Genomic DNA, 284,406 nt, shown 5'->3' with positions numbered 1-284,406 from the left:
AAAATGTGAAAAACTCTCCTTTAAATAGCCTTACTTCCAAAACGTTCCAGTAGCCTTTATAACTCAGAAAAGGGAAATTGATTTACAGCACCACAAATCTGAAGCTCAACAGGGAAGTGTATAAGGAGCAGAGGCAAATGGTGACTCAAGAGAGGTTGGACTGCAAGTTCCATCTATGGAAAGGAGAGCAGTGCTAAAATGGGGAAGAAACAGCAAAGAAGAATCAATCCAGATTGACCATCCTGTTTTACTGGAGTAAATTATTTTTGGGCATGAGTGTGGATCAAGGTATTTTACAATGCAATCCTCAGAAAATAGCTGAGAAAGTACATAAACATGTCTTAGGGACTGGAGATTTGGGGGCCTGATTCTCCTACTACAGGATAGGACTTACCACCTACTGTCTTTATTAGCTGTTACTCACCCTGCTGCAGGAGAACTGCATTTTTTTGTGCTGGAGCAGTCTCAGCTTCATCTGTCAATATCATATGTAGTCACTTGAGCACCAGTAAGCAACACCACTGAAACAAATCACTAAGGTGCATCAGTGTTTCCATAGGAGAAGCTCTAAACTGTTGTTTCTATGTGAGCTTAACAGAATACAGTAGAACTTCAGAGTTATGAACTGACCATTCAACCACACACCTCATTTGGAACCAGAAGTACACAATCAGGTAGCAGCAGAGACCAAAAGAAAAAAAAAAGAGAGAGAGAGAGCAAATACAGTACAGTACAGTGTTAAACGTAAACTACTAAAAAATAAAGGGAAAGCAGCATTTTCCTTTCGCATGGAAGAGTTTCAAATCTGTATTAAGTCAACGTTCAGCTGTAAACTTTTGAAAGAACCACCATAATGTTTTGTTCAAGTTACAAACATTTCAGAGACAGAGTTACAACCAACCTCCATTCCTGAGGTGTTCATTATTCTATGGTTCTACTGTAAAAGTTTAAACCTAGTAGATAATTCACAGATGAAGACACCATTAGCTTTACCAGACTTGGTTTCTGTATCAAAAACCAATTACCCCACTACATGCAACCTACTAAATAATGTACTTTCAGGAAACCACTGTGAGTGGTGTAGAGAAGCAGCGTGAAGGCAGCTATATTCAATATGAATTGCAATGTTCTCCTTTTTCTGAGGGTGGTGGTACCTCAGGTTTCCCAACAGGAGATGTTGTGGCCATGTCCTTGTGACAATTTGTGGTCAGGACAATTTGTGAAAGGGTCAGGCCTGCTTACACCACCTGGAGAGAATGCATACGTACAGTAAGACGGGCAAGCCTCCCTGTACTCCAGGATTCTGCAGCTGCAGGGTTTTCACAGAACTGTGCTCTACAATCCAAGCTTTCATATAAAAAATGTTATTCTAGCCCTTATGGTTGTGGAAAAACCTTACGAGTGTAACCAGATGCCATGATGTTTGCCTAGTTCTGCTGACAACCCAAACCAAAAGCTGTGAAGTGTCAACAGTCCCCAACCATCTCAATAGGGGCTAATGCTGAAACCGAACAATGACAGTATAAATGCCAATATTAACTATCAAATTCTTTCACCCATTTTAGCAAAAACATTCAGCTAATCTGCCTATCCCACAATCTCAAACCACTTCCCGGGCTTTTCTGGGTCCCAAAAGCCCTAACTGTCCCCTACCCAGCAGCCAAAACCTCCAGTTTCTCCCCTTACATTCTCTCTAATGCAGTGAAATGTTTTCAGTAAAAATTCTGCAGCACAATGGAGATCCAGGGACAGACTCAGGGCTTAAGTTATGCCAGAGCTTGGCAGGTCATAGCCCTGGCATCTCTAGGTTTGGCAGTTCATAGCCTCAGCACCTCTAGGCTTGCTGCACCAGTTATGAGTGTAAAAAAAATTGCTTGAGTCCCAGCGCCTCTTTCATTACAAATTAAGAACTGGACAGACTCCATCTGTTTTGCACCACTCTGGCAGTGTAAAGGGGACAGAGAGCTATACCCTAATAGGGCAGCAGAGAAGAAGACCCCCCCAACAAAGCCTGACCAGACCCAGGGATCTGGCCTTGACAGCTTAAGAGCAGAATAAAATCAAATTAGTTTAGTATAAAAAACAAACAACACAAGGGATGTCACACTAGAGCTGGCTCAGATTCTCCAGTCTGCCCTCTAGAAGGGCACAGAAACTAGGGCGCCTTTCCTGCAGAATCCAGCTCCAGCCTCCCCCAGCATACACCAGGACACACAGCATGAAACCTAAGAACAGCAATATAGGCACCATAGCAAATATGTTCCCCATCTGATCCCATCACCCCTGCACAGCCTGTCTATACCACTGCCCTGCCCCTGCAGTCTACAGCCAGTCTCCATGTGCACTATGCCATTGCCCCTAAAGCCAGTGCCGGTGCTAGCCCACTGGGGGCCCTAAGTAGGAATATTTTTGCCTTCTCCCCCACCAACACATAAGTAACAGGTGGGGGCTCAGGGCCCTAAGCAATTGCTTAGTCTGTTTATGCCAACCACCAGCTCTGCCTACGCTTGTCTCTGCTCACACACAACACACACCGGTCCTCACCTCTCTGCCTCCACATCAGACTGCTTCCTCCTTTCCCGCCCTGCTGCTGGGTGCCAACACAGGGGTGGGTGACTGAGAGGGCAGGAGAGTCTCTTTGCTCTCAGTTCTGGCACCTGGAGCCACCACAGCCCTCACTCCCAGCTAGCAGTTGCAGGGAAAGGCCTGCTCAGTCCCCCTGAGCTGGAGCATGCTCAGGGCAGATAAAATCTTCAGCAAATTTAGAAGTCAACTAACAGTCACTACTGAGCATGTGCACACTGCAAATTCACAGAGGTTTGTAATTTGGCCAGGTTTTGGTGGATTTTCACAGGGATGGTACAAAATATATCTTTGGCACCAGATGACTTCCCTGCTCCAAAAAATGAAGACACTAGAGATTCTCAATTTAACAGCTGTAAGAATTTTTTATCAAGGACAAAACAATGTACTTTCTCCTAATCTTATTCTCAGTAATGGCTGACCCATTTTTGCTGAAACTTTCAAAAGTAATTCAGCTTGTGATAAGACCTAGCACAGAAAATGTCAGCCCAAACAGTAAGGTCTGGCAAAGTTTTAACCAGGCTGTTATAAAAGAATATAAGGCAATGCTCCTAGCTATTCCCACTAGAGCTGGTCAGAAAATATTTCTTCCCCTGCTCCCCCATGGAAAGTGTCAATAAAATTTTTAATTTTAATTTTTAATGGAAAATGTTGACTTTTCATCAAAAATCAAAATATTTCCACTGACAATTGAAATAATCTGAATTAAACTGGCACCTCTCACAAAAATGTGTTTAGTCAAAAATTCTGTTAAAAAACAGTTTCAATAAAAAATTTTCAACCAGTCCTTGCTCCCATCCTAGTGGGGAAAGTCCCTGCCCAGGAGACTTGGAGACTGTTCCCTTTTCTTTTCAGAGCTACTTCAGCCTGGATTGACCAGGACTGGTCCAAGGGCCCCTGTTAGGAAATCACATGTAACATTTTTATGAAATGCTGCACACATGACACAGCTCCTGATCAATTTGTCTGGGACTGTGGTAGCAAAAGGCAAACAAGCAGGACGAGCAAGAGCAGTGGACAACAGCTGAATGTTGGCTTGTTGCAGGGGTAACACCAATATCATGGTGTGGGGCAGAAGAATCCCTTTTCCCCTGCCTCATAATCTGAGCTGGATAGGGCTTCATTTCGAGAAGCATTTTTATAAAACACTTGGTTATGAAGAGCAAATGCTGTGCAGTTCTGTATAACTGCAGCTTCTGTTACTGCAGATATTCGTGGTTGGATGAGCTTTTCCCCTGTCTGCACAAACCCTTTTTTTACATAGTCCTGCAGTTGTCATAATCACATCTTTATATCACATCACCATCTGTTGCCATGAAAATAACCTTATCGCTGATCCAGCTGATTTCATCATGAGCTCCAGCAGGTGGATCAGGAAGAAGATCTTGCCTTGGAATACAAATATCACTGAGAATTTGCAACAAGCCAAATTAAGGCAAAACATCTGAAGTTTAGAATGGTTTGTAGCTGCTATTAGACAAACACCCCTTGAGCTTTGGGGGAATCTGGATTCAGATCTGAGCTTTGAAGCTTTAGCTCATGTCTAGCTGCTATAATTTATTTGTTCGTAGTGCAGAAGCTGCTCATTAATGAAAATGAAGAGGAAGGAGGGTGGGGAGAAAAGCCTAGTAAAAATACTAGAAAGGCTGAGAAACAAACACATCCACAAAGAGTTAAACTGCAGGACTAAAAAGACTGAGATCCTACTGAAAAATCAAAGGGACATATGGCTCATTTCCTCCAGCCTAATAGAATTATACAAATTATCAGAAGAGTGTGTGTCTGGGATGGATTGAATGATGCTCCGAGACAGATAAGCAGAGTAAATAAACTCCATGCTGAGAGCATAGAAAAAGGATTCCTCGACATTTGGCAGCAAACCAGCAAGATAGCAACTTGGGTGTATATCAGTGGTTCCCAAACTTTAACAACCTGTGAACCCCTTTCACTGAAATGTCCAGTCTCGCGAACCCCCTCCTAAAAATGAATGTTTCCAGGGATTTTCTCCTTTATCTGAGTATAAATTATAAAAGCAGTGATCTTGGAAATATAAAATTTGTTTTTATGACATGCTTATTATACACTATTTATTATTATTTATTATTTATTGTAGCATTTTTATTACATTATGAAAAAAGCAACACTCTTCCAAAATCTCACTTTTGTACTCTGTATCACTTTGAATAAGCCTGTTATAAGACAAGACTGCTAAGTTTCATCAAGGAGCATCAGATGTGAAACAGCAGGAAGGTATTTAAGAAGCCAGCTCAAATCATTCCTCCTACACAAGCATTCAGGTCTTGAGCAGTCCAGGCAAACAACGCACGTTACAACAAAGCTTAAACTTGTTCTTTATAATAATTTTTAAAACAATACTAGCTGCCTATTTAATTTTAAAAACAGCAAAAAATATCCGCCTCCCTTTCCATTTCTTATAAGGAATCTTGCAGTTTAAATCTCCTCAGTGTGACAGATATGCTTGTTTTGATCTGCTTAGCTCTTGGCAGTCCAGGGGCTCTGGGCTTCTGGCCCCCTGCTGTCCGGGGTCCCTAGGGACAGCTCTGTCCGCCATTAGGGCATTTTTTCCCGAGAACCCCCTGTAACATTTCGTGAACGCCCAGGGGTTCACAAACCCCAGTTTGGGAACCACTGGTGTATATCTACACTGCAATAAAAGACCCGCAGCACAGCTGAAGCTTGCCCGGTGAGCTGATTTGAGCTCACAAGGCTTGGGCTGCAGGGCTAAAAATGGCAGTGTAGACATTTGGGCTTGGGCTGGACTCTAAACCCTGTGGTGGGGGAGGATCTCAGAGCCCGGCCGAGCATCTGCACTGCTATTTTTAGCCCCACAGCTTAAGCCTCATGAGCCCAAGTCAACTGACCTAGGCTCTGAGACATGGTGCTGTGGTTTTTTTTTTGCAATATAGACACACACCCTCAAATAAAATCTTGGTGGCTTTCATCAGCATATGTGACCATTGCAGTTTTTTCAGTCCCCACTTCTTTAGGCAGCCTAATTGTCTTACTGCAGAGAATGACTTGGCCAGAGTCATACAGGAAGTCAGTGGTACAGCAGGGAATTGAATCACAGTCTCCTGAGTCCCAGGCTAAGCCCTACCCACTGATCCATCTTGCCTCTACAAATAGCCTTTTCTAAAATCCACATAGAATGAAAAGCCAGTTTCAAGAATCCCTCGAAACACTTAGCTCAGATATTTATGAGCATTTCTATTCCAGTTTACTTGGCTGCAAATCAGGATGGTACTTTGCAGGGCAGTTAGGATTCTCAATACTTTAAAAGTGACCTGGAAAGAGAGTTCTTAAATTGGCCATCTACCCTTTTTTTGTTTCATTATAACGTATGTAAGATGATGGCTTAGAAGGATTTTTTTTTCTCTGCTTGGCTTTTACTTTTGGGACAAATCAGGCATGTAAAGAGACCTTCCCTGTCTTTGTTGGAGAACCTTTGGGAGGTCTCAGAGATGTTTATTCGTAAATTTCATTGGTAGGAATTGAGATTCATTCCAGGGTGAATTGTCACAACCCACCAAAGAGAAAGTCACAGTGCTCCGGGGAGGTGTAGCATCTCTTTGAGAAAAGTCTCCTCTGCCCCACAAATCTACAGTCCCTAACATGTTTTAGGCTTTTCTTTAGGTGCATAAGGCATCTCAGGGTATGTCTACACTACAAGACTATTTCGAATCAACTTAATTCGAATTTGTGGAATCGACCTTATGAAGTCGAAGTTGTGTATCCACACTAAATACACTAGTTCGACTGTGTGAGTCCACAGTAACGGGGCCAGTGTCGACTTTGGAAGCGGTGCACTGTGGGAAGCTATCCCACAGTTCCCGCACTCCCCGCTGCCCATTGGAATTCTGGGATTTCCCCCCAATGCATGCTGGGGGGAAAAATGTGTCGAGGGTGGTTTTGGGTAACAGTCATCATTGAACTGTCAATCACGCCCTCCCTCCCTCCCTCCCTCCCTGAAAGCGCCGGCGGGCAATCTGTTCGTGCACTTTTCTGCTCAGTGACAGCGCGGGCGCCACAGCACTTTGAGCACGGATCCCGCTGCAGTTATGGCCGTTGACAACTCCTCGCACCTTATCGTCCACCTCTTCCACAGTCAGCTGCTGAGAAATAGGGCTACTTTTCAATGGTGCTGCGAGCACTGGTGGACCATGGGGGACGTTTTACCAACATCAACGTCGGGTGGCCAGGCAAAGTTCATGATGTGCGTGTTTTCAGGAACTCTGGTCTGTTTAGATGCCTGCAGGAAGGTAGCTTCTTCCCGGACCACAAAATAAGTCTTGGGGATGTGCAGATGCCTATAGTGATCGTCGGGGACCCAGCCTACTCGCTAATGCCCTGGCTCGTGAAGCTCTGTGCGGGCGCCTTGCACAGCGACAAGGAACTCTTCAAGTACCAGCGAGCAGTGAGCAGCGTGACCTGTGACTGTTCAGTTTCTTTACAGAGAAGCTGAACCTGCCCCTGTTTCTTTACCAAGTGACTGTTGACTAGCATCTGCAGTTACATACCCCGCCCACCCCGCTTCCCCAACTTCCAACACACGTTTAAAAATAAAATACATGTTCCACTGTAACTTTACAAAGGTTTCTTTATTGATGACTTTGCGTTACAGGGTTGAAACTGGGACACGGACTGTGCTGGGTAGGGTGTGCAGTGATGTAAAGACCGCCTGTAAACTCGAGGAATGACAGGCTCCTGCTCCCAGAGCGGTCTGCAGTGCCGGACTGGATGTTTCAATGGAGCCTGCCATCCCTCCTTTTTGGGACTCTGTGTGTGGGGGCTATGTGGCCTTTTGGCAGGGGAGGACGGATACAGATTCCTCTGCTGCGTGGCTCTGTGGTCCAGGACAGGGACCGTTGCATGAGATCTGTAACCCCCCTCCCCCGCTACAAAGTCACGTACCCCCCCACCCACACAGAACCTGCAAACCACCTCCCATACCGACCAGGGTGCCTACTGACTGCAGTGTGTGTGTGACCTGCTGCTGATCCTGCCCCCATGTCTGTACCCTGGTAAAGGTGATTGTCCTGTCCAATTACCAACCCCCTTCCCCCCCTTCAAACACAGTCTCCTCTAAAAGAACATGACGGAAACAGTAATTAACAGAAAAGTATTTTTTATTATCAACTAGACAGTTAGGGGATGAAACTGGGATGGGGGCTTGGGTGAGGCGGGAAGGAAAGGACTTCTCAAAATTTAGGGTATGAGAGCTTTTGGGTACTTGAGCACTCTGCTGGGGTGCAGTGACAGTTTTCACGGCCTCTGGTGCCCCTCCTTCTGGTTATTTTGGGTGAGGGGGGTATGGGACTTTGTGGCGGGGGAGGGCGGTTGCAGATACACTGCAGGGGGGCTCTGTCCTCCTGCCTGAGGTCCTGCAGAACATGCACAAGGCGCCGGAGCATGTCCGTTTGCTCCCTCATTAGTCCAAGCAGCGTTTGAGTCGCCTGCTTGTCTTCCTCACGCCACCTCTCCTCCCCTTCGCTGTGTGAGCGCTGGTACAGAGAGAGGGTCTCCCTCCACTGGCTCTGCTGGTCTGCCTTGTCTCGGGAGCACCCCATAAGTTCAGCGAACATCTCGTCCCGTGTCTTTTTCTTTCGCCGCCTAATCTTTGCCAGCCTCTGTGAGGGGGATGCTGTGGCAGGTCTGGAGACAGTCGAAGCTGTGTGATGGGAAAAAGGGAGTGAATTCCTTGCAAAGATACATTTTTGCGAACAATGAACACAGTCTAGTCTGTCTCTGTGAATTCTGGGTTGAGATCCCAGTGCCTGATGGGGCAAAAACCATTTTCGCGGGTGGTTCTGGGTAAATGTCGTCAGTCATCCCTTCCTCCGGGAAAGCTACAGCAGACAATCATTTCAAGCCCATTTTCCCTGGATTGCCCTGGCAGATGCCACAGCGTGGAAACCATGGAGCCTGTTTTGCCTTTTGTGCCTGTCACCATATGTGTACTAGATGCCGCTAACAGAGGCGGTCCAGCAGCGCTACACTGCAGCATGCTTTTGCTTTTGCATGACAGCAGAGATGGTTACCAGCCATACTGTACCATCTACCATACCATAAATTGGTAATAAGATGGTCATGGTTACCAGTCCTTTTGCACTGCACCATTTGCTGCTGTCATAAGTGCCCCTGGCTGCTCTTAGCCAGGGGCGCAAAAGCCAAAATTGGGAATGACTCCCTCAGTCAATCCCTCCTTTTTGGTATCTAAAAATAGAATCAGTCCTGCCTAGAATATGGGCAAGTGTACTAGAGAACCACTGTATCAGAGAACCAGAGAGCACAGCTGCTCTGTGTCAGATCCTGCATAGATTATGAGCTGTATGCTATTCACAGGGGGTGCTCCTGCAACAACCCCACCTGTTCATTCCATTCTTCCCCCAGCCTTCCTGGGCTACCATAGCATTGTCCCCCCACTTGTGTGATGAAGTAATAAAGAATGCAGGAATAAGACACAGTGACTTGTTAGTGAGAAATGAGTGGAAGGCAGCCTCCAGTTGCTATGATAGTCCAGATAGGACATTAAGGAGTGTGGAGGAGAGGAGCCCAGCATCCTGCTGCTAGTCCAGGGGCAATTGAATCTTTTCTTTACCCATGAAGGGTGGGGGCTGATGAATCTCAGCCCCCTGTTGCTATGATGAAGACGGTTATCAACCATATTGCACCATCTACCATGAAAAATTAGGTTCACCTGACATTGGGGGACCTGACAGATGGTAGTTGGCATGGTTACCAGTCCTTTTACACTGCCCCATGTGCCAATAGGCTGATGATGACAATGGATATCAGTCATATTGTACCGTCAGCCACCCTTGGCAGGGGGGGTGGGGAGCAAGGATATTGGTGTTGAGTGCTGCAGCATCGCATCTATCTGCAGCATTCAGTAAAGATACGGTGACATGTAAAAGAGTCAACAGAGGATTGTTTTCCCTTTCACTTCTGGGGGTGTGTGTGTGTGTGTAAATTGCCGAGCTATGCCCTGACCCACCGCGGACACTGTGTTTGACCCTAGAAGCATTTGGAGCTCAGCCAAGAATGCAAATGCTTTTCAGAGATAGCAGGAACTGTGGGATACCTTGCGTCCTCAGTCCCCCCTCCCTCCATGAGCGTCCATTTGATTCTTTGGCTTTCCGTTACGCTTGTCACACAGCAGCGTGCTGAGTCTCTGCTATGCCGTCTGTCCGGAGATTTTTTTAAAATACTTTGGACCAGGCGTAACATTACAGTAATTCCCCTAATTAGATGCAGGACTCTCCGAGCGAGATCACCCTGAGGACGGTCACTGAAGGAGATAGAGAGCGCATGCTGCGTGAAAGCCAGCACAAACCAGGGCCCTATGCAGCCGTGCTCGGGGAGGCAATGCTCCCTGAGTACCTCATGAAAGCCTGGCGCGGAAAAGTGTGCTACCACGGAGCACCCAATAAGGCAGCTCTCCCCAGGAACCTCCTGCGGAGGCTTTTCGATTACCTCCAGGAGAGCTTCGTGGAGATCTCCCAGGAGGATTTCTGTTCTATCCCCATATATAGAGAGACCTCCTTTTCACATACTTCAGATTCCTGTTATATTAAGAATAAAAGTGTACATGGTTAAAGCACTTACCGACTGCTCCTTCCCCTGATTCAGGATCCGGGTTAATGGCCGGGGAGGGTTGGTAGGGGATCTCCGGTAAGGATGATGAAGAGATCCTGACTGTCGGGGAAACCAGCGTTGTAAGCGCTGTCGCCTGCCTCGTCCTCCACAAACCCTTCCTCATCTTCCCCGTCCGCGAACATCGCCGAGGAACTGGCCGTCGACACTGTCCCATCGTCAGAGTCCATGGTCACTGGTGGGCTAGTGGTGGCAGGCTCCGTAGCATCCGTTTGCCGCTTTGATTTTTTGCAGCATGAGCTTTCGTGGGTGAATGCATCCGAAGAAGTGGGTATTCACCCACGAAAGCTCATGCTGCAAAACGTCTGTTAGTCTATAAGGTGCCACAGGATTCTTTGCTGCTTCTACAGAACCAGACTAACACGGCTACCCCTCTGATATTTGATTTTTTGGTAGCCTTGTCTGGGGTCCTTGATTTTCACGAGGCGCTGCGTTGCATCCCGGCTGTATCCTCTGTCTCTGATGGCTTTGGAGACCTTCTCGTAGGTCTTTGCAGCCCGTTTTTTGGAGCGCAGCTCCGAAAACACAGACTCCTCGCCCCACACACCGATCAGATCCAAGAGTTCCCGATCAGTCTATGCTGGATCCCTCTTTCTATTCAGAGATTACATGAACTCCTCTGCTGGAGAGCTCTGCATCGCTGCCGGTGCTGCTGAGCTCGCCCCGATGTCCAACCACGAAATGAGATTCTAACTGTCCAGACAGGAAAAGGAATTCAAATTTTCCCGGGACTTTTCCTGTGTGGCTGGTCAGAGCATCCAAGCTCGGACTGCTGTCCAGAGCGTCAACAGAGTGGTGCAGTGTGGGATAGCTCCCAGAGCTACTAAGTTCGATTTGCATCCACACCTAGCCTAATTCGACATAGCCATGTCGAATTTAGTGCTACTCCCCTCGTCGGGGTGGAGTACCAAATTCGAACTAAAGAGCCCTCTAGGTCGAATTAAATGGCTTCCTGGTGTGGACGGGTGCGCGGTTAATTCGAATTAACGCTGCTAAATTCGAATTAAAGTCCTAGTGTAGACCAGGCCTCAGACACTGGCCTTATATTTCTGGGTTATTTTAAGAATTCCTTCTACACAGCTTTATCTCCAATCAATTTTTCAATTTATCCTGGAAATATGATCTAACACAGACTCATTGGGTCAAATACATGCCTGGTATAATTCTAGTGGGCCAAATTCTGTTCTCAGATACGTGTGTAAATATGGAATAAAGACACTGACTTCAATGTAACTGAGATCAGAATCTGGACTACTCAAAATTGCCAAACTCAAGAGATGAAAAATCCTGAGTAGCCCACCCCCCAAAAAAATTTCATGAGATTGGCCCCCCAAAATCATGACTTTTAAAAAAAGGATTATATTGTGTTTTTTGGTCACTCTTGATTTTTGAACTTTCCCTTCCCAACCCCTGCATCTCTGAGTGACAGTTCATGCCCCCTACTCTACCATATGTATTGAGTAAGAGGATTTTGGCCCCTGCTACAGGAGCTCTCACTGCCACATCTCCTGTCCCCTGCCCAGCAATTAATGCTGCCCCAAACTTCCAAATCAATACTGTCCTGTCCTCACATCAATTCAGTGCCCACCAAGTCTAACCTCTGCTCCTCCTGGTGTTCTTCACCCCCTGCCCAGTGTAAGGGGCTGCAATAGAGCCCCATCTCTCACTTCCAGGCTGAGTGGGGCAGCTCCAGGGGCTCTTCACCACCACCCCTTTACCCCTTCTGCATCTTTCCAAGCCAGGTGTTGCGGAGGGGAGGGGGAGCAGAATGACTCATTGCTCACAGCAGAGCAGGAAGCAGGGAACAAACGGAGCCATTTCTCACAGGAGGGAAAGAGGGAGGATGGAACAGAGCTGTCCTGAGCTGTTGGTCTCCTTTGCCCTCCTCCCCTCCTATATGAATGACTTTCGGTTGCTATGGAGAGGGAGCTATGCCTGAAGCAGCTCTGATTGGTTACTCATCCCTGTGACACAGGCAAATGGCACAACTAGCCAATCAGAGGGAGCTTTCCCTCAGGCAAGGCTCAAATTTGGTAGACAGCTGGAACTTCTCCCTTTATGGTCCAACTGGCTTCAGCGCTAGGCAAACTGTCACCACAAGATCATGAGAGTTGGCAACAATGAGTCTACTATCTATGGGCCCCACTGGTGAACATCTGTCGCTATTAATGCCCGTCTCAGCAGGAAATGATGGCATTGCCATCTCATTTCCTGTTCCATTTGGGGTTACACTCTGTGGCTCAATACAATCTTGTCTTTCTAGGTCGGTGTAGGCAACCTATGGCACGCGTGCCAAAGACAGCATGCGAGCTGATTTTCAGTGGCACTCACACTGCCTGGGTCCTGGCCACCGGTCCAGGGGGCTCTGCATTTTTATTTAATTTTAAATGAAGCTTCTTAAACATTTTAAAAACCTTATTTACTTTACATACAACAATAGTTTAGTTATATATTATAGACTTATAGAAAGAGACCTTCTAAAAACATTAAAATGAATTACTGGCAAACAAAACCTTAAATCAGAGTGAATAAATGAAGACTTGGCACACCACTTCGGAAAGGTTGCCTACCCCTGGTCTAGGTACTAACATGGCCACCACCCCTGCATCCAAGCACTTCAAACACAAAGAAGGTCTCCCCACCACCCTTGTGAGGGAAGCATTGTTTGTCCCAGTTACAGATGGGAAATTGAAACTGTCAGGGTTCCTGCCTCACTCTGAACTCTGCAGTACAGATGTGGGGACCCACATGAAAGACCCCCTAAGCTTATTTCTACCAGCTTAGGTTAAAACCTTCCCCAAGGCACAAATCTTTTCCTTGTCCTTGGACGGTATTGCTGCCACCACCAAGTGATTGAGCCAAAAATTCAGGAAGAAAGGTCACTTGGAGTCCCTGTTTCACCAAAATATTCCCCCAAGCCCCTTCACCCGCTTTCCTGGGAAAGCTTGAGAATAATATACTAACCAATTGATTACAACGCAAGCATAGACCAAACTCCTGGTTTTTTAGGACACTGAAAATCAATCAGGTTCTTAAAAGAAGAATTTTTTTTTAAAGTAAAAGAATCACACCTGCAAAATCAGGATGGAAGGTAACTTTACAGGGTAAATAAAAAGATTTAAACCACAGAGGATTCCCCTCTGACTCGGCTCTGGTCCCCACATCAGTACCCCAGAGTTCAGAGTGGGGAGGAACCCTGACAGAGGCGCTTTTCCCAGGTCACACAGGGAGTCTGTGACAGAGCTGGGAATTGACCCAGGTCTCTCGTGTCATTCCACTGGACTGTGACACAAGACCATCCTGCCCTTCCCTACCATTCTCCAGATGCTCACTGTTAATATGGTTTGGTGGTTCCCTAAATAGAAAGAAGGTTAACACCAGCTGGGCTGGGCCTCACTTACTTCCCTTTGGACTGCCCTCCCGCCATTGCCTAGCAGGCAGTGGGGGACTGAATTTTGACTCTTTCCTTACCCTCCCTCAGTCCCTGCTGCCCTCTCTTATGTGTCCAGCACACAGTTACTCCATAAATTCTTCTCAGTATCACTCAGCATTACTTTTACCTTTGCAAAGCAAGATCTGCATTGAAAAATTGCTTTGGCCCCTATAGATTAGCTTCTTTGACCATCACTGGCCTATGATTAAAGAAAAAAGCATTGATGTCCATGGAAATTAGGGATGTCAGAAAAGAAGAAACAGAACAGGTATTTACCAGCTGGAAGAGAGGGCGATACAGCCAACTACTAACTACAGTCATTAGAGTGGCAGCTGCTTGGCTCAGCCAAATTTAAAGAACCAGCTGAGAAAGTCATGCAGGGGAAAAAGCTATGGTAAGAACCTCCACCCCCATCCCCATCCCCATCCCACAGTGAAGAGAGCTGACAGTCACGAGGAAGGCACTCCATTGGTGTGCTCCCCCCTCTGCCTGGAGAGAGAGTTCTTTGCTGGAGCAAGATCCTAGGCCTGAGAATTATTCCTGAAATTAAAAAGAAAAGCTCTCAGCAAACAAGCCCTTAAACATCATCTGCCCCCAGCTGCTTTCCACCTCCCTTCATTTCCTCCCTATAACTGGAGGGGTGTTAACGGACCACTTCACCTTGAATCGTCCCTTGAAATATGTGGTAACTACTTATGCCAAACAATCTGTTCCACCTTCTATTTAGCTGTCACGTTCTGAGTTAGTTTCCCAGACCTGAAGAAGAGCTCGGTGAAAGCTTGAAAGCTTGTCTTTCTCATGAACAGAATTTGATCCAATAAAAGACATTACCTCACCCACCTTGTCTCTCTAATATCCTGGGACCAACACAGCTGTTACAACACTGCATACAAAGAAAAACCCTGGCAATTAAAAAAAAAATCAGAACATTTGATGCCCACAGGAATTTGCAACAGTCTCTTTTTAAATTCCAAGGAGAGGCACCAGTGAGCTTTCAAGCCACTATCTTTGCTAGAGTTGGGCCTCAGCCAGAACCTCAAACCCAACCCCTCTCCCTCAATGTCTGGTTTCAGAAGAATCCATCTGGAATTGCTGCATCCTTCCCTTCCCTTTTGAATTTGGTACCAAGATTTGATTTTCCTGACCCAAGATGGCAGGATTCTTGCAAGCACAGCTATTCTCAGGAGAGTTCAGTGCTGTTAAACCCAAACTAGTTTAACCTTAAACTTGAGCTCTTGGCCTAACCGTGGTCACTGTACCTTATGTCAATCTCTGGGCCCCAATCTTGCAAACACTTATGCATTTTCCCACTGTGAGTAGTGCCATTGATTTCAAAGTAGGGGAGCAAGTCTACTACTGCCTTCACAGAGCACTCCCATCAGTAAGCTGAAAGTGAAGCTAAAGTAGATGAAATGCAAAGTCAGGATGAAGAAGTAAATACTTCCACACGTGCCTGCAGGATTGGGGCTCTCCTCACTACAAAGCCTCAAACAGGTACAAATTTTTACCTGTGTCCATTAATTAACTGTGCAGCTGAAGAAGAGTTTTGTGTAAGCTTGAAAGCTTGTCTCTTGCACCCCACAGAAGCTGGTTCAATAAAAGATATTACCTCACCCACCTTTTGGCAGTTTCGGTCTCTTGGGCTCAGTTTACTGCTAATTTGAGTGTCTCTAATGTCAATATCCATTTCAGCACAGTTCAGTTATAAGATTTTTATTAATTAAACCTGTTTCAATGGCTTGGCATAAAGATTCATCTCCTGTACAGGAGCTGATTGGAAAAACTCTTAGCATTATCCAATTACTGGGCTCATTTATGCATCCACTAATGGCTTCTTGCCTACCCTTGTTGCCCGATGAATTGATGATGACTTGCCTACAGTAACTACATCTATTTTGTCTACGATTTATTTTGTCTTTCCAGTGCTCTCTGTTTATGACAATATGAACAGCTGAAAAAGGGGCAGCACAGCGTTGCTAATGGGATCTCCATGGTGCAGAACTGTTCTCCAGGGTCCTGCCGTCTGCCTTATATAAGGATTTTATACATTGGAAGATTGGAGCTGTCTGTATTTCCCATGCTTGTGCAATCCTAGCAGCTGAGATTGTCGCCAGCAGTCTCTGTTGATGAGCAGTAATTCATAACGCCATGAGGAGCACATTCACGCTATTTCTAGCTGCTGCTTTCTTTTTCTTTAAAGGTGAGTGGTCCTTGACTTTTTTTTTAAAAGGAGGGGGTAGGAGGAGGACGGGATATGGCTTTGTACAATTGTTTCTAATTGGTCTGGACTTAGGTTCAGCACTAATAAGTGGCATGCTGCAGGATTCGTATGAATCCCAGCTTCTTTTGTTAAACAGTTTTAAAATCTTGCCGTGACAAATAGCAGCCCTGATTTGGCATGCCAAATGGGTCCCATGCTCCCACAAAGCCATTTAAATGTTAATCAAAGAGTTGAAAAATTTCAATATGGTTTTAAGGTTTAGCTCACAGTGGCTATGTGCTCTCAAGTGCTGGGGCATCAGCAGAAATAGGTGATGCCAAACAGCTGCTTGAGATAGCCTTAAAGGTGGATCTGAACAGTGCACCTTATCTCTGCAGAGCAAAGATCTCTTTCTTGCTGTTACTGGTGCTCTGGGATGACAGCAACTTTAACCAGAATGTTGAAACACTGATTTATATATGTGTAGTTATTGTCTACAATGTGATGGATGCTAGATGTGTGGTAAACACAGAGATTTAATTCACATGTTGTGGAAATGTAAATTAGTCAACAGCATTTGGGAAGGAGCTGGCAAAAGGCTGAATAGGAATCTTAAAACCCACCTACATAAAGGACTCAGGCATATTTAATCCAGGGGAATCTTGACTTGCTAATAATTATAGGTCAGATATCACTAAATGATTAGAGCAAGTCTACTGGCTAAAAAGTTAATTTTCCAGAAATAGGAAAATATAAAGCTATCTATTTTAATCTGTTGTGTTGGTTTGAATGACTTTACTACCCTTGAAAAAAATAGCCTTCAAAATGAATAGAGAGTGGGGATGTTTGACTGTATGTGGTCTGACATTGTGCCATTCTCAGACTAGATGTCAGCAGAACTTCTAGGATAGGTCAGAAGATAGATATTTTGTTTGTGAAACTTTATAGATCAGTTATTGTGCATATGGTATTTCTGCTTCCCTTCTGTTTACTGGATAATACTAATCTAGTATGGCTGGGGGGAAAAAAACCTTAAACATATCCTAGCAACTGCATGTAAATCTATATTCAGTCAGACTGTCATATTTTAAAAGATCGACAGACTGTGTAGCGATTCCAGATTTACACAAGTGTTGCTGAAAGCAGAATTTAGCCATAACTGTTAGTTTGTCTCACCAGCCATGTTGAAATATAAAATTATCCATAAATGGAGAAGAGATCTAATTTTTTAAATGAAAGGATTTGGGCATATCACATCCAAGTACCAGAAGAGAGTCTCTTTAAGACAAGGCCCCTAAATTCCAGGCAGGGTCTGCCTCCCACTGTGTTTATCTGTTGCCTATGAGAATGGAAGCATAGTTTAGGGGACAGAAGATTCCCAGTTGTGCTTTGAGACCTTCAGTTTATAGCCATAAGGTACCACAGATAGCAAAACCAGCATCAAAAAGGGACAATTGCAAAGAGAATGAGCTCCCTTTGAAATGGTGAATCAATTTTTAATCCTTGTTTCCTTATTTATAATGAACAAGCTGTTAGCATCATTGCAACCATCCTATAATGAGCCACGGTCTCCTGGGACACTAAAATTTCCCAGGAACTGGTCATATTAGAAAATGTAGTTTTAGCTCCTCATGGGCCTAAGTTTGTAAGAATTTTTTTTCCTCTGACCCCACTCAACCCCAACTCCTTTTTGTAGTGTTGAGGGACAAGGTGAGCCAGGGAAAAGGGCTTTTTCAGCTCCAGTTTCTATGATGTTATTAAATTATCCTTTAAACTCCACTTGCGGAGACATATGAAAATCTCCATCTCCCATTACATTTATTCTTCTATTTTAACCTTAAATGAATGCCAAATTAACATCAGGCAGATTTAATGGCTGGTTATTTAATTTTCAAAGGAAACAGCGTTTGGCCGCATGAAGGTTCATGGGTTTTTTCAAAATCCGAAGCCAACATGATCTCTTTTCAGGTTGCAGTTGTTCAGAAGCAGAGCACAGGCTGTTCGCAGCCTTGTTTGCCAACTACAATCAGTTTATCAGACCAGTGGAGAACGTGTCAGACCCTGCCATCATTCAGTTTGAGGTGTCCATGTCCCAGCTAGTGAAGGTGGTGAGTACTGGCTTCTTTCTTAACCTAGTAAGTGTTACAGGATTAGCCCAAAGAAAGGCACACTCCTTTTTCAACATGGCTGTGTTTTTCAGGATGAAGTGAACCAGATAATGGAGACCAACTTGTGGCTGAAACATGTAAGTAAATATAATCCCAGCACTGATAATAGCAGCTCGGTTAATTTTTCTTTTAATGTCAATATGTGAGGTTTCTTGTTGCGTCCTTCACCCACAATTTGAGAAGCAATATGTTCTACTGACCAGGGTTTGTGTAATGTTCATTAGTATCAGCATTTAGCTAACTAGTATAACAGTGACATTGCACATTATATTTACATAGCACTTTTCATCCAGACATCTCACAGCACTGTAGATAGGTGGGAAAGCAGTATTATTGCAAAATTATAATTGGGTGAACTGAACAAAAAGGTTAAATGATTTGGAGAAGGTCCCATAGCAAGTCAAAAAACAGAATCCAGATCTGCTGATTCCATGCTCTAGCCATTCAACTACACTGGGTTCTTCCCTGTAACCATTAGGTCCCATGGTAGGACTCTAACCATTAGGTCATCCTGAATCCCCATATTTCCATTCAATCTCGTTAATTAAAAATGTAAACTGCTAACATTAAAGATTTGTAAACAGGAATATATAGGTCAAAAGCAAGGAACACCAGCTACATAAACTGGCCTAGGAATATTTTGGGAGGAACAGAGGAGGAAAATCGTAAACATTTTGCTAAATACAAACTGTTTCTAGTATGTAAGTGTAACTATTATGTAAAGTAAATAAAATGTCCCTCCAGTCATGAAAAACAGCACAACACCAAAATGCCTCAGTATTAGTAAACAAAAACTTAAATAAGCCAATGCTCAACGATACTGGGACATTCTTTCTAGCCAGCATTTGTATTGATTGACTTGCATTTAAGGAAAGGAAAGATCACAGCATCAGAGATGCTGGCCCGGTAGGGTACTATGCTGCTTTGGTGCAGAGATCTGGGTTGGTCACACTTACCTTAATCCATTGCTGACACCTAGTGGTAGGCTATTTATTTGCATTGAATAATTATGGAGCCTCCCCTGGTTAAAACCCACTAGATCAGCACAGGAGGCCAAGGAAACTCTGTGAAGCTCATCTTGTGGAGAGTAATTACACTGGCTACAGGGAACTTCATGTAGAGACAATGTAATTACCTATACAACAGCTTGTCCCAGACAACAGCATTAACACCCTGACTCTGAAAAAGAACCATGGCATTTTAATGACCAAATTGGCCAAGACAATGGTACCTGCCACTCTCCTTAAAATATGCTGGATTCTTTGTTCAGTACTGACTCGGTATGCAGTATTCAGTGTTGCAGTAGCCATGTCAGTCCCAGGATATTGGAGACAAAAGGTGGGTGAGGTAATATCTTTTACTGGACCACTTCTTTTGGTGAGAAAGACAAGCTTTTCAGCTTACACAGAGCTCTTCTTCAGCTCTGAGAAACTTACTCAGACTATATCTACACTAGCACTTTTGTTGGTAAAACTTATGTGTATGAATAAAAAACACCCCTGACCGACATAAGTTTCACCGACAGAAGTTCTGGTGTGGACAGCGCTATGTTGGCAGGAGAGCATCCCCCAGCGACATAACTACCGCTGCTTGTTGGCGGTGGTTTAATTATGCCAGCGGGCATAGAGCGGCTACACAGGAGACTTTATGGCGGTACACCGCTGCAAGATACATAACTTGGCTGTGTCTACACTGCGCACTGCTGTGCTGCTGTAAGGTACGCAGGGTAGCCGCTCTTTGTCGGCAGAAGAGAGCTCTCCTGACAACAAAATAAAACCACACCCAATGAGGGGCAGTAGCTTTGTCCGTGGGAGACGCTCTCCCGCCAACAAAGCAGTGTCCACACCGTCGCTTTTCATTGGTAAAACTTTTGTCGGTCACGGGTATGTTTTTTTTTTCACAGCGCCGACTGACAAAAGTTTTACCAACGAAAGTGCAATGTAGACATAGCCTTAGCTTCCCAGAGATGAAGAAGAGCTCTGTGTAAACTTAAAAGTTTCTTTCTCACCAACAGAAGTTGGTCCAATAAAAGATATTACTTCATCCATATTGTGTCTCAGAGGGAACTGTGTCACCTATTGAATTATCATCACTGTTTCTTATAGTACTTAGGCATTCCTTTGATTTCTCCTATTCAAGCATTAACCAAGCCCTACCCTCCTGTGCTGCCTTAGCTGGAGGGATCTCGCAGGGAACTAGTTTACGATCTCAGAAATCTCTCTGGTTGCTCTAGAGATATTGTAAGATTGCTTTACCTTATGAGTTGGGATCATAGCATGAAAATAGCAGGAGCAATCACATTCTAATATAATTGGGGGCTGAGAGGAAGAGGAGGCAGCCTGGTCTAGTGTAAAGGGGCATGAGGAGACCTGAGATGTATTCCTAGCTCTGCAACTGACCTGCTGTGTGACTTTGGTCAAGTCACTTCACCTAATTGTGTCTGTTTCCCATGTCACCCTCGGTCTGTCTTGTCTATTTAAAATGTATTCTCTTTGGGATAGGAGATTCTCTCGTGTGTATACAGCACCTGGCACAATGGGTTCCCAATGTATGTGCTAATGAATACAAATAAATAGCATGTTCTTAAAATATGATACATCTAGTCATTAGAGCTTCTGAAAAAACAAACACCAACTTTATAAAAGTGACATTCCAGCAATTTGTTTTAATGGAAAGAATAGGCAGTAGTCCACAATTTCAGATGGGTCTTTTTGTAATTCTAATGCACTTTGGTTTCTTCCATGATTAGATCTGGAATGATTACAAACTTAAGTGGAATCCAGAGGAATATGGAGGTGCTGAGTTTATTCGAGTCCCATCTGATAGGATCTGGAAGCCAGACATTGTCTTATATAACAAGTAAGAATATGCCATATCAAGTGCCTTTACTCTTAATTTGTTTTGGTTTTGTATCATTAATTAAAAAAAAAAGAATATTCACATGAATATTACAAAAGACCTAAGATTTTGATCAAACCCAGGTACTAATACACAGCGACTATGGTATGTATTGCAAACTGTTACTTCTCTAGTGGTAGAACTCCCCCCAATCACTGCTTCTTTTGAACATCAATACTTTTGGAGTCTGTTGAGCTAATAAGTATTAAAAATTCAAAACACACACATTTTAATAAGAGAAAGACAGGAAACTTCAGATTCTGCATCCCTGTGCTCCTTCTACTTCCCAGTCTTTCTATAAATGTTTTCTGCACAATATGCAAGGCTGGCAGTCAGAAGGAGTACATAGTTCTGCTACACAACTTTTCTCTCATTTACAGATGAGAGAGTCTCCAGTAATTCTGACCTTTCATTGAAAGGGACTATTAGATCCAGACATTTTTGCAGTTAAAATTGCTACCCATCTGACGTCAACACAGCATTAAGTATAACTATATAAAAGCCCCTCCTAGGTACACTCCTAGGACTTTTGCTTCCAACGAGTCAATAGGAGACCAAATGTATTATTGAGGTGATATGTTGATTATACACTATATAAGGAAGCTGGCCTCAGTGAAACATACTTGAAGTACTCTCCAATACAGGAGTTCCCAAACTGTGGTCTGTAGAGCACGCGCTGGTAGGTCCATGAAGAGCTGGCTGGTCATGTGATGCTGACTACTTCTCTTCTGCAGTTTGCTAATCACATAAATAGCTAAAAATGCTTCCCCAGTCTTACTTTTCCATGTAGACAACAGCTGAAATTGTGACTGTGAACAGAGTGGGGAGATGGCCCTGCTCTGATCCATGCATCCGCAGTGACAAGCTGCAGCAGGAGCCCTGAATTCCTGCTTTCATAGAGGAGCGATACTGCAAGCTACTATGGGGATGGAGAGAAGAGAGAGAGTGGACCAGGCAGAGTAAGGAAGATCAGCTTGTCCATCACTTTGTTCTGACACAAAGGAGCTCATGTTTGCTGCCTTGGGTATGGATCACATTTAGCCAGGTTACAGGAGCAGAAAATACTACCATTTCGATCTTCAGCAGTTGTAAGTCCATGTAGCTCCACTGATGTCAATGGAACCACTCTTATTTACGCCAGCCATGGAGCTAGTACTACACATGCAGGGGCGGCTCTACGAATTTGGCTGCCCCAAGCAGTCATGCCTGCGGGAGGTGCACCGGAGCCACGGGATCAGCGGACCTCCCACACGCATGACTGCGGAGGCTCCGCTGGTCCCGCGGCTCCAGTGGATCTCCCGCAGCAGCGGAGGGTTCGCTGGTCCGCGGTTCCGGTGGAGCATCCGCAGTCATGCCTGCGGGAGGTCCACCCGAGCTGCGGGACCAGCGATCCGTCCGCAGTCATGCCTGCGGGAGGTCCGCTGGTCCCACGGCTGCCGCCCTGCCGACAAAATGCCGCCCCAAGCGCGCGCTTGGCGCGCTGGGGTCTGGAGCCGGCCCTGTACACATGCAATTCAGCACAGTTAACATTACTGCTGGAATGCTGAAGTGTGCATTTGCTGACTTCCAGTGCCTGAATCCAGAGTCACTGTATATAAGTATACCTATGTTCTTAACCTCTTATTATATGAAAGTAATTTAATTAGTTGAACTGCCTATCTTTTTTTTTTCCACCCTGGTTTATTTTTGCAGTGCAGTTGGGGACTTCCAAGTTGATGACAAGACAAAGGCCTTATTGAAATACACAGGAGAAGTGACCTGGATACCTCCAGCTATTTTTAAAAGTTCATGTAAAATAGATGTAACCTACTTTCCATTTGACTACCAAAACTGCACCATGAAGTTTGGTTCCTGGTCTTACGATAAAGCTAAAATTGACTTAGTTTTAATTGGCTCTACAATGAACCTCAAAGACTACTGGGAGAGTGGAGAATGGGCTATTATTAAAGCTCCTGGATATAAACATGACATTAAGTACAACTGTTGTGAAGAGATATATCCAGATATCACCTATTCTCTTTATATTAGGCGCCTGCCTTTATTTTATACCATCAACATGATTATCCCATGTCTGTTGATTTCTTTCTTAACTGTCTTGGTGTTCTACTTGCCTTCAGACTGTGGTGAGAAGGTGACACTATGCATATCAGTCCTTTTATCCTTAACTGTATTTCTCCTAGTGATCACAGAGACCATCCCTTCTACCTCTTTGGTGATCCCACTTATTGGAGAATACCTCCTCTTCACCATGATATTTGTAACTCTTTCCATTGTCATTACTGTGTTTGTACTTAATGTACACTATAGAACACCCAAGACACACACGATGCCTGAGTGGGTGAAGACCATTTTCTTGAACTTACTTCCCAAGATCATGTTTATGACCAGGCCTGCCAGTGATGAAGAGAATAATCAGAAGCCAAAGCCACTTTACAGTGCTGAGCTCTCAGACTTAAATTGCTTCAGCAGCTCTGAAACCAAATGCTGCAAAGATGGCTTCATATGTCAAGATATAACATGCAGCTGTTGTCGGTATCAACGAATAAAGTTTTCTGACTTCAGTGGCAATCTTACAAGGAGTACAAGCTATGACTCGGTAGATGCTCTGCTTTCGTTTTCAGTTTTGTCACCTGAAATGAGAGATGCCATTGAAAGTGTCAAATACATTGCAGAGAATATGAAAATGCAGAATGAAGCTAAAGAGGTAAGAACAATTTTCAGCATTAGTTACTGAGGCTACAGGCACTTTTTACCATGAGTGTTGGAGTGTGTTTTTTGTTTGTTTGTAGGAGTAAACATCCAGATGCCTTTCATAAAAACATTGCAGAACAATTCACAATTTCTTGATACAAATAACCCACATTGTTTACATTGTAGGTGTATGGGGCCATGAATCAATCAGTGGATTGAAATTCATATTGGGGAAACACGGTGTTGCACTGAACTCCTTTTACTGCCAATGCCAACCCATCTGCTAAAGTGGAATCTATTACATTAACTCTTTTGTGGGGGAGGAACAAGCAAAAGATTTGCAGTCAGAATGAGAGCTTGGGAAATCCTAGCACTGCAGTTAGCTCAGTGTGTACCCTTAGGCAAGTCACCACTGCCATAAAATGCATATTTACTTCCCTGGCTCACAGAAGTAGTGAGGCTTTCCCAGGGGTGAAAGTAACTTGAAGGATTTACCAGTACACTGGAATCCTCTGTGGGGGGCGTGGCCTCAACTGGAAGAGGCGTGGCCTCAACCAGAAGAGGTGGGGCTTTCAATATTTAAAGGCTCTGGGGCTCTGGCTGTGGCTGGAAGCCCCAGGGCCTTTAAATCACCCTGAGCTACCAGCTGCAGAGGTAGCTGGGAGCCCCAGGGCTCAGGGGCGAATTAAAGAGCCTAGGGATCCAGCCGCTGCAGAGCTCCGGGCCCTTTAAACCACTGCGGGACCCCTGCTGCTGCTACCCTGGGGTGGCAAGGCTCCGGCGATGATTTAAAGGACCCAGAGCTCTGGCCACTGAAAGGAACCCCAGCCCCAGGCCCTTTAAATCACCGCCGGAGCCCGGCTGCTGCTGTCCCGGGGCTCCAATAGCTGGGCCCGGTGCTCCTGCCACTGCGGGGAGCCCTGGGCCCTTTAAAGTACCACTGAAGCCAGAGCTCTGGCGGGGATTTAAAGGGCTCAGGGCTCCCTGCAGTGGCTGGAGCCCTGGGCCCTTTAAATCACCGCCAGGGAAGCTGGACCATACCAGTTTACTTTCACCTCTGGGCTTTCCCTGATAATAATACTCATGCTGAACTCCTTCTGTGGATAAATACAGAACAGTGAGGTTCAGGGCTCTCAATTTGGCATTTTTCTAAAGTGTTAAATTCACACAGTTTTTCTGTTTCAATAAGCCAGGGGAGCTTCTGATGGTTATTACTACTTCTCAGTCATACAGTGAGCAGATACAAGTAACTCATATGCAGCCACTCTACCATTATCTTTACCACTTGCAGGTCATGTTCAGCAAAGCACTCGAGCATCTGCTTAAATGAAGTTTGGGCCTATGTATTTTGTTGAATCTGGGCCTTATTCAGGACTGGTGTATTCTGTATGCTCTTTTGGTCTCCTTCAGCTTTAAAAATGATGGTTCTTTTCTAGAAAAATATATTTTCTACATCAAAAATAAAATGCATTGTTCTCATTTTCATAACAGCATTCAAGAATGAAGTATGCACTTATGCTGTGTTCATCTAGGAAAGTTGAAGTAAAGATTGAAATTTATCAAGCTTAGCTTTACTTAGGATACTTATTTAATATTTATTTCCAACATTAACTTAAAGTTATGCACTATTTAAAAGCCATTTATCATTTTATTTCTTGTTATAATCATTCAATGTAAAACCACTTCTGCTGGAAAGCATTTTTTCCAGTCTTGGTATATGAAGGAGAAAAGTTTTTACGTTATACATAAGCATCTCGCTTTCTAATACAGTATTAAAAACTGTAAGAAGTGTCAGGATAAGTTTTTAAAGTCATCAATATATGAATTAAGTTGCATGCACCCATGCACTTACCACTTAACAGGAATGGTGCGTTTCAATGGGACTTAGGTTCCTAGGTGCCCAAGTGACTTTTGAAAGTGCTCCCTCTATAGAGTCTTTCACCTTCAAATTTCTGTGCCCACAGAAGAGGGGCCATATATCCCCCTGTGCGTCTAGTGAAAGGGACAGTTCTATTATCTTAAAATAGTGTTACCAAGTTGGGATTAATTTAGAAAGATAGCTTCTGCAACTCATGCAAAGCAAGTTTCAGCCATAATGAATCAAACCAATGGGGGGGACGAAGAGATAGTTAATTCTGCACTGTTTTTTGGCCTTACTACAGATGGATGAATTTCTGCTACCTCAAAAGCCAGGTTGGAAGTTGTGTTCATATGAAAGAAGAAACATTCTGTACATGGAAGAGCTCCCATGTACATTTTTGCTGAACACAGATACCAACCCATTTACTGATCAGTAAACTTTACCTTTATCAGAACACGCCTGCTTCATGTCTTATTTGTCTGTGTTTATATTTTTCAGATTCAGGATGATTGGAAGTATGTTGCCATGGTAATTGATCGCATTTTTCTTTGGGTTTTTATTCTGGTATGTATTCTAGGAACAGCAGGATTGTTCTTACAACCATTGATGGCTGGAGATGAAATGTAGAAATTCAAAATACTCTGTTGTAAAAGAAATTTGTTTGCTGACCAAACATGTTATGCTCTTTTTGTTACTTTAGCTGCTTTTGTATATACTGTTTTATTAGTAGAATAAAAGATGTCTCTAGGCTTATTAAGCTTCACCCAGCAAAGCTTCATTATAAATGTGAAAAGCTTTAACTGATATTAAAATGTCATGACAGCCAATCTGAAGGTAATATTCTCAGGACTATTGCCAGATGTCCCTTACAAGAGCTGGAGAAAATGCAAGTAGCATATAAAAATTCACAGAAGTGTTTGTGAAACAGCATTTATGATATAGACATGTCCAACAGAAATTGGAAATCACAGCATTTCCACAGGAATGTTTAGAGGACTGATGGAAGGCTGAAGAATTTGGGTTACCTGACCTACTTCCAACACTCATGTCCAGTGCTACATCCTACAGGATGGGACATGCTTCAGTACAATTCTTCTGGGAGCAAGATCACAGCTAGTGCCATAAAGCCACTCCAGTGCACAGCCATTTAGAAACTGTAGCTCTTGAATTGCTGTACTAATATGTAACTTGTTGGTATATGATGTACCCATTATTATGCCAGGTTTTGAGGGGAACAATTAGTGAGTAAGTTACTTTAGAACAAGGCCAACTCATTTATAGCTGCATAATATGTTAAGGTAGCAAAGTGGCCATCACATGATTCTGCTCACCTCCCATTTTGGAAACGGAACAAAATTGCTAGCAAAATGTCAGGTTATTCAGACCTAATAATATCATTACACACACACACACACACACACACACACACGAGGAGACAAACAGCTCACATGAAGGAATTAAGATACTACAGGATAGTTTTGTTTCACATGCTATAGACAAGTACTTTAATAAAAGGTAGGTAGATATAAAATTTTCCTGTAAAGTATAATAGAACTTCTTCTCATACATACATCCCATATGTTTTTACCAATAACTGTAGAGATACTTAAACAGGAGCATGAAGATAAATATCGTACACTAAAAGGGTTGGGGAAGGCGCTTGGTAAAAATGTGAATTATTCTCTCTGTGCAAAATTGGAAATTTTATGGAAATGTGGAAGTAGTTATATAAAATTTTTGAAAAATAAAGAGAATTATGTAGTTGCAAAACGTATGTGTTATTCTGGTTGCATGACACTCTGCATAGCGTAATATTAGCTACTGTTTGGTGCACTCAGACCCCAATAATTCACAGAAGCACAGACCCTGGAATAGGGGATCTATTAGAAATTATTTGGTTTTTAAAACACTTAGACTAGCAATTTGAGGATGAACTGTAGAGCCCAATAAATTGTGGTGTGAGCAATTTTGTCTTTATGTAATACATAAAAATTATGGAAGTGACTGAAAGCTTTTCCCCATTTTGAAAAAAATGTTACTTAAATCAGGACTGGGGTTGGGGCCCTGTTGTATTAGAACCTGACAATCAGCTCAAATGTAAATACAGCATCATTTTCATTTTGTATTGAAGCAAGACCGGGAATGAACATTAGCAGCAAGGTTAGAACCAGGTATCCAGTCTATACTGTTGCTCTCATTTTCATATAACATGACTACACTAACTAAACAATGTGCCCACTGCAACTGTAAGCAGAAGCAATGAAGAAAATAAGAATGTGAGAGGAGATCCAAAACAAGTTCTGTGTCACCACTCACAGAAAATGGACTAGGGTGCTGAGGCACCTTAATACTAAGAAAGATAAAAGTTGAGTCATAGCACAGGTCAAATCAGATACCTTATTAGATGTCAACTTTTCAAATGAACTATAACAAAGTAAAACAAGTTAATGTCTGATTACCTGTAGCACACAAAGGAGATAAGTTAGAATCTTTTCAGTCACATGTACCTGTAAATTGAAGGCCAGAAAATGTCAATGTGCATTTTTTTTTCCTGAGCGTGAGCGGAATTTATCCACTCTGTAAAGCCTAGAAAGTTACTCCACAGATGACATAGGATGTGAAATAATGAGCAACTATATTGAAAATATTCACAAAATAACTTTTATAAATACTAAATATGAAGTAATTCCAGCCAGTATGAAAATCAGCATGACACCAGATCCAAATAGAAAAAAAAAATGAGAAAAATCTAATTCCCCAACGCTGCAGCCACTATGTACCATTAACATCAAAGGACAGAAGGTTGTAATTGTCACAAAAGAAACACCTTCACAGTAGCTAAATAGCAAAATCAGTATTTTTTCTAGCTATTTAAACAAGTATTAAAGAAAGTTATTCTCTAAAATGTTGTTTGGCTTACTGAATTAAACCTGCATGTGGGGGTGCTGCTATAGTGTGACATACTCATGTTAAAAACAGCAGTGTAGACTACACAGGGAGATCTTAGATTCCAGGGCACAGTATGAGCATAAATTCAATCTAATTGGTGTTATTGAAACCTGATGGGAGGGGTTGTAAGATTGGAATAAGACAATCAATGGTTATAACCTCTTAGAAAGAACTGAGTGGGCAAAAGAGGAAAGGTAGTGGCATTACCTTGTTTCCAAGGGTACATCTTCACTACTCGCCGGATTGGCGGGTAGCAATCGATTTCTCGGAGTTCGATATATCGCGTCTCATCTAGACGCGATATATCGAACCCCGAACGTGCTCCTGTCGACTCCGGAACTCCACCAACGCGAATGGCGGTACGGAGTCGACATGGGGAGCCGCGGACGTTGATCCTGCGCCGTGAGGACGGTAAGTAATTCGAGCTAAGGTACTTCGACTTCAGCTACGCTATTCACGTAGCTGAAGTTGCGTACCTTAGATCGACGCCCCCCCCCCCAGTGTAGACCAGGCCTAAGTCATTGATCATTCAGAAGAAAATGATTTCAAATGCATAAGGGTCAATGTCCTAACAGATAAAGCACAAGATGGGGTATTAGTTGGTGTCTTCTACAGACCACCCAATCACATGAGGGAACAGGATTACTGTCTCTTTTTGCACCTGTTTTTAATATGCAGAGGGAAAAGCTGCATGATCATAGTGGACTTCAGTTTGAGTGACACATGCTGGAAGTCTCATGCTGCCAGTACTCAGACATCCTTGGAATTTCTAAATATTATAGATAATAATTTCCTAACTCAGTAAGTGTTGCATCCACCACGGGGGAATTCTATATTAGACCGCATCTTGACTGATAAAGAGGAAGTGATCATAGAACATGATCACACTCATAATGTGTAAACAGAATAAAGTCCAGACCAGTAATATTTATATTCGGTGCTTTAAAGGGGCAATTTCACAAAGCTGAAAACAATTATGAGCCAAATCAGCTGGACAAATTTAATCGGAAAAACATGAATGATCATTGGGAATCATTTAAGGACACTTTACTAGATGCCCAAAAAGCCACAATTCCACAATCGAAGAACATACTGGCAAAAACTGACCTGAAATTGAGAGGGGAAGTGAAGGGAGCTATACAAAAATAATATATAACAAGTGGAAGAAAGGGGAAGTTGACAGTAATGAATATAAATCAAGAGCTAGGAATTGTAGAAGGATTGATAAGGGAAGCAAAAGGACACAAGGCGCAATCCATGGACAGCGGACTTAAGGACAACAGTTTTGTTTACACAAAGAATCCTGACAATGATATTGGTCCATTACTAGATGGAAATGGTAGAATCATTAATAATAACATCAGAAAAGGCAGAAGAGTTCAATAAACTTTTCTGTTTTATATTTAGATGAAAAAACAGATAATGTAGTCATATCATATGATAACACTTTCCATTCCACTAGTATTTCAGGAGGATGTTAAACAGCAGCTACTAAAGTTAGCCATTTTTAAAATCAGCAGGTCTAGATAACTTGCATCTAAGAGGTTCTAAAGAAATAGCTTGACCATTAATACTGATTTTTAGTAAGTACTGAAACTTCAGGAAAGCTCCAGGAGACTGGAAGAAAGCTAATGTTGTACCAGTATAGCAGACTGGATGACCCCAGTAATTATATACTTTTCAGTCTGACAATGATCCCAGGAAGAATAATGGAGCAGCTGATTCGGGAGTCTATTAATATAGAATTAAAAGAGGATAATATAATTAATATTAATCATCCTGGGTTTATGGAAAATAGATCCTGTCAAACTAACTTGATATTTTTTAGATGAAATTACAAGTTCAGTTGTTAAAGGTAATAGCATTGAAGAAATAGACTTAGACTTTTGTAAGATGATTGTCTTGGAATCACACATTATGATTACAAAACTTGATCTATATAAAACTAACATGGCACATATTAAAAGGATTTTAAACTGGCTAACGAATAGGTCTCCAGATGTAGTTATAAACAGAGAATCATTGAGAAGGTGTGTTTCTACTGGTGTCCTGCACAGATCTGTTCTTGTTCCTACGCTATTTAACATTTTTATCAATGATCTGGAATAAAACATAAAATCATCACTGAAAGTTTGTAAAAGACAAAAATTGGAGGAGTGATAAATAATGTAAAGGACAAGTCACTGATGCAGTTATCTGGATCACTTGATAAAAGCTGGGTATGTGGGAACAATACACATTTTAATATGGCTAAATGTGAATGTATACCTCTAGGAACAAAGAATGTAGGCCATACTTACACGATGGCGAACTCTATCCTGGGAAACAGGATCTCTGAAGATTTGGAGGAAGGGGGATGGATAATCTGGTGAACATGAGCTCCCAGTGAGATGCTGTGGCCAAAAAGGCTAATCCAATCAGTGGAGGCATAAACAGGGGAAGCTCAAGTAGACGACGGGTGCCCTCCATACTGGGGGATACCTGCTAAAGGGGAGGACACATGACCTCCCCCTCTCCCGGTTGTTTGGCTGCTCTCCCTGGCAGCCAGACACAGGCAGGGAGCGGGACCGAGCTGCTACCAGATGCTGCCCAGGGCAGTGCAGCAGCTGTCTGGGAGAGCGCCTGGCAGCGGCGGTGGTGGGCTGCCTCCGGGCTTGGCTTCCGGGACAGCAGCTGAGCGAGCTAGAGCCCAGCCCCCCACACCCTGGCATGTTCTGGGTTCAGCAGTGAGAGCCTGGCTGGGCAGAGATGGTATCAATACCAAGAAAGGGAAAATGGCTTTTGTAGTGAGCCAGCCACTCCCAGTCCCTATTCAAGCCCAAACTGATGGTGTTAAGTTTGCAAATGACTTGTAGCTCTGCAGTTTTTCTTTGAAGTCTGTTTTGACACTTAGTCATCAATTATTGGAAGTGGACCACATCCACCCTGACTGAATTGGCCTTCAACACTGGTTCTCCACTTGTAAAGTAACTCCCTTATCTTCATGTGCCAATATATATTTATGCCTGTATCTATAATTTTCACTCCATGCATCTGAAGAAGTGGTTTTTTTACTCGCAAAAGCTTATGCCCAAATAAATCTGTTAGTCTTTAAAATGCCACTGGACTCCTCGTTGTTTTTGTGGATACAGACTAACATGGCTACCCCTCTGATACAGCATGGCTGAAAGAGGCTCTGGTCTGATCCCTTCTCTTCCAGCTCTGGCCCTGCCCCTTCCACTCCCCACTCAGGCTGGCTACTGGGGACATGGGGGTGCACTCGACCCTTCATCCCCCCCCCCCCAAATCTCCTACAGTAGAGAGGTTATTTTACTGTATTTGGTATAGGCCTTGCTGGAGGCCTAGGCATAACTAACAGTGTGAACCAAAGGCTGTGAACCAGAGTAGGCCTGGCCTTGACAAAACACCACCCTATGTATTAGCTAACACCAAGTAAGCACATTCCTGACCTGAGAGGATGGTGCAGGACATCGAGAGTTCTCAAGTAACTAAGTAAACACATTCGTAACAGATGGCACAGGAACACACCAACCCCTCGTAAGATAAGGATTGGATGACAGGATAATGGTGTTTTGTTTGAACTAGCAGGTACAAGGTGTAGGGCTGGTAACTAAAAACATTTGGCGTGTAATACGTAACTTGTTTGTATCAGTGTATATAAGACGTCATAGGAGAGGCATCTTTGACCAGCCTAGGAGCAGTGTCCTGGTGCGCTGGCTGAGCTGGTACCATTGTCGCAGGCATACATGTATTAGCGTACCTGTAGCTCCTATGGGGTCCTAGTACCATGCTTTGTTGACCAAGTGCCTTCACCACTGAACCAAACTGGTGGGCTTTCTTATGAATAACATCGAGGTCTACTGAATTAACAAGCTTCAGTGTCTGCTAATGCAGCTGACATCAGAGCTCCAAGACCAGTAACAGCACTGTTGCAGCAGCAATGTTTCTCAGCACTTAACATTTGGCACTGCTGTGATAACTGTTGGAATACTGTATCCAGTTCTAGCATCCACAATTCAAGAAGCATGTTGAAAAATTGGAGAGCATTCAGAAAAGAACCATGAGAATGATTGAAGTATTAGAAAACATGCCTTACAGAGACAGACTCAAGGAGCTCAATCTATTTAGCTCAAAGAGAAGGTTAAGGGGTGACTTCATTACAGAATATAAGCACCCACATGGGGAACAAATATCTGATAACAAGCTCTTCAATCTAGCAGAGAAGTTTAACATGATCCAATGGCTGGAAGTTGAAGCTAGCCAAATTCACACCGGAAATAAGGCATACATTTTTAAACAGTGAGGGTAATTAATCAGTGAAATAATTTACCAAGGGTAAATTTCCATCCTTGGAAATTTTTAAATCAAGATCAGATGACTTTTTTCAAGATATGCTCTAAGTATCATTTTTGGGAAATTATATGGCCAATGTTATACAGGAAGTCAGATGGCTCGTGGGCACCCGTCACGGTAATCCGCCGGTGGGCCGTGAGACATTTTGCTGATGTTGACCATCCGCAGGCACAGCCGCCCACAGCTTCCAGTGACCGTGGTTTGCCATTCCTGGCCAATGTCAGCTGCGGGAAGCAACGGATCTTCCTGCAGCTCCCATTGGCTGGGAACAGCAAACCGCGGCCACTGGGAGCTGCAGGCGGCCATGCTTGTGAACAGTCAATGTAAACAAACCGTCTCACAGCCCGCCACCATATTACCCTGACGAGCTGCGTGCAGCCCGTGGCCCACAGGTTGCCCACCACTGGATTACACTACCACAATGGTCCCTTCTGGCTTTGTAATCTATGAATTACATTAAAAAAAATTAAATCCAGAGACAGAACTTTGCTTCAGACCAGATGGCTGTGCATTGAATAGATGTCAAATAAATATAGTTTTATTTTTTTTTTTAAATAAAAAACTAAAAAAGATGCTTTATTATGCAAATATATTTAGTTGTCAATACCGATAAAAAAACAAAGAATGTGTTCCCACCTAATCTTAATTCTTATAATTCAGATTTATGCATGAGTCCAAAAGTGAAGAATTGAATTAACTGAATTTGGTTATAAAGGCATGTACAGCTTTCAGTGAGGTTTTCTTCAGAAACCAGGACTCAAATTCTTGTTTTGTATAAGTGCTTACAAACGTCATTTTGAAAAACAAAGAATGTTAGAGAGGTAATATAGTCTTGTGGTTATAGTACAGGACTGGGAATCAGAATTATTTCAGAATTCATGTGCAACTTTGGACAAGTCATTTCATTCTTTGTCTCTTTTTCCCTATCTGAAACAATACTATATACCTGTTGCGAGGTTTATTTTTGGTAAATTACAGAAGTGCAAAAAAGTATTAATTCCAAACTTAAACTGATAATTGAGATATGTTTTTAAAGTTAATAGTATTTTTCATTGACAATGTATAAATAAAGACAAATATGGAACCATAGATTATTTTAATGTACATATTACACCTAGTGTGTTAGAATAGATGGTTAATATTTGTAATTTACTCTAAAAACTCAAATTTTCAGAACACTCAAAAGAATTTATTCTCTTAAAATCCTCTTCCGCTCATTGTGGTAAGTTAAGTAACCAACCACAATGCTCTAATACATAAACATCTACACACTTTTAACACTCAGTAGTACACTGTATAATTTATATAGTGTTTTGCCAATTCTAAAACAACTAGCATCTAAAAAGTTTTTAAAATCCCTCTAGTTCTCAGCAGTTATCTATGGGTACGTCTACACTACGGGACTATTCCGAATTTGCATAAACCAGTTTTGTAAAACAGATTTTATAAAATCGAGTGCACGCGGCCACACTAAGCACATTAATTCGGTGGTGTGCGTCCGCGGTCCGAGGCTAGCGTCGGTTTCTGGAGCGTTGCACTGTGGGTAGCTATTCCCTAGCTATCCCATAGTTCCCGCAGCCTCCCCCGCCCCTTGGAACTTCCGGGTTCTGTCTGGAGAATTTTTTAAAATGATTCTGAATTTCATCTTCTATAACGGAGCGCTGATAGAACGGATTTGCCTGCCCTTACAGCGATCACGTCCGCATGGTCCATGCTGGAGCTCTTTTTTTATTTTGATTTCGGACTGCATCGCCACCCGTGCTGATCGGAGCTCCACGCTAGGCAAACAGGAAATATTCAAAAGTTCGCGGGGCTTTTCCTGTCTACCTGACCACTGCATCCGAGTTCAGATTGCAGTCCAGAGCGGTCAGTGGTGCACTGTGGGATAGCTCCCGGAGGCCAATACCGTCGATCAGCGGCCACACTAACCCTAATCCGATATGTTAATACCGATATTGGCGCTACTGCTCTCGTTAGGGAGGAGTACAGAAACCGGTTTAAAGAGCCCTTTATATCGATATTAAGGGCCTCTTGGTGTGGACGGGTTGGGCGTTAAATCGGTTTTACGCTCCTAAAACCGATTTAAACGCCTAGTGTAGACCAGGCTTTAGTACTGTATTTTGGGGGGGGGGAGGCATACAATACATGCAAGTGTGTTTGATTTTGTCCAGATTTAGAAATGAATTAGTAGGTTAACAGCTAAGCAGTAGGTATTGCACATGTCCTAAAATGCCATGCTTAAATATAGGCATGATTCCTTATACTTAAGATTATATATAATTCTATTAAAAGTGTGCCATACACACTATTTGCATGAACATAGAACTACCATGTACCTTTTAAGAATCATGTTCATAGCAGAAGTGGTACCCCACAAATATTTTATGTGTGTGTATTTCCAATGTGGACTGGTACTATTATATTTGCCCATTTATAAATAACAGGAATAAACAACCCAATTGATCCAATTATTGAAGCCAGAAGAAAAGTCCATAAAAACATTCGATCAAGCACCTGAGCTATAAATTTCCAGTCTTCAACAACCTAAAAGACAAACAAACAAGAATTGCTCAATATTCTAGAACATATACAAATACAGGGCCAAGTCCTATAGTCCTGATTCAAGCAGAAGTCCTATTGATATTGTGATGTCAATGGGACTTCTGCCCGAATAAGGACTGAAGAAGCTAGCACATAGTATACATTTTTCTGTTATGCCAGTTCCATAAACATTCAAAACCTTTCTATTGTTACACTTTGAGTTAGAGCAAAGGTGTCAAACTCATTTTGGGAAGAGGGCCGAATACTTTAGTTACAGCCGAAGAATCAGGGCCTGACCCTGCAAGGTGCTGAACACTTTCAATTTCCTGGGAGATGAAAGTATTCAACACCTCAGAGGACTGGACCTTTTGGGCAACATGCTAACTTCAATCTACAGCACAATTCCCAGAGATCAGTCAGAGGCTTGTACAAATATTCAGGGTAGAATATGGCTCTTCTATAGTAGCTATACCTACTTGTGAGTAACGTTATTGTTGCACTGAGTATCACATCAGGGAAAAAATGTGCAAGGCATTTTCAGGACTACCATTTCTTTGCCATTTTTAATATGATTATTTGTACATGCAGTCTATCAGTTTTGCGCACACAACTGCTGTAGTGGTGCATGCAAATTAAGCACACAACTAAACATTTTCAAGGTGGTTATTAGATTTCAGAGTTGACATGTCATTAAAATTACCTGTGGCAGTAGGCCTACAGGTTCAGAAAAAGGCAATGTTACATAAGTTCCCATTAGGCAAGGTTTTCTTTGCAACCATAAGGGCTAATAAATAAATAAATAAATAAAAGCATTCTTCAGAAGGGAGCCAGAAGACTACATCAGACAGACTCAGAATTCAACACCCAGGGTTGGAATTTTTCAATATAAAAATGAGGACTTTTTTTTAAACCGTGGTTAGTAATAGTGTCTTTTTCTGTGTTCCTCTGTAGTAAGACTCTATCCAAGCATGGAAACAAACTTAAGTATGCTATACTAATATTTGATGCATAGAAATAAGTTAGTTTGGTAAATTAATGGCTATTTCTACAGAATTATATGATAGTTATCAATAACCATTCAATAAAATATGTCCTTTTAAAAACAACTTTAAGATCTGCTAACTGACTACAGAGTCTTTTTGAAGTACCTTATTACTAGAGTGACTCTGCAACAACAGTGAACATTTTGATAAGTAATAGTATTTTTTGTTGTTTTGATAGCATTTCATTTTAGAAAAATACTCTTTTCCCCAAAGTTCCATAAAACCATAATTTTGCCTTGATTTTGTACTCTTTTTAAACTAAATCAGCCAATTGTGTTTTATTTAGTAAATAATGTTTTTTGGGGCTGAAACCAAAGAGTGAGAGAATTGTGTTTTATCAATTCTTCAATCATCTATCAACACATAAGTCAGCAAATAAGACTTTCCATTTAGTATGTGATATCCAGTAGAGTACTCCACCCCTTATATCTGAGTGGCAATCCATGGCCCAAGCAATTCCTGCTGGGAAGAAGAAACAAAAACTAAGCTCTAGAGGTCCAAAGCAGTAATGCATCTCTTGAGATCTAGGTTTGAGTTCCAGTTCAGGATACATGACAAATGAGTTTGATGGTCTAATAGCAGAGGCCTTAAATCAGGGGTGAAAGTGAGCTGGTATGGGCCGGTACAGTGTACTGGTAAGAAGCCGGTACCGGCCCATATGCAGTCCACATTAAAGTGCTGCCGCGGCAGCACTTTAAGGAGGGTCCTTTGCCGCAGCAGCACTTTAAGGACCCTCAAAGCGCTGCTGCAGCAGCACTTTAATGTTGCTGCCCCTTTCCCCCACCCCCACATCAGCGGCCCTGCTGGTAGGGACCCTACCAGCAGGGCTGCCAATAGGGGAGGCAAAAGGGCCGTTGCCCCAGTGCTGGCGATTTAAAAGGCCCGCGGCTCCCAGCCTCTGCCACCACTACCACAGCAGCGGCCAGAGTCTGGGCCCTTTTAAATTGCTGCCAGAGCCCTGGGCGGCAGACGCCAGGCAGCGTGGATGGGCTGGCTGGGGGAGGCTGATCCCCCTAGCCCCGCCCCTTCCATCTGAGGCCCCGCCCCTTCCAGCAGCTGGAGCTGCCCCTCTACCAGTAAGAATTTATTATTACCTTCACCTCTGCCTTAAATGGACATTTGTCCATGTCACTAAACTACCACAGTAGACATTTCTCAAGAAGATTATAACTGGAATAGAATGGGTTTTGCAGTTTAAGAGAGAGGTACATTTGCAGAGTTGTGGGAACTAAGTTGTGTACCTCAGGTTTTTTTTGATGAGCACTAAATTAATCTGCATTATTTTTAAACATCAGTTTTGCCAACAACTAATGGAAATTATCTCCCAGAAGACACTGTCATTATTCTATATCTATATCAAAGAGAAAGTCCAATATGGTTAATCTGGAATGTTTTGGACAATTAGCCAATAGTTCAAGCTGAGAAATTATCAGAAATCTCTAAGTACGGGTGTTATACAGAAATTGGTTTCTGTCATATCTGATGTTTGTAATTTCTTTGTGCAAGTAATCTTCACCACACAACCCTAAACTGAACAAACTTTTGGGGCCTGGTCCAATTTTAAAGGCAAGACCAAAAATTTTAATTTATACTTCCTTATATTAAGGTAAATCAGAGATGACAGACGTGAAATCTAATATTTCTGTATTATTCCTATATTGTTATACTTTATTAAAATTAAACAAGTTATGTATATCTTTAAAACTGAAGAGGTATGATACTGTTGACCATAGTCAAGAAGTGTTTTCCTAAGGTAGTAACTGTTTTCAGGTTTGGGCCTTATTACTGTTCATTATTTGTATTACCATAGTACTTACTAACATACTTCAATAGCAATAGTCACAGTAGCAAAAATTCCACCCGTAGCAACTGTTAGCAGGATTGGACCCACAACGAGAAATCAAATTAGTTCTGTTTTTTTGTTTCCACTTATTGAAAGATAAGTAAAATATTTACAACTGATCCAGCTACTAGACCAAGGCCCTGATCCTGCAGGCACTGGAGCCTACCTAGGGGAAGCTCATTGTAGGATCAAGATCTTAGATTATGATTTTTTTCTCTTATTAGTGTTTTCCCTCACAATATATAGACTATATTTATAAATATATATATTTAAAATCAAGATATTGCAACACTATGGCAAAGAATGCAAGTGATAAAAAGGAAATTGACCCGGAGCAACTGTTGTACCCCTAGCACACATTCAGATATGCAGTTATTTGAATGTGTGGTTGCTTGATGCATAAATACACCTGCACATTTTTTCCTTACAAATACCCCTTCACTTGTAGTTCAATGCAAAAAAGTATGTTAGTGCAACATCACAGTTGAAAAATAATTCTCCACTCACTTATTCTAGTGTAAATCTAAATCAACAAAGTTACACCAGTGAAAGTGAGAGAAGAATCAGACACATAAAATTCAACATTGTGGTTCTGAGTGTAACAATATAGTAGCCATAATACATATAGGAAATACTGTACATACAGAGATACTATATATAAAATGCACAAAGATAAGATACCAGGACAGTGCCTAGCACAATGGGCCTCTGGTCTCTGACTACATCTCCTAGGCACCACAGTAACACAAATAATTAATAATAATACATATGCACTGAGTTATTTGCATAAGTCTCCCATGAGAGCAAATGTCTGGGGCACAAGGAAATAAGCCAGCTAGCAACTAGGGCCAGACATGGGAGAATAGGCAAGCAGGCCAGTTTTCCCCACAGGTCACCCCTGGATGGAGAAACTCCCATGCTGCCAGAAAACACTGCACGATTGTCCCATATGGCCAGACAGCAAAGTGGATGCGCTCATATTCCCAGACACTTCAATAGTGCCCTGAAAATGGTGCTTAGGTCTTAGAAGAACCAGGGGTTTTTGGAAAAGGGAAAACTAAAACAGCACATTTAAGATTCATTCAACTGATGTTGAAGTATCATTACTTTCTATTAAGAAATGTATTTTTGGTTGATTAAACATATTGATTAAAATAAATCTTTTTAAATGCTCTGCCTTAGCATACTTTCATACAAAATACACATTGGTTACCACTTAAATTTAATCAAACTATAACTTATGGTAATACTTAGAGAAGGACTATTATAGGTTCATAACAAGAATTGTTCTGGTTTGGATTTAAGACTGCAAAATTAAGTTTAGTTCTATTTTTGCTTTAATGTGTATTTTTTTAAATTATAAAAATCAATTAAAATTAAAATGACAAAGATATCTTGTCATGTGTTAAAATTAAGAATACACACTCCCCAACAATAATGTGATAATGAAACAATCCAGTAGCAACCCTACAGGCAAAATAAGATTTAGAATATTCATTCACTCTACTGTTGTAATTGACCAAACATCTCTAAGGGATTTATAATTATAAGAAAATATTTTCAGAAAGACCACAAAAGGCTTAACTGAAAAAGGGAGCCAGGCAGATTTTGATCACCATTGCAGAAAGCATACAGTACTCATATGGAGTCTATCAAAAATGTACTTGTTTACTGGAAGGCCTTTTTATCGCTTCCCAAAAGCAGGACATCCTGAAACAAGGCTAGCATTTCTAGCTATTTCAGGAAATAATTGGTCACTGCTATACTAGATAAGAACAGAGACAGGTACTCTAAGCCATTGTTTAGATTTCTATTCTAATTTCTAATCTGAACAATGAGTGCAACATCACCAATACACACACCTCGCGAACGTCATTCTCCTTCATGATATGTCTTGTAATGTATCGGATAGAATCTAGAGCTGCTTCCAAGGTGTTCCTAGATGATTCTGATCCACTGATATTGCTAGTTTCTTCTTTCTGAGCAAAGTATCTATCTACATGACTTCTCATGCAAAGTATCTTTGGAAGTTTATGAAGAAATATCTTGCGGACCCAAGGTGCCATAGCATTGTGAGTAGAAGAGGAACGATGATGAATATTAATAGCAAAGACGGTTATCACAATGGACAATGTCACAAAAATCATAGTAAACACCAAGTACTCTCCAATAAGTGGTATAACTTTAGAAGATGATGGTATAATCTCTTCAATAACAAGAAGAAAGACAGTCAACGACACCAGTACCGAAGTGCAGAGAGCAATTTTTTCACCTTCATTTGAAGGGAGATAAAAGACAAGGACAGTTAAAAATGAAAGTCCTATACACGGAATAATGAGAAACAGTGTGTAAAAAAGAGGCATCCGTCTAATTACAAATGAATATGTAATAAATGGGTACCAGCAGCATCCATCAGTTCTCTTCCCTTTGCTCCCTGTTGCCGTTACTATTTCCCATTCTCCATTATCAAAGAAATTTCTCTTGTCAACATCATAATCTTCTAGAATAATATCAACCTGTGAGCCATCATAGGTCCAGGAACCAAATTTCATGGAGCAGTTTTGGAGGTCAAATGGAAAGAATGTAACATCTATGGTACAAGAACTTTTGTAGTTTGCTGGGGGAGTCCAAGCAACGGTCCCATCATATTTTACTACTGTTTTTGTAGCTGTTCCTTCAAAACGACCATCTGCACTGAAAGGAAAAAATATGCATATTTGGCTATGTTATTACACACATTACAACCAGATGCTTTTAGTTAAGGTTTCCTATTAAGTGTCACCATTCCAAAGTGTCATTTCAGATGCTTTATCACTCTCAGATTTTTACCTTTAGAGTGGAAATTTTGCACTTTTGTCCTCAGATCAGGACTCTATTTTTTTAAGTTTAAGCTGATTGAGGAAAAGCAAACCATGAAAAAACATTTTTCCCATTATAATAATATTTGTGCAACTTTTCCGAACAGCTCTAGTGCCTCAGAAGAGGGGGTCAAAACTTGACTTGTGATAGGAATCACCCTTGCTTAACAGATGAGCATATTTGTGGGCTGGTGAAAATCAATTTTACTTTAACTTAATTATGTATGCAAAAAACAAACACACTTAGCACTTCCAAACTTTTTTGTTTTATAAATACAATAACAGGGTTTTTTTTTACTAAACAATCAACCAGTGTTCTACAGGCACTGTCTATGCAAATATATGTTGAGGAGAAACTTTAATTCAAAATTCAGTCTCTCCAAGTTCTATTATCTCTCTGCATAGATGTATAAGAAAGGTGAGTAAAGTTTCATTTAGCATCATTGTATATTGAGTATTATATATATGAGGATGTATATTGATGGCCTAAGCCTATTAGTTTGTATTCAGAACTGTGCACTCTGGTAGGACTCTGCAGGAGCCCTAGCATAAATGAATGCATGTTTGTGCAGGACAGTGTTCTACTTCTGACTAGCAAATCATTTCATATGAAGGAATTTAACTATTTTTTTTAAATACTAGAAAATTCCATAGAAAAATGGAATGTTAAAAAACATTAAGATTGTAAAGCAAAGCACTCAGAAGTCTGGAAATGCCAAAGGTAAGGCAGTCCATGCATTTTTAATTCTGACACCTTATGTGCATGTATTATAATACAGTCTAATTATGTGATCACACACTATTTATCTGCAGAACCCATGCCTCATTCTATGTGGAGAGTGGATGGTCAATGTGGCAGGGGTAGATTTATTTTATAGAATAAGATTCAAATCTTACTTGTCATACAACACAATATCTGGAATCCAGATAGACTCTGATGGGACACGAATAGATGTTATTCCAGCATAGTCTTCAGGTTTCCACCTTAATTTTACATCTATCCATTCCTATAAATACATGATAAATGTTATAGTATCTTTAAAACTGACTTAAAACAGGCAATATATAGATAGATAGTTTTAGGATGAAAAAGAAGTAGAAGGGATGTAAAAGATATCAGACTTTTTGCTTCCACATCTCACATATTAAAATGAACATGGTGACCCAGTTAGTCATTATCCACCTGGTCCAATTTGTCTTTCTTCAATTTTAAGAGCCATTTAGTTCCACAGTACTTCTGTATGGAGTTTTAAAAAATATTAAAAGCCTCTTTAACAATGTATTCACATACATTAAAGCAGTTACAAAATAAGGATGGGCAAACTTGAAAAAAGTTTGGTTTGGATAAGCATCCAAAAGTTTGGAAGCTTATCTAAAGCTGATCTGAACTTTAGGGTTAGAAAAGAAGATTCTGCTGTCTCAGGAGATTGCCAGTGCTTTCTGGATCTGTCAGCACTAGAAATAATAGAACTCCACCTTACCGTTTTGGTACTTTTATTTCTGAACTAGAAAATGAAGAAGTGCAAGAAAAAATAGGATCTCAAAAGATTCACTATTTGGTTAGAGCTTTAAATGTCAGTTTAGGCCACTTATTTTAACTGAACTGGTTCATCTAGTTAAAGTACTGAACAGTGATAGTTGGGGAGGGCATAAGTGGATTTCACCAAACTTTCTTGCTATTCTGAAGTAGTAGCAGGTGTTGGTAAGGGCAGGCTGCTGCTTCAAGAACCAGTGTAAGGGAGTTCCACATACTCCCCCACCTCAGTCAACTATTTAATAGCTAATCTAAAAAGAAATGCTTGAGTATAAATAAGAGACAAGAAAGGTGAGGTAATATCTTTTACTGAACCAACTTCTATTGGTGGAAGGTACAAACTTTTAAACTACATAGAGCTCTTCGTCTAGTCCAGGGATTGGCAACCTTTCAGAAGTGGTGTGCCAAGTCTTCATTTATTCACTCTAATTTAAGGTTTTGCGTGCCAGTAATACATTTTAACGTTTTTAGAAGGTCTCTTTCTATAAGTCTATAATATACAACTAAACTATTTTTGTATGTAAAGTAAATAAGGTTTTTAAAATGTTTAAGAAGCTTCATTTAAAATTAAATTAAAATGCAGAGCCCCCTGGACCAGTGGCCAGGACCTGGGCAGTGTGAGTGCCACTGAAAACCAGCTCATGTGCCGCCTTCGGCACCCGTGTCATAGGTTGCCTACCCCTGGTCTAGTCTGTAGAAGGAAAGAGTAGCTCTGTGTAGCTAAAAAGTTTATACTTTCCATCATCAGAAGATGGTCCAATAAAAGATATTACCTCATCTACATTGTCTCACTCATATCCTGTGACCAACACAACTGCAACAACACTGAAAACAACTGAGTATATATTGCAGTTATTATGGGAAAGAGAAAAATTGAGAAAGTTCTACAAATATAATTTCGTAAACCGTGTGCTCACTGCAGGTAGGGGCCCTAAACTTTTCTCAAAGTCAATAAAGGTGCAGGGGAGAGTTAGAGGACTGAAGATGGTAAGTGGGATGAAATGAGGAAACACTTTGTAACCATTTAAGGGTAACTCAGTGACAAATATATCTAAAGATAATAACTGCGTCAAAGTTTAGTTCTGGATTGTGATTATAACTTGAGGGCACTTCCTGCTTATGATCTAATACCTATACCTAGGGCAGAATAAACCAACTAGGTGTTTATAGCAAGCCCCTCCTCCTTGACCTCCAGATAGATTACTGGCCATGAAATTAAAAGTCCTGAGCTTTGTTAATCAAAATAGGATAAAAAATATCTTAACAGTATAATTTTAAAATAATTTTAAAAGCAATTATACAAAGCTATATTATCTTGTGCTTGTGACAGTTTCTGACTAAAATCTGGATGCTTCATTATAGGAATTTCAAAATATATGTCTGAATATACGTATCTTCATTTAATAAATTTTCTTTTTTGAAAAAGCTTTTAGATTTATTTTTTAATTATTTAATTGAATTTTGTGGCTATTAATTCTTTCGAGCATTATGATGTGCCTTTTGTGTTAAACATGCTATATAAACTAAAGGTTAATATAGTTTTTAGATGAAGATCCTATAAATATACAACTACCTAAAAATCTGCTTACAACTTTACATTTTAGTCACTCAGTGGACTCTTCAGTTGACATTTGCACATACCTGTTTCAGCCAAACATTTGTTGTCATCAACTGATTTTTCTCATCCTATAAAAAATTTAAACATCATGTTTTTAATGGGAACAATGATTTTACACTGCTTATTGACTGTAACCAACTGTGATTTTGTTCAAAGGAGGCTCATTAAGTTGCAATACAAATATATTAATTGAGAAGGACTCCATTTGAAAAGCCCGTTTGTCTATTTTTTCTAACTACTATTTTTACAGCCACCAGCTAAGATTACAGTAACCAAAATAAGTTAACAAAAAAGTGATTTCCCCTCCCCCTCACATCCAGCGTTGATTTACTTTGTATATTTTACAGCATTTCAGATATAGTACTACTGTTTCCCTGTAGAGTCATCAAGGAACAAAATGGCTTATGGAAAATACTCTTTAAAACCATTAGGGGAACAGATAAAGCCTTACAGATTTTTTTTTCCTGTTTAAATTCAGAATATACTTTTCAAAAGTGCTCAATTAGGAAACATTTTTAAAATAAGTAAATTAAAAAAAATCAAGTTGAAATCTTTAATGTTCTAAGCTATGCCATGCCAGTAGATTATCTCCTCTTTTATGGAACTGACATGTTCAAGGACATTATCTTTATTTCTTCTTTTTTTGTGTGCAATAACGTCTCTATATTTTATGTTTATAGAACCAACAAGAGAACAGATTGCTACAATTTAAAAACATATATTTTTGTATTTATTCATTGAAATGAATTTTAAACAATAGAAAACCCAATAACTCTACATATACTAAAAGCTTTAGGTAACAAATTTTACAGAAAACAAAAATATGTCCAAGGGCCCCTTATTTTCATCACTCTCTCTGTGGCCTCTGACAATTGTATTTTTCTTCCTTCATCTTCTCTTCTCTGAGGTGCTCTCTTTCTGGGGCGGCTTCCCTCCTCATTGCACCCTTATCTATATGAGCCTCCTTTTAAAATGTTTCATTTATTTTATTTTTATATATATATATATATATAAAATATGCACAATTATTTAACAATAGAATATCAAGTTATTTTTCATAAACACTTTCCTAATCTAAAAGCTTTGATCAGTTTTTAGTTTTAATATTATTTACCATACATACCACATCCACTAACTGAGAGATCGCAAGACCAAACTTTATTTTTATTGTGTCATTCAAACGTTGGACTGGGCGAACCCATTTTTGATAGTCTTGAAATAAGTGTTTAAACAAACGATCTTCACTTTTAGCAATAAAAGAAGGCTCTGATACACCTACACAACAAAAGAAATATGTTTAATATACATATATAGTGAAATACAATGTACTCATTTTCACGAACATTGGTACAACTTGATATTTAATTACGGTATATCAATTCAGGTATGTACATGTAGAAATTTATTTCTCATCTAATCCCCTTTTTTGTCTGTGAGGGAGGTGGAGGTTAAGCCACCTAGGGTTAGCTTGATAAAATTCACTGATTTTATTATTCATTACTCTTGTTAGCACCATCATACTTTCCAAATCTGAAGCCCAAGAACAGAGGAACCTTATCTCACCATCTATGAGTAACACTGGAAAAAGTGAAACATAGTCAAAAATTTCTTGTGCCATTTTTACAAATCATCCAGGTACCAGGTAACTAAAAATCCTACAGAGAGTGTTTTTTAAACTAGATAATGCCACTAACCTAACTACAGCTTGTTTGGTTTCAAACACCTCTTAACCATATTAACAATGCCCTCCTCAAAATGGGCACCAATCAATGTAAGTCTAATCCTCCCATGGCGCAAACATAAAAAACAAGTCAGAAAAGAATGGCAGCATCCTTTATAGGTGAGGTCACTGACAGGTTTTTTTGTTTGTTTTTTGCATTCTTGCTTCAGTGGAGTAAGGTGGAAGGGATTCAGACAAAAGGAATACTTTCATCTAGTGGTCAGAACAGCATCATATAAAACATTCACTAATGTGCTTGTACAAGTCCTAGTCTACTGAACCTTGGGTGTAATTGTTTCAAATCTGAGCAAAATGAAAGACTATTGTGTATTTTTCTTCTTAACATGAAGTAAGGTCAAGTTTTAAAACTGTTCCTGTATTTCTTGGTTATTTAAGAACTCATGTTTACTAGGGATGTAAATATTGTTTTAAAAAGTTAGCCATTTAAACGATTAAAAATATTTTGTTTAAACGGTTAACCAATTAAAGGGAGAGGGGCTGAGGCTGATCCTGATCCGGCTGGGGTTGACAGGCCGGCCTGCCCGGGGATTAACGGTTAAGGCAGGTTAACCAGTAAGACTAATACTTATCGGTTAACTGGTTAACATTTTACATCCCTAATGTTTACTTAATTAACTCATGTGGAATGCAGGAGTTGCAGTTGTTTGGAGGGGGAAAGGAACTACTGGCTTGAAAATAACCCAGCAATAACTTGGAAACACACCCAAACTCAAGGAAACTGGCAGCAGAAAGTAAATGCTGCCTGGCTCTGGCTCTTCGCCATCCCTCCCAACCACAAACTCCTATACCAGCATGGAAGGGCCAGGAAGAAAGTAGAGCAGCAATTCTTCCCTCTCACCCTCAACTCTGCTGGTTTGGTTTCTATTATGCCAACCTCGGCACTGTGCAGGGGAGGGTAATGTGGTTTGTGGTTAAGAAACTGAACATATGCATTGGAAAAAAATGTAAATGCTCATATACACCAATGGGGTTCTAGATTGACTGAAACCACTTAGGAAAAATAGTTAGGCATCACTGTGGCCTGCTCAAGGCAAATGGAGTAAAAACAAACAATCAATCAAAAAACGCAAGTAAGATATTAGTATTATTCTCTATTCCTTTCTTAATATAGCCTAAAAATATTATACTGTCATTACATAAATTCATGGCTTGTCCTCACCTGAAATTCTGTGCTCCGTATTGGTACCCATCTAAAAAGGATATTGCAGAAATAGAAAGGGTCCAGAGAAGGGCAACAAAAAGGATTAAAGACGTGGAAAGATTTCCATTTGAGGAGAGATTAAAAAGATTAGGACTATTTAGTTTAGAGAGGAGTTGAATCTAGCCAACATACAGAAGTAAATAAAACAGTGAATGCTACAGAGAAAGTCACTCAGATATTCCTATATACCCTATCTCGTAATAGAAGCAAAAGGGGACAATAAGTGCAATTAAAGTAATACTTAAAACCAATTACAAATATTTTAATACCAAAATTAACATACAACACTCATTGTGACAAACTATTAGTGAGGCAGAGATTAGTAGGATTTAAAAGATGATTAGCTGTTCATATGAATATGCTGGCCTCGGTTACACTAACCAGGATGAAAAAATATACATGTTAGTAACACTTGTGCTTCAGGACATAAGACAATCACTAACTCCCTTGGATTAAGCCCATAATAGCATTTTTTCACTTTCCTTTGGTGCAGTTGTTACTGGCCAGGTTTGACTATTGGACTAAACTGACCACTGATCTGATCAATGCTGCAATTTTTATGATCTTATAAAAACTAATACACAACGAATGAAAAGATAAGTGGGTTTGACTGGTTAAGAGTCATCTACCTCTCTATATTCTATGGCAGGCAGCCATACTGTTACTATCAGTAATCCCTTTTAATTTTGTTTCTTTGATAGAGTACACAGGCTTTTCCACTGTTAATATATAAACCTTGGAAAATACAAGTATCAGTGATGGAGGATCTTCTTCTTTCAACAACAGGCTATGGAAAATATTGTTGCCACCAACAGGAGAAAGCAACAATTATTTTTGCCTTGTAGATCATAGACTGTATCCTGGAAATCCTAGAAATAGTGTTAACAAATTCAGTTGTAGTTCACTGTAACATCAGTAATATTTTGTATTTAAATCTGAATTTCCTTCCAAACCCCCCTGTATGAATGGACATGTACAAAAAATGGATAGGAAATGGAGCCTTAGACCTAATACCTTTCAGCAGTCTTCCTCTAAGCCATAAATTCTCTTTCAGTAAGCAGGTATGAGATATCACTGAGCCTAAACTCCAACAATCCATAGGGTATTCATTAAATACAGAAGTTTTACCCTATTTGTCAACAGCATGTAAAGGTTTGGGTTAAGTTCACCCCAAAGTTCCAGGCATATCAATTTGAGGGGTAAAACTAAATAAAAAAGAGCAAGGTTTCAGCATTAACACCCCGTTCATCTGAATGGAATAGTTTAAACACTTAGGCCTTGTCTACACTACAAGACTATTTCGAATCAACTTAGTTCGAATTTGTGGATTCGACCTTATGAAGTCGAATTTGTGTATCCATACTAAATACACTAATTCGAATTTCTGAGTCCACATTCACGGGGCCAGCGTCGACTTTGGAAGCGGTGCACTGTGGGAAGCTATCCCACAGTTCCCGCAGTCCCCGCTGCCCATTGGAATGCTGGGTAGAGCCCCCAATGCCTGCTGGGGGGAGAAATGTGTCGAGGGTGGTTTTGGGTAAGTGTCGTCATTGAACCGTCAATCACAACCTCCCTCCCTCCCTCCTTGAAAGCGCCTGCGGGCAATCTGTTCGTGCACTTTTCTGATCAGTGACAGCGCGGACGCCACAGCACAGCAAGCATGGAGCCCGCTGCGATCATCGCCGTTTTCTCCTCCTCGCACTTTATCGTCCACCTCTTCCACAGTCAGCTGCTGAGAAATTGGGCTACTTTTCAATGGTGCTGCAAGCACTGGGGGACCATAGGGGACGTTTTACAAACATCAACGTTGGGTGGCCGGGCAAGGTTCATGATGCGTGTGTTTTCAGGAACTGTGGGCTGCTCAGACGCCTGCAGGAAGGTAGTTTCTTCCCGGACCACGAAATAACTGTTGTGGATGTGCAGATGCCTATAGTCATCCTCGGGGACCCAGCCTGCCCGCTAATGCACTTGCTCATGAAGCCCTATACAGGCGCCTGGGACAGCGACAAGGAACTCTTCAAATACCAGCGAGCAGCGTGACCTGTGACTGTTCATTTTCTTTACAGAGAAGCTGAACCTGCCCCTGTTTCTTTACCCAGTTACTGTTGACTCTCCTCTTCGGTTACATACCCCGTTCACCCCGTTACCCCCACTTCCAGCACACGTGTAAAAATAAAATACATGTCCCATTATTACTTAACAAAGGTTTCTTTATTCATGACTTTTCGTGAAAGGGTTGAAACTGGGACGCATACTGTGCTGGGTAGGGTGTGCGGTGATGTAAAGACCGCCTCTAAACTCAAGGAATGACAGGCTCCTGCTCCTAGAGCGGTCCGCAGTGCCGGAATGCTTCTTTCAACGGAGCCTGCCATCCCTCTTTATGGAATTCTGTGTGCGGGCGGATATGTGACCTTGTGGTGGAGGAGGACGGATACAGATTCCTCAGCTGCGTGACTCAGCGGTCCAGGACAAGGACCGCTGTATAAGATCTGTAACCGCCCTCCCCCGCTGCAAAGTCACATCTCCCCCGCCCACACAGATCCTGGAAACCACCTCCCATAACGACCAGGGTGCCTACTGACTGCACCGTGTGTGTGACCCGCTGCTGATACTGCCCCCGTGTCTGTACCCTGGGAAAGGTGACTGTCCTATGCAATTAACCACCCCCTTCCCCACGCCCCCCATTCAAACACAGTCTTCTTTGAAAAAACATAACGGAAACAGTAATTAACAGCAAAGCATTTTTATTAATTAAGTAGACAGTTAGGGGATGGGACTGGGATTGGGACTACTGTGAGTCTGGAAGTGAAGGACTTCGGCAAATGTAGAGTATGAGAGCTTTTGGGTACTTGAGCACTGTGCTGTGGTGCAGTGACAGTATTCACGTCCCCGGCCGCCCCTCCTCCTGATTATTTTCGGTGAGGGGGGTATGGGACTTTGTGGCAGGGGAGTGCGGTTGCAGATACACTGCAGGGTGTCTCTGTCCTCCTGCGGTCCTGCAGAACATCCACAAGGCGCCTGAGCGTGTCCGTTTGCTCCCTCACTAGTCCAAGCAGCGTTTCAGTCGCCTGCTTGTCTTCCTCACGCCACCTCTCCTCCCGTTCGCTGTGTGAGCGCTGGCACAGAGAGACGGTCTCCCTCCACTGGCTCTGCTGGTCCGCCTCTGCTAGGTAGCAGCCCATACGTTCCTCGAACATCTTGTCCCTTGTCTTTTTCTTTCGCTGCCTAATCTTTGCCAGCCTCTGCGAGGGGGATGCTGTGGCAGGTCTGGAGACAGTGGAAGCTGTGAGATGGGAAACAGGGAGTGAATTCCTTGCAAAGATACATTTTTGCGAACAATTAACTGAGTCTAGGCTGTCTCTGTGAATTCTGGGTTGAGACCCCTGTGCCTGCTGGGGCACAAATCATTTTCGCGGTGGATTCTGGGTAAATGTCGCCAGTCACTCCTTCCTCCGGGAAAGCAACGGCAGACAATCATTTCAAGCCCGTTTTCCCAGAATTGCCCTGGCATAAGCCATAGCGTGGCAACCATGGACACTGTTTTGCCTTTTGTGTATGTCACCGTATGTGTACTAGATGCCGCTGACAGAGGCGGGCCAGCAGCGCTACACAGCAGCATGCTTTTGCTTTTGCATGACAGCAGAGATGGTTACCAGCCATATTGTACCATCTACCATACCATAAATTGGTAATAAGATGGTAATAAGATGGGCATGGTTACCTGTCCTTTTGCATTGCCCCATTTGGTGCTGTCATAAGTGCCCCTGGCCGAGCAGCCAGGGGCGCAAAAGCAAAAATTGGGAATGACTCCCTGAGTCAATCCCTCCTTTTTGGTATCTAAAAATAGAATCAGTCCTGCCTAGATTATGGGAAAGTGTACTAGAGAACCACTGTATCATAGAACCAGAGAGCACAGCTGCTCTGTGTCCGATCCTGCATAAATTATGAGCTGTATGCTATTCACAGGGGGTGCTCCTGCAACAACACCACCTGTTCATTCTGTTCTTACCCCAGCCTTCCTGGGCTACCATACCATTGTCCCAACACTTGTGTGATGAAGTAATAAAGAATGCAGGAATAAGACACAGTGACTTGTTTGTGAGAAATGAGTGGAAGGAAGCCTCCAGCTGCAATGATAGTCCAGGCAGGACATTAAGGACTGTGGATGAAGGAGCCCATCATCCCTCTGCTAGTCCAGGGGCAATTGAATCTTTTATTTACAATGAAGGGTGGGGGCTGATGGAGCTCAGTCCCCTGTTGCAATGATGAGGACGGTTACCAGCCATATTGCACCATCTGCCATCAAAAATTAGGGACAGGCGCCCTTGATCGACCTTACTGATGCTAGTCGGCATGGTTACCAGCCCTTTTGCACTGCCCCATGTGCCAATAGGCTGATGATGAGGACGGATACCCATCTTTTTGTACCATCAGCCATCCATAGCATGGGGGGAGCAAGGATGTTGGTGTTGAGTGCTGCACCATCGCATCTATCTGCAGCATTCAGTAAAGATAGGGTGACATGTAAAAGAGTCAACAGAGGATTGTTTTCACTTCTGGTGGTGGGTGGGGTGTGTGCGCAAATTGCCGAACTATGCCCTGACCCACCGCAGACACTGTGTTTGACCCTAGAAGCATTTGGAGCTCATCCAAGAATGCAAATGATATTCGGAGACAGCAGGAACTGTGGGATACCTTGCGTCCTCATTCCCCCCTCCCTCCATGAGCGTCCATTTGATTCTTTGGCTTTCCGTTACGCTCGTCACGCAGCTGCGTGCTGAGTCTGTGCTATGCCGTCTGTCCGTGGATTTATTAAAAATACTTTGGACCAGGCGCACCATAACAGTAATTCCACTACTTAGATGCATGAGTCTCCTAGCGAGATCACCGTGAGGACGGGCACTGAAGGAGATAGAGAGCGCATGCTGCGTGAAATCTATCACGAACCACGGACCTATGCAGCCGTGCTCGGGGAGGCAATGCTCCCTGAATACCGCATGAAAGCCTCGCGCGGAAAAGGGTGCTATCACGGAGCACCCAATAAGGCAGCTCTCCCCAGGAACCTCCTGCTGATGCTTATCGATTAACGGAAGGAGAGCTTCGTGGAGATCTCCCAGGAGGATTTCTGTTCTATCACCATATATAGAGAGACCTCCTTCTCACACACTTCAGATTCCTGTTATATTAAGAATAAAAGTTAACATGGTTAAAGCACTTACCGACTGCTCCTTCCCCTGATTCAGGATCCGGGTTCATGGCCGGGGAGGGTTGGTAGGGGATCTCCGTGACGGTGATGAATAGATCCTGGCTGTCGGGGAAGCCAGCGTTGTAAGCGCTCTCGCCTGCCTCGTCCTCCACAAACACTTCCTCATCTTCCCCATCCGTGAACATCGTCGAGGAACTGTCCGTCGACACTGTCCCATCATCAGAGTCCACGGTCACTGGTGGGGCAGTGGTGGCAGGCTCCGTAGCGTCCGTTTGCCGCTTTGATTTTTTGGTAGCCTTGTCTGGGGTCCTTGATTTTCACGCGGCGCTGCGTTGCATCCCGCCTGTATCCTCTGTCTCTCATGGCTTTGGAGACCTTCTCGTAGGTTTTCGCATTCCATGTTTTGGAGCGCAGCTCCGAAAGCACAGACTCCTCACCCCACACACCGATCAGATCGAAGAGTTCCCAGTCAGTCTATGCCGGGTCCCTCTTTCTATTCACAGATAACATGAACTCCTCTGCTGGAGAGCTCTGCATCGCTGCCGGTGCTGCTGAGCTCGCCCCGATGTCCAGCCAGGACGTCAGATTCAAAGTGCCCAGACAGGAAAATGAATTCAAATTTTCCCGGGTCGTTTCCTGTGTGGCTGCTCAGAGCATCGAAGCTCGGACTGCTGCCCAGAGCGTCAACAGAGTGGTGCACTGTGGGATAGCTCCCGGAGCTACTAAGTTCGATTTGCATCCACACCTAGCCTAATTCGAGCTAGCCATGTCGAATTTAGCGTTACTCCACCTGTCGGGGTGGAGTACCGAATTCGAACTAAAGAGCCCTCTAGTTCGAATTAAATGGCTTCCTGGTGTGGACGGTTGAGTGGTTAGTTCGAATTAACGCTGCTAAATTCGAATTAAAGTCCTAGTGTAGACCAGGCCTTAGAGGCAAATAATTCTGTCCCCTTCTACTCAACAGTGGAGGGTCCTCCTGTGGCAAAATCAGTGATATTCCGCAGTGTAGGAATGGGAGGTGGGATCTGAGGAACTTGTGAAGAGAAGGCACACAACCTGTGCACTACAGAGCCCAGCTCCAGGGGGATACCCTGCATTCTTCCGCACAGTGCAGGTTTGGGGCAGATTTGCCACTATGGCTATTAACTAGCTCTTCTTTCGACCTCAGCAGGAGCACAAGCAGCAACAGTGCTACTATAGTCTCAGAGCTGGAGTAGCAGCTACGGTGTAGGTCTGCTGCCAGGGAGTAGTTTAGAGGAAAGGACTCTTTCTTTCACCAACTCCAGCAGTACTTTAATGCCTCATGTTGAGTGCTGCTCTCAGGATTAGGGCTTTAAGGCAGGTAACACCTCAGTTTCAGAATACAACTCTATCAGTTTAAAGTTAATTTAATTCATATTCAGAAAGTTATCTTTGCAGATGCCCTAAGGGCTGGAAATTTTGCTGTTGTTGTTTTTCAAAGTGAAATCCTATATTCTGCAGAAGCTGAATGTAACCCTCACTAGCCAGGGAATGTTTCCTATTTGTGGCTGGTAAGTGGACAAGTGAATTTGTCAAATACTGCAGCAGTTTATACAGCAGTTTAAAATTATACCACTTGAAGACACAATATATTGAGAGAACTATTCCTCTGTCTTCATATTTTTCATCAAATCGTGTAGTGTTTTCTACATTTGAGCCTAATCTTTGAAAATACATGAAATATCCTTTTTTCTGTTACGATTAATACAACTTACTTTTCTATCATTGACAATTATCTGCTGAATTTGTCATACAATTTGAGTGATCATGCAGTTGGACATTCTTTCTTCATGAACTGACCTTGGAGCAGGGACATAGAAAGTTGTGCATTGGTGGTGCTTGGTACTTCACATTATCCTCTACATTTCTGTAAAGAGATATCTTGAACAGAAATTTGTAATCTTCAGGCTACACATGCCTCTAAATGTTCACATGGAACTCCTATTAAACATGAAATTTAATTCACTATTGTAGATGGGATTTTTTTTGTTTTTAACTGTTTATTTGGCATTCAATTCCATTTTAAACAAAGGTGTGCAAAATTTTCCAAAGATCTAATTTATTTCATTGGGGGAGCATATAAGCAAATAATAGTTTCTATGATGCCTCTTAATTCCTTTCCTCTTTCAAGACCACGGATCAGTACTTTTTCAAGTTATCGGCTACTCATATTTATATGCGATACCTTGAGCTTCAGTATGAACATTTTTTGCAATATGATAAACCCCCAAATCTACAAACTTTATGCTGGCCCTCTTTTGTACTCATACAGGTTGTATGGGTAGCAGCTTGTACAAAATATTTTAAATACCCTTCAGATAGTAACTTAGATAACACTCCGTATCATTTTGCCAATACTCCCTTTTTGTTGTTGTTTCTTTTTCTAAATCAAGCTGGACTGGATGACACGTAGAGCTAGTAATGAGGCTGGTCCAGGCTGCTCATTCAAATTCAGCCCAGACCATTAAAGGCTGGGAGAGTCCAGAGCAGTTTGGAAGATTGTGTGAAATGAATAATTTGGTTTCTAAAAGGCAAGAATCCACATCTTAAAATTAGCACCTGATTAGCTTGATTTCTTCAAGTCTCAACAGAAAGGCAAAGAATTGAAAGGACAGCACAATGCAGACTGAAAAATCCTCTGACCTCTACTGAAAATCAATGCTCAAGCAGATAGGCAGAGCAGCGTGAGAAAGATTGCGATGCCTGTACCCAGGGCTGCCCAGAGGATTCAGGGGGCCTGGGGCAAAGCAAATTCGGGGGCCCCTTCCATAAAAAAAAAGTTGTAATACTATAGAATACTATATTCTCATGGGGGCCCGTGGGGCCCGGGGCAAATTGCCCCACTTGCCCCCCCTCTGGGCGGCCCTGCCTGTACTATACCTATTGTAATGGAATGCTAAACTGTATTATACTGGTTTCAGAGTGGTAGCCATGTTAGTCTGTATCAGAAACAAGAACGAGGAGTACTTGTGGCACCTTAGAGACTAACAAATTTATTTGGGCATAAGCTTTCATGGGCTAAAACCCGCTTCATCAGATGCATGCAGTGTAAAATACAGTAGGAAGATATATATACACAGAGAACATGAAAAAATGGGTGTTGCTATACCAACACTAATGAGACTAATCAATTAAGGTGGGCTATTATCAGCAGGAGAAAAAAAACTTTTGCAGGGATAATCAGGATGGCCCATTTCAAACAGTTGACAAGAAGGTGTGAGTAACAGTAGGGAGTTTATCCTGGAGTCTCTAGGAATTAAAGATTAATCTTTAATTAAAGATTATGTCATGTGATGAAACCTCCAGGAATAGGTCCAATCAAATTTAGCAACTCTAATCCATATCTGGTACATAAGTACATGACACCTATTCTGTAGAAAGAAGCTGTCAGTATCCACAGCTGTCAATCTCATGCTGATTTTTTTTTTAGTTAGGATATGAGTGTGCTACTAATTAAGGCATAATGTCTATAACTGGGATATTTCAATTCTCAGTTAAAAGATAATTTTCCTGCTTCTAGTTAAACTTGAAGCTATTTCTGAAGGATCTAATTGCTCAAGTGCCTAGTGATAATGTTGTGTCAATTGTTTATTATATCCAGTTTAGTTCAAAGCTGATCAAGACATTATTTAAAATCTCACCTACTGTCAACAACTCCGTACTAAGGAAGTGAGAAGCAAGATTATTTTCATCAGCTTTCTATTGCCACCACTTCAAATATTTGCAAACAAGAGTATGAATGAGCAAATTTTTCTGGTCACTGAGTAAAGTATCTGTTTGCCATTTCCTTTTTAACATTCATTTTCCAAATGCAATGGATGATGCTGTTCTAAGTTGTATAAATATACTTATAAAACTACAAAACTATCAGGAAAAAACCTTTACTGAATTTGGAGCACATATGGGCTGAGAACAGGGCACAACCCCAATTTTGAAAACAAGTCCATTGTAGTTCACCTTTAAAACTGATGCCTGGGATGACATATGCTCTACACTTTTAAAATCTACCTATTTTGTTCATCCACTACTGCCAGCAACAAGGTAGTCAGTGTTGACAGAGGCCTGACATGGTTTTGTATTTGAAAACTGTTCTGATTTTATTGATACTGGCATATAAAGAATCAAGAATGTTAAATTTAAAAAAAAAAAGCCATGTTTACTTCTGCTCCATATCAAGCAAGAGTCATATTTTAAAAAGGGTGAAAAAGTTCTAGAATCTAAAAGCTATACTTTAAACAGTACAAAGTTAAAAAAAAACAAAGCTAAGAATAATTAACAGTAACACTTTATTAAAAATCCTTATGATTAGAGATGTCTGTTTTGTACCAAGGCACAAACACCGAATAGTTTTTTAATTCCTAAGTGACTTAGGAGTTTAATTCCCAGTTACTTACTTTGAGGCTTGAACCCCTAAGTACTTAAGTCACTTTTGAAAATGGAATTTAGGCATTTTTGAAAATTTTACCCTATTTGTTTTTCTGATAGGTATTTATATTTTCAAGAAATATAATTTAAAAAACCCTAAAATTAAACTTTCTGATCCTATTAGAACATATTGAAGTGGTATACACATCTTATTTTCAGTATTTGCAAACATAAGTAACAACTCAGGAATAAGTGTATTTATGAAGTAGCTATGAACAATTTAAATATTGCAAAGATTCATTTTTGTGCTTTAAGTGGGTAGATAACAGCAAGTCTGAAGAACAAACTTTTGACTAATGATTTTTTTCCTTGAGATTCAGAGATCTTGAGCACAATATTTTCAACAAAAAGGGACAATGTATTGCTCACTGTGAGAACTCACATGAGACAGGAATAATGGTATAATCAACTATAGCACAGCAAACTTTATATAGATCTGTGATATCTTATTCATCATAAACTCTCATCCTGAAGTGTCTCAGAATGCAGTGATGGACTGTCAGTCCCAAAGAACAAAGTCCCTCCTTTAGCCACAGAATAGATATGACACATGGTGAAGCAGCACAAGTTTCCCCACACTACTGGGACAATCCAGTTCTTCAGAAAAAGCCTGTAGTGGCAAGAAGAGTTTACTCTGTACATTTATTTCAATCTCTGACTGCTCCACAAACTGCCAGAGGTGAAAAACACCATGTCATCCAGTCTTACAATAACTAGTGTTAATACTAACTTAAAGAAACTAAAGTAAAATGATGTTTAAAGAAAATTGCTACCGGTAATACCTTACTGCATATCAAAATTTGATAACATATAAAGGTTTGGTCATGAAACTTAATTAGAATAAAGCCTCTTTGCAAATTTTGTAAATCTTAGTATTAACAAAAATATACTGAAATTTGCATGCCCTTACCTCAATTGTTAAAATTAAATATTTAAGAAAGTGTTTCAGCAGTGCCAATGAATGAGAAACTCAATTACACAATTTCTGTACTGCAACTCATAAAAAAGAGTAAAAAGCTTTATAGTTGCCATCAATGCAAACAGGCAGAATATGTAGATTATAAATACTAAATCTATGGGCAGATTTGGTAAAGCAGCAGTGAAAGGGGAACAGAGGCCATATAACTGTAAGTATAATAGATACATCTTCAGACAGATTTGATGATTTCCTGGTCACATAGATGCTGGAACTAGGGGTGCTGGGGGTGCGGCACTAGCCTCTGGCTTGAAGTGGTTCCCATCATATAGAGGGTTTACGGTTTGGTTCAATGGCTCTGAGCACCCTCACTATACAAATTGTTCCAGCATCCTTGCCTGGTCATGGAATGGAAAAAGTTATAGTAAACAATCATTACACCTCTTTCTAACTTCCTTCTACTGTACCACTTTTGCCCTAATTTTAACGTAGTAATTTAGTTACTTATTTAGAGATTCAGTCCAACTTGTATCCCCTTATTTCAGAAAAACTTCAATTGTTGATAAAAGTATTTTTAGGGTTACACAAACACTTTCATTACAACCCCCAAATGTAACTTTGGGTTAAACTGAATTTCCACTTTTATTTCTTGATGAGTTTTTCAAAGATAACTCAAATCTTGGTAGAAGAGGTGCCTGAAAGAATTTACATCTCACTATTGGGTACAATGCATGAAGCAGTTTACCATGCTTTGCCCAGAGAGAAATCTCTGTAGTTTTTTTGTCTCTCCATTGAGCAATGGAATATTCATTCCACTGCATCAGATTCAAGCTCCTGAATAAAGGAGCATGACTGGCAATGAATTTAATATTCAATTGATGCCTGTCAATTTGTTCCAATCACAAATGTAATCTGATTGAAAAAATTGTTTTGTTCAAGGCCAGGAGCCCTAAACTACTTTAGACTATATAACCACATAAACAGACATTCTTAACAAAACTCATTGTCCCCACCTAACGAGGTCCTGAATGCTGAATTCCCTCCATTCATGCCAAAATCAGAAGTATTTAATCAAAAACTGAAGGTAGATTTAGAAATTGAAGAATTGAGTTTCAAAGAAAATTCCTTTCCAGTGAAAACTATAGAATTGTTTCAGACAATCCTTGCTGCCCGTCTTTTTATAAAGACATTTTTGCCTTATTTTTTTTTTTTGGCAAGAGATCTTTGGTAATCCATGTACCATTTATCAGTAGATCATTAATTCCTTTCTCTATAAAAACAAAAGTTACAAACTAGAAACAAAACAACACAAACAAAAAATTCTATGCCATGAAATAACTACACTAGGGAAAGCAGAAGAAGACGACTCAGAATGGTAATTTGTATTTTTTATAATATGTTCTAATGGAAATAAACAATGTTGAGGGCGTGTTCCTGGACTATTGATACACTTGGAAGGCAGTGAAAAAGTCAGGCATTCCTGCCATCCCCACAGTTACTCGGGCCTTACCTACACTAGAAAGGGTTTGCCAATCCGAGTGGAGAGAGAGTTTATGGCCTGTAAGTCTTATGTCACCCTAACTCTGTAAGCCTCTACACTAAAATGTTGCTCCCCCCAATGTAACTCGCCCACTATGCCGACTTAATAATTACCTCTGCAAGAGACGTAGCGCTTAGGTCAACGTAGTTAGATCAATGCAGTGTCAGTGGAGACACTGTGTTATTTATGTCAAACTTTAATGGTCTCCAGGAGGTGTCCCACAGTGCCCCACCATGACTGCTCTGGTCATCGTTTTGAACTCCGCTGCCTGGTGGCCAGGCACCAGAGATGTAAATATTGTTTTAAAAAGTTAACCATTTAAACAATTAAAATTCTATCGTTTAACCAGTTAACCGCTGGGGCTGGTGTTGCTCCCGTTGGCTGGCCTGTGCAGCTGCTCCCACCGGCCGGCTGTCACGGCTGGGGCTGGGCTGCTCCCGCCGGCCAGCCAGCACGGCTAGGGCTGCTTCTGCCGGCCGGCCAGCAGGGCTGGGGTTGTTCCATCTGGCCAGCTGGCATGGCTGGGGCTGCTCTGGCCGGCCCGTGCAGCTGAAGTCGCTCCGGCCAGCTGGCGCGGCTTTGGCTGGGGTTGCTCTGGCTGGTTGGCCGGCTGGCATGGCTGGGGTTAACGGTTAGGGTGGGTTAACCAGTAAGACTAATGCTTACTGGTTAACTGGTTACTATTTTACATCCCTACCAGGCACACAAGTATATACCCCTCTCCTCTAAATCATTGTGAATTTTTGAAATTCCATTTCTTGTTTGCTTGGTGTGGAGAGCTCACCTAGCAACTGCCCAGCTGACCGTGCTGGCTACATGCTGCAGATGTGCTCCTGCCTGGCATACATAGGAGACGGTGGGTGACCTGAGTCTGTGAGAAGAGGCTGTGCAGGCACAGCTCCAATACAGCCATAGAAAGTTTAATATCTACGAACAAATCGCTTGGGGCATGGGGGAGAAGGGCTACAAGAGGGACCCAAAGGCAGGGCCGGCTTTAGGAAGTGCGGGGCCCAATTCGAACAGTTTTGACGGGGCCCCGGCAGGGATGACTTTATTAAAAAAAAAGCCCACATGTAAAAAAAACACGTGGGGCTTGTACTCACCGGGCGGTGTTCCGAGTCTTCGGCGGCACTTCGATGGCGGGGCCCGATTTGGGGGAATTGGTGGAATAGGCCTAAAGCCGGCCCTGCCTGCAGGAGTGCCACATGAAAGCCAAGGAGCTGCAGCAGGCATAACAGAAGGCAATGGTGTCTGACAGTCACTCTGGTGAGGAGCCACAGACTTGCCACTTTTACAAAAAGCTGCATGTCATCCTCAGCGGAGACACCACGACCACCCCCAAAAGCCCCATGAATACTTCAGAGGAGTCAGAGTCACAGACCCCAGAGTGAACAGTGAGGAGGAATTGTTGGATGAGGAAGAGCAGGAGGAGGAGTATGGGGGACAGGCAACCAGGGATTCAGTAGCAAAGTGAGCAAGGACCTGTGTTTGACTCCAGAGCAGTTGAGCCAGTCCTTAGAGCCAGCGCGGGCAAGTCTGATGCAGGAGAAAGAACTTCTGGTAAGTATGTAATTTGCTTTGATATTGCAGGGACATATCTGTTCATTTACTCCTTTTTAACCATGCTAGAAGAGGTAGTGAAATAGCAATTCTATTAGTTATCTGCTTCTCATTCCCCTGTAGAGTTAGGCAGAGAGGGCCCTGCAAAGCAGAACAGGGAGAGACGTGCAGCAGGATATACTAGCACTTCTCAAGCGGCAAACAAACATGCTGGAGATTATTGTTGATCTTCAAGTTCAACAGACTTGTGCTCGCCTCCCTCTGCAACCTGTAGAGAGCTGCATTCCAGGACCTCCCTACACCCCTCATTCCCACATGGTATCTGGGGCTGCTGCACTACCCCTACCACTCCACTCCGGGGGAGAGTACAGACAGTAACAGCCGCACATTCACTGACCTGTGAGAGACACGGTTGGTATATGTGTTTGTGAAATGAAAATGACTGTTCTTTCCCCTTCAAAGGTTCTTTTCTCTGCATTTATAAAGTTTCATTCAATTATAAATATGTCTGTTAGCATGGGTTTGGAATAAAAGCCTATTTATGGAAATTTAGTTAATCTTTATTAGTTCACAACATATGCTGGCTTGGGCTGACATCATTCACAGATAATAGCAATAGGTGCATTGGCAATGTTATATTACTGCACACACAGCATTCATTACAAGGTTCATACCGGGATGCAAAAAAACAATGCCAGGCACAGCACACTACAGCAACACACATTATTGTGGCTCACAATTAAAATGGTCTTTAAAGCCTCCCTGAGCCCTATAGCTCCCCATTGAGCTCTTCTTATAGCCCTGGTATCTGGCAGCTCAAAGTCAGCAGACAGCCATTCCACCTCTTCCCCCGGCAAAAACTTCCCCCTCGTTGCCTCACAGATATTATGAAGCACACAGCAGGCAGCTATAACCATTGCAATATTTTTTTCACTGAGGGCTGATCTCCTGAGTAGACAGTGCCAATGTCATTTTGCTTCTGCTGAGCCTGTGGTTGAAGTGCTCCTTGCTGCTGTCAAGGTGGCCAACGTATAGCTTCATGAATCACAGCAGTAATGGATAGGCTGCGTCTCCCAGGATCACTATTGGCATTTCAACATCCCCAGTGGTGATCCTCTGGTCTGGAAAGAAAGTCCCTGCTTGCAGCTTTCTGACCAGACCTGTGTTCTTAAAGATGTGTGCATCATGCACCTTCCCTGACCATCCCGCACTGATCTAGGTAGAACATTCCCAGTGATCACCCAGCACTTGCAATACCATAGAAAAGTAGCCCTTTCTATTGATGTACTCTGTGGCAAGGTGGTCTGATGCCAAAATAGGGATATGCGTGCCATCTATCACCTCACCGCAGTTCAGGAACCCCATTGCTGCAAAACCATCCAGTACGTCCTGCACATTGCCCAGTCCTTCGTAGCAGGACTCCATTAATGGCCCCACACACTTGCATCACAGCAACCCATAGGGTGGATTTCCCAACTTCAAATTGATTCCCGACTGATTGATAGCAACCTGGTGTTGCAAGCTTCCACACAGCAATTGCCACTCACTTCTCCACTGTCAGTGCAGTCTCATTTTGGTGTCACTGTGCTGGAGCAAGCTCCACACACAGTTCCAGGAATGTGGCTGTGCACATCTGAAAGTTCAGCAGCCACCGCTAGTCATCCCATACCTACATAATGATGTGATCCCACCAGTCAGTACTTGTTTCTCGGGCCCAGAACCCCCCCTTGTTGTCTGTGTGTACAGCACCTATCCTGCTGGGGTCCTGCACCTTGACTGGAGTTCCTAGGTGCTACCATGGTTTAGGAGACACATACTTTGAAAAACCCCGCAGTAGCAGAGAGTCTAATGTTTAGGATGTTTGCCCATAAACTGCCCACTCAGCACGGGTTATAATGGCATGCAGTTAACGTCTTTTATGCCAGCAGCAAAGCTCTACCATCTGCAGCTGCTCCATGAATGCCAACAACCTTGAATTGTTTCTTTCCATATCCCACAGCAAGCTGATCTCCAAAGAACTGTCATGTTCCCCATGGCTCCTCTGCAGATATTGCAGGATCAGGTGTGCTGTGCTCGCAATGCTCATCACAATAGTGCAGAAATGTGCATGCTTCTCAGAGAGATGGCGGATGCCACGGGTTTGCACGGCTTTTGAAAAAATGTGCAAAACATTATGGGATGCAGATAAAATTCTGGGATGGAGAAAACTACATCACGGAACATTGAAACGATGTTCCCAATCACCCCTGCATGACTTGTTTGCCCCAATGGGGCATTGTAAACCCTTCCCAAAACACCCTGCGCTAGATGATTGTGAGTTCCACAGTTGGATAACTACCCAGGGTGCACTGCTGTCTGCACTGATGCAAGCATTGCCAGTGAGGATGCACACTGCCAACACAAGGAGCATAGTGCAGACATGCAAAAGAGATTTAATTACTGTAGCAGCTGTACGGGGACATAATTTAGGTCGACTTAATTTTGTAGTGTAGACTTGCTCTGAACCGGTAAGAGTGTTTTTGCCAGCTAACAGTTCCCTAAATGAAATAAGCTGTACCAGCAAAAGGACCTTTTCCCCACTATAACTTTGTTTATACTGGGCTTTTGCTAGTATGGCTACGTTGGCTAGGGGGGTGATTTCCCCCCTTCATGCCTAACTGATATAAAAGGGTGCTACTATTTCTATTTTCCTTTTTTGGGATGGGATGCAGGGGGAGGCTTTGTTTTTTGTATCAGCCTCTGGCCAGTAAATGTCTTATGAGTACGAAGCTTCACCCTCTCTAGCTTCTGGAAAGGAAGAACCTTCTGTTTCTTCTCCCACCATCAAGCCTTCTAGCTATTGCGGGAGCAGATTTATCCTCTATCCTAGCGAATAACTCCAGAGCATACTTCTACTACTCTTTTTTCCCAGGCAGCAGCAGAGGGAAATGGATGTACTTGACAGTTTCACACTGCCAACTGCAAAAGTTTGAATGGCAGCTGTGTGACTGACCAGATTTTTTAGGTTTGTTTCATCCTGGTACTGCTTGGCAAAGTTATGAACATGAGCAGAGGAACAGAGCTGTGTTTGTGGAGTAAAGAAGGCAACACTTTTTTTTTATGTTCACATTTAGAAGGTTATTATTGCAGTCAGAAAAGCAAAGAACTTTTAAATCTAAACTTCTGCAAAATATCTACTAATGGCTTGGCACCAGGGAAAGCTTACTATTTACCACTGGTTAGTGGATTTTGCAAGCCTTGCTGATAACCAGCATCATCATAGTATATGGCCATGCTGCTTACAGAGAATGACTTGTATATAGATTGCCTATTCTTTCCCTGGCCCATGTGTGTCAGTCCTTAGATTAAGAGCTCCTCAGATCTTATACTGCCCCCCTTCTTGAATGCCTGTAATGTGCTTAGTATAGCATGGGCACTACTGTAAATATTAAATGATAAACAATGTCTCAACCTATGGCTTGCCAAGATGTTTATTGGTCCACCAATCTCCAGGGTTGCTGAATACCAGCAGCACTGCTGTGCATATGATAAAATGCACTGCCTTGCAGAGCCCTAGCAACATTCTTTTTTGGTTCAGCATTAGTTGCTTCTGCTCAGTGATCAATTCAGTGGGGAGCAGAAGTGATGTCTACTTCCTGCCAAACAGCTAAGGTAGATGAAGAAACCAAATGCCAGATGCTGGCTGGCTGGCAGCCTGGGAGTGGGAGGCAGAGCCACTGTGGCAATCCTGGCTTCACTGAAGTCAATGGGATAGCCTAGGAACAGTATGGGGGGAAAAGGCATAATTCTTGCTGACCAGGGACCTGGCAGTGAGGACAGAAGAAGGGACATGCAGAATGTTGGGGCAGGCTGCAACTAAACAACTGATGGGGAAATCTGGAAGGAAAAAAAACATCTGAAAGGTTGAAGGAGAGAGGAAAAGTAGGAAAAGCATACAAACGAAGTAAAGTGGGAAGTGGAAAGAGAGAAAGGAAAAGCCATAATGAAGGATTTTAAGGTTAGAAACATTTTATTTATACAAGTTTCATTTTTTCTGTATGCATCATGGAATTAAACTGACAATTTTGTAAATACTTATACAAATAAGGTACAGCCCTCAGGCTCCTGGCAAGTTGCCAGTACAGCCCTTGATGTTGTGCACTGGTACATCATCTGTTGACAGCAAAATTCTGCTCATGCAACTAGATTCTAATCTCAGATACACAGGTATGTATTGTTCCCATGGCTTTTACAAATCAGGTACTCTTCTTCAGTATGCAAGAACAGTAGTAGATTTTAGAAGATATGCCAGTATGTTTTCCATATGTTTTTGCCAGAATATCAAAATTAAGGTTTTCATTTCTGGACAGAGTGGAACTATACAAGAGCTCCCATCCCGAATTTCTCTACAATCTACTGGAAGATTCATTTTTTTTATATTCTCAAAAAAAAAGGCAAAATCATTTAAAGGCGAATCATGATATAAGTAACCTGAGAAATATAGGAAACTTAGTTCTACAATTCTAATAGATGCAACTTCTCTCAGAATTCACTTCAGAAAACTAATTCTTATCCTTTAGGTTGAAATTCTTCTATATTACAAAATACTTCATTGATTTTGTTTTGCAACAAACAACTAAGGTTTGTAAAACTGGGATACTCCAGGAAGAAAGTTACAACATACACACTCACACAGCTGCATTGTAATGAATAGAAAACTGAAGTTTAATTTTCAAGGGTTTGGAAAGCATACATAATAACCAAGTCATATGGAATTTAGTTCACCTACATCTGATAAATAACTTGTAAAGTTTACTAAATAACTTGTCAAGGATTTCCCCCACAATTTTAATATACTATTCTAAACCAATACTATAATATAGTTTACTGTCCCAATTCACCACATTTTTCAAACAATTAAATATCTACCACCAATTTCTATTTTTTTGTAAATTACAATTTTATTATAGTTAAAATGGCCAAGAGAGAAAAATTCTCCCCTCAGATACATACAGACAGTTCTCACTGAAGACAAAGTTGCATGCTTCTATACAAGGGCAAGATTTGGCTCCACACAAGTACTTTACTATGACCTTTTTTAACAGCTCTATATAATTATTCTTTCTATTGTGATGAGACTCATTTAGTGAAAACATATTCTTCCAACTACTATAATTCACAGTAACTTTTTAAAAAATCACTTTTAGCATGATAGTAACATAGGTAAGGATTTGTTACGTTTCAAACTAAAATTCACAGTTTTAATCCAGTTTAAATTTCACTATTTGCACTGTTCGTTTATTTTTTGCATCCCAGTATAGAAAATGAAAATCAATTAAGTCAATTTCACTTTTGCTTCAAGTGAGTTTAACTGTCAGGCTTTTAATACTGCCATGGATGGAATATTTATCTAAAACCAACTGTTTGGAAGACTTGTACATTCTGCTGCTCTTAAATTCTGTGAAAGCAATATTTTACAACATTTGTATTTTAGGACAAGCTTGAGCTGACTGTACTCTTTCAAATTTGCATAATTTTATCAACACATTTTTATTTTGTGGAGTGTTTTATACATTTAAACTGTACAAATCAAATCCTTACTTTGAGATTAGCCCCTGGGACTTCAACAGGGTTAACTCAATGAATAAGTCAAGCAGAATTTTATCATAAATCCATAAGAATGGTATTTCAACAATAAGAAATAATTGTCATGCATCATAAGAATTACTAAAATATATTGTTTGCCTCTGGCATGTAGATAAACACACAAAGCAAATACATCACAAATCCATGACATCATCAGTTGTGAATAAATGCAATACACCTTACAGAGAAGAAAAACAACACAAAACAAAAACACCCTAAGGTCTGATATAATGACAACAATAGCATTCTTCGTTATTTGGAGTAGTTGTACAACCACCTAATGAGACACTGTGGTCAGTATTTGTAAATACGTATGTGTGCGCCCAGAGAACTTTTGCTTGACAAAGGCAAAGAAAAACTTCTAAACAAGGTTGTTAGTGGGTTTTTTTCCCTCTCTCTGCTGTTAAATAAAGCTGTGTCTGTTTAATCATGGTCTCTCTAGATTCCTTTAATTAAAAAATCAGATTAAAAATTCCTCTGAGCTCTACCTCTGCACTGTCCCTAAGGATTGCAAAGCTAGTGCTCAAGCCTTGACTTGTCCTTCAAATCAGATTTAAAATGTTTGAGTCTGGTCTTTCAAAAAGTTAACATAGCATGCAAAATAAATAAAATGTGTTGCTATTTAAATCCCTGCAGGATTTTCCAAGCAAACTGTGTTTAACTCCAAAATCCGTTGTCATTTCTTGAACAGCGTTTGTACTGGCAGCTGTGCACCATGCTGCACCACTGTTATCTCACAAAATCCCAAACTGAACTATTCAGAGATGTGGGATTAAAGGCAGGGGAGAATAAAGAGTGAGGAGAGAAGATGAGAACGAGGAGCATAACCCTGATACCACAGCTTGTAGGTTTCAGACTTTTATCTACTGGAAGCAAATTGCCCCTGCACACAGCTTGTGTTATTTGAAACCCAGTGTTAAAAAAGTATCATAATTCGTGATTCCCCATTGAGACCCCCGCCCAAACGCTACCACGACCCCCTCTCCTACATCCCCGTTCTCCAAACCCCTCCACGACCCCCTCTCCTACATCCCCCTCCCCCAAACCTCTCCACGGCCTCCCTTCCCTGCATCCTCCTTCCCTAAACCCCTCCACGACCCCCTCTCCTACATCCCCCTCCCCGAAACTCCTCCACGACCCCCCTTCTTCAAACCCCTCCACGAGCTCCAACATACCCGCTATCCCCCTCCTCAGCCCCACTTCACCTTCCCTCCTAACATGCACTCGACTGCCTCCCCGACACCCCCGCCCGCCCACATGGGGGAGGGTGCAGCCGTGGTCCCTTTACCCGTGTAGGGGGTCCGGGCGCTGCCCCTGGCGGCGGTGGCTCTGCCGGCCGGCCCGGGCACCCCGAGGAGGGGCACGAAGAGGCAGGTGAGGAGGAACAGGAGGCGGCTGCCGGGGGAGAGGACGCGGCGCGCCTGGATTCCCTGTTCCGCCATCGCGCAGCGCCGCCCGGGAGCCCGGAGAACGCGCGGAGCCCCAGCCTCGGGCAGCTCCGCCTCACACTCGGGGCAGGAGCAGCTTCCGAGTGCGGCCGGGCTTCCCCGCTCTGCACTTCGCCGGGAGCAGTGGGCGGGGCACGGAGCGAGACACACCCCTTCGGGGCGCGCTGGAAACCGTTAGGGACTCGTGGTGTCCCTCCCCGCGGGGCGCGCGCTCTCCTCCTCGGGCGGGGGCAGGGCTGCTCTCCTGCCCTGGAGTGAGGGGAGGGGTCTCCCAGAAGATACATGGGGGCGGTGCTTAAAGTGCGCTGAATAAAGTGGCGGGTCTGTCTTGATCTGGAAGCTTTGTGCTTAATGTGCGCGCCTCAGCCCGATTATCTGCCTATAGCCAGGGCTGCGAGCCCTGCCTGGGGGTCCCGGAATGGCCTTGGCACAGCAGGGGCATCGCACCTGCTACAGCCGAGGTAATGGGGGGTTCGTTTCTCAGCCCTCTCTTCCTTGCCCTGCGGCATGGGTGCAGCCCTGCGCCTCATGCGGCTCAAGAATGACCTGGCAGGCAGCCAACACCGGGCACAATGGGGTTGTCCGTGTTTGGCCGCTGTGCTGCAGAGCTGTGGCCCCTGGGCAGATGCTCTATGCCATGTGTATGAGCTTATGGCAGGCAGTGCAGCTGGCCTTATGTGTGGACACTGTGCCAGACATGTACCATCCTGTTGCCCCCTATTCCTTGTGCTGCTATAGACACCTACTGCCAACCCCAAAAGCTCAAAAATCATGAGTTAGACCAGGGGTTGGCAACCCTTAAGAAGTGCTGTGCCAAGTCTTCATTCATTCACTCTAATTTAAGGTTTCGCGTGCCAGTAATACATTTTAACGTTTTTAGAGGGTCTCTTTCTATAAGTCTATAATATAGAACTAAACTATTGTTGTATGTGAAGTAAATAAGGTTTTTAAAATGTTTAAGAAGCTTCATTTAAAATTAAATAAAATGCAGAGCCCCTGAACCAGTGGCCAGGACCCAGGCAGTGTGAGTGCCACTGAAAATCAGCTCGCGTGCCGCCTTCGGCACCCGTGCCGTAGGTTGCCTACCCCTGAGTTAGACCCTCCAAAGCCATGAGACCTTTAAAAACATCCTACTTTGAGTTTTGCTTTTTGGTTGTTTTTGGTCTGTCTTCTGTTTTTTTTTTAATTCCCCCTATCCCTCCAGTGTATGTGTGTGAGAAATTGAATTAATGTGACTGTCTCTCCCAGGTGCATTGATTTTGGCCCCCACTGCAGCAGCCAGCTGTCCGTCTCACATCTGTCCATCTGCCAGCCCAGCAATTAATTCTGCCCCCACAACACCAAATCAATCCTGTCTCCCCAGCTCCACATCAGTTCTGCCCCCCCAAACAACCCAATAATTCTGTCCACACTTCTGATCCTCCTGCAACTCTAGTGGGTCCTCACTCTCCTCCCAGCCCTGAGTGGGGGCTTGGAGTAAAACTAATTTTTAAATGCTGTTATTGATTTTTCCTATATCAATATAATATAAATATACTTTTTAAAAGATACATATGAAAACAGAAAATAGAAGTAACTGACATACTCAAACTAATATATTTCTGATTTGAGGTATTACCTGATAATACTTTTCAGTTTGTGGAGAGAAGAAGAGGAAAAAATATGTTAAATGACTTTAACACAATATTTATTAGCCACAATGTTTATTAGCCATTATGTTAAAAGTTGTTTTGGGTACTAGTGTGGGGTACATGTGTGTATCTGTGTTTCCAGAGACTCTATTCTCAGAAAATGAAGAACATTTTCAACTCATATCATTTTTAGCAATTCTTTATCTCCTTTTCAATATGTTTATTATATGTGTTAGGAATTTCATTGTTATACATATTGTCAGTGATCAAAACTATTTTATGTCAATTATTTGTTTTACAGAAGAGACTAGATCAGTGTGCCTATTTGTATACATCATAAAATTTTTGACACCATCTAAAATAATAAACAATATTTCATCATGTCAGACACTGGTTTACCTTAATGAAAATCAATACTTTAACACTTTAAAATTAATTTTTCCTGCATGCTCTTTGTTTTAATATGCTGAATGTCATATTGAGATTACTTATGTGTGCAGTAGGCATAATGCAGTCAGCATAAGCTATCCAAAGAGCAATTGCTTACATGGTAGTTTTTCTAGTGTAGTCCTCCAGTGTCCTGTTGTATGGATTAGAATGCTCTGCAGTAAAAAATGACATTTCATACATTTGGAACATATATCTTCTTATTTAGTCTTGACAATCTCTTGCTTTACATACACTGAGTGATTGATTCTGCATTCATTGCACACCAGAACGCCCATTAATTTTAGGTGTTCAAGATGTAGGATTTAATTCTTAGTTTGCAATTTGTAGTTTACATGCAGGATTCAACATAAAATTATAAAATTAGGCATTTTGGCCTATGAGCATCATGAAAATATGTTCTGTTCTCATGTTTAATATCAATTTAAATTTGGAGCAAGCAATTTTCTGAGCACTCCAAAAATCAGTCTGCAACATTTCTATTGTTTATCACAAATTTAAGGTTCTGCCTGCAATTGGTCTATGACCACATTGCACTGTCTGTGTTCCTAAGTCAAATTTGCTTCTTAAGAGCTATATATATACTAACCTTACCTAGAAATTGCATGAAAGGGATTTTATGACAGTTTCTGGTTAAAGGTATTGGATGTAGTTTATTGACTTTTCAGGGCATAAAAGACAAATTATTTTTTCTTCATAACCATGAATTTGCTTGCAAATGGGTGCCATTTGGGTAAAATAGATGTTGCAAGATTGAAAAGGATTAAAGTCTAGGTATGTGCCCATTATTATGCTAAATATATTGAGCGTCATCTGGTCAGTGACAGATTTAGAGTTAGTGGGGCCCTGTGCACAGCTTCATTTTGGGGGGGGGGCCCTTGGGATCCAGCCAAGAAAAAGAACATTCTCTCTTATCTCCCCTGTTTTTTCATTCTTTTTTTCTTCATTCTCCTCCTATAAGTAATGGGAAGTAAATGAAAATAAAGTGAGGGACCTTGATTGGGACAGGAGGTTGGGGTGCAGGAGGGAGTGCAGAGGGCAGGCTTCAGGAGGAAGTTTGGGTGCTGGGTATGGGCTCTGGGTTGGGGTTGGGATATGGGAGGAGGGTTAAGGAGTGTGGGCTCTGAGAGGAAGTTTGGGTGCGGGCTCTGGGCTGGAGCAGGGGTTGGGGTGCTGGAGGGGGGCAGAGGGGTGGTGCTTAACTCGGGCAGCGCAGAGGGAGAGGAGGCGGCAGAGCAGGCAGGGAGCCGCCTTAGCCCTGCTGCTGGCATGTCTCTGCGTGCCCCTTGGGGGAGGAGGGCAGCGGGTCTCCTTATGCTGCCTGTCTCTGCGTGCCCCACCCACCAGGGGCACACAGAGACATGCCAGCAGCTGGCCGCTTCCAGGAGCATTTTGGGGCCACCAGCTATGGCATGCAGGCAGTTTGCCTGCCTGAGCCCTGCTGCACTGCCGGCTGGGACTTGGGGGCAGGCTGTCAGATATTTGCCCTGCATTTTGGGGCCTCCCCTGTCCTTGCCAGCCTTGTGCCACCACAGTTTGTTTCATGGTAAATCTGCTCCTGCATCTGGTGCATGTGTATATATTTTTATTATGATAGTAAATAACATCTATAAATAAACTAATTTGCCACTGGTATTTTTAATTTGAACAAAATGTTAACATTGCAATAGCTAGCATTAAGCATATCAAAATAACTGCATAAGTAATACTTTAATTTCTGGTGTCTTTAATAGGATCCACTTAACCAGAAATGGAGATTCTAAAAGTCCCCACTAAAGTGACTTCTATGAATCTTCCATCAGAGCCAGTAATGCAACCAGTAAATTGGAAGTTAATTACAGATAAAAATAGCAAACTGCTCAGTTCTATTAGTAAAATAAGATGTTTTTCACTAAATTCTGTGAAGTGCATTTTTTTTCAGATTAAAGCAAAGTAGTATGAAATTAGCAAATGGGATACTAAAATCAATCCTTTTAAAAACGCTAATTTAAAAGCCCTGTCTGAAAAATCTGTTATAATAGAAGTGAATGAAGCAATTAAAACCTGAAAAGCAGGGGTCTTTAGAGTTGAAGAGTCCTAATGGAGAGTATTTTAAGTTTTTGAAAGAAATTGGGAAAATATTTGGATGACATTTTTTAATTAGAAGTCTCGTCTGAGACTACAAGAAAGAGAGAGTACTTTTACAACAATTATCTGGAAACATAAGCTCATTGTGCCAAGGTGATATATACTACTCACTTGTCAGAAGGTGTAAGGGAGTTTATCATCTCTCTATTTTAGGTACTTACGTAGTCTCAATTATCATATTATCTGTGTGCCTCATGATCTTTAATGTATTTGTCTTCATAGCACACCCTTATGAGGCAACCAACTACTATCATCACCATTTTACAGATGGGGAAATGAGGCACCGACAGACTTAATCACTTACCCAAGATCAGACAGGAGGTTTGTGGCAAAGTGGGAAATTCAACCTGGTGCTCCTGAGTCCCAGGATAGTGCCCTAACAACTGGCCCATCATTCCTCTCCTTAGTCTGATACTAAAGCTCTAATTCTGCAAGATAATCAGCACAGATGGTCCCTTGCATCTGTATAGAGACCCACTGAGGTAACTGGGTTCTGTGCAGATGGACCCTTGTACTCATGCAGAGCTCCATTATAATCAATGGGTCTCCATACAGGTAATAAAGGATTCTCTGCACAGATCAGCCTGCAAGATCAGGGACTTAACTAGTGTAACTCATACAAAAAGGGAGAAGTCCAGCAGGAAAGGAAACTAAGACAGAAGGATACATTCAAGCAATTCTTCTCTCCCACTTTAATTTAACTTTCTGTCATTTAAACTCCTTACCCTCACTTACTTATGTGTAACTTACACCACCACATGACTTTTGTACTTTGCCTCTCTTCCTTAATGCAAATACTTATTGATTTTGAACAGTTTTGGCCTTGATAGAGGATATGTACTTCCCCAGTACCAAAGGGATTAAACATGATTAATAAGAATAAGTTAAATAATGGACAATGTTATTTTCATTACTTATATAGCATTATGATATACATGACTACATATTTATATAAGTTGCTGGGGTGGCCTTCTTAATTTGTATGCTTTTATAATTAGATACCAAATAGATATTTGATTGGACCAAGAGGGTAGATCTGAGAGAAGCTCTTGTCGTCTACCCAGGATACATTGCTATACGCAGGCAAAATACAGTAGGTCAAAGAACTTCCATAAAAGCGAATAGAGCAGGGGTAGGCAACCTATGGCACGTGTGCCGAAGGCGGCACGCGAGCTGATTTTCATTGGCACTCACACTGCCCGGGTCCTGGCCATCAGTCTGGGGGGCTCTGCATTTTAATTTAATTTTAAATGAAGCTTCTTAAACATTTTAAAAACCTTATTTACTTTACATACAACAATAGTTTAGTTATATATTATAGACGTATAGAAAGAGACCTAAAAACGTTAAAACGTATTACTGGCACACGAAACCTTAAATTAGAGTGAATAAATTAAGACTTGGCACACCACTTCTGAAAGGTTGCCGACCCCTGGAATAGAGCATAAAAAATAAAGAGAGCATAATAATCTGGAGAACAAGTTTACTGAGCCCTTGGCATTGCTCCTTTTTGTAATTATTATGGTACTGTTTATGTATAGGCCAACGATAGCAGAGATATTTTAGGAATGATTACAAGGAAAACAGGAAAAGGTTGCATTTTATGCAGATGATATACTGATTATAGTTAGTCCTAATTTGCTACTAAATAATTTAAATAACTTTTGTGATTACAAAAGGACCCTCACATTTCTAACAACTCATTAGTGAATACTGACTCTAACCAGTTCCAGCATCCACTGAAATGAGAACTACACTTCATTCTATTTTTATATATTATTGTTCAGTATTATCATATAATGCAAACATTTACAGAGAGGGAATATATTCATTTGAAACATGCACCTTACCAGACAACACTACATGAACTTACATGTTGGAAAACAACACTACATTTAGAGGGATAGCTAAATAGAATACTTAGGTACTAGTATATTGTATACTGTTCCTACTTTGTGCACTAAAAATAAATATGTAAATAGGTAGAAAGACAATGGGGATTATTAAACCTGAAATAAACATATTAAAATATATATTGAGATATACCTATCTCATAGAACTAGAAGGGACCCCAAAGGGTCATTGAGTCCAGCCCCCTGCCTTCACTAGCAGGACCAAGTACTGATTTTGCTCCAGATCCCTAGGTGGCCCCCTCAAGGATTGAACTCACAACCCTGGGTTTAGCAGGCCAATGCTCAAACCACTGAGCTTTATTAAAATCTGTTTTTGGTGTTTTTAACACTTTCCTAATTTAGCTCTGAAAGAGGCACAGATACTGTGGTGAACACAAGAAATACATTCTTGCAAAACTAAGGAATGTAGAAGATAGGTTTAGCATGGTCAAATATTATATATATTTCTGGGAAAAGCAAATAAGAGTCTGGGCATAGTGTTAATAGACCTCTACAAGGTTATCTGGCATACATTTAGTGTTGAATATACCTTTCTACTTCTGATCAAAATACAGCCAGAAATTGAGAGGAAGCTGACTCATGTGTACTATAACTTTCCTGTATATTTCAGATATTAGAGGAATGCTGGTTATTGAACATCTTGGTAATGCTGCAGGCCTGCATCCATTTCAATGTTTTAAGGGACATTGGCTTTCTCTATTACTATAACAGTTTAAATTAAAAAAACAAAACTTTAAAAAATGTAGTATTACTCGTCATTCTATTCTGATTATTTGCATTACCATAGTGCCTAGGAGCCCCCGTCATGAACCAGGAACTCATTCTGCTAAGGTGCTGCACAAACAGAGAACAAAAAGATAGCTCCAAAGAACTTATAATCTAGTTATAAGACATGAGACAATATATGAATACTAACAGATGGGAGTACAAGTTAAAAAAGTAGACATTTGGTCAATGGGATTTAGGCTCCTGAGTGCCTAAATCCCTTTTCAAATGAGATTTAGGTTCATAAATCAGCTAGGCATTGCAATGCTGAGAGCAGTAATGCCCAAATACCTTTACAAATCTGGGCCAAAGACTATTTTATCAACCTTATAAAATGTTATAGGCACATTTATGAGAAAGGCCAAAAGCCGGGTAGAGATGGACCTTGCGAAGGGAATTAAAACCAATAGTAAAAGGTTTTTTAGCCATATAAATAGGAAGAAAACCAAGAAAGAAGAAGTGGGACCGCTTAAAACTGTAAACGGAGTGGAGATTAAGGATAAGCTAGGCATGGCACAATATCTAAACGAATATTTTGCCTCGGTCTTTAATGAGGCTAATGAAGGGCTTAGGAATAGTGGCAGAGTGACTGATGGGAATGAAGGTGCGGGGTTGGAAATTACAGTATCCGAGGTAGAAGCCAAACTTGAACAGCTTAACGGTAGTAAATCCGGCGGCCCGGATAATCTTCATCCTAGAATATTAAAGGAATTGGCGAGTGAAATTGCAAGCCCGTTAGCGATAATTTTTAACGAATCTCTAAACTCGGGGGTTGTACCGTTTGACTGGAGATTAGCTAATATAGTTCCTATTTTCAAGAAGGGGAAAAAAAGTGACCCGGGTAACTACAGGCCTGTTAGTTTAACATCTGTAGTATGTAAAGTCATGGAAAAAATATTAAAGGAGAGAGTAGTTACGGACCTTGAGGTCAATGGCAATTGGGACAAATTACAACATGGTTTTACGAAAGGTAGATCGTGCCAAACCAACCTGATCTCCTTCTTTGAGAAAGTAACAGATTTTTTAGACAAGGGAAATGCGGTGGATCTAATATATCTTGATTTCAGTAAGGCGTTTGATACAGTACCGCATGAAGAATTACTGGTTAAATTGGAAAAGATGGGGATCGAAATGAAAATCCAGAGGTGGATAAGGAACTGGTTAAAGGGGAGACTGCAGCGGGTCGTATTGAAAGGTGATCTGTCGGGTTGGAGGGAGGTTACCAGTGGAGTTCCTCAAGGTTCGGTTTTGGGTCCGATCTTATTCAATCTATTTATCACTGACCTCGGAACCAAAAGTAGGAGTGGGCTGATAAAGTTTGCGGATGACACGAAGTTGGGAGGTATTGCCAATTCGGAGAAGGATCGGGATATCCTCCAGGGAGATTTGGATGACCTTGTAAACTGGAGTATTACTAATAGGATGAAATTCAATAGTGAGAAGTGTAAGGTTATGCATTTAGGGATGACTAACAGGAATTTTAGTTATAAGCTGGGGACGCACCAGTTGGAAGTAACGGAAGAGGAGAAGGACCTCGGAGTCCTGGTTGATCGCAGGATGACTATGAGTCGGCAATGTGATGTGGCCGTTAAAAAAGCTAATGCGGTCTTGGGATGCATTAGGCGAGGTATTTCTAGTAGAGATAAGGAGGTGCTAGTCCTGTTATACAAGGCGTTGGTGAGACCTCATTTGGAGTACTGTGTGCAGTTTTGGTCTCCCATGTTTAAGAAGGATGAATTCAAACTGGAACGGGTACAAAGAAGGGCCACTAGAATGATCCGAGGAATGGAAAGCCTGTCGTATGAAAGGAGACTTGAGGAGCTCGGTTTGTTTTCCTTAACCAAAAGAAGGTTGAGAGGAGATATGATTGCTCTCTTTAAATATATCAGAGGGATAAATACCAGGGAGGGAGAGGAATTATTTCAGCTCAGTACTAATGTGGACACGAGAACAAATGGATATAAATTGGCAGTCGGGAAGTTTAGGCTTGAAATTAGACGAAGGTTTCTAACCATCAAGGGAGTGAAATTCTGGAACAGCCTACCGAGGGAAACAGTGGGGGCGAAGGACCTCTCTGGCTTTAAGATTAAGCTTGATAAGTTTATGGAGGGAATGGTTTGATAGGATAACGTGATTTAGTCAATAGGTTAATAACGTGCGACCACTGGTAATTAGTACCGAGGGTCAATGTTGGGATATTGAAAGTCTTTTTCCTGAGTGTCTGGCTGGAGAGTCTTGCCCGCATGCTCGGGGTTCAGCTGATCGCCATATTTGGGGTCGGGAAGGAATTTTCCTCCAGGGTAGATTGGCAGTGGCCCTGGAGGTTTTTCGCCTTCCTCCACAGCATGGGGCAGGGGTCGCTTGCTGGAGGATTATCTGCTACTTGAAGTTTTTAAATCAGGATTTGGGGACTTCAACAGCTGAGTCAAGGGAGAGAATTATTTCAGGAGTGGGTGGGTCAGCTTTTGTGGCCTGCATCTTGCGGGAGGTCAGACTAGATGATCATAATGGTCCCTTCTGATCTTAAGTTCTATGATTCTATGATTTATTGGCTTGTTAGTGATTGTTTTCCTGGATCAGTGGGTGAACTAACGGAACTAAAGACACTTGGGGTTAAATAATGCAAATTCCCAATACTGAAACAATGCAGATTATGTCTTTTGAAGCTACGCCCCCCTGAAGCAATAGCCTAGACTGGTTTGACCTGGTTTAAGATGACAAAGCAGCAAAGGACTTGAAACTGTATAAAATATCAGCCCTGACCTTAGTATATGGTCTTTAACACCAGGTAAGCCAGGCATGCAGAAAAGCTGTTTATTGTTTGTAAGATGTTTTGTCTTAAATACTCTGGTTCTAAATAAATAGTACTTTGCTTCATGAACCTAGCCTGGTCACTGAATAACCGTTATTGCCCGGAGAGACAAGAATTGCAGCTGTTGAAGTCCCCGCCTGCTGAAGTGATCACAACGAATTGCAAGAGTCTGGAGCCTAAAACCCTTGAATGGAGACAGCCATTTTGTCAGATCCCATCCTGAGAAAGATGTCAGCTAGACTAGACATCTGGACACTTAAGTGGGGTGTGCTGTGACAGCCCCTCCAAACTATATTTATGCTAAGCCAATAATTGTGTGTACATCATTTATAGAGCACACACACAAGCCAACTGCTGCATTAGATTCCCAGCAGCCAGAGAGAACATTTACTGTGCATATCTAATCTTTTCCAGATGGTGTTAATGTCTTCAAAAATAGTCCATTACTTTTGGAACTATCACTATTGGGATACTAGGTACTTATATGGCCCCCATCACTGTAATATGTGCACTTCTGTAACCTTAAAAAGTGAAAAGGCTCAAAACTTCTGGCATTTCTACACTAGTCTAGACTAATGCACCAGGAGCAACTCCATTATGTACAAGAGTTTAAGCTTCATTTTTATGATGCTCATATATAATGAAGGGAATTTAATACTTTGATTAGTCCATATAACGAACAGTTTTAGTTAGGATTTCATTTTTTCAGCAAACTTGCTCTTATGGTTAAAGCTGAAACAATGTCAAAAATTCTTCCTACTCTAACTACACTGAGTTATAGTTAGTAGTAAATCAGTACATAAATCCAATTAATGTAAAATCTTGGGATTAAAATATTTTTAAACCCACTTTGATATATAATATGCTACTAAAAATTGAGAGAATTCAGTATGACCTGTAGGTATCAACTAGATAAGTCTTAAAAAACAAACAGGAAGAAAGCTATATATTACATGGGAACAAATGCCTCATCTTAAAATAAATCATAGTTATGATCCCCAAATCATTTAAACTTTTAATGCAGGATGTTTGGAAACAATCTGATAGAATTCTATGTTCCTTTGAGGCAACAGGCTATATAAATTTACTTTTGTTCCGACTGCAGGCAATTTTTGGCCACATTTGGAGGAGATACTTTACCAGTCAAAACTATCTGGGATAGATTATACAAAATAAAATGACTCATGAAACTGAACTCAACTTTTTTCAGATCAAATTCAATCCTGTGAACCTGGTTTCCTTTAGAGGAACAATAAGAAATACTGAATATTAAACTAAAGGCCCAATGACCAATATTACAGCTTGAAATCCATCAGTTAAAGCCCCCTTAGTTAAGGAACAATCAGTTAGTCCTATTTTTTAGGAATTACCAGTGATATTCTGGGATGTGTCAGAGAATTGGGACTATTCAATAGAAAGGACAGTAAAAAGGCACATCACCACTTATACAATACCTATTTGACTGTTTACCCTAGATGAAACTCCTTTAGCATTGAATGAAAAGTTAGTTCTTCTAAGTTGTAGGACTTCAACGTATATTTCTTCCATATGGATTTTTATTTCATACTTAATGGGTAGAACTTTAAGTTTGGGCTAGGTTGTTTTTTTGTTTTTTTTACCTCTAATAATTTACCCAATAATTTAAATGTCTAGTGTCAGTACTTAGTGAGGAGTATTAAAAAGGGGCACTGCACATTGATTTAGATTTATTGAGATATTTTTAAAGTATTTTCATAAATTTTTAAGCAAATGGATACAGCTGTTGGGAGCGGTTTAATCCTTCCCTGCAATGTCAGAAAAGCCAGTAGCATCAAGCTAGGGCATGAAACCAAGAAGAAACTGTTTAATGCCCTTGGAATACAAAAACCAGTCAAATAGCCTAAGTTCAGTGGAAGTGGTTGATTTAAAGATGTAAGAAAAAGTAAACTATCTTTAAGATAAAAATACCTTCCTTAGGGAGGGTCATGTTACTTACTTGTGAGAAAATAGCTTATTTTGATATCTTAGCCATTTAAACATTGGCAATTAGTTTATTTGAAAGTGTATACTTTTCTGGAAAGTTATATTAAACTAACAGTATTTACTACAAATTAGAAGCACTCTTACTGCTTACAGGAATATTAGTGGAGCAGCCTTAATGGATATTATAAAACTTAATATGCCAAAAAATTATAGATAATCTTGTGAGACAAGTATACTTTCATTCAGTATTAGAATTTTAAATAGGAAATGTTCTGTAAGGGTGTTCTAAACTTCTGAAAGTCTTTATTTTTCACAGTAGTGTCATAACTGTTATTTACCAAGTAGCCAAGTATAGGCTCTAGACTGATTTAAAATAATTTAACTTCCGTCAAAAATCAGTGTATTTAGATGTTACTGATGAAATAAAATACCCATTGCTATTCTTTTTACATTTTATTCTGTAATACAAAACAAAAAGATGTAAGAAATAAATGAATTCTAGAATTAAAGTAATAGTAATTCAATGCAAGAGGTGGTAAATCAAGTATTAAATTTTATGATGACTAAGGGCCTGGCTCAATAAGTATCAGATTTGCAGGCTTTTATGAAGTGGAAATCCAAATCTTTCATTGAAGCAGGTCCTATATAATCTATAAAATGCTTGATTTCAAGTTCTATTTATCTTTTTCTTTTTGTTCTTTTTCTTTCTTTTCACGCTCAGATTTTGCTTCTTCCTCCTCATGTTTTTTTATCAACTGTTCCACTTCTTTTTGCTTTAGTACTCTAATTGTTGTCTTTCCATTCTCCCTTGTCAATGTTGCAATTTCAACTGAAACAGACAGAAAATATTTGCATTGTTACTTTTACCTTAAATAAGTAATATTTAATAGACAAGGTTTTTTATGGTTAGGATTGTCAAAGGAGCCTGAGGGAGTTAGGCACCAAACTCAAAACAGTCTCCTTTGAAAATCTCAACTTAAGGCCTTGATTCTGTCACCACTTTTGTACATGTGTTACTTACTCATGTGAGCAGTAAAAAAATAAATGGACTACTCTAATATACAGGGCTGTCCCTAGGGGCACGCAGGGCCCGGGACATAGGCGCCAAGTTTCTATCTGCTGGGAGGTGGGGAGGGTGTGTGCTCCCCACCTACCCCTTCTCCTCACCCCTTCCCCACGCAGTTCTGCCCCTTCCCCCAAGCACACTGCCCTTCACTCCTCTCCCCTCCCCCCCAGCACCTTCAGACACTGGGAAACAGCTGATCAGTGGTAGGCGCTGGGAGGGAGGGGGAAGTGCTGATCAGTGGGGCCTGCCAGTGGGCCGAATGCACTGGGAGGATGAGGAGGAGGTTGGTAGGCGGGCTCTTCCTCGCCCCTCCTGCCACGAAGCAAATGGCCCTCCCAAAACGCAGGGCCCAGAGTGGTCACCCTGATTCACCGTAACCCCGGGATGGCTCAGCTCATATAAACAAAGTTAAGCATGTGCTTGTTCGCAGGCTCAAGGTTGAGAGTTAGTAATTCCTGCATCTGCAAAACTGGCCATCGTCCACTGAAACTGAGTGGCAATATAAGAGAGAGAGAAGGTGGGACCAATTTCGGTTGGTGAGAGAGGCAAGATGGTGCTCCGTGTAGCTCAAAAGCTTGCCTCTCTCACCAACAGAAGTTGGTCCAATAAAAGATACTACCTCTCCCACCTTGTCTCTCTAATATCCTGGGATTGACACGGCTACAACTATCCTGTGTGGCAATATAATACACTCGTTTGTTTTCTAAAACTCCATTATCACTGACTTATTTTTGACTAAAAAGCAATTGTTTGAAACACATCCAGTTTATTGTAATCTTTTTACAGCAAGTGTTTGGGTTTTTCAGCAGCAAGGAGTTAAAGCAGGTTCACCTTTAAATATGGGAGAGCAATACTGCTTACCTTTCTCTGCAGAGAGTTTACTAACATCCATGGTTTTGTTTAGCACTTTAATGGCTAAAGCAAGTGCAGATTTCAAGGTCATTGCTCCTTCTTTATAGTCTTGTTTTAACATTGACACAGCTGCCTGTCAGACAAAGAATGGAGATTTATTTAATGCAAAGAAATGCATATAGGCAATTTAAAGTTCTGGTGTCAGTTGTCAGAGATCATTAATACTGCTGGCATTAACATTCCTGTAGGAAATGTTTTACAACTATTTCTGCTTGTAGTAGTAATGAATATGGAATTGCGGTTAGTACATGGTTTATCATGGACAAATTCATTTATTTTGTTTTATTAAGAAAAAAATCTCTTACAGCACTATTATTCCCAATGCATGTGGCTTTCCATCCTCCATAGTTTCCACTAGGATCACTCTGATACAGCTGAAATCCATAATGCTTATCCCAGCCAATGTACAGCAATGAAACACCAAAAGGACGTTTTCCTGTTAAAATACAAGGGTATTAATGATCTAAATTTAGTAACTAGATTGGTCCCGAACGCTGCTTTAAAAAAAAAAAAAAAAGAGTCAAGGAAAATGTTAAATCCTTTCCTCTGATCTAGGATTTAATAGACTGCTCTGTACTTCTGGTATTTTAGATAAGCTCTACTATAAATCCTTTTATTGTTTCCTTCTAAGATGTGAGGAAGAATGCTGCTGTAGTCTTATTTCAAACTCTTACCCTACCAGCAATTTATTTCCATGTAAACAAATTGGAATTTACCACCTTAGTATCTTAAAACAAATCTTCAATGACCATCCTTAATTTTTTAGTATAAGAGCTCCAGAAACCAAAGTACATTAATGGTCAAGTCAACCTCCATTATATTTGTAGTGTATCAGCCAGTTAGGGTCTTCTGCGTTTTAACACTTTTATTGGTTGTGTTTGTGGAAACATCACAGTTCTGTGTATTTGGAAACATTGCCTAGGCTATAACATTGTTATCTAACATTCACAGAACCATGTTGTCTGATCCACACTAATAATTTAAAAAAGTATTTGAAGACTGATGCCCCTAGCCACAGCTGCTAGTCCATAGTTACAATGGTACAATATATGGGTCCTAGATTTAATAAATAAATAAATACACACACAAAACTAATTTCTTCCTGTTGGGATTCAGGGCATCGCTGTGCTCAAAAAGCCCTACATCTCAGCCACCAACTTTTCAACAGTGATTAATGGCTGTGTCTATACCAGCAAATTTAGTATCTATAAATTCATCATCATTTCAATGCCATCATTTGGAAACAAAAGTTAATTCCTTTGGCAACTTTTCAGGGGTCATTTGTGCTTAGTAATTTTATAGGCCAGTAACTAAGTATTGTAAATAACTTCATAAAATCATTCTTTAGACATTTAAAACTTCCAATATGTTTCATTTATTTAACAGGGTTGGAAGGGACCTCAGGAGGTCATCTAGTCCAACCCCCTGCTCAACGCAGGACCAATCCCCAGACAGATTTTTGCCCCAGATCCCTAAATGGCCCCCTCAAGGATTGAACTCTCAATCCTGGGTTTAGCAGGCCAATGCTCAAACCACTGAGCTATCCCTCCCCCTTATTACCTCCAAACTGTGTATAAGCTTGCTTGATATCACATAGTGCTGTTACCAACTGCTCACAAGGAATTGGTTCTTGATACTGCAATAGATACCTAATATTCAAAAGAAATATAAAAAATAATATATTTTTGTTTTTTCAGCTCCATAATTCAGGTACAGAGCTCAGCACAGCAATGCTTAAGATATTATTTTGATTCACAGTTCTATCAGAATGAGAATGGAAATCCCAACGCACACACAGCTGGTACCACAGCATAAAGTACTAGGCCTCCTTATTATTTAGTAATTCTTACCAGCCAATTTGCAATGAGGGTGTGATAGTAACCTCCATGGAAACTGTACTTTTTTGCAACAGGGGAATGAAAAGTAAAATTAGCTAGTGGAAGGATGAGTACGAGCAGAAGGTAATACAAAACAAGTCACTGAACAAGATCCCTGGCATTGATGTCTTTATTACCAAACTTTCGAATAGAAAATGTGTGCCAAACTTGTTTCACAAGACTTAATAAAAAACACATCACTTTGAATTTTTCCATAATGATGTACATTTGTCACAAGAGTGAGTGGGCTCAATATATTACCTGATGACAGCCCATGAACAGAGACCAATGAATCTGGAACAATCTTTTTGGAGCAGGATAAATTAGGAGAGAAAACATGTTGGCAAGACAGGTGTATTGTAAAAATTAAAAAATGAAAGCAGCATGAATCTTACAAGGATGGCTATAAGAATGGAATAACGAGTTATCAGTTATCCAAAAAGGACTGAGGTTAGCAATTTAGTAAAGAGTATACATGCCTGTAACTTTAAATTTCAACACAACTTCTATTACTTGTGACATTACCATCACAACGTCTGTAAATTTACTATAAGACTACAGCTATAATAATAAATTAAGAAAAATGTATTAAAGTAATGAACCAGATCCTTAGGTATAATGAAAGTGTACCCTTTCACAGGTCTGGGTGATAGTATGCAAACGTAGTTTAAAATATATGAATGGCTTTGTACTCCATGAGGTGATATGGCAAATAAAATGTTTCTTTAAAAGAAACCAAATTTATATTTGAGAACACTTTCTGTAATTATATATTATTCCTTAATTAAGGAATCAGACAACCTTGAAGCTGCACACGTTTATTAGGTCTTTACCTTGCTATCCAGTACGTAAAAGTGTTTAATTTTTAAAAAAGGACATTTCTGAAGTAAGTACACGAACTACCTCTAACACATTATCAATAAATTGATTAGCATTTCACTGGAACAGGGTAAATCCTTAGTGGATGTAATCCAACCATTTTGGTTATCTATTTTATGCAATGTAAACAAACGGGGAAACTATACTGTTTCCTTTATTGCTCTAAATGACTAGAGATTCAGCTATAAACTGGAGCTGTCTGGAATACATAAGATAATGTAAAACACAGTTTGACAGATTGTTATTCTCCATTTTCTTGGCCTGGTTTGTCAAATCATCTAAAACTGAACAAATTTATCTTCTGCTAGTATATTTAATTAGCTGAATAGTGTTAAAGTTGGGTATATGCTCCATATATATAGCCCCCCCCCGCAAAAAAAAAAAAGGCTCACATGCAAGGCATTACATTTTATAACATGTATACGGTGGGACCAGAATAGTAAATAAGTATTATAAAATAAGCAGATCCATAAGTTAAATTTGTTGACTGGTACCAGGTATTCATTAAACCACTGGTTAGGTTCTGGTAAATGTTAAAGATCTTTTAGAGCTACTCCTTTTAGTTCACGTGAGCCAACCATACATGAAAGTAAAAGCAAAACTTAATTTAGTCAGGGGCAAAAATGTAGAACATTTATTCCTTTTGTTTGATTAAACTTTAATACATATACAGAGAACAAAAGAGAAGCATTTTCCTTGTTAGGAGGATTAAATTTGAAGTCAGGGTTAGTCTTAAGTCCTCATTGTCACACGTTACAGCTCTTAAGTAAAGCTACAAAAATATCTATAACCATACCTTTGTGCAATAAGTCTCAGTTCATTTGTTAGAACATTAGCATCTGAAGTTATCCCTGCAACACTGCAAGCCATATCCCTGAAATATAAATACACAAGTTCACTGGGTTGTTAATTCCTGAGCAATAGTTATATCATTATGCAATGTTTCAGAGGAAGAACACAGTTTCATACCTACGATGAAACCCACACACTGTAAAACAAAAAAGGCCATAAGCTCCTGCCACTGCATTATGTCAGATACATGTTGCAACCACTCCCATAACAGCACAGTAACATTCTGACATAACCTTTTATTCGGGTCAAACATATTGTGCAATGACCAACTAAAACAAAACTTTAAATTCTTATTAATTGAATATCCTCTACAATCTCTTTGTGTGCACAACTGACAAACTGGTTAATTGTTACTGGAAAAACTATTTGAGAGAAACAACTGATTCAGATGAGAACAGATGACAATTTTCTTAGCTGTATTTATTTTTTAGCAAAGAGTATTGCATATCCTTAACTGTGCCAAGCAGCTTAAATTTAGTGTTTCTCCTGCTGAATTTGAGATGGCTATAAAATATCCGCTGCTGAAGCAGACAGGATCTAATACATAAGTAGAAAAATAATCCAGGTAGTGAATGTAGAGGAAAAAAAAGTAGGAGCAGACACAAGTAATCACTCCTTTAATTGTAGGTAACACGATTCCTGAATAACCCAGTTCTTTCCCCCTGCTAAATAAGCCCCTGGCTGCCCCCAGGATCGGGGCAGAAAGGGAAGAGGGAAAGAGGGCAAAGTCACTTATGCCTCACGTGCACCAAGCAGAACTCCAGTGAACATGAGTATCCAGACCTTTATTGGGCAGAGTGGAAAACAATCCACAGTATGATTCTTGTTGATAACACTGGTAACAAAAATCTGAATAATTAGAAAAAAAAGATTGAGAATGGAGATATGGATCACCTCTATTACAGTTATGTCACAGAATATTAATGCATGCTTTACTCATATCCACAGAAAATACGAAAGACAAAACAAATGCATGATTTGAAACGTGACTTAGAGCCTATACAAACTAAAGATAACATTTGAACAAGACAGGGATCAATGTTATTGCAGAAATAATGTGCAGAATTGTTCAGTTTTAAATCAGAACAGAGAGCACATGAAGAAAAACAGGAAGTGGAAGGTAATGTACGTAACAGAGTGCACATCACTGAAATATGAAAACCTATCAGCAATAGAAGCAACGGGTAAATTTGTTCACGAGTAAATCTGAAAATTAGGAGAAATGAGGAAATCAGAGAGCAGAGCGTTATCACATAAATGCTAATGCAGTGATAGCACCCCGTATTGGGAAATACCAGCTCCGATTACAAGCAACATTCCCATATTAGCTTTAACATATGGGTTATTCTGTCTAGAAAAGAAAGATTTTGCTATAACCATAATTTTTGAGATCTGTTAAAGTTAACACAGATAAAATAATTTCATTCAAGAACTCAAAACTCCTCAGGTTGTTTGAATGACAGAGGTAATTAAATACCCTATTAGCAATTATAACAGCAGCGAACATATTTCACCAACATCTCAACTTACTCATTAAGCTTGTATATTTTCTCTGAAAAAAAGACTTCATCAAGAAGCTTGTGGATGTTGCGCCGTTCTGCTGCTAACAATACACCATCATTTGCTAAAATTCCCAGGCAAGTGCCTGCATGTCCAATTGCTTCCATAGCATATTCAACTTGATACAAGCGACCTAGAAAAAGAGGTTTAAGTTGGTAAATTCAACCATTTAACTCTGAAGAGGGTCAATCCTACAAGGTGTTATGCTTAGTATGTTGTGCGAGGTGCTCAACTTAACTAACTCTCACTGAAGTCATCACATCACAGGATCAGGTCCTAGGTTTGTCAAGTTAATTGGTCAGAATCAAGTAATAAATCCAATGAACACACACAGTGGCAGGTTCAGATAGAAAAAAGCCTTGCCCTTGCAGAGAATTTTAAATGCAAGTTATCTACAACAGTGGTTCTCCATTGGGGGTCCACGAACCCTTTCAGGGGGTCCACGGGGCCCCGCAAATAAAACCCAGAGCCTGAGCCCCAGCAGCTCCCGCAGGGCTGAAGCCAGGAACTGCGGGGTTGAAATCCCAATCCTCAGCACCCCCAAAAGGGCTGATGCCTGGAGCAGCAGGGCTGAATTCCAGAGGGGCAGAAGCCCTGAGCCCATGGGCAGAGTTGGGAGGACACAGGGGTGCTGCATCCCTGAAACTAGAGTGCAAGAGCAGGGCAGTCCTGGGGCAGCTCCACCCCTCTCTCCCAGCCAGGTAAGAGGTGGGAAGCCAGAGCCAGGCAGTGTGGGACAGCTGATGCTCTGGCTGGTGCCATGGAGCAGGCAGCTGCATCATTCCTTCATCTCCTGCTGCTGCTAGTGCAGGTGGTTGAAGCTGCTCCTCAGCTCCCAGCCCCCTTTGCTCACACAGCTGGTAAGAGCCGCCTGGGCGAGGGGACCTGGTTTCATGGCTGGCAGAGCCCTCAGGGAACAGAGACCGCAAGGGAGGCCTCCCGGCACACAGCCCCTAGCTACCCTCCTCTCTGCACCCTGAGCTATTCCCCTGCCAGCACACAGCCACTAGCTACCCCCACTCCCTGCACCGAGCTACCCCTCTGCCCGCACACAGCCCCAGCTACCACCTCCCTGCACCATGAGTGGTTTTCAAACTTTTTGAGCTGAGCCTCGACCTCTGAGTTATAATTTTTGGTTGCACCTCCCTCCTCATCCCTCTTCCCCCGCAATCCAGACAGGCGGGTGGCCTGCTGAGGAGAGTTAGGGGTGGATGTGGCGCTCCCTCCCCGGACTCCGCTAAGAGCTGGCTTGATTCCCCACCCCCCCGAATCCTCTCCTCTCCCCACTGGGCTCTGGAGTTTTTATACTATGATGTGGGGGGCCTCAGAAAGAAAAGGGTTGAGAAACTCTGATCTACAAAACTAACTGAAGCAGAAACAGAGACAAAAACTATGGATTTTTCAAGATTCAAAAAGGAGTTTTAGACACTTCTATGAATAAGTAGCATCAAATGTTACACTAGGTAGCATACTATTGTATGGGCTATTAATACTCATGTGCCAGGGCTTAGCCAATAGCCGGGAAATGTTTTCCTTGTCATTCCACTGCCTAGGATAGTACTGAACAATGGTTTGAATTTTGGAAGGTTAACACCTTCCCCTGATGCATTCAGCATTAAACACTGTTGACAAAAGGAAACAGGATACTGAGTAGATAAACCTTTGGATCTGTTCCTACATGAAAATTCTTATGGTTTTCCAATTCACACTTTTGTGCATTGTTTCCGGAGTTATAAGGATGAATGCGGTTGTCTTTCTGGAAACTGGGGGTGTATCAAGGCTGGCACAAGCAACCCCCTGGCTGACAAAGTTTACTGCAAAATCTGACTGAATTTTGCCCAATACTGGACAGAAAAAACACACCCAAACTTACTACCAAAAGGGTGGTGGCAGTCAGCCCCTCTGGGCACGAGCACGTAATTCACTGCCAATGGAACAGGCAAGAACCATATATAAATTAAGCTGGAGAGCCTTCAAAAAGAAATGTAAAGATGCAGATCTCAATTAGATAGAGGAACTTTTATACTTTATTTCTTAAAATTATCTCAATTTGCATTAAAATTAAAAGCATATCTCCACTATGGCCATGAACTCCCTTATAGTTTGGGGTGTTCCTCTTAATGTGAAGATCTGATTTCTGTGTCACAAATGAACTCAGGCAAATTGTCAACACTCAAGACTTCTACATATTTCAGTTGCCATTTAATCTTTTTGGGGAGGCATAAGGAGAGAAGTTGATTGGTCATGTGGTTCCCATTTACAGAACAATACCTTCTGGAGAAAATATAGTAGTTCTAGAATCATATCTTCGAGACTGTAACAAAAACATAACAGAACTCTTGTTATTTTTTCCCCTTTAAACAGAAGAAACTTTATTCAGTAATATTGTAAATCATGTTCAGCAGTAACAGTGATTTCAGTTTAATATCGGTGAGACGTATAGCATTACAGGTAGTTTTGTTGCCATTATTGTATGTTACCTTTTGTTTCTAGTCAAGGGACGAGTGCTCAATTTACATTTACTCAACGCTTTTTCCTCTTATCCCTACCCCAATCATTGTCTTCCTCACAAAGCTTTACAACTAATGCTGTAAACACTTCTGCACATGCTTAATTTAGGTAAAAAATCCCAATTTAAGGTGGGTAAAGTTAAGCATGTGTATAAGTATTTTCAAGACTGGGGCCTCTGTTCTTTAAAGTCATTGAGCTGCAGAGAGCTTAATGATACTGCTGAACTCAGGCACAAAAAGGTCTCTATTTCATGCATAGTAACTCACCATTTTGCTTGTACACTGTTGTTGGTACACTGTAAAAAAAACAACAGTCACTACAAAGAATAGGTTTGTAGAACATAACTACATATATTTCTCACTTAGACATTGAAAAATGATGTACAAAAGTACTAATTACAGTAATTAGCTCTCAATAACAGAACCTCCATTTCTTTATTATTCTAATAGAAGGGTCTTTTAAAATGTTGCAGTTAAGTTTTTAATAGACATGAATCTCAGTGATGAGGTAATTAAAAGGGGGTCGTGGGAATCACCTCGACAGGTGGTAAGTAAACCTGATAAAAACGATCCCTTTTAATGCCTTATCTCAAAGTAGAGATCGTTGTAACGAAGCAGATCAGTGCCTGTACCTACTGGGCAAGTGTTGAGGCTGGGGCAGGTTTCTGCCCCTCATTCTCCCTGCAAAGTCCATATTCCCAGAGAGAGAAATCTGGGGACAGACAAGACACTATCCCCTGCCCAGCCCAGCCCCCTTACGCCCCGACCTACCGAGAGGGGCCGGGGACAACCACCGTCCCGTGAGAGGCTATGGGGTTCCCCCGGCCCAGTTCGCAGGCGGCTGCACTGCAGAGTCATCCCCCTCCCCCCGCAGCACGGGAAGGCCCCACCGCCTCCCAGTTCACACCGGGGGTTGCTACTCTCCTCGGGCCCGGCCCTGTCCCACCCCTCGGGCGGCCGCCCCGCACTCACCGCCGCGCTAGGTGCACTGAGGGGCCCGTCCACCGGGAAGAGACTGTCCTGCCACCGGCCACTGACTCAACCCCTCACCGCTTGCCAAAATGGCCGCCGCGCACGCGCGCTAGCATGTCCTGGCCCACGGGCCGGGGCACTCCCGAGTCCCGGCTCAGCAAGGCGCTGCTGGGGACGAGGCGGGCGGCTGCGCGTCCGGGGCAGAGCTCGCTGTCTGGCGGGGGATCGCTCCGCTCCTAGCCCGGGCCTCTCGCTTGCGCTCTACGAGCAGCTCCCGTGGCCAGGCGCCTCCGAGCTGGAGCAGGGAGCGCGGTCACACCGGCAACGGCTGGGCTCCAGCCCCTTCAACGCGTCCCTCGTGCCAACAGCTCCAGCACCGCCTCCCAACCCCCTTGTCGCTGAGAACGCGCCAGCCCTGGGGAGGCCCTGAATCTGCTCGGCCTGGCGCCAGGGCACTGCAGGCTCCTCAACGCTTCTTCAGTAACCAGACTGGCGAGAGAACTAGCGTGTCCCCCAGGGGTCTGACCTGGGCGCAGTCATGGTCAATAGAGTCATAAATGATCTGGGGAAAAGGGGTAAACAGCGAAGTCGCAAAATTTGCAGCTGATACAAAACTATTCAAGATAGTTACGTCCCAGGCAGACGGCGACGAGCTGCAAAAGCAACTCTCAAAACTGGGTGACTGGGCAACAAAATGGCAGATGAAATTCAGTGTTGATAAATGTAAAGTAATGCACGTTGGAAAACATAATCCCAACTATACATATAAAATGAGGGAGCCTAAGTTAGCTGAAAGAGATTTTGACGTCATTGTGGATAGTTCTCTGAAAATATCCGCTCAATGTGCAGCAGCAGTCAAAAAAGTGAACAGAATGTTGGGTATCATTAGGAAAGGGATAGATAATAAGACAGAAAATATCATATTGCCTCTATATAAATTCCCGGTATGCCCACATCTTGAATACCGCAGGCAGATGGGACCACCCCATCGCAAGATATATTGGAATTGGAGAAGGTTCAGAAAAGGGCAACAAAAATTATTAGGGGTATGGAAAGGCTGCCATAGGAGAAGAGATCAATAAGACAGGGACTTTTCAGCTTGGAAAAGAGATGACTAAGGTGGGGGGTATGATAGAGGTCTATAAAGTCATGACTGGTATTTCGAAAATCAATAAGGAACTGTTATTTACTCGTAACACAAGAACTGGGGGCACTAAATGAAATTAATAGGCAACAGGTTTAAAACAAAAGGAAATATTTTTTCACACAACACACAGACAACCTGTGGAACTCTTTGTCAGAGGATGTTGTGAAGGCCAAGACTATAACTCAGTGGTTTGAGCATTGGCCTGCTAAACCCAGGGTTGTGAGTTCAATCCTTGAGGGGGCCACTTAGGGATCTGGGGCAAAAATTGGTCCTGCTAGTGAAGGCAGGGGGCTGGACTCGATGACCTTTTGAGGTCCCTTCCAGTTCTAGGAGATTGGTATATCTCCAATTATTACCTTTTATAACAGGGTTCAAAAAAGAATTAGAGAAGTTCATGGAGGATAGGCCCATCAATGGCTATTAGCCAGGATGCGCAGGGAAGGTGTTCCTAGCCTCTGTTGCAAGAAGCTGGGAATGGGTGATGGGATGGATTGCTTGATGATTACCTGTTCTGTCTATTCCCTCTGGGGCACCTGGCATTGGCCACTGTTGGAAAACAGGATGCTGGGCTAGAGGGACCTTTTGTCTGACCCAGTGTGGCTGTTCTTATGTTCAGAAAGGTTATGCCAGCAACCACAGTATTAGTGTGAAGGACTGGCACGTTGATACCACTTAGTTTCGGGTGTATCCAGGTGGAATTACTGCTGTGTCCTTGCAGTACATTTGAATTCTCCAACAGACATTGTAAAAAAGTCCATATGAAATAAAATCTCAACTGGCAAAGATTAAAAGGGTAAAATAAATTTTGTGTATTGTGCCAAAATTAAACATGGGGAATTTATCTGAAAATACACTTCATGAGATCAGGCAAAGATGGACAAGTATGATTAAGAACTAGATTCAAAGTTCACTGAAATTTAGGGGAATATTTCCATTGATTTCAATGGCCTTTGGCTAGATTTAGAGAGTATCATAGAAGATTAGGGTTGGAAGAGATTTTAGGAGGTCATCTTCTAGACCAACCACTGCTCAAAGCAGGACCAACACCAACTAAATCATCCCAGCCAAGGCTCTGTCGAGCCGTCCTTAAAAACCTCTAAGGATGGAGATTCCACCACCTCCCTAGGTAACCCATTCCTAGTGAAACAGTGTTTCCTAATATCCAACCTAGACCTCCCTCACTGCAACTTGAGATCATTGCTCCTTGTTCTGTCATCTGCCACCACTGAGAACAACCGAGCTCAATTCTCTTTGGAACCTCCCTTCAGGTAGTTGAAGGCTGCTATCAAATCCCCCCCTCACTCTTTTCTTATACAGACTAAACAAGCCCAGTTCCCTCAGCCTCTCCTCGTAAGTCATGTGCCCCAGCCCCCTGATAATTTTCATTACCCTCTGCTGGACTCTCACCAATTTGTCCACATCCTTTCTGTAGTGGTGACCCAAAACTGGAGTAGAGACATGTTGTTACCAACTTTGTCTGTTACTTTGGGGTAGGCTCATTTATTAGGGTTACTCTTTGGGCGGGGTGGGGGAGATTCTGTACTTCTATCAATGTAGTGCTTGTGTCATTTGTGTTCTCATATGGAGCTCTACTTCTCCCTGCTGCAAGTTCCCTGCAGGACCTAGGTTCCCCAGGGCTTGGTTCTTCCAGCCTCAGAATCAGACGAACACACACATTAACTGAGAGGACTGGGTTAATCAGCACTGCCAAGCTGACCCCTAATATGTCCCTGGACTCAGTAGGCTGGGTCGAACAGCACTTCCAAGTTGCCACCCTCATAGGCCCTTGGTTTTTGGGTGCTGCAGGGATCTTTTAGCTTAGGTACGAGGAGCGTTGCTGCAGAGCGAATGAGGAAACCGAAAAACACCCAAGACGGGGAGAGAGAGAGAGAGAGAAGCAACCAGCTTAATTATGAAAGTTATTTATTGCCAGGTAATAACCATAGGGGAACCAAACAAACAGTTATAATATTAAATCTAACTTAAATTTGATTATAAAAGTCAGGTTTCGAAAATTATAACTAATCACACAAGTCAGGGTCAGAAGGCTTAACCGAGAGAGAGAGAGAGAGAGAGAGAGACAGAGATGGGTTCTCACCACTCCGTGAAGCTTGAATCGATCAGGGGTCCCAGATGCTGGCGGTAGTTGAGGGTCTGTAGTGCTGGAGACAGGCAGAGCCCCCAGCACAATCAGTCAGGAGAAGATGAAGTCCCAATGGAACTGATGCAGATTTTGGATCCAGGCATCAGAACACTTACTTGAGCATGGGTAGGGGTTTTTGTAGAGACACAGCAATGGTTCAAGGGAGAACACTAGATTTGTTTATGTGTAAATTGATGGCTCAAGAGAGTATACCAAAGTCATTTTGTTCAGGCTAGACAAAGTGAGCTGATCATTTCTGACTATGGGCCGTGTTCCTGGGAGGGAGCTCACAATGCAATTAGGGAGCTTCACTATTTTGGATACCAATACTAGAATTGGTCTGATAACTGCTGAGCTGGGTGTGTGCAGGTGTGGGTTCGTTAACATCTGGAGCAGAGATTCCCATGATGCAGGGTTTCCCTGATTTTCTGGGCCCAGAGTTCTGTGTGGTTCTTGCCTTGGAATCTCTGTTCTCCATTCTGTATGCCAATAGAGATGCTTCCTTGTCCCATCTTGGATGCAAATGGGGCTAGGGGAGTTTCCTTAATCCTGTCACCCTTATCCCAGCGGTTTAGGTGTGCCTCCCACTGCCATTTCATTGCTTTTTGTAAGTCTTTCTTCTGATCGGTTTTGGTTCAAGCAGAGGCGGGGGGGGGGGGAAGGGGGGAGGTCTTCCATGAGTCAGACAGGCTGGGTACTGTGCCCTGGTTCCCCAAGAACACAGAGCTGCTAGGTAACAATGTTGAGCCCAATTTTCTAAACTGTACATGGGCAATTACCTGTGAAAAAATGTACAATTTCAATGCACATTTAGCAAGCCAAGTGTCTCTAGGCATATACATGACTGGCTGTTTGGGTGTGTAAGTATTCAGTGTGCATGTACCACCCTGGTAACTGAACATGAGCAGACACCTTGTAGTTTTTTAAAAAAATCATTGTCTTAAGAGCCAGTGATACATCTCTGAAAACATTCACAATGCATTATTTTATCTTTAAATTACTTTTTAGAATGTAGTGAATACAAATCGTACAATTACATAAATTGTTAGGTGCATCTTTACTTGTAAGTATATGAACATTTGTGTCTGTAATAAAGATATGAAAGCTACACAGGTTCATTGTTCATATATGCTTTTGCAGTCTCAAACCAAATCTTCTCTACAGCTTCTTGGCCCACCTCAAACATTCTTAATAAGTGCTTCCATCCAGTTTTTGCTGTGATCATTAGGTATTCTTTGTTCTCAGGATACAAGAGGGAAGTGTATGAGGCTATTACAAGTGACTGAGAAAATCTACCACTCACCAAGAGAAACAGGGCATCTCTCTCCTCTGTTGTCAATGGTACAATGCTTTCAAACCCTGCAAGAACATGCCCTCCAACACTGAGAGGATCCTTGCTCTCAATCATCATGTACATGATAGTTATTGCTAATTCAAATACATAGTAACCATAGCTCATGTCACTAAAGTCCAAAATACCAGACACTCTATATTGTGGATTCTCTGGTGAAGCAGTGTTGGAATCTAATAAGATATTGTGGTCATTGAGGTCCCCATGATTGATACCTAAATGAAAAAAAAATGGGAACAGTATTATGTATAAATAATAAACAGAAGAAACTTTCCTCTGGCTTTTTTCATTCTTTTAAGAAAACCACACTGAAAATATGCACTTGATTTCTTCATCATATGTGAATACTCGGAGTGTAAATGGATATATATACTGATCTATCTTATAACAAAACTAAGGCATGACAATATTCCTGTAACCCATCATGCCTTGCTTGGTCTCACTGCTTCCTAATAACCTTAGCTTCATTAATCCTATATAATAGGTGACTAGATGCCAACTGGCAATGGGATTGTGATGATTTATTATTTAGCTTGTGGCAACACCCACAATATGCTAAGTGTATTCCAAATGCAAGGGATCGCACAGAGGGCTTCAAAGACATTGCTATCTGATAGCTGTCCGGTGGCCTATATTAAATGAGTTAGTAGTCTCTGCCTGTTTCTACCATTTGGTGTCTACATAATGAAAACCTTCACTGTAGGTGGCAGTCTCAGAGGACTTGTCTACACTGGCAACGTTAAAGTGCTGCCACAGCAGCCCTTTAACGTGGCTTGTGTAGTCGTGGCACTAAATAAACCCCACCTCCATGAGGGGTGTAGCTCCCAGCGCTGGTGCACTGTCTATACTGGCATGTTACAGTGCTGCAACTTGCAGTGCTCAGGGGGTGTTTTTTCACACCCCTAAGCAAGAAAGTTGTAGCACTGTAAAGTGCCAGTGTAGTCAAGCCCTGAGACTGAACTCCCCTTTCATTCTTTAAGATGATTCCCTCCCAGTCCTGTTTCTGTGGCATGCTCATGGTGCATTGTGGGGAAATTTGTACATCCTGTGGATAAAGTAAATAATTTATGCCTACAGTGCCTTGAATTTGCCACCTCTTACAAACACATTCCCTTTAAAAAATTTCTTACATTACATTACAGTATAATTGCATTAAAAATACTCACAGGCTCGAAAATTCCTTAGCTTGGGTACTATTTTATCTTTGAACTGCTGAATAACTTGCTCCACAACTTCACGATAACTATTCTGGCCCAGGGAATGAATATACTGCTCTAGAAGAGGAACATTTGCCAAGTTCCAAATGAACTTCCCTCGATGCAGACTTTTTATTGATGGATGATGGAATTTCTTAAGGAAAACACAAGAAAAAAAGATTGTATACAATAGCTCTGCTACAGTGAAGAAGTGGCCTGATCCAATGCTCATTAAAGTCAGTTGGAATGCATTGATTTTAATGGGCTTTGGATCAAGTCCATGGAGAGGGGGCTTTGCTTTGACAGTCATTTCATACCATGTGAAACCTTGTGATGGTCTGAAATTAAAGCCTCATTCAAGCTGAAGTGTGAAAATCCTTCCCTTAAGATAGTTGTAAGAAACACCTAAGGGAAACACACCTAAAAAGAGAGAAGCAGAGAACACAGAAACTGAGGACAGACAAGAACAGGGAGAGGGACAGAGGAAAAAAGCAAAAAAGCCGAGCAGTAGCATCTGAGCACAGTGTCATCCTGGAAAAAGCTAGAGAGAGGGCTTTTGGGGCTGTTGGCTAAAGGGGCTTGGGCAGTAAGCTAAGAAACTCCTCTTTTTGTTTTTGGTTCCTCCTGCATTTGGAAAAGCAGGATTTGGTACATTTCTTGTAAATACATAAGATTGCATCAAAGAAAATACCAGACTCCATAATTTCTACTTTTACCAGGAACATCCCCAGTATCCCAAAATTTGACTAGCTGCTCAGGGAAACAATACCAACAGTGTCCTGGAAGATGATTGGTTTCAGTACATTGATACCCACCCACATCTTTCAGTAACAAAGATTAATTTAAGCAATTCATCATTCTTTAAAATATTATAGAAGTGCTGGTGATGATAAAAGCTTGCATACACGTAGAAACTTTAATCTGTAAGAATCCCACAGCGCCTCTCAAATTGCATACATCCAATAACACTTTTTGGGCACAACAAGCTATACATACAACTGCTGCCAAAGTGTAAAAGAGGCAGAACCTGAAGGTATTTACTAAAAGTAGATACAATCTGAGCACTTAAATGCAACCACTTCTGGGACACAGTCTGCCAACCAGCTGGCTCTCAGCATACTACACAACAGTGCAAGGGATAGGAAACTTGGGCCAATGATAATGGAGCAAAGCTCTAGGCTTATAAAAAGTATCATGGGACCTTTAATGTCCATTCAACACAGGCAGACACTCACCCATAAGATCTGCATGCAGTAAACTAACTGCATCTCGTTTTATTTACTTGGAAAAGATGAACAGCCAAGTTGACTGTACTCTGATTTGACCCTGTGTATCCAGGGAATCTAGGTATTTCAAACTTAATCTTTAGGCCACTAAGCCATTCTCTCTCTTGCACATGCACAGGTAATTTCTGAAAGCAGCATAGAGGAAGAGAGGCATACCAGTGCCTTTCTTAATTTTTGCCTCTCTTATATTGGCACAATCTCCTTGGGTTGGCTTGGCTAAGCTGGTTTTAGGGGCAGATTCTGCCAGTGGTGCAGTGCAAAAGCACATTGCAGTGGCAAATCTAGCCCCAGGTTGGTTTGATATAGTTTATTTGGTTTGGGATAATTGAAAATAGAAGTATGGATGAAAATCACAGATAAGATAATGAACAGGATACTGCCTCAAAACTAAAATGTGATTACATACTATTACAGCATCTCCGATGCAGTTAAGAAGCACTGCACTAGTCAAATATTGCAGTTTTAACCTTCTATAACAGGCAATGTCAGCTGTTCAGGAGAGACGGACACCATCAATGTGAAGTCTACTCAGTTTTAAAATACAAGTGATACGTTATTCAGGTTCTATACCTTCCTATGAGTATCCCCTGCTAATGTTTATGGTTTTACCATAACATGTTGCTATTTTAAAAATGTTTTTCTCTCCCCTGTAAGACCCACATAGGCAAACAGAGGATCTAATGGGGAAACAGTGAAATTTACTATACACAAAGTGCTGTCAAATGTACATGGAAACTAACTGGGGGGAAAAAAGGAAATTATTTTTCTCTACTATCTGTCAGCTATAGTAATCTTAGATTTTGTGTGTCTCAAGTGACAAGAAGGTTATTCCTTTTAAATAAATGAAACTGTATAACTGAAGTTATATAGAGCATATGGATTTTTCCCCATTCTCCATTAAAGTTAATCATATACTTCTCTCTCTCTCTTCAGATAATTAATGTATGTATATTCTGAGAGCAGCTTGTCTATTTAAATTATTTCAACCGCATTGCATTTTAACACCATGGACTCTTGTAACACTAAATTATCTTTCCCACACTGATAAATGCACTTAACATTTAAAAGCATGGTTAGTAACACTGGCATTCAAATTTCAGTAGCACAATTATCTGAAGTCTGTAACCAGAAAATGAGAAGCAGAGGTTAATGAAAAGTACTACATAGCACAAAGTTCTCTTATGTAACAGAAATGCAATTACTAGCTGATTTATTGGCCTTCGTTACTTTGTTTAATCAAAGATGAAAGGAAGACCTTACTTTGCTTTCCATCCGGTTTAAAATTTATTTGACTGGAAACAGCACATTAAGGGAATTGTCACAAATGTCTGCATATTAAGCACAACTGTTCTTTTACAAGTATACCAATCTGTACCAGTGTAAACTGGTCATGGTTCAAATGGTTACTATAAAAAGAGTCAGGTAAAAAAGGAATTTTCAAAAAATTCAGCCAGTTGAGCTTCTGGGATGTCCACTTCACATAATAAATAAATAACAGTAATACTACCTTGCCCTTCTTTAGCACCTTCCCTGTGAGGATCTCAAAGCACAGTACAAATGTTAATGAAATCAGCCTCACAACACCCATTAGTAGGCAATAGTATCTCCATTTTGCAGATGAGCCACAGAGCAGTTAAGGTCAAGCAGCAATTCTATTATGGAGGACAATCTATTAATAGAAGAAGCTCTTCCTACATGAAGGGTTATGCTAATTATGGGCATGGCTAAGATCCCATAGCTGAACTCTGGCTCTGAAGACAATCGTTGGGAGGTTAGCACTAATAGAGAAAGGAGCTGCAGACAGACACAATAGGCTGATTCTGTCCAGTTTTCCTTGGGTATATATATATATTTAATCCATATAGATCTACCTATCTGAGGGTACGTCTACACTACCCGCCGGATCGGGGGGGTAGTGTAGTGCTCTATCGGGGATCAATTTATCGCGTCTCGTCTGGATGCGATAAATCGATCCATGAATCGACGCCCATACTCCACCTTGGTAGGAGGAGTAAGCAGCATCAATGGGGGAGCTGCGGCAGTCGACTTGCCGCCATGAGGACGGCCAGGTAAGTCTAACTAAGATACTTTGACTTCAGCTACACGAATAGCGTAGCTGAAGTTGCGTATCTTAGATCGATCCCCCCCATGTAGACCAGCCCTTGGGTACTTTTATGGCTCCTGTTACCAGTATCTGAGAACCTCACCATTGTTAATGTATTTAATCCTTACAAAACCTTTGTGAGGTAAGGAAGTACTATTATCCTCATCTTACAGATGGGGAACAGAGCATATTCCCCATCTGTAAGAGAGAATAAAAGTGGCTTTCTCAAAGTCACACGGGAAGTCTGTGCCAGAGCAAGGAACTGAACTCAGGTCTCCTGATGTCCTATCCACTGCACCATCCTTCCTCTCTAACAGTATTGTCCTGCGTGTTAACTTTATTCACTCACAAAAAGAGCATGCCTCTGTTCCGATACCTTCAGAGACCATCTCTTAAATCATCTCTCATGCACTGGGCAGCGCCTGATATAGCTGTAATAATGAATGAAAGCGATTTTCAGGCTGCAAATGTACATAGTCCCAGTCACTAGCTGTTAAAATCCCTAAGGATGGCTGGCTCATGAGCTGCAAAGTTTGGATTCAGATCCAAATTCTCACAAAGTCCAGAGGCATTTAGATCAGAGTTTTTATCTGCCCCCTCTGAAAAAGGTCTAGCACAACCGTGGGGCACACTGGGTCTGAAAGTTTTTTGGCCTCCAGAGCTGCAATGAACTCCATAGAACAGTGCACTAATCATCAGCAAACACATTCAATTTAAAAGGGATTTTAAAGAATAGGGGGAGATTCTCTTTTGTTCTTATTGCCAGGTGTAGTTATGGCTAATGATTCTTCGGTGTAGTTAAGGGGAATTGGACGAGATCACAAGTAGGAAGGTATGTTGCTGAAGAAATGTATATACTCCATCATGCTGGCATATAGCCAGTTAAGGTACATCTATGTCACGATCGGGAGGTCTGACTGCAGTTTATGCAGCCATACCTAAGCTAGCAGAGCTGGCGCTAGGCATAAGCAGACCCGGGCAGCTCAACGAGGGCCCCCTATTTGCTTTTTATTATGTGTGGGAGGTCCCCCCCAAAAAATCCTGCTTAGGGACCCCAATGGGGCAGCACTGTCTCTGCAAGCTAGGTCTGATTGACCTAGCTTGCTAAAAATGGCAGTGAAATCGCAGCGACATGGGGGAGACACAGGTTACCCACCTGAGTACATATTAACAGCTAACCCATGCCGCTGCAACTTCACTGCTATTTTTAGCAAGGTAACTTGGAACTGCCAACATGTGCAGCTATCACACCTCCTGAGTGCAGAGCAGACATACCTTCACATTCACAGTCCTTCCTATAGGTATTTTTCAGCTGAAAGCCAAATTAAATTGATGAACAAGAGCAAAGTAAGGATGTTCTCATTAGCTGGCCACAAGTGATTTTGCCTGAACATCTCTCCACTGGGAGGAAAGAAGAGAAGGAAGAATTTTTAGTTTAAGTGAGGGAGAGGAGGTTAAGGGGGTGGAGAAGGGAAGGGAAGGCTATTTGGAGGTGAAGTGAATTTTTCATGTGGTGTCGCAAAATGACTGCTCCCTGAGCCGCTGCGTCACACATTAGACATGAATCGCTCCTGCCTAATCCACTCTCTACTAATTCAGGACATATCAAAATTGAAAATAGCTGACCTGCTGGAATCACATTAAAGAGCAGACACCATCACTTTTGCTCTGTTCAGCATTTTGAAAGTTCAAAGAGATAAAATATTCCTCACTTTGAATACACAATGAAATGTGCTTGAAAATACCGTGACTCCGTCATAAAAGTACATCTAAAACTGGGAATGCACACATTTCCTTTACACCGTCAACAAAATTACAGACAATAGCCAGAGGGAGAAGGCAAATAACTATAAGAAAGAAAGTGTAGTTACAGCCGTGTTGGTCCTAGGATACTAGAGTCAAAGTGAGTGAGGTAATGTCTTTTATTGGACCAACTTCTGTGAAGAATAGGACTAAGAAGAGCTGTGTGGCTCAAAAGCTTGTCTCTCTCACTAAGAGAAGCTGGTCCAATAAACAATATTACCTCACCCACCTTGTGTCTCTATTAGTAAGAAAGACATATAGGGCAAGATTCTGTGAGGCACAGCCTAAAATGTGCAGCCCATGCAGTAGGGGGTCTATGGTAGCTTTAAGCCACCTTTGTATCCTCCTGGTCCTGGATTGCCCCAGGGGTTGTAGAGGCCCTGCAATAAGGCAGACAGCCTTTCCCTGTAGGATGCAGCATTGTCCAGAATCTCCACACTACTGGATTCTGAAGCACCGCCCCTCTCCCCCCTACATGCCAGAGGGTCCTCACAAGCAGCCTCATCATTGCCTGCTGCAGTGATTCTGCCAGGGAAATCATCCCCCCACCAGAATTGAGGCTTTTCGGACCCCTTAATAGTGCTCTGGCCCTTTAACCCTATGTAAAGGGGCCAGAATTTCACTTGTATTGTTTGTGTGCATTGTTATGAAGTCTTTTGCATTTCTATAGTGCCTTCCATTCAAGGATCTCAAAGAACTTTACACACATCTATATATTCAGCTTCATAGCTCTTGTGTGCGGGAAGCACTCTCTCCATTTTACTGAGAGTGACAGGGAAGTGAAGTAATTTGACCAAGATCACACTAAGTCTGTGGAAGAGCTGGTAATAGAACCCCAATCTTTAGACTCCCAGTTATGTGCTTTAACCACAAGAGCATCACACGTCCCCTAAAGTACAAGGTAAAATAATGCGCAGACATGCTGTTAAACAGTAAAGCCACGGGTGGGTTTGGGGACCTTGTCTAATATAATCCACTATTATATGCGCTGAGGAACACGGCTGAAGGCTAAGGACTAGATTCAATCTTGCATTTGAGATCCATTCAACACAAGATTGGGGGAAGCTAGATACTGCTCCCCTGTTCTCTGGGCTGGGCTGCACTGCACCAGTTCCGGCATAAAACAGAGCAGCCATAGGAACCACAAGCTATTTGAGGTGAAGGCAGCTGGCAGAGGAGACAGCTCAGTCCAAGCAGGAAAATCCACATTCTAACCCTGAAAAAAGAACAGGAGTACTTGTGGCACCTTAGAGACTAGCAAATTTATTTGAGCATAAGCTTTCATGGGCTACAGCCCCACTTCATCGGACTGCAGCCCACAAAAACTTATGCTCAAATCAATTTGCTAGTCTCTAAGGTGCCACAAGTACTCCTGTTCTTTTTGCGGATACAGACTAACACGGCTGCTACTCTGAATTCTAACCCTGGTTCACTGAGGCATTCCAGTTGGTCACAATACAAAACACAGTGAAAAAAGTGAAGTCCTAAGTGGACGCAGATTTGTAGTACTTAACAACGTGGTTGTGTTCTCTTTTCAAGCCTGGAAAGAATAACGGAAGCCATGGCTAGGGCATAGTTACGTACTACAGAGCCACACACGAGCACTGTTGTGTGTTGAGTACTCTATGTCTGCAGTGTTCAGGCGGTGTTTGCAGGTAGCTCTGAAGCTGCAGGACTTGTGACTGGCTCTGATGTTACTGTGAGATGTCGCTAGTTATACGTGTTATGAAGTGCATAAAATACTAGGTGGGAACAGATCACTCCCACTTGCATGCTGAGAACAAAAAGTCCCACCTCTGTGAGAGTTTTATCCAATCTGGCAGCTAGTTTCCCAATCTCATATAAAATGTGAGGATTTGTAGAGATTGTTGCCACGGTCATGCCTGGGAGGTAGGTCAGCAGTCTCACCATGTACTTTTTTGTCACAGAGCCAGTACCTAATAGGCAAAGAGATAGATTGTGAATCATTTCGATACACTCCATTGAAGATCGTTGTGTGCAAGGACAAGGTTTCTCCCATTATAAACGAAATCAAACTCAGCTCAAAAAGAGACAATTCAAAGAACAGATTTACTAGGTGACATTAGGAAAGGCTAACGCTCAGCGCATGTGGAGTGTAAGTGAAATTCCTTGCCTTTATGTACGAGAGTGACACACCTTGGGAAGGTTCCCCTTTCATGCGCACAAAGAGCTTGATCCAACACCAATGTCAGACTTTGCATTATTGCAGTGGGCCTAAAGAGAACCTAAAATAATAGGTTTCTCTATCAGAGTGATGAGTCTCAATGGCCCTGGTTACCATATTGAAATTACAGTGTTGAGGGAACCAGGTTCAATAGAGTATTCTCCCACCATGCATGTTCTTGCATTGTAGATGGGTCTGAACTGTGTTTGAAACTACATCCCCAAACCATGGAGCTGGGGAAATAACTTGTAATAAGATTTATTTAACGACATTTGCCTTTTTTTTGTTTGCAATTTACCTGCAAGCAGACCAGCATTTTCTCACATCTATTAATCTGAATGTATTTTCTGAATAATTTTTATGGCTAAGTCTTTTTCTGTTCTGTTTCTATTTGTGAGCAGTTTGATGCATTCACTATTTGAAGTTCAAGTTATTTTGACTGACCACCTAGGTCACATGGCATGTTTATGTTCCCTTAATGGATGAGGATAGCCTATAGGCTTAAGTTTCTGGTCTGAATACTCATGAGTGTGAATTCCAAATTCCTTGTTGGCGATTCCTTCACTGCAATATTTGCTGTTTCTACAAACAGTCCTGCCAGAAACACATTAGAACATTTGCAGAAAGCAAATACAAAAATGGAAGTTAACTGAAAAATGAGAATTAATATGTGCAGAAATTCCTTTGGAGAATTCACAGTTCTCTGTTAAACCATGCTATGACCCTGTGTGACAAGGCATCATTCTACTCCTGTCTTTTTTCTAGGCATAAACTGCTCCGAGACAGTGGTGCTGGAACAATTTTTATAGTGAGGGTGCTGAAGATGGAAAACATGGATTTGGGTTGTTGTTACTACTTCAAGCCAGGGGGTGCAGCAGCACCCCTGAACCCCTAGTTCCAGCACCTATGCTCAGAGACCTTCTTCTGGTCAAACAGCGTATACAATCTATTTACAGCATTCTCCCCATCATCTTTACAAATTCATGCAACTCTGTATTTACAAGCATAGAAGCCTTATCTCACTCAGCCAAGGAGAGAGGGGAGACAGAAGATATCTTTCCCCTGAGAGATCTCCCCTGGCTCTGGCTCTCTCAAGCCTGCGAGTCTGTCTCTTCCCCCTGGCCTGGGCACTTCATTCTCGTGCCTTTTTTGCTTTCTGGGCTAATGTCTTCTGGGTTTTCTTCAGCCCATCCCACACTATCAGTTACACACAGCTGTGTCCCTCAAGTTTACTCCAGGGCAATTTAACTGGGGCTTCAGAGATCTGAAGGCTGGTACTACTGCTGTTGTCCAGCACCTTGTCACACCCTGCTAGAGCTACCAAAGAGAATTTTAGCCTAATTACCTGAACATCTCTTTTAATACACTTCACATGCCTACACACAAAAGTGCTTGTACGGGTGCACAAGCATTTTATCAATTGCACTTATTCTGAGCAAGACTCACATAAGTTGCCTCTTGCCTTGGGACTCCCTGCACCATGGTAGTGCCAGTGTAGGACAGAAAGCACTGGCATTTCACTTGCATAGGTGCAATTGGTCTTCCTAGCACAGTTCTACAGTGCACCAGATATGCTGGCAGTGAGCTTTCTGGTCAAGGTTCTCCTCCCCAGAGCAGAGGTGATATTTCACCTATAAAGTTTAAGTGCTTATATTTTAGAAATAGAAAATTTGATGGGACAGTGGATTGGAAGCAGTGTCTGGACCTGTAGGACAGGTACCTACAACACACTGCTACTGCAACAGTTCAGAGAATGCTGTATGTGCAATCTGAGCACCTGAAAGAGGGCAACTGTTGCAGATATGCAGCTGCTCTAGGTCACTCATGCTGGTGTGGATTTCAGTGGCATTACTCCAGATTTATACAAGTGTACCAGAGGAGAATGTGGCCCAATTGCAATCACTGGGACAAATCCTTTGGGATACTCAGTGGTAGCTTGTTGTGGCATGAGGATGACAAAGCAGAGGGTAATTTTTTGGAGGATTTTGTAATCTCTCACCTAATGATTCTAGAGACATGATGTTACCGTTTTTAGTAAGATGGGGCATAGCTGAAGGAAACCCTTCAACATTCAAAAACATCATGATCTGGGTCTGCACTTCAATGAGTTCAGGATTCTGGCTATCTTCACAGTTGGTGATTTTGAGAACATACTCGTCAGCACCGTCTGCTGTTCCCTCACTTCTTGAAATGTGAACATGAAAATTCTGATCATCATAGCTGGGAAGTGATCTGATCGCAGATACTTTTAATCCAAATACCCTTTCAACTAATTCAGTGGCTTCTTTTTCACTGAATGCTGGTTTAATTAATGTCTGGGATTCCTGGATGTTTCCAGAAGACATTGTGTATCTAGGAGAAAACAGAGAGATTAGAAGATTTCAGTTGTATTATGCCATTTAATACGGGCATAAGTTAATGTAACAAAACAAACTCTGGGGTAGAAGGCTTCATACATTTATTAGTGAGGGGGAAAAAAGCTTCTGTGTTTAATGAAAGTTTAACCATTCAGGATTCTCCATGTGCATTCTCTCTTTCTTCTCCAGCTTCTTATTTGTAACTTCACTTCATCCTTTGCTGCAGTTTCCATGATAAGGATATCTATATCTATCTACACACACCTCTACTCTGCTAGAATGCGACCCGATATAAAACGAATTTGGATATAACGCGGTAAAGCAGTGGGGAGCCCCGGGCCCTTTAAATCCTTGCTGGGGCTCTGGCAGCCAAGCTTGGGCAGTGATTTTAAGGGCCAGAGGCTCCAGCTGCTGCGGGGAGCCCCGGGCCCTTTAAATCCGGTGATTTAAAGGAGCTCCGGTGGTGATTTAAAGGGCCCGGGGCTCCCCGCAGCGGCTGGAGCACTGGGCCCTTTAAATCACCGCCGTGGAAGCCGGTCCAGTCCGGATTTATATACACACACACAAAATTTTTGTTGAGAAATAAAACATAAAAATGAACAACTTAGTGGATGCTAGCTAGTAAAATTAATAAGCAAAAAATATAAAATATCACCAGTCAATGTCAAGGTCACCTGGCATATTGCTAATGCACCAACAATTTCCTAAGAAAAAAAGAGATCAAAATGCTATCCACGGCTCTTAAATTCGGATCCAAGATCAGATAACCCTTTCAACCAATGTGAACTTATTTTTTTACAAGTGTAATCCTTCTGCCAGAGGCTATCCTTCAAAATTCAACTAACGATCAAGAAATATTAAAGTGCCAATATATCAACAATACATTCAAAACAGCAGGACAATTAAAAACATTCAATCTATTCCCAAAAGGTTCCTTTCCATTTTTTCCAATGCCAGTTATCAGTTTTTCTGTTGAAAGTGCTACGTAAACAATTCTCCTCAAAACCTCAGCAGAGCCTTGATGAACCTTGCGTCTGACGAAGTGGGTATTCACCCATGAAAGCTTATGCTCCAACACGTCTGTTAGTCTATAAGGTGCCACAGGACTCTTTGTTGCTTGATGAACCTTGGACTCTGTTGAAGTCAGCAGCCCCATCCTTTACACAGGGGCGGGTCCAGGCACCAACGCTCCAAGTGCATGCCTGGGGTGGAAAGCCACAGGGGGTGCCCTGGTGGTCACTGTGAGGGCGGTAGTCAAGCTGCCTTTGGTGGCATGCCTGCGGGAGCTCCGCCAGTCCTGCGGATTCAGTGGCAATTCGGCAGCGGGTACACCGAAGCCACGGGGCAGGTGGCTCTCGTGCAGGCGCGCCACTGAATCCGCGGGACCGGGGACCTCCTGCAGGTGCGCCACCAAATCCGCGGGACCGGGGACCTCCTGCAGGCACGCCACCGAAGGCAGCCTGCCTGCTGTGCTTGAGGCAGCAAAAAAGCTAGAGCCGCCCCTGCCTTTACATTTTGGTGTGGGATGGGACATACTACTACCCATCTGGGTACAGAGGGAGGGACAGGAGAGTGAGTGCTTCTCAAGGGCCCATCCACAGCAACCAAACTATGCTCCCCAGTAACGATCTTATTAGAACCAAACGCCGTTTTAGCGCCATTTCTGACCTGTGCCACAGCCCTGGCCTCTCTCCTATAGGCTATGGCCTACACGGGCTCTAGACCCCCTTGTTCTTACACCGGCTAACGCCCGTCTTTCAAACTGGTTCTTTCCCCACGCTCTCCGGCGGGGCGGGAATCCGCGGCCGCTGCCCCGCCAGGCGGGGCTGCAGCTTTCACAGCAGCTGGCAGTCGAGCTAAGACGTCTCAGCTCAGAATACAGCCTCGGACAGCCGAGTGCCCCACACCTGCCAAACGCCCCACCGGCGCTGTCAGGCAACCCAACAGGCTGCGCTGCGCCAGGTTTCCCAGCCTCCCAGCAGCAAACGGCATTGACACCGATCGGAAGGAACCAGCCGTGCTGGCCAGGACGCGGCGTCGATTCTGACCCTGTCCCCTTCCAGCGGCAAAGCCTTCCGGGTCTGCTGCAGAAAGACGCTGCGCCCCGCCCCGCCTCCGCAAAGCGGACTGGCTCCGATTTCAGCGGAACGGGTCCTACCGCACACGGCGCTGGGCTCCGCTGGTCGCCTGGGGCCGGACGAGTCCCTCCAGCTCCAACTCCGGCTCCAGCTCCGCGGCTCTTCGCCAGGGGCGGATTATAAGGAAACGTCTGATTGGCTGCTGGGTGCGCCCCGCCTTTGGACGAGGGGCAGCCCGACCCCGAGTTAATCACCGGGGTTAGGGCCCAAAGGGGCTTGTCTACCCTCATATCTGCCTGACTCACTGGCTCCACGGGGAGCGATCGACCCAGCGGGGATCGATTTATCGTGTCTAGTCTAGCCATGATAAATGATCCCCGAGCACTCTCCCATCAACTCCTGCCCTCCAGCTGCAGGAGAGGTGCAGGCAGAGTCGACAGGAGAGTGGCAGCAGTCGACTCACCCTAGTGAAGACACTGTGGTAAGTCGATCTAAGTACACAGACTTCAGCTACGTTATTCACGTAGATGAAGTTAGGTAACTAAGGGTATGAATAGACTAGACGCGATACATCGATCCCGGAATGTGCTCCCCGTCGACTCCAGAACTCCACCAGGGAGAGAGGCGGAAGCAGAGTTGACGGGGGAGCGGTGGCTGTCGATCCCACGCCACGAGGCCATGAAGTAAGTCGACTTCAGCTATGCTATTCTTGTAGCTGAAGTTGCGTATCTTAGATCAATCCCCCCCGCCCCCCAGTGTAGACCAGGCCTTAGATTGATCCCCCCCAGTGTAGACCAGGCCTAAATCGCATGGACTACATGAAGGCTGAATAACTCGTTGGTTGTAAAGGTGCTGGTGCAAGGCTCTATAAGGCCTGGTCTACACTGGGGGGTGGGGGGATTGATCTAAGTTACGCAACTTCAAGCTACATTAATAACGTAGCTGAAGTTGCCGTAATTAGATCTAATCACCGTGGCGTCTTCACTGCGGTAAGTCAATGGCTGATGCTCTCCCGTCAACTCCGCCTGCGCCTCTCACCCTGGTGGAGTACTGGAGTCAACGGGAGAGCGCTTGGCGCTTGATTTATTGTGTCTAGACTAGACCCGCTGCCCATCAATCCAGCGGGTGATGTAGACAAACCTGCATTGCTACTGCTGTTGGCAGGGGACAGCTGTCTGTGCTATTGCAATGCCCTGTAACAAACATTCCCAAGGTAGTTCATGGTCACAGGGAAGCCATCGTCCTGAAAGTGGTGGAGGTGGACAGTACCGGTTCCTGTTCAAATGCTAAGCTAGCCCTGAACTGAGCTCCCACGTAGAGGCAGGATGATCTTGTGGTTAAGGCAGTGGAGTGGGACTCAGGAGATCTTGTATCAGTTCCTGGCTGTGCTGCTGATTTTCTGTTTGATTGGGGCAGGTCACAATCAGGCTGTGGCTTAGTTCCCACCTATAAAATGGACATAATAATCCTTTCTTGTGCATTGTCTATGTCTATGTAGATTTTGAGCTCTTTGGAGAAAGACTCACTCATACCTGTTTTTACAGCACCTAGCACAATGTGGCTGAAGCCTCTCTAGGCACTACTGCAGTACAAATCAGTCAAGGAAGATATGGGTTGTCCTGGCTCATGTGTCAGTAGTTTTCTAACACACACAGTGAGTCTGTCTTTCCTATTCAGTGACATTGTGATGCATGGCTAGAAGGAGTTAAACATCCTGCAAAATAAATAACCCTCAAAAGACATGTGGGGAGATAATGCTTGTGTTTTTGTGTATTTACATATGTATGAGTAGGGTCGACAATGTAATAAACAGTCCCTGTCTATGCTGTATTCTGATAATTTAGAGGTAAAAAAGCATCCTATCATTTCAATGAATTGCAAACACGGGATATCTCAGTATTCATCTCTCTTTGAAATGTGCTGTGAATGGTGGAGGAACAAGCAAATGGCTTTATGTTAATTCTAGGGCTGTCAAGTGATTAAAAAAATTAATCGCGATTAATCACGCTGTTAAACAATAGAATACCATTTATTTTAAATATTTTGGATGTTTACTAAATTTTCAAATATATTAATTTCAATTACAACACAGAATACAAAGTGTACAGTGCTCACTTTATATTTATTTTTTATTACAAATATTTGCACTGTAAAAAACAAAAAAAATATTTTTTCAATTTACCTCATACAAGTACTATAGTGCAATCTCTCTACCATGAAAGTTGAACTTACAAAAGTAGAATTATGGAAAATAAAAACTGCATTCAAAAATAAAACAATATAAAACTTTAGAGCCTACAAGTCCACTCAGTCCTATTTCTTGGTTAGCTAATCACTCAGACAAACAAGGTTGGTTACAATTTTCAGGACATAATGCTGCCTGCTTCTTGTTTATATCACCTGAAAGTGAGAACAGGCGTTGGCATGGCACTGTTGTAGCTGGCGTTGCAAGATATTTACATGCCAGATGCGCTTAAGATTCATATGTCCCTTCATGCTTCAACCACCGACATGCTTCCATGCTGATAATGGGTTCTGCTTGATAATGATCCAAAGCAGTGTGGACTGATGCATGTTCATTTTCATCATCTGAGTCAGATGCCACCAGCAGAAGGTTGACTTTCTTTTTTGTTGGTTTGGGTTCTGTAGTTTCCGCATCAGAGTGTTGCTCTTTTAAGATTTCTAAAAGCATGCTCCACACCTCGTCTCTCTCAGATTTTGGAAGGCACTTCAAATTCTTAAACTTTGGGTGGAGTGCTGTAGCTATTTTTAGAAATCTCACATTGGTACTTCTTTGCATTTTGTCAAATCTGCTGTTAAAGTGTTCTTAAAACAAACATGCTGGGTCATCATTTGAGACTTCTATAACATAATATATATATGCAGAATGTGGGTAAAGCAGAGCAGGAGACATACAATTCTCCCCCCAAGGAATACAGTCACAAATTTAATTGACACATTATTTTTTTAACAAGCATCATCAGCATGGAAGCATGTCCTCTGGAATTGTGGCCCAAGCATGAAGGGGCATATGAATGTTTAACATATCTGGCATGTAAATACCTTGCAACGCTGGCTGCAAAAGTGCCATGTGAACACCTGTTCTCACTTTCAGGTAACATTGTAAATAAGAAGCAGGCAGCAGTATCTCCAGTCAATATAAACAAACTTGTTTGTCTTAGCGACTGGCAGAATAAGAAGTAGGACTGAGTGGACTTGTAGGCTCTAAAGTTTTACACTGTTTCGAGTGCAGTTATGTAACCAAAAAAAATCTGCATTTGTAAGTTACACTTTCATGATAAAGATTGCACTTCAGTACATGGAAGAGGTGAATTGAAAAATACTATTTCTATCACTTTTACAGTGCATATATTTGTAATAAAAATAATATAAAATGAGAACTGTGCACTTTGTATTTTGTGTTGTAATTGAAATCAATATTGAAAAAGTAGAAAAACATCCAAAAATATTTAATAAATTTCAATTGGTATTCTATTGTTATAAGTGCGATTAATCAAGATTAATTTTTTATCATAAATTTTTTTTAGTGAATCGTGAGTTAACTGTGATTAATTGACGGCCTACTTAATTCATTTAGCTAAGTACCGATGATGGACCTCCTTCAAAGTCATCCTAATTACCTTTTGTTCCCTGAGGAACTCCAACTTGTCAAAAGACATGAAATTGTATTAAAGATCCTTGGGTCCTGATTCTGTCATTTCAGATCTGCTCAGGCTTTGTCAGGGGAAGTTTGAGTCGCAAGACTGAGGTCCCAGTTATGCTGGTATGCCCTGAATGTGTTATTTGGACATTGGACTATAACCTATGAACTAGTTCTGAAAGAACTCTTTGCAAAGACAAAGCTCACCATCTTTGCTATGAATCTGCAACCTCAGTGAATTGAACTCATGTCTGTATGTATATTGATCTTTTAACCATACTCTCGCTTTTGTTTTTTAATACATTTTAGTTTAGTTAATAAGAATTGGCTGTAGTGTGTATTTGGGTAAGATTTGAAATATTCCATAACCTGGGAGGTAATGTGTCCAATCCTTTGGGATTGGTAGAACCTTTTCTTTTATATGATGAAATAAGATTTACAGAAATGTATATCATATTTGACATGGGTACCTGGATGGAGGCCTGACACTGGATCACTTTAAGGCGGGAGTGGCCAACCTGACCCTGAGGAGGAGCCAGAATTTACCCATGTACATTGCCAAAGAGCCACAGTAATATGTCAGCAGCCCCCCATCAGCTCCCACCACCTCTCCCAGTGCCGCCTCCTCCTCCCTCCCACCTCCCGATCAGCTGTTTCGTGGCATGCAGGAGACTCTGAGGGGGAGGAGTGAGGGCATGGCAGGCTGAGGCGAGGGGGCAGGGCCTGTGACAGAGCCAGCGGTTGAGCAGTGAGCACCCCCTGGCACATTGGAAAGTTGGCACCTGTAGCTTCAGCCCCGGTGTTGGTGCCTATACAAGGAGCCACATTGTAACTTCTGAAGACCGCATGTGGCTCCGGAGCCACAGGTTGGCCACCTCTGCTTTAAGGGAACTGTGTTGTTTGGACTTCTGAGTAACCAGTAAGGTAATAAAGAAGCTGTTTTGTGCTGGTTTGGTAAATCTAAGTATTGGAATATCCACCAGCTTTATGGGGATTGTCTGCCCCATTCTTTGCAGTTCACCTTGAGTGTCCATAGTTGGCTCCCCACTAGGACCCTGCTCACAGACCTCAGTAGCTCATCATGGGTCTGGAGTCTCCTAATTTTGTCAGTTATCAGATTCCTGAAAGGCTCCGAGTTCATTTCCTGAATGTCAACATACAGGCAGGCAGTATGGGTTTATGGATATCAAATTCCCTGTGTTGAATCCAGGGGAAATTCCCAGGCCAATTCTGAATTAGTCTGTGGCAAAAACAATGAGGGTGAAAGCCTCGGATTTGGGAGAGATGGGTTCAGTTTCCTAAGCCCCTACCGACTTCTTATAACAGAACCTCGGGCAAGCTATTTAAGTCTCTCTGCCTGTTTCCGTTCTGTACAATGGGGATAACAGCACTTTCCTACCACCCAGGGACATTAGGAGGACAACTACATTAACGATCATGATACTACAGTAATGGGGGCTATATACCTAACAGCCAGACTGAGGCACTTGCAGGTTCATCTCCTTTTCTAAATGGACTGAAGACTCTGGGGACTCAAAAGTCTGTTGCAAATCTCTGCTGTTTCCTTAATAATCTTTCACCAGCCAGCTGGGGGCACGGATCAGCGTTCACATCACATTCCCCATCAGTACCCAGCCAAGGCCGGGAAAGCTAATGATCCAACCAGCGGACCAAATTCAGTGGTGTGTCCTGGTCATGTGCCACCTGAGGCACGTTGTGTATACGCTAAGACCAGTCACTTGTGATGTTGACAGCAGCATGGAAAGTTGCTCTCAGTAAAACTAAAGACACAGCCCAAAGTATGAAAAGGACTTATAACCGCAAGTCCAGTGGGGCTCTCATCCGATCTGGTAACTGTGTACCAGTTCGTAGTGGTAAAGGCCGAAAATGTAATAAAATACAAAACAAATGGAAGCCAAATCCCCACACTGTGGTAACCCACAACAATCCCGAACTGCCAGTGTACGCTAACCAGCCTGAACAAGGAGGTCCTGAGAGAGTAGTACATAGGGACCAGCTAAAGCGTTGGACTATTAATCTGACCAGGGCTCGTAGGAGGCATAGTGCAGAATTTCCCAAGGAGACTAAAACCAATGGGGTAAACCCAAACCCTAATAAGAATGGCCAGATCCCTCAAACTGACCTAGTACTACCCAAGGACAGAAAAATAGAAAATAAGGGTAATGAACCAGCAGTCTTAAGAAGGTTCCAGCGGTCTAATAAGTGTGTACTGTGTGTTAAACTTAAAAATAATTGTTATTGGTTCTATGTAGTGTGTTGATTAATATTATGTGTAGTATTAAGAAGTAGATGTGGAGTGTTAACTATGTTAAATGTTCTTTTCGTAATTGTTAATGGGTTTTTAATATAATATGATGTGGATATATGTTGTTTTTATGGGGCCCAGATGTACTGGTGTAAATATTGTGGCTGTGGCAGAATTTTAGCAGGGGGGAATGTAACTAACACCCCCTTACGAACATTCAGTGGGGGTGTTTTGGTTGCTAGCTCCCAGCACTAAAAAGGGAGGGATCAATGGCAAATCAGGACCCTGAGACTGACAGTCCCCAGAAACAATGGCAAGAGGCCAATGCTCCAGGTCAGCCTGATTGACAGGGCGGGCCGGCTAGTCAGGGAGTCAGGAGGCCAGGGTGGGTCCCGTCCTCCCTGTGAGCAGGAATGTGCCTGAGTCAGACAGAGTGGGGCCAAGCTAAGGAGAAAGCAGGGGCCCAAGCTGAGCTGGAGAGCAGAGCCGGGCCAGATCCAGAGGGGCCAGAGCTGCAGCCAGAGAGCCAGAGGCACAGCCCAGAGAGAGCAGACCCTGTGCTGGGAGCAGAGCTGCAGCCAGAGCGCCAGAGGCACAGCCCAGAGAGAGCAGACCCTGTGCTGGGAGCAGAGCTGCAGCCAGAGCGCCAGAGGCACAGCCCAGGGAGAGCAGATCCTGTGCTGGAAGCAGAGCTGCAGCCAGAGAGCCAGGTGTTGTGAGCAACTGGGGCCAGCCAAGAGGGGACCTTGGCAAAGGGCCCAGCACAAAAAGACACCCCCAGCCAAGGGTCCATGCAGGCCAGGCTGGGAGGGGGACCTTAACCTGCTGGGAGGCTGGCACTGGAAAGAAGGATCCCACCACACAAAGCCCAGAGGTGTGTGGTCACCACCATTGCAAGTGTCCAACCCGCAGCATCCCTGCAGCACAGCCAGGACCTGAGGAGGAGACCTGGGACCTACGAGGAACAGACTGCAAAGTGCCCTGACGTTCCAGAGACACTGTTTGTGATGTTCCCTGCCACAGAGCAGGGTGATGTTTCCCTGTAACCATTCCCATTTATTCTTATTCTTTTCTTTAAATTAATTGTTAAGTAAACAACTTGTATTTGCTTTAAATTGTATGGAATAATCAGTGGGTCAGGGAGGTGCCCAGTGCAGAAAGGGTACCCCGGAGTGGGGATGCCCTAGCCCCTGTCCTAGGTGACCACAGCAGGGTTGGGGGTCGAGCCCCCCAGGAATCCTGGGCCCAGCTTTGTTGTGGTTACAAGGACTCTGCCAGACAGGAGAGTCCTCAAGGGCAGGGAGGCCTCTGGGTAAAGGAAGTGGGAGCGAGGACTCAGTTCCTTTCGCTAGCCCACTTCACCGGGGTAGCACAGAAGCCAGAAAAGTTCCCCACAATAGCAGGACCATTCCCCCACTTACATAATTGGCGTCATGAACAGGATTCGAACTGACCGACAGAGCGCCTCCCCGCCCGGCTTGCTGCCCCAGGCACATGCGTGGCATGCTGGTGCCTGGAGCTGCCCGACTACTATGATGTGATAAGCAGCACTATGGCTACCTTTTTTTCTTTTTATGTGCTCAGTAATTGAGGGTCTGTGTAATAAGCAGATTGTTATATTTGATTCAAATTTTAATGATGTATTAGCAGGTAAAAAGAGATGTAATAAATATGATCCAACTAGTAAGTGACCTACAATTGTGCCCTTTCACATTTAAAGACGTTTCATTGCCAAAGCAACCTTAAACTACCATGTGTTACAAGTTGCTTGGATAATACTATTTTCAATAGGAATGTGTTCAAGGTCATATACCCAATTGATAATTAAAAGGCATTAAAATATATTTGTTTTATAGTTTTGTTACACTTTGCACATTAATACTGAGTTAAATTCATGTTTAAAACTTTGTAAGCATCATTAATCATCTTTATTTTGCTTTCTATAATTTCTTAGTCTGAAATCCTCCTCGCCCTAGGGATGAAAAAAAGGCTAAAAAATGTAGTTGGGATTTTTAAAAGTGCTCAACAACTCCCGCTGACTACAGTGGAAAAAGAAATGCCAACACTGAGTGCTTGAAAATCGTACCCTTTATGAACGAGGTTAACACAAGTCCCAAAGACAATTCTGTGAATTGGTATGGTGTCCCTATAACAAATCTGAGGCATCTCGTATATCTGGGATATGTCCTTTAGAGTGCCAAAGTGTTCAAATGCAGAGTACACATCTAGTCTAGTTCAAGTGACTGGTCAAATTTGACCCCACGTATAGGTTTTGTGAAAACAAGCTTTAACAATATTTTAAAATTTTACTCACATACCCATCTTCAGGGAGAGAATCTGGTATGTTTTTGCTTTTGAAATCTCAAAGGAAAACTTAAATAATAAAATAATAAACATTCCCTGCAATGTTTACAACCTGTGTTGCAGCATTGAGTTTGTGAGTACAGTACAAGAAAATGAAGTTGATTAGAAACAAAAGCAAAAAAGACTCATAAGGAGAAATGCAAACACTCCCTACCCCCTCCAAATTAAGAGCATAAATTTTCTGAAGTAAACCAGATTTTAAGAATTCTTTCTTTAGGTACTCTAAGGTGTTATTTCTAGAGGCATTTATTTTAAAATGTAGTTTTTAATCTGAGTTCCCTCCCTTTAATTTAGGGAGAAGGAAAGCTGAATCTCAGAGGTATTTGCCATAAGAGAGGGAGGGAAGCAGTCCTTTGCTTATTTTTTACTACTTCTGAGCTGTTCAGTTCACTGCAGAGTACTCCATACACAAGTTGCAGTTTGCACTGCCAGTGATTTAATGTATAACAGTTCCCAAATTTTAAGAGAAATATCCTTCCCTCCTTTTTATAAGGAATTATGTTGGCATTTTAAAGACATTCTATGTGATTTGTTTTAAAACAGATGGTTGCATACAAGTAGTGTGATACAATTTTCTTTATTAAAAATAATTTACAACATCAGTAACATTTTATGCACAATTGTCAGCAAATGAACTTTGTCTCAAGATAATATTTCTATACAATACTTAACATTATTGAACTTAAAACTGTTATACTGTTTTGTTGGCTTTAAACAGCAGACACTGATTTGCAGTTGCTTAAATGTGATTAATATACATTTTGTTTCATGTCCCTATATGCATGTGTAAAATTTATAAACATCAACACTATCCCAAAGTTTGAGGGGAAAACATTTAGAAAAATCAGAATAAGGTTCTTTTCCAAATCAAACTGAAGAGAAAATTCTAAGTTAAATATGTCTAACACTTGGAGTCACACAGTTATTTTTTTCCTCCTATGCTTTAAAATACAGGAAAGAGCTTATTGAACATTGTATTTTCTGTGGTGAAAGGAGTCCTCTAATTGGACTGTATCCTGCCACTGCTGTGAGATAGATGTCATTTAATTGGGCTATTGCATGTCAAACTACTAGATCCTAGCACTATGTCAAAATTAATTTGTTTTCCCTGCTGCTGTGTTGAGAGAGGGTTATGTAACGCCTGTGATCACATGCACGTGACGCGGGGACAGGGGAAGACAGCCAAGCAAGTTCCTTCATTTCTACAGCAGTTTACTAATTTGTGACAAGCAAAACAGATAGGTGCATTTATGGTGCCATTTCTCTCAGCACTCACCATGCTTCAAACTTGTGGGCACTGAGGACCTGATCCAAAGTCAGCTGAAGTCTATGAAAAGATTCCCATTGACTTCAATGGGCTTTGGATCGGCCCTAGTGAAATAGCAATGGCAGGACCTGAACTATGAAAACAAAGCTTACTTTGAGGCATTCATAATATTCTTTCACTGATTTTAAAGCATAAGAGCAGCAGAATTAAAGTAGTCACTACAGGACTGACATTGGAATGCCTCAACAGAATTTACTTGTTTTAATGTTAGAAAAACTGTAGGTTGATAAATGTCTCGTTAAATTGCATTTTCTGTCACAATATTGATTTACTTCTGGTGTGTCTTATATCACTTCTCTTGAGTATTTTACTGCTGCAGCAACAAGTGTTTTACTGAAAGACTGCAGACGTTGGGAAGTTGTGTGCGGAACTAAAGCAATGGTAGTTGGACAAGAGAGATGTTTAAACTAAACTCTTTTATGCCAAACAGGATTTCCACTTGCTCCCCAATAATGAACACACATTCCCCTTCACTTGAACCCAGAGAAAATATACCACTCAGCTGAAAAACAGAGTGAGATTAAGATAGGCCAGTTTTATATACAATAAACAAGATTTGCTCCACAATCACAACTGTCATTACAAACATCCAAGATAGAAATGAATCTTTGAATACTTAGCTGTATGACTGCTGTGTTCATTGAGTAGTTTTTGTCTTAAATGTATTAAATTAATTTATTAAGCAGTGGCAACTGTCAATGCTTTTTTTCTCTGCTAAAAGAAAGCACAGCTCAGCTGGTAAAATGTAGTAAAAGATTACTCAGGATTTTGGAATTTGTATAGAAGAACTTTCCTTCTTCAAAAAGCATATTACACACAAAGGTGTTTAAATGCCACTAGGGTTGTGACATAAAATGAAATAGCCAAGGAATTCAAAGTTCAGTTTGACAGCTGTTATCTCATGTCATGAAAATTACCACCACCTGAAAGTGCTATAAGTTTGCCAGTTTTAACCATGTCTTTTCAGGACTTTGTCAAAACTGTAACATGGTTTAAACAGGATTTTTTAAAAATTACATTTTCATGTAAGAACTTGAAAGGTATTTTTATGCCCTATATTTTTTTTACTGAAAGACCACTACAGTCTATTGCCTGAGTATAAATTAGTACTTTATATTAAAATGCAACCCCCTATCTATGCAATAAAGCTGAAATTGTTCTCTTAAGAGTTTTGATATACATGTTATTTGCAGTAGAAATCCTGAAGCATAATTATGGAAATAATTTACTGGGCATGTGCAGTGGACTAGCGAATATTTAATGATAATAAATATTATTTTTCTCCCAAAAGGAAATATAAACCATAATAGATAAATCACAAGCCAATTTTTAAAATATAATTTGAAAAGAGCTTCAAGAGGAAAAAAAATCTGAAATTCTGATTTATACAAGTGATTTAGAAATCGTTATAATTTAAAAGTTGTAAAATGTTTTTTTTTAAACTAATGAAACCAAATAAGTTCCTGTGCTGAGACAGTATATTTCCAATTGTAAACTCATGGAAAATAGGCTTTTACCACGGAAGTGCTGACACAACCGAAACTACAGCAGCTCAAATGGCAATGCCAAAACAGCTAGCTTTGGTTAGAAAACTGGGATCTTAAGCAGAGTTCTGGTGTCATGGGAAGAGAAGAGTATTCAGAGCACACATTAGAAGTTTTAAAAGACAATATGGTTATCTCAGCCATGTAATGCTTTACAATGTAATTTAAGAGGAATAAAACATAGTAATTGTTGGCCACACTTAAAAGCAAAGAAGAAAATCTAAAAGCCTAGTACATTTTTTAAAAGTAGGTTTTCACAACTCAGCTTGTCAGTACTTTGGTTAGCGACGTTGCAAACAGTACACATTAACTCCCAGTGTCACACAAGGGGGACAACCATGCTGCTCCAGTTACAGCAAAGGGACATAGGAACTTGCCCAAAGTTTCAGAGCTGCATCTTACTTCCATGAAATAGAACTTATTGCAGCCATCCTCATTTTTCAATACAGAGGTGTGGCCCATGGAGACTTCATATCCCCAGCGTATAATATTTCATCTTACTCTGAGTGATGTTTGATCTGGATCAGATGGAGCACACCATCTCCACAGTGAAGGTAAAGAGAGCCACGGCCTATGTTACAGAACTCTTTGGGCTTTGTGTGGACCTTCTTTGGTCAACCCACAATTTAAAGGATAATGAATTCAAAACCTTCGGATCTGTATTCTTAGCTACTACAAGGAAGAATCCATCTCTCTTGCCTCTAACATTCCATACCATCTGCTACCCTTAAACCAACAAATAGCAGTACACAGATTTACAGGTGCAAAACTAAGTGAAAACAACTGCAGGAAGAGTCTTCTTACAGAATAATCTTCAGCACAATTCAGTTTGGATTTCACATCCTTTATTTACAAAATGGTGTGATAAAATATCCCCCCCATACTTACAGCTTTCTGCCACAAAACACGTATGTCGATTTTAGCAATGTTAATAGCACCATTCGAATATTATTTAAAATCAGGAAGGATCTTGTTGCTGTCACTACAATGATTCACAATCTTCTACATCCATGGACGAAATAACTTTGAGCGGACTGGGACTGTTTGCAGTTCCATAGTATGGATTCCTGGGTTCACACAAGGCATTTTCAGAATTACCAGTTATGCAAGGTATCCATATAGTCCATAGCTACTATAAGAATCTTCGAGCCACATAGTTTAGAATTCCACCATGTTTATAAATTGTTGTTTCCACATCATTTTCAAACGAGGCAATCACACTGAACACTTTGCCAGTGTTAGTCTTCAAAATAAAAAACAAGAACAATTAGTGTTAATTACTTTTAGAAACTTATCTCCAATTTTTGAACTCATACTCTACCCACAAACCATAAATGAGACAGACAAAAACTCAATCTGCATATGCCAACCATTCCAGATGTTTGCATTGCTAAAGCCAGTATTAAGTTTTAGATTAGTGCACAATTTTAGATAATTTTGGGGAGCATATTGTGCTGCATTCTCTGCTAGAAGTAGGAGTGATTTTCCTGTGCCTGTGTAAAGTGGGTCATTGTTGGCATTGAACACGATGTCTAGGTGGAAAGGAATCATGCAGACTGTTGCTTTAATCCAGGTTATGAGAGTGGGATTTGATTAAACTTTAATTGGCTTTTAACAAAGTTTCTGTGTTGGGGAAAAATAGAAGTGATTAGGGGCTGCACATGCAGACAAGTCACGGAACAAGAAGGCAACTATAATTATATGTACTTTCAAGATATACTGGCAAATTATGTTCACTAGTAGTTTAAGCAGAAAGCAAGACTATGTTTGCTTTTTCAAGTAAATCAGCATATTACTTCATAATGCCAATTGTCTGCACCTGGAGATAGAGATGTTATATTTTAGAAATACCTTAATATCCAATGTGATTCCTGGAAACAGCTCTTGAGGAAATGATACAGAAAACTGTTCTTTGCCAGTGAGGCCCAAAACGTTTGCATTTTCCCCCGGAAGGAACTGAAGTGGAGCTATGCCAATTCCAATCAAATGACCTTTATGAATCTTCTCGTAGCTTTCAGCTATAACTGCCTTAACCCCCTATAAAATGTAAATAAAATAATTGGTTTCCGATTTCAGTCCAGCAGTATGCATAATAATGAAGTTTAATGAAAACAACCATTAAAATGAACACCAAATATTCTTCTGATCAACCCAGAGGCAGCGACTTCCAGACTCCTGTATCATAAACTGATGGAAGTCTGGTTTATTAGACATGCCTTGTTATTGGCTCTGCAGTGTTAGCAGGGGTAAAATGCAGTAACAACTTATTTTTGGCACTAGAACAAGCAGACGCCAGTGAATAAACCCAGGAAGCAGACCAGTGCAATAAGGTGGTGTCGTTTTTAGTTATTTTTCAGAATATTACTGAAACTGAAATCTATTAGTGGTGCAGGACCAAACATTGTCCACCAAGGGCTTCAGAGTCCATTGTTATTTTGTAGGAATTAGGGAGATCTTTTGACAGCTGAAGACAAAAGGAAACATTTCTCTGAGAGTTTAAAAAATGTTTATCTGAAGCTGCTGAGGTGCATGGAATTCTAGATGCTTTCCCAGAGAGATGGAGAATATAGATGGGCAGGGAGCAAGTGACACAGAAAGAGGTCTATGATAAATGCAGTTTATAAGAATAGTCTGCAATGTATCCCATGGCTGTCACCACCACATGCACAAACTAAACAGAGAAAACCATCAAAAATGCAGATATTGGTGACGAGAGCATTAGTTTGTCCAGATGTTTTCCTTTCTTGAGGAAGAGCTGCACTTTTACAATATCAGCTGAAAATGGGCAGTGATCTAGCTCACTAGTGAAATTCAACTCCAAATAATGGTGTGCAGCTTTCCACTCACAAGATTGCAAAATGTGGATTGAATTTAAAAATGAAAATCAAACATTTAAAAAATATTAACATAATTTTTAAATAAAGCTTCCAGGAAAGAAAAAAAAGAAGGGCAGGAAGTTCTTTTTTCCTGAAAAACAGGAACAGAGACTAAAATGGGAGAGCGATGATTCTGGGGAAGTGACGAGAGAGAATGAAACTTTTAAAAGTTTAAACTAAATTTAAGGAACTACATAAAAGGTATGCAATTTAGCTAAGTCTGGAATCTCTTATGTTGGATCCTCATTTTGTGGGTCAAACCTGATAAATTATACATTTCTGAAATTTAATAAGCTGGTCCTGTAACCACCTGTTTTCTTCTATGCGGATCCTACCAAGGAAAAATTACAGATTATACATTTTCAAGCAAACAATATTTTGCAAATATTTAAACTGAAGACAGCTTCTAACATGAATTGATGCTTAAAGACATCATCTTAAAACAATGCATTTGAAACTAACTTCATGAGAATAACAGTACCAGTAAAAAAGGCCCCTTTGCAGTCCAGTCTCTTGAGCTCCCCAGTCCATACTTCTTCCCTGCTAAAATAATCAAAGGAATGCCTTCTTTCTGGTACAACTCTGCTGCTTCAAACACATCTAGCTGCAGGAAAAAAGAAAGTGAAATCATTAGACAAGCTCTAATCCATTGCCCTTAATTGAGTCATTTGAACGAATACATGCTCACCGTTTGTCCTGATGGGAAATGAACTGTTTTTGGAGCTGGTTTTCCTATGAATTTATTCAAAAGCTTGATATTCGCAAAGGTACCTCTGGTCATCACAGCATCATTACCTCTTCGAGCTCCATAAGAGTTGAATTCACGAGGTGTGAGGCTACAAATATCGTAAGACAGTATTTAATATTCAACAGAAAGTCTACTTATATTGTTTAGGAGGGTTTTTACCATTAGGTGGTATAGAGCACTAGCTAATGAACATTACAACCGTAACTGAACTGAGTTTTAAGTGGCTTTTTGGTGACAATCTAGAGGATTAATTTTCTAACAAAAATGGGTTAAGCAGTCTATAGAAGAAATCAACATGAGCAGTGCCTGCAAGTTCTAGTCTCACGAGTGAGATAGCTGAGTTGGCAGTGAAGGTGAATTCATTCTACGGAGTACCCTTCATTTAGACTGAGGGAGATAGTTATGGGCAAACAGTGGGCACCAGAAGCCATTATTTTGAGATATTTGGCTGATAAACTGGGGTTTGTCGGTGCAATACAGTACAATTAGTCTGTGTAAAGTGCTACCAAATGGAAGGTCTGATTCTGTGAGGAGCTCTGCACCTCCTGTGAAAAGCTGGGTACCCTCAGACTTCACTGGGAGTTAAGGGTGTTCAACATCTCCCTGTATTGGGTCCAGAACTGTTCATTTATTTGAGAGATGAATCAACATCAAACCTTCAGCCAAATTCACATTCTTACAGGGGCAAGTCAGTCTTTAAACGAGGCATGTTATGAACAAGCTGGTCTCTGATGTGTTCCGTGCGTCTATTTGCCAGTCTGCTCTCTTTGCCAAGGATAATAATTTTGCAACAGCAGTGGAGTAAGCAATTATTCCTATACTGTGTTCAACACCCATCAAGTGAAGTGAAAGCAACATCATCATTTCTTATGTATGTACATAGACTAGAACATTAGCATAAGACTAGTGCTATCTGTTTTGTAAATTAACAATTCATCTATGTTTTGAGATGGATTTGGCAGCAGACCATTATCCTTTTACAATGGTCTATCTCATTGATGGGATATTTTAAAATAGATTTCAGCTGTTCAGAAGGCAAAAGAAATTTCAGATACATTTCTGGTGATGGCCTACAATCACAGCAATGACAGTTCACACTTTAACCAGGACATACACAATTTCTCTAATGCATAATGGCATTTAAAGAACAAAGCAATTTTTGATGATCAGTTGTTTATATGGTAAATTAAGTTCCCCACTGAGACAAAAAATAATTGATTCATTTGCTTCATAAAATATACGTAAGGCCCTTCGTTTTCAGTTTTTATTTTATTTAATTTTTCCTGGGAATTTATCAGTGTTTATTACCACAACAACAAAAACAGGTGAAAAATCTGTGCAAAAATATTATTAATTTTTCTGGGTAAATACAGGGGTTTATTTTGCTGGACAGAAAGACGGGGGAAAAATTATTCAGTAGAATAATGCTCTGAATTCTGTTCATCAACGTGGTTTGCTGCAGAACTAAAATAGAACCCAAAACACAACGTCACCTCTGAGTTTAAGAAAATAATACATCTCTTATCCCCAAATAAAACTTTTCATTTGAATAAACAGTTTACTGGTTAGAACTAAGGTAGGGTTAGAACTATTACCTATAAATATTTACATGTAATAATTAGGCCACACTGTTTGCAGTGCATGCACTCGACTTCATCCTTTTCTCCTTTTGAATACTTCCGTGTGTTCTGAAACATATTCTGATAGATTTTTGTTTTCTTTCCATTTTAGTGTGTCAAATCTTTAAACCGTTATCTGCTAACAGCTTGAAATGTGTACGTGGTAGGTGTGAGATTCATCAGTACATTCAGATGCACACACACTTCAGAGTTTGCGTGTGTGCCTGTTTGTTTATTGTGTGTATCTTCTAGACTAATACATAGCCTTACTTCAACAGACAGCATTGCATATATACACAAACTAATGTATTATCATAATACATACATCTCATGCAATGTATTATATTTTCTGAATAAAACAAAGTTTTTAAAATATATTTGAAGATACAAAAGCAGGATGAAAATCAGAAAAAAATGAATAATACTTTTTGTAAAACCCAGGAGATTGAGTAAAAATTGGTTTAAACTGAAAATGAAAGGGCTTAAATATATGTTAAGATCCATACCCTTTGTTTGTCAGATACTTAGCAGCGGCGCTATTCCTTGCAATGCTTCCAGCAGGTGATATGTGATCTGTAGTTACAGAATCTCCCAAATACAGCAAGACATGGGCATTTTCAATTGGTTGTAGTGAAACTGGCTCTTTGGCCTATTAGGGGGTAAAAAAACAGAAAAAAGAAAATACATACTTTACCCCCAGGATTCCTAGAACAAAACATATTTAAACTGGTTTGTTCATGACAAAAATGGAGCATCCATCCACAAGTTCCATTCATTCCAATGGGGTGAACACCAGTTAGAGACAGTTAGATATGGTTAATGCTACACAACTTGATCAGATACAACCAAAGCGTATTGAAACACAACTCTCCCCTTGCTTTAGTATTCAACACTTCCCAAAATATTATTTTAGATGGAACCACTGTACTTACAAGCTTATCAAAAAAAGAAGGACATCGGATATATGTGGACTTCAAATCCCATGGAAACAAAACTGACTCTGGTGCTTCCAGAAAATTCCATCGCTTATTGCCTTTCTACAAAAGGAGAGTATATTAGCCAATTAGACTATCAGGGAAACTGATTTACAATTATCTTATACAGCCTTAAAGCAAAAACTTTGATAACTGTTTTTTTTTTTTCCTGAGGTTGTACTATATAGTGGGAGATACCATCGTAATGTAACGTATATACTCGATCATAAGCCGGTTCGTTTATAAGCCGACCCGCCCCCCCAAAAGATGGATAAGTAAAAATGGAAAATTTTTATGACCCGTTCATAAGCTGACCCTATAATTCAGGGGTCAGCAAACTTTGGCTCCCGGGCCATCAGGATAAGCCGCTGGTGGGCCGAGATGGTTTGTTTACCTCGAGTGTCTGCAGGCACGGAGATAAACCTAAGTAAACAAAGTATCCCGGCGCACCAGCTGCTTACCCTGACGGGCAGGGACAACAACTGGTGGGGAAATTGTTTTGAGGGGAGAAGCTGGGGGTCAGGAAAGTAACCTATGACCACCCCCCACATGACCCCCTCCCCATTCTCCCCATCCCATCCCTTCCCACCTTATCTGGAGAGGGTCGGGGAGGATGCCTCTGGCCTGGCTGGAGCTGCTCCAGCAGGCCAGATTGGGCGGCACGGCTGCAGCATGTTCCAGCGGGCTGGGCCGGGCTACTTTGGAGTCTAGGGGGAGAGCAGCATGGCCAGAAGCGGAGGGACTCTGGCCCTGCCTCTTCCCTTCTGATTCTGCTGGCTGTGATGCCTCTCCTTGCTCCCTCTGTTGTGGGGGAGGGAGGGGCTGTGTCCCACCTCTCCCTCTCTATACCCGTTCATAAGCCGACCCCCTTACCTGGTGCTTCCCTTTTTCACAAAAAAAATTTGGCTTATGAACAAGTGGCCATGTCTTCGTCTCTTAATCTTAATTATGGTATCAGAACCCTCCATACCGTCTGCTGTTTCAACCAGAAGATACAGTAAAGCTATCCAGAAATGCACTGTTTTCTAAACTATTTAAAATGACAGACCTATCTTACCTCCATTTTTTCTTTCAGTTCTTTAAACATGGATGATATCACATACTCCTCCTCAACTTGCTGAAGTTCTTCTCGAGTGGGCCAAACATCACGCAGGTAGATATTTTTGCCATTAAGATCAATGCCTATGTAAAAGGTTTTTTTGTAAGCCAAAACAAACAAACAAAACCCCCCATATATGTTGAGACTTTATTCAAAGATGCTACAGCTGATTCCAAAAAAAAGTTATCAGCTAAGTGATTTTTTATTTCTTAGCCGCTAGGAATGAAAAGCATAGTCATTCTTTGTCTAGTACTATAATAATGTAATGCTCCCTGCATGCTCAAATACCAGTTAAATGAAACAAACGTGAAAAACTGGGGAAATATCTAATTTCCCCCTTCTCTCATGAGACAAAATATCTGAGTATAAATAAAAGGAGATGAAGTGGTCTAAAGGCTGATAGTCCTGTTTCAAAACAGAAAATGCAAAAGTTGCTGCCATTTAAAAGGCAGACATTCTAAGCCAAAGCACCCAAAGAAAACCTGGTACTATTCTGAAATATTAGATATAAAGAAATAGTTACCTAAAGGCTCAGTCTGGAAATCTATATTAACAGTGCCTGCTATAGCATAAGCAACTACTAAAGGTGGAGAAGCAAGGTAGTTGGCACGGACACAGTCGCAGAGACGGCCTTCAAAGTTTTTGTTTCCAGACAAAACTCCACAAGCAACTAAATCACCCTGAAAGGTAGAAACAAATACATTTCTCAGCACTCCTCACAAACTTATAGGTGCATTCATGACAGTTTGCTTAGATTTCTGTTATCTTAAAAAAAACGTTAAAGGCACCCTAAGTACTTATGGAAGCCCCTAAAGGGAAAGGTAATTTGCTCACTACCACTATTATTCCCACTCTGTCTCCCCAGTCACAGAACTCACTCTTGGTCCTCTCATGTCTCCTCTTAAGTCAGTCAGACTAATTCTCCCCTCCTTTTTTCTCCTACTTCTTATCATCACCTTTTCCCAGGCTGATGCCTCTATTACTCCTTCATTGCTAACGGCAGCCTTAAGGACTCAGCAGCTTATAGCACTGACATGGCTAAAGGCAGCTTACCATTTAGCTGTCTAAAAGCTGCTCACTCTTGTGACTTTTTTTTAATATTCCAAAACCCATTTATGCTTCACAGAATTACTAGATATACAGAAATGAGCCATTTTATTGTATCACACCCCATTAACCTTGTTTTGCCAATGACAAGAAAATAGCAAAAGCTTATGCTCTAATAAATTTGTTAGTCTCTAAGGTGCCACAAGAACTCCTGTTCTTTTTGCGGATACAGACTAACATGGCTGCTACTCAAAGAAAATAGCAGAAACTCAGGTTGGCGTATGTATATGTCATACACAATATGACTAACTCTTGCAAGAATACACAAACGTCATCTTACAGTTGAGATTTGCGTAGTATAAAGTTGCATTCACTACAACTTTATTATTTCAGACACCAAATTAGTCACTTTATATACTCTATTTGGCATGCAAAGATGCATCTCCAAATGCACTGCAAAATTCTGGCCAAGGACAAAGTATATTATTTTATACAGATTCTTTTATTTCCTGACTATTTGAGTATAAAAGAAACTGCTACATTGTATACACACTGTCCGAATCTTTAAGCTGTACCTGTTTTATCGCATTCCGAATGGCTTCTGGCAAGGGAGCAGTGTTTCCAACACATGTTGAACATCCATATCCAACAACCTCAAACCTGCATTGAAAAATTGGAGTAAGTAGCAGATTCAGTTTTTAAAATGAGTGTTAGTGAAACATTTGAAGTTGAGGGAATTTTTATTTTATTTTATTTATTTTATTTTTTTTGTGCTAACGGGGCATTTTATAGTGAGTACACTGAAAAGAGCTAAAAATCCCATTACTTTTCGTTTGTCTTGGTGAATTACAAAAAGTAAGTCAGGTCTCCAGAATATCTCCTGATGTATTGCTATTACTTAGTGAAATGTAAGCAAGGACAGTAAAGCTCATGCATAAAACAAAGATAATAGTGTGATTTGAGTCTGATTATTATTGCTACTGAGCAGTCAAAAGTATAGTAGGTGTCTCAGACAAGCAAGCCAGGACATGGTTCTTGTCCTGAAAAATTTACAATCCAAGCCTCCAGTCCTGTGGAGCTCTGTTAAAGAAAATAGGGCTCTGCTTAGGCACAGGAGATCACCTGCAACTTGTAAATTGTATGTGCAGGGGCCAAGGCCTTGATCCAACATACACTTATGTGTATGATTAATTTTAAGCATGCAAGTAGTCCCAAATCAATGGGACTAGTCACATGCTTAAAGTTAGGCACCTTGTGGAACTGGGGCCAAATCTAAGGACTATACATAAATCCACTTACACATACACCACTTTTCCCTCTGTCAGTATGAATAAAGAAGTTAAACTTACCCAAGTTTACTGAGGTATGGTAACACTCCACTTGAACTGAGGTAATGTGTAACCATCCCACTACCCGGAGATAAACTTGTTCTTATATAAGGTTTAACCATCAGTCCAGCTTCGATAGCTTTTCTGGCCAAAAGACCTAAAGAAAAACAAAACAATAGTTAAATAAGACTTGTGCATATTTATTGGAAGATCAATCGGATTTATAACTACCAAGATGGTGTCAGGTAGGTAAATTACTGTGATGAGGGGAAAATAAGGGAAATCACAATTTACTGTTTCTTAAGGAAACTGTTTAAAAGGAGTATATATTTGTAATATTCCTTAGACAAGTAATATAACAAAGTTGTTTTTATCAATAATAAGAAGTCATACTCGTTTTCTTATTCAGATCAAGCAGATGCCCATTTTCTTGCCCTTACCTGACAGAAAATCTCTTCTCCGTGTTTTAATGAATGGTCTAGTGGTCAGAGCATGGAAGGGTGGTCTGGTCTGGGTTTTATTTCAAGTTCTGTCACTGACTTTTCAATTCCTGCTGTTAAAGCTCAGCTAGCATCTGACTATAGGCTAAACTTCACCCTTTCATTCAGGGATCAAAACCTCTTGACACTATCAATGGTTATGTTGATATCCATAACCTTTTGAAAGGAGCCCTAAACAGACTGTTTACTTTATGATCTGACATTACCAAATACAAACGTATCAGAACTACCTTCAGAGGCACCTAGTTTTTATAGATGTCTGATAAGGCCACAGAAACTTTGAAATTACACAGCACTGTGTACAATAAAGGCCACTTCTCATTAACACAGTTCTAAATACATATAACAGGAATTCAGGCCTAAAAGTACAATGAACAGTGTAACTTTGAGCTAAAAGGTTTGGACACTGGGAATTCCCTGCACTGAGCATTTGCAGAATTGGGTCAAAACTGACAAAAACCATGTAAACACCAGATTGCAATAGTGAACCCAAGTTAGTTGTCACCAGTCCCAACATACCTGCGGCAAGCATGACAGATGGATTGCAGTTATTTGTACAACTAATTACTGCAGCAATGACAACAGATCCATGAGACAATCTGTACTCATTTCCTTCATACTCAACGGGCACAATGTCATTTTGTTTCTCAGTAGCAATCTGAAACCCTTTAAAGCCAATCTAGATGACAAAATATATAACAAGTCAAGAATAGAGATAATTCAACAACTATAACAGATTCAACACTTAAACAGATATGTACCTCATCATAGCACGATTATGTGAACCGTCACTTAAGACTCATGTACTCCGTAAAAGTGTTTTTCATGAAATCTAATAGGTTTTCAAATAAGTCTTCAGAGATGAGCGCAAAGACTCATTTCCGTCAAACAAGCAGTGATGCACTCATCCATATACCTTTATAACTGCCATTGTTAATAGTACAAAATGTGTGGCAATAAGTGCCTATGCATCAAAAGCAGGATCAAATCCCTAGAGTATTTTCCCCATTCTTTTAAGGGAATTCCCTTATTTAAAGGAATAGGCATTCATTCAGGTATATGTAGTTTGCAAAATTAGAAATGCATGTATCATGTGGCAAGGCTCAAAGACTATTTTAATATAAACCATAATAGGTCCATTAAAAACAATTCCTCCAGCATCATGTACAAGATATTCTACTCACTAAACCAGGAGTGGGCAAACTATGGCCCGCGGGCTGAATCTGGCCTGCGAGCTCCCGCCAGGGAACAGGGTCAGGGGCTGGACCACGCGGCTCAGCCCTGCTCCGTCTGGGGCTGGACCACGCAGCTCAGCCCTGCTCCATCTAGGGCTGGACCACGCGGCTCCCGGCTCCTACATGCTTCAACGGCTCCCTCCAGTGCTCCAATGGCAGCTGCAGGGGTGGTGTCTGTGGGTGGGACAGCATGCAGAGCTGCTTGGCCACGCCTCCACGTAGGAGCCGGAGAAGGGACATGCCCACTGCTTCCGGGAGCCGCTTGAAGTAAGCGCCACTCGGAGCCTGCACCCGAGCATCTCCCCACGCTCCAACCCCCAGCTCTGATCCCCCTCCCGCTCTCCAAACCCCTCAATCCCAGCCTGGAGCACCCTCCTGCATCTCAAACCTCTCATCTCCAGTCCCACCCCTGAGCCCACATCCCTAACCAGAGCCCTCACCCCCCCACACACCCCAACCCCAATTTTGTGACCATTCATGGCCCACCATACAATTTCTATTTCCCGATGTGGCCCTCGGGCCAAAAATTTGCCCACCCCTGCTCTAAACCTAATTAATTAAATTTCTTCAGCACTATTTTATAATGGTCTGAAATAGAATAAAGATGAGTTAATCAGACAGGAAGCTGCCAAACAAGGTTTGACTGGGAGAGGATTAAAGATAAACCGAGCCTGGGTCTGTAACATTTAGTCTCCCAGAAGTCTTCATGGCCCACCCATGACACACCATTCCCAGTCAGTTCAAACAGCTTCCCTGCGATCATCTATTTTTTTCTCTACCAAGTCTTTGATTTTTCTCCCACATAAGGCAAGTCCACCACAGCTGATTGCTACACACTGTGGGTCTTATCCAAAACCCACTGAAGCAGTAGACAGAGATTTCAATGGCCTTTGAATCCGACTGTATGCTACTTGCAATTCTACTTCTGACTCAGTGCTGACTCAGCCCTTCTTGATCCCTGAATTTAACAGTACATGTTAGGATTGAATATTCAGCTCCCATTCAAAAGCATTGGAAATCAGAGGCTCGTGGTTGTTAAGGCACTTTTTTTTTTTTTTAAATCAACGGTTATATTAAGCCGGACTAAACTGATTTTACCTCCCAAAAACACTGAGAATCACCATTTCAATTTCAAACAATGAGGCTGATTTGGAGGTATTTTTATCTCATTCATAAGAAATGGCACTGTACAATAATTTTTGCCCCACTTTTGCTATAAAATAGAAATTCTCAAAAAAAACCCACTCATGCCTAACCAATTTAGCAATTAAAAATGACTTAAATGGACAAACTGTAGAAGTATGGAACACCTGATTGCTTAACTTTTTCACTTTTCTGATTAGTAGATTCTTAGGTCCATAATATGAATTGAGGATTTTTGCAATTTTTATTCAAATTTTCTACTGTTTGAGGCCCAGTAACATTCCTATGATGGTTAGCACACAGAGCTATGCCCAAGGGACACTCACTGAGGCAGTGAATATTTGTAAAATAAATGCTTCAGATTACGGACTATGACTTTATAAACGATTGTGTTCAGTATGAAAGCCAAAAAATGAGTTACAATACATCTACCTACCAAACCACTAAAAGCAAAGTTGTACAAACCTTCTCATTTAAGCAGGCTTGGAAATCACTCTTCATATTAGTAATAGCCACTCTATCCTGTGGCCTCTTTGGACCACTGACATATGGCGTTATAGAACTCAGATCTATTTGTATTATCTGGAAAAGAAAAAAAAACAGTAACGCGTGCTAGGAAACATTGCCCAATAGGTGACAGCACATTTAGCCCTCGTTTTTCAAGGCAACTGGGCCTATTCGGTTTAGTAAATTTGAATGTTCTGATGCTTTTCCATTGAAAAGTGAGACTTCCATTTTTAAGATGGAGTATGATTAACAACACTTTATCGTGAACAATCTGTGAGCTTTGACGCCAGCTGCCAAAATTTCTCATGAAGTCAGACTTATATGATACCCTGAAAGAGCTGGTTGATGAAAGGAATTCAACAGCCTTTTCTATACACATTATGGTGTTTAAGGTTGTTGGTTTTTTTGGTAAAGTATCTAACTATCCAAAGCTATGAGTTAAGATATTCATGTACAAATGTCAATTAAAAATGGCAACAATTACAATACAATAAAAATAATTTATGAATAATTAATATAAATAGCTGCAAAAGCAAAAGTCATTTTATAAATACCTGGGTATACTCAGGTTCCTCTGAAGAAATCTGATCATTTCGAAATAACTTCACAGCTTTAAGATATGCTTCCATGGACTCAAGCTTGGCCTTGTCAAAACCTATGGAAAATATTTCCAGACATGGGAAAAGGTATGCTACTGAAAAAAAAGCATAACTTATTTGTAACTAGGATTCTCAGAAATAAATATTGTGACAAATTCACACTGAATCTGTGTGCCGCCCCATGGATTCCATGAATCAAGCACTATTGAAGAGCTTGACAATTATGATTTTGCACTTTAATAACTGCCCTGAATATGTCTTCTTGCCATATAATCTTCCATATACATTCTACCTCTGTTCTATTAGCAGCTTGTTGAGCAGACACAAAATCTGCAAGTGAAATACAGTACTTCAATCTTTGAAACAAGGACTGACACGGTACACAAACTGAATAGCTTCCTGAAAGCATATGTACTATTAGTTCATAATTAAGAGCTCTTTTCATTTTCATCTGATCACCTCACTGCAGCCTAAGATGGAACTCAGAAAAGGAACATTCATTCAGCAGATACCCTTCTCATTATGACATGGTCCATGGGGAGCGTCAGCAAACACTTCTTGATCCTTTGAGCCAAATTAGGCAAGAGGAGTAACTGAATTTCACTTTTATAGGAGGTGACAAGGGAGAAACCAAAAGATAACTCAAAAACCAACTAAACTGAGACACCAAAATAATCCTGCAAAAGACCATTCTTGGCAGGCTGAGTTTCCCAGCAGCCACCAAACTCTGTCTGAACTTGTTTTCAAATTGTTATAAACCATTTTAAACATGGGTTAAAACCAATTTTGATTATATGTATTAAACATGGTTTACTTGGTTGGTCTGAACCACATATAACTGAGTCTCTAACACTGTTTCAAGCACTGGTTAGATGAAGTAATGGTTTGTGAGGTCCGTAGTGACAAGGCAAATCACGCTTAACCCATCCTGGCAGAAACCACTTTTAAATATATGCTCACGAATCTTTTCCCGTAATATAAAAGGAAGATTTCATTAATTGTCAAGAGGAACCACTTTACCATGTTGCCATACCTGGCCTTATAGAATAACTCATGCAGGGGCGGGAAAATGGTCTGTCTTGACAAAGAAGACCTCTGCATGCTTAAGAATAAGTTGACCCTGAACAGTGATGGCAATGATCAGACTGATCAAAGAAGACATAATATAACCAGATTTGGTACAAGCTTCAGAGGCACGCCAGCTATCCATCTGTCAAGATTTATTTTAAAAAATTATTTCCTAGCTTAACTAGAAAAAGCTTAATTAATGAAATGTAGTGCCACAAGGAAATTTACATGCTAATAATCTCCAAGACCCAATGGCCACTTCCACAGAAAAAGGTAGTTGATATTCATTAAAGTAATATATTTTTTATTAAATTTAAAATTCCGTTGTGTCCATGAGGCTATTCATGGGAGGGATCTGCAGAGTAGCTCCCCATGACACAGAATGTTACTGCACAGCAGAACTCATTACATTATCTCCATCAAGCAGGTTATAATCCTGAAGAAAAATACTGTCCAAATGGAATGCATGATGCAATTTTAGATAAAAATACTTGCCATGTGAGTTTAAAATGCTAATATGCTGAATCATGTGTGTTTTACCTTAATTTCATCCTTACCTGTATGCTTTAAGTGCTTTAGCGTCACATTATCAACAGGGAAAAAGCTCAGAATAGCACCATATTCAGGACACATATTTGCTATTGTGGTTCGGTCAGCTACAGACAGCTGGGAAACGCCAGTTCCAAAAAACTCAACAAATTTTCCAGCCACTCCTGCTTGCCTGAGTTGCTGTTAAAAATGAAATATAGAACTATAAAACATCTGAATAGAAGATATACTACAAGGAATGTTTGGTACAACAGTATGAAATTAGTAACCATTACTAATTTTACAAAATGAAATACAGCGCAAAACTTCTTTATACCTAAATTGTGTCCACAAACTTCAAACTTCAAAACTTTATCACTTAGACTGGATTCCAACAGAGGTAAAAACCCTTAAGATATCTCTCCCCACCGACTCAGTTCAGCAGATTTTCAAGCAGTGAGTGTACCATGCTTTTTAAAGTGTTGCTAGGACGAGTCAGGAATTCACAAGGCAACATTTGGTAGTCAAGGTGGTAAAGATTCAGAGGAAGGAATTTAAAGCTCTACTCTAAGCCCAGTGAACTAGTGACAGTGCTATGTACTGTCATGAGGAAAGCCTAGTTAGACACTATTCCCCCTCTCTTGTTCCCCAAGGTACCCTAGCTGTGAAGGCAGTGAAATTTTAGAGAACAGTGGATGGTAATGACAAGAATGGGATAACTGCGTGAGGGAAAAGATATTTGTAGAGGTCAGAATGAGAAGACAAATCACAAATATCTAAGCAGCGACACATGTCGCTGGAACAACTCTGAAAATAAAACCACCACACTGGAACTAACATAGTTAAGCAAAGCGACACTACTAGTATGTTGGGTGCAGTCATTGAAACCTAAGTGCTGCCTTATCCCTGATGGTCCCCCAATTTTCCTGGAATAGCCCCCATTCATTTTGAGGCACTGTACGCTGCCTCACTAATCCTTCCAGGATGCCAACACCTGTCCTCCTTAGGCTAGCATGGCTGCTGGTAAACGGGGGGGATAGCTCAGTGGTTTGAGCATTGGCCTGCTAAACCCCAGGGTTGTGAGTTCAATCCTTGAGGGGGCCACTTACAGATCGGGGCAAAAATCAGTACTTGGTCCTGCTAGTGAAGGCAGGGGGCTGGACTCGATGACCTTTCAAGGTCCCTTCCAGTTCTAGGAGATGGGTATATCTCCAATTATTACACTCTCCTCATCTCTTGGAGCCAAGCATGCTGCATTCACAGCTAGGGTATCCTGGGAAACAAGAAACTGGGAACAGAAATCTAACAAGGCTATTCTGTCTGATGGTGCAATCCACTGTAACTAGTTCATTGGGCTTGGAGAGCAGGGACTCATTGATATTTACCCCCTCTTACACTTTCTGATTTATAAGGACAAAACTCCAAGTGCAGTGAAAAACTGAAAAAATACAAACTGATTAAATCTTGCTAAGGATCTGACCAGCAAGGAAGCGTTCACCATACCGACATGAATCACTCTGACACCATTTACCAGAGGCCACAAAACCCAGGAGTGGAGATCCCGAGAGACAGGGCCGCATTCTCCTTTCACTACATTTCCGTTATACTGTTGTAATTACTGACTTCAGTGAAGTTACTCCTGATTTACCCCAGGTTGAGAGCAAAAGCAGGGTTTTGCAGAAACACTTTGGAGCCAAGAGTCAAACAGGAGGGTTTTTCCATTGCAGAGACTGCGTAAAGGCTCTCACTAGGGAACACTGACATTAGTTACATTTATAAAATGTCTGTAAATACATAGTTATATGTATGGCCTCTAAGGGACCATTGGTAAAAAGAAAATAAATAGGACTTAAATGAGCAGATGCGTACTTAGGGGTTAATAGAGATCTTGCCATTTCATATAGCTACAGTTAATGATACATGCACAGTTTCTGATGCAGCCTTTTCTTTCACTTTCCAAGCATCTCGGCTAGAACTCCCACAATAACAAAGTCTGCTTGATTTAGGATTAAACAGTATTCTAAATTACCTTAGTAATGCTTAGAACAACATCTATGGATGTAGCAAGTGGGCTGGCTAAGCCTGTCAGCTCACACCCAACTACCTCAGGCAAAGTGAGTGCAACTGGCATTCCCAGCATTACTGCTTCTGTTTCAATACCGCCAACACCTGGAGGGAGAATATTAAACTGGTTTTATTGTGCTAAGTAACTGACCTAATAAACATTTTGAAGTGCATATTAAAGTCTAATGAAGTTAAAGGCTATAATAATCTGTACAATAACACATCCTTGTGTACCATATCTACTACTGATTTTCTATAACAACTATACTAATATTTATCTGAATTTCATACTACACATTCAAAAAACAGTATTTATCTGAACATTGAATTAATTTCCTTATAATTTTTTTCTTTAAATTAGAAAAAAAAGCAATTTATTGCTGGTGAAAGGTGTTGGATAGAAGTTTTCTATTCATCCAGAGAACACACGCAGCATGGACAACAGCCATGGAAGCTTCCCCACACTTCCATGCCAATGTGCGTCTAACTACAGTAACAAGAGCTTTGCAATATTATCATTTCCTTCAAATCCCTTCTCAGGATACACAGTTCTTGACTGATTTCCAGGGACAACATCAAAACGCTCATCTATGCATTATATAAATGTCTTAAAAACCCAACTGTTTAGGTTGTGAATCACTATTATCCTGGGAATGAAACTGGCCTTACTATATGGAATCTTTCTAGTTTCTTTTAGAAGAACTGCAAACAATTTCAGTCCATTATTTGTATGTTATGAAACTCTATCTTCAAAATATGTTTCCCCTAAATAAAATTTCAAGTTCTGAAATGCTGTTAGGCTTGAAACAGAGAAATATCCAATATGAAAAAAGTATTAAATAGTAATTATTTTAGATAGTAAAAAAACCAAAAACTTACAAATGCAACTGAAATTATCAAGTCATGTACCAAATACTTACCCCATCCCAAGATCCCCAAACCATTTACCATAGTTGTATGAGAATCTGTGCCAACTACACTGTCGGGATATAGGAAATCTTTAACTTCAAAAACAACTCTTGACAAATATTCCAAGTTCATTTGGTGTGCCATTCCTGTTCCAGGTGGAATTACAGCAACATTCCTAAAAACCTTTGAACCCCACTATATTTTTTTTTTGAGAGAGAATAAAAAAAAGGTTATTGTGTTATATTTAAATCAACCAGGATGTTTTGCATTTGTAAAGAAGGTGTGCTAAACTCTGTTTAGTGACATAAAACCACATAACTTTAAAGAACACATAATAAAGAATAAAAAAAAATGAACATCATCGTACTTGCTCTTCACATACAATTGGCTGTTCAAGTAAGTTGGGATATACACAATTTCAGCATTTATACATGGTTCTACTCTGAAAAGTGACTATGTAAAAATCCACACATCTGCTTCCTGTGGGTATATAGACACACATCTTCTGATATTCCTGGCTGTGGTTTTCATTCCCCTTGTTAGTACTGCAAAGCCATTACAGCTATGAGAGAATGAGTTGGATTCTATTCCTTCCTGTTCATCAACAAAATTATTTACTAAATTCATAATCACTTATATATACAAACCTAATGAAAGCAATGGGCTCACACAGATGTCACTGAACTGAGACAATGGGAAAGCACAAGTGTAACCAAAGGTAATACTTGGCCAGCAGAACCATCGGTACTGATTATGTTTTATGAGATTGCAAAAAATACAGATTAATTCTCACAAACTTGGCTGAGATTGCAAAGCTGGCACTTAGAAAAACATCTTTTTACTAGGGCTGTCAAGCGATTAAAAACATTATTCGTGATTAATCGCACTGTTAATAGAATACCATTTAAATATTTTTTGATGTTTTCTACATTTTCAAATATACTGATTTCAGTTACAACACAGAATCCAAAGTGTACAGTGCTCACTTTATATTATTTTTATTACAAATATTTGCACTCTAAAAATGATAAATAGTATTTTTCAATTCACCTCATACAAGTACTGTAGTGCAATCTCTATCATGAAAGTGCAACTTACAAATGTAGAATTTTTTGTGACATAACTGCACTCAAAAACAAAACAATGTAAAACTTTAGAGACTACAAATCCCCTTAGTCCTACTTCTTGATCAGCCAATCGTGAAGACAAACAAGTTTGTTTAAATTTTCAGGAAATAATGCTGCCTGCTTCTTGTTTACAATGTCACCTGTTTACTTGTAAACTCAGATCACAAACATGGAAACCCAATTTTCAGAGTTACTTTTCAGAGTAGAATTGCACTTTGTTAATTTCTTTCTTTCTTAGTTGGTTATGTGTTAAATTACACTAAAAGCTGTTTTATCAAGCATGTTGGGGAAATAAGGGGTACCGGTAAGTGAAAAATATGGGTTAACAAAGAAGGAGGGAGTTTGGGTGCGGGAGGGGGCTTGGGGCAGTAAGTTGGGGTGCAGGGTGCTGGATCCGGGGTGATGGTCACCTTGGGCGGCTCCCCGCAAGTGGCGACCTGTCCTGGCTGCTCCTAGGTGGAGGCCCAACAGGTAGTTCTGCCCGCTGCCTCTGCCCGCAGGCGCCGGCCCAGCAGCTCCCATTGGCTGCGGTTCCCAGCCAACAGGAGCTGTGGAGCTAGCGCTCAGTGCGGGGCAGAGTGCGGAGCTGCCTGCTGCACCTCCACCTAGGAGTAGCCAGGACAAGTTGCCGCTTGGGGGAAGCCGCCCAAGGTGACCATCCCCCCAGATCTGACACGCCTGCACCCCAACCCACTGCCCTGAACGCCCTCCCACACCCAAACTCCCTCCCCCAAAGCCCACACTCTGCACCCCTGCCTGTGCACCAGCCCCATGCCAACCGGACTACAAACCAGAATTTCAATGAAGTTCAGAAATGCCAGTTTATAGAGCTTTCTGGTTGGTTAAGTGCCGGATAAAACAGCTTTTACTGTAATTATATGTAATGGTATTACAGAAGAAAAATGCCCTAGCCAATCAGCAACATACATAGTTAGGTATCCTGTCTGTTGACTGAATAGCAGCACATCATGCTGCCTTATAGTTATCAGAGTTCAGGTCACAAGTTCCTAGGCTAGCAGCAAGCACTACAGAAACACACTGAATCAGAGGAAGGGAGAAATGACTTACATCAGTAAAGCAACCCCACCACAACTGCTAGCTGGTTATCAGAGTGGCAATGACTTGTACCCAAATCCCATTCAGAAGTAGTCCCACTAATTTAAATTGGACTATTGGCTTAAACAGAGATTTCCAGGATCAGGGCTTTGTCTAGGGATAAGGCTGGTGTGAAACTCAGCTGTATTTAGGCTTTAAAATCTCTCATATATGGCACCTCTTTCCAATCCTCTTAAGGCTGATGATTGTTGATTCAATAGACAGTACCAACTTTTAAGTATATGGGCTCTATTGTCTACCTGCTAAAAATTCCTATGACACTTTAGATGAAAACACTTTTGGACTGATAAAGCAGTTAACCTGCAGAGACGCAGACAGATAATCTGCAGCAGATAATTCTGAGGTGCTGAGAGCTCTCAACACACTTTCATTTCAATGGAAATTTAGGATGTTTTGCACCTCAAAGTATCAAGTCCTTAGTGTCTGGTCAGTTTCACTTTTGTTTCCAGTTAGCATCACTTCCGGTTCTCAGGTTTGAACACCATACTATTGATATTTGGGTTACAAACACTTGGGAGAAGTTTAAATCCAAATAAATCCAGTATTTCAGTTAATATTAGCTTATTTACTATTTCTATTAATATTTTGTACCCTTCCTCCTTTAAAAAACCCACACACATTTTAATTAGGGCTCTACAATGCCTAAGAGTCATTAATTACTTGGGCATTCTTCCAAAAAATTGTATCATCATGTTATGCACTAATCAGCTGTACTAATATACACTCAAAATTCTGACTTGAAAACCTGACATTTTGAAAGTGATATAATAAATCCCCCTCTACCATCATGAACTACCACGGCCATTTGAAAGCTTGACAAAACATCAAATCAAATGAAAAAATATAATAAGAGGGCTGTAGAAAAAAATGGCATACCTTAAAAAACTGAAGCCTCTCTCTATTTCTGCCAAATTCCACCTCTTGGTTTTTTAACACTGTTTCAGGCCTAGAAATTAATTAAAATTAATTGATAAACAATGGCATGTTTTGAATGATAAACAATGAGATTTGCTTTTTGCTTCTATTTGCTGGACCGCTCATTCATCGCTGCAAATAGCGGCATTCTTTTAAATCCTTTTAGACACAACTGAGGCAATTTCTTTCAAACAAGGAAGTGAGGAAAGGAGAAGATGCCCTCTGAAAACAGCAGAGAAAGGGACTGGTCTTCTCATCACACACAGCATAAATGAGAATTTTTAGCTCTAATTTGCCTGAAGCAAGTAACCTCAAAAAACACTCATCAGAAAAAGATACCTTCCCAGTGTGAGGGACTACAATAACTGCACTGTCAAACAAGGAAGGTACTTCTAAGTGATATTCGTAGGAGTTGCTTACCACAAGCAATTTGATGTTGGGAAAGAAATAAGGTGGCTGATTTATGTTATTGCTGGCAAGAGAATTGATCGTTTTCAACTCTGGTCCTCTAACTGCTGACTAGAACACCAATAAGATACCATATAATTTATTTGTAAATGTCTTCCCGGAACTGTATTCATTTCCTTATATATAGGCGCTCACCACCACAGTGTCTAAACATAAACGCAGATGACTAACTTTCCTATGTGTTTGTAATGAAAAGCATCATTTTATTAAATGAGTGAAATTCGTTGCTGGATTGTGTTTTTATAGCTACTGCTTCTCTGGGAGCTTTTTTGTGAGAGAAAGTAATAAAAGCCCTTCTCTAAATTATATTTTAGGGCTGCATTTTACATCATGACCTTTCCCCCTTTCTCTTCTGCAATAGAGGAAGGTCATATGGTGTATTGTTTTACAAAGGTCTAAGGGACAGTCATCACTCAAACTGCAGCTTAATGAATGCCACTGCTGGTAGAAAAGGGTGTACTGGTATCAGCAACATCCAGATTGCAGAAAACATTTAACTTTTCTCATCACATTTCTGTTTCTGTCTGGAAAAAAGCAAAAGAGATTGATATATATATATATATTTTTAAATTGCAACAATCCAAATACTGTATTGTTGTGGGTCTCCTCTTTGATATAGCATTGAAATTCTAGATATGTCAGCCACAGAAAGACAGATCTAGCCAATCTATCAGAGAAGCTAGGTGGCAGTTGAAAGATGAGGGTTATTGCATGTAATTGTCATAGATTGAGTGCTGCAAAAGGACCTATAAATAAATGAATCTTGGGAAAAGGCAAGCAGATGAGGCCTTTGTGGGGTGTCACATACAGCCAAGATGTAATGCTGCATTTCAACTCAAGTGACAGATGGATTAGAGGTTATTTGTGGCCTGGGGGATGATATATAGACTGCTTTCTTAGCTAGTATGGGGATGCCCAATTCTTATCAGGAAAGAAAGGAGTTTAAACCTTCTGTAAATCATTTATATGAAATATAAAACAATAGGGACTTTCAGATTTAAACCAAAGTTTCAGCTGTGCCTTATTACATTAACTAATTTATAGAGCACTGTTCCTATGTATCACTGCCCTTACAAGGAAATGAGGCAAGTCTCCAGCTCAAATTTAAAAAGACAATCAACCACCAGATAAATGACCTTCTACAGAATGCTTTACCTAAGTTCTTCTCCTGTTTTAGGTCAGTTCAAACACCTGTGGTGTTAGACATCATCCTAAATGCTCAGGCCTGTTTCTGGGTGGAGTGGACGGAGATGCAGAAAGGCATATTTAGCATAGAGCAGCATCTCTGTCAGCTGTTGCAGGCATTCTGGATGACAACCAAGAGGCTCCTTCAGTGCAGCTTAAGGCACACTGCCTGCTTTGTGGAGGACAGACAGCTTACTTTTTTGTATTTTGGAGGCAATATTTAAATTTTACAATTAACTCCAAAAAGCTAGCTATAATTAGCCAACAGGCTTTCACAAGGCAGGCAAACACTTTAAAAGCTGTACTGTTGCTCTGGGGACAAGCCTGCATCATTTGATAGCATGGTACAATTGTTCTGCTCAACCTTAAATTTAAACCAAAAGCACTGCAAACTAAAAGGAAGTGCTGAACTAGGAGACAGCACACAAAAAGGGCCTGCATTCCAGTCGGTAAAACACAACCATAATTCCCTCCAGCAAAAGAAGGATTTGACAATTAAATGTTAGCAATAAAAGCATTTCATACTCAGGCACTGGTTGAAGATGAAATGGACAGAGGATAGGAGTATTCTCAATCTGCGCAGAAAATTTTCCTGAGTTACCACTTGAATCTCCAGCATCACATGGCCCTTTGCAGCCAGTCTGGCCCCTGCAAGGTACCTTCCGAGGCTGCGCTTTATGTGGAGAAACCTTTGCCAACGGCCTCTGTAAGTCACCACCTCCAGGATTCGGAGCATTCTGTATTGCACTGTCATTGTAAACAGAAAATGAAACAAGCGCATAAAAACATTTTCCTACTGAAAAAATACCCCCAACAAACGACCAACTGTATCTAAAAGGTCACCATTTTATTACAACCCTGGTGCAAAGTAAAGTGTCACTGGGTAAGTTTAGTTAACCAAAGAATACAGCATGGTGACCACACAAAAATAAATTGTACTGACCTTTAGCTTTTCTAAAAGGAACTGTATTATCTGCCATATAAACTACTTACTCACCTGATTGGTCTGCCAAACACCACATTTATTAACAGGACACAGATAGTCCTTGCACTGTTTACTCAAGGTCGGAAGGGATGTGACGAAAGTCTTGTCCCAGGGAAGGGTTGGAGATTGTGTTTGGTTTTACTCTCTATTGCAGCACTGTCAACATTTGTTAGATCCCTGGGGAATTGTCTCTTGCTACAGTTTACTCAAGGAAGCAGTTGTGATATTTTATATTTAATTGTGTTTTGGAAATAAGGGCTCAAGCAATAAACACATTTTATTACTACAAATATAAAATTATTATACTTCAGGCTCAAGAAAATAATATAAGTACATACATAAAACACTGTAGGTAAACATTTTTAAAACCACCTACATGTTTACCATACTACACTCTATTTACACTACACTCAACCTTAACATGAACACACTGAAAAAACCCACTGTGAAAGATGATTGACTTTTTACCTCTAATGGTTACATTCAATAATTTGCCACATTGAAAAACAGGGCTATCAATGTTTCTGCTGCTCTAAAATAAAAAGAACACATTTCCATTGTCTAGTGGCAGGATACCATACCACCTCACAGGGCATTTTGTCTGAATCTAAGCTCAGTTCACAATCCCTCGGCTAGCGGGAATTGGAAGCAATGCAGACGCAGCAGATGCAGCATCTTGGGGAAGGGCCTCATATCACACTTTAGCAGATGCTGACTGACTTCTGTGGACTTTCCAACAGTGAACTAGTGGAACTGGATATATCAGTAGAAAGCAGCACGTTGAGATCTCCTGCCAACATTTGGCCTTTCTGATAATTTCAGACTCAACTAATCACAATTTGGGCTTTTCCCTTCAAACACAAGGAAGGATTAAAAAAAGAACCTGGTCTGCCAGAGAAGCAATATCACAAAATCTTAATTTCACAGCTATACTGTAGAACCCCAATTATCTGGTCTAATTGGGACCACAGGCAGATCGGATAACCAAAAACCTGGATAAACTGGAGAATGGGTGGCTAGGGCTCGGGCTGTCAGCCCCAGGTAGCTGGGGCTCAGGCTGACAGCAGGAGTCCCAGCCACCTGGGGCTGACAGCCCGAGCCCAGCTACTGTCAGCCTGAGATGGCTGGTGATTTGGTTAATACCGAGAGCTGGATAATAGAGGCTCGGTTAACTTGGTCCTACTGTACTTTCTTGCTTTTCATTCTTCTAAATTACTATTGCCAAAATTGGAGTTGTGTATGTATTTAAAAGGTCCACCCAAAAACCAAATGTGCACAAGACTGTCTTTCACAGCAGTTCTGAATTTTTTCAATTCACCAGAGACTGAAATCACTATTAACCAGTTTAGACCGGTCAATATGCTCTTTGGGAGGCTACATGCTTTGAAAGAAGAAAAGGAGCTGTAATCACATAGGGTATGTCTACACAGCATAATCTGTGCATGGGCTAGCTTCACTCCATCTAGCAGAGTAACAAAAGCAGTGAAGACAGTGCAGTACAGACTTCTGCATGGGTAGCACAAGCCTGGCACAGCTCCATGGTACATACTCTGCTTACTATCCCTCACGGTGATGTCTTCCCCACTATTGTTAGTCATGCTAGTTGGATTCAAGCTAGCTTGAGTAGGCTAGCACATGCACAGCTTTTGCTATGTAGACATACTGTTACATGAGTGAGGCAAAAGGTAAGTGTAATTTAAAGCTTTTCTTTTCCATGCTGTCAAAACTTCCAGACACAATCTCATGACATCACTGCCTCTGACCCCTTTTCTAGTCTCTCTGCATGTACCTCCTCAGGTATGAGGTCTTATGCCTCTAGCTGCCTGGGCTGGGATTTTGCGATTCTGCCAATCTCAGACTGGTCTTGGGCTACAGCCCAGCGTACCAGTGTGATTTTTCAGCAGGCCCAACTGGGTCTGCCCTTCAAGAGGTATGACCCGCAGTCAATATAGGGACCAGACAGCTTTCTGAGGGATCAGACAGTATTTCTTCATACAATGCAGTGTCAACCTGTGAAACTCTTTGCCATAGGATGTTGTGAAGGCCAAGACTGTAACATGGTTCAAAAACGAACTAGGTAAGTTCATAGAGAAGAAGGTCATCAATGGCTATTAGTCAGGATGGACAGGGATGCAAAATCATGCTCTGAAGCATCCCTAGCCTCTGTGTTTGCCAGAAGCTGGGAATGGGCGACAGGGGATGGATCACTTGATAATTACCTGTTCTGATCATTTCCTCTGAAGCACCTGGCATTGGCCACTGCCAGAAGACAGGATTCTGGGCTAGATGGACCATTGGTCTGACCCATTATGGCCATCCTTATGTTCTTAAAACAAAGTACTGTTTAAACTTAACCATCACTTGGAAGCTTAAAAAGGTCCAATGGCTTCAGAGGTCCTCCTTAGGGATGTGTCTGTCAGCCTTTTGCTCCTGAACAGCCCCTGACAACTACTGTCCTCACAGCTTGAGAATGTCTTTTATCCCCCAAGAAGCCCTTTGTCTTAGGTTTCCATGCATCTACAATCTGTGATTGTAACGGGTCCATGGAACACGATATGGGTTTGAGAGGGGGTTAGAAGCAAATAGGTCTAATATTGTCCCTCAAATGCGGGTAAATGAGTGGTTCTCTCAGACTATTGTCTTCTTTCTTACATATATGCAACTGACCCCTGCCTGAATTCACTTTAAAATCATATAGCAAACCCCCTTACATCAAATGTATAGAGCATATGATATTTGTGAATTATTACATAGTAACTCCATGATGGTTGCATGGGCTTCCTCTATGCTACCAAAGGAGCAGTGAACAAAGCACAATTGAGAACACTGACCACCCCCTGAAATTTAATCATTAAACAGAACTGGATTATGTAGATTAAATACCATTTACTGAAGTCAATCTGCAAAGAATGGTCAACAGTGAGATCAGTTGGGCAGGCAGGATGGACTTTCATAGGATCTCCTCCAAGATTTTTCACTGCTTCCCTCATGGCGGCAAAATCCACCATTGCAGGAATTCCACTAACAAAAGAACAACAAAGAAATAGCACTTTACATGTATTATGATGCAATGACAATTCTCTAAAATAAAGCTAACTGTAGAAGCTTGTTTTTAATTCACCCTCCATAGCAGCCTATTTGAATACCATCTCGTAATGCTTGTTTTACTTTGTCTAACATGTTTTAAGGAATATTAAGGATTCGTGTGCTGGGTTTGTTTAAATATATCTAAATAAAAACTGTGCGTCATCCTAAGCCCAAGCATAACCACCCAACACATTTCAAAACTGTGTCAAATAGGAATATGCACATTCCTTGGCCAACTGATTACATTTGCTATTTGCCCTTTTGTCTTGTTATGCTCCTGAACTGTGAGGAAACCTTAGCATAATGGCCACTTCTGGATGTATGGTAGCTGTACACCACCACTTTGCTATACAAATGAATGCATATGCTATATATTCTACTACTACTTTCCAATTTGTGTTTTTCACTTATATTATAGCAGTATTCATTTCAGGATCGAAAGGCACATTACAAAAGTGGTTAAATACTATTATCCCATTTTACAGATAAAAAACACTCTTTAAGGACAACATATAAAACTAAAGGAAAGGAAAAGAATACTGATATAAACTGAAATTTTATGAAAGTCTTATGATTTGATTTGTTAACTAAACACTTAAATCACTTCCATATATTTTTATATTACTAGGATATTTCTTAGAGAGATAAGTTGGGTGAACTAATATCTCTTATTGGACCAGCTTCTGTTTGTCAGAGAGATGAGCTTTTGAGCTTACACAGAGTTCTTCTCTATTCTGCATGGCTTCTTGGCAAATAAATGACTGCCTAGCTTGGCAAAATTAAATGTGCTTAGTTTAATATTCTGTAGCTGCTTAAGGATAACCCTTTTAGCCACCTCACATCCACAAATCTCAATAATCTATAGGTAACATTCTAATGGACAAATCTTGCTTTTCTTATTCATGTATGTAGTCCCATTGACTTCAGTAGACTTATATGCACCAGTAAAACAAGTGGGTTATCACAAGTAAGATTTCTAAATATTTCATTGCATCATCACACAATCCTGCTACAGTTAAAGTGCCACCAAGCTGGTTCTGTGGCCCTTACTCTGCAAGTTACTCCATGCAGACAGAAACCTTCACCCATATGGAGTACCAGCAAAGTTCCATGTGGGCACACGCATCTGCCTTCTTGGACCAACTTGCAGGATCAGAGGCTTTATTTACATTGTAGGAACATCACTGAAAGTGCACTAACAAACAAAAACAATGGATTTCCATTCACTAATGGAATGCTTAAACTTCACAAGGGCCACCTCATTTTGTTTTCAGCCCTGAGAGAAGACTGGTAACCTCACTGAGCATGGTGAACCAAGACAGATTTCGAAAACTTTGTTAGAAAAATGTAATAAAAAAAGAAAATATTTCACATACGTAAAGTCTTGAAGAAGAACTCTGGCAGGATAGAAGGGCACTTCAACATTATTCTGTTTTGTTTTCCAGTCTAAAATATTCATAGCATCTTCCTTTTTTACTAAGAAGCCATCACAGTTACGGACAGCAGTTTCCAACAGTACCCGTATGGAATAAGGCAGAATATCTGGTTACGGGAAAGTAAATGAATTAATCAAGGAAACACTTTTAACCTATATATGTTTTAACAAATAGCACCTTACTATACCTAAAGAGATTTGACAAATCATGCAGTGAAATTCATTCCAAGCCCAGAGCACAAGAATACAATTCAGTTACAAGGAAACACTAAAACAATCAATGTGCATTTGTTCTCTATTATTATTTTATAGCACTCAGAAGGGTGCAACAATGTTTCACGGAAGAGAGGAGGACCTGGTCCTTAGTATAAAAGCTTATGAAAAAAATGGCCTTGATCCAAAAATGATCTTTGAATTTGTCAATCCAGGCAGAGCCCCACAGAAGTCAATGGGATACCACCCAAGTGTAGAGGTCCAATCATACAAAGCTCATTGCAGGGTCAGGACATTATTAGAGATGGACCAAAATATGTGAGGGTGACAAACAGTCAAGTTAGGATGAGGGCTAAAGCAGTATGATTAGGAGTGTGCACATCTGGGAGGGTTGGGGATTTTGTTTTTAAATATATAAAACAAACACTGAATAGTGAGTCACTTATTGTAGGCACTACAGAAGAGGTGAGTTTTCAAGGAGGATTTGAATGGAAGAGAATAATGGCTTGATTGAACAGTGAAGCAATGATACTCCATGTATAGAGTGAATTTAATGCCAGAATATGGATTGCTATGTGCAGTTTCCCCTTCGTTCACAGAAGGTGACAGTAAGACAAGAAATAATCTCAGTGTGGGCTCTAAAAGTGGGAGAAATCTAGACCTAAACTGATTAATATAAAGTAACAGCAAAGTAAAAATTGGGAGAAACTTTCAAGGAAGAGAAAACACGGGGGGGCGGGGAAGACATTAAAAAAAAAGAAGGGGCTACCAGTCACCAATGAAGGCAAAAAAGGAGCTCTTAGGTATTAAATTAGATACGATCAGTCATTCGCTCACAAACATCATTCCATTGAGCAATAATTCAGGTGGTCAAATGAAAGTACAGTAATAGGGGGAAATATAAAGGACGCTAGGTAACTGGTCAAACAGGTTCACGTACTAGTGTTTCAGCTCTAGAGACCAAAGCTCAGATCTGAATGTTAACAAACAGATGAAATGGCAGTTCCAACCAAGTCCGTGGACTTTGTCTGCCTACAAACTATTGCTTCAGGGTTTGGTGGCTTATGCTACATTAGATACATTTTACAAGGCAGTCACTGTAATTCTCTAATTAAATGATTCATATGAAAAGCAAATTGTACAGAAATCTGATTAAAATAAATGTGGTGTAATGTCAGCACTAAGTGTGTTTAATATTCAAACTACCAGAACAAAATGATCTTATATCCCTGTCAGTTGTGTTCTTCCCTTTAATGAATAAAGGCATTCCAATACACTACCCCCCGCCCCCCCCACACACACAGTGTGTGTGTGTTCGTTCAAGAGCTGTCCAGAAAAAGTTTTTCAGTCTCAGTCACCTAGCTACATTTTTTTTCATAACTGAATACCTCTGCTCCCACTTTAAATATTAAGACAATCAGACTCTCTATAGCAATTTGGAACCAAAGAAATCAATTGAACTTTTAAACTGCAGGACAGAGGAGGCACAAAGGAGATCCAGGATGGATGACCGGTAAGATGCAGGTGCTAGGATTCCTACCAGAATGTTGTCTCGGGGCTCGGCTTTGGAATTCTATCTTTCATAACAGTCTCTGGCTGTTTTAATGCGTGTTTGATAACTCTGAAGGCACATCTCCTTCTCCCTCTCCCAACTCAACACTCTGACTGTTGGAGAGAGTCACTATTAGTCTACTCCTTCACAGTCTCCATTTACACAGTCCTTTGCCCTAAATTGCTCCAGTGATTTCTGCTGCTCCTCATAGCTTTCCAAAGCATTCAGACAGAAAGTGAATTATTAGCAGCAGTAGTCCTACTGAACAGAACTGGGCTTTAGGAAAGTCATCAGCAACCAAGACTATTTGGACGAAGCCCACTCCCCTGACAAAGTTCACTCCACAAAATGCATGAAACCCAAGTGATATATGTGTAGTTTTCTACTTATTAGATGAACAGCCTTGTGAGAGAGAAGTCAACTGCGTGTCAGAACAAAGGTGTATTTGAAGAACTCTGTAAGAAAACTTTCATAAGGTCTGTCTGGCTCTAGCTGGTTTCATCATTTTCATGAACACCAAGTTCACCCAAAAAATTAAAATCAAGATGTGACACTTAGACATAGAATATCAGGGTTGGAAGGGACCTCAGGAGGTCATCTAGTCTAACCCCCTGCTCAAAGCAGGACCAATCCCCAGACAGATTTTTGCCCCAGATCCCTAAATGGCCCCCTGAATATCATGGGCAAATCTTATGGAATTAAACCTTACTGAACTACATTTAACACCTTTGGGATCCACTGTATTGAAAATGCTGTTTGTGCACTATCGTGGAATTGTATGGAAATTGTTTCGGAGGTGGAAGGATTAGTGCAATCTCTGGGAGATATTAGGAACTTCAAAGGACTTTTTGGAACAATACACGTGAAGTGGATTTCCTACCAAATACTTGGGGTGGGAGGGGGTCAGAGGAATGCAAATGACCCACTATGAATCCATCCTTTTGAAGCTAAGCCCTAGGGAGAGAAACCAATTGTCTACTGATTGTCTACTTCAGTTCAAATACCTCCAAACTGTATAAAGAGGGCCTAAATTCTTCAAGTGTGCACTAGTTTTGAGCTAAGGCTGTTATGAACTTGTGACCACAAAAGAAACCTCTTTGGAGGGGTGCTGAAGGACTCACTTGCCAGAGCTCATACTAAAGACAGCTGGGCTGATCTCTGGTAAGCTTATTAGCATGCATGTAGGTTCTTTTATTTCTTTAATGTTTTCTCTGTAATGTTTATACCCAAAGAATAAATATTCTTGCATAGGAAGTGCTGTTTGGTAACTTATGACCGTGGCAACTGCACTGTTAACCATCTCTGAGAAAAAAGGCAAAGCAGGCAGTCTGACTTTGATGTTGAATTCACAGTATAATCAAGGAACTTTTCAGGCAGGAAATACCCAGTCAGGAGGGAGAAAGAGGTGGGTCTCCACCCAGGAAAGACAACAGTGAGGGAGCCAGAAACCTGGCAGCAGGTACCCTTGTTGGACCATGCATGGAAATACAGGCGCTTTTGGCCCTAAACCGTGACACAAGGAAATCCTCAAAGAAATATGAGATTGTCATTAGAGTAAATGAATCAATGATGCATAATTCTTCTGCATGTATGTGACCACCATGAATACATTTCTGTAAAAACATTTATTTACATGTGAGGTAACACAGAGTTTTTGTTTTTGTCACCGCTTGTTAATTCCATAACAGACATGATTATTTTCTGTAATGGAAATGTTTTTTATTACTATATTAAGTATTATGCCTACAAAAGGCCAAGAAGTATCCCTCGCTTAACCAAACTTTTCTACTAAGGGAAAAGTATCATTCCTTTTATCTCACTTAAAGCAAATTATTAATCAACTTAATAAAACAGCATGTTTAGCGTAAAATTATACGCTTTCATACAAACCTACTAAAGACAATGTAGTCACTCCTCCTACATCACATAACTGGTGCATATTTACTAGTGGAACCATACTTCTAAAAAGCTATTAAAAAGTAGTATTACCATACTTGGTGCCCCCAAGTTTAGCGATATTGTAGAACTTCTTCTCTGGATTGTCATTTAATGTTTCAATTAAGTACTGGAACGGGCATTCTGAAAAATAATGCAGCAAATTATTAAGTGGAAAGAAAGGATGGTGCAGTGGTTCAGGCAGTAGCCTGGGGCTCAAAAGAATTCCAGTCTATTCCCTGTTTCACCACAGATGTCCCTGTGTGACCTTGGACAAATCACTCAGGGTCAGATATTTAGGCATCTAAATTTGCAGATAGGTACCTAGTGGGATTTTCAAAACCTCTTAGGGAGTCAGGCACTCAATGGCAGTTAGACACCTAGGAAACTTTGTAAGTCCCACTAGGTACCTAATTACCACTAAAAATCTGCAAAAACAACGAGGAGTACTTGTGGCACCTTAGAGACTAACAAATGTATTTAGGCATAAGCTTTCATGGGCTAAAACCCACTTCATCTGCATCTTTAGGTGCCTAAAAATCTGGCATCTAGTCTCAGTTCCCCATCTGCAAAATGATTGTTTCCTACCTCCCAGGGGAGTTGTGAGGATAAGTACATTAAAGATTATGAAGTACTATGGTAACAAGAGCCATATAAGTACCTAAGGATAATAGACAGAAATGCACTTTATAACGGACCTTATTTAAAAAGTGAAGATAAAAAAAACTGTAGAAAAGAACTGCATATTAATTTGAAATTGTTTTCAGAAAGAATGGAATTTACAAAAAGAATATTTATTGCCACTCAAATAATATTAACCTAAATGAACGTCAGTAATATCTCTTAGGAAGGCTTAAAGAACTCAATATAGTTTAAGAAATTCAAATTTGGTTTTAACACAAAAGTTAAAACTGTGACACCACCCACTCCCAATCCTACAAACATTTACACTGAAATCAATGGAACAACTCAGGCGAGTAAAGTTAAGTATATGCATAAGTTTTTGCAGGCAGAGGGCCTTTGTTGATTTTAAAAGACTGTATCAGCAATAGAAGCTTATCTTTTTAGAAGGTTGCCATGTTTTCACCTCCTACTTTGCTTACATTTTCATTGTAATGTAAATGAAGCATCATGGGTACTGTACACATTATTTTGCTTTGATGGTAAGGCCCTGAATCTGCAAACATGCTCAAGTAGTCCATTTATGGGCAAAATGTTACTCACGTGCTTAAATGTTCGCAGGATAATGAACTTAAAGAGGAACCAGAAATGGTCAACAAAAATAACTGAAGGATTTGGAGATACTAATTTTAAAAAAGGGAGCGAGATACTTGGTGAGATGGGGCATCTATTCACAAATATTTAAAGTGAGGCAGCTTAATAAATAGTAACAGCATGAACCTACGCCCTTCAACCTTTTGAAGTAATGAACTACATAGGACTCAGTTATCTACACGGTGAGCTTTTCAATTAAAGGTTTAAAAACAAAGCCCTGTCTGCTCTGTGCCTATCTATTGTAAAAGGTACCCAAGAAGAGTACAAGTATGAGATCCATTGTTTTCAAACAATTTGTGATCCATGACTTGGAAAAGAGCCCAATAAGATTTGAGAGACTTGGGTCACAGAAAGGCCTGTCTTGAGAAATTTGGGGCCCAGTACATCATGTTCGCTGGGACTCCTCCAACCCATTCATAACAGGTGTTTTGAGGGCTCTTCTCAGCTCAGGGTCCGGTATAGCTGTTCCCTCCCCTCCCCAATCACAGAACAGTTTTTTGGCCATTTTGCTGGGGGGGGGGGAGTTGCTGCGGGGGGAGGGGGGAGAAGTCAGCAGCACGGGCCCCTGATCGGCAGCTGAGAGGCGTGCAGACAAGGCGGGCACGGGGGGTGGTGGTGAAGGCTGAGAGCTCCCCTGGGATGGGGTGCGGGGCAGCAGCAGCAGGGGCCGCTACGCAGCACCGTTAGATCTACAGGGAGCGGTGCCAGGAGCGCGAGGGCGGCTGCTCGCGGTGCCGCTCAGTGGAGCCCACGGGCGGCTCTCCACGCCGCCTTAGGCCCTGCCCAGCGGAGAAGGGAGTCACTCACCCCGACTCGGCCGAGCCCCCCCGCCCGGGGACTGCGAGCCTGCCGGTGAGAGCGGAAAGGGGCCGAACAAAGGACGGGAGATAGTGGAGGCGGCTGCGGGGGGGGGTGGCAGCGACGGCGTCGAAAGCGGACCCGGTCCGTGTGGGGGGGGGAGGGGGCGATGAGACGATAAAGGCACCGGGGGGCAATAACCATCACTCCGGGGGCATCTGCGAGCGGGGGTCGCGGGCCCAGGCCGGGGCACAAGCCAGGCCGCGAACTGCGGGGGGGGGGGGGGGTCGCACCAGACCAGGAACGCGGGGGCGCTGGGCAGAGGCGGGGCCCTTCGGGAGCGGAATCGCCCCTCCCCCGCCGAGCCCGGCTCGCACTGACCTGGCCTTGCAGGGTCCATCGCTGGCGACCATATTAACTCTACGTGGGGAGGGGGACGAGGAAGACTCGGGGAGGGGGCCGTATGGGCGGAGCCATCACCAAACATCGCGAGACTGGAAATGAGTTCCGCCCGTCCGATTAGTTGACACAGCTCGCGCGAGACTTTGGGTCTTGGCAATAAAGGAAAAACAGCGGAGATCTCGTGAGAATGAGCTGTGGGGGGAGGGGGGAGGATACTGTGCGCGGCCGCTCTCGCGATAGTTCCAGGCTCAATAAAGGAGGGGGTGGGGCTGCTTGGGGGAAGTGTTTTTACTGGCGGCTTAGGTGCCAGGTCAGGTCAGCCTCAGTCTGGGCGTGAGCCTCAGCTTCCGGCGACTCGCTTGTTCCGTGCCCTGCGGCGCCGGCGAGACCGTGGTTGTGCTGGGCTACGCGGGAGCAGACTGGGGCTGTGCCAGCCCTGAGCTGTGCCCCAGGCAGGGGGCGTTGGGGGCACAAGGCAGGGGGTGGCCCTGAGGGCAGCACCCAGGCCCCATCCAGCTGGGCCTTTCACAGCAGGCAGGGTGGGTGCTCGGGTTCATTTCACGTGCCCCTGGGGCAGCCATCAGCTTGGGGAAACTGCTTTTTAGTGCCCCTTCCATTCTGGGTCCAGTTCTGTTCAATAGTTTCATTGAGGATTTAGATAATGGCATAGAGAATAAACATATAAAATCTGTGATGGACACAAGCTGGGCGGGGTTGCAAGTGCTTTGGAAGATATGATTAGAATTCAAAATGATCTGGACAAACTGGATAAATAGGCTGAAGAAAGTAGGCGGATGTTCAATAAGGACAGATGCAAAGTACTCCACATAGGAAGGAACAATCGGTTGCACACATACAAAATGGGAAATGACTGCCTAGGAAGGAGAACGGGAAAGGAATCTGTGGGTCATAATGGATCACAAGCTGACTATGAGTCAACAGTGTAATGCTGTTGCCAAAAAAAGCAAACATTCTGGGCTGTATTAGCAGGAGTGTTGTAAGCAAGACACAAGAAGTAATTCTACTCTATTCTGCATTGATTAGGCCTCAACTGGAATATTGTGCCCAGTTCTGGGTGCCACATTTCAGGAAAGATGTGGACAAATTGGAGAAAATCTGGAGCAGAGCAACAAAAATGATTAAAGGTCTAGGAAACATGACCTATGAAGGAAGATTGAAAAAATTGTGTTTGTTTAGGCTGGAGAAAAGACTACTGAGAGGAGACATGATAACATTTTTTAAGTACATAAAAGGTTCTTGCAAGGAAGAGGGAGAAAAATAATTCTCCCTAACCTCTGTGGATAGGACAAAAAGCAATCGGACAATCGCAGCAAGGGCAGTTTAGGTTGGATACTAGGAAAAACTTCCTAATTGTCAGGATGGTTAAGCACTGGAATAAATTGCCTAGGGAGGTTGTGGAATTCCCACCATTGGAGATTTTTAAGAGCAGGTTAGCAGGGGACTGGACTAGATGACCTCTTGAAGTCCCTTCCAATCTTATGAGTCTATGTTTCCCTTATCCCTCCAACTGGATGTTTTATTGTTCCTCCAGCACTGAGCATATTAGCAAACCAAAGAGCTCTGTGCCCTGCTGTCATCTGCTTGAAGAGTGATGCACAAACTATTGCAATGTGGTCCAATCACCTGAGATCCCAGATCCGGAGCTGATGCTAAATACAAGTGAAATTGACTAGTCCATTCTCATTGGCCAAGCTGAATTGACTGCAAAAAGTAAACAGAATAGATAATAATTAGTAAATTAGGCTTCATTAATTCTATAATTTAATAACAAAGTGGATTAGTAATGCAGCAGAGGAGAGGGTATTTTTTAATAAAAGGACACAGTCAGCTTGAAATCAAGTCAATAAACAAATTTAAAGTAGTTGGAGGTGTTACTTGTAAGGCCAATAAGAATTGAAATTCAGACTGAAGAAAAAAAGAGTTGATAATTCATGTCCTCCCCACAGCTGTGCAATGTCCAAAATCAAATATTTGAGCTTCCAGGTAGAAAAGATTGGGACAGATCTGTTTTTCCTGGAATAGCAGATGTAAATTACACCTCCATGCAACTGCCTGTCCACTGTGCCCCAGGCAAAATTCAGGCAAAGGAGAACAGGTCACTTGCACTGGTTGGGGTTTCCATCAGTATATGTAAGTTTCTTTACTTTTCACTGAGGGTCCTACTGAAGTCCTAGCAGCATGTGCTGCAGTTAGGATACACTCTTAGCTACTCTAGTTATGCCCCTCACTAACCAACATTGCCCATTTTTTGGACATCCTCCCTGACCAACATTGCCCCCAGGCCATTTTGGGTCCTTGAGAGTATGCAAGAGTGTGAGTTCTTTGCACCATTGCAATCTTCCTCCAGTGAACTTTTTGTCAACGAGGTTCCTGCACCTTCAGTTATGGAAGGTGGCCCACAGGAACTGTGTACCAGCTACTCCGTTGTTAGGCTGTCTGAACGAGATAATTCCTTGTGTTCCTTGTTTGCTGGGTTTTAGGGCACCCTGATGAAATGAACAGACACTTGCTTAAAGGACTTCACCATCTCCACACTACTCAGATCCATGTCTTTGGACATTTTATATCTTTAGGACCTCAGATAATTTGCTGTGGGTTTGGAATCCCATTACTGGCTTATCAGAAGAAACAAATTACCATTACCTTTTAATCTTCTTGGTCAGAGTAATTTTGGAGTTTTAGCCCCTGAAGAACAGCAGATATGCTGTAGCAGAGACAAAATATGTTGCAACTAGGAACTTTCCCCCCCCCCACACCTTATTTTGATTATTGGGATTTATTTTTCCTTTTCTCTCCCTTTTTTGAACATATTACACAACATGTCTTTTGATTATATCTTTATTTCAGATGTTAATATATGGATACAAGATAGGAATCAGACTCCTCTATGCACAGTTTTTTTCCACCTTTTCTTTTCAATACAAAAATGTACTTTAAAAAATAGATCTACCCTTGGTTGATATGTCTGTATGCATTAAACTCCTCTTCCCTCACCTTCTGAAATGTCTGTCACAGCTTGCGGAGTGCAGAATTATGTTCAGGAGAAGAGGTTTGATCAAACCCCGCTTTGTCACATAGATGTCACTAAAGAGCTAAAATTACTCAGAACTGAGATCACTGAGTGCTGTGTTAACTAGTGGGGGAGCCTGAAGATATATTGCTAAGTGGCTGGCAGAGCGGAGTAGTTTGTGGGACGGTTGGAGCAGCCCATGGGATGGTGAGTGGAGTGAAGCGGGACAGAGTGGAGCAGTTCGTGGGACGGCTGGAGCGGCTCATGGGACGGCTGGTGGAGTGGAGCGGCTCATGGTGAAGGCTGCAGCAGAACCCCACAGAGAGGCAGGGCAGTCGGCCTCGGATCACGTCAGGTGCCCCTTAACACCCCTTGTGCCCCTTTCTCCCCCCCCCATTTCCACCCAGCTGGAGGTCGGGGCGGGGGGTATAACTCTTCAGATAAACTTTTGAACGCTGGGGCTGCACTGACCAGGGACAGAGACTTTTGGGTGATTTTTGGGTTGCTGGACTCAAGAGACTTTTGGGACTTTGGGGTGATCTTTTGAGTGGTTGGACTTAAGACCCTGAGGGAAAAAGGATACTGCCAAACTTACTTGAGAGTGGGTCTTTTGCTCATGGTTTGTGTTATGAATCCTGTATGTAGTGTTTCCCCAACATAATGCCACATTGTTTCCCTCCTTTATTAAAAGGATTTCGCTACACTCAGGGCTGGTCTACACTGTGGGGGGGATCGATCTAAGATACGCAACTTCAGCTATGTGAATAGCGTAGCTGAAGTCGAAGAATCTTAGATCGATTTACCTCTCGTCCTCATGGTGCAGAATCGACGTCCGCGGCTCCCCCTGTCGACTCTGCTACCACTATTCACGCTGGTGGAGTTCCGGAGTCGATGGGAGCGCTTTCGGGGATCGATATATCGCGTCTAGATGAGACGCGATATATTGATCCCCGAGAAATCGATTGCTACTCGCCGATACAGCGGGTAGTCTAGATGTACCCTCAGACTCTGTGCTTGCGAGAGGGGAAGTATTGCCTCCTAGAGGCACCCGGGGGGTGGTATGTAATTGTCCCAGGTCACTGGGTGGGGGCTCGAGCCAGTTTTGCTTTGAGTTATTGAAACGGAACCCCTAGATACTGAACCTGGCCCTTGTTGCTGTCAACTCAGAGGGGCGGGCAGAAGGGTTACATTTAGTAGTTACCGGGACTGACCACTGTAATTAAGTCAATGTTAAACTTCAACTAACCCTTTATTAAATTACTCATAACTTTACTGAGATTCCTTTTTGGTTTGAAATTTCTTAGGCTCTGTTTCAGTCCACAAATAACTTTATTTTAGTGGGGTGCTGTGTTCATGTACGCATGTGCTGTGAGAGGTTGGGAACAAATATATCCATCTCAGCATCCCTCTCTTCTAATCCAGCTGGAATTCTTGCACGCATGTGAGACTTTTTCTGTATTGTTTTTTGTAAACACCTGCATTGAAGGCTGACTACAGTCTTGCATCACCTGACACTGCCATTAATCAGGAAAAGATAGGAGAAGCTTAGCATTATTGCAGCGTGAGGGTTATAATCAAGCAGTCAAGTCAGGAACTTCTGGAAGTTACTTCTATTGAGTGTTTAATTCTGCTCTGGTGCACATGTATTTTTTGTGTGTCCCTGTTTTGTTCATTAACACAGTGTTGAATCCATTCCATAAAATATACAGGATATACACTGTGGCAGAGTTAACATTATAGTTCAGAGTTCAACAAACACTTGATGATTTTTGAATTTGATGACTTCTGAGCACTTGATTTCACAGACTTAATTTTCATGAACACGAGGCTTTTGGGGATTTCCAGTTGGGGAATAAGGATGGCTGTGCCTGCTTGTTCAGACGCTGCCTCCAATTTACTGAGGCTTTCCCTTGATCAGTCGGCAAGGGTCAGTGTTTGTACTGCCAGTTCCCCAGCAGAGCTAAACATCCCAAATCTGTTGGCCTAGGGAAGTGGATTTGTTTTCGCTTTTTAAGTGTTTCGTGATCTTGAATGTTGGTGGCTGTAGCCTTTTATTTTTTTTGTCTCTCCTGTTTCTGTAGTCCCATGAAAGAGTGAGCAAGCGGCTGCACCAGCGGTTCCAAGTGTGGGTGGACAAATGGACCAAGGAGCATGTGACCTGTGAAATGGCAGCTGAGACAAACAAGTGGCTAATGGGAGAAGGGTTGGAGGGTTTGGTGCCCTGTACCACTACCTGTGATACAGAGACCCTGCACTTTGTCAGCATTATCAAGTACTGTGTCAAATACGGCACAATATTCAAGACACTGTAAAGTCCCTGAGTGAGGGAAGATCACGTGGTGTGTGTGCGTATGTGTGTATCAAGGAAACGAGGAAGATGCCTTTCTCCTTTCACTGTATATCTCCGTAACATGGCCAGTTCACTAGTGCGAAGCTGGTACAGTCTGTCACCAGCAGGATTTGGTTTAGGAAAACGAATCTCTACAAACCTAAGCTGGAACTGTTGCCAACAGGCCTCTGACTTCAGCGTGCACTGTGGAGGGAAGGACCCTTTTCAGAATTGAGTGATCCTAGAGAAATGCAGCTAGCTCGTACGCACCAGCAGTTTTGAGACTAGCTCCTCAATGGCCTGAGCTTCAAGGGAAGAGAACTGGATGTTGCATACATCCTGACCGGAGTGGTGCATTTAAAGTTACATGCTCAGATATGTCTTGAAACCCAGAGGTGCCTATCACAACTGGATTCTCCTCTGTTAGGCTGCTGCAGGTTTGCCAGGATCTCACCCGGGGTCACCCATCTGTGCAGTCCAGCTGTCGAGAACACCATCTCCTGGATCTGACCCTCGACTCCTCCCTCCTTTATCCTGCTGGACTCCTGATTCAGCCAGTTCAGATTGGTCTGTCCTTTCTAGTGCCAGTGGGATTGTTTTGTACCTGCTTCTTTACTAGTCTTTCCTAGTGCCATGCACCAGCTTTTCACACACATATGCACACACAGCAGAAACAACACAATTTTAACATGTTCCCCTTCCTTTTTGTAAATAAATGTACATATTGTCAATTTTGTTGTTGTTTTTTATTAAAGGAAGTTTGATTGATGTGCTAGCATAACTGTTCCAGCTTCTTGTGTACCATAGTACCAGGTGGCTTGAGAGTTAGTACCTACAAACAGACCTATGGAGGCATTTATTACACTTTTTACCAAAGGGAGTTATCATTGTAGTGCTTTTGTGTGGAAACTTTTCTCTCCTTTCTTTTGTAAATAAAAATACATCTTGGTTCTTATTGAGGAAGACACTCGCTCACCCACGGCCCTGTTCCTGTTCTGAAAGGCACCATGCAGCATGCAGTTTGTAGTGCGGAGAGGGGACATTTGACCATTTTATTATTGGCTTCACAATCTGCCTCCGCCTTCTCCCCTCAATGTGTGTGTTTTGTGGTGAACATGACCATGTTCTAAGCAGCCTGTTAAGATATATAACTTTTAATTTTTTTAATTATTTTTTTGGGTGGGTAATTTTTATCCACCTGGTCTTCCAGCTCAGGGAACCTTTGCTTTTGGGAAGTGTTGCTGAGCTACCTAGCTGGGGTTGATTGTGCTTATGTATTTTCCCTCTCAGTATTGGAGAAAACATCCTAAGTACCAAACCAGTATTTCATTAGAGCTGCTGTGTGTGTGTGTGTGTGCGTGTGCGCACGTGTGTGTGCGCGTGTGTGAGTGAGAGTGAGAGGCAAGGCGGGTAGGCTATGTGATGCATTTCACTAGTGAAATCCACAAATGGGATATATATTTTTTTAAGCATAGAAGTTTAGTGCTGGCATATATTTAAGCATTGGAAGATTTTGGTTTTCAGACAAGTTGGCATGGACTTCGTAAGCCACAACAGACCCAACTGCACTGTCTCTCCTCCTCAGAGGAGGCATCTTTTCTTTGCACAAAACAATGCTGCCAGTTGTGCCCGAACAGCTTCCATTGTCTCAGCTGGAGAGCTGTGAATGCAGCTTTGCTGCTTTTCAAAGTCCACTTCTGAAATCTGTTCCAGGGATTTCAAGACAGCTGGTTTCCCCTCAGAACTGAGTTCTCTTACCTTCCCCGGCAGAGAGATGGAGAAATTGGGGGAGGGCAATCGCTCCAGCCTTTGTGCAGCCTGGGAGAGCAGAGTGGTGAAAATGCATGGCCTATAAGGGTCACTAGTCATTGGCAGCCAATGTACAGAGAGTAGTTCCAGCCATGGTGATGAATGGCAGCCTCCTATGGAGAGAGGAAAAGAGAGTAAAGAGCCCGCGGGGGAGTTTTCAGAGTTTGCCAGCAATAAGTTACCTGTCCCATTTCTCCTCCTTTTGCTGTGTTCAGACAGGAAGGGGGTTTTATTGTGTCCTCTTCCATTTCAAAGGTTTTACACGCACTCCCCTGCGCCTCACCCAACCCTCAGGTGTTTCTTTTCAATGTATGTTAAAGCTGATATGGAAGTGGAAGTCTGGATAATTTAGACTTTACCAGCTTGGAAGTAACAGCTGCTGCTGCTTTGTGGGTGTTTTGTCCAAGAGTCTGTGCCTGCATGTTGTTTGAGCGGAATGGGGTTAACATGGTGGGATTCCTGTTGTTCAAGGTACCCAGGAAAAAAACCCAATAAAACAAGGAGATCTCCTCCTGCAGCAGGGTTTTCACCTACAGCTTTCATCCCTCCCGATGTCTGACTTCTGAGCTCCAAGCTCTGATCCCAGCCTCTACAATAGCAAAAATTTCTTTTTACTTTAAATTGCTTTTTGTATTCTGTAATGTGATCCTTGGCCCCACCTATCCATGTGATGATTTCTATACAAATGTTGTAAACTTGACTGTAGTGCAGTATTTCCATTAAAATATCAGGGCTAATCATTGTGTACAGATTCTTCTTCCTTCTTGATCATACACAATGAGATTTTGACACTCACTCTCCAGAGGGAAGGGAGGAAGATGCATCTGAGGGAATCACTCCTTTAATAAAAACAGAATTAGAGGTGGTGGGAGGAGATAGTAGACCTGAAAGTTTGATCTCTGTTTAGGACACTCACAAATGACCAATGTTTGACTTACCCTTTAATTTATCTGCTAGGGTATCGCCTCTGGATTCCAGACACTAATTTGTAAGCAATTCCCAGTTCCTGTTCAGAGGTGTGAAACTCCCTTTATTTTGTAGCAGTTGCAACATTTTGTGATGGCTGAGAGACAATAATTAGCCACTTCTTCCCCTGGAGTTGGGAGATCATCCCAGCTGCTATAGATCAGAACAAATAAGGAAGTTATCAGTCCTGTAAATTTCAGTTCCACTAAAGCTGCTGGGGGAAGGGGTTGACCCCACCCCCACTTGAGTCAGTCTGGGAAATGGGGTAATACAATTTACCAGCCAGTGGAAATGTCCAAAAAAACCCAACTCTCTCCCTCTGTCTTGTTAGCAGCAGGGCTGTTAAATAACAAATCAGTCCTTTTTGGTTCCTTAACACATTAACAGTTGTCTTTAGCCTGATTCTCTGTTGATTTAGATCTGTCTTCAGCACTCCCTTTCCCTACATCCAGTGCTTCGAGGTTGAGGTCTATCACATCCACAGTCATGGTGTTTAGGCCACTAAACACGCAGCCACCCTGACGTGAACCTTGAATTTTTTTAGCCTCAGTGGTAACATTGCACTTTATATGGCTCGGTATTTTGTGGAACAGTTTAATAGTTTTTCCTCTCTGCTTTCTGTCTCTTGCCGTTGGGTGAGGAAGCCCCATGAGGTAATTGGGTTGTATAAATACACAGGTGGAACTACCAGAAAAGCTCAGCCAGCTGTCATTGGGTATCCCAAGCCACATGCTAAGGAGCACTGAATACAGACTGTAAGTTCATTCATAATGAGTGGGGGATCGGAGAGATGCAAATAGTGGCAATGTCTGAAGGTGCTCTAAGGTACTGGATAGCCTGACTGGTTTTCAACAGTGCTTTGAGCCTCCCTTTGAACTCTTCCCTTTTTGGACTCTGGACTGGGGGATGTCAGCAAGCAAGGGTCATAGAGCACAACCATCCCTTCTGGTCTTAGAATCTCATCCGACTGCCTGTATAACCCAGAACTTCCCCCAACAAATTCCTTTGAAATTGCAGCTTTAAAAAAAAAATCCAAAAAAGATGCGTGTGTGGAAGTGCAGCCCACAGGCTTCGGTTCAGCTGAGTCATTCATCCATCTCCTCCCATTCTTTGGACACACCCCAAAAAAAGAAACAAAAAAACCCCCTCAGCTTTGCCCTGCAAAGCTGGGTCATTGGAGTACTTTCGAGGGAGCCAGAACATCTGGCGAGTGCTGTCTTGACTCAGTGAAGCTGCCAAGCGCGTTTGTGTGGCCAGACCAGGAGCAGTGCATGGTGTGCAGCTTCCTTCGCCAGCAGGTGGTGACAGGTCAGCAAAGGTTTGTGACTTCAGGGGAACCATTCTGTGTCTCCAGGCAGTTTCTTGCTTGTCTCTGTAAGGGCTGCCACATTTTATTGAAGGCTGAAAATCTGAGGAACTCTTTGCCTCTCTGGTGCTTAAAGCTGCAGCGCTTTCAAAGAATCTGTGGTTCCTTCCCCTCCCAGGCAAAACCAGAATTCTGTATCTAGGTCAAGCAAAACAGCTGCTCGTAAACCACCGCCTTTGCCTTTGCACGCTGTGATGTCCCTGGCATGCTGGATTAGTGACATGGTACTTGAGGCAGTTAATCTTGCCATTGTCTGGTAATCAGAGTAGTTTCCCCAAGGGGTGCTTTCAAACTTCTCACTCTCAGCTTCCAGGAATTTGATGTTTCGGACCATAAGCTGTCCTGTCTTTGACACACATGGAGACTTTTCCCAGTTGGGTGGCAGAGAATCTGTTGGAAGTACGTGCTCCCAAGGCAGCTGTAGCACCTCTCTCCTTAGCTGCTTTCTGGAAGGGGTCCCAAATGAAACCTAGTCCCTTTGGATTCCCCTAGGAAGTGGCTGTGTAGTAGAAGCAGCTTATTGGTCTTCCAGCAGCATGTTTATAAAACATCATCTCCATGACCCTGCAGTGAGGCCCTGAGAACCCAACACCCATCCCACAGCTGTTGGGCTCAGTAATTTTGGGGACTGACTCTCCACCCAGCTCCTTCCCCTCCTCTGCCCAGATGGACTGGGGGTGGGGAGCACCCTGAAGGACAGAAATACAAATGGTGGCTGGCGCCCTGCATGCTGTTAAATAACCAGCCCTGCCTGCCTCCCCTGGGATACATGATGGACAAGTGAAGCCGGAGAAGAGCAGGAGGCTTGGACCACCCGCCCTGCTGTAAGTCCCAGCTGAGGGGTAGTGCTGTGCTGGGAGGAGGGGCGGGGGGAAATCAGGGAGGGGTTCTAGGGGCAGGGGGCAGCAGCCACATCGCATGGTGGCTGGGAGCCAGAACCCAGTTGGAGTGACCTGCAGAGTGTAGGAGCAGGGAGAAAACCCTCGGGGCTGGTTCTGGGGTATCCTCTCCCCAGCCATAGTGTGAACCTCCCTGCCCCGTGAGGTGTTGCCATCCTGGCCTGGGCAGGAGCCATGGCTGGTCAGCAGGGTCTGGGAGTCAGAAGTGAGTTGTTCCTGGCAGGCAGGGGGCAGTGGCAAGCAGGGAGGGGGTGGACTCCACAAGAGGGAGGGAAACAGCCTCCCATGGGAGACCCGGCTGCTGGAGGAGACTTTCCCCCTACTCCCTCACGAGCTGCGGTGCCGCCGGCAGGGACTCTGAGCAGCCCCAGCCAAGGGCGAGGCTGGGGGTTTGATCCGAGCCTTATTTGGTGCTAACTCTGCAGAACCCAGCCTGGCATATGCCAGGAAGTCGTGTTGCAGACCCAGCACTAACCATCTCTGCTGATTGCTGCCAGCCCCCAGCAAGTGGCAGCTCCGAGAGCTCCTGCACGCACAGAGCAGCTGACCCCCCACCCCGTCCCAGCCCCAGCTATGCTTAAGGGGATACGAAATTCTAGCTCTGAGCCTCCCTGCCTTCAACAGCTGATCATGCCCCAAAGGGCTGCGCCAGAGCTGAGGAAACAGAGCCAGGTGCTGAGGAAACACATCCCAGGGCTGGAGTGTGCAGTCCAGTCCCTCCCGCGCATCACGGGCATTAGTTCTGTCGGAGGCTGACCCTGCCAGCTGCTCACTAGGCAGAACCCAGCCAGGTGCTGAGCAGGTATCCCAGGCCTGGTGCTTAAATACCTGTAGAGGCGGCAGTCAGCCGAAGAAGGGTGGGCAGGGGTTGGTGTAGAGTCTCAGGCTGAACTGCAGGCCACAAGCAGAGCCAGGGTCACTTCTCACAGCCCCAGTCCACAGAGCAAGAGAGGACTAAGGCTGCTGCAGCCAGAATTTCCTTCACTCTGGGTGCAGGGCCTGGGCTCGCCCAACATGTGACTTTGGCTGTCAGAAAACTCCCCAGCTCCCTTTAAAAACCAATTCTCCCCTCCCCCCATCACTGCCGAGGACAAACTGCGGGGGTCAGCTCTTGCTTAGGGAGGGGGAGTTTGAGCTCCTTACATTGGCTCTGTAGTGAAGCGAGCTCCTAACCAGCAAGGTCACTAATAAGAGCAAGAGGCAAGAGTTTATTTGAGCTGAACAAATTCTTTAAAAGAGGCCGGGTGGGGAGGGAACAGAAGCCTAAATTGCAGCAGGTAGCATGTAAGCGGGAAAGTAGAAGTGCTGAGATGGCTTGTGAAGAACAAGTAACTGAAGGGATATAGACAAACACTAAAAATACTTTATGGAGATCAGAAGCCTGTGAGCAATTGAAGATGACAAGGACATTGCTGAGCAGCTAATATTTTTGTGTGTTCATCTTCTGCCTTTCTCACAGAGGCTGTTAGACAGAGATCTGTCCCAGACCGGTTCTCTTCTATTTACAGAGGTACCATGGGGGCTTGAGAGAGCAGCAGAGGCAGTCCCAGACCAAGCTGATAATTTACAAAGTAACCCCTGCTCCCACTTCTTCGAGCTGGACTTCATCCTGCTCTTAGTAGTATAAAGGCGCTACTGTCAGTCAAAGCCTAACCCCACCCCTTGACCCCTTAAACCCTGCCCACCTATCACCAGAAGTCCTGCCCCATGTGACCCCTCTGAGAGCTCCTCCCACTGCCTTCTACCAATCAGGATGGGTCTCACCCCCATAGGACCACCCCGAGAGCAGATTTAACCAATCAGGGGGAGTTCAGGGGAGGGTGACCCATCTGGAAGTGGTTCTTGTGACTCCTCTAGGAACTCCTCCCATTGCCCTCTATCAATTGTGATGGGTTTTGGACACATAGGTCCACCCCAAGAACAGATTTGACCAAAATAGGGCAGGTTCTGGGACTGGGTGAACTGCCCAGAAGAGGGTGGTGTGACTCCTCAAAGAACTCCTCCCAGTGCCCTCTGCCAATCAGAGCACAGAACCATCACCCCATAAGTCCCAGTGTCAGGCAGAAGAGGCCATCTTTTACCAAGAACGTGTGTTTTAGAAATCGTGGAAACATGGACTCCTTCACCACCCCTATGAGAACTTCGGACTTTGTTTTAGCCCCGAGAGTCTTCGACCATCCACGGAGAAAGCGCTACATCAGCAACAGTTCCGAGGAGGAGGTGGGAGCGACCGAGGATACGCCGTTGATGGATACGCCGGAACCCAACCCCCAAACCTGAAACTCAACTGCTTGTGAGACACCTCCCCGGAGGAGGAAGGGAGAGGTGAACGGAAAAGACGTTGCACAGGTAAATGAATGATTAGGAAGTGACGGATGATGATGGGGTGTAATGGGTTAGGAACCAGGGGTTGTGTGAATCTAAAAAACAAGCAGTGGGAACTTGTTTCTTGTCTAGAAATCTCTCAACAGCTTTCTAGAGGCCCCGGACAGCATTGCATCAAGCAGCAAAGATGAACTGGGCCCACCTTGTTTTTGCTCAACGGCGATACAAATTGTTGAAGAGGACTCCGAGGATGACAGCTATGAGTTTAAGAGGAGGCGTGGCATGGAACTATCTGAGCCAGTGCCACGTTGTGAGCGTAAAAAAGTCATGCGGACTATTGTACAGGCTGCTGTTTATGCTGTCCTTAAATACTGCCTTAGGGAAAAGCTTTTTGAAGATTGTGAGGGCTGTGTCATAGATGCGCCAGCCCAGCAGCACCATGACTGTGTGACTTGGACTTCAGTGGATATAAACTGCAAGCTCCGGGGCCTGTGTGCTGAGCTGTGTTTGGAAAGCTTATTAAACACTATTATTGCCATAGGTTATGCTCGGCAATGTCTGTGCCTGACCCAAGAACATTTTGCGCAAGGGGTGACCTTGTTAAATGCTGTGCAATTCAGTGGAGACCCTGACCGTGTTTTAAAGAAAATGACCAAACTGGAAGATGGCTGCTTACAGCATTATATTGACCGTCTAGTCCGCACAATAAGTTACAGAACCCTGCTTAAGAAAAAGACTATTTGTAAGAAATCTAAAAGGATTAAGTTAGAGAATGGTGAGGGTAGCTGTAAATTAAAAAAAAAACACCATTGAAAAGGTCTTTGTGACTATCTGTGTTTCTGTTAGACGGTCTCTGGCCCTTAAGTGAGCTAAAAGTTTTAATAAAGTGTCTTAGTTTGTTTTCAGGGAGCTGTATGTCTTTTAAATAAAAAATAAATAGTTTGTGAGAACGTAGCTCTTGTGTTTTTGTGTATAAGAGAACCATTTACAGCAAAAACCTGAACTGTATGTTGTGGGAGGGAAAAATCCTAAAAATGTGTTTACAATAAAACAAAAACCAAAAGAACCTCAGAACAAAACAAAAAAACCCCAGGGATGGTTCAGACATGTCTTTGAGTACAATAGAGCTGACTTATCCTGTTGAACTGAATGGTTTTAACCACACCCCCACTGAATTAGCCAGGGTGACTGTGATTACTCACTCTTGTTGTCATAGGGTTAAATTTGATGGGTGTGCACCCACGGTAAGGGGTTGGTGGGTGAGGATGGTGAATTCTGATTAATATGAAATGAAAGAAAACCTCAGGAATTCGCAGATGCTATTGGACAGTTTAAATATGGCCCAGGAGCTGGTGGAATGTTATGGGCCATTCTTTCTAGAGACCTCCCCCGCCAAACTTTAAGCATGAAAGAAACATGTTTTTAAAAAAACAAGCCCCAAGACATTCATTGATATCTGCAAAGGGCCCCCACTTGGAAATGTTTAATACTGTAAGAAGGCCCTACAGAAAAACGTATTTTAACTAAAAAAAAAAAAAGCCCAGTTGGGCAAACAACTTGAGTCCCCGACCCCAGATTGCAAAAGGGAATGCGAGGGGAGGGCTGCCTAAAGTCCTTAAGTATCTATTATTTCAGAGCTGTGGTGATTAAATTAACCTGCTAACTACTATTTTGAAATGTGTTTGAAACAAAGTGTTAGGATGGTATAAAAACCTCAGGTATTTCAACAGAAACTCTTTTGAATTGCTGCTGGACTGTAAGAGGAGGAGCTTTGTTCCCTGTTTTTAACTCTGACAATATATATTATATAATGCCACTCTTTGGCCTTGCTGTCTTACTAAATAATGGTGCCTATCTTTATTGCAGTGTGATCTGTTTAGCATGGAACCAGTAACTTGAAGCTGCATTTCACAACTAGGCCAAGGTAAAAAACCATTTTTCACTATATTTGTGCTTCATACTGTTAAATTAAAAAACAAAAACAAACAAACAAACAGAAAAACCACTTTGGGTATTACACAGGTTGTATAGGGATTTGGGGGTAATACTAACTAACATTTTTGCTTGTTCTTTAACCTGAAGGCCCAAACAAACATGGGGGGAAGCAGAACAACCATGTGCCTTTTAAATGCATGTGGGTTTTTTAAAAGTATTTGGTTGCAAACTTGGTTTGGTGTGTTTATAAAGCTGCTGGGGTTTTGTGTGTGTGTGTGTGAGTGTGATAGGGGGTCTGTGCATTACATAGGTGTGACGGTTTGGATCACAGAAACCCCCTGGGAGCTGCCACCTGATGTGCCCAGACTACCTCTAGCCCTGCGTTCTCTGCCAGCTCAGGACTCCAGCACCCTGTCTTGCTGAGCCAGACGCTCCCGTCTGCTCCAGCAAAGACCCAGGGTCTGAATTACTTGCCCCAAAGCTGCAGGTTTACCTGAAAGGAGCTCACAGAAGTGTTCCTGTCTTTAACACTCAGATGCCCAACTCCCAATGGAGTCCAAACCCAAATAAATCTGTTTTACCCTGTATAAAGCTTATACAGGGTAAACTCATAAATTGTTCGCCCTCCATAACACTGATAGAGAGAGATGCACAGTTGTTTGCTCCCCCAGGTATTAATACATACTCTGAGTTAATTAATAAGTAAAAAGTGATTTTATTAAATACAGAAAGTAGGATTTAAGTGGTTCCAAGTAGTAGCAGACAGAACAAAGTCAGTCGCCAAGCAAAATAAAATAAAATGTGCAAATCTATGTCTAAACAAACTGAATACAGATAAGATCCTCACCAGTTCCAGAATGCTCCCTTTTACAGACTAATCTCCTTTTAGCCTGGGTCCAGCAATCACTCACACCCCTTGCACACTGTCCTTTGTTCCAGTTTCTTTCAAGTATCCTGGGGGGTGGAGAGGCTCTCTCTTTAGCCAGCTGAAGACAAAATGGAGGGGTCTCGTAGGGGTTTAAATAGACTCTCTCTTGTGGGTGGAGACCCCCCTCTTCACTCCTATGCAAAGTCCAGCTCCAAGATGGAGTTTTGGAGTCACCTGGGCAAGTCACATGTCCATGCATGACTCACAGGTTTTACAGGTAGCATCCATTATTTACATGCTTCCTTGAACATCCTCAAGTAGACTTCTTATGTGGCTTGGAGCATTCCAAGATCCATTGTCCTTTAAGTGTTTCTTAATTGGGTACTTAATTTCAACATTCCTTTCTCCAGGAACTGACCAAATGCTCTACTAAGATTATTTAGAAATCAAGCCAGTACACAGCCAATGTTCATAACATTCATAACTTTGAATACAAAAATGGTACATGCATACAAATAGGATTAAAAAGACAAGTCAGCAAAATGACTACCTCAGAGCCCATGCAGGCTATCACATTTACAAATAATGGTCCTCACTCTGCCTCTCTCCCAATCTTAATTCCCCTATCTCCGACAACCCTGGGCAGCGCCGACCCAAGGAGACCCTTAGGAACATGATTTGGAAGGAGCTGGTGAATTTAGGGGAGGATATGGGAAAATATGATCGCCAGCCCCTCAGCATCCTGATTAATGCTTTGTCTCAGGTCATGTGGAAAACAGAGTTAATGCAGGGAGCTCCCCCACAACCCACTGCCCCAGTGTGGAGGGCATCCCCCAAACCCACTCCCTGTCAAAGCCACATCCCTGTCCCCTCTTCTGAGTGGAGGCTCTGGGAGATTGACAATCAGTAGGGGTGCCCGGTTCCCCACGGGCCTCCCCAGCTGATCGCAAGACGTCAGTGCGACGTATGGAGGAGACCCACTGTGAGGGCTACAGTGGGGAACCCAGGTCTGTTAGCCCAATTGCTACCGGATAGGATCTCCAAAGGGAGACCCACCACTAAATAGGTTTAGCAAAACGGGTATGGTTTGTCTCTGGGAAGTGGTCATTTCCCTGTTAGAAAAGCCATCCCAATCTCCCAGTGTTTGTCTGTGAACAGTCAGTCATGTGGTCTGTGACAAGGAGAAGGGAAGGTGAAACTGTTTGTCCAGTCAGAAAAGCAGTTTAACTGCTGGGGGAGAAAATGTCTCCAATCTTCTGTCTGTGGAGCAGGCAGAAAGTACCTCTCAGTTTATGCTGATGGAGGATTTTTCAGTTGTGCCAGATGTGGTTCTGGACTCAACTAAAACCCAGGAAGGAAGTGTTCCTAAGCCTGTGTCTGCTGGGGGTAATGACTTGCCTATAGAGGGAGCTACCCCAATCTCCAAACGTTTGTCTGGGAACAAAGGGGAGGAAATTCCAAACTTTGTGACTGTTAAGAATGGCAGTTTATCTGTTGGGGGAGAGTTTGTCTCCAATCTTCTGTCTGAGGAGCAGACAGAATGTGCCTCTCGGCTTATGCTGATTAAGGATATGTCAGTTGTCTCAGAAGTCGTTCTGGACTCAAGTGAAACCCAGTAAGATGTTTCTGTAGAGCAGCCCCTAACTACAAAGAGAAAGGACAAAATTTCTGGGGAAAATGAATTGTTGCCTAAAAGTGCCCCTGAAGGAATAAAACCTCATGCTAGCTTTTGCAAGCAGTTTGCTGCAACTGAAGGGTGTGGAAGTGAGTTACCTAACTTAGCTCAGAATTAATCATTGCCTGTAGCAAGCAACAGTGTAGGTGCTGAGAAAATTTGTTCAGTTTCTAGTTGCCAAAGTTTCTCAATTGTGTATAAATCCACTGACTTTATTTTAGAAAGATCCAGGGTGGAAGCCATCCCGACTAAAACCAACACTGCCTCTGTCACTGCTAAGCAGCTCTTTACACACACCTGGGATGGCCACTGCTCGATTGTGAATAGGGCCAGCCCCAGTGTTTGTCAGGTAGAAATCCTAAACGGGAAAAATGAAAAACCCTGGCGGAAATGGTTTCATTCTTCACGGCTCAAAGACTGGAAGGATAAACCACCTGACCCACAAGACTGTCTTCTCTATTCTGTTGGCCACCCTTCTTGGCCAGCAAGAAGGAACAGCTTTGAGCCATAGGGAAATACACATCGAGTGGGCTGGTCAGTGCCTACTCCCATGTTAAGACAGGAAAAGGCCAGAAAAGTCCTTCACCCTGCAATATTGGTCCCAGATTCTCCCAGTATATAGGGGGGGAGTGTGGGAAGTTTCTCTCTCTTCTCTGCCCCCTCACAGGTCTCGTACACGAGCCTTGACATCATTGTCATTGGAACTCAGACAGTTCCTTTCCGTTACCCGGAGGTGAACTGCAGCTGTCTCTGATCACGCCAGCAGGCAACAACATCACACGGTTCCTTGGAAACTGGGAACCGCTGAACTGGACTTTAGCTGGACATGACTTGATTCAGCAAGGTCCCCCAGACTGGGTAGTTCCATTAAAGGGCACACATTGTGACAAGCTCATGCCAGCAATTTGGGCATATTGCTGTTTTGGGAGATTTCATGAGCCCAGTTTGTACAGAGTGGAATTGGGCCAATAACAAAAAAACAGTTTTAAATTTCGACCCTCTGATTACAAACCTTGCTCCCTTCCGACATTTAAGAGCCCCAGTTTCAGGACCCCGTGTGTTGAAATTTGATCAACAAGAACATTTGGTTCTTCAACCTCAGACTTCTCCGAAGGAGGTTCAAATCCACTTAGAGGGCATGAAGATCTTTCACATTGCACCTCTAAGCGCTCCCTTGATTGGAACTAGCCATAAGGGTTGGGATGAATGGGTAACCTGGGGATAAGTCTCGCTGTTCCTCGCTGTTATCCAGGAGAGGGGTCTGTTATTGTCTATGTTGGTAAAACCTGTGTGTGTGTAAGGACAAGATGTAATATTGTGTTGGTTAATGGACATTGGATCCAACCCACAGTGACTTACATTAATTGCTGTTTCTGTAATGTAACCACCATTGTTAGTCGTGATATTAAGTTTACTGTGCCTATATGGACTGTACAACATTTAAATGCCGATCCGGAGCTCTACAAGGAGGTTTCCCCCATTTCACTGGGAATGGGTCTCATTGCCATGAAGGTAAGAACACAGGCCATCACTCCTGGTGGGAGACTTTGCTTGGGTGGAGTCCCAGTGCAACAGGTCTTTTGAATCTCATGCTTCACCCTATTGTGGTGATCACTGGTTTCCAAATTATACTAGCAATTGGTCTGGTTCTGCTGGTTTATTGGATACAACGACTGATGCGGCAGCTGCAATGGATGGAAGATCAGAGCCGGTACCATGGCGTAAGGCTGTGATGGGGATACTCGCTCAGCACAAGCACCCCATCAACGGGGGGACTTGATACCAGTCAGCTCTGTGTTCTTGGGGAACCAGGGTGCAGTATCTAGCCTGACTCAGGAAAGACACACCCCCCCCTCCACCGGCCTCTGCTTAAACCAAAACCCATCAGAGGAAAAAACTTGCAGAGAGCAGTGAAGGGTGGATGGGAGACACACCTAGACCCTTCCTGACAAGGGTGACAAGACTAAGACATCGCCATTAGCATACAGAATGAAGAACAGAGACAAGTCCCTTAGCCTCATCTGCATGAAAGATGGGACAGGGAGACATCTCAATTTGCATACAGAATGGAGAACAGAGAACCGCACTGAACTCTGGGACCAGAAAAAGCAGGGACGCACTGCATCATGGGAATCTCTGCTCCAGATGTTAATGAACCTATGCCTGCCCACACCCAGCTCAGCAGTCATCAGACCAATTCTAGTAAGGAATCCTTGACTGATTCCAAAATACTGAAGCAGCCTAGTTGCATTGTGAGCTCCCTGGAAGAAAACATCACCCATAGCCAAGAGTGATCAGCTCCTATTATCTAGCCCAGGGGTCGGCAACCTGTCAGAAATGCTGTGTTGAGTCTTCATTTATTCACTCTAATTTAAGGTTTTGTGTGCCAGTAATACATCTTAATGTTTTTAGAAGGTCTCGTTCTATAAATCTATAATATATAACTAAACTATTGTTGTATGTAAAGTAAATAAGGGTTTTAAAATGTTTAAGAAGCTTCATTTAAAATTAAATTAAAATGCAGAGCCCCCCAGAGCAGTGGCTAGGACCTGGGCAGTGTGAGTGCCACTGAAAATTGGCTCACGTGCTGACTTTGGCACGTGTGCCATAGGTTGCCTACCCCTGGTCTAGCCTAAAGAAAACCCTTGAATCATCACTTTACCTAGAAACAAATCTAGTGTTCTCCCTTGAATCATTGTATTTTCTCTACAAAAACCCCTAATCATCCTCCAGCAAGTGTTCTGATGCATAGACCCAAGCTCTGCATCAGTTCCACTGGGACTCCATCTCCTAACTGATCGTGCTGGGGGCTCTGCCTGTCTCCTGCCCTCAGAACCCTGAACTACCACCATCACCTGGGAACCCCGACCAGTTCAAGCTTCAGGGAGCGGTGAGATCCCCTCCTCTCTCTCTCTCTCTCTCTCTCTCTCATTCTCTCTCTCTCTTTTCCTCTCTACCTTACGTATTAACCTTTAATTATGGATGTTCTGTTGCTTTAGCCCTCCTTGTGTAGTGATCTCTATTATTCAATAAATAACTTGTATGGTTAAGCTGGTTGCTTCTCTCTCTTTCTTTTATGTTATTAACTTCCCCCATTCACTCTACAGCAACACTTCTTTTACCTAAGCTAAAGATCCCTGCAGCGCTCAAAATACTGTGGGGTTGGCTCATCAAGTAGCTTACTGCCAGTACAATTGTGATGTGAGAGTGGGGATAGAGATGAGCTGAATCTGGGACACAAGGGTAACAGTTTGAAAGTGCTGCTTGACCCAGTCCATGGAGCCCACGGGCACAGAAGGAGAGGCAGCTTGAAAGTGCTGCTTCATCCAGCCCTAGATTCCCTCCATCCCGCTCCATTTCTTGGTGTTGTCTGGCTGTGTCTTTGTAAAACAGGCCGGCACAAAATTGCGTGGTGAGAATGTCATCACTGTAATTGAGCACCGATTCTAGAAAGGCCCTGTAAGGGTAACAGTTGTTGCTTTGGCTTATGAGGCAGTCTCCCAGCGTGACATCCAACTGACTGAAAATAGAGGCCACGGGGTAATTCACCAGGCCCACCGCGGTGTCCTTGGCGAGTTCAGTTCCGTCTCCTTTTACAATCTTGCAACACAGGTACAGCAGTGTGTTGTTTAAATCCATATCATCTATGCCATTCCCTGCTATAAAAAAGTCAATGGGGGCAGACTCCGTAAACGGCTGATAGAGGCGGCACCTCAGTGTAGATGCTTTTCTCAATGCAGGGGCTATTTGGAACAAGTCTAGTTCAGATTTGATGCACTCTTCAGACCCATAGTGAACAAAAGCCATGTTGATTAAAAACTCTCTCTTTTACCAGGCAGAGACCATCTCCTCTTTTGCCCAGGCTTCCTCTTGGACTTTTGCTTATGGCCGGCCCTGCGTGTCAAAGCCCTTCTTTAAAAGGGTTTCGGGGGACCTGTGTGTCACGGGTATGAGGCATTTCTCTTTCTCTTCCTTCTTTTAATGTACATCATCCCCGATCCTTCCTGTGAGGCTGTATTCCCCACCTTCTCCAGAACAGCGCGGCAGACATGACCTACCAACCACATCTTTAGCTATGTTTTGAGCAGCGGTTTTTACGTGGGGTTTAATAATCTCTAGCCCCCTCCTCAAAAGTGGTACGGCCTTTCAAAAGAGGCTACGAAATATTCCACCCACACCAGCCCCGTACATCACGGGAGCCTTGTGATATCCAGGAAGGGTGTATCCAGCCTGGGCTTTGTAATAGTTCCTGTAGATGGTGGAGTGGTCGTAATTTTTTAAGATCGCCAGAATAGCGTTTTGCTTTTTAGAAACCTCGCTCTCTCTCTGCGGATGCAGATGCAGCTTGACGATCACCTTGCCGAAGCGAAATGAGACGCGTCTGTTCTGATCTGTCTTTATTTCAGTGGTGATGGTGTCGATATGGTGTTTACTGACAGGGACGTAATGAGGCTTCTTGGGCTGACTGCCGCCTCTACAGGTATTTAAGGACCAGGCCTGGGATACCTGCTCAGCACCTGGCTGGGTTCTGCCTAGTGAGCAGCTGGCAGGGTCAGCCTCTGACAGAACTAATGCCCATGAGCATAGCTGGGGCTGGGGCTGGGGTGGGGGTCAGCTGTTCTGTGCGTGCAGGAGCTCTCGGAGCTGCCACTTGCGGGGGGCTGGCAGCAATCCTTGGGAGAGATGGTTAGTGCTGGGTCTGCAACACGACTTGCTGGCATATGCCAGGCTGGGTTCTGCAGAGTTAGCACCAAATAAGGCTCAGATCAACCCCCAGCCTCGCCCTTGGCTGGGGCGGCTCAGAGTCCCTGCCGGCGGCACCGCAGCTCGTGAGGGAGTAGGGGGAAAAGTCTCCTCCAGCAACTGTGTCTCCCATGGGAGGTTGTTTCCCTCCCTCTTGTGGAGTCCACCCCCTCCCTGCTTGCCACGGCCCCCTGCCTGCCAGGAAAAGACGGTTACTCACCGTAGTAACTGTTGTTCTTCGAGATGTGTTGCTCCTATCCATTCCAGTTAGGTGTGCGCGCTGCGCGTGCACGGCTCTCCGGAACATTTTTACCCTAGCAACTCCGGCGGGCCGGCTGGGCGCCCCCTGGAGTGGCGCCGCCATGGCGCCGAATATATACCCCAGCCGGCCCGTCCGCTCCTCAGTTCCTTCTTGCCGGCTACTCCGACAGTGGGGAAGGAGGGCGGGTCTGGAATGGATAGGAGCAACACATCTCGAAGAACAACAGTTACTACGGTGAGTAACTGTCTTTTCTTCTTCGAGTGATTGCTCCTATGCATTCCAGTTAGGTGATTCCCAAGCCTTACCTAGGCGGTGGGGTCGGAGTGAGACGTGGCAGAGTGCAAGACTGTGGAGCCGAAGGCTGCATCGTCTCTGGATTGCTGTACCAACGCGTAGTGGGAGGCGAAGGTGTGGACAGAAGACCAGGTGGCCGCTCTACAGATGTCCTGGATGGGGACATGGGCCAGGAAGGCGGCCAACGAGGCGTGCGCTCTTGTCGAGTGAGCAGTGAGGCGGCATGGTGGCACGCGAGCAAGCTCGTAGCATGTCCGAATACATGCCGTTACCCAGGAGGAAATCCGCTGCGAGGAGACCGGCTCGCCCTTCATGCGGTCGGCGACAGCTACAAACAGCTGGGTCGAACGCCGGAAGGGTTTCGTCCGCTTGATGTAAAAGGCAAGGGCCCTGCGGACGTTCAGGGTGTGAAGCTGTTGCTCCCGAGGGGAGGTGTGCGGCTTCGGGAAGAAGACCGGGAGGAAGATCTCCTGGTTGAGGTGGAACGCCGACACCACCTTAGGGAGGAAGGCCGGGTGTGGTCGAAGCTGTACCTTGTCTCCGTGGAAGACGGTGTATGGTGGACCAACCGTTAGAGCACGAAGCTCAGAGACTCATCTCGCTGATGTAATTGCGACGAGGAAGGCTGTCTTCCAGGAGAGGTAGAGTAGAGAGCACGTGGCCAGAGGCTCGAAGGGCGGTCCCATAAGCTTGGCCAGAACGAGATTTAAATCCCAGGTCGGGGCAGGACGCCGCACCGGCGGGTACAAGTGGTCCAGGCCTTTAAGGAAGCGGGAAACCATCTGGTTGGAGAAGATGGACTGACCTCCCATAGATGGACGAAAGGCGGACACTGCTGCCAGGTGTACCCTCAAGGAGGAGACCGCAAGACCTTGCTCCTTAAGGTACCAGAGGTAGTCCAGGATGGTAGGGACAGGGACTACGAAGGGATTGAGGCCTCGTTGATCACACCAGAGCGCGAACCGCTTCCATTTCGCAAGGTAGGTGGAGCGAGTGGAAGGCTTTCTGCTCTCTAGCAGGACTTGCTGTACTGCCGCCGAACAGTCCCTCTCTGCGTGGGTCAACCACGCAGGTACCAAGCTGTAAGATGGAGGGACTGCAGGTTCGGATGGCGGAGTCTGCCGAAGTCCTGCGTGATGAGGTCCGGCCATAACGGAAGGGGGATGGGATCCCGAACGGAGAGCTCGAGCAGCAGGGTGTACCAGTGCTGCCTCGGCCAGGCCGGAGCTACGAGTATGACGTGGGTTTTGTCCCTCCGAAGCTTCAGTAGCACTCGGTGCACGAGCGGGAACGGAGGGAAGGTGTAGAGGAGGTGATCCGTCCAGGAGTAAAGGAATGCGTCCGACAGGGAGCCTGGCGAGCGACCCTGGTACGAGCAAAACAGGTGGCACTTCCTGTTCTCCTTGGAGGCAAACAGGTCTATCTGGGGAAACCCCCACCTCCGGAAGATTGTGTGCATGACATCTGGACGGAGAGACCACTCGTGGGAGAGGAACGACCTGCTGAGATGGTCGGCCAGCGTGTTCTGCACTCCCGGAAGAAAGGACGCTTCCAGGTGAATTGAGTGGGTCACACAGAAGTCCCACAGGAGCATCGCTTCCTTGCAGAGCGGGGAGGAGCAGGCTCCGCCCTGCTTGTTCACATAGAACATCGCTGTCGTGTTGTCCGTGAACACCGCTACGCATTGGCCTTGCAGACGGGCATAGAAGGTGTGGCACGCCAAGCGAATTGCTCGCAGCTCCCGGACGTTGCTGTGGAGGGAGAGCTCCTGGGGTGACCAGAGACCCTGGGTGTGAAGGTCGCCCAGGTGGGCCCCCCATCCCAGCGCCGAGGCATCCGTGGTCAGTGTCACGGATGGACGAGGAGGGCGGAACGGGACTCCTGCACACACAACCTCTGGGTCCAGCCACCAGCTGAGCGAAGCGAAGGTAGGCTTCGTGACCGTGACTACCCTGTCTATGGAGTCGCGGTGCGGGCGGTACACTGACGCCAGCCAGGATTGAAATGGGCGAAGGCGCAGCCGCGCGTAGGCGGTGACAAACGTGCACGATGCCATGTGGCCCAGGAGGCGTAGGCAGGACTGAACTGTCATAGTGGGAAAAGCGTGCAGGTCTCGGATGATGGAGACCATCGTCTGGTGCCGAGGTCGAGGGAGGCAGGCCCTGGCCACCGTGGAGTCGAGGACCGCTCCGATAAATTCCACTCTCTGTGATGGAGTCAGTGAGGACTTTTCGGCATTGACGAGAAGGCCCAGTACCCGAAACAGGGATAGTATTTCGGAAATTTGGTCTGTTACCAGTTGTTGGGATGGCCCGCGAACCAGCCAGTCGTCGAGATACGGGTAGACGTGAACGCGACGACGGCGGAGGTCTGCAGCAACTACCGCCATGCACTTGGTGAAGACCCTCGGCGCGGTGGATAGGCCGAAGGGTAGTACCGCAAACTGGTAGTGCGCACTGTTGACCATGAAACGTAGATAGTGTCGATGGGGAGGGTAGATCGCGATATGGAAGTACTCGTCCTTCATATCGAGGGCGGCAAACCAGTCTCCCGGATCCAGGGAGGGAATGATGGTCCCCAGGGTTACCATGCAAAATTTGAGCTTGACCATATACTTGTTGAGCTCCCGGAGGTCCAGTATGGGTCTGAGACCTCCTTTCGCCTTGGGGATGAGGAAATAACGGGAATAGAATCCCCTGCCCCGCCTGTCGTGCGGCACCTCCTCTATGGCACCCAAACTCAACAGCGTCTCGACCTCTTGTAAGAGGCATTGCTCGTGAGAGGGGTCCCTGAAGAGGGACGGGGAAGGTGGGCGGGAAGGAGGGGGCGAAATAAACTGAAGGCGGAAATAGTACGAAGTACCCACCTGTCCGATGTTATTTGGGACCACGCCGGGAGGAAGCGGGAAAGGCGGTTGCAGAACAAAGGGGTTGGATCCTGGAAAGAGTCTGATGGGCCATCCTCGGGCGTCCCATCAAAACTGTTGCTTGGGCCCTTGCGGGGCCTTGGACGACGCCTGGGCCTGTTTGCGCCTGCTGCCGGATGGCCTACGGCGGATTAGACTGTTCCGCCGACTATTATAGGGCCTTGACCTGGCCTGGGTAAAAGGCCGGTAGGGTTGTTGCTGCCGGAAAGAGCGCCTCTGGGTAGCTGGTGTGTGCATACCCAGAGTGCGAATAGCTATACGACCGTCCTTGAGGGTCTGTATCCTGGAGTCCGTTTTCTCCAAGAACAGACCGTGAGTCTCAAAGGGGAGGTCCTGTAGGGTATACTGCACTTCCGGCGGCAAGGTGGAGGACTGCAGCCAGGAGATGCGCCGCATAGTCACTCTGGAGGCCAAAGTCCTGGCCCCTGAGTCCGCCGAATCCAGAGCAGCCTGGATGGAGGACCGGGAGGCTTTTCTGCCCTCTTCGACCAGAGCCGAGAACTCTTGTCGGGAAGCCGTCGGGATCAGCTCCGAAAACTTAGTGAGGGACACGAAAATGTCAAAGGTGTAATGAGCTAGGAGGGCCAACTGGTTTGCAATCCGAAGCTGGAGACCCCCCGCCGAATACACCTTCCGGCCCAACAGGTCCATGCGCCTGGCGTCCTTGGACTTTGGCGCCGGGGCTGGTTGTCCGTGCCTCTCACGGTCGTTAACAGACTGCACGACGAGTGAGTCTGGAGCGGGGTGGGTGTACAAATACTCGTACCCCGTGGGGGGGACCGAGTATTTTCATTCAACGCCCCTTGCAGTAGGAGGGATGGACGCCGGCGACTGCCAGATGGTAGTGGCATTTTTCTGAATGGTCTTAATAAACGGGAGGGCCACCCGCATCAGGGCCTCGGCTCCGATGACGTTGGTCACCGGGTCTTCATCTTCCGGGACCTCCGCCACCGGGAGGTCAATAGCTTTCGCCACCCTGCGAAGAAGGTCCTGGTGGGCCCGCAGGTCAATCGGGGGAGGGTCCGCCGTAGCGGCACCCGCCACCGCCTCATCCGGTGAGGAAGACGAGGAAAGAGTCTGTACCACCACATCTGCCGGTGGTTGCTCCGGGGCTTGGGAAGCTGTATCGTGCCCCGGATGCTCTGCGGGACCTGACGGCGACAGGGCCTCCCCCGGTGGTGTAGGGGGAGGCCTGCTCACCGTGGCTTCTGGCACCCTGCGTTCAGCACCCGCTGGGTGCGGGGGGAAAGGGAGCCCTTGGGGCTCATGGTAGGCCCAGGGGACCCAAAAACCCCACTGCTGTGGTCCAAGGTCCTGGGTCTGGGTGCCAGCCCGGAGATCTGTCCCGCTGCCCGCCTGGGAGGCGACGGATGGCTGACGCGAAGGCCACGGGGGGGCAGAGGCGCTGATGGAGTGCGCCGTGGAAGGAGGCAGCTTGTCCCCGGACGGTGCCGAGGATCGGTGCCGGCCGTCACGGTGCCAGGATGGAGATCGGGACCGTCGATTGCCTCGGTACCGGGAGCCTGACCGCGACCTCGATCGGCGGTGACGGGAGCGGCTTCGGGAGTCGCGGTGCCGAGATCGGTACCGGGAGCCAGACCTCCGACGGTACCGTCGGTCTGGTGACCGGGACCGTGAGCGTCGCCGGGAGTGCGACCAGTACCGCGATACTGAGCGGTACCGGGACTGCGACCGGTGCCGAGACGGGGAGCGGTACCGAGACGGTGATCGGTGCCGGGATCGGGATCGGCGTGACGGCGACCGTTTCCTGGATCGGGACCGGGTCTGAGACTTGGAGCGCCGTCCATCCCGTCTGTCGGGGGTCGGGGGCCGCATCATTGCCGGCTTGCCCACCGACTGAACAGCCCGCACCGGCGGTGCCGGGGGCCGGAGGCTCGGTGCCTCTGCGAGCTCGATAAGCTCTCTCGCCGTCGCGAATGTCTCAGGCGTGGACGGGAGATGCAGCTCGACCGCGGTCGGCACCGGGGAGCAGGGAGGTACCGGACTCGACGGCTCTTGAGGTGCCGGAGTCAACGGAACCGTGCACGGCTTGTGCACTACCACAGCCGGTGCCGGAGGTGCCGGTGATGGCTGGGTAAGCTGTCCCGAAGCTGGAGGCTTAGGAGCCGAGTGCGCCGTCTTCCGCTTCCTCGGTGGAGAGAGGGAACGGTGCCGGGACTTCGGTGCCGTCTGTGAAGCTTTAGCTGCGTCGGTACCGGGGCGGCTCGGTGCCGCTGGTGCGCTGCGCGCCGAGGATAGTTTCGGTGCCGCCGGGGACGGAGCGGGAGGCTGAAGTGCCGACTCCGTAAGGAACTGTTTGAGGCGAGAGTCTCGCTCCTTTCTTGTGCGCGGCTTAAACGCCGTGCAGATCGGGCACTTATCTGTCCTGTGAGATTCCCCGAGGCAGCGCAGGCAGGAGTCGTGTGGGTCGCCAATGGGCATGTGCCGCTGGCAAGCCGCGCAGGGCTTAAACCCCGGTGCCTTGGGCATGAGCCCGCACCGGTTGTGGAAGAAGAGGGGCTAACCCCTCTAATTCCCTTACTATACTATAACTACTAAACTTATTCAACTAATCTAACAACTAAACTAAGTTAACCAACTATATACACTGAAGAGATGGAGAAACGCTAGGGCTGTGGAGGTAAGAGAGCACTCCACTGTTCCAACTGACCGTCACAGGCGGTAAGAAGGAACTGAGGAACGGACGGGCCGGCTGGGGTATATATTCGGCGCCATGGCGGCGCCACTCCAGGGGGCACCCAGCCGGCCCGCCGGAGTTGCTAGGGTAAAAATGTTCCGGAGAGCCGTGCACGCGCGGCGTGCACACCTAACTGGAATGCACAGGAGCAATCACTCGAAGAAGAACGACTCACTTCTGACTCCCAGACTCTGCTGACCAGCCATGGCTCCTGCCCGGGCCAGGATGGCAACACCTCATGGGGCAGGGAGGTTCACACTATGACTGGGGAGAGGATACCCCAGAACCAGCCCCGAGGGTTTTCTCCCTCCTCCTACACTCTGCAGGTCACTCCAACTGGGTTCTGGCTCCCAGCCACCGTGCGATGTGGCTGCTGCCCCCTGCCCCTAGAACCTCTCCCCGATTTCCCCCCGCCCCTCCTCCCAGCACAGCACTACCCCTCAGCTGGGACTTACAGCAGGGTGGGTGGTCCAAGCATCCTGCTCTTCTCTGGCTTCAATTCTCCATCATGTATCCTAAGGGAGGCAGGCGGGCCTGGTTATTTAACAGCATGCAGGGCACCAGCCACCACTTGTATTTCTGTCCTTCAAGGTGTCCCCGGCCCCCAATCCATCCAGGCAGAGGCGGGGAAGGAGCTGGGTGGAGAGTCAGTTCCCAAGATTATTGGGATCATTTTGCCTTTGGCCTCGTGCCCCACAAAGGCCAGGAGAGAGGTGTTGTGCACACAAGCCCCACTGGGACTTGGCATGAAGCACAGTGTGCCAGAGCTGCTGCCCTGGCTCTTTGCCTGCATGGCTGGTGGTAGCTGGGGTGGGCAGGGCTGGGGCTTCCTGTGAATCTCTGCCCGCCCTGTACAGGCTGCAGGGGGACCTGGCTGGGGCCAGTGCCTCGGGGGTGGGGGTTGGGGACCAGGGTGAGACCTTTGCGAGGGAGGATCTCTCCCTCGGGCCTGCTCCTGCTGCAGGTGCTGGGCTTGTCCAGGGCCAGGACGGAGAGACCCTGTGGCCACAGAGCCCTCCCGCATCTGGCTGCAGGGAGACTTGGTCCCCACTTTGTCCCAGGGAGGTGGGAAGGTGTGTGGGGGGAGGCGGGTGTGTGTGTGTGCAGGCAGAGGCGGCCAGCCCCTCCCCCCGTTGGCAGTGTGCATGTGGCACTGGGCCCCAGGCTCATGGGGCAGGGAGGGATCATAGGAAGTAGAGCTCCAGCTCTTTTCTTACCGATCAGCTGTTGGGCAGCTGCTGCTCTCAGGGCAACCTTCTTGCTCAGCCTCCCTGGGCAGTCCTGGAGCTGGGAAGCCAAGAACCCAGTTAGTCCCAAGCCACACATCCTCCCCAGGCTGAGGGGAGCTGCCTGCTAGGGAGGTGAGGAACCCCTGGCTGCCAGAGCCCTCTCCCCCTTGACTCCTCCCATGGGACAGAGCTGACTTGTAGGGGAGCCATCCGCAAGGGCGGGGGAGGGCTGAGTCAATGGGGGGCAGCACCTTGTAAGGGGTGGCCATTCTTGGGGTGGGCGGGGAGCGCTCGGGTTTTTTTGGTTCAGTAGGGGAGAGGTTTTTTGTTGTTTTTGTTTCGGGGGCGTGGCGCTTGGGGGAGGGTGTTTCGGGGGGGCGGCGCTCTTTTTTTTTGCTTGGGGCGGCAAAAAAGTTAGAGTCGGCCCTGCCTGGAGCAGGGAAATGCTCTGTGCCTAGATCCTCCCACCGCCCAGTCCTGCAGGGCCCACGCCCCAGAGCTCACTCACCAGGGTCCTGCAGGCTTCGCTCAGGAAGGTGGGGATGGCGGGGGCCGCTCCCTCGGCCAGCTGGCTCCGCACGAGCGTGCGCAGGGGCTGGTAGCTCAGGAAGGGTGCGCAGTGCAGCAATGCCACCCTGCACGCCTGCCGGAGAGGGCGAGAAGGGAGCTGGGTGAGTTTCCCTGAGCGCAACGGGCCAACTCGCAGGCTCTGCATGGCTTGGGGAGACTCCGCTGTGCCGGAGCAGCAAGGAGCCAGCTCTTTGCAGAACCTCCTCTGTCCTGACGGTTGTTCCCCAGGCCCCCACAGCCCCCATCTCCAGCTTGGCCGGGTTGAGGGGAGCCAGACCCAAGTGCTGGGGCCGGAGAGGGACACTCCTGGAGCAGGGAAGGGGCCATTCCCTGGGGGTCCCTGTTGGGTGGTTAACAGCACTGCCCAGTGACCAACGTACTTGGCCTCCCCTCAATCCCAGGCACTACTGGGGGCTGCTACTCGGCAGAGGGGAGATTGCTGCAGGAGGCTGGTCATTCCCAGGCAGGAGCTAGCACACAGGTGAGGGCAGGGCAGCAGCAGTGGAGACCCAGTCGGCCTCAGCGACCTGCCCTTCCCTGAGGCCCTGCTTGGGTTAGGTCACTTGCTAGGGGCCAGAGATAGCCCTGGGCCTGGCCACTAAACAGGGCAGGCTGTAAAATGGAGCCACGGCCTCGGAGAGGCTGGCTGGGCAGGGAGGCTGGAGGTGCCTGTGGGGAATGGAGGAGGAGAAGGAAACCTCACAGATCTACCCCACAGCTACACTCTGAGGGCTGGCAGAGCTCTGTGGGGGGTGGGGGAGGGCTGGATTAGTGGGGGGTCCTGGGTGCCACAGGGCAGCACTGAAGAGATCTGGGGCTTGGAGGGGGGAGTTTGCACCACCCTTGCCATGTTGTTCGAATACCCCCAGCAGCCCCCCCTGCCCCGATGAGCCCTCAGCTGCACTCACCTGGGCCACCTGGGGGTCCCCGTCCTGAAGGTGGATGAGCAGCGTCCCCATGCTCTTCTCCACCTCAGCCCCGAAGCGGGATGACCTCTTGGAAACAAACTTGCTGAGCTGGCCAAAGAGCTCTATGGAGGCCCGCCTCAGGCTGCTGTTCTCCTGCAGACAGGGGGGTCAGGGTGGTTAGAGGGGACAGGCTCAGGCCCTCACATGCTTTGGGAATCAGCCTGGCAGCTGCAGAGCCCGGAGAGGTTTCAGCTAGTTCAAACGACAGGACAATTCTCTACAAACTCCTCTCCTTCCTGCTGGGCCCCAGGGCTGCCGAACAATTGTGGGCCCAGGGCCCAAGAATGGTTCTATCCCTGCCTCCCCTGGCAGAGGAGCTGAGCTGCCCCACAAATCCAGGAATGTGCCTGCCTCGGACACTGAGCCCCCTCCGTGTGAGGGCAGGTCCTGACCATCTCTCCCTGTGGGGTGTCCTATAGCACCCTGGGGCCTGCCCTGCTTGGTACTTACATCCTCAAAGAATGTTCTCGCCTGCATGGCCAGCGGAACGGCAACATGCGCCTTCAGAGGCGCCTTGGGGTCCCGCAGCATCCAGCAGAGCCCTTCCGTTGCGTCCAGAATGGCACAGGGGTCGCAGGATTGGCATACGCCGTGGACAAAGCTCGCCAGAATCTGTTCTTGCTTCTTCCTGACCTGCAGACAAGGGGTTGGATGCCGCTCGGTGAGTAATGATCTGTCAGCCTGAGTGTAACCACAGTCCGGCCAAGTCAGCCTACAGCCCAGTCTTCTCCATAGGAGCCATAGGCTGAGGAGAAGGGGAACCAGGAGCTTCCTACCCAGCCCTCTCTGCCTAGTATCCTGCCATTCCAGACCCACCTTGTCCGGGAACGCGGTCACTGCATTCCTGAGGCCATGCAGGGCTCTGCCACGAATGTGGATGTTGCTGTCCTGCATCTGCTGCAGCATGGCCTTCAGCACCTGCTTCTGCATGGCCTTGGGCTCATTTTCCATCAGCAGGGGGCTGCCGAGGAACTAAAGGGAAGGAAAGGAGCTGTCAGAGAGGGCTGGGCGAGGCCAGTGGGTCCTAACCCGGCAGGAGCAAGGGCAAGGGAGTATGATCAGGGCCCAGGAGGTGACTTAGATCCGTACCGACTGCTCTTCACCAGGGGCTGGCTTCAGCTGAGCTTAGCGGAAGTGATATGTGCAGGGCAGAGCGCTCCCTCTGGTTCCAGTGGGGTGCTCCCAAACCCCACCACAGATCCCCCAGCAGAGGGATTAATTTACAAGCAATACACCACCAGGACCGTTTCTCATTGGCTGACCAATTGGCCCCCTGTTCCATCATCTTCTGGGCCTGGTTAACCCTTCCCCCTGGTCCTCCAGGCTCACCTCTGCGAACAGGGCAGTGCAGGCCATGCGTTCACCCTCCTGGCTGGCCTGCAGGCTGGGAAGGAGAAGCTGTGGGATGCTCTTCAGGGCCAGGTTTGGGTGGCTCACTATGGCTCTGGGAGAGAACAAGAGCTCGTGTTGACGTGTGCATGACAGCCCTGCACATGCCGGAATCCGGCCCGGTCCCAGCCACCCCCTCCCATCTCCGCCCCACTGCGAGAACGTGACTCCTCCAGCCTCTGTCCTCACCTGCTAAGGAGAGTGAACCCCTCGGGCTGGGCCTCCTCCAGCAGCTGCCAGCCTTGCTCCTGGTCCATTAGTTCCACAGCTGGCTGACTGCCCCTGAGGCGCAGCACCCGCGCCAGGGCCTGCACGGCCATGCTGGGAAGAGAAGGAGGCAGGAGATGGTGATGCGGGGATGCCTGCTCTCTGGGCGGGGTGGGGGGGCAGGACTCCCTTGCTGCAGCACTGAAAGGATCAGGGTGGGAATAGATGCTGCCCCACTTCTGCCTTTGGTTCTCCCCCCGCAACTGTGGGGGCAGGGGGAGGGTGTCTGCAGATGTGAGCTTCGCTCTCCTCCAAAGATGTGAAAATTGCCCCTCCCCCCAGGATACTGACCCTGGGGAGAAAAGTACAGGCAGTGCCCCCTGCTCTCCTGAGCCCTGCCCCCCAGGGCCCACTGCAGAAAAGGGATGAAGTGGCTCAGTGACAGGCTTGTCCTGTCCAAAGCCTTCAAAGCAGACAGTAAATAGAGATAGCAGCCAGCTCTGCCCTGCTCCCCAGCTCTGCTCCCCCCGCCCCCCGGCTCAGCTCCCTCATCACCCTGCTGAGCTGCCCACTCTGAGGAGCTCTCTGGCTCCCTGAGTATCCGGGGGCAGCTCTGCCTCCTCCTCAGCACAAGAAACCTGACTGATCTGAACCCTCGGTCCCCCGAAGGTGTTGGGGGTCCCTGGACAACGAGGGTCCAAGCAGGAAGCTTCCCTCTCCTAGGGGCTAGTACAGACACTATGTGAGTGCTGGGATCCATCAGCCCCACACATTACCTGCGTGGACTGGTGTCACTGGGCCAGTCCTGCTGGACTCCTAAGAGGTGTTGTGCTGGGGGGCTGGCGATGGCGAGGAAGCAAGAGGCGAACAGGTCGTCCTCGCGTCCCTCCAGGGTGTCCCCTTGCCCCAAGGCCCCGATCAGCTCCCACAGGCCGTATGTGGTCTGGAAGGGAAAAGATACAGTCAGAAGACTGTGGCCGTGCACAGAATGGAGCCAGGAAAGGGGGCTGAATGCCAGCGATGGGAACTTACCGCCGGGGGCAGCCGGGCTGGCTGGGGGCAGCTCCTGTCCTAGGTCTGTCCAGGGTTAGCCCAGCCCTTCTCCGGGCTGTCGTCCAGCAGGATGTGGAGTACCTCCCTGGTCAGCATGGGGTCTGCATCCAGGAACCTCCAGATGGCCTTGATGTGGCTGTGACGGACAGGGGGACAGGCAGGTAAGGAATTAACACAGAGGACGGGCTGTCACGGAGTGTGGGGGGAGTCCGGCTCTGCACCCCTCTTCCTGGGACTCACAGTGACTCTCAGCCAGCCAGTAAAGCAGAAGGTTTATTGGACAACAGGAATGCAGGATACAGCAGAGCTTGGAAATACGGCCAGGACCCCTCATACTGGTCCTTCTGGGGATGCAGGGAGCTTAGTTCCCAGCTTGGGATTCCCAGCACTGCACCCCCCCAGCCCCAAACCGAAACTGACCCAACCCTCTCCAGCCGGCTCTCTGCCTTTGCTGCCTTTGACTAGCTTCCCTGGCCAAGGTGTTGACCACCCCTCCTGCCTGCCTAGCTCAGGTTACAGGCTCAGGTATTGTCCATCACCTAAAGTCCTCCCCGGCTCTCCCATCCCCCACACAGACAGTCCCTACTCCATCACACGGGCCCAGCTGGGACACACTGGGGATGATGCCCTCTGAGGGGCGACGGGCCAGAAGCAGCAGGTTGAGCCTGCTGGTGGCTGACCTCAAGGCCCTTCAGGCCCTGGCCAGCCCTAAGGGGTTCATACCCTCCTGCCTGGGCACTGCCAGGGGGCGCTGGGTCACAGCAAGGGCTGGGCGGAGGTGGCCAGACTCACTTCTCCCAGCTGGGGGGCCCCCTCCCTCCCTTGCTGCCTTCTCCTGATGGGAACCAGAGGGGCTGGGGTTAGAGCCCCCATGGGGGAAAGCAGTTACTCCAGGCTCAGGGGTGGGGGCTGGTGTGAGGAGGTGCCCACCCTTGGGGCGGGGGCTCATGCTAGGTGCTGAGCTGGATCTCCTGAGCTGGGGGGGCAGAGAGGAGGGCTGCAGGCAAGGAGAGGAGGAGCTCCTTCCCCATGGGGCAGGGGGCAGGGGGTTCAGGAGGAACAAGGCTCCAGTTCTGGCCACGCCATGGCTCTGGGGTGGGGGGTTTGGAGAAGGCTGTAAAATGGGCTCCGTGCTTGTCGGCTCTGGGCAGGATGCAGGAAAGGCGCTGCTGGCCCTGGGGAACCTGGCAGGCTGGTGAATCAGAGAAGACCAGCCTCTAGGGGTGGGATGAGGTGTCTAAAAGTGTGCGGGGATGGGGAAGGGACCAGGCTGGGATTCCAGAGGGGAGAGGGCATTTCCCAGCTGGGGCGAGGGGGTGCCCCTGCGGGACATGCTCAGTGTAGGGGCATCTGTGGGGAGCGATGTAGTTAGGCTGGCCCCTCTCCTGCCTCAGCCTGGAGGGATGACCTGCCGGGAGCAGGGGGCCATGCTGACAGAGGGGGTGACCCTGCTCACATGGGGTCTCTCCTGGTCTGTGTTGTGATGAGGGGCCCTGGAAGACTGTTCTGGCCTCCAGCCAGCCAAGCCATTGCACAGCCCAACTGGGAGGGGGTGGACTGGTCAGCAGTGCACAGAACCAAGTGGGAGACGGTGACAGCTGTGTTAGGAATATCTCTGGAGCCCTCCAAGGGACAGGGAGGCCTCCAAGGGACAGGGAGGCTAATGGTGACCGCACGCCAGGGCAGGGCTGTTCCCTGGGGGCCTGTGTGCAAGGGGAGGGTTTGTCCTGCATGTAACCATGGTGCTGTGGAGTGACCCCATTAAGGGGGGCTCGGAGGCTGGAGGGGGGTGTTCTATCCTTTCCCCAGGGCCAGCACTCACTGTTTGTAAGGCCAGGGCATCTTCAGGAGGATGTTGACTGCGGTCTTAGTGTGCTGTCTAGCCAGTAGGTGGAGGATGTCTCTTGTCCCATCACTCAGCCGCTCCCCCCGGAGTGGGCTCAGTGTGTAGGAAAGAGCGGCTTGGAGATCCTGCACCTGTGGAAGCAAAGCAGGGGCTGAGACCCTACTCCTGCTGTGGGTGGCTGGCAGGCAAGGGCCAGGAGGAGCTGGTCAGGCTCAGAAACAAGTCAACGGTCCCATGGCCTGGTGGAGACCGTGGATAAACTCTCCTAGTGAGTGACCAAGCCAAGGAGAGTTCTGGGTTTGGTACCTTGAAACCTCCACCTGTGATCCAGCTCCGTAGCACTAAGGGTCCCTTGGAGGGACACAGGGCCAGCAGTTAGGCGGATCACCAGCCTTCAGAGGGCGCTCCGATGGCTGCAGAGCTAATTTCCGACAGAGACCAGCAGGAGGCGCCGCAGGGGTGAACCCACATTGCTACAGTCCCAATCCCACTGCCCAGTGACACCCCACCCCCCGGATATCCCAGCTGTACCTCCCCTTGTGACAGCACACCTGGGCTGCTTCAGCACCAGCGTGGGATCTAAACGTCTGGGATGCATTTCCATGCCCTACATCAATCTGTGTCCACCGGGGATGCCACTGCAGACTCTGTTCCCCCAGGTGAGGGATGGGTCTGGAAATAGGGCACATTTCCCAGGGAGTGAGCCGGGCAAGCCAGACTCCTGGGGTCGAAGCCTGCAAAGGATTACAGGGCCGTGCCTAGCGTCCGCCCGGCAGACAGGGCATGGATGGGTGCCATTGATCAATGGTGGTGAGAACGGACGTCCCCCCTCCACATCCTCCCTCAGGCCCCAGGAATTCTAGGCACGGGGCAAGATAAAGCTGCCCGAGATGGCCAATGCCCAGCCATTACTTGGCCCTGTAGCTCTGATTTTTGCTGTCTCAGCACCGCCTCCATGACCCCTGCCAGCTGCTCAGCACACTCCCCCTTCTCCAGTAGGCCCACCAGCAGGGTGAAGCTGAAGGGCATGAGGTCATGGGACTGCAGGTGTTCCGCGATGAGCTGCAGGGAAAGGCACAGGCCGAGTGTGAGCAGCGAGGTAGGTTTGCTCTTCGGGGAACGGGGACAGAGGCACTGGCAGCCTGTGCCCAGGGCTATGTGAGTGGGCATTGGAACCCATACCCAGGAATTTCCATCTGCCGGCTCCTCATCGAGGGAAGGAGACAATAACCTCTCCCTTTCCTATGTGTGTGTCTGTATCTCCAGCCACAGTCTCTTTTACTCACCATAGCAACATGGGCAGGGCTCTCTCTGCAGCTGGCATCCTGCTGCGTCTTGCTCAGCACAGTCAACACCGCCCCTGTCTTGCTGTACACGACGGCTGCACGAGAAACCAGCAGCGCTCAGGCAGCGCTCTCGGGCCAGATTCTTCCCCTTTCCCGTCGAGCCAGGGCAGAGGTGCCAAAGAGCCAGACTCTGGGCGCAGCTGGGGTGAGCTCTCAGCTGGCTCCTGGGCCAACTGCCCACCTAGAAGGTGTGTTGGGGTGGGGTGAGATCAGGGGAGGTCCCAGATGATCCCAGGCATCTGGTGAAGGACAAATGCCAGGTCAGCCCAGTAGGTACCAACCCACTTCTGCTCTGTTTCCCTCTGGTCAGGGCTGCGATGAAGGCGCCATGTTCTCTCTGCAGCCCTGCTCGCTAGGTAACGGCCGGGGCTGTGAAGGCTGAGAAGTGGCGAATGCTTGCGCTCCATCTTACCTGTGCAAGGCGTGAAGAGCCAGTAGAGAGCCTGAGATGCCCAGTATCGGGTGGTCTTCTGAGCATCGAAGGCCTGGCTTGTCAGCAGCCCGGCCATGTAGCCCTGCTCCGCCATGGGTTTCAGGTCCTAATGGGCCACCGAACAGAAAATCAGGGCATGGGTTGGGGCGAGCCCAGCTCTGTCTGTATCACACCCTCCTCCCGCATGAGTGCTGTGGGGAGTAGCAGGGTCTGCGCTGCTCACCTCGGTCATGGCCTTGAATCAATAAAACATGAGGAGCCGGGCGATGGCTTTCACAGCTCGGCTCCTCTCCTGGGCCCGGGGGGAGCAGATCCATGGCTGCAAGTGCTGGGGAGCAGGGAGAAAGCCAGGTGAGCGGCAGCAGTGCTGGGGTGACCCCCAGATCCTGCTTCCCGCCCCAGCAGGGAGAGGACACGGAGCATTTAACCTCTTCTCCTCCGCTTCCGGACACTGGAGCTCAGCGCTCCTCTCCTGTCTGGGGAGCGCTGGGACAGGTCTGAGGGTCTTGGGCTCAGCGCTTTCAGGATTCTCCCCATTGATTCTGTGGGGTCTCGGGACTGTTTCCTTCAGGGGCACAGGGGTGCCAGCCCAAATTTAGGAGGCCAAAGTGACACCCCCTGGAGCAAGACTAGGATTGTCTTGCTTGATCCCAGGGTTGGGTGTATGCCCCGGGTGACTGGCTAGTTCACAGCAGCTGGGAGGCCTGCTCAGCCCCCTCAGGATCAATTGGAGCCTTCCCTCTTGTGGTTCAGGTAGAACCTGAGCAGCCGGGCCCATCCCCAGATGGCCAGTGCTAATGGGCCCCTTGCCCTTGCCCCTCCCTAACATACCAGAAACAGATGCAGTAGCGTGGTGGGGGTCAGGTGCTGTTCCAGGAATGTCTGCAGCACATGGTCCAGGCCCTCCCAGGGCAGTTCTTGGAGAAACTGGAGCAGAGAGAAGCAGGGAAGTAAATAGCAAGGGAGGTGGGGTGCACGAGGCAGGGGGATGAGTGGATCCCCCCAGTCTGGAGCCAGGTGCTGTTGGTATTTGGGGTCCCTTTACCCAGGTGATACTGATCCCCCTGCACATAGACATGGGTCTCACCTGGACCATGGGCTGCCCTTTCCCAAAGAATCCTTCTTCCCACCTGGGCTCCCCAACCAACACATGTACTGTGCTGGGCTCTGGAGGGAAGGCCTCCTTCCTCCCACTCTGGAGAGGTCCCAGCTGCCTCCAACACCCTGCTGGCTTGCCATGGGCTGAGCTGTTCATCCCTGCTCCAGCCAATCTCTGTTTCTGTGGCAGGGCGAGTCATGGCCTGGCTGTGTGGCTGTCCCGAATCCATGCTTTTGCTCCCTCTGCACCATATGCTATTTAATGCTCTAGGCCAGAACCTCAGCTGGTGTCAACTGGCTGTAAGTTCTAGCTCCCTGTGCCAAGAAGCCAGGGTAATTCTCTACAGTCTCACAGACACTCTCCTCTACAGCTGTCCTCCCTGCCAACCCAACTGCAGAGTTAACTGCATAGCCACTTGTCACCAGCCCTTTGGAAAATAAACCAAGGGGCTGGCTTCGGCTGGACACACAGCTCCCTGCATCGGGCCAGGGTCCAGCTACTCAGCACAGGGGTGGCTGAGTTTCCCAGCCAAGGATGCAGGTGGAAGTTGCAGCTTTGTCTATGCCTCACTAACCTCTGCCCGGATAGCGGAGCTTTCTGCCACCTCAGTCCCTCTCAGCTTCACCAGGGCTGGATGCTGAATCATGGAGCTGGTGACACAAGTGCTGATGGTCTCAGCCACCTGTTCCTTAGACAGGTGAGGCTGGAATTTCCTGATTAGAAGGAATGGAGCAGACGGGGCCATTAGAATGGAGACAGGTTCTGGGCCCGGCAGCGGCTCTGCTAGGGAAGCTGCTCTCCGGGGATGATCCTGGGCCCTGCTCTGCGGCTGCATTCACAGCACTTCATGCTAACGGGAGGGGCTCCCTCTTTCCAGGCAATACGCAGAGATGGGGGCTGGATAAAGTGACCCGGAGGCCGAGGAGGATATGCCCCATTTGTGAGCCACCAGGGAGAAGCATCCTCTGATTCTTATTGCAACTTGTCCCTCCCTCACTTCCTCTCCCTCCATCTTCCCCTCCCCGGCTGCTGAGCTCTGCAGGTCAGACAGGCCCCATGGACGTACCCTATGTATGAGATGGCCAGCAGGGCACACTTGTGGTCGGGGCTCTGCAGCCGGGCCCGGTCCTTGCCTCTGAGGATCTCCTGCAGCGCAAAGCAGAGGGTCAAAGGCAAAAGAATTTGGGGGAGCCTGGTTACTCAGCAAGACGTGGAATCTCCAAATGCTGTTTGATGCCCCCGCCGAACCTTAGTCCCAGCATGCGGTGCACTGGGGCACGGAGCTGGGAAGATGGTCTGGGAGTGGCCATGTGGCCAGAATGCACCTAGTTCGCCATTCCTGATGGCACATCTGGAAACTTCAGCATCTGCCACGGAGCAGGGAAGGGGGATCTGGGCAGAGGCGCTATTGTGAATGGGAGCATTAGAGTCCTGAACAGCTGAGGTCAAATATTTTCCTGCAAACCAAGGGAGGGCTGCTCCTGTTAACTCCTCAGGATCATGTCCCAGAGTGAAAACCCTTGGAGTTAATCCCCAGGGCACTTTCTGGGTGCCGGGCAGATCCCTCAGAAGTGGGATGGGGAATTGTCCCAGGTTTAAGCAGCATGAATCCGCTAATGGAAAATAGTGTCATTTAATTCCTTGGGCTGGAATCGCACCAGAAGAATCTGGCATCAGCACTGGCTTTGCAGTGCACAATATAGAGCCCTGGGCACCCGGTCGCAAACACAGCACATGGCCTTCAACGCCGGATACTCTGGCATGTGCATCTGACCTAGGAACCCCTCCCAGGACCCCAGTGTGCTCACTCACCAGCAGGGGGGACAGCACGGTGTATGTGTCCTGGCTCACCAAGGGACTCCTGCTCACTTGGGTGACAGCTTCACCCACCAGCACGAGGCTTCTCACAAACGCAGATCTCACCAGCGGGTCCTGGGCTCTCAGGCAGGATGGGGAGAGAACAATGAGGAAACAGCCACAGACAGAGAGCTGAGATACAAGGCTACAGGGCAAGTCTCTACAAGGGAGCTGCTGTGCTAGGCTGGATTGCCCTCACGCCTAAGGGAAAGGACCTGGCTTGCCGAGTGGAACATCTTTGCAGTCCCTAGGGGAACATCTCTGGAGATGGGTGCAAGGAATGGGCTGATCTCCAGAGGTGCTGAGCACTTGCAGTTCCCAGAGCTGTCAATGGGCCCTGCGGCTGCTCAGCTTCCCTGACAATCAGGTCGTAATTGTCTGTCATGGGACAGGAATCTGCTGCTCTCTGCAGTTGGCTGGGCTCTCCCTACCAAGGTGTCCATTCTCCAAGGAAAACATTCAGTTAAACCAAACTAGCATCCCCTCTCCTTTTCACTGGGACGCACATATGGGCATTGGGTGTAGGACTGAACGTCGGCCTCAAACCTCCCATGGCAAGAAAACAACCTAGAGTTATCTCAAAAATCCCCCTTAAGCACCAGAGCCTGTCAACCGGGCTAGGGGCCTGAATCCCTCAGTGAGCCATTTGTGCCCAGCTACCCCATCGACTGCAGCGTGTGGGGAAACGCCCTAAAACTTTCTCTTCTCATCCCTGAGTGCAGCACAAGCCTAGAGGTACCAAACAGAGTACAGTTGTCTCTGGGACAACAGCACCAAGTGATGCTCAGTTACACTCTAACAAGGCCCAGGTGGGAGTCCTTCCATTAGCTTCCATGGGCCTGGAATCAGAGAAGAAGCTAATCGAGATGGGGGAGTCACAGAGAATGGTGCTGTTCTCATGTCTCCTGCCCCTCCTGGGGCAAAGGGCCAGCCCTGGGAGCTGAGTTTATGCAAAGACATAGCTCTGTGCTGCTGTGCACAGCCCGGGGAGGTGCTGCATGGGCGGTCAGGGGAGGGCTCTGACTTACATGTGGGCTCAGAAAATAGTGTTTCTCCATGGGAGACAGGATCTTGTATCCTATGGTCTCTAGGATGAGGTCTGTGGGGCCTGAGTGGACCACGTGCCCATAGGTGAGGAACAGGAGGCTTCTCAGCTGCTTGATGGAAGCTGGCTCCTGAGAATTGCAAAGGAAAGAGTGAGAAGAAGGGATGGCCTCCAGCAGCTCCTAACTCACAAATGGGGTCAGGGAAGGATTTTTCACCCAGCCGGCTTAGCAACCAAAGGTTACTCTGCTGAGCTGAATTGCCTGGACTCCGAGGCCCTTCCCAGCTCCCCAGGATTGGGTGGTTGAGGTGACCCGGCAGCTGAAGGGGACGCACTAGCAGCTGCTTTAATTCAGCCTAGCTCCAGAGATGTCACTGGGACTACAGTGGACTGCACTGGCCCAGAGAGTTACTGGGAAGGTGGTGGTGGTGGTGGTGGTGGTGGTGCGGGAGGGGAGGGGGAATGTCAGACATGCCAGCCCCGGTGAGTCTGCCAGGAAGGTCTGTGAAATAGCCCAGTTCAGGGGAAGACCAAGGGTCTGTTCTGCTGAGAAATGTGTCAGCTGGAGCTGATGGCATGGCAGTGTCTTTTGGGCCCTCTCTGAGCCTTCTTTATGGGGCTGAGTGGAGCATGTCTGAGCTCCCCAGGAGATACCCTGGAGAGTTTATACAACAGCACCCACCTTCTCCCCTGGATCCACCCCATAGTGCTGTGATTGCAGCTCCACGGAGGAGTAAGGAAAGGGCTCCCTGCACGGAGGCTGAGCCACGGCTTGGAAATTCAGCTCTTTGCCGAACAGGCTTCTGGGAAGCAGGGTCCTCCCTGGCAGGTCCCTTTACCTGCAAAGACTGGTGAAGGGATGGATGAAAGAGCAGAGCTGCTAGGTGGGACCATACCTCCAGAGAGCCAGCAGCGGAAGGCTGGAGCTGCACCCTGCTGACGACCTCTTCCCAGTGCTCCAGGATGGCAAAAATCTCATAGAGATATTGCTCGGCACACAGCCCAAGCGCTCGGGCGAATCCCTGAGAGACAGAAAGATGGAGGTTGGAAATGCTGAGCAACAAGCCAAGGGGCCAGGATGGGCTCTCAAAGTCATTGCCATGGGCATGGGTATAAGGAAGATCTTTTCAATCCACTGGACCTTGTCCAAGGCAGAACATACCCATGTAGCATCAGGGGATTGACAAGGAATGAGGGATCACTTGACAGCGGAGGAGCAAAGACCTCACCTCCCTTTCCTCTTCTTCTCTGAAATTGACCAGCTCCACCAGGCGCCATAGCTGGGGCTTGATGCTCTCTTCTGGAGAAAACATCAGCCCGGTGCCCCAGCACTTGTAGAGAAAGCTCTGCGAAAGAGACACCATCATGCTGGATGCATTGGGCATGGCCTGGCATGCACAGAGCCCACTGGGTATAGCTGTCGGCTTCACTGGCCCCGAGCTGCCGCTGGGTAGCGACTGCTGTTCTGAACTAGGCACTGAACCCCAATTCCTTCCAGGACACTGACCTTGTCACTGGGCCGCTTATCGCTGTGGGCCAGCTGGCGCCTGATACTGGTGATGAAACAGCCCAGCCAGGTATGGTCCGAGATGAGGAAGAGAAGGTCTTCCAGGAACTGCCAGGGAAAGAAGAGCCAGTTAGAAGCGAGAGGGGCCAAGAAACTGGTCCTCTCAATAGCTCCAGCCAGGAACCCACCACAGCTGGGAGGGGAGGGGAAGAGGGAGCGTGCACTGTCACCCCCCATGTCTCTCGTAATGCTTGTGAATCCTTGTGAGCTGCCCCTGGTGCTTCTCCAATTGTATCTGCTGGACTCAGCCACTTTCTCTGTCCCCCAATGCAGTGGTGCTGAGAGGCCTCTTAATCCTGCCTCAGCGTGGCGGGGCTGGACTAGATGACCTCTTGAGTTCCTTTCCAGCCCTCCATTTCTCTGACCCTTACCTGCAGCAGCTGCTGCTCCCACTCCCTCTGGCAGAAGCAGGTCTTGTGATCTGGAAGAGATGGGCAGGTCAGTTTCCTTTGTGTTTAGACCCTTCTACTGGGGAGCAGCCTGCAACCTGGCTCTTGTGTGGCGGGGGGTGGGGAGGAGCTGCCGACTCATGGGCCCCAGGGGACCCATGGCTCTTTGCAAATCGCTGATGGACAACAATGCTCCTCAGACCCAGATCCCTTAATGTGAAATACCCAGGAGTTCTGCTTGCCAAGATCCTATTATCATATTATCCTAGATTCAGAGAGAGGCCCTGGCCCCCTCTCTGAGCCCAGCACTACAGGGTCCCCTCCCTTCGCTCCTGCAAGGGGAGACACTCCCCCCTCACCTTCCACGTAGAGGAGCATTTCCGTCGTGTAGTTATTCCAGAATTGGCCCGAGCCGGCCTGGAACATGCTCATCAGCTGGAAGAGGAGGAACATGGCTGCCCTTCTGACCTGCACCGTCATGCATGAAGACGCACCGAGCACCTGGCGGACAAAGAGGCAGAGGTGGCTGTAGGCCTCCCTTGCAAGGCAGTGTGAGAAGGGAGCTCCCTACAGGTGCAGGGGGAGAGCTCAGTAGTGGAGGGAAGGAGACAGCAGGGAGGTGGAGCTGACAACCAGGACAGGATTGAGATGGATATTTCAATTGATAGGGGACACTCCATGGACCAGCATTTGGCTCCTTCCATCCTCTCACTGCTGGGCTGGCTCTAGCTCAGCTGAAAGGAGACAGGCTTATCCAGAGGCCGTCAGGCAGCCGCTGGGTCAGATCCTGGGCCTAGGTTAGAGCAGCACAAGGGGAGCTTGAAGCAGCCCGAAAGAGGCAGCTGGGCCATAAAGGGAATCCCCAGCTGCCCCTTGGTAAGGGAGGATGCTGGAGGCCAGGGGGCAGGAGGGGGCCTGCACAACAGTCCCTAAGGGCTCATTCCAGCTGGCTTCTATTGGAGCCGTCCGAGGGCTGCACTAACTTGTGCTGGGGGCCCTGGTCCAGCCCCAGGATCAGGGGAGCCAGGAAGGTGGCTGGCTCAGAGAGCTGGCTGGTTCTGTTAAATGCCGAGAGGCGCTGGGTCGATGTGCAATGACCGCGAGGAATGTGACGAGCCAGCTCCTCTGGGGGCTGCGGGGAGAAGAGCCACCACCACTATGCATTGCTAGCCAGCTCCAGGAGCGGCCCATTCCCACTGAGCATAAGGAAATCTCCTGACTGCAGGTTACTCACCAGCAGCCGAGCCAGCAGCTCCTGGGGTAGAGTGGCCCTGGGGCTTGACCGACACCCTGTGAACAGAAAGGGGAGACACCCCATCAGGCTCTGGAGGGATCTTTTGCATTCGTCTCTGAGCTCTACCTGTGCCTTGATGGCTGGCTGTGTCCTTGCAGTGAGCCGGAGCCAGAGCCGAGAGCTGATTCCCACCCTCACCTGGGGGCAGACGCCTCTCGCTAGAGAAGGACTAAGAGCGGGTGGATAAAATACTAGGCCTCACCTCTGTTCGCCTTGCCGCACTTCCTGGCCAAGGGCAGCCTGCCTTCCTCCTGCAGCCTCTTTACCACCCCGACCGAGGTCTGCAGGAGGAGAGGCAGGGCTGGCCCATGGGCTGCTGGGCTCAGCTGAAGGAGCAGCCCAGGCCATAAAACCTGCAGAGCAGAGAAAAGCCGTCTCAGTGTGGAAATATCCTCTTCCTGCACCAGCTCTCTCTTTTCTACACTAGACGGCACCCCTGGCCTCGCCACCGCCAGCCAGATCTCTCTACCCAGCCTGAACCATGCAGCGATCCCCGCCCCCTCCCCCTTCACACCTGCCAGTGTCTGCCTCCAGCACCAAATCAAGTGACACGTGACTGAGCCCCGCCTTTTGTTGAGTGGAGCATCATCACTGACAGCACCGTATTTCCTAACTCCAGTCCCACTTGGAAAGGCCGTGTTCTCATGGCGAGAACGCAATACACCAGCTTGATCAATAAAGAGGAGACTAGGAAAACCAATACCATCAAGTGAAACCATGACAGGCGCTCAGGGAGGTTTGAGCTCTGACCTTCCCATCCCCACACAGGCCTGCGCCACTTGAACCACAGATGAAATTGCTGTCTGCTGTGTGGACAAGAGGGGGACTTAACACACACTATGCCAGAGGGTTACACAACTCTTTGCTGGACAGTATAGAATAGTGGAGAGCAGGAACCCCCGGGGGTCTATCCCCACCTGTAATAACTAAACCCTGTATATTTGGCAGGCTCAGTCTGAACGACAGTGTAGCTGAGGGCACAATACTTGGGTCTGCCTTATTAGAAATGTGGTTTCTAGTCTCAGCTCTGCCTGAAGTGACCTTGCACAACGTGGCTGTTAATTTGTTCAGTGTGGGGAGGGGCTGGCTAATACTTGACTGCTTAGGCTTGCGTTCTGAGGCCTGGGTCAGTAATCAGGTCTGTGCAGTGTGTGGAAACCTAAGCGGTAGTCAGCAGAGATGAGATTTGGATGTAGTGTCTCCCAGCTCAGTGGATTCTCCCTTAGGCACCAGGGTAGTGTGGGTGAGAGGCAGGAAGTCCTGGGCTAGGGTTGGCTTTTGCAAAAGAAGAATGTGATGGTCTGTATAGACCCCACCCTGTAACAGCCAGGAAAAAGTTAACAGAGGGACCAATGAAGAGGGACTGAGCTATGGAAGCTGCATTAGCAGCATGACTGACCACAGGGGATGCTAGAGCGGAAGAGTCCCTGTGACCCCAAGCCCTGGCATGCAGGGGCACTCAGCTGGTGAGTGTTCCCTGTTCCAAAGAACCAGATCTGGCTCCATTTTACCCAACCCCATGATGTTCTGGAGCGGGGAGGCTCAGGTAAATAAGTCTGGTTGCGGCCTGTCTCATGGAAAAGCTCAGACGCAGAGAGGCCTGCGTCCAATGGAGAGGGGCAGGGTCACTTACATTGGCCATTCTGGGGGAATCACCCAGGGACTGCAGGGTGCTGGAGCAGAGCTGGCGGACCTCGAGCTCCATGGTCTGCTGCCTCCTGATGGTGAGAAGTAAAGGAGACACCAGGGAGATTTAGATTCAGTGGAGACCTCCGTGGCACGGTACCTATAGTGGACACGGCAGGGGGTGAAAATGGGGCTTGAAGGGAAAAGGCACAACCCTGGCTGTGACTGTGCCATAACCAGCCCAGGGCCTGTGTGGAGCCAGTTCTAGGCTCCATCCCCTGCGTGGTGAAAACCAGACCCATCATGGCTTAGTCTCCTGTAGGGTGGATGATCATGGTGGGGCGAGAGGAGGAAGCCAGGGGTCCTGCCCTCCCAGTGCAAGGGACAGAGCCCGGATGGCAGCTGGGAGAAGGATCAGAGAGAATGGGCTGGGAGGAAAAAACACTGTCTTCTAGTTGTCATCATCTTCCATCAGTAGATGGAGGGTGCCGTCCCCAGTTCCATCTGCTTCCCAAGCCCTATTTGCTGCCCATTGCCTGCCCCTCCCCATCTGCAGCTGCCCCTCCTTTCCTATCCCTTGACCCCATGTTCACAGACCCCCATCACTAAGGTCTCTGCGGATTCTTACCGTGCTGTCAGGGGGCAGGGTGCACTGACGCACCAAGAAGTCAATTAAGGGTCTTGAATCGGGTTTCTCCAAGAGCCCATGAATCCCCATTGTGCGTATCAAATAAGCAAGGGCTTCTCTGACCTGCCAGACCCAGACAGAAACAGAAATGATTTGCACACAGTGTGGAGGGACCTTGTCCCCTCCCGGTCCAGGCTGGGATCCTTTCTCAGCAGGGTGTTTGGTGAAATACTGCTAGGCAGCCCAGAGATGGCAATGCAGGTGGAGCCCTGCTGGGATTCTTTCCCCCACCTTCTGCCCTACACTATGGAGCACTGATGGGTCATGTGTTTCGATGCACAGGGTCCCGGCAGGCTCTGCACTGACAGGCAGACATTCACTAGCTTTGGCCTCATTGGCCGTGGTTCCAGACTCACCCGTATGCTTGTGCTCTGCAGGATTGGCCCCAGGGCTGTGAACAGCTTCTCTGTGTGCTGTGTCATTTCCGAAACTGTAAGAGACATAGACACCGGCTTGGAAGGGCTGATGTTAAACCAGGGTGTGCAGGGACCTGAGATTTCAGGAACCTTAGAGCAACCTCAATATCCCATGACCCTCCTGGCAGGTTACCCCCATGGGTAATCAGCTGCATCTGCCCACGCTTGCAGTTCCAGCAGTGTCCTCACTCATTGTCCTCTCTCATTGCCGCAGCATCGGCTGAGGGGCTGCAGGACTTGGCTTGTCTACTGTAGACAGGTACAAATGAGCCCAATGAGGCTAAGTGCTGCTAATTGCACAAGAGGCCATAACACATCAAAAGACGAGGCCTCGCTGTGGGGTCACTTACTGTTGGATCGGACTATCTGGTCCAGAATGAAGAGACTGGCACAGGTCTCCTCTTCCTCGTCCTTGTTCAGCCTCCTGAACAGGAACACAAGCAGCTCCACCAGGAACAAGCGAGCTGCAGGAAGAGGAGTGAATCATAATGGGGTGAATGATAAAGGGGGAGGGAATATAGTTCTATGCCTGGGCTCTGAAATTCCACAGGCTGGGATCTCCTTCTTTGGGAAAGGTGAATGGGTTTCTTACCCAGATGGACCAGAGAGTCCAGGGCCTCTCTCCTCTCTTCCAGGTGCTCTCTGGGGAGATGACACACCTAAGGGAAGAAAGCAACACCAGCAAAGGTAAACTAGATCAAGTGTCTCTCAGGCCAAGCCCTCGGATGGCAGAGTGAAGGGATGAGGGTGGAGAGGCAGATTCTAATTCCCATCTAAAGAACAGGCCAGGAAGTTGGATCAGTCTATGAGTGACGCCGAGGCTTTGGGGGCCGTGGCTCATGTAGAAGCAGAGTTTGATGGGTCAGGAACCGAAGATGTGGAGCGTTGGAACAAGGTGTGGGATGCTGATGTTCCCGGTCAAAGGGGCTGGGGTGGGTGGGAGGAAAAGAAACCAAAGGAGAGTTCTCCAGGATCCATTCCCCAATGGGAACAGGATGAGGCAGGGACAGCTCTTCCCACAGCCTACCCAGTTTAAGCCAACAGGCCCCAGCATTTTGCCTGAGTGATCCCAGCATCTCTTACCATGGAGTGGAGTGCTGGGAAGAGGATGCCAATGTCCTTCCTCAGGGCAGCCTCATCCATGTCCCTCACGCAAGCAAGGCCCTGTGCAAGAGAAGAGACGCAGGACATGGCGATGATGTGTCAGGCAGACAAGCCCCAATGTGTAGAGTCTCCATCAGCAGCTGGGTAACCGCAACCCAGACTTGGAAGGAATAAAGTTTTGGCCCTGGTGGAGAGCAGCTTCCAGCTGGTGCCGGACTCTCCCTTCTCTGGGAGGGGCATCTGACCCCTTTGTTTGCACTAGCCTAGTATCACTGATGGTTATATTTTAAGCTGGCTGTATTTTAAAGAAACCTTATTGAGGTTGCAGGAACAAACCATCCCGATGTGTAGGAAGTTAAGTAAATATGGCAGGCGACCAGCTTGGCTTAACAGTGAAATCCTTGCTCGTCTTAAACACAAAAAAACAGCTTACAAGAAGTGGAAGATTGGACAAATAACCAGGGAGGAGTATAAAAGTATTGTTCAGGCATGCAGGTGTGAAATTAGGAAGGCCAAATCACACTTGGAGTTGCAGCTAGCCGGAGATGTTAGGAGTAACAAGAAGGGTTTCTTTAGGTATGTTAGCAACAGGAAGAAAGTCAAGGAAAGTGTGGGCCCCTTGCTGAATGAGGGAGGGAACCTAGTGACAGAGGATGTGGAGAAAACTAGTGTACTAAATGCTTTTTTTGCCTCTGTCTTCACAGACAAGGTCAGCTCCCAGACAGTTGCACTCTGCAGCACGGTATGGGGAGGAGGTGACCAGCTCTCTGTGGAGAAAGAAGTAGTTTGGAGCTATTTAGGAAAGCTGGACGAGCACAAGTCCATGGGGCCGGATGTGCTGCATCTGAGGGTGCTAAAAGAGTTGGCCGATGAGATTGCAGAGCCATTGGCCATTATCTTTGAAAAATCATGGCGATCGGGGGAGGTCCCGGATGACTGGAAAAAAGCTAATGTAGTGCCCATCTTTAAAAAAGGGAAGAAGGAAGATCCAGGGAACTACAGGCCAGTCAGTCTCACCTCAGTCCCTGGAAAAATCATGGAACAGGTCCTCAAGGAATCAATCCTGAACCACTTAAAGGAGGGGAAAGTGATCAGGAACAGTCAGCATAGATTCACCAAGGGCAAGTCATGCCTGACTAACCTAATTGCCTTCTATGATGAGATAACCGGCTCTGTGGATGAGGGGAAAGCAGTGGATGTGCTATTTCTGGACTTTAGCAAAACTTTTGATACAGTCTCCCACAGTATTCTTGCCAGCAAGTTAAAGAAGTCTGGGCTGGATGAATGGACGGTAAGGTGGATAGAAAACTGGCTAGATGGTCGGGCTCAACGGGTAGTGATCAATGGTTCCATGTCTAGTTGGCAGCCGGTATCAAGTGGAGTGCCCCAAGGGTCGGTGCTGGGGCCGGTTTTGTTCAATATCTTCATTAACGATCTGGAGGATGGTGTGGACTGCACCCTTAGCAAGTTTGCAGATGACACTAAACTGGGAGGAGTGGCTGATACGCTGGAGGGTAGGGATAGGATACAGAGGGACCTAGACAAATTAGAGGATTGGGCCAAAAGAAATATGATGAGGTTCAACAAGGAAAAGTGCAGAGTCCTGCACTTAGGACGGAAGAATCCCATGCACTGCTACAGACTACGGACCGAATGGCTGGGCAGCAGTTCTGCAGAAAAGGACCTAGGGGTTATGGTGGACGAAAAGCTGAATATGAGTCAACAGTGTGCCCTTGTTGCCAAGAAGGCTAATGGCATTTTGGGTTGTATAAGTATGGGCATTTCCAGCAGATCGAGGGATGTGATCATTCCCCTCTACTCAGCACTGGTGAGGCCTCATTTGGAGTACTGTGTCCAGTTTTGGGCCCCACACTACAAGAAGGACGTGGACAAATTGGAGAGAGTCCAGCGGAGGGCAACAAAAATGATTAGGGGGCTGGAGCACATGACTTATGAGGAGAGGCTGAGGGAACTGGGATTGTTTAGTCTGCAGAAGAGAAGAATGAGGGGGGATTTGATAGCTGCTTTCAACTACCTGAAAGGGGGTTCCAAAGAGGATGGATCTAGACTGTTCTCAGTGGTAGAAGATGACAGAACAAGGAGTAATGGTCTCAAGTTGCAGAGGGGGAGGTTTAGGTTGGATATTAGGAAAAACTTTTTCACTAGTAGGGTGGTGAAGAACTGGAATGGGTTACCTAGGGAGGTAGTGGAATCTCCTTCCTTAGAGGTTTTTAAGGTCAGGCTTGACAAAGCCCTGGCTGGGATGATTTAGTTGGGTTTGGTCCTGCTTTGAGCAGGGAATTGGACTAGATGACCTCCTGAGGTCCCTTCCAACCCTGAGATTCTATGATTCTATGATTCTATGGTTGGTTCAACAGGACAGTTGTCCCTGGCGCCAGCTGGGGTGGTGTGTGCTGAGAGGAGGGCAGGGATGGCGGGGCCTGGTTTGGACGAGCGGGGCCTTCCCTGATTACCTATCACTACTGATGTTAGGGCAGCGCCCAGAGGCTTCAGTCAGGGTCAGACCCTGTTGCACTGGGTGCAGCACAACACAGACAGAGACAATCTGTGTCTTGAAGGGCTGACAGTCTAGAGACCCACACAGACAGGTCAGGGATGGGGAGACAGCATCCAAGGGCTCCTCCCTGCCCCCATGCTGGGGTGAGGAAACCACGCGGGAGCTTGGAAGGGAGAGTTTAATGTCCCTTCATGCGGCCTTACCAGGGGCCAAGGATCTGGCCCTGTCATAAACATATAGTTAAGGGTTAATGTCTCTTTTACCTGTAAAGGATTAAGAAGCTCAGTAAACCTGGCTGACACCTGACCAGAGGACCAATAAGGGGACAAGATACTTTCAAATCTTTGTGGAGGGAAGTCTTTGTTTTGTGCTCTTTGTTTTGGGGGTTGTTCGTTCTCGGGACTGAGAGGGACCAGACATCAATCCAGGCTCTCCAAATCTTTATGAATCAGTCTCTCATGTTTCAAACTTGTAAGTAGCACAGGCAAGACGTGTTAGTCTTATATTTGTTTTCTAGACCTGTAAATGTTCTTTTTTGCTGAAGGATTTTTACTTCTGTTTGCTGTAACTTTGAACCTGAGGCTAGAGGGAGTTTCCTCTGGGCTATATGAATCTAAGTACCCTGTAAAGCATTTTCCATCCTGATTTGACAGAGATAAGTTTTACCTTTCTTTTTCTTTAATTAAAAGCTTTCTTTTTTAAGAACCGGATTGATTTTTCTTTGTTTTAAGATCCAACAGGGCTGCTAACAGGGGAGTTTGAGTGGGAGTTCCCATTGGAGGAGCCAGGTATTTGTGCTTGCGTCTGACTTTGTGGTGCTTGTGTCTCTCTGTCGGGGCAGACTGCTGAGCCCTGATTAGGGGGCGGAGCTAGGCGGAGGAGGGGGCCTATAAAAGCGGCTGCCCAGCCAGGCAGCGGCACAGCTGATCGCAGCGGCCCAGGAGCCGGCCAACAGGGCTGCTAACAGGGGAGTTTGAGTGGGAGTTCCCATTGGAGGAGCCAGGTATTTGTGTTTGCGTCTGTCTTTGTGGTGCTTGTGTCTCTCTGTCGGGGCAGACTGCTGAGCCCTGATTAGGGGGCGGAGCTAGGAGGAGGAGGGGGCCTATAAAAGCGGCCGCCCAGCAGCCGGCCAACAGGGCTGCTAACAGGGGAGTTTGAGTGGGAGTTTACAGGGGGAGGCGGAAGGGGGCGGCACCGTGTTTCTCGTGTTCCCCAGGTAAGAACGCTGAGCGAGGCCAAGACAGCAGCAGCCATGAGCCAAGCAGCAGAGGATACACCAAGGATGAGAGCATGCAGCAGCTGCGGTATGTACATGGTCCTAGCGGGGGAGCCAGAACAGTACTATGTATGCATGAAGTGCCGTCTAATAGAGCTGCTGGAGGAAAAGATCCAGGGTCTAGAGTTGCAGGTAGAAACCCTGGTAGAGCATAGAAGGGGGTTTGAGCAGCTGATGGAGCAATGGCAAGCAGTGACTGAAGGGGAATGCCCAGGAATACAGGGGGAAGCAGGGGCTAAGGCCAGTGAGGGGGGACTGCCAGACGAGGAATATGGGCGGTGGAAGCATGTGACCATGAGAAGCAGGCAGGGGAAAAGGAGAGCTAGTGAAGGAGAAACAGAGCTAAGGAACAGGTTTGAAGGTTTGGAGAATGAGGAAGGGGTACAGCAGGTGGTAGCTGACGGTGGGAGGGCAAGGAAAAAGAGAAGAGCGGCTAGTCCGATAGAAAGAGGGGAGGAGTCGATGGAGGCAGCACCAAGTTTGGGCCCAGGGAGGATACAGGATGGCTTAAGGGGAACCACAAGGGATGATAGGAATGGAAGGAGCTTGCAACCAGGGGGGACGGAGGATAGGTTAGAGGACTGCACTGTCCCCAGGCAAAGGCAGGTCTATCTGATTGGGGATTCCATACTGAGAAGGTTGGACAGGCCTGATCCAGAGAACAGAAGGGTGTGCTGTCTACCGGGCGCTAAAATACGGGATGTGGACCTGCAGTTGAAAAGGATCCTAAGAGGAGCAGGTAAGAACCCTTTGATCATCCTTCATGTAGGAACGAATGACACGGCTAGATTCTCGCTAGAGAGAATCAAGGGAGACTATGCCAGGTTGGGTAAGATGCTCAAGGAAATTGAGGCTCAGGTGATCTTCAGTGGGATTCTACCTGTCCCTAGGGAAGGGCGCCAAAGGGGTGACAGGATCGTGACGATAAATAGTTGGCTGTGGGAGTGGTGTTACAAGGAGGGCTTTGGGATGTATGGGCACTGGGAGGCTTTTGGGGACAGAGAACTGTTCTCACGGGATGGGCTCCACCTAAGTAGGGAAGGAAGTAGAATTCTAGGAGGGAGGGTGGCTCATCTGATTAAAAGAGCTTTAAACTAGACATTGGGGGGAGACGGTTGGGAGAGGTCCAGGTACTCTCCACGCCAAATTTATACGTTGAGAGTGAGAACAACAGTATAACAACAGATATAGCCAGAGGGGGACAGTTAGGTATAAGGAAGAGGGGGGGGCGGATACTAGATCGACAGGTCATACTGGTAGTACTCTGTCCCTACCAAGTTGGGTGAAAAGGGTGAGAGGAGCCAAACAGCAAAAATTAGGATGTTTGTTCACCAATGCGAGAAGCTTAGGTAACAAAATGAAGGAACTAGAGCTCCTGGTCCGAGAATTGAAACCGGATATCGTAGGAATAACCGAAACATGGTGGAACGGTAGCCATGACTGGAGTACAGGTATGGAAGGGTATGTGCTGTTTAGGAAAGACCGATACAAAGGTAAAGGTGGGGGAGTAGCATTGTATGTCAATAATGAGGTGAAAAGTAACGAAATAACTAGCAATGCAATGGATAATACGGAGTCTGTTTGGGCAATGGTCACATTGGGGAAGAAAACTACTAGAGCGTCCCCTGGGATAGTGATTGGGGTGTGCTATAGACCGCCGGGATCTAGCCTGGATATGGATAGAGAGCTCTTTAATGTTTTTAAGGAGGTAAATACTAATAGGAACTGTATGATCATGGGAGATTTTAACTTCCCGGATATAGATTGGGAAACAAATGCTAGTAATAATAATAGGGCTCAGCTTTTCCTAGACGTGATAGCTGATGAATTCCTTCATCAAGTAGTTGCTGAACCGACGAGGGGGGATGCCATTTTAGATCTGATTTTGGTAAGTAACGAGGACCTTGTTGAGGAAATAGTTGTAGGGGACAACCTTGGCTCGAGTGATCATGAGCTAATTCGTTTCAAAATAAATGGAAGGATAAACAAAATTGCATCTGAGACTAAGGTTTACGATTTCAAAAGGGCTAACTTTACTAAATTGAGGCAACTATGTAGGGAAGTGGATTGGACTAACATATTTAGGGATCTAAAGGCGGAAGATGCCTGGGGTTATTTCAGGTTGAAGTTGCAGGAGCTGTCAGAGGCATGTATCCCGAGAAAGGGAAAACGGTTTGTAGGTAGCAGTTTTAGACCGAGCTGGATGAGCAGGCGTCTCAGAGGGGTGATTAAGAAAAAACAGAAAGCGTACAAGGAGTGGAAAATGGGAGGGATCAGCAAAGAAACCTACCTTATTGAGGTCAGAGGGTGTAGGGAAGCAGTGAGAGGCAAAGAGCCGGGTGGAGATGGACCTAGCGAAGGGGATTAAAACCAATAGCAAAAGGTTTTTTAGCCATATAAATAGGAAGAAAACCAAGAAGGAAGAAGTGGGACCGCTTAAAACTTTAAACGGAGTGGAGATTAGGGATAATCTTGGCATGGCACAATATCTGAACGAATATTTTGCCTCGGTCTTTAATGAGGCTAATGAAGGGCTAAGGAATAGTGATAGAGGGACTGATGGGAATGAAGATATGGGGGTAGACATTACGGTATCTGAGGTGGAAGCCAAACTTGAACAGCTTAACGGAAGTAAATCGGGGGCCCCGGAAAATCTTCATCCTAGAATATTAAGGGAATTGGCGAGTGAAATTGCAAGCCCGTTAGCGATGATTTTTAATAAATCTCTAAACTCGGGGGTTGTACCGTTTGACTGGAGATTAGCTAATATAGTTCCTATATTCAAGAAGGGGAAAAAAAGTGACCCGGGTAACTACAGGCCTGTTAGTTTAACATCTGTAGTATGCAAAGTCATGGAAAAAATGTTAAAGGAGAGAGTGGTTACGGACCTTGAGGCCGATGGCAACTGGGACAAATTACAGCATGGTTTTACGAAAGGTAGATCGTGCCAAACCAACCTGATCTCCTTCTTTGAGAAAGTAACAGATTTTTTAGACAAGGGAAATGCGGTGGATCTAATATATCTTGATTTCAGTAAGGCGTTTGATACGGTACCGCACGAGGAATTACTGGTTAAATTGGAAAAGATGGGGATCGAAATGAAAATCCAGAGGTGGATAAGGAGCTGGTTAAAGGGGAGACTGCAGAGGGTCGTATTGAAGGGTGATCTGTCGGGTTGGAGGGGGGTTACCAGTGGAGTTCCTCAAGGTTCGGTTTTGGGTCCGATTTTATTTATCGCTGACCTCGGAACCAAAAGTAGGAGTGGGCTGATAAAGTTTGCGGATGACACAAAGTTGGGAGGTATTGCCAATTCGGAAAAGGATCGGGATATCCTCCAGGGAGATTTGGATGACCTTGTAAACTGGAGTATTAGTAACAGGATGAAATACAATAGTGAAAAGTGTAAGGTTATGCATTTAGGGATGACTAATAAGAATTTTAGTTATAAGCTGGGGACGCACCAGTTGGAAGTAACGGAGGAGGAGAAGGACCTAGGAGTCCTGGTTGATCGTAGGATGACTATGAGTAGGCAATGTGATGTGGCCGCTAAAAAAGCTAATGCGGTCTTGGGATGCATTAGGCGAGGTATTTCTAGTAGAGATAAGGAGGTGCTAGTCCCGTTATATAAGGCGTTGGTGAGACCTCATTTGGAGTATTGTGTGCAGTTTTGGTCTCCCATGTTTAAGAAGGATGAATTCAAACTGGAACGGGTACAAAGAAGGGCCACTAGAATGATCCGAGGAATGGAAAGCCTGTCGTATGAAAGGAGACTTGAGGAGCTCGGTTTGTTTTCCTTAACCAAAAGAAGGATAAGAGGAGATATGATTGCACTCTTTAAATATATCAGAGGGATAAATACCAGGGAAGGAGAGGAATTATTTCAGCTCAGTGCTAATGTGGACACGAGGACAAATGGATATAAATTGTCAGTCAGGAAATTTAGGCTTGAAATTAGACGAAGGTTTCTAACCATCAGAGGAGTGCAATTCTGGAACAGCCTACCGAGGGAAACAGTGGGGGCGAAGGACCTCCATGACTTTAAGATTAAGCTAGATAAGTTTATGGAGGGGATGGTATGATAGGATAATGGGTTTAGTCAATAGGTCAATAACATGCCACAATGGTAATTAGTACAAAGGGTCAATGATAGGATATTGTTAGCCTTTTTCCAGAGGGTCTGGCTGGAGAGTCTTGCCCGCATGCTCGGGGTTCAGCTGATCGCCATATTTGGGGTCGGGAAGGAATTTTCCTCCAGGGTAGATTGGCAGTGGCCCTGGAGGTTTTTCGCCTTCCTCCGAAGCATGGGGCAGGGGTCGCTTGCTGGTGGATTATCTGCTACTAGAAGTCTTTAAATCATGATCTGGAGCATTCAACAGCAGAGTCAAGGGAGAGAATTATTTCAGGAGTGGGTGGATCGGCTTATGTGGCCTGCATCTTGCAGGAGGTCAGGCTAGATGATCATAATGGTCCCTTCTGATCTTGAATTCTATGATTCTATGATTCAATGGGATTGGATCTGAACTCACCAGGGATTGGTGAGGGGGGATGGTTAATTTCTCCTTCTTTTAAGATCCAAGGGGTTTGGATCTGTGTTCCCCAGGGAAGGTTTTGGGGGGACAGAAAGTGTGCCAGACACTGATTTCTGGCTGGTGGCAGCGTTACCAGATTTAAGCTAGGAATTAAGCTTAGAAGGGTCCATGCAGGTCCCCACATCTGTACCCTACAGTTCGGAGTGGGGGAGGAAACCTTGACAGGCCCATTGTCTCTGCCTGCTCACCTCCTCCAATGGTCACTTCCAGAGTGTACCAGGGATGGATACTCCTGCTTTCTGGCCTTGGGCCAGCCACTTCCCCTCCCGGAGCCTTGCTCTCCGCAGGTCTAGGCTGGGCTAACAGCTAACCCTGCCCTGGGCCCAGGGAGAGCTGAGTGCGCAGGACACTCTGGGGAGAGGTGAAGCTCAGGACGCTGGTTATTATTTCTCTCCCTGGTTCCCTAATGCAGCCCATTGCTGACCATCCAGCAAAGCAGAAAGAAAGCAGAGCCAGGTGCTGGGAATGGAGTCGCCTCTCTCCTCCCATCTGCAACACCTGCCCTGGCAAAGGGGTCAGAGCATGTTCTCTAGGGCCAGAGAATGGCAGTGAATCTGGGAGGAAAGGGGATCAGAGCCTTAGAGGGTCAGTGTGTTGTGGAGAAGGCAGTAGGGAGCGGGAGTCCAGGCTGAGTTGGTGATGGAGGGAACCTTGTACCATCTGTGCCATGGGCACTTTCCCAGTATGCTGTGGATTTACCATTCTCTCCTCACTCACTCTGGTCTTCCTTGGCCTTTCTTCCTCCTCCTCCTTGCTGATTGGGGTGAGCTCTCCCCTGTGTGACAAATAGGCCTTTTGCTTGGTGCCTAAAATGAACAGAAGGAAAATAAGTTTGCTCTTAAATAAAGTAAGCAGTCATGGGATTAGAGGGAAGGTCCTCTCATGGACTGTAGCTGGTTAAAAGACAGGAAACAAAGGGTAAGAATCTATTTTCAGTTTTCACAATGAGGTAAATCGTGGGGTCCCCAAAGATCTGTACTGGGGCCTTTGCTGTTCAGGGGTAAAATGGTGAGATAGCAAAATCTGTGGATGATCCAAAATTACTCACCATAGTTAAGTCCCAGGCAGACTGCAAAGAGTTCCAAAGAGATCTCACTAAACTGGGTGACTGGGCAACAAAATGGCAGATGAAATTCAGTGTTGATGAGTGCAAAGTAACACACCTTGGAAAACATAATCCCACATACAAAATGATGGGGTCTAAATTAGCTGTTACCACCCAAGACCGAGATCTTGGAGTCATTGTGGATAGTTCTCCGTAAACATCCACTCAATGTGCAGCGGCAGTCAAAAGAGCTAACAGGATGTTGGGAATCATTAGGAAAGGGATAGACAATAAGACAGATAATATCCTATTGCCTCTATATAAATCCATGGTACACCCACATCTTGAATGCCATGTGCAGCCATTGTCACCCTATCTCAGAAAAGGTATATTAGAAATGGAAGAGATACAGAGAAGGGCAACAAAAATGATGAGCGAGATGGAGCAGCTTCCATATGAGAGGAGATTCAAAAGACTGGGCCTGTTCAGCTTAGACAAGAGACAACTAAGGGGAGGCATGATAGAGGTCTATAAAATCATGAATGGTGTGGAGAAAATGACTTGGGAAGTGTTATTTACCCCTTGACATAACACATGAACCAGGGGTCAGCCAATGAAATGAATAGGCAGTGGGTTTAAAACAAACAAAGGGAAGTATTTCTTCACACAATGCACAATCAACCTGTGGAACTCATTGCCAGGGATGTTGTGACGGCCAAAAGTATAATTGGGTTTAAAAAGAACTAGGTCAATTCAAGGAGGATAGGTCCATTAATGGCTATTGGCCAAGATGGTCAGGGATGCAATCCCATGCTCTGGGTGTCCCTACACCTCTGATGGCCAGAAGTTGGAACTGGATGACAGGGGACGGATCCCTTGATAATTGCTCTGTTCTGTTCATTCCTCTGAAGCGCCTGGCATTGGCCACTGTCAGAAGACAGGGTACCGGGCTAGATGGAGCATTGGTCTGACCCAGCATGGCCATTCTTATGTTCTTATGAGGAGCCACTGGGGAGCTGAACTGGTAGAGGGAGCTGCCTGGTGGGTCAGTTCCCCCTTTACTGGCACCCAGGCTGCCAGTGGTGATTCCAGTGCTGCCCTATGGCAGCAGGGCTTTAGCCCAGCGTGGGGTGGCACGGAGGCTGGCGTGTAAGGTGGAGCACAGGGCTGTGGTATCTATTGTGAATTTGGCAGATGGGTATGTTTGGGTATGTTAGAAGCTAAGTGGCCTTGGGCTGGTTCTCATCTGCCAAGTAGGCAGTAAACAGGATAATAAATTAGAAAGTTGTACAGGATGACAATTACCCTATGAAGTAATAGCTGTGCTTGTGTGTATCTTATTAACCAATTAGCAATTGCTTGATTGCCTGGCTTTAATTGTATATAAGAGCATGCTGGAAAGAAATAAATGACTTTGCTACCAATCACATTGATTGCTGGGTTCTGTCCGTGCCCGCCTGAGAGGCACTGCGACGCAACACAGGGCAGTGGCTTATGTGCATGTGCAGAGCAGGGCACAGAGTCTCTTCTTGCCCTCTCAGCACTGGGGTTTTGCTGTCACTGTGGCTGCTTTCCCCTCCCCCCCTTTATTCCTGCCACTCAATACTGGGCATGGGCCTACCTGGATCGTGAGGCTCAGCACAGAAAGTGCTGGAGTGGCTGCCCGCTCCTGCAGCCAGGGTCTGTGGAGCCAGGTCTTGGTTTTGGGCCACCTTCTGCTCCTCTGTGTCTGTGGATGCAGGCAGAAAGTGGGTTAATTTCCTGCAATCATGGTCACTGATAGAATGCCCTGGGGGCGACAGGGACATACAACTGTGTGGGAACTGTCTGCACCTTATGAAATCCATGGCGAGGGATTTCCACCAATCACTGCCCGGATGGTGTCATGTTACTTAACACTGAGATCGGGCATTTCCCCTGCTAGTCCCTTTACAAACATTACCCACACCTTCCAGACCCCAGTGAAGGTTGTGAGTCTTGTTAGCCCCATTATGAAGCTAGGGAAACTGAGGCACTGAATGATCCTGTGTGCACTGGGATGGAACTTTCTGATGGGACAGCAATAGAAATGTGGTGATTTGTCACAGCGAAATGCTGTTGACTCCTACCTGGGACAGAAGAGTCAGTGGGGCCTGGCTGGCTGGAGTCCAGATTTGTCCTGTCCGTTTGGAAAGATGTCCATCCTGTAATTCAGAAGGTCAGTGATGGGGTGAGGTGTCATGTGACTGGTTCTATGTCAGGGTAATACGAATCAGGGGGAACTGGGGTAAATCTGTATCATGGGGGACGCTCCTGGGCAGAATTCCTACTCACCAATAGTGTGAGTAAGTCTTCGGTAGAGACGGTCCAAAAGCCCCATATTGACTCCTAAGACAAGAACCAATGTAAACAGATCAAAGGAGTTTCTCTTCTACTGCACAGACCTCAGAACATTCACTAGGGTGACCAGACAGCAAATGTGAAAAATCGGGACAGAGGATGGGGGGTAATAGGAGCCTATACAAGAAAAAGACTCCAAAATCGGGACTGTCCCTATAAAATCGGGACATCTGGTCACCCTAACATTCACACCTCACTCTTGGGAGGCGAAGCTAGCACTCTGGTGCCCGGTGCTCTGCATTGCCATGTGGAATGAGACCCAGGCTCAATTCTTTGTGCTGGTCTGCGGCTCCCAAGATGGCTGGAATCGCTCCAGGTGGGGGGAACCTCCATTTACATGGGGAGGCTCTCTGCTTGACTAGGGACTTTGAAGGGGATTCCACTGGGTTCCCCTCAGCCAGAAGGGCGTAACTCATGAGCTGGAGAACCCCAAGGAGCCAGAGACACAGCGAGGCTCGGATGGAGGTAGATGCATAGAGCTGAAGCACTGAAATGTGGGATCCCCCTTCCTTGGGGATAAAACCTTTGTGGTATCTCTCCTCTTCCTTGGGATTCAGCAAGGCGGCTCTATCACCTAGAGAATTTGGTTCCATGACGTATTTGAGCTTATGAGGTATGTTCTGACCAAGAAGTTACCTATTCTGGCCCACCTCACTGCACAGCCACCAAACCAGCAGTGCTTGAGACAGCATCTGAGCATGACTCACAAAGCCATTTGTAATATACATATGAAAAACATGGGCATCTCAGTCATGACAAATGCATTGGCGTCTGTTTCCAGGAATGGAATGCGTGTGGCTCAGTAGCACCCACAGTTCCAACCACAGCCGTGGTCGTTTGACACACAGTCAACCAGTTACCGATCACAATGATTGTTGCACAAGCAGTCACTGCAACTGCTTGGATAATTGCTGCAACCGTGCACACGAGTTAATAAGCAGTTGTGTCCATCTTTCTGAATTCTGAGGCTAATGAGACATTTACTCTCAGAATAACAGTTGTGATTCTCTAATATAGCACCCCGTGTTAATATACCATTGTTCACCCAGAAGGATCCCATGGGAATTATACTGTTTGCACAAGCTAGAACTAAACATGATGTTAGTTTATGTGTCATTATATAATGCCTGCATCTGTAATTTTCACTCCATGCATCTGAAGAAGTGTTTTTTTACCCACGAAAGCTTATGCCTAAATAAATCTGTTAGTCTTTAAGGTGCCACCGGACTCCTCGTTGTTTTTGTGGATACAGACTAAGGGCTTGGCTACACTTACAAATTTGCAGCGCTGCAGCAGGGTGTGAAAACACACCCTCTCCAGCGCTGCAAATTGCGGCGCTGCAAAGCGCCAGTGTGGTCAAAGCCCCAGCGCTGGGAATGCGGCTCCCAGCGCTGTACGTTATTCCTCACAGGAAGGTGGAGTACGGACAGCGCTGGGAGAGCTCTCTCCCAGCACTGGCGCTTTGACTACACGCAGCGCTTCATAGCGCTGCCGCGGCAGCGCTTTGAAGTGCTAAGTGTAGCCACAGCCTAACATGGCTACCCCCTGATACTAAACGTTATGTTGAGTCTGTAAAAGACATTGCAGATGAACAGCAACTTTGGCCTCGGAAAGGAATTCTGGCTTTGTATCAAGCCACTTTCTGCCTACCTGGACCAGAAGACTCTGTCAGGTGGGTTGCCATCTCTGGCTGACACTTCAGTCACTTGCACTGCTGTGTCTGTCAATAGAAGAGAAGGGTTAAATTTCTCCATTAAAGGTCTCTGGTTGAACACCCAGGGGAATGATTTGAATGACAGTGCTGAGGGGAGGGCAGTTTTCGGTACCCAAAGCAGCAGGTTCCAGTCCTCTTGTGACACTTCAATGAACCTGATTTCACTGAGTAACAAATACAGTCACACCTGGGTCACCAAAGAACCATCTCAGTTACAGAGAACACCTGTGTGAGCTAGAAAGGAGCGATTCTCTAAACAGAGGCAAAGCCACCCCAGTTCTCCTTCTCACTGTCACAGGTTGGTGCCAACAATCACAGCCCCCTACTCCCACACAGTGCGCAATGGGGTCTCAGCACTGTAGGGGGTGAGGACTAGCTTGCAGCAAACAGCTTGGAGGATTTAGAAATGTTGCACGTGCAGTGCCTGGGGAAGGAGAAATGCAGGGAGATGGAGACTCCAAGAGCCCTCCTCATTCAGGCTGTGCAGACCACAAGGCCTGTGGAAAAGTCGAATGCCAAGCACAAGCAGAACCTCAGTAATGGGAAGGAGGGGGCCGACTCACTGAAGGGAGTTGGCAAAGGGCAGGTATAGCCTATAGGTAGTGCCCTACCAAATTAACGGTCCATTCTGATCAATTTCATGGCCATAGGATTTGAAAATCGATTTCAGGTTTTCAGATGTTTACCTCTGAAATGTTACAATGTTGTAGTGGGGGTTCTGCCCCAAAAGGGAGTTGTGGAGGAGTCGCAAAACTGTTGTAGGGGGGTTGTGAGATTGCCACCCTCACTTCTGCACTGCCTTCCGAGCAACAGGTGTATGTAGTGGGGTCTGATCTCCCCCGCGAGGGCGGCTGTGCAGGGGAAGTGCCAGTTCCCTGCCTCCCCAGCCCAGAGGGGACTAGCAGCTGGAGCCAGGGCCATGGTAGGAGCCTGTCCTTCCCCACCCCTCCAATAGCTAGATTTCATGGGGAAGGTCTGATTTCATGGTCCATGACTTTTTCATGCCTGTGAATTTGGCCTCCCTATGGGATGGTTTAGGTTAAGAAATAAGTAAAAAATAAGTTTGGGGCCCAAGTTAGCTTAAGTGTAGAAGAGTTTAGAAAACCGAAGTTGTTAGTGTGAGGAAAGTTAGCGATAAGTTGGAGATCCTGTTATGGGAAAGTGAGAGTTAGCAAGGACATGGCCTGGGGTTATGCTACAGTTAGGTTTTGGTTATAACTGGCTTAAGCAGGGTTTTTAATGAGTCTTTTTGAGAATTGTGACTGTTTTATTAAAATGTTATCTATACTAATAGTATGGGAAGGATATTGGTACAGATGTTAATGTAAACCACGTGTAATGTAAAGAGTCAATAAGGAGGTAATGGAAATATAAGTAGTGTAAGGGGCAGTTGCACATTCAATAGTCTGAGAATGCCTTCTACTGGGAGTTGTTTTGTTAATTTGGTGAGCGCTCCAATTAACAACCCATGGTACCATCCTGTCCCAGGGTTCTAAGGCTGTACTTATAGACTCATAGACTTTAAGGCCAGAAGGGACCATTATGATCATCTAGTCTGACCTCCTGCACAATGCAGGCTACAGAATCTCACCTATCCACTTCTATAACAGACCCCTAACCTAAGGTAATAATTGGAGATATACCTATCTCCTAGAACCAGAAGGGACCTTGAAAGGTCATCGAGTCCAGCCCCCTGCCTTCACTAGCAGGACCAATTTTTGCCCCAGATCCTTAAGTGGCCCCCTCAAGGATTGAACTCACAACCCTGGGTTTAGCAGGCCAATGCTCAAACCACTGAGCTATCCCTCCACCTATGTCTGAGTTACTGAAGTCCTCAAATTGTGGTTTGAAGACCTCAAGCTGCAGAGAATCCTCCAGCAAGTGACCCGTGCCCCATGCTGCAGAGGAAGGTGAAAAACCTCCAAAGCCTCTGCCAATCTGCCCTGGAGGAAAATTCCCTCCCAACCCCAAATATGGCGATCAGTTAAACTCCGAGCATGTGGGCAAGACTCACCAGCCAGCACCCAGGAAAGAATTCTCTGTAGTAACTGAGATCCCATCCCATCCCATTTTCCATTCCTCGGATCATCCTAGTAGCCCATCTCTGAAACTGTTCCAGTTTGAATTCATCCTTCTTAAACATGGGAGACCAGAACTGCACACAGTATTCCAGATGAGGTCTCACCAGTGCCTTGTATAACGGTACTAACACCTCCTTATCTTTGCTGGAAATACCTCGCCTGATGCATCCTAAAACTGTATTAGCTTTTTTAACGGCCATATCACATTGGCAGCTCATAGTCATCCTGTGATCAACCAATACTCCGAGGTCCTTCTCCTCCTCTGTTACTTCCAATTCATGTGTCCCCAATTTATAACTAAAATTCTTGTTATTAATCCCTAAATGCATGACCTTGCAATTTTCACTATTAAATTTCATCCTAGTACTATTACTCCAGTTTACAAGGTCATCCAGATCTTCCTGTAGGATATCCCGGTCCTTCTCTGTGTTAGCAATACCTCCCAGCTTTGTGTCATCTGCAAACTTGATTAGCACATTCCCACTTTTTGTGCCAAGGTCAGTAATAAAAAGATTAAATAAGATTGGTCCCCAAACTGATCCCTGAGGAACTCCACTAGTAACCTCCTTCCAGCCTGACAGTTCACACCTTTCAGTAAGACCCGTTGTAGTCTCCCCTTTAACCAGTTCCTTATCCACCTTTCAATTTTCATATTGATCCCCATCTTTTCCAATTTAACTAAGAATTCCCCTTGTGGAACCGTATCAAATGCCTTACTGAAATCGAGGTAAATTAGATCCACTGCGTTTCCTTTGTCTAAAAAATCTGTTACCTTCTCAAAGAAGGAGATCAAGTTGGTTTGGCATGATCTACCTTTTGTAAAACCGTGTTGTATTTTGTCCCAATTACCATTGACCTCAAAGTCCTTAACTACTTTCTCCTTCAAAATTTTTCCCAAGACCTTACATACTACAGATGTCAAACTAACAGGCCTATAGTTACTTGGATCACTTTTTTTCCCTTTCTTAAAAATAGAAACTATGTTAGCAATTCTCCAGTTGTACGGTACAACCTCTGAGTTTACTGATTCATTAAAAATTCTTGCTAATGGGCTTGCAATTTCATGTGCCAGTTCCTTTAATATTCTTGGATGAAGATTATCTGGGCCCTCCGATTTTGTCCTATTAAACTGTTTGAGTTTGGCTTCTACTTCGCATGTGGTAATATCTACCTCCATATCCTCATTCCCATTTGTCATCCTACCATTATCCCTAAATTCCTCATTAGCCTCATTAAAGACTGAGGCAAAGTATTTATTTAGATATTGGGCCATGCCTAGATTATCCTTAACCTCCATTCCATCCTCAGTGTTTAGCGGTCCCACTTCTTCTTTCTTTGTTTTCTTCTTATTTATATGGCTGTAGAACCTTTTACTATTGGTTTTAATTCCCTTTGCAAGGTCCAACTCTATATGGCTTTTGGCCTTTCTCACTTTATCCCTACATGTTCTGACCTCAATAAGGTAGCTTTCCTTGCTAATCCCTCCCATCTTCCACTCCTTGTAGGCTTTCTGCTTTTTTCTTAATCACCTCTCTGAGATTCTTGCTCATCCAGCTTGGTCTACAACTCCTGCCTATGATTTTTCCCCCTTTCTTGGGATGCAGGCTTCTGATAGGTTCTGCAACTTTGACTTGAAGTAATTCCAGGCCTCCTCCTCCTTTAGATCCACAAGTTCTTCAGTCCAATCCACTTCCCTAACTAATTTCCTTAATTCTTTAAAGTTAGCCCTTTTGAAATAAAAAACCCTAGTCCCAGATCTATTTTTGTTTATCCTTCCATCTAGTTTGGACTGAATTAGCGCATGATCCCTTGAACCAAGGTTGTCCCCTACAACCATTTCTTCTATGAGGTCCTCACTACTCACCAAAACCAAATCTAAAATGGCATCCCCTCTTGTTGGTTCTTCAACTACTTGATGAAGAAATCCATCAGCTATCACATCCAGAAAAATCTGAGCCCTATTATTATTACTAGCACTTGTCCTCCAGTCTATATCTGGGAAGTTAAAGTCTCCCATGATCACACAATTTCCATTACTTCACGCTGTTGTCAGTGCACTGATCTTGATCCACAATACAACAGTTATACACACACTCAGTGATGACAGTGTAGGTGGTAACTGCACACCTGTTTGCTTAACTAATCATTTTATTTTTGAATGAAGTTTGATTTTATCATTCATAGTGTCACCTAAATATATTTTCTGTAACCAACCTAGATGCTTGAACCTGAGTTTTGTTGCAGCCTTATCTGTAACAACTTACTATGAATTGGAAACATTTCAACCTCAAGGTTACAGAAGCTTACGCAGGGAAAGGGGTGAATCTGGGGAGTCTGTACCCCTGTTTCCTACTTACCTGAAGCAGCAGGCTCAGATAGGGAAGGGCTGCAACACCCAGTGGCTGCCGTAGCCTCGTTCCCCTGGTCGGTGGCTGCAGATAAGTGCAAAGAGGAGGGGGTCATTTCTCCTTTCCTGGTCACAGGGGATGAGGTAGACAATACAGCTGTGTGGAGAACTAATGACACTGCAAGGCACCTCTGCAGAGGGAGTGCCACCAGTCACAGCCAAGAGCATTTATATTGCACACCCATCTCCAAGGCATTTGACAAACACCTCACCCCACAGGTAGGGAGCTGAGATAACATGGGCAGGGGCAACAGGGGCCCGGGGGGGGGGAATTTGTGGAGAATCTGCCCCAAATTCTTTCCTAACCACCAAGATTCCATTAGAGGCCAGAACTTCCCCAGCTCTGCTTGTCCCCGCTACTCTAGTTAAGAAGAGATCTCCCTCAGGAGACAAGGAGAGTGCAGACAAGGTCAGGATGGCTGTGCTGCATTAGGGTCCCATCAGAGAATTCCCTGCCAGTCCAGAAGGGCTAGAAATGTCTGGGGGTTTAAATAAAGCTAAAATGCTCCAAGGAACCTTGGAGAAAACAAACCTCCTCCATCAGGAGACCCTGACTCCCCAAGCTCACAGAGATTCCATGAAGATTCCCAGTAGTCCCCTGCAGGTAGCTCTGGAGAGGACAGCAATGGGGGGAGAGGAGGGTCCATTTCTGGGGAGAATTCCTACTCACCTCCAGACTGGACCAGCAGTCGGCGGAGGTAGCCATAAAGATCCATATCGGCTCCTAAGACAAGAACCAACATGAATGAGTCCCTGGGGCTTCCTTCCCATGACACAGACCCCACCATACTCACACATGCTTCTAGATGGGCCAAGGAGACCCAGACTTAGGTCTTTTTCTGCCTGCCTGGCTGGAGAGACAAGACTGCTATGAGGTGGCGAGACCTCGATATTGATGTAAACATTTTATGAATAGCATTATTATAACTTATGTTTATAATGTTAGGTCATTACAAACATGTTTGTGCCTTTACTGAACATTCAAATATACCTATAAGTATAATATCACCAGGATGCTTGAAAATATAAGAGTAGCCCAGTTTTTGTTAGCTAGGTTATGAAATGTTCACGCTAATCAAAGAAATTGCAGGAGGCTTCAGCTTTCTGTCATCCAGAAACAAGCAAATGTCCAGAAAATAACATCTCCTTAACCATAAAACTGTTTATGTCCCGCAAGAGTATCTGTACAAACTTTCAAAGGCAGCTGTCCTCATTTTAATTTGCTTTAACTTTTATACTATTTTCTTGTTGTGCTCTGTTTAAAATATGTGTTGATTATTGGCATTTGGGCTTTGTACAAAATATTTAATAGAAGTTTAATTGCTATAACAAACCACTTGTAGCTCTAAGGAACTTGGGTCAAGAATCAAAGCACCCAAAAGAATGTTTTATCTACACCAGAACACCCTCTCTTCTATAAACTGCCAGTTTAGTATAGATCTAATCCTTTATCTCAGTAAAACACATGTTATAAAGAAAAATGGTTTAGGAAAGATCTGGCCCAGTAGAAGGTGAGGATGTTATTTATGTTGGATATTCCAAAATGAATTTAGAGCTGGGTTGGGGGGGGGGGGAGAGGAATAGCTCAATGGTTTGAGCTATTGGCCTGCTAAACCCAGCATTGTGAGGTCACTCCTTGAGGGGGCTTCTTAGGGATCTGGGGCGAAAATCAAGACTTGGTCCTGCTAGTGAAAGCAGCAGCCTGGACTCAATGACCATTCAGGGTCCCTTCCAGCTCTATGAGATAGGTATATCTCCATATATGTTAGAATAATAAATCTAGGCTGTAGAGTGCACTCTACCAGCCCCTCTTTGCAACCAAACCCTCTGCTTGGGTCCTTCAAACTTTAGAGAAAAATGTGTGTAGTTGAGAAAAAGTTTTGTAGAAAACCTTAGTTGATTTCTAAAATATTGAAATGGCAAACTGTTTTGGAGGGCATATTTGCAAAGTATTTTAACTGAATGAAAAGCATCTAATGTGGTTTTCTAATATCATTGCTACAGGTGGTAAAATGCATTATGTACTAACATGAAATCAAATGACCTTGCTCACTTGATTACCAATATAAGAAGACATTTAAATCTAGACAATTTATTATATGAATGGGGAATTAATTCGTTACTAGCAGAGCTCCAGCCACTCCTTCTCCCAACTCAGAAACATAAGAAGAAGAATCATCAACAATTGTTCTAAAGAATCAACAACTTCTTCAATCACTATTTAATCTAAAGACTTGCTAAGAATGGTTTGATTTTAAAAGACTGCTTCAAGAACTAAAAACCTTCACACAAAGAACAGGCATGTTTGGACTTTTTAAAAACAGAATTTCATTTCCTGCTGGACCCAAATGAAACTGAAGAAATATCTCAGAAAATGAACTGAATAAGAAGAGTTAAAAGACTAAATTTGAAGCTGTTTTGAGAATTTCCCCCACATAAAGAAAGGAAATAGAACTGTCAAGAAAGACTTACAGCCCTAACACATATACCCATTAACAAACTACCTACGCATAAGATGAAGAGGCTCCATGAATGTACGGAGCCAAGGAAAGGGCGAGAGAGGTGTGTTTTTCTAACATTACACGGAAATAGGGAAGAGGAGAGTATAAAAACTCTAAGTGAGCTCCCTGCACACGCTCTGCTACCCTGCTCAAATGCAACTCGTCCTCTCCCTCTCTACAAGCAAGCTGACACAGACAGAAGAGAGAAGCCTCAGGAAGAAACCAGCCCAAGGCAACCTCCCCAAAACTTCAGCATGTGTTGGTAAGAGAAGTTAACTATAACCCTGCCACAGGCTGCCTACCCCCTTGGTGACACAGGGCCTACCCCCTTTGTGACACAGGGCCACTGCTGACATCACAGAGGCAAGGTGGGCTGGGGCTGTCTGGCTAGGGCCAAGGGATTAGAGTTATAAACTCTTGTAACAGTTTGGTTGTGATATAGAAATACTGTTGTAATTTAAGACAGCTCCTTAAATGGTTTCTTCTAACTCAGTAATTTTACTACTTTCTTTTATTTCCGAGGACTTAGTTAAAATTGCTTACTTTGCCCATCTAGATAAACAGTCTAGTTATTAATAGGATCCGCCTGCTCTTAAAATTATTTTGCCCATCCATAAACAATCTTAGTATCTATGACTCACAATAATTTTGGGAAATAAGACCTTGGTTTCAATTTACCAAAAGAAAAGTGCCCCTGTCATAGGTCTCACCCCCACTTGGAACTGTTGGGCTCCAATGTGGGGACCCACATATATTCCCCCACCCTAAATTCCTAGGGTAGGTCTCCTTTAGGCTGCCACCACTCGGTCGATTATGTGGGCCGAGACACCCCTGTATTCCCCTCCCCCTCCCTTTCCAGAGACGTTCCCTGGGGAAATACAGATCCACTCACCGGAGGGAAACCTCCCCCCTCCCTCTCTCCTAGCCACTGGAAAGAGATACCTGATTCAAACTGCTTGAATCAAACCCAGGAGGAATTCTCTCTTCCCCGTCCCCTCTCTGCCCGGAGATAAGCTGTCTCATCACCGAGAGAGAGTGTCTTAGCCCCTCCCCCTATAACCACAGTAGAAGGGATTTAATCAAATCTTTATAGAAAGAATTTATTAAAAGAAAAATAAGAAAATACAGAATCTCTATGAGTCCAAGCTGGACACTCATAGGGTATAACCTTGCTAAGTTCTGGAGAGAATCCTCTCTCTTTCTCAGTACAACAAAACAGGCAGAATTGAGAATAATCAATAACAAACACACAGAATTGCAAACATAGGATTATTAGATAATGACACAAAGTATCTTTCTAATACTCACTATCTTGACTAGAAGAAATTAGTTCAGAAAGGTAGAAACTTGTAGACTTGATTAAAACATCTGGACTCTTGTAACTCCAAATGGCTAAAGACAATACACACACACACACAGGGAAAAAGTTCCCTCCTAGGAATTTCAAATTCTCTTCCCTGATTGGTCCTCAGGTCAGGTGCCCACCAGGTACTATGTTTTAACCCTTTACTAACTATTCATGACAGCCCCATCAAAGGCAGGGCTGCTCACAAAGGTGTCATCTGTTAAAAGCGCTCCAGAGAGAAGCACACAGATGAGACTGAACAGAAATCAGCCCTTTCTCATTTGTGTTCTGTCTTTTGTTGGTTTGTTTAGTGTTTTCTTTTCTTTAATAATCAAATAGCCATGGTTACTAACAGTGATTCTTTTGCTTGGCTTTAATCCTGGTGTCCCCTAAGGTATGTAAAAGAGCCCCTGTGACTAAAACAGTGGAGTCACCCCCTGAATGGTCAGAAAAAGAGATAGGAAGAGCTGGCCTAGCATTGCTTGTTTCTCTAAACTAAATATTTTTACTAAGTTTTGGGATAAAATTACTTGACATCCAACACAATTTAAAATGACCCCTTTCCACCCCATGCCGAGTTCACGGCAGTACGAACTGGTTTAAATCAGAGCGAGTCAAATCAATGATTTTCATTGTGATTTAAATCAGCAAGCAGAGGAAATCTTGATTTAAATCAGTGATTTTAAGCTTGTTTTCCATTTTTGCTTTTTAGATATTTACCTAAAGAAAGGCTGATTGTCAGAGCTTGGTATAATTTTATCCTTCTCTTTCCTACCCAGAGGATACGCTAGGAAAGGTCTCTCACTCCTGTGCTGGGATGGTCGAGCCACAGAAGAATGTTGATGTCTCACATATGATGACAATGAGGATGTGGATTCCTCTGCGAGTTCTATGTAAACAGGTGCTATATGCTCCAAAAATTGCTCCCAACTGTCTGAAAAGCAGAACCCAGACAGCCCTGTGCTCCCTCCTCCAGCTCCCAGAGCACACTGAGCCACAGGCTGCCTACCCCTTAGTGACACAGGGCCTACCCCCTTTGTGACACAGGGCCACTGCTGACATCACAGAGGCAAGGTGGGCTGGGGCTGTCTGGCTAGGGCCCTTGGGCTTTGCATCCCCCAGGCTGGATTAAGGGAGCATTGCTCTTGGCTTTTGTTGGGAATTTTAATCCAAGGGAGCCCTGGGGCCTCCCCACAAACCCTGTCTGTATACGTGTCATGAGAAAAGGAGATTCGACCACAAGGTGCAAAATCATTCTGTGTCAGTCCACTCCAGTATCTTGCCTCTTGCAGCAGCAAAGGGGAAGGTGAAATCCCCACAATGCACCTGGCCAGCTTTGCTGTTCTCTGCCATATGGGTAAAAAATTCCTTCCTCAGCCCTAAGCGACCATGGAATCCCTGAAGCATGAGATTGGACTGGGCGTCTGTCTCAGCGTGAGGCGCTCCAATTGCTAGTCCAGCCACAGCTGCATCGGTGCCCTGGGCTGAGAATAAAAGGGCTGAGAAGATTCTTTCCTAAGGATACACACAGACACTAAATCTCATTCCTAAAGGCTGCAATGAAAGGCAGTCAGAGCGCAGGACCCGTGGGTATTTCTTGAGTCCCAACAGCATGGTGGGGGCTGTACAAGACAGGGGAGGGCAGCGACTCTCTTGTTTGGTTTATTTGATTTCCCATTGTCCTGAGCAGGCTCTTGTTTAAGGAGGAACTTGAAGGAAGAGAGGGAAGTTTGGGGCAGGAGAAAGGGAGAATAATGTTAGCCTGAGGAGCAGCAAGGCAGGGGGTTGGCAAGGGAGAGCCAGGGAAGGACACAAAGGGAATGGCTGGGAGAGTGGCGGGGGAATGAGCCCGGAGAGCTAGGTGGGGACAAAGTTTGCAATGACTCAACAAGGAGCTGAACACGGGTGCTGAATGGAGCTGAGCGAATCAGTGACTTTTCAGTTTGGAGGCCAGATGGAGAAATACAAATATATATATATATAGGTTCGGTTTGGCCTGAAACAAAATTGTTTGTGTTTTTCGTTTCAGGTTGTTTGAGGGTGTTTTTCAACCCCACTCCTTTTTTCAAAGTTGCCTCAATTTCAGAATGAAAAGTGATCAATATTTTGCTGTGGAATAGTCCAAACAGACTGGCTGGACTTTTGAAAAAAAACATTCCCTTTTTATGTGTGGCTGAAAGGATTTGCTGAATTCGCACGTGGTTTGGGTGGCCCTGAGAGATGCATTTTTGGGGAATTTGCTAGCTCTAGTGTAGGACCTGCAAGGGAGCCAGGGGAGGGATCAGAATGGGCTGGTCTGGTGGGTGAGATGATTTTACAGCGGGCTCTGAAGGGGAATGAGAGGAGATATGGGGGGAGGGCAGAGTTAATGGGATGGGTGATCAAGGCCTGGAGCAGGTGGGCTGGAGAGGACGAGGAGGATTGTAGAAACATGGTAAAGGAAGGACTGTTCAGGAAGGACAGGCAGGGCAGAAAAAGTGGGGGAGTTGCAGTGTATGTAAGAGAGCAGCATGACTGCTCAGAGCTCTGGTATGAAACTGTAGAAAAAGGTGAGAGTCTTTGGATTAAGTTTAGAAGTGTGAGCAACAAGGGTGGTGTCGTGGTGGGAGTCTGCCATAGCTGGCGAAACAGGAGACCTGGGTTCTAATCTGAGCTCTGCTACTTAGTTAGTATGTGACCTCAGGCAAGTTGCTTCCTTGATCTCTGTTTTACATTCTTCAAGGCGGGGACTATTTGGTTATGTGTCTGAATGGTGCCAAGCACAGAGGGGTCCCAGATATAGTTGGGACCTCTGGGTGCTACTGAAATACAAGTTAATAATAATGTGCAATGGGTAGATTTCATAAGAGCCGTAGGACATATCTGCATTCATATCTTTTTGGTGAGGTCTCTGCTGTAATGGTGTGCATAATGGTGTTTTGGTAGCAAGAACCTCTTTAGTTCTGAGAATTTTATCACCTCTGCCCTCCTCTGTGAGGCCTCTGATTGGTTACAGATCTGGCATTAATTTGAAAAGCTCTTTTAAAGTCTTACAATGTTGTCCCTCATTTTATAGACCATTCTGGTAATTCATCAATTTGTCTGAGACCTTCAACATGAGGCCCTTTTGCTCCCAGAACTCATAGTGGGCCTGTAGGAACTGCCTTTGAGGGGTGTTACAATGTAGTTCATGTTGCACCTTCTCTTCCTCTAGTGGATATTGAGGTGGAGGATTACTACCCAGCTTTCCAGGATATGGCGCTGAACCTGCTAGATGGCCATATGGATTCATCCCAGCATGAGGACTCCCTGCGTGAGATGTTCACCATTCATGTCTACATCGCCTTTACCGTGGACAAGCTGATCCAGAGCATTGTTAGACAGGTGACTTGCAGCATACTGCCAGGGGAAGGGAAGGGTGGTGTCCAGGTGAGAAAGAGGAAGTAGCTGATGCTTTCCCACAAAAGAGCTCTCCCCAAGGTTTAAAGGAAGCTTGGGACTATTGAATGTATTTGCGTGATGTATTTCAGAGTGGAGGAGAGAACAGCAGGGGTTTCCTCCTGTGTCTCTAACATATTTCTGGAGATGGGGGAGGATACGTGTTAGTGTATTTAAGTGATGAGGCTCAACAAGGAGTGTACAGATATTTAGGTTACCCAGCTACCTGTGATGCTTTGTCTTCCCTCTTCTGCTTCTTCAAAGATACATGTATCTGGCATAACAACACTTCCCCAAGTAATTGCTACATTAAGTGTGCTTAACAATATTTAAAATGCCCGTTTTTGAAGATTTGTAAACCTTTTATAAAAAGCAAAAAGATTGACTATTCAGATAGATAGAATTTTGTTTAAAATACACGTCTGTCGTGAGGGCAGGAATAACATGAGCCGAGAGGATTTTTTTCAGACTGTAGCATGTGCCTGAAATCATAAGAACGGCCATACTGGGTCAGACCAAAGGTCCATCTATCCCAGTATCCTGTCTTCCAACAGGGGCCAATGCCAGGTGCTTCAGAGGGAATGAACAAAACCAGGTCCTCATCAAGTGATCCAATAATCAGGGGGATTATAGTAAAGCTCCTCATTCAGAAAGATAGTGCCGCTAGCACTGTGTTGTAATAAGTGGTCCACCTAGTGTGTGACTGTAGTAGACTCCTTGGGTATGTTCAAGCCTCATTCTTAAGGCAGGTTTCAGAGGAGTAGCCGTGTTAGTCTGTATCAGTAAAAACAACTAGGAGTCCTTGTGGCATTTTAGAGACTAACAGATTTATTTGGGCATAAGCTTTCTTGGGCTATAACCCACTTCATCAGATGCATGGAGTGGAAACTACAGTAAGCGGGTGTAAATATACAGCACATGAAAAGACAAGAGTTGCCTGACCAAGTTCAGACTGTCCTCAGCTATCCAAGAGGTGCCTAGTATCAGATGGGCCCACATTTGAAGTGTTCTCTTGCTCTTAGAAAACCTGAAGCATTTGTAAACACAAGAACCCAAACTGTCAGGACTCCTGGAAAAGGTTCTGTATTTCTTTTGAATAACAACTTCCTTCTGGATTTCACACACGCTGGCTGGCTCTTGAAGCTGGTATATTGGGTGATTTCAGCTGCTAGTTGTCACTTGAACTCTGTAAGCCCAAATGTCAACTCTCACATGCTGGCTATCTCAATGATCCCATTTCTATGGAGAATTGTTAAGGACAAATTAGAGTATGAAGACAGGGCTAAAAACAAGTTCTTAGTTTCAGTCTTGACAGGAAATTGGCAGCCAGCCGGCTCTTTATTTAAATTTGGGAATATAATTAATAATTAGAATTTGATTTAATTATTTTTAATTTGCCCTCCACAAACAACCAACTAATCAGCCTTTGGATTTGATGTAGCAATTTCATGGCAAGAGAACTGCCTAACAAGCCTTTCCCGCATACCTCGATGGTCTAAATCTTTGCCACCTGTCAGGCATTTCCTTCATAATGCTCACTTAACGGTTATTAATCCGTAGTTACTTTGTATGTGTAACTGTACTTTGCCAGCATCATTATTTTAAAGGACACGATGTTTTCCAATGAGTGTAGTAGTAATTCACAATAGAAGAGGCTACTATGTTCATAACCTAAATAATTGTTTTTTAGTTTTAATACGTAGATGGCTAGAATTTTTTTGCTGCGGTTTGACCAGACAGAGGTTTGAAGCAGGAATTTTTAAGGGTATATTCATTTCTAATCTGCATTGATGGACATATTCTTTAGCTGGGTCCGAGACTTGCATGGTGCATAGTGGAGAAGAACTGGAAATCTGACTAATTCTGCCACAGCGTGTATGTATGCAGGGGAGATAAAATAGTTTCCCTCTCATCAATTACAGCTTTTGACATAAGTGTTTGCATGCAAACATGCAAGTCTAGAAGTGCAAGCAAATGATGAAGGCTCAGCCTTGCTTGTTTTGATTAGTATCAAACTCTGCTTGATGCCACATGGAGAAGTTTATTTTGGAGATTTCCTTAGTTTTCTGTTTTGTCTACGGCCTGACTGCAGAAGGCAGGCTGTCCACATTGCACACTAGTGCAAAGCCCTCTGACTGACTTGGGTTGGGGAAAGGGGGCTACAGCAGTATACAGTGCACCGAGTCCAGAGGCATTTAAAACTCTCTTCCCTAACTCCTCTTCTCCGTGTCCTTCTTGCTCCCAGCTTCAGCACATAGTGAGCGATGAGATCTGTGTGCAGGTGACAGACCTTTACCTGTCGGAGAATAGCAACGGAGCTACCGGAGGCCTGCTGTCCTCACAGTCATCTCGGGCCCTTGTGGAGGCCACGTACCAGCGCAAAGCCGAGCAGCTCATGTCAGATGAGAATTGTTTTGAGGCAAGAACCATATCTGCCTGCACTGATGCTTGGAGGAGGACTCCTGGAGGAGCTTGCTGAGTGAGGAGGGGAAGTACGAAGGCTTGCTGAGAAAGGAGAATGGGCTCAGCTTTTCATTTTATGTGACTGTCCAAATATGCCAAGGACCTCTGGACACCTGTGTGCTCCCCAGCTGTCCTAGAGCTTGACAGGGTGACCTGATTGTGCATTCTAGCCTGGCGGAGCTGCCGAGGTCCTGCTCTGTGACCGTCGGCCTTAATATAGCCCTGGGCGGGGCTTGCATAAATCCAGAAAGGAACTGTAGAAACAACAGAAAAAACAGATAAATATTTCTAGAAAGAGCTCCTCGGAAATGGGACATTTGCAAAGAAGATGGAAAAATACGTATCCTGAAGTAAAGCTGGGATTTCTCCCTGTATTTCTCAGTGTCCCAAAGCCAGAGTAATAATGTATTGATTGATTGCCTTTTAATCTCTCTCTCTCCCTCCCTACCCTGGGGCAGGTCATTGAAGTTTTCCACCTTTTTCTCCATCTCATCCATTGTAGATTGTAACGGTTTCTTCTTAATATTTGTCACCTATGCATTAAATAAACCTGACTCACAGTTCAAATCAAATTCATATTTCTTGTCACTGTGAAATCAGAAGTGGCCGGGCCCATCTTTAACTAGTGAAATTCATTGATAATGGGTTTGATATTTATTAGGGTGTCTCTGTGTTCCCACTGAGAGTCTCAAAATAAGCAGGGAAGCAAAGAATTGAAACTGCACAGACTGATCACAAAGCAGCATGCTGCTAAAAGGGATCCAGCTCCTTGCTTTGCCTTTAGAAGCATCCCAATTTCGAGCAAACTTTGTGGGTAACAGAGAGATTTTGTCTGATCGTTAATAAAAGACTGACTGTTCACTGCAGCAGTTCATGCTTTTTTCTTCCACCTCTCTTCAGCAAGTCATGGTTCTCTATCCAGGAATTCTCTTCTGTCCATATAAGTAGAATAATTGCTTCATCCTTTTACCCTCTGTTAGATTAGCTCCTTAGTGATCTAGAACTTTCCACTCATTGTCAAAACTCCTTCTGTGTTCAGATTGTGTAACTGGGGCTACTATCCCCCCGTTGTTCCCAGCAAAGTGGAAGGCACAAGATTATGCTGGATAGTTGCATGAAGTTCATTGGATTCTCCTCTTTTCCCTGGTGGAAAGGGATTTATTTTTCTGAATCATTTGTTACTAAGTCCCCTTCCACATTCTGCTTTGTAGCTGATGTTCATTCAGAGCAGAGGCCAGGTCCAATTAACCATTGAGCTGCTGGACACCGAAGAGGAGAACTCAGATGACCCTGTAGAGGCAGAGGTAAGAGCCGATTGTCCTCGGAGTTCAGCTGCAGCTATTAAGCATGTAAAGTTTAAACGGGGGTATAACTGGATGAAGATGGCGGAGCTGTCAGTGTTTCAGATGCTGTAGTTTATGAGCAGCTTCTAGTCCTACAGAGAACATTCACTATGTGACACAGTGCACTCAATTAATTGGGTTGAACAAGCCTTGTTGGCATCTCATTAACAATTTCAAAAACCAGACAGTACAGGTGCATGTCCGTCCATGGGGGGAGAGTGAGTGGGACCTGTGTGAAATATATGGAGTCTCCAAAGATTGCTTTTCTTTCATCCTCTTTCAACCAAACCCCTTCAGAGTTGGGTTTGAATTGTTTGATGTGGCAGATGTTGGTTAACCCCTTGTGTTCTGTGCCTAATTTCAGCGTTGGTCAGACTACGTAGAGCAGTACGTCAACTCTGATTCTACCTCTCCCGAACTTCGGGAACACCTGGCCCAGAAGCCGGTTTTCCTGGCAAGGTGAGTGAACAAGCTGTGTCTGTGAAAAGTGACACACAGACCACAAGTACCTATGTCAGCAGAGGGAGAAAATCTTACTCCATCACAGTGTTGGCTGTTGCAGTTTCTTGTTTGTTTTTAGTACTCTGCCACTTTAGAAGACATTAACCTGGGAGTAGCATATAGAGACACAGTGCTGCTGTTTATTCCAAGAGCCCACTCTGGGCTCCTGCTCTCTAGTGACTGAGAGAGGGCATAGGCCACAGGCAGCAGGGAGGTCAGAGGTTTGGGGAATCACCAGCCCCAGTTTTTGGCAATCCTGCCTTTACTTACAGAAGCTGTTTAGGTGAGTGCGGAAGGTGCTGAGTCAGTGCTTTTCACTAGCAGGGATTTGGTTGCGAAATAGCTGTGAAAGGCCCCCACTCTCTGTAAACAGCTGAGATCAGTGGGCTGGCTCATGGTAGGCACATGAGCCTAAAGGACTTTAATTTGTGACCATTCCACTCTGAGCAATACTTTGGGTTCCGAAGGGCTGGCCTGGAGCCACCAGATACGTCCAGCCTAGTGGGCAGAGGATGAGCACTAATCCCAGCAGGGATTCTCTGGTTTACAGGAACCTGAGGCAGATCCGTAAGTGTCAGCGTGGTCGGGAGCAGCAGGAGAAGGAAGGGAAGGAGGGAAACAGTAAGAAGTCCATGGAGAATGTGGAGAGCTTGGACAAGCTGGAGTGTAAATTCAAACTGAACTCCTATAAGATGGTGTACGTGATCAAATCGGAGGATTACACGTACAGGAGGACCGCTCTGCTGCGTGCTCAGCAGGTAGGAGTTGAGTGAAAGGAATGGGATGAGCAGCTGGTGTTTCCCTGAACCTCTTGCTCCCGAAGGGCGTCTAGGGAGAGTCAGAGAACGTGTCCGGGGTGGGAGGGGCGTTGTTCTCCTGTAACATTTAACACTCTTCATATTGCTTTGAGGATGGGACACAACACGGTTTCGTCCACTGGATGTAAACTTCCTCTGAATGCTCCTGAGATGTAACCCTTCCTTTCCTCCCCCTCCATTTCCCAAACTCTCCTGTTAGAGTAGGTAGCTGTTAGCATCCTTTTACTCGTCGGTTTCTTGCCTAGGGGCACCTAACATTGGTTGCTAACCCCCTTGTCAGGGTGGGCCTAAAAAGGGGGATAGCAAAGAACTGAAATGCTGGCACGTGTTCTGACATGGCCCTCCAAGCTCATCTCATCAAGGAGCTGTGCCTTGTCCCTGCAGTCACTGAGAGTGGGAGTCTAGGGTTGCTCCCGGGCAGCGGGGCACTGCAAACGAATGTACCAGCTGCTTGAAAGCGCTGGGTCTGTGACTAGGATAGTTGCAGTGATGTTATAATTACAGAAAGGTCCAGGGTGGATACAAATTGGAAGACTTTTAAAAAAAATTAAATAAAACTCTTTTTTAAAATTTTTTTTGTTACTTATACGTTTTTCTTTTTAAAAAATGAGCCAGTTTAAAATGAAATCAGAATTTAATACAAAATATGTTGAGGCCTAAACTTAGAAGATTATAATAAGACATTTAAATAACAAATATGCAAATCCATGACCCTGTCTTAAAGAAAAAACAACAACAACAACAAAAACCCACTTTGAATTAAAGGCTTCTTTTCTATATAAAGAAAGAGTCAGGGAAAGCATCTAACTTTTGAGGTCAAGTTTCAAAAATATGGCACAGTTGGTTAGCCTAGGTAATTTAGGAGATTGTCTTCTTTTCAAGAGACATAGGCAGGACTAGAAATTTAAGCCCCTGTTACTTTCACTTAGGCATATTTGAAAATTTTCCCAGACCAACCTGAAATAATCAGTTTAATTCACTGACTACAGTCAATCCTTCTATTTAATAAATTATTTAATTGTCAATGTGAAGCATCTTTTGATAAGAGAAATTTGTGTCTAAAACATTTAAGGTTGTCTTGTCTAATACAAATACATTTTCTATCCTGTTTTGTTTGTTTAAATTCCAATTACCATTCTAATGCAGATTGACACAAAATCTGAGCAAAAAGTTAATTATCTAGTAAATAAGCAATATATCATTCACCAGTTTCTAAAATACTACAAGTGTTTGGTTAATAAGAATCTGAAAATATTAACCTATATAATTGCTTAAATGTATAAAGTTATGGTGTACACTTCTAGGTAGCAAACAGATGTACCAAATCTATGGTAAAGTGTCTATTTAGTTATAAGTCAAAGGGTACGTCTACACTACGGGATTATTCCGAATTTACATAAACCGGTTTAACAAAACAGATTGTATAAAATCGAGTGTGTGCGGCCACACTAAACACATTAAATCGGTGGTGTGCGTCCACGGTCCGAGGCTAGCATCGATTTCTGGAGCATTGCACTGTGGGTAGCTATTCCATAGCTATCCCATAGTTCCCGCAGCCTCCCCCGCCCCTTGGAATTTCCAGGTTGAGATCCCAGTGCCTGATGCGGCAAAAATCATTGTCGTGGGTGGTTCTGGGTAAATGTCGTCAGTCACTCCTTCCGCTGGGAAAGCAACGGCAGACAACCTTTCGTGCCTTTTTTCCCTGGATTGCCCTGGCAGATGCCATAGCATGGCAATCATGGAGCCTGTTTAGCTTTTTGTGACTGTCACCGTATGTGTACTAGATGCTGCTGACAGAGGCGATTCAGCAGCGCTACACAGCAGCATGCTTTTGCTTTTGCATGACAGCAGAGATGGTTACCAGCCATATTGTACCATCTACCATACCATAAATTGGTAATAAGATGATCGTGGCTACCCGTCCTTTTGCACTGCACCATTTGCTGCTGTCATAAGTGCCCCTGGCTGAGATCAGCCAGGGGCGCAAAAGCCAAAATTGGGAATGACTCCCTGAGTCAATCCCTCCTTTTTGGTATCTAAAAATAGAATCAGTCCTGCCTAGAATATGGGCAAGTGTACTAGAGAACCACTGTATCATAGAACCAGAGAGCACAGCTGCTCTGTGTCAGATCCTGCAGAAATTATGAGTTGTATGCTATTCACAGGGGATGCTCCTGCAACAACCCCACCTGTTGATTCCGTTCTTCCCCCAGCCTTCCTGGGCTACCGTAGCATTGTCCCCCCACTTGTGTGATGAAGTAATAAAGAATGCAGGAATAAGACACAGTGACTTGTTAGTGAGATATGAGTGGAAGGCAGCCTCCAGCTGCTATGATAGTCCAGACAGGACAGTAAGGAGTGTGGAGGAGAGGAGCCCAGCATCCCTCTGCTAGTCCAGGGGCAATTGAATCTTTTCTTTACACATGAAGGGTGGGGGCTGATGGAGCTCAGCCCCCTGTTGCTATGATGACGATGGTTATCAGCCATACTGTACCATCTACCATGAAAAATTAGGACCAGGCACCCTTGATTGACCTTACCGATGCTAGTCAGCATGGTTACCAGTCCTTTTGCACTGCCCCATGTGCCAATAGGCTGATGATGAGGACGGATACCAGTCATATTGTACCATCAGCCATCCATGGCGTGGGGGGAGCAAGGATGTTGGTGTTGAGTGCTGCACCATCGCGTCTATCTGCAGCATTCAGTAAAGATAGGGTGACATGTAAAAGAGTCAAGAGAGGATTGTTTTCCCTTTCACTTCTGGGGGTGGGGGGGGGTGCGTAAATTGCCTAGCTATGCCCTGACCCACCGCGGACACTGTTTTTGACCCTAGAAGCATTTGGAGCTCAGCCAAGAATGCAAATGCTTTTCAGAGACTGCAGGAACTGTGGGATAGCTTGAGTCCTCCAGTCCATGAGCGTCCATTTGATTCTTTGGCTTTCCGTTACGCTTGTCACGCAGCAGTGCGCTGAGTCCCTGCTATGGCATCTGTCTGGAGATTTTTTAAAAATGATTTTGAATTTTGTCTTCTGTAACGGAGCGCTGATAGAACAGATTTGCCTGCCCTTACAGCGATCACGTCCGCATCGTCCATGAGGGAGCTCTTTCTTTATTTTGATTTTTAACTGCATCACCACACGTGCTGATCGGAGCTCCATGCTGGGCAAACAGGAAATATTCAAAAGTTTGCGGGGCTTTTCCTGTCTACCTGGCCACTGCATCCGAGTTCAGATTGCTGTCCAGAGCGGTCAGTGGTGCACTGTGGGATACCGCCCGGAGGCCAATACCGTCGATCTGCGGCCACACTAACCCTAATCCGATATGGTAATACCGATATTAGCGCTACTCCTCTCATTAGGGAAGAGTACAGAAACCGGTTTAAAGAGCCCTTTATACCGATATAAAGGGCCTCTTAGTGTGGACGGGTGTGGCATTAAATCAGTTTTATGCTCCTAAAACCGGTTTAAACACCTAGTGTAGACCAGGCTAAAGTGTTTTAATGGTTCTATCACCCCTTGAGTCAGTCTGAGTAATACAATTTATGAGCCAGTTGAAATGTCAAAAAAAAAAATCTCTCCCTCTGTCTTGTTAGCAGCAGGGCTGTTAAATAACAAATCAATCCTTTTTGGTTCCTTAACAAATTAACAGTTCTCTTTAGTCTGAGTCTTTGTTGATTTAGAGCTGTCTTCAGCACTCCCTTTGCCTACATCCAGTGCTTCGAGGTTGAGATCTATCACATACACAGTCATGGTGTTTAGGGTCACTAACCACCCAGCCACCCTGATGTGAACGTTGAATTTTTTTAGCCTCAGTGGTAACATTGCACTTTATATGGCTCAGTTTAATAGTTTTTCCTCCCTGCTTTCTGTCTGTTCCTGTTGGGTGAGGAAGCTCCATGAGGTAATTGGGCTGTATAAATACAGATGTAGAACTAGCAGAAAAGCTCAGCCAGCTGTCATTGGGTATCCAAAGCCACATGCTAAGGAGCACAGAATACAGACTGAGTCCTTCTCCTCCCGTTCTTTGAGTTTGGAGGCTGTTGAACCCAGATTTGCCTGTCCGGGGACACTGCACCACATGCATGTCTGCAAAGCTGGGTCATTGGAGTACGTTTGAGGGAGCCAGAACATCTGGCGAGTGATGTCTTGACTCAGGGATGCTGCCAAGCGCGTTTGTGTGGCCAGACCAGGAGCAGTGCATGGTGTGCAGCTTCCTTCGCCAGCAGGTGGTGACAGGTCAGCAAAGGTTTGTGACTTCAGGGGAGCCATTCTGTGTCTCCAGGCAGTTTCTTGCTTGTCTTTATAAGGGCTGCCACATCTTATTAAAGGCTGAAAATCTGAGGAACTCTTTGCCTCTCTGGTGCTTAAAGCTGCAGCGCTTTCAAAGAATCTGTGGTTCCTTCCCCTCCCAGGCAAAACCAGAATTCTGTATCTAGGTCAAGCAAAACAGCTGCTCGTAAACCATCACCTTTGCCTTTGCACGCTGTGATGTCCCTGGCATGCTGGATTAGTGACATGGTACTTGAGGCAGTTAATCCTGCCATTGTCTGGTAATCAGAGTAGTTTCCCCAAGGGGTGCTTTCAAACTTCTCACTCTCAGCTTCCAGGAATTTGATGTTTCCGCCTGTAAGTGGTCCCATCTTTGACACGCATGGAGACTTTTCCCAGTTGGGTGGTAGAGAATCTGTTGGAAGTACATATTCCCAAGGCAGCTGTAGCATCTCTCTCCTTAGCTGCTTTCTGGAAGGTGTCCCAAATGAAACCTAGTCTCTTTGGATTCCCATTGGAAGTGGCTGTGAAGTAGAAACAGTTTATTGGTCTTCCAGGAGCATATTTATAAAACATCACCTCCACGACTGCAACCCCACCTTTGTATCTTCACATCCAACCAGCAGAACTTGCATGGAGGAGGGAGTTGGCTTTGTATTGTCCAAGCATTATTAAAAGTCTGCCTTGTGTGCATTTACCCCATTTTGGACCCGGATGGTGCAGATACCGTATTCTCATTCTAGATCAGTGGTTCCCAAACTTTAACAACCTGTGAACCCCTTTCACTAAAATGTCAAGTCTCGCAAACCCTCTCCTCAAAAGGAATATTTCCAGGGATTTTCTCCTTTACTTGAGTATAAATTATAAAAACAGTGAACTTGGAAATATAAATTTTGTTTTCATGACATGCTTATTACACACTTTATTATTAATTATTATTTATCATTACAGTATTTTTATTACATGATGAAAATGGCAACATTCTTCCAAGATCTTACTTTCGTAGCTTGTATCACTTTGAATAAGCCTGTTATAAGACAAGGCTCCTGTGTTTCATGCTGTTTCACATCTGATACTCCTTGATGAAGCTATTTAAAAAGCCAATTCAAAGAGTTCCTCCTACACAAGCATTCGGGTCTGGAGCAGTCCAGGCAAACAACGCACGTTACAACAAAGCTTAAACTTGTTCTTCCTAATAATTTTAAAAACAATGCTAGCTGCCTATTTAATTTTAAAAACAGCAAAAAATATCTACCTCCCTTTCCATTTCTCATAAGGAGTTTTGAAGTTTAAATCTTCTCAGTGTGATAGATATGCTTGCTCTGATCTGCTTAGCTCTTGGAAGTCCCTAGGGACAGCTCTGTCCGCCATTGGGGAATTTTTTTCCCCGAGAACCCCCTGTAACATTTCGCGAACCCCAGTTTGGGATCCACTGTACTAGATTGATTCATCAACACTGCTGAGGAATGAGGACAAAATGGAGACTTGATTACATGCCAGGCACCTGCTCGTGCTGAGGCTGAACATGACGATGACGTTGTCTTTTGGATTTGCGACATTAGCCTCTGCTGCAGGTTGCCCAGCTCTACTGTCCCAGAGAGGAAGCTCATCCTGGGCTCATGTAATTCTGATCTCTGCTCCATCTCCCCCACTCCGCCCCCCCATAGGGCTGCCTGCCGGAGGTGAATTCTCACTGAGCGATACCCTCCGTGCAGCCTGCATGTAGCTCAGAGGTTCTGGGGAAGATTTGTTGAAGGGCCAGAGAAGGCCAAGCCTGACTGCTGCTGCTTGGCAGGCCACTAGCCTTTTCTCCCGAGCCTTGGTTCCTGGAGGGTGTACATGGCAGCCCTCTCTGCCCTTGGCCACTAATCTTTTGTTTTTCTGTTAGGCTCCACCCAGAGGTAACAGATTGCAGAGGGCAAACTCAGGAGAGGATCTGGACTCCTGGGACCTGAATCTTGATGTTTCTCCACCATAGGCAGGTCAGGGAAATACCCTTGTCTCCAGGGTTCCCTATGTAGTTCCCCAAGAAGTCACTGGTGATCAGTGTGTGTCCCTAATAGCCCAATTCAGGAGCTGGAGCTTCCATCCTTTTCCCTCTGTGGAAGAGGAGAAGATGGAAAAGTCCTAGACATACAAAAAGGGAGCCCTAGAGGTGAGTGAGTCTGACCACCCGTTCGTTCTGTATGGGGCAAACGGAGCTCAAAGGCCTTGCTTGGTTGGCAGGTGTATGAGTGAGGCCTGTGGAGCCAAAGAAAAGGCTCCTGCCCTAGAGATCACAGCTCGGGTAGATCTTGGTGAGAGCGAGACCCCTCCCTTCTGGAACTCCACAAGGCAGTAACCTGGGCATCCTCCTGCTTTCTCACAGGTCTCTGCAAGTGCTCTCTTGCCTATATGGGGACATCCACTGGCAGCCTGCCCATTACTCCTGGGGTGGCTCCCTCTGCTGGACTGTTGCAGCATTGCATCCTGACCCAAGTTTGGTCTGAGCATCTCCAGTGAGTATGTGCCCATCTAGGCTATGTCAGCTGCCCTTTTACACCCCACCGTCCATAGGCTTCCCTCATCCACACAGCAGCATGGTCAGCCTGCCTGTGCGAGCAGAGCATCTAAGTAGCTACAGCTGCAGGAAAAGCTACACCTGAATTTCTCTCCACCTGAATCTTTGTTTGCAAAGAAGGACATGGATAACAAAACATGAGTTTGCAACATGCACTTGTCTTTAAAAAGCAGCCAACTGCATTGGTTGTAAATAGGGAGGGTGTCAGGAAATGTGGTGAGAGGAGTCTACTGTTGGTGTGGATTTTGCAAGTCTCTATCTGGGGAGTGAACATGAGATCTTGGGTAACATCTCTATGCTGTCATGAGCCTGCAGCTACCCCCAGACTTAGCAGTACCCTCGCTTATGAAAGGCAGTTATGCCCTTATGTGCTGCTTTATACAGCTGACCTGTAATGACAGTGCAACAGAATATATAAGCCTGATTCAGTAGGATGTTTCCTTCCCCTTCGCTAGGCTCGAGTATGGAGCAGCAATTGCTGTGAGGATAGACCCTGCAGCGAGGCCCTGAGAACACAACACCCATCCCGCAGCTGCTGGGCCCAGTAATTTTGGGGACTGACTCTCCACACAGCTCCTTTTCCTCCTCTGCCCAGATGGATTGGGGGTGGGAGGCACCTTGAAGGACAGAAATACAAGTGGAGGCTGGTGCCTGCCTGCCTCCCCTGGGATACATGATGGATAATTGAAGCCAGAGAAGAGCAGGAGGCTTGGACCGCCTGCCCTGCTGTAAGTCCCAGCTGAGGGGTAGTGCTGTGCGGGGAGGAGGGGCGGGGGGAAATCGGGGAGGGTTTCTAGGGGCAGGAGGAAGCAGCCACATCGCATGGTGGTTGGGAGCCAGAACCCAGTTGGAGTGACCTGCAGAGTGTAGGAGGAGGGAGAAAACCCTCGGGGCTGGTTCTGGGGTATCCTCTCCCCAGCCATAGTTTGAACCTCCCTGCCCCATGAGGTGTTGCCATCTTGGCCTGGGCAGGAGCCATGGCTGGTCAACAGGGTCTGGGAGTCAGAAGTGAGTCGTTCCTGGCAGGCTGGGGACAGTGGCAAGCAGGGAGGGGGTGGACTCCACAAGAGGGAGGGAAACAACCTCCCATGGGAGACACAGTTGCTGGAGGAGACTTTTCCCCCTACTCCCTCACGAGCTGCGGTGCCGCCGGCAGGGACTCTGAGCAGCCCCAGCCAAGGGCGAGGCTGGGGGTTTGATCCGAGCCTTATTTGGTGCTAACTCTGCAGAACCCAGCCTGGCATATGCCAGGAAGTCGTGTTGCAGACCCAGCACGAACCACCTCTCCCAAGGATTGCTGCCAGCCCCCCCGCAAGTGGCAGCTCCGAGAGCTCCTGCACGCACGGAGCAGCTGACCCCCCACCCCACCCCAGCCCCAGCAATGCTCATGGGGATATGAAATTCTAGCTCTGAGCCTCCCTGCCTTCAACAGCTGATCATGCCCCAAAGGGCTGCGCCAGAGCTGAGGAAACAGAGCCAGGTGCTGAGGAAACACATCCCAGGGCTGGAGTGTGCAGTCCAATCCCTCCCGTGCATCACGGGCATTAGTTCTGTCAGAGGCTGACCCTGCCAGCTGCTGAGCAGGTATCCCAGGCCTGGTGCTTAAATACCTGTAGAGGCGGCAGTCAGCCCAAGAAGGGTGGGCAGGGGTTGGCGTAGAGTCTCAGGCTGAACTGCAGGCCACAAGTGGAGCCAGGGTCACTTCTCACAGCCCCAGTCCACAGAGCAAGAGAGGACTAAGGCTGCTGCAGCCAGAATTTCCTTCACTCCGGCTGCAGGGCCTGGGCTCGCCCAACATGTGACCCTGGCTGTCAGAAAACTCCCCAGCTCCCTTTAAAAAGTGATTCTCTCCCCCCTCCCATCACTGCCGAGGACAAACTGCGGGGGTCAGCTCTTGCTTAGGGAGGGGGAGTTTGAGCTCTTTACATTGGCTCTGTAGTGAAGCGAGCTCCTAACCAGCAAGGTCACTAATAAGAGCAAGAGGCAAGAGTTTATTTGAGCTGAACAAATTCTTTAAAAGAGGCTGGGTGGGGAGGGAACAGAAGCCTAAATTGCAGCAGGTAGCATGTAAGCAGGAAAGTAGAAGTGCTGAGATGGCTTGTGAAGAGCAAATAATTGAAGGGATATAGACAAACACTAAAAACACTTTATGGAGATCAGAAGCCTGTGAGCAATTAAAGATGACAAGGACACTGCTGAGAAGCTAATATTTTTGTGTGTTCATCTTCTGCCTTTCTCACAGAGGCTGTTGGACAGAGATCTGTCCCAGACTGGTTCTCTTCTAGTTACAGAGGTACCATCGGGGCTTGAGAGAGCAGCAGAGGCAGTCCCAGACCAAGCTGATAATTTACAAAGTAACCCCTGCTCCCACTTCTTCGAGCTGGACTTCATCCTGCTCTTAGTAGTATAAAGGCTACTAAGGCTACTGTCAGTAAAAGCCTAACCCCACCCCTTGACCCCTTAAACCCTGCTCACCTATCACCAGAAGTCCTGCCCCATGTCACCCCTCTAAGAGCTCCTCCCACTGCCCTCTACCAATCAGGATGGGTTTTGCCCCCGTAGGACCACCCCGAGAGGAGATTTAACCAATCAGGGGGAGTTCAGGGCAGAGTGACCCATCCGGAAGTGGTTCTTGTGACCCCTCTAAGAACTTTTCCCACCACCCTCTACCAATCAGGTCGGGTTTCAGCTGTTGGGGACCACCCCCGAGAGGAGATTTGACCAACGAGGAGGAAGTTGGGAGTGGGGTGATCCGTCCAGAAGTGGTTCGTTTGACCCCTCTAAGAACTCCTCCCATCACCCTCTATCAATTGTGATGGGTTTTGGCCACAGAGGTCCACCCCAAGAGCAGATTTGACCAAAATAGGGCAGGTTCTGGGACTAGGTGAACTGCTCAGAAGAGGGTGGTGTGACTCCTCAAAGAACTCCACCTAGCGCCCTCTGCCAATCAGAGCACAGAACCATCACCCCATAAGTCCCAGTGTCAGGCAGAAGAGGCCATTTTTTACCAAGAATGTGTGTTTTAGAAATCGCGGAAACATGGACTCCTTCACCACCCCTATGAGAAATTCAGACTTTGTTTTAGCCCCGAGGGTCTTCGACAATCCACGGAGAAAGCGCTACATCAGCGACTGTTCCGAGGAGATGGGAGCGACCGAGGATATGCCGTTGATGGATACGCCGGAACCCAAACCCAAACCCGAAACACAACTGCTTGTGAGACACCCCCCCTGGAGGAGGAAGGTGAGGTGAACGGAAAAGACGTCGCACAGGTAAATGAATGATTAAGAAGTGACGGATGATGATGGGGTGTAATGGGTTAGGAACCAGGAGTTGTGTGAATCTAAAAAACAAGCAGTGGGAACTTGTTTCTTGTCTGAAAATCTCTCAACAGCTTTCTAGAGGCCCCGGACAGCATTGCATCAAGCAGCGAAGATGAACCCGGCCCTCGCTTTTGCTCAACGCTGATACAAATTGTTGAAGAAGACTCTGAGGATGACGGCTATGAGAAGTTTAAGAGGAGGCGTGGCATGGAACTATCTGAGCCAGTGCCATGTTGTGAGCGTAAAAAAGTCATTGTACAGGCTGCTGTTTATGCTGTCCTTAAACACTACCTTAGGGAAAAGCTTTTTGAAGATTGTGAGGGCCGTGTCATAGATGCGCCAGCCCAATGGCACCATGACTGTGTGACTTGGACTTCAGTGGATATAAACTGCAAGCTCCGGGGCCTGTGTCCTGAGCTGTGTTTGGAAAGCTTATTAAACACTGTTATTGCCATAGGTTATGCTATGCAATGTTTGTGCCCGACCCAAGAACATTTAGCGCAAGGGGTGGCCTTGTTAAATGCTGTGCAATTCAGTGGAGACCCTGACCGTGTTTTAAAGAAAATGACCAAACTGGAAGAAGCCTGCTTAGAGCATTATATTGACCGTCTAGTCCGCACAAAAAGTTACAGAACCCTGCTTAAGAAAAAGACTATTTGTAAGAAATCTAAAAGGATTAAGTTAGAGAATGGTGAGGGTAGCTGTAAATTAAAAAAACAAAACAAAAAACAAAACATACATTGAAAAGGACTTTGTGACTATCTGTGTTTCTGTTAGAAGGTCTTTGGCCCTTAAGTGAGCTAAAAGTTTTAATGAAGCATCTTAGTTTGTTTTCAAGGAGCTGTATCTTTTAAATAAAAAATAAATTGTTTGTGAGAACGTAGCTCTTGTGTTTTATGTGTAAAAGAGAACCATTTACAGCAAAAACCTGAACTGTATGTTGTGGGAGGGAAAAAATCCTAAAAATGTGTTTATAATAAAACAAAAAAACAAAAAACAAAAGAACCCCAAAACAAACAAAAACCAAACCAAACAAACAAACAAAAACAGGGACGGTTCAGACATGTGTTTGAGTACAATAGAGCTGACTTATCCTGTTGAACTGAATGGTTTTAATCACCTCCCCACTGAATTAGCCAGGGTGACTGTGATTACTCACTCTTGTTTTCATAAATTTGATGGGTGGGTACCCACGGTAAGGGGGGTGAGTACCCACGGTAAGGGGGGTGGGTGGGTGAGGATGGTGAGTTCTGATTAATATGAAATGAAAGAAAATCTCAGGAATTGGCAGATGCTATTGGACAGTTTAAATATAACCCCTGGAGTTGGTAGAATGCTATTGGACAGTTTAAATATAACCCCTGGAGTTGGTAGAATGCTATTGGACAGTTTAAATATAACCCCTGGAGTTGGCAGAACGCTATTGGACAGTTTAAATATGGCCCAGGAGCTGGTGGAATGTTATGGGTCATTCTTTCTAGAAACCACCCCCACCCCAAACTTTAAGCATGAAAGAAACATGTTTAAAAAAAACAAGCCCCAAGACATTCATTGATATCTACAAAGGGCCCCCACTTGGAAATGTTTAATACTGTAAGAAGGCCCTACAGAAAAACGTATTTTAACTACAAGAAAAAAAAGCCCAGTTGAGCAGACAACTTGAGTCCCCCACCCCAGATCACAAAAGGGAATGCTAGGGGAGGGCTGCCTAAAGTCCTTAAGTATCTATTATTTCAGAGCTGTGGGGATTACATTAACCTGCTAACTACTATTTTGAAATCTGTTTGAAACAAAGTTAGGATGGTATAAAAACCTCAGGTATTTTGGAGACTGTCTTTTTCAGCAGAAACTCTCTCGAATTGCTGCTGGACTGCAAGAGGAGGAGCTTTGTTCCCTGTTTTTAAGTCTGAAAATATATATTATATAATGCCACTCTTTGGCCATGCTGTTTTACTAAATAATGGTGCCTATCTTTATTGCAGTGTGATCTGTTTAGCATGGAACCAGTAACTTGAAGCTGCATTTCACAACTAGGCCAAGGTAAAAAAACATTTTTCACTATAGTTGTGCTTAATACTGTTAAATTAAAAAACAAAAACAAACAAACAGAAAAACCACTTCGGGTATTACACAGGTTGTATAGGGATTTAGGGGTAATACTAACTAACATTTTTGCTTGTTCTTTAACCTGAAGGCCCAAACAAACATGGGGGGAAGCAGAACAACCATGTGCCTTTTAAATGCATGTGGGTTTATTAAAAAGTATTTAGTTGCAAACTTGGTTTGGTGGGTTTATAAAGCTGCTGGGGTTTTGTGTATGTGTGTGCGATAGGGGGTCTGTGGATTACATAGGTGTGACGGTTTGGATCACAGAAACCCCCTGGGAGCTGCCACCTGATATGCCCAGACTACTTCTCGCCCTGCTTTCCCTGCCAGCTCAGGACTCCAGCACCCTGTCTTGCTGAGCCAGACGCTCCCGTCTGCTCCAGCAAAGACCCAGGGTCTGAATTACTTGCCCCAAAGCTGCAGGTTTACCTGAAAGCAGCTCACAGAAGTGTTCCTGTCTTTAACACTCAGATTCCCAACTCCCAATGGAGTCCAAACCCAAATAAATCTGTTTTACCCTGTATAAAGCTTATACAGGGTAAACTCATAAATTGTTCGCCCTCCATAACACCGATAGAGATGCACAGTTGTTTGCTCCCCCAGGTAGTAATACATTCTCTGAGTTAATTAATAAGTAAAAAGTGATTTTATTAAATACAGAAAGTAGGATTTAAGTGGTTCCAAGTAGTAACAGACAGAACAAAGTCAGTCACCAAGCAAAATAAAATAAAATGCGCAAATCTATGTCTAAACAAACTGAATACAGATAAGATCCTCACCAGTTCCAGAATGCTCCCTTTTACAGACTAATCTCCTTTTAGCCTGGGTCCAGCAATCACTCACACCCCTTGCACACTGTCCTTTGTTCCAGTTTCTTTCAAGTATCCTGGGGGGTGGAGAGGCTCTCTCTTTAGCCAGCTGAAGACAAAATGGAGGGATCTCCCAGGGGTTTAAATAGACTTTCTCTTGTGGGTGGAGACCCCCTTCCTCACTCCTATGCAAAGTCCAGCTCCAAGATGGAGTCACCTGGGCAAGTCACATGTCCATGCATGACTCACAGTTTTTACAGGTAGCATCCATTGTTTACATGCTACCTTGAACGTCCTCAAGTAGACTTATGTGGCTTGGAGCATTCCAAGATCCATTGTCCTTTAAGTGTTTCTTGATTGGGTACTTAATTTCAATATTCCTTTCTCCAGGAACTGATCAAATGCTCTACTAAGGTTATTTAGAAATCAAGCCAGTACACAGCCAATGTTCATAACATTCATAACTTTGAATACAAAAATGGTACATGCATACAAATAGGATTAAAAAGACGAGTCAGCAAAAAGACTACCTCAGAGCCCATGCAGGCTATCACATTTACAAATAATGGTCCTCACTCTGCCAGGCACCCTCCCAATCTTAATTCCCCTATCTCCAACAACCCTGGGCAGTGCCGACCCAAGGAGACCCTTAGGAACATGATTTGGAAGGAGCTGGTGAATTTAGGGGAGGATATGGGAAAATATGATCGCCAGCCCCTCAGCATCCTGATTAATGCTTTGTCTCAGGTCATGTGGAAAATGGAGTTAATGCAGGGAGCTCCCCCACAACCCACTGCCCCAGTATGGAGGGCATCCCCCACACCCACTCCCTGTCAAAGCCACATCCCTGTCCCCTCTTCTGAGTGGAGGCTCTGGGAGATTGACAATCAGTAGGGGTGCCCGGTTCCCCACAGGCCTCCCCAGCTGATCGCAAGATGTCAGTGCGACGTATGGAGGAGACCCACTGTGAGGGCTACAGTGGGGAACCCAGGTCTGTTAGCCCAATTGCTACCGGATAGGATCTCCGAAGGAAGGCCCACCACTAAACAGGGTCAGCTCAACGGGTATGAGGGAGAAACTGTCTCCCACGGTTTGTCTCTTGGGAGTGGTCATTTGCCTGTTAGAAAAGCCATCCCCATCTCCCAGTGTTTGTCTGTGAACAGTCAGTCATGTGATCTGTGACAAGGGAAAGAGAAGGTCAAACTGTTTGTCTAGTCAGAAAAGCAGTTTAACTGCTGCGGGAGAAAATGTCTCCCATCTTCTGTCTGTGGAGCAGGCAGAAAGTACCTCTCAGTTTATGCTGATGGAGGATTTGTCGGTTGTGCCAGATGTGGTTCTGGACTCAACTAAAACCCAGGAAGGAAGTGTTCCTAAGCCTGTGTCTGTTGGGGGTAATGGCTTGCCTATAGAGGGAGCTACCCCAATCTCCAAACGTTTGTCTGGGAACAAAGGGGAGGAAATTCCAAACTTTGTGACTGTTAAGAATGGCAGTTTATCTGTTGGGGGAGACAGAATGTGCCTCTCGGCTTATGCTGATTAAGGATATGTCTGTTGTCTCAGAAGTCGTTCTGGACTCAAGTGAAACCCAGTAAGATGTTTCTGTAGAGCAACCCCTAACTACAAAGAGAAAGGACAAAATTTCTGGGGAAAATGAATTGTTGCCTAAAAGTGCCCCTGAAGGAATAAAACCTCATGCTAGCTTTTGCAAGCAGTTTGCTGCAACTGAAGGGTGTGGAAGTGAGTTACCTAAGTTAGCTCAGAATTAATCATTGCCTGTAACAAGCAACAGTGTAGGTGCTTAGAAATTTGGTTCAGTTTCTAGTTGCCGAAGTTTCTCAACTGTGTATAAATCCACTGACTTTATTTTAGAAAGATCCAGGGTGGAAGCCATCCCGACTAAAACCAACACTGCCTCTGTCACTGCTAAGCAGCTCTTTACACACACCTGGGATGGCCGCTGCTCTATTGTGAATCGGGCCAGCCCTGCTATATCCTTGGGGGCAGCCAGTTTAGGAAGAAATCACTTGAGGCCAGACAGCAGACAGCTAACAAAACTACCATTTTTATTTACAGACACAGAGCTCACCCAACCGGCCGAAACTGGCTGGGCTATCCCCTAATAATCTAACTCAGTTGCCATAGCAACAAAAACCATGGCAACCAAATACACAACATATTCCTCCCCACCTAATAAGAACATCCCCTAAATAAAACACACACTAGACTAGAGAAGGAGGGTAGACTGCCTCCATTCCCGGCTAAACCCTGGGGATTATTTTGCTTCATAACCGTGGGTTCGCCCTAGCTAAAGATCCAGCCGATGAGGAGGCCTTCTGTTTCTAGGTGGATTACGGCGAACTTCTGGTGTTGTTGCACCCGAAAGTACCATGGGCTCAGGGTCCGCAGCACGAATGGGTGAGGAGGTGGTATCAGCTCATGCTGGGCAAAGGGGTATCTCAGCCGCCGGCAGTAATGGAGGAGAACAGTCAGGAACAGGTGATTCGTGATTCGGTGTCTCACCAAAAGAGGTGAAGTCAGACCCCTCAGCTGCAGATGTGTCCTAAGGACTGGCATGACCTGGCAACAGCTGATCTACATGTCGCTGCCAGGTAAGATTCTGTAGGAGGAAACAGGTCCTGTTTGAGTGATGATTGTGGCAGGGACCCATTTAGCTCTGGAAGTATAATTCCGAGCCAAAACTGGCTGTCCCGGGCTAAAGGTTCGGTCTTTTGCTCTGGGGGCCGTCTGATGACTTGATATTGCTGCTGATGTTGCACAATTTGTCAGGGTTCAGAAGTTTCAGCAGATCAAAGCAAGTGCGCAGCTGTCGTCCCATCATTAGAAAGGCCGGGAATGCCTGGGTTGTAGCATGAGGTGTGTTTCTGTAGGAAAGTAAGAAGGTATCCAGACGCTTTTGAATGGAGTGTTGTCCCCTTGCTGATTTCAAAGCGTTTCATTGTCTGCACAAATCTTTCAGCTAATCCGTTGGTGGATGGATGATATGGTGCTGACGTGATGTGGTGTATCCCATTTGCCTTCATAAAATTTTGAAACTCCTGAGAGACGAACTGCGGACCATTGTCGCTCACAAGTTGTTCTGGCAGACCAAAACGACTAAAGAGTCCTCGTAGTTTTTGGATAGTACTCTCTGCAGTAGTGGACTGCATTATAGAGACTTCTGGCCATTTAGAATGGGCATCTACTGCCACCAAGAACATGCTTCCTTCAAGGGGGCCAGCGAAGTCAATGTGAATACGTTGCCACGGGTTTTCAGGCCAGTCCCATGGGTGTAGGGGTGCCCACTGGGGTGCATTCCTCACACCCTGACATGACATACAAGCTTTTGCCTTCTCTTCAATAGCACTGTCCAATCCAGGCCACCAAAAATAGCTTTGTGCAATTTCCTTCATGCGCACTATTCCACAGTGACCGGAATGTAGCTGTTCTAACATCTGTGATCTCAGTGGTGGTGGAATAATGACACGTCTCCCCCACAACAAACAACCAGATTGGACCGATAACTCCGTCCTCCTGGACATGTAGGTAACAAGGTTGGGTGAGACCGGAGAGGTTTGTCGAGATTTTCCATGCATCACCAGGTCCATAACTTGGGACAATACTGGGTCAACGCGAGTTGCCTTCTTTATCTGAGTAGCAGTGATGGGTGTATTCTCTACCTGTTCAATGTAGAGATTTCCTTTTGGGCACTATCTTGATGTTTGACAGGCAAAGGCAACCTTGAGAGGCCATCTGCATTGCCGTGCAGAGTGGATTTCCGATATTTGATTTCATATGTGTGTGCTGAAAGTAACAATGCCCAATGTTGCATACGACTAGCAGCTAATGGGGGAATGCCTGTGTAGGGTCCAAAAATTGATGTCAGAGGTCGATGGTCTGTGAGAAGAGTAAACTTTTGCCCAAACAGGTACTGATGAAACTTCCGAATTCCAAAAACAATTTCTAATGCCTCACGTTTGATTTGGGCGTAGTTAGTTTCTGCTTTGCTTAGAGTGCGTGAAGCAAAAGCAATAGGTCTCTCTTCTCCCGAAGGCATAATGTGTGACACGACTGCTCCCACTCCATAAGGGGAGGCATTGCAGGCCAATTGTAGGGGTAAGGATGGATCAAAGTGCGTTAGAACTTCGGAATTTAGCAATGCATCCTTAGCTTTGTTAAATGCAACATCACAGGCTTCAGTCCACTTCCAGGCCTTGTTCTGCCCAAGGAGCTCATGAAGTGTGGCTAACTGTGAGATGAACTTTCCATAATAGTTCAGTAGTCCTAGAAACGAGCGCAGCTGGCTTACATTTCAAGGTGGGGGAGCCTTCACAATAGCTTTAACTTTTGCAGGGGCCTTACGAAGACCTGCAGAATCAATGATGTGTCCCAAATATTCAACAGAGGGCTTGAAGAATTCACACTTATCTTTGCGAACTCGTAGGCCATACTCTTCCAGTCTTTGTAGGGTAGCCTCTAAATTCTTTAAGTGATCCTCTTCATTTCTTCCAGTGACCAGGATATCATCCAGATAGCACTGAACTCCTGACAAGCCACACAAGATCTGGTCCATAGCCCTCTGGAACAGGGCGGGAGCAGATGTTATTCCGAAGGGTAGGCGACAGTATCGATAAAGCCCCTTATGAGTCACAATAGTCAACAGCTCTTGGGACTTTTCATCGACGTGCATCTGTAAATATGCTTGACTCAGATCAATCTTACTGAACTTTTGTCCCCCAGCCAGGCCTGCGAAGAGGTCATCGATGCGGGGAAGTGGGTATTGCTCTGCACACAACACTGGGTTGACAGTGACTTTAAAATCACCGCAAATCCGGGGAGAGCCATCTTTCTTCACTTTTGGAATGATAGGAGTGCCCCATGAGCTATGGGTAACTGGTATTAGGACTCCATTGGTGACCAGGCGCTCCAGGTCTGCTTCAACTTTTGGCCTGATGGCATATGGCACAGTTCGGGCTTTCAGATATTTTGGTGGACTGTCACGTTTAATGTTCAATGTCACAGTGATTCCCTTCATACTTCCCAAATCATCTCCAAAACCAGCAGCATGTTTCCTTAGTATAGGGGTTAGACTGGTTTCTTCTTTAGTCATCTGGTGCACTTCTGCCCAGTTCAGCTGAATCTTCCCAAGCCAAGACCTACCCATTAAGGCTGGGTAGTTACCTCTCACCACAAACAGTGGCAATTTAGCAGCCTGTCCATTGAGCTCCACCTTAACATCAATAGTGCCCAACATGGGCACAGCTTCTCCCGTATACGTCTTCAGAACAGTTTTTGTTGCCTTAAGCAGAAGATGCTGTAGCTTTTCTTTATACACAGTCTCAGAGACCAGCGAGACGGCTGCACCGGTGTCCAGTTCCATGCGTATAGGTTTGCCATCCAACAACGGGGTTACCCAGTATTCATGTGAGCCCATTGCCAAAGACGAAACATGCAGTGGCACTTCCTCTTGCGATGAGGTGTCACCTTGATCATCCTGGGTCTGCTCTAGGGTATGCAGGGTTCCTCTTTTTGTCGGCCAGACCACCGGCCTCTTTTTCTTTTGTTTACAGGCACACTCAATGTGTCCCTTTTTGCCACAGTGTCGACACACCAGGTCCTTACACAAGCATTCCGATGCCTGGTGACCCGGCTTACCACAGCGGTAACATTCTTGACTCTGCACAGTTTTGTGGGTCGGTTCTTGTGACACTTTTTGCACCCTAGGGGATGCACCGATGTATTGCGCCTCCCTTGTAGCCAGTTCCATGGAGACAGCAATATCAACAGCCTTCTGTAATGTAAGCTGAGCCTCTATCAGTAGGCACTTCCGTATAGCTTCACTGTGGAGGCCACACACTAACCTGTCACGCAGGGCATCATTTAACATCTCTTTAAATTCACAGTGTTCTGCTAGCTTTTTTAAAATTGCTACAAATTGTACAACTGTTTCATCTTCCTTTTGGTCTCTTTTGTGGAACCTATATCTTTCAGCAATTACCAGTGGTTTTGGGGAAAAATGGGACCCCAGGATTTCCACAATGTCACTGTAAGATTTAGTCTTAGGCTTAACAGGGTGTAGTAAGCTGCATAGCAGGGAGTAGCTTTTAGCCCCTACAACACTTAAGAATATTGGCACCTTCTTCGCTTCTGTAATGTCATTTGCAATAACAAAAAGCTCAAAATGCTCAGTATATACATGCCACTGCTCTATATTCTCATCAAAAGGTTCCAGTGGCCTGGTCAGAGTAGCCATGATTTTTAGTTTCACTTTCACAGTCAGTGCAAACAAGCAGGTTTTTTGTTTGTTTGTTCTTTACCTTGACTTCTACTTCCTTCTGTTACTGGAGCAGCACCAGAATCCCATCCATCGTCGCCACTTGTTATATCCTTGGGGGCAGCCAGTTTAGGAAGAAATCACTTGAGGCCAGACAGCAGACAGCTAACAAAACTACCATTTTTATTTACAGACACAGAGCTCACCCAACTGGCCGAAACTGGCTGGGCTATCCCCTAATAATCTAACTCAGTTGCCATAGCAACAAAAACCATGACAACCAAATACACAACAAGCCCCAGTGTTTGTCAGGTAGAAATCCTAAACGGGAAAAATGAAAAACCCTGGCAGAAATGGTTTCATTCTTCACGGCTCAAAGACTGGAAGGATAAACCACTTGACCCGCAAGACTGTCTTCTCCATCCTGTTGGCCACCCTTCTTGGCCAGAAAGAAGGAACGGCTTTGAGCCATTGGAAAATACGCATCGAGTGGGCTGGTCAGTGCCTACCCCGATGTTAAGACAGGAAAAGGCCAGAAAAGTACTTCACCCTGCAATATTGGTCCCAGATTCTCCCAGAATATACGGGGGGATTGTGGGAAGTTTCTCTCTCTTCTCTGGCCCCTCACAGGTCCCGTACACGAGCCTTGACATCATTGTCATTGGAACTCAGACACTTCTGTTCCGTTACCCAGAGGTGAACTGCAGCTGTCTCTGATCACGCCAACAGGCAACAATATCACGCGGTTGCTTGGAAACTGGGAACCGCTGAACTGGACTGTAGCTGGACATGACTTGATTCAGCAAGGTCCCGCAGACTGGCACAAGCTATTGGCCCCCTGTTCCATCATCTTCTGGGCCTGGTTAACCCTTCCCCCTGGTCCTCCAGGCTCACCTCTGCGAACAGGGCAGTGCAGGCCATGCATTCGCCCTCCTGGCTGGCCTGCAGGCTGGGAAGGAGAAGCTGTGGGATGCTCTTCAGGGCCAGGTTTGGGTTGGTCACTATGGCTCTGGGAGAGAACAAGAGCTCGTGTTGACGTGTGCATGACAGCCCTGCACATGCCGGAATCCGGCCCGGTCCCGGCCACCCCCTCCCATCTCTGCCCCACTGCGAGAACGTGACTCCTCCAGCCTCTGTCCTCACCTGCTAAGGAGAGTGAACTCCTCGGGCTGGGCCTCCTCCAGCAGCTGCCAGCCTTGCTCCTGGTCCATTAGTTCCACAGCTGGCTGACTGCCCCTGAGGCGCAGCACCCACGCCAGGGCCTGCACGGCCATGCTGGGAAGAGAAGGAGGCAGGAGATGGTGATGCGGGGATGCCTGCTCCCTGGGTGGGGTGGGGGGGCAGGACTCCCTTGCTGCAGCACTGAAAGGATCAGGGTGGGAATAGATGCTGCCTCACTTCTGCCTTTGGTTCTGCCCCCGCAACTGTGGGGGCAGGGGGAGGGTGTCTGCAGATGTGAGCTTCGCTCTCCTCCAAAGATGTGAAAATTGCCCCTCCCCCCAGGATACTGACTCTGGGGAGAAAAGTACAGGCAGTGCCCCCTGCTGTCCTGAGCCCTGCCCCCCAAGGCCCACTGCAGAAAAGGGATGAAGTGGCTCAGTGACAGGTCCGGCCTGTCCAAAGCCTTCAAAGCAGACAGTAAATAGAGACAGCAGCCAGCTCTGCCCTGCTCCCCAGCTCTGCTCCCCCCGCCCCCCGGCTCAGCTCCCTCTTCACCCTGCTGAGCTGCCCACTCTGAGGAGCTCTCTGGCTCCCTGAGTATCCGGGGGCAGCTCTGCCTGCTCCTCAGCACAAGAAACCTGACTGATCTGAACCCTCGGTCCCCCGAAGGTGTTGGGGGTCCCTGGACAACGAGGGTCCAAGCAGGAAGCTTCCCCCTCCTAGGGGCTAGTACAGCCACTACGTGAGTGCTGGGATCCATCAGCCCCACACATTACCTGCGTGGATTGGTGTCACTGGGCCGGTCCTGCTGGTGTTGTGCCGGGGGGCTGGCGATGGCGAGGAAGCAAGAGGCGAACAGGTCGTCCTCGCGTCCCTCCAGGGTGTCCCCTTGCCCCAAGGCCCCGATCAGCTCCCACAGGCCGTATGTGGTCTGGAAGGGAAAAGATACAGTCAGAAGACCGTGGCCGTGCGCAGAATGGAGCCGGGAAAGGGGACTGAATGCCAGCGATGGGAACTTACCGCCGGGGGCAGCCGGGCTGGCTGGGGGCAGCTCCTGTCCTGGGTCTGTCCAGGGTTAGCCCAGCCCTTCTCTGGGCTGTCGTCCAGCAGGATGTGGAGTACCTCCCTGGTCAGCATGGGGTCTGCACCCAGGAACCTCCAGATGGCCTTGATGTGGCTGTGACGGACAGGGGGACAGGCAGGTAAGGAATTAACACAGAGGATGGGCTGTCACAGAGTGGGGGGAGTCCGGCTCTGCACCCCTCTTCCTGGGACTCATAGTGACTCTCAGCCAGCCAGTAAAGCAGAAGGTTTATTGGACAACAGGAATGCAGGATACAGCAGAGCTTGGAAATACAGCCAGGACCCCTCAAACTGGTCCTTCTGGGGGTGCAGGGAGCTTAGTTCCCAGCTTGGGATTCCCTGCACTGCACCCCCCAGCCCCAAACCGAAACTGACCCAACCCTCTCCAGCCGGCTCTCTGCCTTTGCTGCCTTTGACTAGCTTCCCTGGCCAAGGTGTTGACCACCCCTCCCCCCTGCCTAGCTCAGGTTACAGGCTCAGGTATTGTCCATCACCTAAAGTCCTCCCTGGCTCTCCCATCCCCCACACAGACAGTCCCTACTCCATCACACGGGCCCAGCTGGGACACACTGGGGATGACGCCCTCTGAGGGGCGACGGGCCAGAAGCAGCAGGTTGAGCCTGCTGGTGGCTGACCTCAAGGCCCTTCAGGCCCTGGCCAGTCCTAAGGGGTTCATACCCTCCTGCCTGGGCACTGCCAGGGGGCGCTGGGTCACAGCAAGGGCTGGGCGGAGGTGGCCAGACTCACTTCTCCCAGCTGGGGGGCCACCTCCCTCCCTTGCCGCCTTCTCCTGATGGGAACCAGAGGGGCTGGGGTTAGAGCCCCCATGGGGGAAAGCAGTGACTCCAGGCTCAGGGGTGGGGGCTGGTGTGAGGAGGTGCCCACCCTTGAGGGGAGCTCGGGCTAGGTGCTGAGCTGTGGGGGCAGAGAGGAGGGCTGCAGGCAAGGAGAGGAGGAGCTCCTTCCCCATGGGGCAGGGGGCAGGGGGTTCAGGAGGAACAAGGCTTCAGTTCTGGCCACGCCATGGCTCTGGGGTGGGGGGTTTGGAGAAGGCTGTAAAATGGGCTCCGTGCTTGTCGGCTCTGGGCAGGATGCAGGGAAGGCGCTGCTGGCCCTGGGGAACCTGGCAGGCTGGTGAATCAGAGAAGACCAGCCTCTAGGGGTGGGATGAGGTGTCTAAAAGTGTGCGGGGATGGGGAAGGGACCAGGCTGGGATTCCAGAGGGGAGAGGGCATTTCCCAGCTGGGGCGAGGGGGTGCCCCTGCGGGACATGCTCAGTGTAGGGGCGTCTGTCTGTCACCTCGATCATGGCCTTGAATCGATAAAACATGAGGAGCCGGGCGCTGGCTTTCACAGCTCGGCTCCTCTCCTGGGCCCGGGGGGAGCAGATCCATGGCTGCAAGTGCTGGGGAGCAGGGAGAAAGTCGGGTGAGCGGCAGCAGTGCTGGGGTGACCCCCAGAACCTGCTTCCCGCCCCAGCAGGGAGAGGACATGGAGCATTTAACCTCTTCTCCTCCGCTTCCGGACACTGGAGCTCAGCGCTCCTCTCCTGTCTGGGGGGCGTTGGGACAGGTCTGAGGTTCTTGGGCTCAGCGCTTTCAGGATTCTCCCCATTGATCCTGTGGGGTCTCAGGACTGTTTCCTTCAGGGGCACAGAGGTGCCAGCCCAAATTTAGGAGTCCAAAGTGACACCCCCCTGGAGCAAGACTAGGATTGTCTTGCTTGATCCCAGGGTCGGGTGTATGCCCCATGGGGACTGGCTAGTTCACAGCAGCTGGGAGGCCTGCTCTGCCCCCCCGGGATCAACTGGAGCCTTCCCTCTTGTGGTTCGGGTAGAACCTGAGCAGCCGGCCCATCCCCAGATGGCCAGTGCTAATGGGCCCCTTGCCCTTGCCCCTCCCTAACATACCAGAAACAGATGCAGTAGCATGGTGGGGGTCAGGTGCTGTTCCAGGAATGTCTGCAGCACATGGTCCAGGCCCTCCCAGGGCAGTTCTTGGAGAGACTGGAGCAGAGAGAAGCAGGGAAGTAAATAGCAAGGGAGGTGGGGTGCACGAGGCAGGGGGATGAGTGGATCCCCCCTGTCTGGAGCCAGGTGCTGTTGGTATTTGGGGTCCCTTTACCCAGGTGATACTGATCTCCCTGCACATAGACATGGGTTTCACCTGGACCATGGGCTGCCCTTTCCCAAAGAATCCTTCTTCCCACCTGGGCTCCCCAACCAACACATGTACTGTGCTGGGCTCTGGAGGGAAGGCCTCCTTCCTTCCCCTCTGGAGAGGTCCCAGCTGCCCCCAACACCCTGCTGGCTTGCCATGGGCTGAGCTGTTCATCCCTGCTCCAGCCAATCTCTGTTTCTGTGGCAGGGCGAGTCATGGCCTGGCCGTGTGGCTGTCCCGAATCCATGCTTTTGCTCCCTCTGCACCATATGCTATTAAATGCTCTGGGCCAGAACCTCAGCTGGTGTCAACTGGGTGTAAGTTCTAGTTCCCTGTGCCAAGAAGCCAGGATAATTCTGTACAGTCTCACAGACACTCACCTCTACAGCTGTCCTCCCTGCCAACCCAACTGCAGAGTTAACTGCATAGCCACTTGTCACCAGCCCTTTGGAAAATAAACCGAGGGGCTGGCTTCGGCTGGACACACAGCTCCCTGCATCAGGCCAGGGTCCAGCTACTCAGCAGGGGGGTGGCTGAGTTTCCCAGCCAAGGATGCAGGTGGAAGTTGCAGCTTTGTCTATGCCTCACTAACCTCTGCCCGGATAGGTGAACTTTCTGCCACCTCAGTCCCTCTCAGCTTCACCAGGGCTGGATGCTGAATCATGGAGCTGGTGACACAAGTGCTGATGGTCTCAGCCACCTGTTCCTTAGACAGGCAAGGCTGGAATTTCCTGATTGGAAGGAATGGAGCAGACGGGGCCATTAGAACGGAGACAGGTCCCGGCATGAGTCAGGTTGAGTTTGATGGCAGGAGGGACAGCTCCCACCCTAAGCAGCAGAGCTCCAGGGGGCATCTCCAGCAGAGCCACCACCTAGGGAATGGTCCTGTCTGGAGATCCCTATGCCCCCTGGGCCCGGCAGGGGCTCTGCTGGGGAAGCTGCTCTCCGGGGATGATCCTGGGCCCTGCTCTGCGGCTGCATTCACAGCACTACATGCTGACAGGAGGGGCTCCCTCTTTCCAGGCAATACGCAGAGATGGGGGCTGGATAAAGTGACCCGGAGGCCAAGGAGGATATGCCCCATTTGTGAGCCACCAGGGAGAAGCATCCTCTGATTCTTATTGCAACTTGTCCCTCCCTCACTTCCTCTTCCTCCATCTGCCCCTCCCCGGCTGCTGAGCTCCGCAGGTCAGACAGGCCCCGTGGACGTACCCTATGTATGAGATGGCCAGCAGGGCACACTTGTGGTCGGGGCTCTGCAGCCGGGCCCGGTCCTTGCCTCTGAGGATCTCCTGCAGCGCAAAGCAGAGGGTCAAAGGCAAAAGAATTTGGGGGAGCCTGGTTACTCAGCAAGACATGGAATCGCCAAACGCTGTTTGATGCCCCCACCGAATCTTAGTCCCAGCATGCGGTGCACTGGGGCACGGAGCTGGGAAGATGGTCTGGGAGCGGCCATGTGGCCAGAATGCGCCTAGTTCGCCATTCCTGATGGCACATCTGGAAACTTCAGCATCTGCCACGGAGCAGGGACGGGGGATCTGGGCAGAGGCGCTATTGTGAATGGGAGCATTAGAGTCCTGAACAGCTGAGGTCAAATATTTTCCTGCAAACCAAGGGAGGGCTGCTCCTGTTAACTCCTCAGGATCATGTCCCAGAGTGAAAACCCTTGGAGTTAATCCCCAGGGCACTTTCTGGGTGCCGGGCAGATCCCTCAGAAGTGGGATGGAGAATTGTCCCAGGTTTAAGCAGCATGAATCCGCTAATGGAAAATAGTGTCATTTAATTCCTTGGGCTGGAATCGCACCAGAAGAATCTGGCATCAGCACTGGCTTTGCAGTGCACAATGTAGAGCCCTGGGCACCCGGTCGCAAACACAGCACATGGCCTTCAACGCCAGATACTCTGGCATGTGCATCTGACCTAGGAACCCCTCCCAGGACCCCAGCGTGCTCACTCACCAGCAGGGGGGACAGCACGGTGTATGTGTCCTGGCTCACCAAGGGACTCCTGCTCACTTGGGTGACAGCTTCACCCACCAGCACGAGGCTTCTCACAAACGCAGATCTCACCAGCGGGTCCTGGGCTCGCAGGCAGGAGGGGGAGAGAACAATGAGGAAACAGCCACAGACAATAGAGAGCTGAGACACAAGGCTACAGGGCAAGTCTCTACAAGGGAGCTGCTGTGCTAGGCTGGATTGCCCTCACGCCTAAGGGAAAGGACTTGGCTTGCCGAGTGGAACATCTTTGCAGTCCCTAGGGGAACATCTCTGGAGATGGGTGCAAGGAATGGGCTGATTTCCAGAGGTGCTGAGCACTTGCAGTTCCCAGAGCTGTCAATGGGCCCTGCGGCTGCTCAGCTCCCCTGACAATCAGGTCGTAATTGTCTGATCTGGGACAGGAATCTGCTGCTCTCTGCAGTTGGCTGGGCTCTCCCTACCAAGGCGTCCATTCTCCAAGGAAAACATTCAGTTAAACCAAACTAGCATCCCCTCTCCTTTTCACTGGGACGCGCATATGGGCATTGGGTGTAGGACTGAACGTCGGCCTCAAACCTCCCATGGCAAGAAAACAACCTAGAGTTATCTCAAAAATCCCCCTTAAGCACCAGAACCTGTCAACCGGGCTAGGGGCCTGAATTGCTCAGTGCGCCATTTGTGCCCAGCTACCCCATCGACTGCAGCGTGTGGGGAAACGCCCTAAAACTTTCTCTTCTCATCCCTGAGTGCAGCACAAGCCTAGAGGTACCAAACAGAGTACAGTCGTCTCTGGGACAACAGCACCAAGTGATGCTCAGTTACACTCTAACAAGGCCCAGGTGGGAGTCCTTCCATTAGCATCCATGGGCCTGGAATCAGAGAAGAAGCTAATCGAGATGGGGGAGTCACAGAGAATGGTGCTGTTCTCATGTCTCCTGCCCCTCCTGGGGCAAAGGGCCAGCCCTGGGAGCTGAGTTTATGCAAAGACACAGCTCTGTGCTGCTGTGCACAGCCCGGGTAGGTGCCCGGGTAGGGCGGTCAGGGGAGGGCTCTGACTTACGTGTGGGCTCAGAAAATAGTGTTTCTGCATGAGAGACAGGATCTTGTATCCTATGGTCTCTAGGATGAGGTCTGTGGGGCCTGAGTGGACCACGTGCCCATAGGTGAGGAACAGGAGGCTTCTCAGCTGCTTGATGGAAGCTGGCTCCTGAGAATTGCAAAGGAAAGAGTGAGAAGAAGGGATGGCCTCCAGCAGCTCCTGACTCACAAATGGGGCCAGGGGAGGATTTTTCACCCAGCCGGCTTAGCAACCAAAGGCTGCTCTGCTGAGCTGAATTGCCTGGACTCCAAGGCCCTTCCCAGCTCCCCAGGATTGGGTGGTTGAGGTTACCCAGCAGCCGAAGGGGATGCACTAGCAGCTGCTTTAATTCAGCCTAGCTCCAGAGATGTCACTGGCACTACAGTGGACTGCACTGGCCCAGAGAGTTACTGGGAAGGTGGTGGTGGTGCGGGAGGAGATGGGGGAATGTCAGACATGCCAGCCCCGATGAGTCTGCCAGGAAGGTCTGTGAAATAGCCCAGTTCAGGGGAAGACCAAGGGTCTGTTCTGCTGAGAAATGTGTCAGCTGGAGCTGATGGCATGGCAGTGTCTTTTGGGCCCTCTCTGAGCCTTCTTTATGGGGCTGCGTGGAGCATGTCTGAGCTCCCCAGGAGATACCCTGGAGAGTTTATACAACAGCACCCACCTTCCCCCCTGGATCCACCCCATAGTGCTGTGATTGCAGCTCCACGGAGGAGTAAGGAAAGGGCTCCCTCCACGGAGGCTGAGCCACGGCTTGGAAATTCAGCTCTTTGCTGAACTGGCTTCTGGGAAGCAGGGTCCTCCCTGGCAGGTCCCTTTACCTGCAAAGACTGGTGAAGGGATGGATGGAAGAGCAGAGATGCTAGGTGGGACCGTACCTCCAGAGAGCCAACAGCAGAAGGCTGGAGCTGCACCCTGCTGACGACCTCTTCCTAGTGCTCCAGGATGGCAAAAATCTCATAGAGGTGTTGCCTGGCACACAGCCCAAGTGCTCGGGCGAATCCCTGAGAGACAGAAAGATGGAGGTTGGAAATGCTAAGCAACAAGCCCAGGGGCCAGGATGGGCTCTCAAAGTCATTGCCATGGGCATGGGTATAGGGAAGATCTTTTCAATCCACTGGACCTTGTCCAAGGCAGAACATACCCATGTAGCATCAGGGGATTGACAAGGAATGAGGGATCACTTGACAGCGGAGGAGCAAAGACCTCACCTCTCTTTCCTCTTCTTCTCTGAAATTGACCAGCTCCACCAGGCGCCATAGCTGGGGCTTGATGCTCTCTGCTGGAGAAAACATCAGCCCGGTGCCCCAGCACTTGTAGAGAAAGCTCTGCGAAAGAGACACCATCATGCTGGATGCATTGGGCATGGCCTGGCATGCACAGAGCCCACTGGGTATAGCTGTCGGCTTCACTGGCCCCAAGCTGCCCCTGGGTAGCGACTGCTGTTGTGAACTAGGCACTGAACCCCAATTCCTTCCAGGACACTGACCTTGTCACTGGGCCGCTTATCGCTGTGGGCCAGCTGGACCCTGACACTGGTGATGAAACAGCCCAGCCAGGGATGGTCCGAGATGAGGAAGAGAAGGTCTTCCAGGAACTGCCAGGGAAAGAAGAGCCAGTTAGAAGCGAGAGGGGCCAAGAAACTGGTCCTCTCAATAGCTCCAGCCAGGAACCCACCACAGCTGGGAGGGGAGGGGAAGAGGGAGCGTGCACTGTCACCCCCCACGTCTCTCGTAATGCTTGTGAATCCTTGTGAGCTGCCCCTGGTGCTTCTCCAATTGTATCTGCTGGGCTCAGCCACTTCCTCTGTCCCCCAATGCAGTGCTGCTGAGAGGCCTCTTAATCCTGCCTCAGCATGGCGGGGCTGGACTAGATGACCTCTTGAGTTCCTTTCCAGCCCTCCATTTCTCTGACCCTTACCTGCAGCAGCTGCTGCTCCCACTCCCTCTGGCAGAAGCAGGTCTTGTCATCTGGAAGAGATGGGCAGGTCAGTTTCCTTTGTGTTTAGACGCTTCTCCTGGGGAGCAGCCTGCAACCTGGCTCTTGTTTGGCACGGGGTGGGGAGGAGCTGCTGACTCATGGGCCCCAGGGGACCCATGGCTCTTTGCAAATCACTGATGGACAACAATGCTCCTCAGACCCAGATCTCTTAATGTGAAATACCCAGGAATTCTGCTTGTCAAGATCCTTCCCCAGGGGGTGAGGGATCAGATGAAGGTTAGATACAGTCCTGGAAAGGATCCTTCCTGTCTAGGCACAGGGGGCTGGGCTAGATGAACCCCGAGTATGATCTTGACATGATCCTCTCTGATTCCAAGGTTACACCATCATATTATCCTGGATTCAGAGGGGGGCCCTGCCCTCTCCCTCTCTAGCCCAGCACCACAGTGTCCCCTCCCTTTGCTCCTGCAAGAGGAGACACTCCCCCCTCACCTTCCACGTAGAGGAGCATTTCCGTCGTGTAGTTATTCCAGAATCGGCCTGAGCCGGCCTGGAACATGCTCATCAGCTGGAAGAGGAGGAACATGGCTGCCCTTCTGACCTGCACCGTCATGCATGAAGACGCACCGAGCATCTGGCGGACAAAGAGGCAGAGGTGGCTGTAGCCCTCCCTTGCAAGGCAGTGTGAGAAGGGAGCTCCCTACAGGTGCAGGGGGAGAGCTCAGTGATGGAGGGAAGGAGACAGCAGGGAGGTGGAGCTGACAACCAGGACACCATTGAGATGGATATTTCAATTGATCGGGGACACTCCATGGACCAGCATTTGGCTCTTTCCATCGTCTCACTGCTGGGCTGGCTCTAGCTCAGCTGAAAGGAGACAGGCTTATCCAGAGGCCGTCAGGCAGCTGCTGGGTCAGATCCTGGGCCTAGGTTAGAGCAGCACAAGGGGAGCTTGAAGCAGCCCGAAAGAGGCAGCTGGGCCATAAAGGGAATCCCCAGCTGCCCCTTGGTAAGGGAGGATGCTGGAGGCCAGGGGGCAGGAGGGGGCCTGCACAACAGTCCCTAAGGGCTCATTCCAGCTGGCTTCTATTGGAGCCGTCCGAGGGCTGCACTAACTTGTGCTGGGGGCCCTGGTCCAGCCCCAGGATCAGGGGAGCCAGGAAGGTGGCTGGCTCAGAGAGCTGGCTGGTTCTGTTAAATGCCGAGAGGCGCTGGGTCGATGTGCAATGACCACGAGGAATGTGATGAGTCAGCTCCTCTGGGGGCTGCGGGGAGAAGAGCCACCACCACTATGCATTGCAAGCCAGGGCCCCTTCCCACTGAGCATAAGGAAACCTCCTGACTGCAGGTTACTCACCAGCAGCTGAGCCAGCAGCTCCTGGGGTAGAGTGGCCCTGGGGCTTGACCGACACCCTGTGAACAGAAAGGGGAGACACCCCATCAGGCTCTGGAGGGATCTTTTGCATTCGTCTCTGAGCTCTACCTGTGCCTTGATGGCTGGCTGTGTCCTTGCAGTGAGCCGGAGCCAGAGCCGAGAGCTGATTCCCACCCCCACCTGGGGCCATACGCCTCTCGCTAGAGAAGGACTAAGAGCGGGTGGATAAAATACTAGGCCTCACCTCTGTTCGCCTTGCCGCACCTCCTGGCCAAGGGCAGCCTGCCTTCCTCCTGCAGCCTCTTTACCACCCCGACCGAGGTCTGCAGGAGGAGAGGCAGGGCTGGCCCATGGGCTGCTGGGCTCAGCTGAAGGAGCAGCCCAGGCCATAAAACCTGCAGAGCAGAGAAAAGCCGTCTCAGTATGGAAATATCCTCTTCCTGCACCAGCTCTCTCTTTCCTACACTAGACGGCACCCCTGGCCTCGCCACCGCCAGCCAGATCTCTCTACCCAGCCTGAACCATGCAGCGATCCCCGCCCCCTCCCCCTTCACACCTGTCAGTGTCTGCCTCCAGCACCAAATCAAGTGACACATGACTGAGCCCCGCCTTTTGTTGAGTGGAGCATCATCACTGACAGCACTGTATTTCCTAACTCCAGTCCCACTTGGAAAGGCCGTGTTCTCATGGCGAGAACGCAATACACCAGCTTGATCAATAAAGAGGAGACTAGGAAAACCAAAACCATCAAGTGAAACCATGACAGGCGCTCAGGGAGCTTTGAGCTCTGACCTTCCCATCCCCACACAGGCCTGCGCCACTTGAACCACAGATGAAATTGCTGTCTGCTGTGTGGACAAGAGGGGGACTTAACACACACTATGCCAGAGGGTTACACAACTCTTTGCTGGACAGTATAGAATAGTGGAGAGCAGGAACCCCCGGGGGTCTCTCCCCACCTGTAGTAACTAAAGCACGTATCTTTGGCAGGCTCAGTCTGAACGACACTGTAGCTGAGGGCACAATACTTGGGTCTGCCTTCTTAGAAATGTGGCTTTTAGTCTCAGCTCTGCCTGATGTGACCTTGCGCAACGTGGCTGTTAATTTGTTCAGTGTGGGGAGGGGCTGGCTAATACTTGACTGCTTAGGCTCGCGTTCTGAGGCCTGGGTCAGTAATCAGGTCTGTGCAGTGTGTGGAAACCTAAGCGATAGTCAGCAGAGATGAGATTTGGATGTAGTGTCTCCCAGCTCAGTGGATTCTCCCTTAGGCACCAGGGTAGTGTGGGTGAGAGGCAGGAAGTCCCAGGCTAGGGTTGGCTTTTGCAAAACAAGAATGTGATGGTCTGTATAGACCCCACCCTGTAACAGCCAGGAAAAAGTTAACAGAGGGACCAATGAAGAGGGACTGAGCTATGGAAGCTGCAGAAGCAGCATGACTGACCACAGGGGATGCTAGAGCGGAAGAGCCCCTGTGACCCCAAACCCTGGCATGCAGGGGCACTCAGCTGGTGAGTGTTCCCTGTTCCAAAGAACCAGATCTGGCTTGGATCCAGGGTCCATTTTACCCAACCCCATGATGTTCTGGAGCGGGGAGGCTCAGGTAAATAAGTCTGGTTGCGGCCTGTCTCATGGAAAAGCTCAGACTCAGAGAGGCCTGCGTCCAATGGAGAGGGGCAGGGTCACTTACATTGGCCATTCTGGGGGAATCACCCAGGGACTGCAGGGTGCTGGAGCAGAGCTGGCGGACCTCGAGCTCCATGGTGTGCCTCCCGTCTGCTGCCTCCTGATGGTGAGAAGTAAAGGAGACACCAGGGAGATTTAGATTCAGTGGAGACCTCCGTGGCATGGCACCTATAGTGGGCACGGCAGGGGGTGAAAATGGGGCTTGAAGGGAAAATGCACAACCCTGGCTGTGACTGTGTCATAACCAGCCCAGGGTCTGTGTGGAGCCAGTTCTAGGCTCCACCCCTCTGCGTGGTGAAAACCAGACCCATCATGGCTTAGTCTCCTGTAGGTTGGATGATCATGGTGGGGCGAGAGAAGGAGGAAGCCAGAGGTCCTGCCCTCCCAGGGACAGAGCCCAGATGGCAGCTGGAAGAGGGATCAGAGCGAATGGGCTGGGAGGAAAAAACACTGTCTTCTAGTTGTCATCATCTTCCATCAGTAGATGGAGGGTGCTGTCCCCAGTTCCATCTGCTTCCCAAGCCCTATTTGCTGCCCATTGCCTGCCCCTCCCCATCTGCAGCTGCCCCTCCTTCCCTATCCCTTGACCCCATGCTCTGCCCTGTTCACGGACCCCCATCACTAAGGTCTCTGCGGATTCTTACCGTGCTGTCGAGGGGCAGGGTGCACTGACGCACCAAGAAGTCAATTAAGGGTCTTGAATCGGGTTTTTCCAAGAGCCCATGCGCCCCCATTGTGCGTATCAAATAAGCAAGGGCTTCTCTGACCTGCCAGACCCAGACAGAAACAGAAATGATTTGCACACAGTGTGGAGGGACCTTGTCCCCTCCCAGTCCAGGCTGGGATCCTTTCTCAGCAGGGTGTTTGGTGAAATACTGCTAGGCAGCCCAGAGATGGCAATGCAGGCGGAGCCCTGCTGGGATTCTTTCCCCCACCTTCTGCCCTACACTATGGAGCACTGATGGGTCATGTGTTTCGTTGCACAGGGTCCCGGCAGGCTCTGCACTGACAGGCAGACATTCACTAGCTTTGGCCGCGTTGGTCATGGTTCCAGACTCACCCGTATGCTTGTGCTCTGCAGGATTGGCCCCAGGGCTGTGAACAGCTTCTCTGTGTGCTGTGTCATTTTGGAAACTGTAAGAGACACAGACACCGGCTTGGCAGGGCTGATGTTAAACCGGGGCGTGCAGGGACCTGAGATCTCAGGAACCTTAGAGCAACCTCAGTGTCCCTACATGACCCTCCTGTCAGGTTACCCCCATGGGTAACCAGCTGCATTTGCCCATGCTTGCAGTTCCAGCAGTGATTGTCCTCTCTCATTGCCGCAGCATCGGCTGAGGGGCTGCAGGACTTGGCTTGTCTACTGCAGACAGGTACAAGTGAGCCCAATGAGGCCCAGTGCTAAGCGCAGCTAATTGCACAAGAGGCCATAACACATCAAAAGACGAGGCCTCGCTGTGGGGTCACTTACCGTTGGATCGGACTATCTGGTCCAGAATGAGGAGACTGGCACAGGTCTCCTCTTCCTCATCCTTGTTCAGCCTCCTGAACAGGAACACAAGCAGCTCCACTAGGAACAAGTGAGCTGCAGGAAGAGGAGTGAATCATAATGGGGTGAATCATAAAGGGGAAGGGAATATAGTTCTATGCCTGGGCTCTGAAATTCCACAGGCTGGGATCTCCTTCTCTGGGAAAGGTGTTTCTTACCCAGATGGATGAGAGAGTCCAGGGCCTCTCTCCGCTCCTCCAGGTGCTCTCTGGGGAGATGACACACCTAAGGGAAGAAAGCAACACCAGCAAAGGTAAACTAGATCCAGTGTCTCTCAGGCCAAGCCCTCGGATGGCAGAGTGAAGGGATGAGGGTGGAGAGGCAGATTCTAATTCCCATCTAAAGAACAGGCCAGCAAGCTGGATCAGTCTATGAGTGACACCGAGGCTTTGGGGGCCGTGGCTCATGTAGAAGCAGAGTTTGACGGGTCAGGAGCCGAAGATGTGGAGCGTTGGAACAAGGTGTGGGATGCTGATGTTCCCGGTCAAAGGGGCTGGGGTGGGTGGGAGGAAAAGAAACCAAAGGAGAGTTCTCCAGGATCCATCCCCCAATGGGAACAGGATGAGGCAGGGACAGCTCTTCCCACAGCCTACCCAGTTTAAGCCAACAGGCCCCGGCATTTTGCCTGAGTGATCCCAGCATCTCTTACCATGGAGTGGAGTGCTGGGAAGAGGATGCCAATTTCCTTCCTCAGGGCAGCCTCATCCATGTCCCTCATGCAAGCAAGGCCCTGTGCAAGAGAAGAGACGCAGGACATGGCAATGATGTATCAGGCAGACAAGCCCCAATGTGTAGAGTCTCCATCAGCAGCTGGGTAACCGCAACCCAGACTTGGGAGGAATAAAGTTATGGCCCTGGTGGAGAGCAGCTTCCAGCTGGTGCCGGACTCTCCCTTCTCTGGAAGGGGCATCTGGTCCCTTTGTTTGCACGAGCCTCGTATCACTGATGGTTGGTTCAACAGGACAGTTGTCCCTGGCACCAGCTGGGGTGGTGTGTGCTGAGAGGAGGGCAGGGATGGTGGGGCCCGGGGCCTTCCCTGATTACCTATCACTACTGATGTTAGGGCAGCGCCGAGAGGCTTCAGTCAGGATCAGGCCCTGTTGCACTGAGTGCAGCACAACGCAGACAGAGACAATCTGTGTCCTGAAGGCTGACAGTCTAGAGACCCACACAGACAGGTCAGGGATGGGGAGACAGCATCCAAGGGCTCCTCCCTGCCCCCATGCTGGGGTGAGGAAACCACGTGGGAGCTTGGAAGGGAGAGTTTAATGTCCCTTCATGTGGCCTTCCCAGGGGCCAAGGATCTGGCCCTGTCATAAACATATAGTTAAGGGTTAATGTCTCTTTTACCTGTAAAGGGTTAAGAAGCTCAGTAAACCTGGCTGACACCTGACCAGAGGACCAATAAGGGGACAAGATACTTTCAAATCTTGGTGGAGGGAAGTCTTTGTTTTGTGCTCTTTGTTTTGGGGGTTGTTAGTTCTCGGGACTGAGAGGGACCAGACATCAATCCAGGCTCTCCAAATCTTTATGAATCAGTCTCTCATGTTTCAAACTTGTAAGTAGCACAGGCAAGACGTGTTAGTCTTATGTTGGTTTTCTAGACCTGTAAATGTTCTTTTTTGCTGAAGGATTTTTACCTCTGTTTGCTGTAACTTTGAACCTGAGGCTAGAGGGAGTTTCCTCTGGGCTATATGAATCTAAGTACCCTGTAAAGTATTTTCCATCCTGATTTGACAGAGATAAGTTTTACCTTTCTTTTTCTTTAATTAAAAGCTTTCTTTTTTAAGAACCTGATTGATTTTTCTTTGGTTTAAGATCCAAGGGGATTGGGTTTGAACTCACCAGGGATTGGTGAGGGGGGATGGTTAATTTCTCCTTCTTTTAAGATCCAAGGGGTTTGGATCTGTGTTCCCCAGGGAAGGTTTTGGGGGGACAGAAAGTGTGCCAGACACTGATTTCTGGCTGGTGGCAGCGTTACCAGATCTAAGCTAGGAATTAAGCTTAGAAGGGTCCATGCAGGTCCCCACATCTGTACCCTAAAGTTCGGAGTGGGGGAGGAAACCTTGACAGGCCCATTGTCTCTGCCTGCTCACCTCCTCCAATGGTCACTTCCAGAGTGTACCAGGGACGGATACTCCTGCTTTCTGGCCTTGGGCCAGCCACTTCCCCTCCCAGAGCCTTGCTCTCCGCAGGTCTAGGCTGGGCTAACAGCTAACCCTGCCCTGGGCCCAGGGAGAGGTGAGTGCGCAGGACACTCTGGGGAGAGGTGAAGCTCAGGACGCTGGTTATTATTTCTCTCCCTGGTTCCCTAATGCAGCCCATTGCTGACCAGCCAGCAAAGCAGAAAGAAAGCAGAGCCAGGTGCTGGGAATGAAGTCGCCTCTCTCCTCCCGTCTGCAACACCTGCCCTGGCAAGGGGTTCAGAGCATGTTCTCTAGGGCCAGAGAATGGCAGTGAATCTGGGACAAGCGGACGGGGAAAGGGGATCAGAGCCTTAGAGGGTCAGTGTGTTGTGGAGAAGGCAGTAGGAGCGGGAGTCCAGGCTGAGTTGGTGATGGAGGGAACCTTGTACCGTCTGTGCTATGGGCACTTCCCCAGTGTGCTGTGGATTTCCCGTTCTCTCCTCACTCACTCTGGTCTTCCTTGGCCTTTCCTCCTCCTCCTCCTTGTTGATTGGGGTGAGCTGTCCCCTGGGTGACGAATAGGCCTTTTGCTTGGTGCCTAAAATGAACAGAAGGAAACTAAGTTTGCTCTTAAGCAAAGTAAGCAGTCATGGGATTAGAGGGAAGGTCCTCTCATGGACTGTAGCTGGTTAGAAGACAGGAAACAAAGGGTAAGAGTCTATTTTCAGTTTTCACAATGAGGTAAAAAGATGTGTACTGGGGCCTTTGCTGTTCAGGAGTAAAATGGTGAGGTGTCAAAATCTGTGGATGATCCAAAATTACACACCATAGTTAAGTCCCAGGCAGATTGCAAAGAGTTCCAAAGAGATCTCACTAAACTGGGTGACTGGGCAACAAAATGGCAGATGAAATTCAGTGTCGATGAGTGCAAAGTAACGCACGTTGGAAAACATAGAAAATGACGGGGTCTAAATTAGCTGTTACCACTCAAGAACGAGATCTTGGAGTCATTGTGGATAGTTCTCCGTAAACATCCACTCAATGTGCAGCGGCAGTCAAAAGAACTAGCAAAATGTTAGGAATCATTCTGAGGGGCCACCGGGGAGCTGAGCTGGTAGAGGGAGCTGCCTGGTGGGTCAGTTCCCCCTTTACTGGCACCCAGGCTGCCCGGTGGTGATTCCAGTGCTGCCCTATGGCAGCAGGGCTTTAGCCCAGCGTGGGGTGGCACGGAGGCTGGCGTGTAAGGTGGAGCACAGGGCAGTGGCTTATGTGCATGTGCAGAGCAGGGCACAGAGCCTGGGTGGAGTCTCTTCTTGCTCTCTCAGCCCTGGGGTTTTGCTGTCTCTGTGGCTGCTTTCCCCTCCCCACTTTATTCCTGGCACTCAGTACTAGGCATGGGCCTACCTGGATCATGAGGCTCAGCACAGAAAGTGCTGGAGTGGCTGCCTGCTCCTGCAGCCAGGGTTTGTGGCGCCAGGTCTTGTTTTTGGGCCACCTTCTGCTCCTCTGTGTCTGTGGATACAGGCAGACGGTGGGTTAATTTCCCGCAATCATGGTCACTGATAGAATGCCCTGGTGGCGACAGGGACATACAGCTGTGAGGGAACTGTCTGCACCTTATGGAACCCCTGACGAGAGATTTCCACCAATCACTGCCCAGACAGTGTCATGTTACTTAACACTGAGATCGGGCATTTCCCCTTCTAGTTCCTTTACAAACTTTACCCACACCTTCCGGACCCCAGTGAAGGTTGTGAGTCTTGTTAGCCCCATTATGAAGCTAGGGAAACTGAGGCACTGAATGATCCTGTGTGCACTGGGATGGAACTTTCTGATGGGACAGCAATAGAAATGTGGTGATTTGTCACAGAGAAATGCTGTTGACTCCTACCTGGGACAGAAGAGTCAGTGGGGCCTGGCTGGCTGGAGTCCAGATTTGTCCTGTCCGTTTGGAAAGGTGTCCATCCTGTAATTCAGAAGGGCAGTGATGGGGTGAGGTGTCATGTGACTGGTTCTATGTCAGGGTAATACGAATCAGGGGGAACTGGGGTAAATCTGTATCATGGGGGACGCTCCTGGGCAGAATTCCTACTCACCAATAGTGTGAGTAAGTCTTCGGTAGAGACGGTCCAAAAGCCCCATATTGACTCCTAAGACAAGAACCAATGTAAACAGATCACAGGAGTTTCTTTTCTACTGCACAGACCTCAGAACATTCACTAGGGTGACCAGACAGCAAATGTGAAAAATCGGGATGGGGTGGAGGGTAATAGGAGCCTATACAAGAAAAAGACCCCAAAATCGGGACTGTCCCTATAAAATCGGGACATCTGGTCACCCTAACATTCACACCTCACTCTTGGGAGGTCAAGCTAGCACTCTGGTGCCCGGTGCTCTGCACTGCCATGTGGAATGAGACCCAGGCTCAATTCTTTGTGCTGGTCTGTGGCTCCCAAGATGGCTGGAATTGCTCCAGGTGGGAGGAACCTCCATTGACATGAGGAGGCTCTCTGCTTGACTAGGGACTTTGAAGGGGATTCCATTGGGTTCCCCTCAGCCACAAGGATGTAACTCATGAGCTGGAGAACCCTAAGGAAATAGAGACATTGCAAGGCTCGGCTGGAGGTAGATGCACAGAGCTGCAGCACTGAAATGTGGGATCCCCCTTCTTTGGGGATAAAACCTTTGTGGTACCTCTCCTCTTCCTTGGGATTCAGCAAGGCGGCTCTATCACCTAGAACATTTGGTTCCATGAGGTATTTGAGCTTATGAGGTGTGTTCTGACCAAGAAGTTACCTATTCTGGCCCACCTCACTGCACAGCCCCCAAACTAGCAGTGCTTGAGACAGCATCTGATCATGACTCACAAAGCCATTTCTAATATACATATGAAAAATGTGGACATCTCAGTCATGAAAAATGCACTGGCATCTGTTTCCAGGAATGGAATGTGTGTGGCTCAGTAGCACCCACAGTTCCAGCCACAGCCGCGGTCGCTTGACACACAGTCAACCAGTTACAGATCACAATGATCGTTTGCACAAGTAGTCACTGCAACTGCTTGGATAATTGCTGCAACCGTGCACATGAGTTAATAAGCAGTTGTGGGCATCCTTCTGAATTCTGAGCCTAATGAGACATTTACTCTCATAATAACAGTTGTGATTCTCTAATATAGCACCCCATCTTAATATACCATTGTTCACCCAGAAAGATCCCATGGGAATTATACTGTTTGCACAAGCTAGAACTAAACATTATGTTAGTTTGTGTCATTATATAATACCTGCATCTGTCATTTTCACTCCATGCATCTGAAGAAGTGTTTTTTTACCCACGAAAGCTTATGCCTAAATAAATCTGTTAAGTCTTTAAGGTGCCACCAGACTCCTTGATGTTTTTGTGGATACAGACTAACATGGCTACCCCCTGATACTAAACGTTATGTTGAGTCTGTAAAAGACATTGCAGATGAACAGCAACTTTGGCCTCGGAAAGGAATTCTGGCTGTGGATCACGCCGCTTTCTGCCTACCTGGACCAGGAGTCTCTGTGTCAGGTGGGTTGCCATCTCTGGCTGACACTTCAGTCTCTTGCACTGCTGTGTCTGTCAATAGAAGAGAAGGGTTAAATTTCTCCATTAAAGGACTCTGGTTGAACGCCCAGGGGAATGATGTGAATGATAGTGCTAAAGGGAGGGGAGTTTTCGGTACCCAAAGCAGCAGGTTCCAGTCCTCTTGTGACACTTCAATGAACCTGATTTCACTGAGTAACAAATACAGTCACACCTGGGTCACCAAAGAACTTTCTCGGTTACAGAGAACACCTGTGTGACCCAGAAAGGAGCGATTCTCTAAACAGAGGCAAAACCACCCCAGTTCTCCTTCTCACTGTCACAGGTTGGTGCCAACAATCACAGCCCCCGACTCCCACACAGTGCGCGATGGGGTCTCGGCAAGGCAGCGGGTGGGGACTAGCTTGCAGCAAACACAGCTTGGAGGATTTAGAAATCTTGCATGTGCAGTGCCTGGGGAGGGGGAACTGCAGGGAGATGGAGAATCCAAGAGCCCTCCTCATTCAGGCAGTGCCAGGGCTGCCCAGGGGGGTGGGGGAAGTGGGGGACTTTGCACCCAGGCCCTGGGCCCAGCAGGGGCCCCCACGAGAGTTTTTCAGGACCCCTGGAGCGGGGTCCTTCACTCGCTCCAGGGGCCCAGGAAAACTCTCGCGGGGCCCGGGCCCCCGGAGCTTCTTCCGCTCCCGGTCTTTGCCCCCCACCACTGAATTACCGCCGAAGCGGGATCCGCCGCCAAAGTGCAGCCGGGTCTTCGGCGGTAATTTGGCAGCGGTGGGGGTCCTTCCGTTCCGGGACCTACCACCGAAGTGCCCCGAAGACCCACGGTGGGGATCCCCCGCCGCTGAATTACCACCGAAGACCCGGCTGCACTTCAGCAGCGGGTCCAGCTTCCGCGGTAATTCGGTGGCAGGGGGTCCCCACTGCAGGTCTTCCGGGCACTTCAGTGGGGGGTCCCAGAGCGGAAGAACCTCCCGCCACCAAATTACTGCCGAAGCGGGGCCCCTCCGCCGCGGAAGACCCCAGGCCCCCAGAATCCTCTGGGCGGGCCTGGGCAGTGCAGACCACAAGGCCTGTGGAAAAGTCGAATGCCAGGCACAAGCAGAACCTCATGGGGAGGAGGAGGCCGACCCACTGGAGGGAGTTGGCAAAGGGCAGGTATAGCCTATAGGTAGTGCTCTACCAAATTTACGGTCCATTCTGACCAATTTCATGGCCATAGGATTTGAAAATCAATTTCAGGTTTTCAGATGTTTACCTCTGAAATGTCACAATGTTGTAGTGGGGGTTCTGCCCCAAAAGGGAGTTGTGGAGGAGCCGCAAAACTGTTGTAGGGGGGTTGTGAGATTGCCACCCTCACTTCTGCACTGCCTTCCGAGCAACAGGTGTATGTACCTGGAGTGGGGTCTGATCTCCCCCATGAGGGTGGCTGTGCAGGGAAGTGCCAGTTCCCTCCCTCCCCAGCCCAGAGGGGACTAGCAGCTGGAGCCAGGGCCATGGTAGGAGCCTGCCCTTTCCCACCCCTCCAATAGCTAGATTTCATGGGGAAGGTCTGATTTCATGGTCCATGACTTTTTCGTGGCTGTGAATTTGGCCTCCCTATGGGATGGTTTAGGTTAAGACATAAGTAGAAAATAGGCTTAGGGCCTAAGTTAGCTCTAGCGTAGTAGAGTTTAGAAAACTGAAGTTGTTAGTGTGAGGAAAGTTAGCGATCAATTGGAGATCCTGTTATGGGAAAGTGAGAGTTAGCAAGCACATGGCCTGGGGTTATGCTACTGTTTGGCTATAACTGGCTTAAGCAGGGTTTTGAATGAGTGTTTTTGAGAACTGTGACTGTTTTATTAAAATGTTATGTATACTAATAGCGTGGGAAGGATATTGGTGCAGATGTTCATGTAAACCACATGTAATGAAAGAGTCAATAAGGAGGCGATGGAAATATAAGCAGTGTAAGGGGCAGCTGCACGTTCAATAGTCTGAGAATAGCTTCTACTGGGAGTTGTTTTATTAATTCGGTGAGCGCTCCAATTAACACCCCAAGGTACCGTTCTGTCCCAGGGTTCTAAGGCTGTACTTCACGCTGCTGTCAGTGCACTGATCCCGCATTGATCCACAGTACAACACTCAGTGATGACAGTGTAGGTGGTAACTGCACACCTGTTTGCTTAACTAATCATTTTATTTTTATCATTCATAGTGTCACCTAAATACATTTTCTGTAACCAACCTAGATGCTTGAACTTGGGTTTTGTTGCAGCCTTATCTGTAACAACTTACTATGAATTGGAAACATTTCAACCTCAAGGTTACAGAAGGTTACGCAGGGAAAGGGGTGAATCTGGGGAGTCTGTACCCCTGTTTCCTACTTACCTGAAGCAGCAGGCTCAGATAGGGAAGGGCTGCAACACCCAGTGGCTGCTGTAGCCTCGTTCCCCTGGTCTGTGGCTGTGGATAAGTGCAAAGGGGAGGGGGTCATTTCTCCTTTCCTGGTCACTGATAGAAACCGCAGGGGCTGAGGTAGACAATACAGCTGTGTGGAGAACTAATGACACTGCAGGGCACCTCTGGAGAGGGACTGCCACCAGTCACAGCCAAGAGCATTTATACTGCACACCCATCTCCAAGGCATTTGACAAACACCTCACCCCACAGGTAGGGAGCTGAGATAACATGGGCAGGGGCAATAGGGGGCGGGGGAAATTTGTGGAGAATCTACCCCAAATTCTTTCCTAACCAGCTGAATTCCATTAGAGACCAGAACTTCCCCAGCTCTGCTTGTCCCCGCTACTCTAGTTAAGAAGAGATCTCCCTCAGGAGACAAGGAGAGTGCAGACAAGGCCAGGATGGCAGTGCTGCATTGGGGTCCCATCAGAGAATTCCCTACCAGTCCAGAAGGGCTAGAAATGTCTGGGGGTTTAAATAAAGCTAAAATGCTCCAAGGAACCTTGGAAAAAACAAACCTTCTCCATCAGGAGACCCTGACTCCCCAAGCACACGGAGATTCCATGCAGATTCCCAGCAGTCCCCTGCAGGTAGCTCTGGAGAGGACAGCAATGGGGGGAGAGGAGGGTCCATTTCTGGGGAGAATTCCTACTCACCTCTAGACTGGACCAGCAGTCGGCGGAGGTAGCCATAAAGATCCATATCGGCTCCTAAGACAAGAACCAACATGAATGAGTCCCTGAGGCTTCCTTCCCATGACACAGACCCCACCATACTCACACATGCTTCTAGATGGGCCAAGGAGACCCAGACTTAGGTTTTTTGCTGCCTGCCTGGCTGGAGAGACAAGACCACTATGAGGTGGCGAGACCTCAACATTGATGTAAACAATTTATGAATAGCATTATTATAACTTATTTTTATAAGGTTAGGTCATTACAAACATGTTTGTGCCTTTACTGAACATTCAAATATACATTTATCACCAGGATGCTTGAAAATATGAGTAGCCCAGTTTTGGTTAGCTAGGTTATAAAATGTTCACGCTAATCAAAGACATTGCAGAAGGCTTCAGCTTTCTGCCATCCAGAAATGAGCAAATGTCCAGAAAATAACATCTCCTTAACCATAAACCTGTTTATGTCCCGCAAGAGTATCTGTACAAACTTTCAAAGGCAACTGTCCTCATTTTAATTTGCTTTAACTTTTCTACTATTTTCATTTTGTGCTCTGTTTAAAATATGTGTCGATTATTGGCATTTGTGCTTTGTACAAAATATTTCATAGAAGTTGAATTGCTATAACAAACCACTTGTAACTCTAAGGAACTTGGGTCAAGAATCAAAGCACCCAAAAGAGTGTTTTATCTATACCAGAGCACCCCCTCTTCTATAAACTGCCAGTTTAGTATAGATCTAATCCTTTAACTCAATAAAACACATGTTATAAAGAAAAATGTTGTAGGAAAGATTTGGCCCCGTAGAAGGTGAGGATGTTATTTATGTTGGATATTCCAAAATGAATTTAGGGCCCAGGCAAGGGCTAGGGAGGAATAGCTCAGTGGTTTGAGCTCTTAGCTTGCTAAACCTAGGGTTGTGAGGTCACTCCTTGAGGGGGCTATTTAGGGATCTGCAGCAAAAATCAAGACTTAGTCCTGCTAGTGAAAGCATAGGGCTAGACTCAATAACCTTTCAGGGTCCCTTCTAGTTCTATAAGATAAGTATATCGCCATATATGTTAGAACAATAAATCTAGGCCATAAAATGCACTCTACCAGCCCCTCTTTGCAACAAAACTCTCTGCTTGGGTCCTTCAAACTTTAGAGAAAAATGTGTGTAGTTGAGAAAAAGATTTGTAGAAAACTTTAGTTAATTTCTAAAATGTTGAAATGGCAAACTGTTTTGGAGGGCATGTTTGCAAAGTATTTTAACTGAATGAAAAGCATCTAATGTGGTTTTCTAATATCATTGCTACAGGTGGTAAAATGCATTATGTACTAACATGAAATCAAATGACCTTGCTCAGCTGATTACCACTATAAGAAGACATTTAAGTCTAGACTATTTATTATATTAATGGGGAATTAATTCATTACTAGCCGAGCTCCAGCCACTCCTCCCCCCAACTCCGAAAGATAAGAAGAATCATCTCTCCAACAATTGTTCTAAAGAATCAACAACTTCTTCAATCACTATTTAAGCTAAAGACTTGCTAAGAATGATTTGATTTTAAAAGACTGCTTCAAGAACTAAAAACCTTCTCATAAAGAACAGGCATGTTTGGACTTTTGAAAAACAGAATTTCATTTCCTGCTGGACCCAAATGAAACTGAAGAAATATCTCAGAAAATGAACTGAATAAGAAGAATGAAAAGACTAAATTTGAAGCTGTTCTGAGAACCTCCCCCACATAAAGAAAGGAAATAGAACTGTCAAGAAAGACTTACAGCCCTAACACATATACCCATTAACAAACTACCTACGCATAAGATGAAGAGGCTCCATGAATGTACAGAGCCAAGGAAAGGGCGAGAGAGGTGTGTTTTTCTAAAATTGCACGGGAATAGGGAAGAGGAGAGTATAAAAACTCTAAGTGAGCTCCCTGCACACGCTCTGCTACCCTGCTCAAACGCAACTCGTCCTCTCCCTCTCTACAAGCAAGCTGACACAGACAGAAGAGAGAAGCCTCGGGAAGAAACCAGCCCAAGGCAACCTCCCCAAAACTTCAGCATGTGTTGGTAAGAGAAGTTAACTATAACCCTGTCAAGGGATTAGAGCTGTAAACTTTTGTAACTGTTTTGCTGTGATATGGAAATACTGTTGTAATTTAAGATGTTAACAGTTTCTCCTGTGAACCACTAAATGGTTCGACCATATGCATTTGGGAAATAGACAAGGGCCGAACATTGGGAAACGGAGAAATGATGGGATTTAACTGAATTTAAGATTCTAAATATTTTGTTCATTGGCCAGTCTCTAGACAGCTCCTTAAATGGTTTCTTCTAATTCAGTAATTTTACTACTTTCTTCTATTTCCGAGGATTTAGTTAAAATTGCTTACTTTGTCCATCTAGATAAACAGTCTAGTTATTAATAAGATCCGCCTGCTCTTAAAATTATTTTGCCCATCCATAAACAGTATGTCTGACTCACAACAATTTTGGGAAATAAGACCTTGGTTTCAACTTACCAAAAGAAAAGTGCCCCATCAAAGGCAGGGCTGCTCACAAAGGTGTCATCTGTTAAAAGCGCTCCAGAGAGAAGCACACAGATGAGACTGAACAGAAATCAGCCCTTTCTCATTTGTGTTCTGTCTTTTGTTGGTTTGTTTAGTGTTTTCTTTTCTTTAATAATCAAATAGCCATGGTTACTCACAGAGATTCTTTTGCTTGGCTTTAATCCTGGTGTCCCCTAAGGTATGCAAAAGCGCCCCTGGGACTAAACTAGTGGAGTCACCCCCTGAATGGTCAGAAAAAGAGATAGGAAGAGCTGGCCTAGCATTGCTTGTTTCTCTAAACTACATATTTTTACTAAGTTTTGGGATAAAATTACTTGACATCCAACACAATTTAAAATGACCCCTTTCCACCCCACACCGAGTTCACGGCAGCACGAACTAGTTTAAATCAGAGCGAGTCAAATCAATGATTTTCATTGTGATTTAAATCAGCAAGCAGAGGAAATCTTGATTTAAATCAGTGATTTTAACCTTGTTTTCCATTTTTGCTTTTTAGATATTTACCTAAAGAAAGGCTGATTGTCAGAGCTTGGTATAATTTCATTCTTCTCTTTCCTAACCCTGAGGATACGCTAGGAAAGGTCTCTCACTCCTGTGCTGGGATGGTCGAGCCACAGAAGAATGTTGATGTCTCACATATGATGACAATGAGGATGTGAATTCCTCTGCGAGTTCTATGTAAACAGGTGCTATATGCTCCAAAAATTGCTCCCAACTGTCTGAAAAGCAGAGCCCAGACAGCCGTGTGCTCCCTCCTCCAGCTCCCAGAGCACACTGAGCCACAGGCTGCCTCCCCCTTGGTGACACAGGGCCTACCCCCTTTGTGACACAGGGCCACTGCTGACATCACAGAGGCAAGGTGGGCTGGGGCTGTCTGGCTAGGGCCCTTGGGCTTTGCATCCCCCAGGCTGGATTAAGGGAGCATTGCTCTTGGCTTTTGTTGAGAATTTTAATCCAAGGGAGCCCCGGGGCCTCCCCATAAACCCTGTCTCTATAATGTGTCATGAGAAAAGGAGATTCAACCACAAGGTGCAAAATCATTCTGTGTCAGTCCACTCCAGTATCTTGCCTCTTGCAGCAGCAAAGGGGAAGGTGAAATCCCCACAATGCACCTGGCCAGCTTTGCTGTTCTCTGCCATATGGGTAAAAAATTCCTCCTCAGCCCTCAGTGACCATGGAATCCCTGAAGCATGAGATTGGACTGGGCGTCTGTCTCAGCGTGAGGCGCTCCAATTGCTAGTCCAGCCACAGCTGCATTGGTGCCCTGGGCCGAGAGAATAAAAGGGCTGAGAAGATTCTTTCCTAAGGATACACACAGACACTAAATCTCATTCCTAAAGGCTGCAATAAAAGGCAGTCAGAGCGCAGGACCCGTGGGTATTTCTTGAGTCCCAACAGCATGGTGGGGGCTGTACAAGACAGGGGAGGGCAGCAACTCTCTTGCTTGGTTGATTTCCCATTGTCCTGAGCAGGCTCTTGTTTAAGGAGGAACTTGAAGGAAGAGAGGGAAGTTTGGGGCAGGAGAAAGGGAGAATAATGGTTGAGAAGCAGCATGGCAGGGGGTTGGCAAGGGAGAGCCAGGGAAGGACACAAAGGGAATGGCTGGGAGAGTGGCGGGGGAATGAGCCCGGAGAGCTAGGTGGGGACAAAGTTTGCAATGACTCAACAAGGAGCTGAACATGGGTGCTGAATGGAGCTGAGCGAATCAGTGACTTTTCAGTTTGGGGGCCAGACAGAGAAATACAAATATATATATATATATATAGGTTTGGTTTGGCCTGAAACAATATTGTTTGGGTTTTTCATTTCAGGTTGTTTGTGGGTGTTTTTCAACCCCCACCCCTTTTTTCAAAGTTGCCTCAATTTCAAAATGAAAAGTGATCAACATTTTGCTGAGGAATAGTCCAAACAGACTGCTTGGACTTTTAAAACAAAACATTCCCTTTTTGTGAGTGGCTGAAAGGATTTGCTGAATTCGCACGTGGTTTGGGTGGCCCTGAGAGACGCATTTTTGGGGAATTTTCTAGCTCTAGCGTAGAACCTGTGAGGGAGGCAGGGGAGGGCTCATAATGGGCTGGTCTGACAGGTGAGATGATTTTACAGCGGGCTCTGAGAGGAGATATGGGGGGAGGACAGAGTTAATGGGATGGGTGATCAAGGCCTGGAGCAGGTGGGCTGGAGAGGATGAGGGGGATTGTAGAGACATGGTAAAGGAAGGACTGTTCAGGAAGGACAGGCAGGGCAGAAAAGGTGGGGGAGTTGCAGTGTATGTAAGAGAGCAGCATGACTGCTCAGAGCTCTGGTATGAAACTGTAGAAAAAGCTGAGTGTCTCTGGATTAAGTTTAGAAGCATGAGCAACAAGGGTGATGTTGTGGTGAGAGTCTGCCATAGCTGGCTAAGATGCTGGAGAAACAGGAGACCTGGGTTCTAGACTGAGCTCTGCTACTTAGTTACTATGTGACCTCAGGCAAGTTGCTTCCCCCAACCCTGTTGGTCTCTGTTTTACATTCTTCAAGGCGGGGACTATTTGGTTATGTGTCTGAATGGTGCCAAACACAGAGGGGTCCCAGATATAGTTGGGAACTCTGGGTGCTACTGAAATACAAGTTAATAATAATGTGCAATGGGTCTATTTCATAAGAGCCTTAGGACATATCTGCATTCATATATTTTTGGTGAGGTCTCTGCTGTAATGGTGTGCATAATGATGTCTTGGTAGCAAGAACCTCTTTAGTTCTGAGAATTTTATCACCTCTGCCCTCCTCCGTGAGGCCTCTGATGGGTTACAAACCTGGCATTAGTTTGAAAAGCTCTCATTTAAAGTCTTACAACGTGTTCTTCATTTTATAGACCATTCTGGTAACTCATCAATTTGTCTGAGACCTTCAACATGAGGCCCTTTTGCTCCCAGAACTCATAGTGGGCCTGTAGGAACTGCCTTTGAGGGGTGTTACAATGTAGTTCATGCTGCACCTTCTCTTCCTCTAGTGGATATTGAGGTGGAGGATTACTACCCAGCTTTCCTGGATATGGTGCTGAACCTGCTAGATGGCAACATGGATTCATCCCAGTATGAGGTCTCCCTGCGTGAGATGTTCACCATTCATGTCTACATCGCCTTTACCATGGACAAGGTGATCCAGAGCATTGTTAGACAGGTGACTTGCAGCATACTGCCAGGGGAAGGTTGCTGACCCCTAACTGTATTAAGCTGGCCACAAGAGGGAGTTCTGTGACTATAATATAAGTAATGTAGCTGTTTAGAGAGAGGCTGGGTGAGGTAACTTCTAAGCTGGTCCAATAACAGATATTACCTCACCCACCTTGTTTCTATAAGCAAACTGACAGTGGGCAAATAATTGACAATGACCAACATAAATGAATGCTGAAACATTGCTAAGTTTTAGAGGCTTCAAAGTGCTTTCTCTAATTCACAATAAACTTCATATCTATGTACACAAAAATCAAATAATTGATTCTCTTATGTTTCTTCAAATAAAAGCAGTGGTAGAAGGAAAGAAAACTGGCTAAATTTTTGGCCAGAAACTTGCACAGCTTTTAAATTAGTTTGTTATATGTAATGTTAGAGTTTGGGTTGAATTCAGTCATAAGGATAAGGTCTATGTATGACTGCAGCCCCATTTAAGTAGTTAACATAGGGTTTAAAATTTGCACCAAGGTGAGATTTACCCAGAAAAAGTTAAATGAACTATACTAATTGTTGTCATTTAAAATCTGCCTATCAGCAGTCTTGAGGCATGTATACAGTATGAGCAGTAAAAATATCCAATGTGTCAGCCAATCTACATTAGTTAACCAAACCACCACTCCTCCAATCCACCAAAACAAGCCTTTTAGAATAAATATACCTTTCCCATAAAGAAACCACTCCAGAGCCTGTCTGTGAGAGTGCCCAGCTCTGTGTGGTACCTTTAGGACAGCATCCTGGAATTCCCCTTACCTTCAGTGCTGCATGCAGTGATTCTCAGTGTTCTGATAAGAACAGATTTACAAATTTTATTAAGATGATTTCTACACTTGTCTATTGTCACCGCCATGGCTCTCACTGGTAAACAATAGCATCTAGGGAGAGGTTCAGGTAATGGCAAACCTCTTTGGGAGGCATAGTGCTGAAAAAGCCTCAGAGACAATTCCCGATGTGGCTTTCAGAATGGGGGAATGCAGAGTAAGTTAGCTATACCAGGGGTAGGCAACCTTTCAGAAGTGGTGTGCCGAGTCTTCATTTATTCACTCTAATTTAAGGTTTCGCATGCCAGTAATACATTTTAATGTTTTTAGAAGGTCTCTTTCTCTAAGTCTATAATATATAACTAAACTATTGTTGTATGTAAAGTAAATAAGGTTTTTTAAATGTTGAAGAAGCTTCATTTAAAATTAAATTAAAATGCAGAGCTCCCCGGCCGGTGGCCAGGACCCGGGCAGTGTTAGTGTCACTGAAAATCAGCTCGCGTGCCACCTTCAGCATGCGTGCCATAGGTTGCCTACCCCTGAGCTATACAAATGTTTAGATTGCATGCTCCATAGTTCATCCTCTAGTGTCATTGCTGTTGGGAAGAAAGATCTCCACTCATCTTCATCATTCATCAGAGCTGTTGACATCTTTTAAGTGAGTTTAATACCAGTGGAAGATGCTGTACTGACAGCCCTGAGACTGATGACCGTTTTTTGTCCACAAAACAGGAACAATCAAGTATAAGAAAGTCATTAATTAAGCATGTACAAAGAGGGAAAGTTTAGCATACATAATATATTATATGGGGATCTATTTTTGCCATGAGTTCTACTGGGAAATCAATGAATATTCTGAATCATATTGGGTGATATCCTCGCTCCACTGAAGGCAATAGCATGACTCCCAGTGACTTCACTGGGGCCAGGATTTGACCATTATGTTTATATATCATTTAAGATTGACAGGGTAGTGTAGGTGTATGTGCCTCAGCTGTGGTTTGAAGGAGCCAGTCTTCAGTTCTCTGCTGAGGGTGCTGGTTGTGATGCTGGTTTTTGTAGTATGGACACCTGCCCACGAGAAGCTAAATCGAGACCAGAAATTCATTTAACCAAGGCCTCCAAACCCCTGTCTAAGAGTAGCCATTTGCAATTATTACTATTGTGGGCAGGATTCAAACTGACAATTTATAGCAGGTGCCCTTCCCAACCTGCTCTCAAACACAATCCCAAGTCAGCTGACCTGGGCCAGCCACAGTTTTTTTTATCCCTGTGAGAATGTGCCCAGAGAGATCCAGGCTACCTACATGTCAGACTGGTCAAAGACATGTCTCTTTTTTATATATATTTGCTGTATTCAGTGTCCTATCCATTGCTTTCATGCTGACTGGCTTTCTGTAGTAGCTTTTTCTAATAAGCCTCATCCAAGCATCGTGTGCTGCAGCCAAATAACCTGGGGCAGAGGGCAGGTTATCACCTTCTGCTCCCTCCATCACACAGGGCAATGTGACACCTGCAAGCTAGAAGCAATTTGCTCTGGGAAGTGTCTAGAAGGAGAGCCCAGTGTTGATGAAGTGATCTGTAAATGCTTGGCAGGTGGACGTTGCAGAGGTAGTTGCAGACATTCTTTCTAGGAGACAAGTGAGACGTGTCTTCAGAGGGATCCTTTCCTTTGACTCCTAGGGGGTTCTGACTGACCCTTTTGTTTTCTTTTCTGAAGGAGGCCTGAGGGGTCTCCAGAAGGGCAATGTCAGCGTGACTTCTGGTGATCATCTCTAGTTGGCTGAATGCTGGCTGTGGTGGATGAGGCAGAACGAGTCAGAGGAATTTGTGTGTGTTTATTTTAAATCTTTTTAGGCCATTTATTGAAATGTTTTTCCAGTGTCACAGGACCTCTGGTTTTCTAATACCCTTCACCTAAACAAACAGTTAGTTTTTAAAACCACAAACATCCACCTTTTTAACAAGCTGTTTGGGCAGGGTAAGGCGTATGGGCTCCTGATGTTAATTCAGGGTTGAAAACCTTTGTGTTAGTTTACATAGCAGTTTCCTCCTATTCCATAGTTCTGCCCGGTGGTTTTCAATGGCTCCATCAGAATCTGAAAGGAACCTTAGAAATAAATTAACGGATACCTCTAGTATGTTTGTATAATGGTCTGAGCATGGTTTGCGGCTTTCAGAATTCGTTCCTAGCTTCCCAGCTGGAGTCCAGTATCCTAGAGGAAGTTGAATTCAAGGGAGAGTTTACCATGAAGAAAAGCAAGGTCAGTTGCCTCTGCTTTGTAATCAGAACTGACAGAAGCCCACCGAAGTGTCTTGGTGAAACACAGAAAGCAAAGGCAAGCGTTCCAGGGTGCTTGTGCAAAAAGTCTGAGGAAGGCTCTTACTGTATCTAAATCAATCTAAGGGATTTTAAAAGTACCAATCACCATAGTTTCTAAGTCCCAAACAGGAAGCACGATTATTATTGGATAAGATTGGGCCACATTACACCCTCAGGTCTCTGCTCCAAAGAGCTTACACTGTAAATAAAGAAAAATACAAAGGGGGAGGGGAGAGCAGGGCAATATGTGAGACTGTTGCCTATTTGCTTTGGGTCCCTTGCTCATAAAACCAGATGAAAGAGTGTGATGTTACCAACCAACCCCCCATAAAACCACATCCTCCCCTTACCGTCTTCTCTTCTGAGAGAAAGCACGGCCTAGTGCTTAAAGCACAGGACTGTGAGTTGAAGTCGGTGTCCTAATCTGGGCTGCAGAGACTCCCTGTGTGATCTTGGGATGCTTAGGGCTCCAATCCAGCACTCCCTCCTTGTACAGCCATCCCATTTAAGTCACTGGGATATCTAAATGTGCAGTGCTTGCAGAATTGAGCCCTTATCTCTGTGTACCTTAGTTTCCTCATCTATAAAAGGGGGTAATAGATCAGTATTATTCACAAAGGGTCATTGGGAGGGGTATTTCTTGCACGTTTTAAGTGTTTTGAGATCCATGAATGGAATGTGCTGTAGGAAATGCAAGGTATTACTAATAAACATCAGGAAAGATTCCCTCAATTTGAGCTGTATTTTACAGGAAACCATATAGCACAGTGGGGTCCTGGTCGCTGAGTGAGGTTTCTAGGCACTACAAAAATACAAATAATAGTGGTATCTGTGTATCCAGAAGATTATAGATAGTCACTCTAGGGAAATGGCAAAAGCTGCAGTGCTTGAGCCCCATAAAACAAGACTGGAAAAGAGCTGGAGAACATGCTATCCTACAATGGTTCCCTGGAGAAGGGCAAGATGGGACCTAATCA

At 45.5% G+C, this 284,406-nt stretch overlaps 10 protein-coding genes and 1 long non-coding RNA gene across 21 annotated transcripts; 2 read left to right on the top strand and 9 right to left on the bottom strand.

Moving 5' to 3' along the window:
- The first annotated feature begins 15,557 nt into the window (after nt 1–15,557).
- CHRNA3 (cholinergic receptor nicotinic alpha 3 subunit) lies at nt 15,558–27,270 on the top strand. The gene is made up of 6 exons (XM_044981137.1): nt 15,558–15,890; nt 17,859–17,998; nt 18,091–18,135; nt 20,808–20,917; nt 22,649–23,660; nt 26,007–27,270. The coding sequence occupies exons 1-6, from the start codon at nt 15,839–15,841 to the stop codon at nt 26,133–26,135; spliced, it is 1,488 nt and encodes a 495-aa protein (XP_044837072.1). The 5' UTR covers nt 15,558–15,838; the 3' UTR covers nt 26,136–27,270.
- Nucleotides 27,271–34,850: 7,580 nt separating this feature from the next.
- CHRNA5 (cholinergic receptor nicotinic alpha 5 subunit) lies at nt 34,851–68,034 on the bottom strand. Of its 2 annotated transcripts, none has more exons than XM_044978802.1 (6): nt 67,771–68,034; nt 45,371–45,522; nt 44,271–44,315; nt 41,993–42,102; nt 40,100–40,931; nt 34,851–35,354 (listed from the first exon to the last, which is right to left on the bottom strand). In XM_044978802.1, exons 1-6 carry the CDS (start codon nt 67,922–67,924, stop codon nt 35,193–35,195), a joined length of 1,455 nt encoding a protein of 484 aa, XP_044834737.1. In that variant the 5' UTR covers nt 67,925–68,034; the 3' UTR covers nt 34,851–35,192. The 2 variants fall into 2 exon arrangements, with proteins under 2 accessions (XP_044834737.1, XP_044834739.1); XM_044978804.1 differs by lacking the exon at nt 34,851–35,354 and adding an exon at nt 35,533–36,853.
- An 11,993-nt stretch (nt 68,035–80,027) lies between these two features.
- Nucleotides 80,028–90,615, bottom strand: PSMA4 (proteasome 20S subunit alpha 4). Its single transcript, XM_044980918.1, has 9 exons — nt 90,216–90,615; nt 89,511–89,539; nt 89,005–89,047; nt 86,704–86,866; nt 85,118–85,195; nt 83,126–83,214; nt 81,871–82,001; nt 81,515–81,638; nt 80,028–80,416 (listed from the first exon to the last, which is right to left on the bottom strand). The coding sequence occupies exons 2-9, from the start codon at nt 89,511–89,513 to the stop codon at nt 80,262–80,264; spliced, it is 786 nt and encodes a 261-aa protein (XP_044836853.1). The 5' UTR covers nt 89,514–89,539; nt 90,216–90,615; the 3' UTR covers nt 80,028–80,261.
- A 2,728-nt stretch (nt 90,616–93,343) lies between these two features.
- HYKK (hydroxylysine kinase) lies at nt 93,344–108,184 on the bottom strand. 5 transcript variants are annotated; one of them, XM_044980775.1, is made up of 5 exons: nt 107,946–108,184; nt 105,457–105,782; nt 103,040–103,182; nt 96,023–96,206; nt 93,344–95,071 (listed from the first exon to the last, which is right to left on the bottom strand). In XM_044980775.1, exons 2-5 carry the CDS (start codon nt 105,773–105,775, stop codon nt 94,611–94,613), a joined length of 1,107 nt encoding a protein of 368 aa, XP_044836710.1. In that variant the 5' UTR covers nt 105,776–105,782; nt 107,946–108,184; the 3' UTR covers nt 93,344–94,610. The 5 variants fall into 5 exon arrangements, with proteins under 5 accessions (XP_044836710.1, XP_044836705.1, XP_044836706.1 ...); XM_044980770.1 differs by having other exon boundaries at nt 105,430–105,782; nt 107,946–108,183; XM_044980771.1 differs by lacking the exon at nt 107,946–108,184 and adding an exon at nt 107,695–107,836 and having other exon boundaries at nt 105,430–105,782.
- An 8,533-nt stretch (nt 108,185–116,717) lies between these two features.
- IREB2 (iron responsive element binding protein 2) lies at nt 116,718–153,883 on the bottom strand. Its single transcript, XM_044981086.1, has 22 exons — nt 153,744–153,883; nt 151,344–151,433; nt 147,531–147,696; nt 145,951–146,088; nt 142,608–142,829; nt 140,391–140,460; nt 137,283–137,466; nt 136,328–136,467; nt 134,328–134,499; nt 132,658–132,758; nt 132,062–132,178; nt 129,738–129,897; nt 128,740–128,875; nt 127,966–128,050; nt 126,867–127,023; nt 126,302–126,426; nt 125,203–125,307; nt 124,777–124,919; nt 122,592–122,739; nt 122,385–122,507; nt 120,879–121,064; nt 116,718–120,270 (listed from the first exon to the last, which is right to left on the bottom strand). Exons 1-22 carry the CDS (start codon nt 153,847–153,849, stop codon nt 120,160–120,162), a joined length of 2,985 nt encoding a protein of 994 aa, XP_044837021.1. The 5' UTR covers nt 153,850–153,883; the 3' UTR covers nt 116,718–120,159.
- LOC123344661 lies at nt 153,215–159,855 on the top strand. Its single transcript, XR_006572615.1, has 2 exons — nt 153,215–153,416; nt 158,877–159,855. It is a non-coding gene; the product is annotated as an uncharacterized LOC123344661 (long non-coding RNA).
- A 142-nt stretch (nt 159,856–159,997) lies between these two features.
- LOC123344660 (protein maestro-like) lies at nt 159,998–185,214 on the bottom strand. Of its 2 annotated transcripts, XR_006572614.1 has the most exons (6): nt 185,108–185,214; nt 184,598–184,750; nt 183,628–183,762; nt 183,108–183,177; nt 161,872–162,052; nt 159,998–161,046 (listed from the first exon to the last, which is right to left on the bottom strand). XR_006572614.1 is itself a non-coding variant. In XM_044981087.1 (5 exons), exons 1-5 carry the CDS (start codon nt 185,186–185,188, stop codon nt 182,386–182,388), a joined length of 459 nt encoding a protein of 152 aa, XP_044837022.1. In that variant the 5' UTR covers nt 185,189–185,214; the 3' UTR covers nt 182,345–182,385. The 2 variants fall into 2 exon arrangements, 1 of the variants encoding a protein (XP_044837022.1); XM_044981087.1 differs by lacking the exons at nt 159,998–161,046; nt 161,872–162,052 and adding an exon at nt 182,345–182,405.
- A 337-nt stretch (nt 185,215–185,551) lies between these two features.
- Nucleotides 185,552–261,176, bottom strand: LOC123344581. The gene is made up of 14 exons (XM_044980953.1): nt 261,134–261,176; nt 196,440–196,547; nt 196,162–196,278; nt 195,829–195,954; nt 194,916–195,062; nt 193,843–193,962; nt 193,097–193,176; nt 192,605–192,743; nt 191,763–191,858; nt 187,286–187,442; nt 187,030–187,196; nt 186,236–186,367; nt 185,987–186,101; nt 185,552–185,629 (listed from the first exon to the last, which is right to left on the bottom strand). Exons 3-10 carry the CDS (start codon nt 196,243–196,245, stop codon nt 187,341–187,343), a joined length of 894 nt encoding a protein of 297 aa, XP_044836888.1. The 5' UTR covers nt 196,246–196,278; nt 196,440–196,547; nt 261,134–261,176; the 3' UTR covers nt 185,552–185,629; nt 185,987–186,101; nt 186,236–186,367; nt 187,030–187,196; nt 187,286–187,340.
- Nucleotides 197,276–277,890, bottom strand: LOC123344580 (maestro heat-like repeat-containing protein family member 1). Of its 5 annotated transcripts, none has more exons than XM_044980951.1 (16): nt 224,592–224,976; nt 220,696–220,749; nt 219,976–220,050; nt 215,474–215,543; nt 213,758–213,811; nt 213,553–213,627; nt 213,066–213,173; nt 211,117–211,205; nt 201,996–202,076; nt 201,505–201,571; nt 201,263–201,376; nt 200,853–200,926; nt 200,437–200,559; nt 199,816–199,900; nt 198,123–198,535; nt 197,276–197,389 (listed from the first exon to the last, which is right to left on the bottom strand). In XM_044980951.1, exons 4-14 carry the CDS (start codon nt 215,505–215,507, stop codon nt 199,835–199,837), a joined length of 885 nt encoding a protein of 294 aa, XP_044836886.1. In that variant the 5' UTR covers nt 215,508–215,543; nt 219,976–220,050; nt 220,696–220,749; nt 224,592–224,976; the 3' UTR covers nt 197,276–197,389; nt 198,123–198,535; nt 199,816–199,834. The 5 variants fall into 5 exon arrangements, with proteins under 5 accessions (XP_044836886.1, XP_044836885.1, XP_044836887.1 ...); XM_044980950.1 differs by lacking the exons at nt 201,505–201,571; nt 201,996–202,076; nt 211,117–211,205; ... (5 more) ...; nt 220,696–220,749; nt 224,592–224,976 and adding exons at nt 265,920–265,986; nt 266,411–266,491; nt 268,397–268,485; ... (5 more) ...; nt 274,556–274,609; nt 277,641–277,890; XM_044980952.1 differs by lacking the exon at nt 224,592–224,976 and adding an exon at nt 277,641–277,890.
- On the bottom strand, nt 254,496–260,737 carry LOC123344582 (maestro heat-like repeat-containing protein family member 1). Its single transcript, XM_044980954.1, has 9 exons — nt 260,703–260,737; nt 260,425–260,541; nt 260,092–260,217; nt 259,193–259,339; nt 258,115–258,234; nt 257,369–257,448; nt 256,749–256,887; nt 255,907–256,002; nt 254,496–255,402 (listed from the first exon to the last, which is right to left on the bottom strand). The coding sequence occupies exons 4-9, from the start codon at nt 259,220–259,222 to the stop codon at nt 255,154–255,156; spliced, it is 714 nt and encodes a 237-aa protein (XP_044836889.1). The 5' UTR covers nt 259,223–259,339; nt 260,092–260,217; nt 260,425–260,541; nt 260,703–260,737; the 3' UTR covers nt 254,496–255,153.
- On the bottom strand, nt 262,744–265,448 carry LOC123344583 (maestro heat-like repeat-containing protein family member 1). The gene is made up of 4 exons (XM_044980955.1): nt 265,273–265,448; nt 264,857–264,979; nt 264,217–264,312; nt 262,744–262,924 (listed from the first exon to the last, which is right to left on the bottom strand). The coding sequence occupies exons 1-4, from the start codon at nt 265,336–265,338 to the stop codon at nt 262,763–262,765; spliced, it is 447 nt and encodes a 148-aa protein (XP_044836890.1). The 5' UTR covers nt 265,339–265,448; the 3' UTR covers nt 262,744–262,762.
- Nucleotides 277,891–284,406: the final 6,516 nt, after the last annotated feature.

Source organism: Mauremys mutica, chromosome 11, assembly GCF_020497125.1.
Source record: "Mauremys mutica isolate MM-2020 ecotype Southern chromosome 11, ASM2049712v1, whole genome shotgun sequence".
NCBI lineage: Eukaryota > Metazoa > Chordata > Testudines > Geoemydidae > Mauremys > Mauremys mutica.
This window is presented reverse-complemented; position numbering and strand designations above follow the sequence as displayed.

What these genes read in the sequence shown, in the direction of transcription:
- CHRNA3 (XM_044981137.1), top strand. Translation starts at nt 15,839, where the DNA reads ATGAGGAGCACATTCACGCTATTTCTAGCTGCTGCTTTCTTTTTCTTT. An exon ending in TGCTTTCTTTTTCTTTAAAG is followed by an intron (nt 15,891 to 17,858) that starts GTGAGTGGTCCT and finishes ATCTCTTTTCAG; the next exon opens with GTTGCAGTTGTTCAGAAGCA. An exon ending in GACATTGTCTTATATAACAA is followed by an intron (nt 20,918 to 22,648) that starts GTAAGAATATGC and finishes TTATTTTTGCAG; the next exon opens with TGCAGTTGGGGACTTCCAAG.
- CHRNA5 (XM_044978802.1), bottom strand. Translation starts at nt 67,924, where the DNA reads ATGGCGGAACAGGGAATCCAGGCGCGCCGCGTCCTCTCCCCCGGCAGC. An exon ending in TCTCTCAGTTAGTGGATGTG is followed by an intron (nt 44,316 to 45,370) that starts GTATGTATGGTA and finishes AATTTTTTATAG; the next exon opens with GATGAGAAAAATCAGTTGAT. An exon ending in AGGAGAATGACGTTCGCGAG is followed by an intron (nt 35,355 to 40,099) that starts GTGTGTGTATTG and finishes TTTGTCTTTTAG; the next exon opens with GTTGTTGAAGACTGGAAATT.
- LOC123344582 (XM_044980954.1), bottom strand. Translation starts at nt 259,222, where the DNA reads ATGCAGAAACACTATTTTCTGAGCCCACAC. An exon ending in ACTATTTTCTGAGCCCACAC is followed by an intron (nt 258,235 to 259,192) that starts GTAAGTCAGAGC and finishes CTGCGAGCCCAG; the next exon opens with GACCCGCTGGTGAGATCTGC. An exon ending in CCGTGCTGTCCCCCCTGCTG is followed by an intron (nt 257,449 to 258,114) that starts GTGAGTGAGCAC and finishes TTTGCGCTGCAG; the next exon opens with GAGATCCTCAGAGGCAAGGA.
- HYKK (XM_044980770.1), bottom strand. Translation starts at nt 105,775, where the DNA reads ATGTCTTCTGGAAACATCCAGGAATCCCAGACATTAATTAAACCAGCA. An exon ending in CATGTCTCTAGAATCATTAG is followed by an intron (nt 103,183 to 105,429) that starts GTGAGAGATTAC and finishes TTTGCCTATTAG; the next exon opens with GTACTGGCTCTGTGACAAAA. An exon ending in GCTAAGGAATTTTCGAGCCT is followed by an intron (nt 95,072 to 96,022) that starts GTGAGTATTTTT and finishes TTTTTCATTTAG; the next exon opens with GTATCAATCATGGGGACCTC.
- PSMA4 (XM_044980918.1), bottom strand. An exon ending in GCATTGGGAATAATAGTGCT is followed by an intron (nt 81,639 to 81,870) that starts GTAAGAGATTTT and finishes TTTGTCTGACAG; the next exon opens with GCAGCTGTGTCAATGTTAAA. An exon ending in TAAACTCTCTGCAGAGAAAG is followed by an intron (nt 80,417 to 81,514) that starts GTAAGCAGTATT and finishes TGTCTGTTTCAG; the next exon opens with TTGAAATTGCAACATTGACA.
- LOC123344580 (XM_044980946.1), bottom strand. Translation starts at nt 274,532, where the DNA reads ATGGACCCTCCTCTCCCCCCATTGCTGTCCTCTCCAGAGCTACCTGCA. An exon ending in CACTGACTCTTCTGTCCCAG is followed by an intron (nt 269,400 to 269,778) that starts GTAGGAGTCAAC and finishes CTGTATCCACAG; the next exon opens with ACACAGAGGAGCAGAAGGTG. An exon ending in TGCAGAGCACAAGCATACGG is followed by an intron (nt 200,560 to 200,852) that starts GTGAGTCTGGAA and finishes TGGGTCTGGCAG; the next exon opens with GTCAGAGAAGCCCTTGCTTA.
- LOC123344660 (XM_044981087.1), bottom strand. Translation starts at nt 185,188, where the DNA reads ATGCTGCGGGACCCCAAGGCGCCTCTGAAGGCGCATGTTGCCGTTCCG. An exon ending in GCGAAGCCTGCAGGACCCTG is followed by an intron (nt 183,178 to 183,627) that starts GTGAGTGAGCTC and finishes TTGGCTTCCCAG; the next exon opens with CTCCAGGACTGCCCAGGGAG. An exon ending in AGCTGCCCAACAGCTGATCG is followed by an intron (nt 182,406 to 183,107) that starts GTAAGAAAAGAG and finishes TGCCTCCCTTAG; the next exon opens with GATACATGATGGAGAATTGA.
- IREB2 (XM_044981086.1), bottom strand. Translation starts at nt 153,849, where the DNA reads ATGTTTGGTGATGGCTCCGCCCATACGGCCCCCTCCCCGAGTCTTCCT. An exon ending in AGAGGCTTCAGTTTTTTAAG is followed by an intron (nt 137,467 to 140,390) that starts GTATGCCATTTT and finishes AAAAAAATATAG; the next exon opens with TGGGGTTCAAAGGTTTTTAG. An exon ending in GAATCACATTGGATATTAAG is followed by an intron (nt 120,271 to 120,878) that starts GTATTTCTAAAA and finishes TTTATTTTGAAG; the next exon opens with ACTAACACTGGCAAAGTGTT.
- LOC123344581 (XM_044980953.1), bottom strand. Translation starts at nt 196,245, where the DNA reads ATGTTTTCTCCAGAAGAGAGCATCAAGCCCCAGCTATGGCGCCTGGTG. An exon ending in GCTCCGCTATCCGGGCAGAG is followed by an intron (nt 191,859 to 192,604) that starts GTTAGTGAGGCA and finishes TCTCTGCTCCAG; the next exon opens with TTTCTCCAAGAACTGCCCTG. An exon ending in CGCTACTGCATCTGTTTCTG is followed by an intron (nt 187,443 to 191,762) that starts GTATGTTAGGGA and finishes TGTCCGTCACAG; the next exon opens with CCACATCAAGGCCATCTGGA.
- LOC123344583 (XM_044980955.1), bottom strand. Translation starts at nt 265,338, where the DNA reads ATGACACAGCACACAGAGAAGCTGTTCACAGCCCTGGGGCCAATCCTG. An exon ending in TGCAGAGCACAAGCATACGG is followed by an intron (nt 264,980 to 265,272) that starts GTGAGTCTGGAA and finishes TGGGTCTGGCAG; the next exon opens with GTCAGAGAAGCCCTTGCTTA. An exon ending in ATTCCCCCAGAATGGCCAAT is followed by an intron (nt 262,925 to 264,216) that starts GTAAGTGACCCT and finishes TCTGCTCTGCAG; the next exon opens with GTTTTATGGCCTGGGCTGCT.